The sequence below is a fragment of the Heterodontus francisci genome, chromosome 47 (genome assembly GCF_036365525.1).
Source record: "Heterodontus francisci isolate sHetFra1 chromosome 47, sHetFra1.hap1, whole genome shotgun sequence".
Taxonomy (NCBI): Eukaryota; Metazoa; Chordata; class Chondrichthyes; order Heterodontiformes; family Heterodontidae; genus Heterodontus; species Heterodontus francisci.
Genome location: NC_090417.1, coordinates 889,128 through 1,098,855, shown reverse-complemented (window position 1 = coordinate 1,098,855; position 209,728 = coordinate 889,128). Strand labels below are relative to the sequence as shown.

Sequence of the window (209,728 nt, the reverse complement as noted above, 5' to 3'; positions counted from 1 at the left end):
GGAAGTATTTGTGCACGCAAAGGGTGGTAGATGTTTGGATCTCTCTTCTGTAATTGATGCTGGATCAATTGTTAACTTTAAATTCAAGATTGATAGATTTTTGTTAACCAAAGGTATTGGGGGAGATGGAGTTCAGTTGTAGATCAGCCATGATCTCAAGGAATGTTGCAACAAGCTCGAGGGGCTTTGTTTTATTCATTCATGGGATGTGCGTGTTGCTGGCAAGGCCCAGCATTTGTTGCCCATCCCTACTTATCCCTACTTATCCCTGAGCAGGCTGAATGGCCTACTGTTGTTTCTACCTAGTTATAAATGGGAGGTCTGTCAGTTTCACTATTACATTTCTGGAGGTTGATGGGTGTGTAAAAGGAGAGGACTTTAACCGTTTGGTCTTGAAACCTAAAGAACAGCCCTCAAATCTAATCAGGGATGTTCAAATGTGCTCAGCTCAGCTCAGATGCTATCAGCTACCTTGAGTGTACGGAGTGTTCCAACCAATAAAGTTGCATCGTATAAAAGGTGTTTTAATGTGGGATCTTTATAGCTTTCCTTCATTTCCAAAATCCAGATGTGAAAACGTTTTATTTTAACAGTGCACTTACAGCGTCATTTTTTACACCAATGATTTTCGAATGCTCCCAATTCAACTTTGACATGTCCCTATGGACCTTTTCAGTTACGCCAGTGAATGTTAGAACGTTTTTTTTTTACTGTGAAACAAAGCCCAAGGCCGCTGGTGCAGGACACCTCCAGAATCACACCAGAGCAAAAATAAACAAAAGCAGACCAGGAATGGGATGAAACCAAACTTAAGTTTTAAAGGTCTGTAGATTATTGGACGGAGTACAGATTGTTGAAATGTTCCACAGTTTGGGATCCTGGGATACAAATGTTAGACTAGGAATAGAGGACACTATGTGGGAATGTAAGAGAATGAAGATTGACAAATTTGGAGCTTGAAACCAATGAGCAGATTGTCCAAAGGAATGATCAGTATTATTAGTAGTGACACATATAGACCCACACAGATGATTAGAACAGAAGAATTTTTTTTATTTGTTCATGGGATGTGGGCGTCACTGGCTAGGCCAGCATTTATTGCCCATCCCCAATTGCCGTTGAGAAGGTGGTGGTGAGTTGCCTTCTTGAACCGCTGCAGTCTGTCTGGTGTAGGTATGACATCAATGATGTTAGGGAGGGAGTTCCAGGATTTTGACCCAGCGACAGTGAAGGAACAGCGATCTAGTTCCAAGTCAGGATGGTGTGTGGCTTAGAGGGGAACTTCCAGGTGGTGGCATTCCAATGCTTCTGCTGCCCTTGTCCTTCTAGGTGACAGAGGTCGCGGTTTGAAAAGTGCTGTCGAAGGAGCCTTGGAAGCTGCTGCGGTGAATCTTGTAGATGGTACACACTGCTGCCACTGTGCATCAGTGGTGCAGAAAGTGAATGTTCAAGGTGGTGGATGGGGTACCGATCAGGTGGGTTGCTTTGTCCTGGAGGGTGTCGAGCTTCTTGAGTGTTGTTGGAGCTGCACCCATCCAGGCAAGTGGAGAGTATTCCATCACACTCCTGACTTGTGCCTTGTAGATGGTGGCTTTGGGAAGTTAGAGATGAGCGAGAAGAAATATTTTACAGATAATGAGCTTTTTCTTATTTCTCACTTGGAGTTAAAGCAATGCCAGAAGAGGCTGTCCTTATATGGGACCAGTTTTCATGGTCTGGGCATTTACAGCTGTTCAGGAAAATAAAACGACACAAAAGAAGAAAACGAGCCATTCAGGAGGAGATCTGGGAGCTGTGTCTCCCGAGGAGATGTGGGAGTCCCATTAGAGATCAGAGGAGATAGTGAGGCCAAGAGCATCAACAGGTAAAGAAGGCCATCAGAGCAAAGAGTTGGGAGTTGGGCTTAACACTAGCTTAGTCGACCGGCTCTACTTGGATTCTTTGAGTGGACATAACGGAGGAGGCGTAGAGTACTGGGAAATGCCTTTGGCAAATGAGCAGGAGATGCAGCAAGCTGAAAACTCTTTGCTAGAAGCTTGCACTCTGTAGCTGTAATCGTGGGTTAATGCATTCGACTGACTATCGAAAAAAAATTGCATTAACCAATTGCTGCCTAATCTATTTTAAAGATAATACACCACATCATACTGAAAGGAGCACTGACAGTCGCGCAAGACACTGATAAACACCCTGGCATCCCGTTTCAAAAAAGCAACTTTGCCATTCAGTCATCATAAAGCAGCGGGCCCTGACCATAGCTTCAAAAGGACCTGTTGTTAGACGACTCTGTGATGCACTGGGTAAGGTAAGGTAAGCCTTTAACTTTAGGCCAGAATGGTGAGCTGGCAATGGCATCAGAGTGTTTCATGGGACAGTGTAGAGAGAGCTTTACTCTGTATCTAACCCCGTTTTTTTTAAATTAAAAAAACAGATAAATAAAACAAACTCAAATTAAAATGCCATTCTCGCCGTCAATTATGCACTCCAGTCCCTGTGGTGCCCACCGGTCGTGGAAGGCCTCGAGCGTACAGGTGGACGCCGCATGCTTCTTCTCCAGGCACACCTGGGCGCGAACATAACCTCGGAAGAGGGACAGGCAATCAGGGAGGACAGACTCCCCCCCAACGACGGCCCGCAGCCTGGACCTGTGAATTGCCATCTTGGCCAGGCCCAGTAGACCGAGGAGGAGATCCTACTCCCAGCCCACGCCCCTCCGCACTGGGTGCCCAAAGCGTGGGACTGAAGTGCAGCCAAAACTTCAGCAGCAGCCCCTTCAAATACTCAAACAGGGGCTGCAACCTCACACACACCATATATACATGGAACATGGACTCGTCCAGGCCACAAAAATTACAGGAGGAGACTCGGTGGGAGGCACGAGGGCCTCCACCAACTCACTGGCGATGGAATCAAGATCGTCCTCTGTGCCCCACATTGAGTCCCCATCCTCCTCTGGGTCATCACCACCAGCGGCCGACACACCCACCACAGCGGCAGACGTCCCGGCCACGCCAGCTGGTCCCACCTCCATCACAATCCCACCTCCAGGATCGATGGCGGAGGAGTCCTCTCCAGGTTCTAGAATGGAACTGGAGCCTGTAGGAACCAGCAGTTGAGGACCCCCCTCCACCTTCGACCCCAGGCCAATGAGCGGTCCAGGGGAGATGGAGGTTCCTGACTCCGGAAATCCAGCTGGAGCCGAGACCGGAGGCGGAGAGAGGAGGCCATCTCCTGCTCCGCCAGTGCCCACAGACCCAGCAGATGGGGCAGCATTTTCAATTATAACCGGGTCGGGTGTCTCCTGGTTGGTGGTGGATTTTGGCTGGGAGGGCCGACCCTCTGGGGCCTAGCCCTCCCTCCACTCAGGGCACCCGACCCAGTGGCAGAATGTGAGGCATCCCCAGGCTCCCCCTCCACAAGCAGGACTCCACTTGCTCCCACGGAGGGGCCTCATGTACAGGGGTTCCCCCCCCCTCCCCTCCATCCCGAGTGGTAGGGTGGTCCTGCCCAGACTTTGCAGCCTTGATGTTGGTGGTGGCAGGGGGAACCTGGGAACCCGAACCAGGAGACAGCTCCCCTCCAACAGATGGGCCCTGCACCTCAGGGCCCTAAGTTACCTCTGTGGAGGGGTGCCTTCTCCTCTTTTTCCAAGTTGGGCGCAGAGGCTCAGGGACCTCCATGTCATCAGAGGCCTCCACCTCCGCACCCTCCTTTTTTTTAGCCACCCTGGGCCTGAGCCCAGCTCTGGAGCAAGTGGGTTCCCCAAGATCGGGCCTTGGGCTGAGCTCAGGATTGGGTTGTGCCACGGTGTCCGGAGGACGCGCCTCTCGACGTTTATTTTTCCTCCGCGCCTTCCTTCCACTAGGACGGGCACTCCCCTCCCCGCCAGAGGCCGTGAAAACCACAGCCTCCGGAACCGACTGAGTGGTGGCTGTAGGATGTGTGGGGGGTGTGGGAGGAGGTGCAGCGGTGCCATCGTATGCCGCCGAGGTGGAGTTGGTGGCTGAGAGGTTGGGGCAGTTCTTACGAACATGCCCTACCCCCTTGCAGACATGGCACTGTGCCCCGTCCGAGGTCCAGAAGACGCGGTAGGCCGTCCCCTGGAATTCCACACTGAAGCGGCCCTCCAAGACCTCCTCCCGCGCCAGCTGCATAAATAACTGGCGGTGAAAGTAATAGACATGTCGGAGGCTGAGCTCGCGAAGACCGAGCGGGACCCGGGTGATCCCCGACCTCACCTCCCCAGTTGGTGCAGGGGGAGGAGGAGCTCATCAGGAATGAAGGGCGGGACGTTCGACAACATTATCTGCTGTGCAGTGGCCCCCAGAGGGTCCACTGGCAGGAAAGTCCCACCCACTGTGAGCCCCTTTCTCAGTGCGAGGGACACTGCCCGCTCGATCTTCAGGAAGAATATAGCTTCCCGTACATCTTTGAGGCTGCCACAGTGGCCGAGGGACTGACAACCTCGGCCATTGCCTTAATGCAAGCCTCAATAGTCATGGTCGTGTAGGTGTAACTCTTCACCCCATGCTTTGATGTCAATATTTTAAATGGTGACGGAACCACAGGAGCAGCTGCTGCAGCAGAGGAAGGCCCTGCCACCAGAGAGGACTGTGAAGTCGTGGGGTAGAAGAGTCACACACATCGTTGGAAAAAAAAATAGAAATCGAGAGAAAGGAATAACAAATACCAGCAACAAATTATCACAAAAACACAGAATGGAGGGTATGGCTAGGGAGAGAGGCTGAACGAGAGGAAGGTCAGGAGGAATCAGTCTCTTTGCAGGTTTTAATTCAGGCAGTCTCTTCGCTGTTCATCCAGTTGGTGGTGGTGGTGGTGGTGGCGGGTACAAAAACTTCACCTGGGACAGCTGCAGCTGCCCAGGCACACTCTGCTTCCGTGTGGTTTAAAACAGTTAAGAGAAAGTCTCTTCACTTAGGCAGCTCCAGCTATCCCAGCCGAGGTCATTAGGGTGGGGAGGGAGCTCCTATTCGATGCTGTTGAACACAGGAGCTCCCTGTTCAAACAAACAGCCCCACCCAAGGTCTGTTCCTTCCCCCTCTCCACAACAATCAATGAAAGGGCTTCAAAACCCCAAACACACAAGAGCTGTCAGTTCTTCTAGCCTCCTGCTTTCTTCTTTCAGAATAAAAATAGATGGGAAACCTTCCTTTCAAACTCAGTCTCTCTCTCCTTGCAGCAGTCACACAGCAGCAGTCAACTGCACCTCGTTGATACACTCAGCACCTCCAATTAGTCAGCAGCCAACCCCAGTGCTGTACCTGCCCTGGGAGTGTTTAATGGGGACAGTGTAGAGGGAGCTTTACTCTGCATCTAACCCCATTTTTTTTCTCGTTTTTTTTTTGAGGGAGCTTTTCTCTGCATCTGCCCCGTGCTATAGCTACCCTGCGAGTGTTTGCTGTTGAAACTAGGGGCCGTATTTTAACTCTGTGTCAGTAAATTGATTTTTGTGTGTGATATATATAAAGCCTTCCACACTCAGCACTAATATCCCTTGCTGAGTGTAAATTAAAGGTCGGCTCGGGTCTGCAAATGAAACCTGACCCAAGCCCGACAGAACCACTTCTGACCCCGAGCTCAACCCGGACCGCGTCCTTTCATTTTTTTCCCGCACCCGACACAACCCGACCATCAGTTAACCTACCATCCGTTTTTCACTTTGCTGCTTATCTGCACAAGCTTTAAAAAACTGTAACAAAACCACCTTTCAAGTCATTAACAGTGGAGCCACTTACCGGAGGTGGTGATAGAGTGTGTCTGACCCGGCTGGACCTGGAAGTATGACCCGACCCGAACCCGAAACATGTCGACGGGTCTCGTCGGATTTGGGTCGGGTAGCCATGCTCTTGTGTAAATTCTCTGTGCTCACTCACACTGATTACAAATCACTAACATTGATATCTCTCACCTTATGGTCATTCATGCAGACTGCTGGTCCCTTTTTTCGTAAACATGTTTTCCCTAAAATACAAGATATCAATGATCAAAATACATTTTTATACTCCAGGAACATCACCCGCCCTCCATAATCCTGGCTTCTGGGACATTGCTTGCCAGCCTACATTAGCTCCTGGTTAAGCAATGTATTCATTTTAAAATTCTCATCCTCGTTTTCAAATCCCTCCATGGCCTCACCCCTCCCTATCTCTTTAATCTCTTCCAGTCCCACAATCCTCCAAGATATCTGCACTCCTCTAATTCCGACCTTTGGAGCATCCCCTGATTTTAATCGCTCTACCATTGGCGGCCCTGTCTTCAGCTGCCTGCACCCTAATATCTGGAATTCCCTCCCTCCACCTCTCTACCTCATTTTCCTCCTTTAAGACACTCATTACAACCTACCTCTTTGACCAAGCTTTTAGCCATCTGCCCTAATGTTGCCTTAAGTGGTTCAGAGTCAAATTTTGCTTGGTAACGTGACTGCGATGTGCCTATGGAACGGCTGAATTTGTTAAAGGTGCTAATTAATCCATGTTACGAACATATGAATTTGGAGCAGAAGTAGGCCATTCGTCCCGTTGAGCCTGCTCCGCCATTCAATAAGATCATGGCTGATCTGTTTGTGTCTACCCCCAATAACCTTCGATTCCCTGGCCTAACAAGAATCTATCTACCTCCGCCTTAAAAATATTCAATGACCCCGCCTCCACTACCTTCTGAGGCAGAGCTTTCCAAAGTCGCACAACCCTCTGAGAGAAAAAATTTCTCCTCATCTCTGTCCTAAAATGGCGACTTTAATTTAATTTTAATTAACTTTAATTTTAAAACAGTGCCCCACAAGAGGAAACATCCTTTCCACATCCACCTTGTCAAGACCATTCAGGATCTTATATACTTCAGTCAAATCTCTCCACATTCTTCAAAACTCCAGTGTTCAAACTTTCCTCATAAGACAACCCGCTCATTCCTGGTATCAATCTAGTCAACCTCCTCTGAACTGCCTCCAACATATTTACATCCTTCCTTAAATAAGGAGACCAAAACTACACACAGTATTTGAGATGTAGTCTCACCAATGCCCTGTATAAGTGAACCATAACGTCCTTACTTTTATTTTCAATTCCTCTCGTAATAAAGGATAGCATTCCATTAGCCTTCTTTATGACTTGCTGTACCTGCATACTAACCGATTGAGACTCATGCACTAAAACACCTGATCCCTCTGCATCTTGGAATTCTGCAGTCGTTCTCCGTTTATGTAATACTCTGCCTTTTTATTCTTCCTGCCAAAGTGAACAACTTCATATTTTTCCACATTATACTTCCAACTGCCAGATATTTGCCCACTCACTCAACCTATCTATATCGGTCTTCAACCTCCTTGTGTCCTCTTCACAACTCCCTTTCTTACCTATCTTTGTGTCGTCTGCAAATTTAGCTACCATGCCATCGCTCCCTTCGCCTAAGTCATTGATATAAACTGTAAAATGTTGTTCGCCTCCTATTGTAACACACTCCACTTGGCCGATTAACATTTTCCTGAACCAGATCCAACACTGCTTCCTTCCTGTTGCACTAGCAACATATTTATTTTTCCCTCAAAAATAAACTTTATTCATAAGAATCTGTAAAAAATGCATTACAAAACAGTTCAAAACAGCACCAAGTTGACATTCCAAAGAGTGCAAAGGAAATCAGTTTTCTTCAATACAGGAGTGAGTTGCCTCACAACCCTTCCATTCCATTTTACCTGCCAGGTACATTTTACAGCAAACCCATATTTGGTATATACAACCCATGGGTTTTCCCATGGGTCCAGCCCCTCAGTTGTCTTTGGTGGGGGGACCTTACACAGTGGTCTTTCCCCACTGAGCCTTTGCAGTGGCTGCCCCAAGCTTTAGTGCGTCCCTCAGCACGCAGTGCTGGACCTTGGAATGTGCCAGTCTGCAACACTCTTTGTGCTGGAAGACCCCCCATGCTGATCGAGAAATTCCTCCTGTACAAGCACCTGAAGCCCCTAACCTTCCCGACCCTTAACGTTATGTTCCTCCCAGTCTATGTTAAGGTCAGTAGGTCTCCAAATATTACTACTCTATCTTTGTTAAGTGCTTTTGAAATTTACCGATAAATTTGCTCATCCATGGTCACCTCCCGGTTTGGAGCTCGATAAAAATACTGTAATATATATCATTAAAACTCTTTCAGATGGCATCTGCTTCCTGCATGTATTAACCTTCCTTCCTGATCAGGGTTTTGTGGTCATATTGTGTGTGGACTGATGCTGTGTTGGAGTGCAGGTACTGCTGCTGCCTGCTGTAATGCCTGTGGCTTTAGGAACAGGGGTCTCAGGCATTGTGGAGCCCTGATTCCGAGGAGAAAAAGTATAGTGCTTTGACCAGGCGCTTAATGGCTCGTGACTCTGAATTACCTGCTCTCTTCACAGCGCTGGTCTTCATTTGCTCAGTGCCTATTTAAAATAAGTGTTGGTTGATCTGCAGGAATTTTGTTGAAAAGATCACCACCCCACACCCCTCACCCCCCAGACCAAAAATTTAAAATCCGATTGGACCTTTGTGAAAAGTTGCATTCTGACTGCTTCATTTTGGCTGCCCCTCCCTATCTCCAGCCCTAAAACTTTCTGAATATCTGCTCCTCCAATTCTGGCCTCTTTTGCATCCCTGATTTTAATCACACCACCATTGGCAGCCATGCCTTCAGGTGGCTGGGTCCCAAGCTCTGGAATTCCCTCCCTACACCTCTCCGCGTCACTTTCCTCCTTAACGCACTCCTTAAAACCGACCTCTTTGACCAAGCTTTTGGTCACTTGACCTAATATCTCCATTTGTGGCTTGGTGTCATTCTTGGTTTTTTAATGCTCCTGTGAAGCATATTGGGACATTTTATTGCGTTAAAGGCACTCTATAAATATAAGTTGTTGTTGTTTTTGAGCATCAGGGCTGGTGATTCCTGTTGTGTTCATCCTCTCTGCTCTGGTTTAGCGGGCCACACTTTTGCCTCTGAATCATATGATTTCAAGTCTAACTCCAGGCCTTGAGTGCAAAAAGCCAGGCCGACACTCTAGTACAGTGCTGAGGGAGTGCTGCACTGTCAGAGGTGCTGTCTTTCGGACATGACGTTCGATTGAAGCCCCCAGCTGCCTGCTCGGGTAGATGTAAAAGATCCCTATTTCGAAGAAGAGCAGGGGAGTGCTCCCTGGTGTCCTGGCGCATATTTATCCCTCAACCAACATCACAAAAACAGATTACCTAGTCATTATCACATTGCTGTTTGTGGGAGCTTGCTGTGCATAAATTGGCTGCCGCGCTTTCTATTTTACAACAGCAACTACACTTTCAAAACATTTAGTGGCCTTTGGGTTGTCCTGAGGCAAGGATAGGTGCTATATAAATGCAAGTCTTTCTCTAGAAGCTGAGCAACCTGCATTCATTTCAGACTGCCAGCATGTTGCAGGTCCAGAGATACTTTTTTTCTTGACAACGCGTCAGTGACAAGAAAAGAGAGAGCATGAGAAGGGCAGTTCTGAAGCCGGTGAGTCGGCAAAACACAGGAAGTGTGTGAGAGTTTTCAGCAGTTGTAAAAGGAGGGGTGGGCGGAGTCAGCCTGGAGCGAAAGAGCGGAAAGCAGAAGCAGTTGATTTACACCAGGGAACGAAAGCGAGAGTTACATTCCTGATACGCCTGAGAGAGAGAGGTGAAACTCTACATGAAAAGGGAGAGAGAAAAACTGCACAAGGCGAAGAGTTTAATCACTGACCCCTAGACTTAAAGTGCCCCAGCCTTCCCGATGGATATCCTGCTGCTTACGGCCAACGTTGGGTCCCTCTTCGATGATGTGAGTTTAACAGTCTTTAACGCAGTCTGCAACAACAACAGGATGGGGGGTTGCGTCTGTTTGTCGCTGCAGAATCACCTTTAGTTCATTCAGTCGGGCGTGCACTTTCTAGCTGGGAGGGTGGCAGGGCAGCTGCTTCTGTAATGCAAGCGACAGAAAAGTTGCTCTCCATTTGTGTCGACTGGAGATTTAACTCCAGAGCAGTAACTCTGCCCCAACCAGACAGAGATTGTGTCAGTTGCAATCAATGTGTAAGACATGTTTCCCTCTCAGTTTCCGCCTCTGTGTCAGCTAGCACAGGGTACAATCAAACAGCCCCCGCTTCCTCACCACTGCTTTGTGGCATAGGGGTAAGGAAATAGGGCGCTTTTATTTTTTTCCCTTTTACTTAAAAAAAAATGATTCCCCTTTTGCAGTGTTGGTCTGCTGAAAGGGGCTAAATTGAGAAGGAGCAGAAAGAGTCACAGGCACTGGTTCCCCTTGGCATGGGTGCGGGCTATTCGACTCTAGAGGCATCGCAACTGGCCTCATCTTCCCAGCAATGGGCTACTGGACAGTGCTGGGGCGTGACCCTCTCTGTAGTGTGAGGAAAGCAGTGCCTCTTGAGACATGGTTGTACTGTGTGTTCTGTGCTCTTCTCCCTGGGATCTGATTATACGTGAGGGCAAACTTTTTTTTCTTTAATGCAGTAAGTGGTTCGGATCTGGGATGCACTGCCTGAGAGGGTGGTGGAGGCAGTTTCAATCGTGGCTTCCAAGAGGGAATTGGATAACTATCAGAAGAGAAAAACATTGCAGGGCTACGGGGATAAGGTGGGAGAGTGGGACTAGCTAGGTTTTTCGTACAGAAAGCCAGCCTGGACACGATGGTCTGACTGGCCTCCTTCTGTGCTGTAACCATTCTATGTTCCTGGGAGGGGGTATCGTGGACATGGCTCTGCAGCTTGCAAAGTGGGAGCTCCTAGCAGCAGTGTGGGGGGGAAAAGTTTGATTTGAATGCCAATCATTCAAGCAACGTTTAAGTTTCGTATTCCCGGGTACTTGCAATGTGACTGATATCAGCAAAGAGGCCAGGAACTTGAGCGCAAATATTGAATATTCAAGCCACTCTTTGCTGTCAAAACCCTTCAGGAGTTTCTCAGCTGCGCTCCTGAAGTTGGGGATTTCACGGGGACACGTCTCTACAGACTCAAATAGGCCTCACGTGGTTACCTTCATGGTTGTTCCTCATGAGTGAATCTCAATAGTAGGTACTGACAGCTATTCAACTGTATAAGGCATCACAGGTTAGCCCAAGCCGGTCTTTAAGTCATTAAAGTCATAACTTCAATGGAAATAAAAATGTCAAAATAACCACTTGTGATGTTCAGGTTATCCAGCAGGTGCAGCTGAATATCAGTAAGTCTGGGTTTTTAGCAACTATATTCCCTAACCTTAGATTGCCAAAGCAAATTGTAGCCCGCCTCCCCCACCTTGACTGCAGGCTTGAATGAGGTCAGCTGACTCCGCACAGGTCAGGGAGCAAACTGTGTGCCTCAGTACCATACAGGGCAGCTGAGCCACACAGGAGTGTGATGGAATACTCTCCAAAAGCCTGGATGGGTGCAGCTCCAACATCACTGAAGAGGCTCGACAGCATCCAGGACAAAGCAGCCCGCTTGATTGGCACCCCATCTACAAACATTCACTCCCTGCACCACCGACGCACAGTGTCAGCAGTGTGTACCATCTACAAAATGCACTGCAGCAACTCACCAAGGCTCCTAAGACAGCAACTTCCAAACCTGTGACCTCTACCACCTAGAAGGACAAGGGCAGCAGATGCATGGGAACACCACCACCTGCAAGCTGCCCTCCAAGTCACACACCATCCTGACTTGGAACTATATCACCATTCCTTCACTGTCGCTGTGTCAAAATCCTGGAACTCCCTCCCTAACAGCACTACTGGTGTACCCACACCACATGGACTGCAGCAGTTCAAGAAGGCAGCTCACCACCACCTTCTCAAGGGTACTTAGGGATGGGCAACAAATGTTGGCCTAGCTAGCAACGCCCACATCCCATGAACAAATATATAAAAAAAGGGAGCTCCGGCCAAAACTATAAAGATTTAATGTAAATTGGGTTGCAGTTGACGTTAAAATATTGTCTGCTATGTGTAAGAGGGGCCCCGTACCGGACATTGAGGTTTACAGGGGATTTGAGGGGAAGTGTTTTTCACCCAGAGGGCAGTAGGGATCTGGAACTCACTGCCTGAAAGGGTGGTCGAGGCAGAAAGCCTCATCACATTTAAAAAGTACTTGGAGGTGCACTTGACGTGCCGTAACCTACAAGGCTACGGACCAAGAGCTGGAATGTGGGATTCAGCTGGATGGCTACTTGTTGGCCGGCACAGCCACAATGGGCTGAGTGGCCTCCTTCTGTGCTGTAAATTTCTATGATTCGCTCAAGCTGTCTGCTCGCGTCCAGTAGACAGTGTGGAAAGGGACTGGCCACTGGCTGGATGAATATCAAATGAACAGCATTATTGTAAAGATTAGAAGAGAAGTGCGGGCATTGAGATTAAATATTTTCTGAGACGTGGCGTCTCCCACACTGGGGCTCTGGAAAATAACTGGGAGAAATCAGGAATGGAAGCGCTAATTTGGAGCAGCGTTGAGCCTTACTCAATTAACCACAAGAAACTGGAGCGAAATTTCAAGTTTTTCACAAGCTTCATTTGTGGTAACACACATCCTTGAGGAAGTTACATAAACTGTGGCGAGTGTGTGACACGGCCAATTGTAGAATGCCCATTAAAAAAGGGAGGTCTTATTGGGCCCAACCCCTGATTTTGTTCTATGCTTTGATTTCGAAGGGTGAAAGTCCCATGTTCTGTTCCCCATTACCTTCAGCCTCCATGTGACTCGCGGGGACAAAGTAACCAGCGATTTCTTTCTGCCGCATTTTCTTGCCCCTTTCCCCCCTCTTTGGAGCAGTGATTCTCAAAGTGAGGGTTCTCCAGGTTTGCAGGCTGGTTCTCAAAATGCAACTCACTAGCGCCCAATGCCAGGGCTGAGGCCATACTCAAGAATAGGCCAGAACCCTTATCCCCACCGCTGGCGTGATGCCACACAACCATATTGGCGCCCCCTCCCCTTGCGGGGCACAGGCCTTCCTCAGCGATAGGAGCAACATCAGAGCCATTTACTAAACAAGGTTTATGATACTGTTGATTTTGTTTGATTAATATAGATATAAGTATTAATTTCTCAAGATTGTTGTGATGATTTTATAATACAAAATGTTTCAAATAAATGTGCTCTCTTGTATGAATGTTTGTAATTTTTTAAATTCTTTCTTGGGATGTGGGCATTGCTGGCAAGGCCAGCATTTGTTGCCCATCCCTAATTGCCCTTGACAACTCAGTTTCTTGCAAAGCCATTTCAGAGGGCAGTTAAGAATCAACCACATTGCTGTGGGTCTGGATTCACACTATTGAGTCAATGTTTTACAGTTCAAAAACCCCACCTTCATGGAGGGTTAAAAACAAAACTCAGTTACATGAAATAAGGTGCATAAGGATGGCAGATTTCCTTTCCTGAAGGACATTGGTGAACCAGATGGGTTTTTATGACAATCGATGACAGTTTCATTGCACCATTACTAGCTTTCAAATGCAGATTTCTATTAATTAGACAAAATTTTTATTAATTTAAATAAGTTAATTGAATTTAAATTTCACCAGCTGCCACCATCCCCCAGGGGGGTGCAGGAGATTTGAACGCCCAGGCTTCTAGTCCAGTGATATTACTACTACACCACCATCTCTCCCTTTTTGTTTGGAATATGAAAACTATACTTTTGTTTCTGGCATGCATTAATTTACTCATGATATTTGATAAAATTAATGCACATTAATTTATTCCAATTAATAGCAAAAAAGCAGCGAAATATTTATAATTTCCATAAGCGTGTACGTTATAGCTATTCTTACCATTAATTATGATGATTTTTTTTTTGCAGTTGCAAGCAAAAGCAGGTGAGGTAGGACCAGTTGGCTCTTTTGACTTGCATAAGTGATCCATGGGCAAAAAAAAAAAATGGGCAAAAAAGTTTGTGAACCGTTGCTTCAGAGGGCACTGGCTTAAAATGGCTTTAAGTCGACTTGAAGCGCTTTGGGCTTGAGGGCCTGAGAGGCGCGATGTAAATGCAAATCTTCCTTTGAGCTGCAGTAGGTTGATTCTGCAGCAACTGACAGCTATGGGGAATCCCAATCTGGCAAACTGCATTGCTGATTAGTAAGTTCAAAAATGAGTAATGGACCTCACTGTGGTTGCCCACGTGATCTCAGTGCTCATATTGACTTGGTGTGTGTGTGTGTGCATGCAAACTTTAACTTTCCTGTGACTCTGTTGGTAAGATGATAAGGCAGTGTGTGGGCGTGTTGATGGTTGCAAGTGCTTTGTTTCTTTGGTTACGGATTGGGGAATAAGCCTTGTTCATTAAACAAACACATGTGATGCATATTTACCTGGATTGTGTGCAAGGCGTTTTCAACTCAAATGAGAACACATGGCTAAAATGGGGGGCGGGGGGGAGGGGGGGGGGGGTGTCTCCACTATCAGCATTAATAACAGCTTGTATTTATATAGCACCTTTAATGTAATAAAACGGCACTTCACCGGGGCATTATAAAGCAAAACATAACAGCGAGCCACAAAAAGGGATATTACGGCAGATCGCTAACAGCTTATGAACATAAAAACATACGAATTAGGAGCAGGAGTAGGCCCCTCGAGCCTGCTCCACCATTCAATGAGATCATGGCTGATCCTCTACTTCCACACCATTTCCCTGCACTATCCCCGTATCCCTTGATGTTTTTAATATGTAGAAATCTATCAATCCCACTCTTGAACATACTCAACGACTGAGCCTCCACAGCCTTCTGGGGCAGAGAATTCCAAAGATTCACCACCCTCTGAGTGAAGAAATTCCTCCTCATCTCAGTCCTAAATGGCCTGCCCCTTATTCTGAGACTGTGTCCCCTGGTTCTAGACTCCCCCAACCAGGGGAAACATCCTTCCTGCATCTACCCTGTCAAGCCCTGTAAGAATTTTGTATGTATGAATGAGATCACCTCTCATTCTTCTAAACTCCAGAGAATAAAGGCCCAGTCTATTTAATCTTTCCTCATAGGACAATCCCTCCATCCCAGGAATGAGTTTGGTGAACCTTTGTTGCACTCCCTGTATGGCAAGTATATGTTTCCTTAGGTAAGGAGACCAAAACTGCACATAATTCTCCAGGTGTGGTCTCACCAAGGCTCTATATAAATGCAGTAAGACATCTTTACTCCTGTACTCAAATCCTCTTGTAATAAAAGCCTTCTTAATTGCTTGCTGCACCTGCATGTTAGCTTTCAGTGACTCATGAACAAGGACACCTTTGAAATTCAACACTTCACGGTGGGGGGAAGGGGGCGAGGCCATGGAGGGATATGAAAACAAGGATGAGTATTTTTAAAATTGAGGTGTTGCTTAACCAGGAGCCAGTAAGTGTCAGTGGAGGTCCTGTTTTAGTTGGGGAGGGGTTGGGAAGAGTGGGTGTGTTGCTCACTCTCAAGCTCTCTCAAACTAACCTGTGCAAATAAATGGGTTTGCCCTGCTCCAAGTATTTGGAAATGGATCAGACATGTGCAAAGCTTTCAGCATGCAGAATCAGCACATTCTGTCACTTTTTTTCATTCAAGTGGCATCCTATGGTTATAGGCCATGGGTTCACCACGTTGTGTTCTTTAACTTACCTTTAAGAAGCGGAGATGTATGGCTTTTTATTAACCAGCAAGGAAATAATATTTCGAGGCTCAGTGGGTAGCATTCATGCCTTTGAGGCAGAATATCATAGGTTCAAATCTCTCTCCAGGCCTTGGTGTCATTTATGGCATAGAAGAAGGCCATTTGGCCCATTGAGTCCAGCTGTAACGAGGGTAAAAATCCACACTAACATTCCCAATGTAGTACTGAGAGAGTGCAGCACTGTCATATACCCAATTTTTCAGATTAAGATGTTAAATTGAGGCCCGTGAGGTGGAGGTGAAAATTCCCAAAACCACTATTCCGAAGAAGAGCAAGGGAGTTCTCCCCGGTGTCCTGGCTGATATTTATACCTCAATCAACATGACAAGAAATGGGTTATTGGGTCATTATCGCGTTGCTGTTGTGGAATCTTGCTGTGCGTAAATTGGCTGCCACGTTTCCTACTTTCTGAAGTACTTCATTGGCTGGGAAGTGCTTTGGGACGTCCGGGGGTCATGAAAGGCGCTATATAAATGCAAATCATTTGATGGCAGCTTCTGGCTGAGTCCAAAGGCAGAAGGAATATCAGGTAGGATGGGGTAAAGGTAAGGTGAAGTGTATATGATCATTGTGCATAACTAGCATGTTTAGGTGCTGGGTGCCCCTCTCCTTCTTCTGCAGGTAATGTTGAGCTGATTTTGTTCTACCCCTGAAACCTGTTTGCGTTGGATTTGGATTCAGCTGGTCTGGTTTTGCATTATTTATATGTCTGGCTCAACTTTGAATTTGGATTTATTTCAAGTGATCAGAATCGTGTCTGTATGCAAAAACAATGCTCATTCCCACTTGCTAGCCAAAGGATATGGGGACGAAGGCTGCAGATCAGCCACTGAATGGCGGAACAGGCTCAAGGGGCTGAATGGTCTCCTCCTATGTTCCTGTCTTCAAGCTTTGCTCTCAGTTAAGCAGTTAAAATAATTCGTTTCCTGTCAACTTCCTACTTTCTTACTCTCCACGAGGTGCAGTCGCTGAAGGGATCAGCCCCTCCTCCCCTCATGTCCCTCAGCCTTTCTTCAAGATAAACCCTACATTGCGAGCGCAGTTCTGGAAAAGGCAGACGTTCTTTTCTATAGCACCTGTCACAACCTCAGGATATCTCAAGGCACCTTACAGCCAATGAAGCACTTTTTCAAAAGTGTAGAAAAAAGCAGCAGACAATTTGTGCACAGCAAGCTCCCGCTGATAATGTGATAATGACCAGATCATCTTTTTTTTTGTGTGGCATTGATTGAGGGATAAAAATTGGCCAGGCAACTGGGGAGAGCTCCCCTGCTCTTCTTCAAATGAGCAGCACAGAATCTGTTAGTCTCCAGAGTGGGATTTGAACCCATGATCTGCTAGGTTAGAAATATGAGTGCTACCCACTGAGCCACAGATGCACGCACATATCACATATGCTATGATAACATTCACTACATTAACTCATGCAGAACTTGAGCTCCCACCCCACACTTACGTGAAACCCTTAACAATAATGTCCATTTCTAGTGATATTGTCACAAGTACAGTAGCACAGTTCCCTGCTCAGCATAGTGGGGAAAGTCTTCGCTCGTGTCGCCTTAAACAGGCTCCACAAGCTGGCTGAGCGCGTCTACCCTGAGGCACAGCGTGGCTTTCGAGCAGAGAGAGCCACCATTGACATGCTGTTCTCCCTTCGCCAGCTACGAGAGAAATGACGTGAACAACAGATGCCCCTCTACGTTGCTTTCATTGATCTCACCAAAGCCTTTGACCTTGTCAGCAGACGTGGTCTCTTCAGGTTACTAGAAAAGATTGGATGCCCACCAAAGCTACTAAGCATCATCGCCTCATCCCATGACAATATGAAAGGCACAATTCAGCATAGCGGTGCCTCATCAGACCCCTTTCCTATCCTGAGTGGCGTGAAACAGGGCTGTGTTCTGGCACCTACACTGTTTGGGATCTTCTCCCTGCTGCTCTCACATGCGTTCACGTCTTCAGAAGAAGGAATTTTCCTCCACACAAGATCAGGTGGCAGGTTGTTCAACCTTGCCCGTCTAAGAGCGAAGACCAAAGTACGGAAAGTCCTCATCAGGGAACTCCTCTTTGCTGACGATGCTGCATTAACATCTCACACTGTAGAGTGTCTGCAGAAACTCATCGACAGGTTTGCGGCTGCCTGCAATGAATTTGGCCTAACCATCAGCCTCAAGAAATAGAACATCATAGGACAGGACCTCAGAAATGCTCCATCCATCAATATCGGCGACCACACTCTGGAAGTGGTTCAAGAGTTCACCTACCTAGGCTCAACTATCACCAGTAACCTATCTCTCGATGCAGAATTAAACAAGCGCATGGGAAAGGCTTCCTCTGCTATGTCCAGACTGGCCAAGAGAGTGTGGGAAAATGGCGCACTGACACAGAACACAAAAGTCCAAGTGTATCAAGCCTGTGTCCTCAATACCTTGCTCTACGGCAGTGAGGCCTGGACAACGTACGTCAGCCAAGAGCGACGTCTCAATTCATTCCATCTTCTCTGCCTCCGGAGAATCCTTGGCATCAGGTGGCAGGACCGTATCTCCAATACAGAAGTCCTCGAGGCGGCCAACATCCCCAGCATATACACCCTACTAAGCCAGCGGCGCCTGAGATGGCTTGGCCATGTGAGCCGCATGGAAGATGGCAGGATCCCCAAGGACACATTGTACAGCGAGCTCGTCACTGGTACCAGACCCACTGGCCGTCCATGTCTCCGCTTTAAAGATGTCTGCAAACGCGACATGAAGTCCTGTGACATTGATCACAAGTCGTGGGAGTCAGTTGCCAGCGATCGCCAGAGCTGGCGGGCAACCATAAAGGCGGGGCTAAAGCGTGGCGAGTCGAAGAGACTTAGCAGTTGGCAGGAAAAAAGACAGAAGCGCAAGGAGGGCCAACTTTGTAACAGCCCCGACAACCAATTTTATCTGCAGCACCTGTGGAAGAGTCTGTCGCTCTAGAATTGGCCTTTATAGCCACTCCAGGCGCTGCTTCATAAACCACTGACCACCTCCAGGCACTTACCCATTGTCTCTCGAGACAAGGAGGCCAAAGAAGAAGACAGTAGCACAGTTCCCTAAAAAGCCACCTGGGTAATACAGACCTATGGGTAGTGCCAAGAGTCAGTTATAAATGTAAATGCTTGCAGTGAAATTCTCAGAAATCTGCGCGCATTACAATGTCCCTGGGGGGGGCCCTCTGGGGCTTTGTGGGTCTCGTAGTGCCGAAAAATATCTAGCACACTCCTCCTGCATCTCAACTGACTTGTGTTTCCCTTCTCTGTTAAATTTGGTGCTTGCCCAACAATCTGCAATGATAGAGTGAAATTCCTTCCCCTCCACAGAGCACAGCTGTGAGACGCTCGGACTCAGTGCAGGAACTTCACCTTTTGGTGACCTTTCACCATTCACCTTAAGGAATTGGGTCATTGTGCAGACATGGGGCGATATGTAAATAATCATGACCTTTCTCTCTCAGCCCTTTGTCTTACTTTTGGGCGGCCCTTTCAGTACAAATAAAGAATGTATTTCACAACAATATTTCTATTGATATAAAATTTCTTCATAATTATGTCACATGACCGATTAACTTCTTGAATGTCAATGACTAACATAGCAACCATGGTAGAACTGAGGGTACAATTGTCACAACAGAATTTACAGTAAGAGTAATTAATACAGTGATAAATCATAGGAATAGAGGCGACGTACTTAAATATTTATCTTTATTCTTGCGTCACGTTTTTTATAATGGGAAGTTAGTATGTCAACATGTCACATTGGGAGAACCATCTGTTTTTCACAACCAACCGAAACACTCAAAGTGCTTTTTAGAAAAAAAAATTCTGCTTTTTTTTTGGTATCAATAATACGTATTGCAGAACATGATTTAATTTGTAATTGAATTGTCTTTGTTAACGTTTTCTTTCAAGGCCTCTGCCTGACTCTAAAGCCTGGACTGTGATTGGACAGATTCGCAAGAATACCGATGTAAGGGAAAGCAACAAATTTATACTGTGTGAGAAGAAAGTACTGATTGGTTGCCAAGAGTCCACATTGGTATTCTTGTGAATTGTCCTGATGAGTGCAAGATGAAAAGCTTCGACAAAATGTCTGTTTTCAGCAGCAATCCAATTAGTCCCACTCACTGCTCTTTCTCCACATCCCTGCAATTTTCTACTCCTTCAAGTATTTATCCAATTCCCTTTTGAAGGTGGCTATTGAATCTGTATCCATTGCCGCTCAGCAGTGCATTCCAAACCCTAAACACTTGTTGCGTTAAAAAAAAGTTTTTCCTCATGCTGCCTGTGGCTCTTTTGCCACCTTAAATCTGTGCCCTCTGGTTCTCGACCCTTCGGCCATTGGAAACAGTTTCTCCTTCTTTACTCTATCGAAATCCTTCCTGATTTTGAACACCCTCTATCAAATCTCCTCTTAGCCTTCTCTGCTCTAAGGAGAACAACTCCAGCTTCTCCAATCTATCCATGTAACAGTAATCCCTCATCCCTAGAATCAGTCTAGTAAAGCTATTCTGTACCCTCTCTAAAGCCTTCACATCCTTCCTGAAGTGTGGAGCCCGGACTTGGACACGATACTCTAGCTGCGGCCAAACTGGTGTAGGAGAGAGTTATTAAAAATTCATTCTCTGGATATGGCTGTTGCCGCAAGACTGGCATTCATTGCCTGTCTTTAATTGATGTTAACTGAGTGGCTTGCTAGGCCACTTCAGAGGGCAGTTAAGAGTCAACCAGGTTGGTGTGGGACTGGAGAAGCATGTAGGTTTCCGTCCCTGAGGGACACTGGCAAGCTAGTTAGGGTTTTTAAGACAACCCAACCGCGTTGTGAGCACTTTTAACCATCACGGCTTCTTGCTTCAGATGTTCTTTGTAAAGCAGAATTCAAATTCTCAAACTGTCGCTCTTGACAGATTGCTAGGCCAGCAGCCTGACTACTATGCTACTGTTCCCTCGGCCTGCAGGCAATGGAGAGAAGAAGATGGATAGAGGGGCGGCAAAGGCAGGAAACAAGCAGTTGGAGACCAAATGAAGCAAGGAGACTTTACAATGCGTGAGGGAGGAGGGTAGAGGGAAAGGCATTGTGGATGAAATAGCTGTGGGGGGATTCCAGAGATTGTCATGAGTGATGCCACTGTGGGGGTGGGGGGGTCTCCTTGTATATTTCTAAAGGTGAGCATCACCCGAGCACACAGTACACTTCACACATCACATGTCAAAGTGTGAACAGTAGTGAAAAAAGAAAAAAAAGTTACTCTCGTCTGTTTTTGTTTTCTGACTTGGCGCCTCCCTAACAACAGTGGGAGCCAGGATTTACAAGCCACCGCCAACCTACGGACAATCTCTCCACAGCAATTGGCCTCGAATAATCTCCAAACGCAATAGGCCGCATGTTCCCAGGGACAACCTGAGCACTGGCCTTAAAGTGGACAGGTCAGGGTAAATACAATTCCATATCTCAGACTCCAGACTACCTGGGAGCAGCAGGGTGACTGGATAAATAATTAATTTATTCCAAGCAAAAGTTGTTTGATTTTTTTTCAATTCCCATTCCTCTTTAACTCGACGTGCATTTGGACTCCTGCTCCTCCAGAGCTGAGGGGGAAAGTGCATGGCAGATTGCAGTTTGTTGTCCGGAGTCTCCTACTGTTAGACACTCTGCAGATTCACTGGGGCTAAAAGGGTTATAGAGTCATTTATGGCACAGAAGGAGGCTAATCAGCCCATGCCGACTTTCCACAGAACTATCCAGTCAGTTCCACTCCCCTCCCCCGCCCCCCCCCCCCACCCCCTCCCCCCCACTCGATCCCTGTAACCCTGCAAGTTTTACTGGCCGTCCAATTTCCTTTTGAAGTCATTGATCGCCTCCACTTCTGCCACCCTTGTGGGTAGCGACTTCCACTGCGTAAAAAAGTGCTTCCTCACATTTCCCCCTGCATCTCTTGCCCAAAACCTTCAATCTGTGTCCCCTAGTCCTTGCACCATTTGTCCATGGGAGCAGTATTTCCTTGTCTCACATATCCAACTCTGTCATAATTTAGTACACCTCTATCAAATCTCCTGTCAATCTCATTTGCTCCAGGGAGAACAACCCCAGCTTTTCCAACCTAACCTTGTAGCTAAAATTCCCCCATCCCTGGAACTATTCTGGCAAATCTCCTCTGCACCCTCTCAAGGACCCTCACATCATTCCTAAAGTATGGGGAGCAGAACTGGATGCAATATGCCAGTTGGGGCCTATCCAGAGCTTTATAAAGGTTCAGCATAACCTGCCTGCTTTTGTACTCAATGCCTCTAATTATGAAGCCCAAGATGCCATATGCTTTACTAACCATTCTCTCGGTTAAATTATAAGGACAAGTTGCATTGTCTCGGCTTGTGTTCCCTCACGTATAGAAGATTAAGTCGTGATCTGATTAAGGAGTTTAAGATGATTGAAGGATTTGATAGGGTAGATAGAGAGAAACTATTTCTTCTTGTTGGGGGAGTCCAGAACAAGGGGGCAGAACCTTAAAATAGAGCCAGGCCGTTCAGGGGTGATGTCAGGAAGCACTTCTTCACACAAAGGGTAGTAGCAATCTGGAACTCTCTCCCCTCCCAAAAAAAACTGTTGAGGCTGGGGGTCAATTGAAATATTCAGAACTGAGATTGAGAGATTTTTTGTAAGGTAAGGGTATTACGAGATATGGCACTGAGGTGGGAAAATGGACTTCCGACACAGATCAGCCATGATCTATTTGAATGGCGGAGCAGGCTTGAGGGGCTGAATGGCCTCTCCCTGTTACAATGGACTTCAGTCGGCCAGGTGGTGGTGGCATAGTGGTAATGTGACTGGACTAGTAATCCAGAGCCCAGGCTAATGCTCTGAAGAGATGGGTTCAAATCGCACCACAGCAGAGGGTGAAATTTGAATTTAGGGGCATAGATTTAAGGTAAGGGGTAGGGAGATTTGAGGAAAATTTTGTTCACCCAGAGGGTGGTTGGAATCTGGAACACACTGCCTGGAGGGGTGGTTAAGGCAGGAACCCTCACAACATTTAAGAAGTATTTAGATGAGCACTTGAAATGCCACAGCATACAAGGCTACGGGCCGAGTGCTGGCAAATGAGATTAGAATAGATAGGTTTGATGGCCGGCACAGACACGATGAGATGAGGTCAGGTGGGAGGAGACTCGTGTGGAGCATAAATACTGGCATGAACCAGCTGGGCCGAATGGCCTGTTTCTGCTTTGTAAATACTATGGAAACCAAACATCAAAGCTTAGGCGTTTTGGCTATGTATTTCAGGAAATAGTGCATTTACTAATGAGCTCAGGGTTGTGCCACTATTAACAAACACCCCTCTGTGTGTGTCGAGCAGCTAGAATAGTTAGGAAATCATAATTTTCATGTCGCTGCCACCCTGTTTGCATGATGTGCTGTGACCCATCTTTGGTCTCCTTTTTTTCCTACCAGAGAACAAGGTTTGCATTGTGTTTAGCACAACCAGATGAATGCTACTGCTCCAGGCAAATTAATACCCCGTTGTTGCTGCTCTAGGTAAATAGCTGCTAACCTCCGTTCTGGAGGAACAGGCTCGAGGGGTTGAATGGCCTATTTTCACAATTTTTGGCTTTTATTATTGAACTGTATCAAGGTTCCCTCATCCGCAGAAAGATTTCCCAGCCACAGTAAATGTGAAACTGAGTAAATATAGGCTCCACCATTATCCTTCCATAACCAGTTTTCTGGAGTTTAACATTAGAATAGTCAAGTCTTGAGGCAACAAAGGCATGAACGAGGGTTTCTGCAGCAGATGAGCTGAGGCAAATGTAGAGGCAGGTAATGCTGTGGAGGTGGAAATCAGAGTCTTTGTGATAGTGAGAATAAGGGCCCAGAAGCTCAATTCAAGGTCATATGGAAGTCGAAGGTTACAGTAACGTGACAGTACTGAATTCCTGTATATTCAGCAGGGTAAGGATTACTCACTGTGTAACTAGACAGTTGCTGATTTCCCACTGTGTAATAACTGGTCAAGATCTTCAGGAAAGGGGACAAAGGAAATTGCTGGGTGGGAAATAAGTTTGATTTTTGTGTCTTTTTTTTGACAGTTGGAAGGTTTGCAAATCATCTGGCTTCAGGAATTTTACCAGGTGAGTGAAACTTGTTCTTGTTCGGGTCTCTCTTGGTCCACATATTACCTGGAAGCTGCACGTTTTTCCTTCTGCCTCATTTTCTTTCATGTAGAGTGTCGGTTACAGTTTGATGAATCACTACAGGGCAACCAGCTAGGGGTTTTGCACGATGAGTGGTTATTTGTCCATTATTAAGTAGAATAACAAAGAAAAGGTTGGTGAAAATGAGCGATAGAGAAACCACAATCAGACTTGGTGCCTCTGAGGGGGGGAGGGGCAAGGGTCAGTCCTGGTATGCCCTCCTGATGACCCCTGTTGGGAGGTTTGTGTGTGTTTATGTTCGTTGGGGACAGAGTGAAGCTGGGCTGCTATACTTACTGTCTGGGCTTGTGCCAGCTCTCAGCTGGCACCCGGGTGCCCGTACCCTGGCAGGAGCAGAGGGCGATTGTCCCTTCTTAACTTCAGATTCTCACTGCCTGCTGGAGTTTCTGCTGGTGCCTGGCACTTCAGATTGTCGTCTGTTCAGTTCCATCTTGGCCTGCTTTTCCTGCCACGATATGTTTCCTTTGGGTATTTTCTTTCATTCCCGGCAAGGGTGATTGTAGTGTGATTCATCCTGCTCCCCATCATATTCTACATTCAGGTTGTGTGCTCAGTGAGCGCTGCTTATGTCAATATTTGGGGTGGGGGGGGGTGGAATGTCAGTGCTGGTGTAACCCTGGAGAGTTAAACATGAGCTTATGGGTTGTTGTGGCTCAATGGGTAGTGCATGTGTCTCCTAAGTCAGTAGGTAGTGAGTTCAAATTACACTCCAGAGACTTGAGCACAAAAATCTAGGCGAATAGATCTACCAGAGACTTGAGGGAGTGCTGCACTTTAAGAGGTGCCGTCTTTCAGATGAGATATTAAATTGTGGCTCTGTCTGTCCTTTCTGGTGGATGTAAAAGATCCTACAGCTGCAGTTTGGAAGAAAAGCAGTAGAATTCACCCTGATGTCCTGGATAATATTTATCCCAGAACTAACTCCTCATTGTTCTTTGTAAGATCTTGCTGTGCACACAGTGGCTGCTGCAATACTTCATTGGCTGTAAAGTACCTGAGAACATCATAAAGCAGAATCCTTTATTGGAGAGACTCTCACTCTGCTTAGTTTTCCTACAGCATGAATTATAACTTGTGTTAAGTGGGACTTTTTAAAAAAGTACTCACTGCATTATTGAACCATAAGTCTGATTTCTTACAATGGTTAAAAGAATATGGAGGTCCCTCTCTACCTTCTCAGTGCAGTCAAACTTTACCGGTTACGAGTTCAGCTCTGAGATTGAATCGCAGCCTCCACTGTAATAGGGGTCTTGGTGCCGGTGCAGTATAACTACAGTCTGAATGGCACACAAAATCAACAACAACAACCTGTATTTGTATTGTGCCTTTAACATAGAAAAACATTCCAAGGTGCTTCACAGGAGCGTTGGCACACAGAAGTTGTCACTGAGCTGTATAAGCAGATATTCAAGCATGACTGGGTCAGAGAAGTTAGTTTTAAGGAGTGGCTTGAAGGAGGCAAGGGAGGTCGTGAGACCGAGGGGTTTAGGGATGAAATTCCGGAGCTGAGGGCCGAGATGGCTGAAGGCACGGCTGCCAATGGTGGGGCGATGGAAATCGAGGGATGTGCAAGAGGCCAGAATTGGGGGAGTGAAAATATGTCAGGGTTTGGGGCTGGTGGTGGTTATGGAGGCCATGGAGGGATTTGAAAACAAGGATAAGAATTTTCAAATTGAGGTATTACCAGACCAGGAGGAAATACGGGTCAGAAAGCACAGGGGTGATGGATGAACAGGACTTGTTACGAGTTAGGACACAGGCTTAGGAGTTTCGGATGAGTTTAAGTTCACAGAGGGTGGAATATGGAAGGCTTATACCGACTCTTTGAAAGAGCAGTCGTGCTTAGTCCCGCACATCCACCCGCCCATCATTTTGTCCATAACACTGTAAATTCCTCATCCTCACGTACCTGTCCGACTCCCTTTTAAAATTATTAATGGAATCAGCTTCCACCACCTTTTCAGGTAGAACATTCCAGATCCCAACATCTCTCTGAGTGAAAATACTTCTCATCATCTCTCCTCGTAATCTTTTGCCAATGATTCTGAATCTCTGACCTCTGGTTATTGGCCCACTCACCAAAGGGAATAGTTTTTCTCCACTTACTCTAACAAAACCTCTCATCATCTTGAAAACATCTATTAGGTCACCTCTTAACCTTCTCTGTTCCAACTTTTCCAACCTTTCCTCAGAACTGAAGTCTCTCATCCCTGGACCATCCTGGTAAACCTCCTCTGCGCCCTTTCTAAGGCCTTTACATCTTTCCTGAAGTGTGGTGCCCAGAATTGTCCACAATACACCAGCCGAGGCCATACCAGTGATTTATAAAGTTGACTTAGATTAATAGAATTTTGTTGGGTGAAGGTATAAGGTGATATGGAATGAAGGCAGGTAAATGGATTTAAGATACAGTTCAGTCATGATTTGATTGAATGGTGGAACAAGCTCGAGGGGCTGAATGGCCTTCTCCTGTGATTCTAATATCAATAAGTGTGCTGTCATTGTTCCTTCACACTTTCACTGCACCCCCCCCCCCCCCCCATTCCAATTCATGCTTCCCCAGGATCTCAATACTGGGCATCTGTATCACCCTCAACCTCCCCCTCTCCCTACAAATAATTCAAGCCCAAACTGAGTTGCAAACTTCTTCAGAAGCTCATCTCCTGTCCTTGATTTGAACCTAGGCACTGTCAACGTGGACAACTATCCAGATATTTCACAATTGTATCCTTTTTTTAAATTAAAAAACACTGAAATCCTTGCCTCCAGTATAACTCCATTCTTTCAGCAACTGAGATTCAGCTTCAACCAAGTGCTGGTTTGTCTCTCTTGTCTCCTGCAGGTTGTGAGCAGATACAAGCCTCACTTCATTGCCATTCACTGCCAGGAGATTGGAGGGAAGGACTACGAAGTGGGCATGGCGCACGTGGACTCCTTTGTAACGTGAGTAAAAGTCCGTGCGCCTCAGCCCTGTGTAAGGTGCCACAGAAAACTCAAGTGGCGCCAGTTGGTGGGGATAGTTGAGTGTGGAACAAGAGATTACGGGGCATTCATCAAACAAAGCCACAGACCTTAAGGATGAAAATGCATAGCGATGGGATAAACTCAGCAGAACCCATGTTGCAGTTGTACCGTACTAGACTCCCCACCTCCATCCCAGACGGTGCCCCCACCGCCGTCCCGGACAGTGCCCCCAACTCTCACTGTACATTTTGTGTGTGTACACAAGAGTCAGAACAGAAACCAGATTGTTTGTGGTCTCCCTGCTGCCATTCTTGCTGCAATCTTGATCATTCTTCTGCAGCTAACGGCTGAATGTTGTTGCAGGAAGTTGCGTCAAGGATGCCACAACTTGAGAAAGAAGTCAGAACAGTAAGCAGTGCGTAGGAGTCTCCTGTGCCTCTCCCACATATACACATAGTTGTTTCATGCATGGCTTCAAAACAAAATGTGTTAAAACTCGCTGTCGATGGGACAGTACTGAGTGAGGGCTTCATTGTTAGGGGGCAGTACTGAGGGAGCACTGCACTGTCAGAGGAGCAGCACAGAGGGAACGCTGCACTGTTAGAGAGGTAATATGTAGGGAGTGCCGCCCTGTTAGAGGTTCCGGCTTTTAGACGACACATTAAATCGAGGCCCCGTCTGCCCTCTCGGGTGGGTGTAAAAGATCCCATGGCACTATTGCAAAGGGGAGTTCTCCCCAGTGTCCTGGCTGATATTTACCCCTCAACTAACATCACAAAAAACAGATTATCTGGTGATTATCACACATCCCACTTCAAACAGTAATTAATTGGCTGAAAGCACTTCGGGATGTTGAGATCGTGGACGCTGCTGTATTGCTGCATGTTTTATGTTATTAGCAGGGCCTCCCACTAAGGCAGCAGCGCTACCTGCAGGCCGCTTGGAGGTACATCATCACTATGTCGATTGAAATAAATTCAGGGCTAATCGCTTTTGGCTGTCAGTACAGCTCAATTTGTTCAATGGTGTGGGATTCACGCTGAGAAAGGGGCGAGCAACAGATTAACGCTAAGGAACCATCAGGGGACAGTGGCCACATTCCCGTATAGGCCATTGCTTTTGCTTGGCACGTGTCCTGGAGCTGGTTGGTGCTGAGCGGTGTGGAGTCTGCCCTCCTCCATGCTTTTATTTTCATCTGACCCTGCTTTCATTTCTCTACAGTGGCATCCTTTCCAGTGAAGAGATGAGAGAGTACAACCGAGCTCGAGTCTACATGGACAAGGATTTCAGCACTCATGACCATTTCACGGTACGTTTGCCCTGTGCGGTACTGTTCTGAAACTATTTCCTCTGGTGGGGGCAGTCCAGAACGAGGGGACGCAGATCAGCCACCATCCAACAGAATGGCAGAACATGCCCGAGGGGCTGAAAGGCCTCCTCCTGTTCCTACCTGCTTTGGATGAAGTTGGAGTGTTTTCCAGGACAGGGCAGTTGTTTGAAGAGAATCACTACATCGTCTCCCGGCCTGCACTGGGGGCCGAAACCTTCTGACTCGGAAGTGAGAGTGCTGCCAGCTGAGCCAAGCGGGCAATACCAGGGGGTAGGGGTACTCTGGGGTCCCCACCCAAATGGATAAGAGCATCACAGCCCAGTTTTGGAGAGTGACTACCAGCAATTTTGATCATTGAAAGCAAAATGTCAACAACAGTGCAGCTAAATTGGTTGAGTAAATTTCCATGATTCCCCACGATTCCTAAGCTCTGGAATTCCCTTCCTAAACCTCTCCGCCTCCCTCCCTCATTATCCCCCTCTAAGATACTGCTAAAAATCCACCTCTTTGACCAAGGAGCCCTCACTGGAGTCAGTAGGAATCAGGACGAAAACTCTCTGCTGGTTGGACTCATACCTAGCACAAAGGAAGATAGTTGTGGTTGTTGGAGGTCAATCATCTCAGCTCTAGGACATCACTGCAAGAGTTCCTCAGGGTAGTGTCCTAGGCCCAACCATCTTCAGCTGCTTCATCAATGACCTTTCCTTCCATCATAAGGTCAGAAATTGGGATGTTCACTGATGATTGCACAATGTTCAGCACCATTCGCGACTCCTCAGACACTGAAGTAGTCTGTGTGGAAATGCAGCAAGGCCTGGACAATATCCAGGCTTGGGCTGATAAGTGGCAAATAACATTCGCGCCACACAAGTACCAGGCAATGACCATCTCTAACCAGACAGAATCCAACCACCTCCCTTTGACATTCAATGGCATTACCATCGCTGAATACCACAACTATCAACATTCTGAGGGTTACCATTGATCAGAAACTGAACTGGAGTAGCCTTATAAATAGCGTGGCCACAAGAGCAGGTCAGAGGCTTGGAATCCTGCAGGGGTAACTCACCTCCTAACTCCCCAATGCCTGTCTACCATCTACAAGGCACAAGTCAGGAGTGTGATGGAATACTCTCCACTTGGCTGGATGGGTGCAGCTCCAACAACACTCAAGAAGCTCGACACCATCCAGGACAAAGCAGCCCACTTGACTGGCACCCCATCCACCACCCTAAACATTCAATCCCTCCACAACTGGTGCACAGTGGCAGCAGTGTGTACCATCCACAGGGTGCACTTCAGCAACTCGCCAAGGATCCTTCAACAGCACCTTCCAAACCCGTAACCTCTACCACCTAGAAGGACAAGGGCAGCAGATACATGAGAACACTACCACCTGCAAGTTCCCCTCCAAGTCACGTACCATCCTGACTTTGAACTATATCGCCATTCCTTCATGTCGCTGGGTCAAAATCCTGGAACTCCCTTCCTATCAGCACTGTGGGTGTACCTACCCCATATGGACTGCAGCGGTTCAAGAAGGCAGCTCACCACCACCTTCTCAAGGGCAATTAGGGATGGGCAATACATGCTGGCTTAGCCAGCATCCCATAAATGAATTTTTTAAAAGCCTTTGGTCATCTGCCCTGACATTGCCTTAAGTGGCTCAGTGCCAAATTTGGTTGTGATCGTTAAGATTTAATGAGATCTTAATGGCACTAAATAGAGGATTTAACTTCTGGATGTCAATCTGCCACATAAATGCAAGCTTTTCATTTGTGATTCTTTCTGGTCAAAATTGTCCTGCCACCTGATGTCTGGATGGTTTAGAACAATCTTTCAGTCCCATTCTCCTGCTCTATCCCCATAACCTTATAAGTTTGTTTCTTTCGAGTGCCCATCCAATTTCTTTTCGAAATCATTCATTGTCTCCGCTTCCACCACCCTCAGTGGTAGCAAGTTCCAGGTCAATTACATTCAATGTGGAAAAAAGTTCTTCCTCACATTCCCCCCTGCATCTCTTGCCCAAAACCTTCAATCTGTGTCCCCTAGTCCTTGTACCATTTGTTAATGGGAACAGTTTTTCCTTGTCTATTTTATCCAAACCTTTCAGAATCTTGTACACCTCTATCAGATCTCCTGACAATCTCCTTTGCTCCAAGGAGAACAAGCCTAGCTTGTCCAATCTAACATTGTAACTAAAATCCCTCACCCCTGGAACCATTCTGGTAAATCGCTGCACCCTCTCCAAGGACCCTCACATCCTTCCTAAAGTGTGGCGATCAGACTGGATGCAATACTCTAGTTGTGGCCTAACCAGAGCCTTATAAAGGTTCAACATAATTTCTCTGCTTAAGATCCCATATGCTTTACTAACCACTCTCTCAATATATCCTGCCACCTGCAAAGATTGATGCACATGCGCGCCCAGGTCCCTCTGTCCCCACACACTCTTCAGACCATCAGAATATGGTCATCCTTGAGATGTCCAGCATGATCTGCTACCACGGGTGAAACAATCCCAACCCTCTTGTTCCTGTCCCACTCAGCTCAACCAGCTGCCGCTGGAGGCAAGCTTAATAAATTGAAGTCTAGATTAAAATTATTGATCTCTTCATTTGGAACCGATAAATAAAATCATAGGACAGCTCGAGATGTGTCGGACAGCCTGTACCGATTAAAAATGGGACAGCATGCCAGAATATTTCTTTAATTTTGGGGCCAGTGTTGTGCTTTTGATTGATTCCCCATTAGTTTCAGGGTTAGTGCCAGTTAATCTTTGTTACTTACACTCACTGAACATCCTCTCCCCACCAACCCTCTCCTGCAGAAATGGGATTTTGAGCTATAATCACTCGTAAGTCAATCGATTTTTATTAAACAGTGCACGCTTTGAGTGTTTGATTAATGGCGGGAGCGATTTGTCAGGGAAAAAAATGGAAGGGAAGAGAGTTTTTGCATCACTCCACCTGAAGTGTGACTGAAAATTCTTACAAAACATTAATGATTGTCCAGGTAAGCAATTCGATAAACACGGGGAATCAGAGCGAATCAAACCTACCCCCACTAGCTGTGGGCTACACGTCACAAGATGGGACCTCGACAGCGCCAAGCCGACTACAGACAAAAGGCAGTATTTGTTATTCGACAAGTGCTGGCTGCTCTGCACCTTGGAGAATGTTCCACAGCTCATGGGACTCCGCGTCGAGGTCACAGGATGACACAAGTCATAAGCATCTTGCATTTCTATAGGGCCTTTTGTGACCTCATGACCTCCCACCAAAGCGCTTCAAAGCCAATGAAATACTTTTGAAGTGCAGTAACTGCTGCAATGCAGGAAACGTGGTGCAGCCAATTTGCGCACCGCAAGCTCCCACAAGCAGAAAACTGATGAGCTTTTCTTGTGAGGTTGATTGACGGATGGATATCCCCAGGACACTGGGGATAACTCTTCTTCGAAATAGTGCCATCAGCCAGAGAGGGTAGGCAGAGCCTGGGTTTAATGTCTCATCCAAAAGACAGCATCTCCAACAGCACAGCATTCCCTCAGTACTGCACTGGGGCATCAGCCTTTATTACATGCTCAAGTCTCTGGGACTTGAACCCACAACCTTCTGATTCAGAGGTCAATGTGTTACCCACTGACCCATGGCTGATATGCCATGTGGGGAGGGAGGGCATTCCTAGAAGCAGAAGGGAGACAAAAAGGGCCAGCTCCAGCAGTCAAGGCCCTTTCCAGCACCGCTTGTGGGCCAAGAGCAGCAGGCGTGCCCTTCACGGCCAGCTCTTGATTTCACATCGATGACAGGCACTTCCCCCAAGCCTTCCTGGAAACCTGCCATTCTTGAATGCCTGACCTTGCCAGGGAAGGCGCTCCAGGCAAGGAGCCACCCTGCATCCCAGGGAACTTCTGATCATTGCAACCTGGTTGCTGATGCTTCGGCAGTGGTGGCTTCTCCAGGGTTAGCGGGCTCCAGGACAACTCCCAGTCCAATTTCACGGGATGACAGGCAGTTTCCCCCTGCCTGGGAGAGGCCAGGAACCACATAATTGCCATGAATCCGGAAAAAAAGAACAAGCCGCATTTATGAAATGGGAAAAGTTATTATCCTTCAGAAATCCATTGGGTCAATATTTCACACTTTGCCTGAACTTTATTCATCTTTAAAGTGTTGTGCTTTACCGAGAGAAGTGTTTACTATGTATGTGTTGTTAACTTCGCAATGTCTAAATCTCCTCTTCCTCTCCTCAGGCTTTGGGCAGTATGTACTTCCTACACGAATCAATTCAGGCCATTTATCAGTTTGATTTTAAAGGTAATTTTTACATCTACAAATTCTTAGCCTCCGATCTATCTACCTCTCTTTTCTCTTGCTCTTTCTCCCTCTGGATTCTTGTTACCTCAGTCAGTTCTGCTCTGAACATTCTTCGCTTGGTCTTTCTAAGCTCTGAATCCCTCGTCTCACATAGTCATCCCTCCGCTGGTATCCTCGCTGTATCATTGCACCCCTCCTATTCGAGCATTCTGAATCCCAGAACTCTGAAACTCCTCACCTTGACCCAGCTTTCCTTAATCCTGACCTCGAGAGGCTTTGGAAACGGATGGTCTGATTATTTGTCCTGATTTATTTCATATTCTGTCCTCCCATTTCCACCCGGAGACACATTTAACAAGTTTTTTTTTGTTAAATTTTGTGCACTGTTGGGCCCGAGGCGTAAGCAAATCTGCCAGCGAGGGAAGATCGGCCCTCTTATTGGATGGCTGGTGCTCTGGGTGAAAGGTCAAAGGGGAAAAGGTCAAAGTAGTTTTGAATCACCGTTTAGAATATTAAGAAAGGAAAACACTGCATGGCTATTCAAAAGAGAACAGAAAACACCTCATCCGACTGTTCTGGCCAAAAGGGGCTGCTCACAATCCTATGCCAATGACATCTATATTACCAATAATAAAGGGTTGAAGCAACTCCCCTCTGCTCATTCTAACTCAGAAGAATTCATTTAAATTTAGATTTAAATATCAAGGATAGGATGAAGTTTGCAGATGATACGAAGGTTGATAATGAGAAAGAAAGCTGTAGACTGCAGGAAGATATAAGGTGGGTTGTAAAATGGCAAATGGAAATCAGTCCGGAGATGTGCGAGGTAATGCATTTGGGGAGTACATACAAAGCAAGGGAATACACAAGTAATAGTAGGATGCTGAGAAGTGTAGAGGATCAGAGGAACATTGGTAGGTAGATAAGGTGGTTAAAGAAGACAGATACTTTCCCTTATGGGCTGAGGCACAGAATATAAAAGCAGGGAGGTTATGCTAGAACTGTATAAAACACTAGTTAGGCCACAACTAGAGTGCTGCACGCACCGTATTACAGGAAGGATATGATTGCACTTGAAAGGGCACAGAGGAGATTTACAAGGATGTTTCCAGGCATGAGAATTTTAGCTAAGAGCAAAGATTGGACAGGCTGCGGTTGTTTTCTTTGGAACAGAGGAGGCTGAGGGGAGATTTAATTGAGGTGTATAAAATTATGAGGGGCCTAGATAGAGTGGATTTTTCACCCAGAGGGTGATGGTGGGTCTGGAACTCACTGCCTGAAAGGGTGGTAGAGGCAGAAACCTTCATCACATTTAAAAAAACTTGAGGTGCCATAACCTACAGAGCTACAGACCAAGAGCTGGAAAGTTGGATTAGACTGGATAATTCATTGTCGGCCAGCACAGACACATGGGCTGAATGGCCTCCTCTGTGCCATAAATTGTTCTATGCTTCATATCTGCTCTTCAGCAAGGGCACCACGCTGAATGTTGGAATCACCGAACTGAACACCCGTCATTCTCTTTCTGCTGCATTGGCGCATTGCCCATCCTTCCATACTCAAGGAACCTAATACTCTCCCCTCTGCTTCAATTTAGTTCAAAAGTACAAGGAGGTGCTCGGGAAGGAGATCCACACGACCCATCTGGAGAGCAACAGCATGATTGAGAAAGAAAGGTTTGCCCAGGATTTCTGGCCTGAGGTAAGTCTGCCAGCAGAAGAGGCGTTTACTTGTACAGTGTCCGAGTGTCACGGGGGAAGGCGGTAATGCACTTTGTTACACATCCTGCAGTGCAGCAGCCCCTGTAAATGGGATCAGGAATGAAAACCTTGGCTGACCTTTCCTACTCAAGGCCCAAAACCCAGGCCTGAAATCAGCTCATTGAAGACTGACTGAAATTGAAGCTGAGACCTCCTGGGTGGGCATGAGTCAGTCCCACACCACACCATCTGTTTCAATAAATTACCAACATTTGCGTGTCCATTCCTGAAAACGTGCACCCACTCTTCATCGCCCAAGAGTTCAACGGCTTCTCCTCAGGGCCAGAATTCTTGGCGGAAAGTGTGAGCTGTTTCACTGTTAACATCACTTGAATAAAACCTGCACCCTCATGTATGGAACCCGTTTCTCTCCTAGTTTAAATGGTCTCGGAAAGGCTACGTTCGGACCCGGTGGAGACTCCAGGATCGGTATGACACAATCCATATCTTTCATTTGTTCTTTTCTGTTTGCTTATTGCCTCACCCACAATCCCCATTAACAAGAGCAAGAGGAAATGATGAAGGTGAGGCCTTCGTCAGAATTAGGAATTCGTCAGAAATTTTCATCCTGCCGTACAGTTACATCACCTGTGTTTCTCCTGCTCTCTGGAAGGATGTCTCCACACTCTGTGTCTGGCTCCGCTGGCAATGTGAATTTCATGTTCATGGCAGCAGAACCACATCCTATTCTGCCCTGGTATAACCACAAGGGTAAACCACGCTTTCCCCATCTGGTTCCCGTTCCTTGTTCCAGTTGAGGTGAAAGTGATGCTTAAATAGTTGGCAACTGTCAGGGCGACTTCAAAGCAAACTTCAGCTGACAGTCGGACTGTCCTCTGTTTCAGGGTGATGTTCCTGGCTGCTCTACTGAAAGTGCTGACTGTTGCCACAGAGCAGTTCAATGGCTGACTGGTGCTTTGAGTCAAAAAGCCGTAGGTTCATGTCCCACTCCGGGACTTGAGTGCAAGATCCATGCTGGCACTCATAGAATGGTTCCAGCACAGAAGGAGGCCACTTGACCCATCCTGTCCATGCCGGCTCTCTGTAGTAGCTCAGCTAGTCCCACACCCCTCTGCCCTTTCCCTGTAGCTCTGACAATTATTTCTCTTCATGTGCTTATCCAATTCCCTTTTGAAAGCCACAATTGAACCTGCCTCCACCACACTCTCAGGCTGTGAATTCCAGATCCTCATCACTCGCTGCGTAAAAAAGTTTTTCCTCGTATCGCCTTTGCTTTCTTGCCAATCACCTTAAAGCAGTGTCCTCTGGTTCTCAACCCTTCTGCCAATGGGAACAGTTTCTCCCTATCTACTCTGTCCAGACCCCTCATGATTTTGAACACCTCTATCAAATCTCTGCTCAACTTTTTCTTCTCAAAGGAGAACCCCAGCTTCTCCAATTTATCCATGTAAGTAAAGTCCCTCATCCCTGGAACCATTCTGGTCAATCTTTTCTGCACCCGCTCCAAAGCCTTCTCATCTTTCCCTATAGCTAAGGCCTTCCTTAGTACTCCCAGTGCAGCACTGAGGGAGTGCAGCACTGTCGGATGTGCTGTCTTTCGGATGAGATATTAAACCGAGGCCCTTGCTGCCCTCTCCAGTGGATGTAATAGATTCCATGGCACAGTTTGAAGAGGGGGGGAAATTTATTCCCAATACTTATCCTTCAACCAACAGCACTAAAAGAAAATTATCACACTGCTGTTTGTGGGAGCTTGCTGTGCACAGATTGGCTGCAATGATTCCTGCATTAAAACAATAACTACACTTCAAACATACTTTCTCGACTGTACAGCGCTTTGCCACATCCTGAGATTGTCCCACTCACTGCAGTTGGTAAAAATAAAAAAAAACATGTTAGCAGGTGGTAGGGGGATGCAGACAGTTTCGCCCTATCTGTGTGGGAACATACATAGATGCGATGCAATGTGAAAAGGCACAGGGCTCAGTCACAGCAGGATTGGGAGCAAGGGCCGATTACTAATTGTCTGAGTTATTCCATTTGCGCACTGTCTTTTCCAAAACTCATTGATATATCTTTTTCTGGACAGCATCTTTGACCTGGTGAACATCCACCTTTTCCATGATGCCTCCAATCTCGTTGCCTGGAAAAGCCCCTCCATCTTCCCAAGAAACAGACAGAAAGCACTGGGCCACGTCCTCAGTAGGTAGGTGATACCACACGGAGAGAGAGCAATAGACAACCTCTGGCTCTGAGATTATTTCACCGGCACAGATAGCCCAGGGTGGGGCGCCCCAATTTTTAACTAAAAACTCAGTGTGGGGAATTGGAAAAGTCACATGGCACCAAGTCCCATTTATCAGTTCACCCCTGTGCTCGTTGACCTACATTGCCTTCGGGTCCAGCAACACTTCAATTCTAAAGTTCTCACCCTTGTTTTCAACTCCTTTCCTATCTCTGCAACCTCCTCCAGCCCTCCAATTCTTGCGCATCCCTATTTTAATCGCTCTACTGTGCCTACAGCTGCCTCGGCTTCAAGCTCTGGAATTCCCTCCCTAAAACTCTATGCCTCTCTCTCTTTTCCTTAAGACCCTCCTTAAAACCTACCTCCTTGACCAAGCTGTAAGATAGTGGGGGTTTATGCTCCCTTCTAAGAACAGACTTGGCAGCAAAGCTTTGTTGTGAATCAACTTTATTGAGATAAAGGTAAGGACAAATTTATTATGTTTTCAGATGAACTATTGTCACAAACTCAGGCAGATTAAAAGTCTAATGCAGATTATACTATCCGTATTAGAAACTGGATGGCTAGAGAGCACGACTAATTTCTCTTTCAGTACCTTTGATCTTCAAGCTTCTCTCTCTCATCTCTTGATTGTTCGCAAATTCTCTCAGCCATGCAGGGACAAAGACAAGACATCTTTATCCTGGCTGCTATCCAATTAGCCCCTCCCTTTCCCCAATCATCATTAGCCAACCCAGGATCATTTTTTGGCAGTTGCTAATTCGATTTACGTAAATAATACCCCCTTTGTGTTGATTACTTTATCTTCATGCTTTTACATTTCGTGATCCTTTATCTCATTAGAATGCATCACCCTCGCATCTCCAGTCATTGAGGAAAGGAGGGACAACTGCTCCCTCCGAGTGACTGTACAGAACCTAAAAATACTTTCCTAATTGTTAACGCTGCTTTCTGTGCAGTGACCCTGCATCTTGCAGGATTGACATTTACCATATCCGTCGTCTTCTCACAGGATTACTGACGCCCGCTATGAGAAGGTGTCCTTCTTAATTTTTGGAGACAAAGCTATATCTTGTTCTCACAGAAGCTGCTTTTCACTGTCTGCTTTCCTTTTTCTGCAAGTAAGCACTTTAAAGCACGTAATCTCTCAGAATCCCTCCACCATGACATCTAGTCTACACTGTACCCCCTTTTCCTAAGTTTTCCTACTTTATCATACTATAAAGAAGGGTTCTAATGAGGTTAAATATTAGGTTATGATAAGTCAGTTGTTAGCTCATAATAGCTAGATTTTAACAATTAGTATACCAGTTAGTAACCTAATATTCGTACAAAGCTGTTGGTAACTGTCCCTATATCGACTTACATGGCTCGCTGTCAGCTTTTGTTTGATAATGCTCCTGAGATGTGCCTTAGGATATTTCACTGGATAAAAGGCGCTATATAAATGCACATTGTTGTTTTCGTTCCCAGCAAATGGCCACACATCATCCTTGCGATTGTAACCCTGTGCATCTCCAGTCATTGAGGAAAGGAGGGACGACCGCCCCTCCAAGTGACTGTACAGAACCTGCTAAAAACGTTTTTCTAATTGTTAAAGCTGATTTCTGTGCAGTGACCCTGCATCTTGCAGGATTGACATGTACCATATCCATCTTCTTTTCACAGGATTGCTGACGCCCGCTATGAGAAGGTGCCCTTCTTAATTTTCGGAGACTTCAATGTGCGTCTGGACACACAGAGAGTGGTTGAGGTAGTTCTCCAGAATTACTGCCTGTTATCCTGCACAATGAAGCCATCCCTTTTATAATTCAGGGAATATCAGTGAACCAAACCAATTTCTGCTCACCCCCCCAAATGCACAGAATTCTGGTTAAACGAACGCTTCCTATTCACTTGTTGCTTAGAATTCCAATGATCCAAACCTCTTTCAATTCATTCTGTAGAACATCGCCCTTGTGCATTAAGATAAAATCAAGCACTGCTCACAGAATCATAGAATGGTTACAGCACAGAAGGAGGTCATTCGGCCCATCATGTTTGTGTTGGCTCTCTGCAAGAGTAACTCAGCTAGTCCCACTCCCCTGATCTTTCCCCACAGCCCTGCAAATCTTTTCTCTTCAGGTGCTTATCCAATTCCCTTTTGAAAGCCCTGATTGAATCTGCCTCCACTACACTCTCAGGCCATGCATTCCAGATCCAAACCACTCACTGCGTGAAAAAGTCTTCCCTCATGTCGCCTCTGGTTCTTTTGCCAATCACCTTCAATCAGTGTCCTCTGGTTCTCACCCCTTCCACCAATGGGAACAGTTACTCCCTATCTACTCTGTCCAGACCCCTCATGATTTTGAACACCTCTATCAAATCTCCTTTTATCCTCTCTTCTCTAAGGAGAACAGCCCCAACTTCTCCAATCCATCCACATAACTGAAGTCTCTCATCCCTGGAAACATTCTCTTTTCACACTATATTTAATGCCTTCACATTCTTCCTAAAATGTGGTGTCCGGAATTGGACACAATACTTCAGTTGAGGCCGAAACAATGTTTTATAAAGGTTCATCATCACTTTTTGCTTTTGTACTCTATGCCTCTATTTATAAAGCCCAGGATCCTACATGCCTTTTTAACCACTTTCTCAACCTGTCCTGCCACTTTCAATGATTTGTGCACATATACCCCCAGGTCCCTGTGCTACTGCACCCTCTTTAGAATTGTATCCTTTATTTTATATTGCCTCTTCTTGTTCTTCCTACCAAAATATATCACTTCACACTTTTCTTCTCTGCATTAAATATCATCTGCCATGTATCCGCCCATTCCACCAGCTTATATCCTCTTGAAATCTATCACTATCCTCCTCATAGTTCACAATACCTCCAAATTTTGTGTCATCCACAAATTTCGAAATTTTGCTTTACACCTCCAAGTATAGGTCATTAATATAGAACAATAAAAGCAGTGGTCCTAGTACCGACCTCTGGGGAGCACCACTGGATACCTTCTTCCAGTATAAAAAAAACTGTTCACGACTACTCTGTTTCCTGTCACTCAGCCAACTTCGTATCCATGCTGCCACTGTCCCTTTTATTCCATGGGCTTTAACTTTGCTGACAACTCTGTAATGTGGCACTTTATCCAATACCTTTCTTACAGTGCACAACACATTGTACATTCTCTCTGTTACCTCACCAAAAAACTCTTTCAAGTTAGTTAAACATGAGTTGCCTTTAACAAATCTGAGCGGGCTTTCCCGAATGAATCCACCCTTCTGCCACTGGAAACTGTTTTTCCTTATTTACTCGATTGAAACCCTTTGTGAGTTTGAACACCTCTATCAAATCTTCCCTTAACCTTCTAAGGAAACAACCAGTCTCTCCAAATAACAAGTCTTTAATCCTTGGTAAATCTCCTCTGCTCGCTCTCCTTAAAACGGGGCGGGACAGTGGTTAGCACTGCAGCCTCACAGCTCCAGCGACCCGGGTTCAATTCTGGGTACTGCCTGTGTGGAGTTTTCAAGTTCTCCCTGTGTCTGCATGGGTTTCCTCCGGGTGCTCCGGTTTCCTCCCACATGCCAAAGACTTGCAGGTTGATAGGTAAATTGGCCATTATAAATTGCCCCTATTATAGGTAGTTGGTAGGGAAATATAGAGACAGGTGGGGATGTAGTAGGAATGTGGAATTAGTGTCGGATTAGTATAAATGGGTGGTTGATGGTCGGCACAGACTCGGTGGGCCAAAGGGCCTGTTTCAGTGCTGTATCTCTAACTAACTAACTAACTAAAAAAAAACCACAGTGCCCAGATCGAGCAGAATACTCCATCTGAGGCCTAACAGGAGTTTTATAAAGGTTGAGCACAACTGATGCTTTTTTTAAATATATGAATGGTATAGCTCAGTCTAATAAATTTAGGTTCCTCTGTCGTTATCTCCCAGACTCTCTGCAGCTCAGCCTCTGTGCAGACCATTTTGAATAATGATGCTGAAGATGTGAAGAAGGTTGTCTTTCAAGAGAGGGGCAATGACCACAAGGTACACGTGTAAAGATTTATTGGGCACCAGTCTAGGTGGGAGGTGGGTGCTTGCATGTACCTGGAGCAGCCACTCTCTACTGTGGGAGACAGGGGTCCTCAGTTTCTGGTCTGTGTGGACTGCATGGGAACCCACAACCAAAAGGATACTTTTTCAGTTCCTTTCTGCCAATAATGACGAGTGTCCATGACGAGTTATTTCTTGTATTTAATTCTTCTTTGTTACCTAATACTGACAAGCTGCAGAGAATGTGCATCGAGGTCTGTAAATGAGTGGTCAAATTTATGGAACAGACTCTCTAGCAAGACAGTGGAGGTAACGGTCCATTTAAGTCCACGTTAGACAGAGATCTTTCAAGACAGAACATTTTGGGATATGGTATATGAGTACTTTGCGACATGACTTGTGGGGCACGCTTTATGCTCAGGAGGAAGTTTTTTTTTAAAGAAAGACTTGCTTTTCTATAGCGCCTTTCATGACCCCAAAGCCAATTAAATACTTTTTTGAAGTGTAAGTGGTAATGTAGGAAACACATTAGTCAATTTGCACACAGCAAGCTCCCACAAGCAGCAGTGTGATAATGACCAGATAATCTGTTTTGGTGATGTTGATTGAGGGATGAATATTGGCCCAGCACACTGGGGAGAACTCCTCTGCTTTTCTTTGAAATAGTTCCATGAGATCTTCTACATCCACCTGAAAGGGCCTCAGTTTAAATCTCCTCCAACAGTGCAGTGCTCCCTCAGTACTATACTGGAGTATCAGCCTAGATTTTTGTGCTCAAGTCCTGGAGTGGGATTTGAACCCATGACCTTATGACTCAGAGCACGAGTACTACCTGTAGTGTTAGATTGATCTAGGTTTGATTGTATTAGTCTGTCCATTTATCTGTGTTCACTGTGTTTGATTGCTTAAGCCTTTGGCTTAAGAGTTAAAAGTGAAATTAAAAGACACTGCTTGGATCTTCTCCAGTAAACACACTGGCAGCTCTGAGACATGTACTGAAATTGTGTAAGTACTAATGTATTTTAAACTGCTGTAAATAAACCAGTTGGTAATTTAATACAAGTGTGATATCTGCATTGCTCTGAGATAAATCAGATATACATACTATATCCAGCAACCTGGCATAAAGATAACACTATCCATTGCGCCACACCTGAAATCAATGACTGCAGACCTTTAGTTCCCAAACCTCTAAGCCCAAAGAACTATTCCTGATATCCCGCAGCATTGGTTTGTATCTGTAGGTTGATGCTGTGGGACAGAGGGTAATCGAATATGCTAACATCTGTTAAGTATGCATTTGTAGCAGTCTGAACCCCAGTGTCGCTGACAGCTGTCTCTTTACATTTTCATTTCCTGCAGTTACAGGTATGATCAAAGTCATCCAACAACTTGTATAGCACCCTTCTCAGAACCCAGTAGGAGCTGTGAGCAAGAGGTCCTAACCCACTGAGCCCTCATTTGTTCCCTTCGGATTTCATAAGGCAGTTGACTAGAGCGGGAATATAGCAGAACGGCTCTCTTCATGCGCTGAGTGATACTTGGTGTTCTTATCTCTCCTGTGCAGGTGCTGCTGAGGATCGAATCAAAAACATTCGACTATTTCGATCAGGGGATTTTCCGCCAGGACAATGGGAAAGCTGTGCGTAAATTCGAATCCGCTATCGCGATTGCTCTCGTGTTTATCTGATTGATTAACTTCACACGCGACAGGCCGCTGACTGTTCACCTCTCTTTAGCTTTTAGAATTTGACAAAGAGTTGGCCACGTTCATCGATGAGATCTGTGAACTGGACATTCAGTTCCCACCAAGGTAGGTGAAGATTAAAAAAAAAGATAAAAGGAGCAGATTCCCGAACTGTTCTCTGACAGAATGCGGAATAAAATTATTAATGTGCACTAAAATAATCATTGGAAAATACTGATTGATATCTGTTTGAACTACTGACATATAAGCAAGGAAGAAACATAAACAAATACTCACCTAACTGATCGAAGGCAATATTCCAAAGTTTGTGTCTGTTGCTCAATGTAATGGGGCAGAGGGTAATTAAATATGCTAATGTATGTTTCACGTTCATATCATTCTGAACAGCAGTGTCTTCTTCCTGGTCAAGCGTAAATTTCCTGCAGTCACGGATATGGTCAAAGTTATCCAGCAAGTTGCATTTATATACCGCCTGGAAATGTGGTAAAACATCCCAGGAGCGTTGACAAACCAAAACTGACGCCAAGCCACATAAGATCTCACAACAGGTGACCAAAACCTTGGCCAAAAGAGATAGGTTTTAAGCAGCATCTTAAAGGAGGAGACAGATTTGAGAGGGGTTTAAGGAGGAAATTCCAGTGCTTATGGCCTGGGCAGCTGAAGGTACGGCCGCCAATGCTGGGGTGAAGAGAGTAGGGAATGCACAAGAGGCCAGAGTTAGGGGAACGCAGAGTTCCAAATCTTTAAGCTGAGTACTGTCCAGTGAACTGCAAATCCCTTCCTCCTCCTTCCATTTTTGTAGGAATGGCCAACTTGATAAAGCCTTTCCTTTTTGTTTCCCCGTTGCCTGAAATTCCAACAGAGCAGAGCCTTGGAGTTCCAATGAACCAGTGGCTTCCTGAGGCAGAGAATTCCTGAAGGTCGGATCTATTCCCTGTGCGTGGGACTGGGCTTCTCTTCCAGTCTTTATTTCAGCCCAAGCCATGGTGCTAAGTGAGCAGTCAGGGGTCAGTGACTCTCGTATGAGCAAGGAACAGACTGAAGTCCAGGGGAGTGAAGGAGCTGTATCTTCCCTGTAGGGTTGTGCCGTGCAAAAGGTTGAGTAGGTCCTAATTGTAAGCATGTTGTATCTGCTTTCCAGTTACCCATACAGTGAAGTGAACACTGAGGGAACACAGTATGCAAATACCCGTTGCCCAGCTTGGTGTGACCGCATCCTCATGTCTCCATCTGCCAACAAAATTGTGATAAAGGTAACATCCTTTCCTCTGGATCTTGCCTTGATACTTCTATGGCACAAATGCGAAATCCTATATATATATATATATACACACACAACTTGCATTTATATAGCGCCGCCAAAAAAAGGACGTCACAAGGTGCTTCACGGGTGGAAGGGAGAAAAAGGAAGCACAAGGTGAAGAAGGCACTATTAGGAGGGGTGGCTATGGGCTGGCTGAAAGAGCTGGGTTTCTAAGTAAGGTCTAAATGGAGGGAAGTTCGCCGGAGAGGTTTAGGGAGGGAATTCCAGAGCGTGGGGAATAGGCAGCTGAGGTACGGGTACCAATGGTATGGAGAAGGGGTCTTACACTTGACTGGGCCATTCACCAGCTAATAAAGCATACAGTATCTTGGGCTTTATTAATAGGGACATAGAGTACAAGAGCAAGGAGGTTATATTTAACTTGTATGAGACACTAGTTTAGATTCAACTGGAATATTGCGTCCAATTATGGGTGCCACACTTTAGTAAAGACGTGAGGGCATTGGAGAGAGTACAGAAAAGGTTCACGAAAATGGTTCCAGGGATGAGGAATTTCAGTTATGAAGATAGATTGGGGAAGAGAAGGCTGAGAGGTGATTTGATAGAGGTATTCAAAATCATGAGGGATCTAGACAGAATAGATAGAGAGAAACTGTTCCCACGCATGAAAGGATCGAGAACGAGAGGGCACAGATTTAAAGTATTTGGTAAGAGAAACAAAACTGACATGAGGAAAAACCTTTTCACACAGCCAGTGGCTAAGGTCTGGAACGCGCTGCCTGAGAGTGATGGAGGCGGGTTCAATTGAAGCATTAAAAAAATTAGACAGTTATATGAAAAGGAAGAATGTGCAGGGTTATGGGGAGAAGGCAGGGGAATGGAACTGAGGGAGTTGCTCTTTCAGAGAGCCGGTGTGGACACGATGGGCTGACTGGCCTCCTTCTGCAGTGTAACTAACTATTCTGTGGGGGATGCCAGAGGAGCAGACAGTTTTGGGGGAATTTTAGAGCCAGAGGAGGTTACAGAGAAAGGGAAGGCCGGGAAGAGTTTTAAATATAAGCGTGAGAATTATGAAGTTGAGGAATTGGAGTCAATGCAGATTGACGAAGGATGGGGTGATTGTCAAGTAGGTCTTGGTGCAGGACAGGGTATGACGAGCGGGATTTTGGATGAACCCAAATAACACGAAATGGTGGAAATCCCATGCATTCTAAGACATTCCATGCATGTAGCCAAAGGGCAGATGAGGAAGAAGGGCAACTCAGGAGTAACTGAGTGGAGACGGGAAGCTAATGCTACGGATAGTGACAACAGTCAAACAGTTAAGAGTAGAAGTGATTGAGGGCCAATCCCACTGAGCTGGGCAATGGAGGAGGGTGGTGTCGGCAACTGTGTCAAAGGCTGATGAGAGAAGGACATGAAGAAGACTGCCATTAGGATTAAAGGCCTGCTTGGGTCTGCAAATGAGACCCGACCTGAGCCCAACAGAACCGCATCTGACCCTGAGCCTGACCGGGCCTGAGTCCTTCCATTTTTTTCCCACGCATGACCCGACATCAGTTAACCTACCTTGCATTTTTCACTTTGTTCCTTACCTGCACAAGCAAAACCACCTTTAAAGTCCAAAAAGTAAATGAACATTAAAGTCACTTACCTGAAGTGGTGATAGAGGGTGTCCGATCCGGCCCAACCTGACCCGAGCCAGAATGCTGGACCCGGAAGTGCCACCTGTCCCTGACACATGTTGTCGGGTTTGGTTCGGGTAGCAGGCCTTTAATTGGGATGTCAATTGTGACTTTGCCAAGAGCCATTTTGGTGCAGTGGCAGGGGCCGAAATCTGTTTGGAGAGCTTCAAACAGGGGAATGGTGGGAAAGATTTGGGTTCCGGAGGCGACAACACGTTCAAGGGCTTGGGAGAGGAAAGGGAGGTTGGAGATGGAGGGCAGTAGTTTAGAGAACTGATGGGGCATGTGTGGGCATTACCTCAGAAGGGGCAGCTTTGAAAGGGAAAAAGGACACCAGCTAATAAAGGGAGAGGGAACCATTTACAGTGTCAGCGAGCATGGGGGCCAGGAAGGGAAGCTGGGCGGTCAGCAGTTTAGCAGGAGTTGGGTTAAACAGCAGCAGGAGGATGTCGCAGGGATGAGATGAGAATGGAGAGTGTATGAGAGGTAAAAGTTGTAAGGGGACAGACTCTCTCTGAAGGTTGCAGGAGGTCACTGAGACCAAGAATACCCCAGGCTTTCAACCTGATTTTTTTCATCTCCAACTTTATTTGTTGTTTCACCAAATATTTGCTGTCTGAAAGTGCAATCTCCACATACAGAGAAATTTTAATTAAGAGATCCCTTGGATGGAAAATAACCCTTTAAAAGCCTGTCATTTTAATAGGGTCCTATCATTGGCACTGTGAATGCTGGGATAGCACTGCCTCCATTGCTTAACAGAAGAAAAATGTGTGCCATTATAAAGCAGGGCATCAGACTGTTTTCTCATGTCAACAAACCACTCAACATGCATATGGAGGTGTATTTCTTATGGCATATGTGTTTTTGATCGTCCAATGAATTTCGCTGTTGAGGTCAGCTAACCACTCAAGGCTCAGGGGACAGGATTATGGAGGGCGGGTGATGCCCCTGGAATATAAAACTGTATTTTGATCATTGATACCTTGTATTTTAGGGAAAACATGTTTATGATCTAATGGGACCGGCAGTCTGCATGGGTGACCATAAGGTGAGAGATATCAATGTTAGTGATTTGTAATCGGTGTGAGTGAGCACAGAGATTTTACATTCAGCAAGGGATATTAGCGCTGGATGTGGAACACTTTATATATAACCCCCACAAAACTCATTCACTGACCCAATGTTAAAATACAGCCCCTAGTTTCAACAGCAAACACTCCCAGAGCAGCTACAGCAAGGGTTAGATACAGAGCAAAGCTCCCACTGCAGTGACATCCTAAGCAGGTTAGAACTGCATCTATCACAGTATACCACACCTCCACTTTCAGGCCAGGGCCCATTGCTCCCAGCAGTCAGTGGAGTGGGAATCTCTAATTGCTATTCAAGACTGTGCTGAATGGCCTGTGCACACCGCCCCCAGCCATGAGGAAAGGGCTACGGCCAGAAGCACTGTTGTTTTTTTCTGTTAGCATGCATCCTATGGGGCATTGAAAATGGGAAGAGATTTCCTTTTGTTTTTCCATTTTCTGCCCTGTGTTCTCACCTATTCTTCATGTGTGAGCCTTGGCAGGCTGTTTGACAGAAGGAGGGCCTCAGAGAGGCTGATTCTGCCCTCACTTCTCAGACCAGGAGTGACAGAGTCAGGAGAGTAAGAATTGGGCCTCGTAAGGGTGTTGCAGTGGGATATAATGTTGCCCGTAATCCACTGGGCTTAACATATAGCCAGATTCACGGGACAAAGTTTCCTCCCTGATGTTGCAGGAGCCTCCAGTGTAAGTGGTTGCGAGTAGACTCACCCCAGGTCCTGGCAAGTTTTGTCTGGGTTAGGGTTGTGATCCCTCCCACAGTTTGAATACCCCAAGCTCACTCTCTTGGCACACGTGATGATTGGTCACTTGGTGTTTGCAGATGGGGCCTTTTTTAGGAAGATTCCATTTATGGGACTACACCCTAGCAAAGTGTGAGGCAGGTTAACCCTGTTCCTGCCTGTCATTTTTGCATGTTTGTCCGAGTCAGAACCTTCACCCCACCCCAAAAAAAAAAATTGGGAGCCCTGGACAAAATCCTGGAATTGGGAAGTCCCTTCCCCACTCTACAGGTACCTCCAACAGTGCAGCATTCCCTCAGTACTGCACTGGGAATGTAAGACTGCACGTGTTACCTGTTGATAACCTAATACCATATTTATTTAACTGTTTTTCCCTTTTCCCTTCCTCACCAAATCCAGCCCGTGTTCCTATACTTCCAGATTTCAGCTTGAAAAGAAGTGGTAGGTACATGTGCCAAGGTGACATAACTTCCTTCAAACTTGCATTCTACTGCTTGTATGTTTCTGCATGCAATATATTTTTAAATTGCTTCAATACCTTGTTCGAACAATAATTGTTGTGTCTGTCATCATTTGCTGTTTCCTTTTCAAAGTGTTCCTCCTGTTAGTTCAATCACATTCATGTCTGATGCACCTTTCTCCAATGGCAGTGCAATTGTGTACATGTTTCAATGCTGAATTTTGGGTGACATTTTGTTGTCCAATCAGAACATAAGAAATAGGAGCTGGAGTCGGCCATTCAGTCCTTCAAGCCTGCTCCGCCTTTCAGTAAGATCGTGGCTGATCTTCTATCTTAAGTCCACCTTCCCGCACTATCCTCATATCCCTTAGTATCCAAAAATCTCACGATCTCTGTCTTGAAAATACTCAATGACTGAGCATCTACAGCTCTCTGGGGTGGAGAATTCCACAGATTCACAACCTTGAGTGAAGAAATTTCTCCTCATTTCAGTCCTAAATGACAGACTCCTTATTCTGAAACCATGGCCCCGCGTTCTAGACGCCCCTGCCAGGGGAAACATCTTCCTAGTATCTACCCTGTCAAGCCCCTTCAGAATTTTAAATGTTTCAATGAGATCACCTCTCATTCTTCTAAACTCCAGGGAATATAGGCCGAGTCAACTCAATCTCTCCTCATAGGACAATCCCCTCATCCCAGGAATCAGTCCAGTGAAGCGACGTTGCACTCCCTCTATCCTTTCCTAGGTAAGGAGACCAAAACTGTGCACAATGCTCCAGACCCTATATAATTGTAGTGAAACTTCTGCACTCTAATACTCCAATCCCTTTGTAATAAAGGCTAATATACCATTCCTAATTGCTAATGATTTCCTAATTGCTTGCTAAACCTGCATGTTAACCTGCATTGTACTTGCTGTCTATGTCCTCATGTAAATCTGTCACTGTATGCTCTGTCCACTGCTCTCCGAACGTTAGCTTTGTCAGGCATTTGATCAATTTAAATATCCAGATTATTAATGCAAACTAGGAAACATGCGGGGATCCAAGCAATCCCTCTTCTCTCCCCTGGCCAGTCTGACATTACGCCTCACACAAATACTTCCCGTGTGCTAATTTTTAACTCCATGCTTTATTCTGAATTCCGGTATGATTTAGTTTACGTAAAAGTCATGTGGCATCTTGTCAAAAGTTTTTCTGAAAGCACAGAAACTGTATCTTGAAGTTCATTAACTTCTTCACCGTCAAAGTAAACAGATTTGTTGCACATAATCTTCCACTTTTAAGCTCAACTGGCTCTTTGCCATTGAATGATTTCTAAAAGGTTCTGCTAAAACATACCTCTATTTGACCTATTGTTGATGGTGGGAAAATGATTGCCTGACTGAGACACGAGTCAAGTATTTTAACACAGTTTGCCACAGGGAGATGGTAGTTTGTGGTAATGTCAGTGGGATAGTAATCAGAAGCCCAGGCTAATGCCCTGGGGACATGAGTTCAAATCCTACCATTGCAGCTGGTGGAATTTAAATTCAATTAATCAATTACAAAAGAATCTGGAATTGAAAGCTAGCCTCAGTAATGGTGCCATGAAACGATCATTGGTCGTCGTAAAAACCCATCTGGAAAGGAAATCTGCCATCTTTACCCAATCTGACCTACATGGGACTCCAGACACACAGCAATGTGGTTGACTCTTAACTGCCCTCTGAAATGGCCTATCGAGCCACTCAGTTATCAAGGGCAATTAGGGATGGGCAACAAATGCTGGCCTTACCAGCAATGCCCACATCCCACGAAAGATTTTTAAAAATTGTCAAATTGCCCCATTGTTCAGTATTTGTTGCTGTGTGTGTTCTCTTCACAGTATTCCCATTTTATATTGACCATTAGTCGAAGACCCTATTATTATCACTATTCATACCTAACTTCCTTAACTCAACGCATATCATCGTCTTTCTGTAGACAGTTGCTATTGGAGTGTTCTCATGCAGTGTAGAAGTTAAATATCAGTAGACGTACTGGGGAGGAAATTCAACTTGCTCCCAACCCACTCCCCCCACCACACCACACCACCGACCCACCCCTCTCCTTCCAATGTCCCTTTAAGGATTCCTGTTTTGGCCATTTAACACCCAGTATAATGGGAGGAGCATACTCAGCTGAATACATGCCCATTTGAACTTGAATTCCCCATTTGAGACTCAACAGCGAGCGGAGGGGCCCCGATTTGCATATTTCAGGAGCCCAACGCCTGTTTAGTGTCTGAGGCAATCTTACGCCAGAAAAACAGGGGGCACGAGGTAAAGCCGTCTCTTCGTAGAACAACATGGGTTCAAATCCCACTACAGTAGAAGGTGGAATTTGAATTCAATGAATGAATCTGGAATTAAAAGCTAGTATAATGATGGCCATGAAACCTTTGTCGATTGTTGTAAAAACCCATCTGGTTCACTACTGTCCTTTAGGGTAGGAAATCTGCTGTCCTTACCTAGTCTGGCCTACATGTGACTCCAGATCAACAGCAATATGGTTGACTCTTAACTGCCCTCTGAAATGGCCTAGCAAGCCACTCAGTTGTACCTAATCACTACGAAGTCAATAAAACAGAATGAAACTGGACAGACCACGCAGCATCGACTTAGGCAAACCCAGCCTGTCGACCCTGCAAAGTCCTCCTCTAAGGGCTTGTGCCAAAGTGGGAGAGCTGTCCCACAGACTATTCAAGCAACAGCCTAACATAATCATACTCATGGAATCATACCTTACAGACAAGGTCCCATACACTGCCATCACCAACCCCAGGTATGTCCTGTCCCATCGGCAGGACAGACCCAGCAGAGGTGGCGGCACAGTGGTATACAGTCGGGAGGGAGTTGCCCTGGGAATCCTCAACATCGACTCTGGACCCCATGAAGCCTCATGGCATCAGGTCAAACATGGGCAAGGTAACCTCCTGCTAATTACCACCTACCGCCCTCCCTCAGCTGATGAATTAGTACTCCTCCATATTGATCACCACTTGGAGGAAGCACTGAGGGTGGCAAGGTCACAGAATGTACTCTGGGTGGGGGACTTCAATGTCCATCACCAAGAGTGGTTCGGTAGCACCATTACTGACCGAGCTCGCTGAGTCCTGAAGGACATAGCTGCTAGACTGTGGTGAGGGAACCAAGAGGGAAAAACTTGTCCTCATCAATCTGCCTGCCGCAGATGCATCTGTCCATGACAGTACTGGTAGGAGTGACCACTGCACAGTCCTTGTGGAGATGAAGTCTTGTCCTCACATTGAGGATACCCTCCATCGTGTTGTGCAGCACTACCACCATGCTAAATGGGATAGATTTCGAACAGATCTAGCAATGCAAAACTGGGCATCCATGAGGCGCTGTGGGACATCAGCAGCAGCAGAACTGTACTCAACCACAATCTGTAACCTCACGAACCAGCATATTCCCCACTCTACTGTTACCATCAAGCCAGGAGTGCAGGAGAACATGCCAGGAACAACACCAGGCATACCTCAAAATGAGGTGTCAACCTGGTGAAGCTACAACACAGTTGCCTGCCAAATGGGTAAGCAGCATGAGATAGGCAGAGCTACGTAATCCCATAACAAATGGATCAGATCTAAGCTCTGCAGTCCTGCCACATCCAGCTGTGAATGGTGGTGGACAATTAAACTAACTGGAGGAGGTGGCTCCACAAATATCCCCATTCTCAATGATGGGGAGCCCAGCACGTCAGTGCGTAAGATAAGGCTGAAGCATTTGCAACAATCTTCAGCCAGAAGTGTCAAGTGGATGATCGATCTCGGCTTCCTCCTGAAGTCCCCAGCATCACAGATGCCAGACTTCAGCCAATTCGATTCACTCCACATGATATCAAGAAACGACTGAAGGCACTGGATACTGCAAAAGCTATGGGCCCTGACAATATTCCGGCAATAGTACTGAAGACCTGTGCTCCAGAACTTGTCGCGCCCCTAGCCAAGCTGTTCCATTTCAGCTACAACACTGGCAACAACCCGGAAATGTGGAAAATTTCCCAGGTATGTCCTGTACACAAAAAGCAAGACAAGTCCAACCCGGTCAATTACCGCCCCATCAGTCTACTGTCAATCATCAGTAAAGTGATGGAAGGCGTCATCGACAGTGCTATCAAGCGGCACTTCCTTAGCAATAACCTGCTCAGTGATGCTCAGTTTGGGTTCCACCAGCGCCACTCAGCTACTGACCTCATTACAGGCTTGGTTCAAACACGGACAAAAGAGCTGAACTCGAGGTGAGGTGAGGAGAGAGTGACTGCCCTTGACATCAAAGCAGCATTTGACAGAGTATGGCTTCAAGGAGCCCGAGCAAAACTGGAGTCAATGGGAGTCAGGGGGAAAACACTCTGATGGTTGGAGTCATAACTAATGCAAAGATGGTTGTTGTTGTTGGAGGTCAATCATCTCAGCTCCAGGACATCACTGCATGATTATTGCACAATGTTCAGCACCATTCATGACTCCTCAGATACTGAAGCAGTCCCTGTAGAAATGCAGCAAGTTTGGACAATATCCAAGCTTGGACTGATAAGTGGAAAGTAACATTCGCGCCACACAAGTGCCGGGCAATGACCATCTCCAACAAGAGAGAATCTAACCATCTCCCCTTGACATTCAATGGCGTTATCATCTCTGAATCCTCTGCTATCAACATCCTGAGGGTTACCACTAACCAGAAGCTGAACTGGAGTAGCCATATAAACACCGTGAATACAAGAGCAGGTCACAGGCTAGGAATCCTGTGACGAGTAACTCACCTCCTGACTCCCCAAAGCCTGTCCATCATCTACAAGGCACAAGTCAGGAGTGTGATGGAATACTCTTCACTTGCCTGGATGGGTGCAGCTCCAACAACACTCAAGAAGCTCGACACCATCCAGGACAAAGCAGTCCGCCTGATTGGCAACCCATTCAACTTAAATATTCACTCCCTCCACCACTGACACACAGTGGCAGCAGTATCATCTACAAGATGCACTGCAGAAACGCACCAAGGCTCCTTAGACAGCACCTTCCAAACCCACGACCTCTACCAACTAGGACAAGGGCAGCAAATGCATGGGAACACCATGCAAGTTCCCCTCCAAGTCACACACTATCCTGACTTGGAACTATAATCGCCATTCCTTCACGGTCACTGGGTCAAAATCCTGGAACTCCCTTCCTAACAGCACTGTGGGTGTATCTCCCTCACATGGACTGCAGCAGTTCAAGAAGGCAGCTTACCACCACCTTCTCGAGGGCAATTATGGATGGGCAATAAATGCTTGCCTTGCTGGCGACGCCCACATCCCATGAATGAATTTTTAAAAACCATAGAATGGTGCAGCACAGAAGGAGGCCATTAGGCTCACTGCACCCGTGTCGGCAATTTAATAGCGTTATTCTTCCCCCATTGCCCTGTTAATTTTACACTTCCAAGTATCAAACCAATTTCCTTTGAAAAGTTACTATTGAATTTGTTTCCATCTTAATCAGCAGTGCAATCCAGATTAGAACAGCTCTCCGTGTCTCTAGTGCTTTAACCAATCTGCGTCATCTGGTTCCCGATCCTTCTGTCACTGGAAGCGGTTTCTCCTTATTTGCTCTATCAAAACCATTCACGACTTTCACTGCGTCCATTTAATCTTCCCTACTCTCCCTTAATAGGGATGGCCTGTGACTTCTTATGACCTTCAAATCTTATCTCTTTTCAGGTGAGAACAGAGGCAAAGTGATGTAGGCCCATCGCCAACAGAAGCTGCAGTAATCCTCGGCCGGTAAAACTTCAGGGGTCGCCCTGGAGAACTCAATCTCAACAGTTTGAAAGCCAACTTATTGCAGAGTCTCCCCCAGTTCTTAACTAACCCCATCCCAAATTTCTGGGCCAGACTGTGGGGATTATTGGCCAGTCGGCAGCATTATTTAGGAGTCATGGAGAGTCCATGCTTGGCATCTCCCAAAGAACTGAGCGTCCAACCTGAATCCTTTCTTAACATTTCAGTCTTTGTACAGAGAGTTTTGTGCAGCTAAGCTCGGTGTAAGGAACGCACTGTGTACATAAGCTTTATTTATCAAGATTTTGGTTTCCAGTCTGTGATTTCTTACTGTTCAGAAGGCAGCCGTGCAATAAATCCGCCTGAATTTCCACTCCTGGTGACAGACTCACAATCCTTGTTGGTGATTTCTGTATCGACTGAGGGCAGGTTTGGGGTTGACTGTGGTCGTTAAATATCTGTTATCTAGGCTTACATTAAAGATGCCTGAGGGGACGAAGATTGATCCCGATGATATGGAGACATACCCCAGCAAGGGACATCACCCTCCAAAAAGGTAAAGGGAGACAAGGTGTGTTGCAATATTAATGGTCCCAATTCAGCAGTTAAGTTCTCGGACTTACAGAAGTCAAGCTTGACTAATCTAGCCAATGTCCTGAGGGGGAACCGGGGTGTGATTCTGGGAGTGGGTGACTCTTCTGCCATTGCTTGCGCACGTGTTGTCAGCACAGCTTTCCAGGAATTCCCCTTCTGCGCTTCCTCCATTTGCGTTGCTGTATTTGTTGCATTTTCCACATACCATAACTCAGCAACCCGCCCTGAAACGTTAACTCTGCTTCTTCCTCCTGCCTAACCTGCTGAGTGTTTCCAGCATTTGCAGATTTTTCTTTCAGAGGTCCAGCAGTGTTTTGCATGTGGACTTCCTTGATGTACATGGTCACTTCTGATCTTCCACGTTTGTACAAGTACCCCATTCCACACACGTCTCCTTGTACCCCCGATTGTGTTCAAAGCAAACTTCATTCAACCATCTTCAAAACTAAATCATTCTTTCCAAGGGCATCAAAACTATGAACCCCTTCCACCGAACATCAGCCCATAAGCTTTAAAAAACTGAGCATTGCCAAATCGGTATGTCTTGATTCACATAATCTCTAATATTCTTTTCAAAGATTGTGTTGCTGTAACCTATTGATCTTGTTCCTTCGCCTAGGCTTCTCTGGAAAAGAAAGGCTTCCGCACAGATTTTCAACATTCTGAGTAGCTTCTGTGCCAGGGTTAAAAAATCAGAACTCTGGAAATTGCCATATAAGCAAAGATTGAAGTCCATTGGTTCACCTTCTCTACCATCCTAACAGTCATGTGATACAAACATAATGGAGCTGTTGACTAATCTTAGCGATCAACATGCACTCAGACCCAGACATAGAGCCATTACGGCACAGGAGGCCATTATGGCACAGGAGACCATTCCGCCCATCGAGTCCCTGCGGCTCTCTCTAGAGCAATCCAGTCAGTCCCATTCCCCCCGCCCTATCCCTGAAAGTTTATTTCCCTCAATTGCTCATCCAATTTCCTTTTGAAATCATTCATCATCTCCGCTTCCACTGTCCATGTGAGTAGCAAGTAGTCATTCGCACTCGTGCATAAAACAAGTTCTTCCTCGCATTCCCCCCTGTAATTCTTGGTCAAAGCTTATATCTGTTTTCTTGTGCCATCAGCTAATGGGAACAGCTTCTCTTTGACTACTTTACTGCAACCTTTCATGAGGGAAAACCAACAGTGGTGGAGAGCTTGGAGAACCATTGGTTCTCAGGCAGTGCATTCCAGATCCTAACCACTCGCCACCCAAGAAAAGTTTTTCCACATGTCGCTTTTGCTTCTTTTGCCAATCACATTAAATCGGTGTCCTCTGGTTCTTGATCCTTCCGAACAGTTCCTCCCTATCTACTGTGTCCAGGCCCTGTGTGATTTTGAACGCCTTTAACAAATCTCTTATCAACCTTCTCTTCTCCCAGGAGAATAACCCCAACTTCTCCAATCTATCCATGTAAACTGAAGTCCCTCATCCCTGGAACCATTCTGGTAAATCTTTTCTGCACTCTCACTAAAGCCTTCACATCCCTCCTAAAGGGTGGTGCCTGGAATTGGACACAACACTCCAGTTGAGGCTGAACCAGTATTTTATACAGGTTCATCATAACTTCCTTGCTTTTGTACTCTCTGCCGCCATTTATAAAGCTCAGGATCCCGTATGCCTTTGTAACCACTTTCTCAACCAGTCTTGCCACCTTCAACAATTTTCGAACGTGTACACCCAGATCCCTCTGCTGCCGCACCCCCTTTTAGAATTCGGATACTATACACTGGTAATATTGAATGTTTTGTGTGTTTTTTTTTTAAATGAACAATGTTCCTTAATAGGAGAAACTCTTCACAAATATTTTGCTATTCCTACCTAACTCTGCAGAAGTTATGTTACAGTTGTTGAAGCTCTGGTTGGACTCCATTGGGATGTATTTGAGGGGGTTTGCTCTTGCTCGTCTCACACGTACACTGATAGACCTTCAAGAACCCCCCCCCCCCCCACAAAAAAAAAACGCTTAATAAGTAAGAGCATGGATGGTCGTCTACAAAATATCAGCAATGGATATGGTACCAAGTGGGGTCTTCACAGAGCAATGTCTCCCTTTTATACTGGAAAAATAGCGTCCAGTCTCACTTCTGGTGGCTTTGCGTGTGCCGCCAAAGCTCTGCCGCCTCAACCCCGCCAGCTCTGGAAACAATTCGTTAAACCACAGGTCATGTCGGATTCGCTCGCCAAGACTTACTCTGCATGTGAGCGTGTGTGAGAGGCTAACGGGTTGCCAAATTCCGCGTGGAAGGGTAACGCAGGTCGCTTCAGCGCTTTCGGGGAGATTGTGAGGGCGGCGGAGTGGGGGGGGGGGGAAGGGAAGGAGAGGGGGCGATCAGAGAGCCTCCTTCAGGTTGAGCGTCGGGCACGGACACGCCGGACCCATCCTGAGGCCTTGTGGCGCGAGCCGCCTCTTCAATTCTAACCGTCGCCAGAAATGGCGGGAAGCCCTGCCGCGCGCCGCAGAGGGAAGCTGAGCGGCACGAGCGGGACGTTCTCGTCTCCCCTCACAACCGACATGGTGGCGGGCCGAGCCGAGCCGAGCCGGGAGCTCTGCGAACAGACACTGAGGTCAAAGAACGACGTTTATTTACACCTTTCCGTATCTCTGCCCTCTTCTGGCATCTTGCGTTTGAATCACTCGTGTCCGGCAGCCTGGGCCCTAAGCTCTTGACATTTCCCCCCCCAGTCCTTTAAGCCGCTCCTTTTAACCTACCCCTTTGACCCAATCTGCCCTAATATCTCCTTAAATTGGCTCCTGACGTTCTTCATGTGGGAATTGCCAATGAATGTATGAGCGCCAGGTGACTCTTTGACTGCAGGGGGCATCACAGCCAATCCCATTCATCCTAGAGCACGCCTGCCCAGCAGGGGAATCAGCAGTGAGAACTCATTGGCCCTCCTTATGCCAAAGTCATGGAGGATAATTGTCAATCTTCCACCATCCGCATTTGGGAGGGGAGAATCCACACCTGGATGGCTCAGTGTATTCCCATTCCCAGAATTGGGGCAAAATGTTCCAACCTGTGATCTGTGGCCCACAGCCAGTAAGTTTGATTCGCTCCGATTCTCCCCCCCCCCGTGTTTATCGAATTGCTCACTCGGACAACCATTAATGTTTTCTAAAAAATTTCAGTCCCATTTCAGGTGGAGTGATGCAAAAACTCTCTTCCCTTCCATTTTCCTTCTGACAAATCACTCCCGCCATTCATCAAACACTCAAAGCGTGCACTGTTTAATAAAAATCTATTGACTTACAAGTGATTATAGCTCAAAATCCCATTTCTGCGGCGGATCAGTGAGTGAGAGAATCAAAGATTAACTGGCACCAGCCCCGAAACTAATGGGGAATCAATCAAAAGCACAACACAGGCCCCAAAATTAAAGAAATATTCCGGCACGCTGTCTCATTTTTAATCGGTACAGGCTGTCCGACACATCTCAAGCTGTCTTCCGCTTTTATTTATCGGTTACAAATGACGGGATCAATAATTTTAATCTAGACTTCAATTTATTAACATTGCTTCCAGCGGCAGCTGGTTGAGTTGTGAGGGGGGACTGGAACAAGAGGTTGGGGATTGTTTAACTCTTGTCGTACACAGGCTCGCCTTCTGTTCGGGCCGACGCGCAGTTCTTCCATTGCAGTCGGGACGTGATGCATCATCGGCCGCTCTGGCTGCTTCATCCCCAGGGCTTCAAAACTGGTAAAAGCAAAATACTGCAGATGCTGGAAATCTGAAATAAAAACAAGAAATGTTGGAAATACTCAGCAGTATGGCAGCATCTGTGGAGAGAGAAGCAGAGTTAACGTTTCAGGTCAATGACCCTTCTTCAGAGCACCCATGTACCCTTGGAAAATATTGATCCCTCACCGAACACCTGAAAGCAGATTATTTGTTTATTATCTTGTTGCTGTTTGTGGGAGCTTGCTGTGTGTAAATTGGGCTGCCTACAGTCAAACAGTGTTTACACTTCAGAAAAGCGTTCAGGGACGCCCTGAGGTCATGAAAGGCGCTATAGAAATGCAAGGCTCTCTTTTAACCTCTACTAAGGGTGTTCAGCCAGACGAACATCGCCAATCCTGTTTTAGCCGTTGCGCGTATTCCAGTGTATTTTTGCGTTTACAGGATCCTCAGGGCTGATGACATAATTGTACCCAGCATGCACTGCAGCACGAAGAAGCCAAGATGGGCTCCCATCAGTGCAAAGCTACAATAGTTCCCCTGTGGATTACAGCGCAACAGAGCAGCTGGTCACTGAGCAGACGGGTACTGTTTGTGAGTCGAATGTTGCAATATTCTTTTACAGTTTGGTTTGGATGATTTGTGACGATGCATTTTGCTTTAGCTTGTGATGTTGTCAGCAGCATTTGTCCCATCTTCAGTGATGGTCGAGGCATGTTCTGAAGCATTCCTTTGAATTTTTCTTCTCTCTAAATTCCAACTCACTCGCCCTCTCTCCCCTCGAGTGCTGACTCATGTTGGGGTGGTTGTACCCTCGACCACTGGTTACCCCGAGAGCCGCCATCCCAAGTTAGCCAATCATTGTACAGCGGATCAAGTTAGCCAATCATCAACTGCGGATAGCTGATTTCCTTCCCCCCACCCCGAGTTCCAGGTGATTGCAGCCTTGGCATGCCTGAGCTAACTGTGGCTTTATCACGTAACTCAATCTAGCAACAGTGCACATTCCTTCTTCTGCTCTCTTACTCTAGTTAATATTGCGGGTGTCAAGTTGTTCCTATATTACAACAGTGACTGCACTTCAAAAGCTCCTCAATGGCTGCTAAATGCTTTGGGACGTCTTGATGCCCTGACAGGCGCCATGGAAATGCAATTCTTTCTTTTATGGGCTTTGGCTTTGATCATTTTTTTCTCTATGAAATCGCTGCCTCTCAGGCTGACACTGCGACGCCTTCTGACATCATCACTAAGAGGCAGAGTGGGGCCAATATTAACCCCCTCCAATGGGCAGAAGAGAGGGTTAAAAAATTAAAAATCGGGGAATGTTCTCCAACCCACCGCCAACCGACTTTTTTATAGCGGGAGGAGTTGTGAGGCTTGTGCCCGGTTTGTGGACACGAGACGTCTCATTAAAATATTTAAATCAGTCTCCTGCAGTGCAGTTGGGAGCCTGACGTAAATTTAACATTTCCCAATGCTCGGGAAAGCTGGCAGTGTTATGGAAACAGGAGTGCTGGATCCTACAGGTGTGTGTTTTTTATTGAGCATTCCTCATCCTTGCCTGAGGGCCACTTCTAAGTTTTAGCTGAGGAGAGTATGTTCTGGGTTGTAGAATGAGGTGAAGAGAGAGAGACAAATTTTTGAAATCAAGAACTTGTACTAATTTTATTTGATTAAACTTTTATTGTAGAACATGTGATTTATTTATTGCACATTTCATAATGTTCGTCCTTACATCGCCTGTCACAAGATCTAGCTTTACATTGCTGTTGTGGGCATGACATCATTGCACTGTCCCCTGACATTATTGCACTGATCCCCTGACATCACCATGCTGACCCCAGACTGCCCTGACTTATGACTTCACTGCATTGACCTATGACATCAGTGCACTGGACAATGACATCATTACGCTGACCTATGACATCATTGCGCCGTGTTATAATGTCATCAGGTTGCCTTTTGCCCCTTGGCTGTTTCAGTCTGGAAGCTGCCACGTAAATTCATTAAGCGTTCGTGAGTTAATTTTCCTCAGCGATAGGGACGCAACAACGGGCCCCCTCACTTGGAAGGTGTTTCTAGCAGAAATTTAGGAACAGCCAGCGGGTCTATGGGTGAAGGCTAAAGATTGATTTCTATCATTCGGTGACACCGGTGAGGATTTCAGGCTACAGAAGCACCAATGGACAAACCACGATTTCTACCAAACCACTTGTTGGTGGTGTCCTGGACTGTGGGCCTTGACTCTTTGACAGGTTTCTCAATTAGCAGTAAAGATACTGGGGAAGAGTCTAGAGCAGACATCAGTCATTGATCCAACATGAGCCAGGTCACTTGTGGTAGGAGGCCCTCCAGAACTTCTACATCCCTCTGATCCCCATTCCATTGTCTCTGCTCTCACCGCTCTCACAAAAACCACTGTTTGCTTAGTGTTGAAGCATTCATCAACACACCTTTCTCCATATCTACCAATCTTCCATCCATACTTAGAAGAACTGGAGTGTGCACAGGGTGGGGGGGGGGTGGGGGTGGTGAAGGTAAGTGGTGAAGGAAAAGGCTTTATACAGAGAAGGAAGGCAAAAATAAGCCAATGGAATGAAACGGAAGAGAAAAAATTGAGGAAGGAGCAAACTAAAGGACAAAAGGTCATCCACCTAAAACATGTCTCCCGCCGAAGCTGCCTGACCTGCCGAGTGTTTCTGGAATTTTCTGTCTTTATTTTAAACTAAGCGAGGACATTGTCCAGGAAAGTTCTTGGAGCTGCTCCCGTTCCGTCAGCAGGAGCGGCTGCAAGGAATTACGCTTTGGGCATTTTCTCTCTCCCCCACGCGCTGTTTAATAAGGCAGTGTGTCTGCGCCCACTCTGAGCATGGAGAAAGCTGGTCTGTGCTTCCTTAGTAACAATCTTAGTTTCTCATCGTCTGAATCTGGATCCAGGGGCTTGTTGTATTCCTCATCATCATCATTTTCATAGCTGCCTTTATCTGGATTGGCCTCTGGTGACGGGCTGTCACTTGTTGCTTTTTTTCTCCATTTTGTTCTCCGGTTCTGGAACCAGACCTACAGCATAAATAAAAACAGCCGTGTGTGAGGTAACTGGAGAAGACTGAAGAGGCCAAGGTGATTTGTAGCCTCAGTGTAATTTCTGCCCCAATTTATCGTGACACCGGAGCAGTGTTTAACAATCTCATACTTTTTGGGCTAATTTTTCATGTCACATCAGGAAACTGGAGTTGGGTCTGTTTCCAGGTCCCAAACCCGCCTCCAGGGGGGAAACAGTCACTCTGTGGGATTTTCACAGGAGTGCCCTCTTCATTGTCATAGGGACGGGTTCCTTGTCCTATTAAGGGCAGCAGGGTGGGTGGGGGGGAGGGCTCTTGAAGCTGAAGGGCCAATCAGAGGCCTTCCAGCTTCAGGGAAGCAGCAGCTGCCGTAAAGGGTAAGTAGCTGAGAGGGTGCTTCCCCATGAGCATTTTCAGCAGAGACTATCCACTAGCTTCAACTTTATATAAGTCAACCCCACCATGGCCCTCAAGCCCATCTCTCTCCAAAGATACATTCCTTTGTCTCATGGACCCACTTTTACTTAAATGGCTCCACTCCATAATTGATTCAATTGCCCCTTGGGTGAAAAAGTTATTCATATCTTCCCTTTGTACAGCTAACTTCCTCATTGTTAATCTGCGTCTCTGGAAATTCACCCTTTCACTGTCATGAACCACCTGCTTGGTTCAGACTCGCTGTCTGACCTCAAAAGGAAAAGGAGGATGTACATTTCTATCGTGGCTTTCATGACCACCAGACATCTCAAAGCACTTTACAGTCAATAAAGTGCTTTTGAAGTGTGGTCACTGTTGTAATATAGAAAACGCAGCAGCCAATTTGCACACAGCAAGCTCCCACAAGCAGCAATGTGATAATGACTAGATAATCTGTTTTTTGTGATATTGATTGAGGGATAAATATTGGCCCAGGACACTAGGGAGCACTCCCCTGCTCTTCTTCAAAATAGTACCATGGGATCTTTTACATCCAACTGAGAGGGCAGGCAAGGCCTTGGTTTAAGCTCACGTCTGAAAGACAGCACCTCTGACAGTGTAGCACTCCCTCAGTACTGCACAAGAGTGTCAGCCTTGATTTTTGCACCCAAGTCTCTAGAGTGGCACTTAAAGCCCGATCCTTCTGACTTAGAGGCAATAGTGCTACCCACTGAACCACGGTGTACACTTAGCCTCATCGGTAAGGAGAGATACCAAAGACGGATCAGGACTCACGAGACTGTCAAGAATCAGCAGCTACATGCTTGGAAATAGTGGGAGAAAATGAACCCTCTGAATGCTGGCTTGCTGCCAGTTTGGCTAAATGCTGCTGATGTCTTTGGGTAGCACCCACATTCTATGTAACTTTCCATTAACTCTCTCACCTTGACTTGAGACTCAGTCATTCCCAGTGAGTAAGCCAGGCGAGCCCTCTCAGGTCCTGCCAAATACTTGGTCTGTTCGAAGGTTTTCTCCAAAGCAAAGATCTGGCGCCCGGAGAAGGTGGGCCTCGTGTGTTTCCTCTTACTACTGGCCTCCGTCAGGAAGCTTTTCTGCACTGCGGAAACAGGAGATACAAGGATGAGTTTTGTGGAGAGGCCTGTGTGCTGGTGCAAGATTGGGGAAAAGAGGTGAACTCACTTAGCCTTTCGAGTGCTTAACGGGTACAAGAATAGATACTTCTCTGGCACTGTATGACTTGCTCATGTCTGTGTCAGCTCCTGAATACATGCTGTACAAGAAGAGAGTGCTGATTGGTTGGCAAGTAGGCAACTCTGACTAGTAGAGTATAAATCATACAGTATAAATTTGTTGTTTTCCCTTACATTTGTATTCTTGCGGACTGGCCTGATGAGTGCAAGACAAAAAGCTTCGACATAATGTCTCTATTTTCAGCAACACTCAAGTTCTGTATGACCAAACAACCATTTCCCATGACTAGATCCAGCCTTGATTCCTCTCCAATTGGTCTTCTTACATGCTAGGTAAGACAGAAGTCCTGTACACGCTATTAAAAACTCCATTCCCCTTTCCCTACTTTACTTACCAGGTTATCTGAGGGTAGCTAAAATATCCCATCATTATTATTCTAAGTCTTTCACTCATTTCACAGATTAGTTTGCATATTTTGTTCCCCACTTCCTTTCCACAGTTTGGTGGTCTGTGAATTACCCCTATTAATGTGATAGGTTCCTTCTTATTCTTTATCTCAATCTTCATGAATTCTGCTTCTATCTTAATGTTAATTATGTCCCTTTATTCTACTGCCATTGTGATATTAATACAGTAGTGCCACCCCTTCCTTCCCTATCCTTTCTAAATAGATGTTGGCAGTCTCTCAGCTGTAGGGGGTATGGGGTTGGTGCCTTGAATTCATAATTACGCTCTTGAATGACTCTGGGAGGAGAGGCTACACCTTGCCCTTGCCAGATTATCCAGTCTTTCTATGTTGATGGAACTTTTGATAATGTAAGGAAAAAGAACCTAGTTGTCCTGTCAGGAATATTTTTCCGGACACAGCATTCCTTAAGACCAAAGGCTGTAAACAGCATCCCCCCACCCCCACCCCCGCCCCCCACTCCTGAATTTAGAGACAGTTTATGAAGAGTTAATATAATGAATTATTTTCGAAGATAACCTTACCAGACTCTTAATGACCACTATTCTTTGGTGATGCAGTGCCAGGTATAGCAGAAACACTTCACGTCCCAGCCCTCCCCAGATAGTCTGGCCCTTCCTAGGGCAACACAAAGTGCCAACATTAATAAATACCGATAGATAACACGGGGACCCTCCTAACTCAGAGTCCAACAGTAATAGCTATCGCAGGCTACTGTGCATCTATATTCTCAATTCTATCTTTGTTTCCTTGTAGATAAGGCTTGGGGACAGATTATCACACATTGCAGTTACACTGTAAAGAGGTAGTGGTGGCCTGGCTGGTGAACTTGGGGGGGGGCATCATCCACCCTTCAAATAACCCACCTGATTTTCATCCCAGTGGAGTCACTATAATGAAAGTCAGGCAGAGGATATGACAGGTCTATGACGCACTGCTTCAGATTAGTGCTCAGACAAGGTGCCTCGCCATCAGGACCCCCTAAAGAGGCAGCTGGACTAGACTTTTGAAAGTTTTGTGTTGTTTGAATTATCCCTCTGCAGTCCTGAAGGGACAAAGCACTTTCCAGCCACCCAAGCATTTGTTGACGTTCAGGACACTGTTCTAAATGTCGGAAACGCGGCAGCCAAATTGTGCACAGCAAAATCCCACAAACAGCCAGATAACCTGTTTTCGTGACATTGGTTTGAGAGATAGACATGGACCAGAACACCGGGGAGAACTCCCCTGTTCTTCACCGTGCATCATCATTAAGTAGCCAGAACCTGTTCTCAAGCCATCTTCATACACAAGCTGTTTCACAGAGGGATCACTGCATAGGAATCAGGAGCGGTCTTTTGGTTGACTTTAAGTTTTCCTTCCCTAGCCTTGAGCAGTGAAGACAAAAATGCAAGCAATAGGCAATCTGGCACATATGTGAAAAGGCCACGGATGACCATTCTGCTGCTGTTTGACTTACAGGAGTGTGCACAACCCTGGGAAAGCAGCCCTTTGAATGGGCTACTCACCCCTCCCCCAGACTGCCATTATCACAATGTCCCTCAGATGAGTGCAGCCTGCATCAGTTCAAATGTGTGTCATGTTAGTGTGCAAACTGAATCTTTATAAATTGAATGAATCTTTATAAAACTCTGGTTTGCCCTCAACTGGAGTATTGTCCAGTTCTGGGCACCGCATATTAGGAAGAAAGGGAAGCCTTTGGAGAGGGCGCAGAAAGGATGTACAAAGGGGTGGCACAGTGGTGCAGTGGTTAGCACTGCAGCCTCACAGCTACAGCGACCTGGGTTCGGTTCTGGGTACCGCCTGTGCGGAGTTTGCAAGTTCTTCCTGTGACCCTGTGTGGGTTTCTGCCGGGTGCTCCGGTTTCCTCCCACAGCCAAAGACTTGCAGGTTGATAGGTAAATTGGCCATTATAAATTGCCCCTAGTATAGGTAGGTGGTAGGAGAATTGAGGGAAGGTGGGGATGTGGTAGGGAATATGGGATTAATGTAGGATTAGTATAAATGGGTGGTTGATGGTCAGCACAGACTCGGTAGGCTGAAGGGCCTGTTTCAGTGCTGTATCACTCTGTGACTTCAGTTACTTGAATAGATTGAAGAAGCTTGGGGGCTGTTCTCCTTGGCGAAGAGAAGGTTAAGAGGGAATTTGATAGAGGTGTTCAAAGCCATGAGGGGTCTGGACAGTGTAGATAGGGAGGAACTGTTCCCATTGGTGGAAGGATCAAGAACCAGAGGACACCAATTTAAGGTGATTGGCAAAAGAACCAGAGGAAAAATATTTTTATGCAGTGAGTGGTTAGGATCTGGAATGCACTGCCTGAGAGTATTCAATTGTGCCTTTAGAAAGGGAATTGGATAAGTACCTGAAGAGAAAAAAATTTGCAGGGCTATAGGAAAAGGGCAGGGGAGTGAGACTAGCTAAATAGCTCTTGGAGAGAGCTGGCATGGACTCGTTGAGCTGAATAGTCTCCTGTGCTGCACCCATGCTACGATTCCATGGTTAGGAATGCGGCCAACCTTCTCTGGTGGTGGAGGGGTTAACATTGAGATCTGATCAAAGTCAGGGATTTATTGAGCTTTAAGTGTTAGTCGCTGAATAACTGGTGGATTGTCAGTTCCACACTTACTTGTGTCTGCTGGCTGATTGCTTGCTCTCCAGTGCTGTGCGGTGGATGGTCTGAACAGTCCCGAGCTCTGTGTCTTTAAACTGGCAAACTCCGTGCTGTAATATAGCCCAGCTCCTGCCTCGGCAGTGAACGTGTTCAGCTGGGGGAGCCCCGGCATGAAGCCAACTCCTCCTGAAACCCCCGCACTCGCAGGCCTGCTCAGAATATCTGCAATTCTGTGCGGGGTCCCAACCCCGAGGTGGTCCATAATCCCACAGGGTAGCAGCCTGGTGGCCAGATGCTCGGGTATGCCACGAGGGTTGGCAGGCACCATTCCAGACTCAATGCCATAAGCTTTGCACGGGTTGTGTGGGTAGGGGCACAGGGCAGCTTCTCGGCCGAGCGGGCTTGGCAGCGCGGCCATGGCAGAATTGCTCAGTTCAAGCTGACCCTGTCGACCGGTTTCCATTCAGACTTCCACCATTGCTGAGACGCAGGACTCATGAAACTGCTGTCGGAGAGCTGTCGGAATGTTTCGGATCAGTGCTGTTCCCTCTCGTCCCCAACGAGCAAACTTAACATGAGATCCTACCTCCTGGAGTGGAAACTCCTTGCAGCTAGATAAACTTTACACACACAGCTGCTGGCAGCTGAGGGAATTCTGTCATAAAACGATGAATGGGGAGTCGGGGGGAGGCCCTGTTGCACAATTACCTGCTGCTCTATTGGCCCTGTGTATTTGAGCATGCTGCCCATTGGACACCCATGTCTTATTTTCTATTGGGTGTTCCCTTTACACGACAGCCAATTTTCCCACAACTTATCTTCAGCCCTTTCTCTCCCGCATCCCTTCCCCCTCCCTTACGCAAGAACCTGTCATTTTCCAATCAATTCTGCACGTGTCAAAGTCACCCAAGCAGGCAGCCGCTTGGAATCACAATCTGTCATTTAATCGAATAGTACAATAGCAATGTACACAACTTTGATGAAGAAAAATGGGCAGGACACATGGACAATGACAGCAATTCAAGAGGGGAGGGAGTGAGTCTCTGGAATTTGCTGTTTATTCCTGGCAATGTCCACACAGTGAAATGACTTCACTTTTGATAATAGTCACTGAGCAGGCTACAGCTGCTCTTTACCTATGTGTTATACCCCGTCCTCAGCCCCTCTCTCCCATTCTCTCTCTCTCGTTCTCGCTATTTTCTCTCCCTTATTCTGTCACTCACGTTCTGTCCGTCTTCACCCTCTTATTTCCTTTCTCATTCTGTCTTCCTCGTTCACTCTTCCCTTTTCTTTCTTGCAATCTGTCCCTAAGTGTCTCTCATTCCATCTCTCATTTTCTGATTCTATCTCTCTCTCTCATTCGACCGGTCTCCTCTTCCATTCTGTCTCTCTCTTTCATCATGCTCTCTTGTCCTATTCTACCTGCCCCTCTCTCTCTGCGTGTCTCGTTCTCTTCTGTCTCTTTTTCCATTTGTTCTTTTCTCCTGTTCAGTCATACTTTGTATCAGTTTGCCTCACATTCTGTCTTTCTTATTTTTGTCACCTGTGCCTTTTTTCCATTTCTCATTTCTGAACTGTAATTTTCTCCTTCAATCCATCCACTTTTTATCCCTCTTTATCCTTCTGCTCTTAACCTGTCTCTCTCTGCCTCCTTCCTCCTATCTTCTTCTCTTACCTCTTATCTATCTTTTTCTATTTCTCCATTTTCTGTTCCTCTCTCCCTCTCTCTCAGTCTTTTCTCTTCTTCTGTCTCCTTTTCCCTTCTCCACTTTCCACTCCTCTTCTCTTTTGCTCTTCCTCTCCCTCTCTTCCGTCTCTCTTGCTCCGCATTTATCATGTGTCTCCCTGGTTTTCCAGGGTTTCGGCCGGCCTGCCACCAAAGTTACAGCAGCCAACTAAGAGAACACGTTTGCAAATTCCTGGCAAGGGCAATGATCAAGTCTGGGGAGATGTGGGGCTTCCATGACATTACTGTGGATAGCAGTGCAGTGAATAAAGGACAGAGGGTTAACAACAGCACGTACTGTTCATTACAGCAAAACTCCAATAGTGCACAGTCTCACTACCTTGTCCGTAAAGAAACATTTCTCCTGATAAAAGCATAGCTTTAAAATTAAAGCTAGGTCCTTCAGGGGTGATGTCAGGAAGCACTTCTTCAACACAAAGGGGAGTGGAAATCTGGAACTCTCTCCCGCAAAAAGCTCTTGAGCCTGGAGATCGATTGAAAATTTCGCAACTGCGATTGACGACTTTTTGTTGGGTAAGGGTATTAAGGGTCACGGAACGGAGGTGCGTAATGAAGTTAAGACACAGATCAATGGGCGGCACAGTGGCGCAGTGGTTAGCACCGCAGCCTCACAGCTCCAGCGACCCGGGTTCAATTCTGGGTACTGCCTGTGCGGAGTTTGCAAGTTCTCCCTGTGTCTGCGTGGGTTTCCTCCGGATGCTCCGGTTTCCTCCCACATGCCAAAGACTTGCAGGTTGATAGGTTAATTGGCCATTATAAATTGCCCCTAATATAGGTAGGTGGTAGGGAAATATAGGGACAGGTGGGGATGTGGTAGGAATGTGGGATTAGTGTAGGATTAGTATAAATGGGTGGTTGATGGTCGGCACAGACTCGGTGGGCCGAAGGGCCTGTTTCAGTGCTGTATCTCTAAACTAAACTAAACTAAATCAACCATGATCAAATTGAATTGCGGAATGGGCTTGAGGGGCTGAATGGCCTCCTTCTGTTCCAATGTGTTAAATCTCTTACATTTAATATTGTATATCTATATGTCCCCTCATTCTAGACCCTCTCAGTCATTGGATAGTCTGTTTTTATCTCCACGACCCTACCCTTCCGGATTTGAAACACTTATCAAATCACCCCTAATCTCCCCTATTCTAACAGTATATGCCTTATATTTGTATTTGCTCAGGCCAGTCAGCATCCTAGTGTATCTGCACTGCATCCTCTTTATTGCCTGAACAACAACTTGCATTTATATAGTGCCTTTAACTTTATACAACATCCCAAAGCGTTTCACAGAAGTGTTATAAATCAAACTTTGACCCTGAGCCACATAAGGAGATATTAGGACAGGAGCTTGGTCAAACAGGTAGGTTTTAAGGAGCATCTTAAAGGAGAAAAGCGAGGTGTAGAGGCAGAGAGGTTTAGGGAGGGAATTCCCGAGCTTAGGGCCTAGGCAACTGAAGGCCTGGCCACCAATGGTGGAGCGATTAAAATTGGGAGATGCTCAAGAGGCCAGAATTAGAGGAGCACAGAGATCTCAAGAACGTTGTGGGGCCGGAGGAGATTACAGAGATAAGGAGGGGCGAGGCCATGAAGGGGTTTGGAAACAAGGACGAGAATTTTAAAATTGAGGCTTTGCTTAACCAGGAGCCAATGTAGGTCAGCAAGCATGGGAGCGATGGCCGAACGGGACTTGGTGCGAGTTAGAACTTAGGAAGCAAAGTTTTGGATGACCTCAAGTTTACGGAGAGTAGAATGTGGGAGACTAGCCAGGAATACGTTGGAATGGTCAAGTCTAGAGGTAACAAAGGCATGGATGAGGGTTTCAGTAGCAGATGAGCTGAGGCAGGGGCGGAGTCGGGCGATGTTACAGAGGCGAAAATAGTGGTCTTTTTGGCATGGATATGTGGTTGGAAATTCATCAGGGTTCAAATATGACGCCAAGGTTGCGAACAGTCTGGTTTAGTCTCAGTTGCCAGGGAGAGGGATGGAGTTGGTAGCCAGGGAACAGAGTTTGGGGCGGGGACCAAAAACAATGGCTTCAGCCTTCCCAGCATTTAATTGGAGCAAATTTCTGTTCATCCAGCGCTGGATGTCGGCTAAGCAGGCTGATAATTTAGAGACCGTGGAGAGGTTGAGTGAGGTCAGCAGCGTACTGATGCCATGTTCCCAACTGTGCATAATGATGCAAATGTGGTCTCACTGAGCTTTCATATCGATTCCTAACTGTATCTCTTGCCTTAACACCCAGCAGACACTACCATGGCAGTGCTGATGCCCTGCTTTCTTCGATTTATTGGGGGATTTTACCATATTTATAGGGGAGGCAGTGACGTTGTGGTAATGTCACTTCATTAGTAATCCAGAGCCCAGGCTACTGCTCTAGGAACATGGGTTCGAATCCCACCATGGCAGATAGTGAAATTTGAATTCAATTAACAAATCTGGAATTTTAAAAAAAGCTAGTCTAATGACGACCATTGTCGATTGTTGTAAAAACCCATCACCTTTAGGGAAGGAAATCTGCCGTCCTTACCTGATCTGGCTTACACGTGACTCCAGACCCATAGCAATGTGGTTGACTCTTAAAAGAAAAATGCCCTCTGAAATGGCGTAGCAGGCCACTCAGTTCAAGGGCAATTCGGCAATAAATGCTGGCCCAGCCAGAGACCGCCCACATCCCACAAATGAATAAAAACAAAATGCAATGGCCAATGAAGAAACACATAGATGCATCATATGGGAAGAACTGGCTGAGGAGCTGCATAGCTGGGCCAAACAAGCTGTTCCTTTCCTGCAAAATGATTCGTATAGAATCATAGAATGGTTACAGCATAGAAGGAGGTCATTAGGCCCATCGTGTCTGTGCCAGCCCTCTGCAAGAGTTACTCAGCTCCCCTGCCTTTTCTCCATAGTCCTGCAAATTATTTTCTCTTCAGGTAATTATCCAATTCCTTTTTGAAACTCCTGATTGAACCTGCCTCTACCGCTCTTTCAGGCAGTCATTCCACCAGATCCTAACCACTCGCTGCATGAAAGAAATTTTCCTCATGTCGCCTCTGGTTCTTTTGCCCAACACCTTAAATTGGTGTCCTCTGGTCCTCGACCCTTCCGCCAATAGGAACAGTTTCTCCATATCTACTCTGTCCAGACCCCTCATGATTTTGAACACTTCTATCAAATCTCCACTCAACCTTCTCTTCTCCAAGGGGAACGGCCCCAGCTTCTCCAACTCATCCACATAACTCTCATCCCTGGAACAATTCTCATAAATCTTTTCTGCATGCTCTCCAATGTCTTCACACCCTTCCTAAAGTGTGGTGCCCAGAGTTGGGCACAATACCTCAGTTGAGGCCGAAACAGTGTTGTAGAGAGTGATCGTGAACTGCCTAATTCACTTCTCAAAATTGCACAGAAAGCCTGGCTGATATATCAGCTCAAATATCGCTGGGGTTGATGTATTTGTGTAGTTACATATCAATGCTGTCACTTATGTGTTTTCTGGTATGCTTTTACATGTCACACTAAACTCTGCGTTACCCATTTATTGAGTTGACACTCTAAGGGCCCAAGATCCAGTGGGTGGTAATATCTCTGTGTATCCTCTGCTTTCAGTGGTGTGCACAGTACAACAGAAAGCCACTAAGGGGCAGCAGGTACAAGTTCTGTCTCAATTGAAAAAAAACATCCCTTTGAACAGAAATCTGGACATTAAAAACACACGCGTAGGAACAGGAGGAGGCCATTCAGCCCCTCGAGCCTGTTGCACCACTCAATGAGATCATGGCTGATCTGTGACCTAACTCCATATACCCGCATTTGCCCTATATCCCTTAATACCTTTTGGTTAACAAAAAATCTATCAATCTCAGATTTGAAATTAACAATTGATCTCTCGTCAATTGCCATTTGGGGAGAGAGTTCCAAACTTCTACCACCCTTTGTGTGTGCAAGTGTTTCCCAATTTCACTCCGGACTGGTCTGACAACGTTGGGTCTCTTTGTTGATGTACCTTTCTGGTCTCCTGAGTCGTGCAACTCAGAATTCAGCGGGAAGATTCTGCCTTTAAAATAGTATTTTGCCAAGTGTCTCATTATTAGCAGAGGTAATCATTCAAATTGGTTACAGGAAGGTCACTGGGTTTGATCCCAATTCACTGATCTTTTCCGGGGAGGCAGTTTGATGTGCTGTAGTTGGACTACTGCATCACCGGATAGATGAGTTGAAGGTAAATGTGGAGGGTTCCCAATGATTGGTTGGATGGGTTCTGCCTCTCTTCCATTGGGAAGGAGCCTAAGGTCGATATGGCAACCACCGACAATGGGATGGTTGGAATCAGGAGCTCACTGTGTGGGGAACCGGACCATATCCCACCATCACATTGTACAGGATTTGATGGATGCAACACAGATGGAGGCCATGCGGCCCATTGGGTCTGTGCCAGCTCTTTGGTAGGGCTTTCCAATTAGACCCACTTCCTTGCTCTTTCTCCATAGCCCTGTACATTTTTTTCCCCTTCAAGTATCTACCCAATTCCCTTTTGAACATTACAGTTGATTCTGCTTCCACCGCCCTTTCAGGCTGCGCATTCCAGACTGCAACAACTCGCTGCGATTAAAAAAATGCTTCCTCAACCTGCCTCTGGCTCTTTTGCCAATCACCTCAAATCTTTCTCCTCTGGCTGCTGATTCTCCTGCCACTGGAAACAGTTTCTCCTTATCTGCCATGTGCTGACCCATTTCGCCAGTCTGTCTATGTCCTCCCAAAGTCTGTTACTATCCTCATTGGTGTTTACTACATTTCTGAGATTCGTGTCTCTCGCAAATTTTTAAGTTTTGCTGTTAAGTCTTTTCAAACCCAGCCACAGGCCCGTCAGCTTTAACCTGTATAACTCATTGGTTAGGCCACAGCTTGAGAACTGTGTGCAGTTCTGGTCACCTCATTACAGAAAGGATGTAATCGCACTCGAGAGGGTACAGAGGAGATGTATGAGGATGTTGCCAGGACTGGAAAAATGCAGCTATGAAGAAAGATTGGATAGGCTGGGGTTGTTCTGCTTGGAACAGAGAAGACTTAGGGGAGATCTGATTGAAATGTACAAAATTTTCAGGGGCCTGGATAGAGTGGAGGTGAAGAGTTTGTTCACCTTAGCAGAGAGGTCAGTGAGGAAGGGGCATAGATTTAAAGTGATTGGTAGAAAAATTAGGGAGGAGATCAGGAAAAGCTTTTTCACCCAGAGGGTGGTGGGGGTCTGGAACTCACTGCCTGAAAAGGTAGTTGAGGCAGAGACCCTCAACTCATTCAAAAGGAGTCTGGATATGCACCTCAAGTGCTGTAATCTGCAGGGCTATGGACCAAATGCTGGAAGGCGGGATTAGAATAGGTCTATTGTTTTTCGGCCGGCACAGACACAATGGCCCACGTAGCCTCTTTCTGTGCCTTAAACTTTCTATGATTCTAACCTCGGTGGTGGGAAAGCTTTGAGAAATGATAATCTGGGACAAAATTAACAGCCACTTGGACAAATGTGGATCAATTAGGGAAATGCAGCACGGATTTGTTAAGAGAAATTGTGTTTAATAAAATCGATTGAGTTTTTTGATAAGATAACAGAGAGGGTTGATAATGTGGTTGATATGGTGTATATGGACTTGCAAAAGGCATTTGATCCAGTGCCAAATAAGAGGTTTGCCAGCAAAATTGAAGGACTTGGAATAAAAGGGACAGTGGCAGCATGGATACAAAGTTGGCTGAGTGACAGGAAACAGAGTTGAGGTGAACGGTTGTTTTTCGGACTGGAGGAAGGTATATAGGGGGGTTCCCCAAGGGCTCCAGGGGATCTATATTAGTGATGCAGACTTGTGTGTGCAGGGCACAATTTCAAAACTTGCACAAAACCTGGAAGTATTATGAACTGTGAGGAGGACAGTGATAAACTTCAAGAGGACATGGACAGGCTGGTGGAATGGACACGTGGCAGTTGAAATTAAATGCAGAGAGGTGTGAAGTGATACATTTTGGTCAGAAGAATGAGGAGAGGCAATATAAAATAAATGATACAATTCTAAAGGGGGTACAGGAGTAGCATCCTATTCTCTCATTTAGTACCTCAGCCATGGCCTCAACAAGGAGGTATCCATTTTAGTCCTTAAGTGGCTCCACCCTTCCTTTGACTACCTTTTTAATATTTGTGATAATAAAAGACGTTTAGATTTCCTTTTATTTTCGCCGCTAATCTATTCTCATACTCTCTCTTTGCCCCTTTTATTCTCCTTTTTCAACCTCCTCTGTACTTTCTGTGTTCAGCTTGCTTCTTTACTGTAGCATGATCCTCACAATTGTCATAAGCTTCCTTTTCCTATCTCATTTTACCCTCCATTTAGCTGCATTCCTGGGAGTCATCTTTGATCCTGATATCGATTGGGCGATAAATTTATATCATTGTTAATGAGAGTTTTCCCAAGTTTTAACCATTTAGTCATCTGGTAGTACAGAACTTGAGTATTGCTGAAAATAGAGACAAGTGCTGTTGGGAGGGTTTAAACTAAATTATCAGGGGGGTTGGGAGCCTAAGAGGGAGCTCAGATTGGCAGGAAGCAAAACTCATAATCGGAAGTAGAGAAGTAGTAAGCGAAATTGGAAGGCAGATGAGACAAAGGCAAACATCAAATAGGATCGGAATAAGGAATAATGTTAAGACAAAGTTAAGGGCACTCTATCTGAATGCATGCAGCATTCGCAACAAGGTAAATGATTTGAAGGCACCAACAGAGGTAAATGGGTATGATTTAATTGCCATTACGGAGACGTGGTTAGATGGTGACCAAGACTAGGAACTGAATATTCAGGGATATTCGCCATTTAGGAGGGATAGGCAGAGGGGAAAAGGAGATGGGGTAGTCCTGTTAATAAAGGATGAGATCAGTACATCGGTGAGAGAGGATCTTAGATTGAAGGAGCAAGATGTAGAATCAGTTTGGGTGGAGCTAAGACACAGCAAGGGGCAGCAAACATCGGTGGGAGTTGTTTACAGGCCACCAAACTGTAGTGGTAATGTTGGGCACGGTATAAATCAGGAAATTAGAGCTTCATGTAGCGTTGGCAATACAGTAATGGGTGATATCAATTTACATATAGATTGGGCAAACCTAATTTTGCTAGTAAGTCTTTACAAACCCAACCACAGGCCAGTCAGCTTAATCTGTATAACTCATTGGTTAGGCCACAGCTTGAGTACTGTGTGCAGTTCTGGTCACGCAGGGAGAGACTGAACAGAGTCACGAAAGAGAGATGGACTGAACACAGCGTCACGCAGGGAGAGAGAGACTGAACACAGCGTCACGCAGGGAGAGAGAGACTGAACATAGAGTCACGCAGGGACAGAGAGACTGAATACAGAGCCACGCAGGGACAGAGACTGAATACAGAGCCACGCAGGGACAGAGACTGAACACAGAGCCACGCAGGGACAGAGACTGAACACAGAGCCACGTGGGGACAGAGAGACTGAACACAGAACCACGCAGGGACAGAGACTGAACACAGAGCCACGCAGGGACAGAGACTGAACACAGAGCCGCGCAGGGACAGAGACTGAACACAGAGCCACGCAGGGACAGAGACTGAATACAGAGCCACGCAGGGACAGAGACTGAACACAGAGCCACGCAGGGACAGAGATTGAACACAGAGCCACGCAGGGACAGAGACTGAACACAGAGCCACGCAGGGACAGAGACTGAATACAGAGCCACGCAGGGACAGAGACTGAACACAGAGCCACGCAGGGACAGAGACTGAACACAGAGCCACGCAGGGACAGAGATTGAACACAGAGCCACGCAGGGACAGAGACTGAATACAGAGCCGCGCAGGGACAGAGACTGAATACAGAGCCGCGCAGGGACAGAGACTGAACACAGAGCCGCGCAGGGACAGAGACTGAACACAGAGCCACGCAAGGACAGAGATTGAACACAGAGCCACGCAGGGACAGAGACTGAACACAGAGCCACGCAGGGACAGAGACTGATCACAGAGCCGCGCAGGGACAGAGACTGAACACAGAGCCGCGCAGGGACAGAGACTGAATACAGAGCCACGCAGGGACAGAGACTGAACACAGAGCCGCGCAGGGACAGAGACTGAACACAGAGCCACGCAGGGACAAAGACTGAATACAGAGCCGCGCAGGGACAGAGACTGAACACAGAGCCACGCAGAGACAGAGACTGAATACAGAGCCACGCAGGGATAGAGACTGAACACAGAGCCACGCAGAGACAGAGACTGAATACAGAGCCACGCAGGGACAGAGACTGAACACAGAGCCACGCAGGGACAGAGATTGAACACAGAGCCACGCAGGGACAGAGACTGAATACAGAGCCGCGCAGGGACAGAGACTGAATACAGAGCCGCGCAGGGACAGAGACTGAACACAGAGCCGCGCAGGGACAGAGACTGAACACAGAGCCGCGCAGGGACAGAGACTGATCACAGAGCCGCGCAGGGACAGAGACTGAACACAGAGCCGCGCAGGGACAGAGACTGAATACAGAGCCACGCAGGGACAGAGACTGAACACAGAGCCGCGCAGGGACAGAGACTGAACACAGAGCCGCGCAGGGACAGAGACTGAACACAGAGCCACGCAGGGACAAAGACTGAATACAGAGCCGCGCAGGGACAGAGACTGAACACAGAGCCACGCAGAGACAGAGACTGAATACAGAGCCACGCAGGGATAGAGACTGAACACAGCCACGCAGAGACAGAGACTGAATACAGAGCCACACGGGGACAGAGAGACTGAACACAGAGCCACGTGGGGACAGAGAGACTGAACACAGAGCCACGCAGGGACAGAGACTGAACACAGAGCCACACAGGGACAGAGACTGAACACAGAGCCACGCGGGGACAGAGAGACTGAACACAGAGCCACGCAGGGATAGAGACTGAACACAGCCACGCAGAGACAGAGACTGAATACAGAGCCACACGGGGACAGAGAGACTGAACACAGAGCCACGTGGGGACAGAGAGACTGAACACAGAGCCACGCAGGGACAGAGACTGAACACAGAGCCACACAGGGACAGAGACTGAACACAGAGCCACGCGGGGACAGAGAGACTGAACACAGAGCCACGCGGGGACAGAGACTGAACACAGAGCCACGCAGGGACAGAGACTGAAAACAGAGCCACACGGGGACAGAGAGACAGAACACAGAGCCACGCGGGGACAGAGACTGAACACAGAGCCACGCAGGGAGAGAGACTGAACACAGAGCCACACGGGGACAGAGTCTGAACACAGAGCAACGCAGGGACAGAGACTGAACACAGAGCCACGCGGGGACAGAGACTGAACACGGAGCCACGCGGGGACAGAGACTGAACACAGAGCCACGCAGAGACAGAGACTGAATACAGAGCCACGCAGGGACAGAGACTGAACACAGAGCCACGCGGGGACAGAGAGACTGAACACAGAACCACGCGGGGACAGAGACTGAACACAGAGCCACGCGGGGACAGAGACTGAACACAGAGCCACGCGGGGACAGAGAGACTGAACACAGAGCCACGCAGAGACAGACTGAACACAGAACCACGCAGGGATAGAGACTGAACACAGAGCTACGCAGGGACAGAGACTGAACACAGAACCACGCGGGGACAGAGACTGAACACAGAACCACGCGGGGACAGAGACTGAACACAGAGCCACGCAGGGACAGAGACTGAACACAGAGCCACGCAGAGACAGACTGAACACAGAACCACGCAGGGATAGAGACTGAACACAGAGCTACGCGGGGACAGAGACTGAACACAGAACCACGCGGGGACAGAGACTGAACACAGAGCCACGCAGGGACAGAGACTGAACACAGAGCCACGCAGGGATAGAGACTGAACACAGAACCACGCAGGGACAGAGACTGAACACAGAGCCACGCGGGGACAGAGACTGAACACAGAGCCACGCGGGGACAGAGACTCAACACAGAGCCACGCGGGGACAGAGACTGAACACAGAGCCATGCGGGGACAGAGACTGAACACAGAGCCACGCGGGGACAGAGACTCAACACAGAGCCACGCGGGGACAGAGACTTAACACAGAGCCACGCGGGGACAGAGACTTAACACAGAGCCACGCGGGGACAGATAGACTGAACACAGAGCCACGCGGGGACAGAGACTGAACACAGAGCCACGCGGGGACAGAGAGACTGAACACAGAGCCACGCAGGGACAGAGAGACTGAACACAGAGCATGCACCATGCTGTTGTGCAGTAACTCTTCCCCTTCTGGTTATTTTGTAGTTGCTGCTAATTTCAGTTTCCCTCCCTGAACTTTGCTCTTTGGGCCTGACACACTCTTGCTGCTCCTGAGATTCCCTTACTGATGAATTTTAGCCTCATCACTCTTACTGCACCTCTTCCCTTGGAACGTCCCAGCTGTGGAACTGCACACCTCCTTCAGTCTTACTGTCAGGCTTACAGATGCCTGTGCAGGCGTCCCTGGGTGACTGAATTCACGATTTGCCCTTTGAAAAATCAACTTCAAAGAATTTTTCTAACAAAGAGTAGGACAGCAACAGATACAATTTCCCAATTGTCATCGTCTTCTTCTCATTCTGCTGACCCTTGGGAGGGTCATATTTCTCCTTTCTAGAAGATAAACGTCTACTTTGAATCTCTAACAACAATATACAGGTGTCCTTTTGTTTCTTAAAGCTATTGTTGGGGATATTGAGAGAACACAACTCAAATTGCCTTCATTAATAAAAGGTTCCTGAAATTTAATTCTTGCTCTGTGGTAAATCATCAGGCACACCCAGTCTCCACTTGTCCAACAGCCGGACTCCGTAGCTGCCAGTTTACCAATGTGGTACAGTTGTTCCCATCAGTTATTCCCAGGAAGGGCAGAATCAGTTGGGGGTTCCTCCCCCCTCCTAACTTTCCAGTGTCCCTGCTGGAAAAGTACGGATTACAGGTGGGGTCAGGATCTTGTGATTCCCCCCTCATGGTCGAACGGTACCTTGGCACATGATCATCTGGGTGGATTTAGAGTCATAGAGTAATTTATGGCACAGAGGAGGCCATTCAGCCCATCAAGTGCATGCCGGCTCTCCACGGAGCAATGCTGTCATCCTACTCCCTTGCTCGATCCCTGTAGCCCTGCAAGTCTATTTCTCTCAAGTGACCATCCAATTTCCCCTTGAAGTCATTGATCATCTCTGCTTCCACCATCCTTGTGGGCAGCGAGTTCCAGGTCATTACCGCCCGCTGCATAAAAAAGTTCTTCCTCATATTTCCCCTGCAAGTTTTGCCCAAAACTTTCAATCTGCGTCCCCTAGTCCTCTACCACTAGTTAGTTGTCATACTCTTGTACACTTCTATTAAATCTCCCCTCAATCTCCTTTTCTAAGGAGAACAAACCCAGCTTTCCCAACGTAACTCGTAACTAAAATCCCTGGAACCACTCTGGTAAATCTCCTCTGCACCCTCTCAGGGACTGTCAAATCCTTCCTAATGTGTGGTGACAGAACTGGACACAATACTCCAGTTGGGGCCTAACCAGAGCTTTATGAAGGTTCAGCATAACGTCCCTGCTTTTGTACTCAGTGCCTCTATTTATGAAGCCCAAGATCCCAAATGTTTTACTAACCACTCTCTCAAAATGTCCTGCCACCTTCAAAGATCGATGCACATGCACCTCCAGGTCCCTCTGTTCCTGCACACTCTTTGGAACTGCCATTCAGTATATATTGCCTCTCGCTAGTCCTTCTACCAAAATGCATCACTTCACAGTTGTCAGTATTAAATTCCATCTGTCACTTGTCTGCCCATTCTGCTAGCCTATCTATGCCCTGTTCCAGGCGGTTCATACCATCCTCACTGTTTGCCGCACCTCCACATTTGGTGTCATCAGTAAATTTTGAAATTCTATTCTGTATTCCAAGATCCAAGTAATTTATATATAGCAAAAAAAGCAGTAGTCCCAGCACCGACCTTTGGGGAACACCACTCTCTACCATCCTGCAGTCTGAAAAGCTACCATTTACTATAACTTGCTGTTTTCTTAAGCCAATTTTTTTATCCAATTGTACACTGACCCTCCTATTCCATGAACCTCAGTTTTGTTAACCAGCCTTTTATGTGGTACCTTGTCTAATTAATAGGTTCGTAAAATCCATATAAGCAACATCCACCGCATTCCCTTCATCAACCTTCTCTGTTACTTCATCAAAAAATTCAATTAGATTAGTCGAGCATGATCTGCCTTTTTCAAATCGATGCTGGCTATCCTTAATTAACCAAACTTCTCTAAGTGCTTGTAGCTCACCAACCCTTCACCACACTTTGTGCGTTTACACACATGCATTGTAATCCTGGCTTTAAATTCCTCGTAGTCCTTCTCAGACCACTCCCATCCAATATGGAACTGCTCCCTTCTCTAGTATTATCTAACATTCTCACCCTGACTCTATTTCCTATTCTAATGCAATCTGTCTCTTCCAATTCTCTGTGCACCTTGGTTGTTCCTTTCTTGTATTATCTCCTGGTTCCCACACCCCTGCCAAGTTAGATTAAATCCTCCCCCAATAGCACGAACAAATCGCCCCACAGGGAAAGTTTGTCGCAGCTCCATTCAGGTGCAACCCTTGAGATGCTGGAAATCTGGAAGAACATCCACTCCCAGAAAATACTGGAAATACACAGCAGCCCTGAAAAAGTAACGATAGGTGAACAAGCTCCTGAGAAAGGGGACGTGGGAATTCTTGGTGACAGCTCTTTGTACAGCATTTGTTCTGACCACAAACTTCGTTTTTTTTCTCTCTTTCCAGAAGCTGAATAACCAATTTTGTATTGACTGTTTTCGGTCCCCGCTCCAAACTCCGTTCCCTAACTACCGACTCCATCCCTCTCCCTGGAAACTCTGAGATTAAGCCAGTCTGTTTGCAACCTTGGTGTCACATTTGACCCCAAGATGTGCTTCCGACCTCATATCCGTGCCATCACTAAGACTAATTTCCACCTCCGTAACATCGCCCGACTTCACCCCTTTTCTAGCTCATCTGCTGCAGAAACCCTCATTCATGCTTTTGTTACCTCTGGACTTGACTGTTCCAACCGGTTACCTATTTTATTGCTGTTGGTTGAGCAGTAGTTTTAGATCAGATCTCCATACTCTGTTTGTCAATAGGGCCAGGTGATCTTCTAGATCACCTGACAGACAAGCCCTTGGTTTAAGGTGGCATTCAAAACACTCGCTCAGTGGGTAGCCCTATTCCCTCTCAGGCAGAAGGTTGTGGGTTCAATTCCATTCCAAAGGAACGAGTGCAAAATCCAGGCTGACATTACCAGGGCAGTACTGAGGGACTGCTGCACTGTCGGAGGCTCAGTACCGAGGGAGCGCTACACTGTCTATGGGATCTTGCAGTGTGCAAATTGACTGCCGCGTTTTCGACATTACAACGGAGACTACACTTCAAAAAAGTGCTTCATTGGCTGTGAAGCGCCTTTGGATGTCCTGAGATCAGGAAAGGCGCTGTATAAATGCACGTCTTACTTTTTAAAGAATGCACTTATCTTCAAACTCTGAGAGGAGAGGCAGCTCCTGAGGCAAATCCGACATCCAGTGAGTGTATCCCGATCGTGTCAAAGCATTGCTAGGGATTTGTCAGTTCCTGGAATCAGGCTAGCAGAGGAAGTGTCCAGACATTCATATATCATGGTAACACACAGGAGTCCATTCGGCCCCTTGTTGCTGTGCTGGCTCTTTGAAAGGGCTATCCAATTAATGCCACTCCCCTGCTTGTTCCCCAATAGCCCTGCAAATTTAACCCTTCGAGTATTGATCCAATTCCCTTTTTGCAAGTTACTATTGAATCTGTATCTCCCGCCCTTTCAGGCAGCGACTGCATTGAAATATAATCCGCTCTGGCCCTGGCAATAATTTTCAAACCGTGTCCTCCGGTTACCGACCCGAATGCCACTTGGAAACCACTTTCTCTTATCAAAAAGCCCTTTACGGCGATGAATGCCTGGACTTCAACTTACGGCAGCCCTTTAAAACAAAATCGAATTTAACACACTAATTTTTGGCCGGGCGGGGTGAGCGTGATAGTGTTTTGCTGTCTGGAATAGTGATGGATAAACCTTCCTCTCTCAGCGGAGGTTTCAAGTTCGGAGTGCAGTCGTGTTGCTGTTTTGTGGATCAGTTAACAAGGGGAGTCGTCAGGGTGTTGAATGCAGACAATCAGATAGGGGGAGACCTGGCAGCTCGTTCCCAGCACTGATCCTGACCATGGGGCATTGTTTAATGGGAAGTTAGCATTACATCAGCCCGACCGGGGGAGGCAGAGAGAGAGAGAGAATGTGTGTGTGTCCCAGCTTGTAGGCTCCACTCGCTTAAAGGACAAGGGGAGGGAGCAGTTACAATGGAGATAACTCCTTTTCCAAGGCAGTGCAAGAAGGATCAGAGGAGCTGCTTCGATGCGGAAGGGAGTTCATTGTGAACGTTTCACACTATCCAGGAAGGGCACAAGATATGTCTCGCTGGCTTCCAACTAGAAGGGAAAAGTACGGGGTCGGTGAGTACAGTATTTTTTCACCACTTCCAAGCTGTCTAACTTTCTCAAGCTCTGCTGAAATGTTTTTCTTCTCCGGAGAACTGCTGAAAGTTACTTCCCCCCCCCCCCCGTTGTGTGATTCTTTTCCAGCGAGCTGATCATTTTGTGAAGCTGGCAGGGCATGAGCTGAGAGAGTGCAGACTCGACAGTGACTAAAAAGCTTTACAAAGGCAGGGCAGTCTCTCTCTCTCTCTCTCTCTACCCACTCACCCCAGCATCTCTGACAGAGAATCAAGAACAATTTTTTTTTAAAACACAGCAAGAGAGAGAGAATTCCCCACTCCCTGTACTTGCAATTTCACACTGGAGATTCAGCTGTAAATATTCATTCACTCCAGAGCTCTGAATTAATATTGATTCTTTTTCCCTGAGCACTCAGTAAATACTGGCTCACTCCCCGGAACTCTCAGTTGCAACAACTTGTATTTCTCTAGTGCCTTTAACTGAGTAAACGACTTGACAGGGGCATTAATAAACAAAATATGACACCCCAGCCACATAAAATGTGAGGGCAGACGACCCAAAGCTTGATCAGTGAGGTAGGTTTTAGGGAACGTCTTAAAAGAGAGGCGGAGAAGTTTAGGGAGGGAATTCCAGAGCTTAGGGCCTCGGCAGCTGAAAGCACGGCTGCCAGTGGTGGACCGGTTAAAATCGGGGATGCTGGAATTGGAGGAGCACAGAGATCTCGGAGGGTTGTGGGGCTGGAGGAGGTTACAGCGATAGGGAGGGGGGGGGGCATCAGTCAGGAGTGCGTTGGAACAGTCGCGTCTAGAGGTAACAAAGACATGGTGGAGGGCTTAGTCGAACCCTCGCACCCTCCCCCAAGCAAACTTCAACAAACCCACTAGGTTGCACGCTATTAGTTTGAATACTCTGTGTCGGCAACTTGTTCCCACGTTAAAACCCTTAACAGTACCATGTTACTGCTCAAACATATCCATAATCCCTGCGTAGCCCTGAGGGAGTGCTGCACTGTCCACTGGTAAGGTGCTAAGCTGGAGTCCAGCCTGCCTGTTCAGATGCACGTCCAATGTCCCAGTGACCTTCTCAAATAGCAACATCCCAGCCAACATACCCCTCTCAGCCAAAAGGCAGATTCATTCATCTGGCATGAAAAGACTATTCTCTTCATGCTGCAGAATAATCATCCCCAATTACTTCCTTTTTTTGTGTGTGTGAAGTAATTTGAAATGCTCTGGCGAGATGTGCAAAGACGCACAATAAATGCCTCGGCTTCTCTCTTTGAAGTTGAGTTCATTTCCATCAAGGCTTGACGTCAAGGTTTTACTCTTCAAATGTTCCCTGACCCTGAGGACACACTGAAGGTAGCAGGGAGATGGTGTGAGTTAGCACAGGAGCGGTACCTGACACTGGAGGCAAAAGGCCACTGATGGCCAGTCGAAGTGACTGCTACCAGGTGAGAAATTCTCCAGGGGCAGAAACACATTTGAGGTGGCGGATTAAAATAACTGTTGCTGTGGAATTAAACGGTATTAAACAGGAGCTCTTGGGCCAGATTGCAAAGTCGGAGGCTTAGACGTAACCACAGGAAGGGGAGCAGCAACTGAGGGTGCATTAGTGCAGTGGTTCTGTGACTGGATCAATAATCCAGAGAACCTGAGTTCAAATGCCAACAGATAACTCTTTTTACTGTGTGTGTTTGTATCAATGTTGTGCTGTCTGCCCAGAATAGCAGGTCGATTGGTGAGAAGGAGTGAATATTCTCGAGCCTCGCTTCATTACATTTGGTGTGTGGGGAGCATTACACAGAACTTGCATTACGGAGATTAAATGCGGGTGGGTAGAGTCTTTAATCCTCAGCATTTCGTGGTCTGCATCTCCCAGTCCCTTCAGTCTTTCCACCTTTTCAATGTCTCAGGTCCTTACATTGCACATAATCGCTATTTAGTACTGAATGCAGTTGGTTTAGTGATTGGGCGACAAGGTTTTTCAAACATAATACACATTTTTCTCCCTAAAACTTTTCTAGAAGTTAAAGTGCTTATTATACATGGTAGCATCTTTTCCCGATGTGTCGTGAATGATAATACATACTTACTGGAAATGTTTCATTCCTTTTTAAATTCTTCCTGTTTCCAAGGCATAAGTGAGAATTGGTCCGTGTCTTCATTAAGTTTTTGGCATTTATAAACTTAGTTTTTGAAAGAAATGATCAAGAAGCAACTTCTTTCACTTTAAGTTTGAAGGCCACCATGTAACTTGCTCTTTTCTCTGTCATGTTTAACGGTTAAAATTTTAAACTAAAAATATTAGTTAAAAAGAATCCTGCCTTGTTGCCCTGAGAAACTTGTCGGGGTGTCACATGCTCCGTTCAATTGATTATTTAAAAGCTATCGGCTCATTCAATCTACTTATCACACATTTTGCTCGCTACTTTTGTCAATGAACGGTCGTTCTGCCTGCAGTATTACAAAAGTCTAGGTCCGTGTTGCACATGTGATAAGGCAAATTTGGCTCTGTCCGTGAGAATCGGAGTGCACATTATATCTGGTGCATATTATATGCAGAAAATTGTGGTATAATGCGGGGAAGTGTGAGGTTATTCACTTTGGTAGTAAGAATAGAAAAGCAGAATCTTTTTTAAAAGGTGTGAAACTTCTAAAATGTTGTTCAGAGGGACTTGGGTGCACTCATACAAGGAACACAAAGTTAACATGCAGGTACAGCAAGCAATTGGGATGGCAGGGTTGCCTTTATTGCAATGGAACTGGAGTACAAGAATAAGGAAGGCTTGTTACAATTGTACGGGGCTTTGATGAGACCACACCTTGAGTACTGTGCGCAGTTGTGGTCTCCATATTTAAGGAAGGATATACTTGCCTTGGAGTGGGTGCAGCGAAGGTTCACTAGATTGGTTCCTGGGATGAGAGGTTGAGTAATTTGGGCCTATACTCTCTGGAGTTTGGAAGAGTGGTGATCTCATTGAAACATACAAAATTCTGAAGGGGATGGACAGGGTAGAAGCTGAGAGGTTGTTTCCCCTGGCTGGGGAGTCTAGAACACGGGGCACAATCTCAGGATAAGGAGACAATCATTTAGGACTGAGATGAAGAGACATTTCTTCACTCAGAGGGTTATGAATCTTTGGAATTTGACTCAGAGTGTTCTGGATGCTCCACTGTTGAGTATGTTCAGGGCTGGGATAGACAGATTTTTGGTCTGTCAGAGAATCGAGGGATATGGGGAGTGGGCAGGAAAGTGGAGTTGGCGCAGAAGATCAACCATGATTGTATTGAATGGCGGAGCAGGCTCGAGGGGCCAATCCTGCTCCTAATTCTTCTGTTTGAAGGCAAGACCAGACTGAAGGTACCATACATGCGTGCTGTCACTGACCTCAGGCACAAGCTGATTGACCTCTGATTGACTGTGTTGTCAGTGAGATTTTCAACTGGCATTGAGTCCCAGGAAGGAAGACAGAATTTCAACAGCCCTGGTGGGTATGATAGCACAACTGAGTTTCCCAACAACTGAAACAAGACAGCAAGTCCAGCTGCAAAGGATAAAAAGACAAATATCCCTCATTAGTTGGTTTAAGAGGTCGAAGGAGCTGCACCTTCATGAGCGCAAAAGACTCATTTTTAAAATACCAAGAGCACAATGTATATAAATTTAACACAATGGCAGAATCGTACAGCACAGAAGGAGGCCATTTGCCCCATCGTGCCTGTGCTGACTCTTTGAAAGTGGTCTCCAATGAGCCCCACTTTCCCTGCTCTTTCCCCATACCCCTGCAATTATTTTTCCCTTTTCAAGTTCCTATTGAATCTGTTTCCACCGTCCTTTCCAGCAGAGAATTCCAGCTTACAACTGGCTGCTTTAAAAAAAATTCTCCTCCTCTCCCACCTACCCACAACGCCCACCCCCCCCCCCTTCCCCCGCCATTGACGCACTCCCACAGCCGGTCAGGGTGCCCATAGACTGATGCGTTAGTGGTTAACTCTGAATTTGAGTGTAATGTGAAGGGACATGGTTCTAGAGGAGACATTGTATAGGAGGTACGCGGGAGTGGAATGTAGTGCACAGTCCTAGTCAGCCAGGGCTGTAACTCTGATCCCTTAGCAGATATTCCTGGGTTCAAGTCCCGCACCAGGACCTCAGCACAAAAAATCCAGGCTGACAATCCCAGTGCAGTACTGAGGGAGTGCTGCACTGCCGGCGGTGCTGTTTTTCCAATGGGACATTAAACCAAGGCCCCATCTCGGGCGGACGTAACAATCCCATGAAGAGGAGCAGGTGCCTTCACCAATATTTATCCCTCAATCACCGTCGCAGGAAAATAAGAACTGGGTTAAAGTGCTCAAGCCTACTTTTAAGTTTAAAGTTAGCGAGCAAAGGTGAACAAAGCTCTTTGTCACTGCCTCCAGCCCAGCAGGGGGATCATATCCCACCCCCCCCCCCCCCCCCCCCACTCCCCAGAAGGAGAGTTAGGAAAATGATTCCTGGTGCAGCAATCAAAATTCTGAGGCCAGTTAAGCTTTGTTTTATTTTAGGGAGCAAGGTGCTTGGCAGCTGGGCCCTGGGGTGAAAGGGTAGCACTCCGACCAATGGCACCACCCGGCCCCCTGAGCCCAGCTGATGCCGCGCCAATGAGCTCAGTTGACAGCAATTGCCATTCGATATCAGCTATCCCAGGCCAGCATCTGGCTCTTGAACAACACGTGCAGATTGTTCCGGAATGCGCTTCACATGCTGCCAGCTGCCGGGTTTTTGTTTCCTGCCAAGCAGGCCGTTTAGTATTGAAATAAAAGAGTTTCCGCACTGTACGTGGACAGTGAAGGCACAAGCTTCATCCCGAGCCTGCTTTGTCATCCGGCAGCAGTTGGTGCCTTAACAAAACCCTTTTGAGCTAAGGAGAGAGAGATTGTCAGTCAGAGTTTGTGTTGCTGATCCAGTCAGCCCCATTACAAAGTGTGTCGGGATGGAGATCTGGTGAGGTGAGGCCTGCAGCAAGCCCCTTGGCCTTGTGCTGGGCCTGTATGTCACCCTCAGCCTGAGTGGTGCTCTGGGCCTGTGGAGGCTCCGGGCCTGTAGCAGTCTTTTCGACTGGCTGCATTGAGGCTTCCAGAGGAGCCTTAGAAAACTCCTGAAGGAAGTGGCCCTCAGTCCTTCAGCCCAGGAAGGACAGAGTACAGGTGGAGTAGAGAGAATTCACCTTCACCTTCACCTTCACTAACAGGCTGCTGGAGAATCTCCAAGACAAATAGACACTGCAGGTGATAAGGAAAAGAAAGTGAAACAAGGCTTGCACACATCCGATTTACCTGACCGAGTTACTCAGTCTGTGCTTTGGGAGGTAGTTTATTTGCTTTTTTAATCTCCCATCACCGCCGTGCTGTCCAGCCCACGTACCTGTTCTCAAAAGAGGGAATGCAATGCCAGTCTTTCTGTTCAGACACTAAGCCGCATGCCCTGGCTGCAATCCAGCAGAAGTTTTCCGGATTAGGGAGGGAGAGAGACCTGTGAGAATTAGCCCATTGAAAGTTGTGTGTTGCGGCTCGGTTTTTGAGGAACTGCGGGGAATGTTGGTCGATTGAGCAAGGTGGGTGTGGTGTGTGAAGATGAGAAAAGTGATAAAGTTAGGCCCATTATGGGAGCAGTGGTCAGTGACGAGCACTGGTTTTTAAAAGTTGGTTTTACAAGTAGAAGGGCGGTGAGATTGCGGGAGGGAAGGAGTGCCATTTCCGGGATTGGCTGGCGGGGTTAATATTAGCCTTCTTTCGCAGGTGTTTGGCTGCTGGCCAGTGTATAAATGACACTAAATAGACGTCAATGTGCTGGGTGACATTAATCCCTTCTCCCCGTGTATTGTAAAATCTTGCACTGTTAAAAAATTACTCAGTTACCCAGAGACCAAATCCTCACAGATACAAAAGTCAAGTAGCTACAAAACAGGCAAAAGTCCACTTGGCATTTTCCAGCATTCCTTGCTCCCAAGAACCCTTTCTAAGATATACTTGTATCAGCCAGCCTGTCCTCTGATTGGCTTTACTGCGGTATCTTAGCGACAAAATGAAACACTCTTGTTATGACGGTGCTTCTATAATTTTTAAGTATTTTTTTGAGAATTCATATTTTAGAATTATGGACATTGTTTTATTTGGGAAAACTGAAAAGGATTCCATGGATGCTTTTTCACTGGGGTCATTGAAAGGACACTGAGAGCTCTCGTTTTGAAAAGAACATTGATTGGAAGTCACCAGTCTTCAGATAAATACCCAGCAGGGGCTTTTTGACTTGGGGGAGATGTTTACAGAGAAATGACAGGTCAAGATTTTATAGGGGGTCAGGAGGCTTGACTCTTGAGATATTGTTTTTGGATTCGCTTTGGACAGTGTGTTGGGGTCTGAACTGTTTTGAAGGCAGTTGGAGAAAATCAGCCAAGAGAGCAGTCACCATCAGCTCACCCTCTTCCATCTCTTTGAGAACTTCCTGAGAATCAAGTGTATGAAATAGAGAAACTGTTGCTGCATTTCTCCTGGAAAGCCTGCCAAACTGATCCTCAACATCGTCTGAAAAGAACTGTTCTAGAAAGATTCCAGTGACAGGCGTCTAGGCATATTTGAGACGCCAAACCAAAAAACTGACATCGTTCCTTATCGTCCCTTTTTTTTTTAAGAATTAGCAAGTGTTTAGACAAAGTATCCTGTTTTGTCACAGACCTTTAAAGAGAAAATCTCCAGTTTTTTGGTTAACCAGTATGTGTGTGTGTTTGTGTGAGGGGCTAAGGTAAAAGGGAACTTTCATATTTCAATCTGTGTTAATGCTTTGCATCGTTACTGGTTATGTCTTGTTTTATAATAAACTGATAATTTTGTTGTTTATTAAAGAAACCTGGTTGGTGTATTTTATTCTGGGATAAAGAACAGAGTCTATGAATGACCATATCGGTAACTGGGTAAACATTTAAATATATGTTGTGACCCGTGGAGAAGTGGAGCTAGAAAAGACAGTGAACTCCTCCCGCCTCAGTCATTACACTCTGCTCGGCTTCGAGGCAGGGCCGCGGGCCAGATTGTGGACCTAGTTGAGTTTCTCTTTGCAGAGAGCCAACACGGACATGATGGGCTGAATGGCCTCCTTCTGTGCTGTAGCCATTCTATGGTTAGGCAGCAGCAGTGTTAAACCCTGCCGGCTCCACTCTGGAGGGTGGCACACGAGGTTAAAAAGCTGTCTCGTCTTGGCAACCAATTCAGTAAGGACGTCTCCAGTCAGGATATCATCTTGCAGGCGAGCAGCTGGACAGGACACAGATGGTGAATGCTGGATCAGAGTTTAGTATTAAGCAGGCGACAATTGTTCACAAGCTCGGAGCCAAACGTTTCTGCTTTTCGCAGAAAGACAGATGGAATGGTGCAGCGTGATCCTCAACACACGTGTACAAACCCTGTTATGGCTGCAACACCCTCCGAGACGGCCTCCTACATTCTCCCCCTCCCATAAACTCCATCTAAAACTCTGTTGCCCATGTCTTAACTTGCACCGAGTCCTGTTCACCCATCACCCCCTGTGCTCGCTGACCTACACTGGCTCCCGGCCCGGCAACACCTCGATTTAAAAAAAAAATAAAAAATTCTCCTTCTTGTTTTCAAATCCCACCTCGCCCCCCCCTCCCCTGTCTCTGTAACCTCCTCCAGCCCGCCCACAACTCTCCCAGATTTCTGCATTCCTCCATTTCCAGCCTCTTGAGCATCCCCCGATTTTAATCGCTCCACCATTGGCGGTCGTGCCCTCAACTGCTTGGTGCCCTGAGCTCTGGAATTCCCTCCCTAACCCCCTCTGCCTCATTATCTCTCTCTCAAGACGCTGCTTAAAACCTTTATCCAATAACGGTCCCGTCAAAGGCCTTACTGCCTTAAAGTGCTATAGAAATGCAACTTGTAGACGAGCATTCGTAGAAACATAGAAAATAGGAGCAGGAGTAGGCCATTCAGCCCTTCGAGCTTGCTCCGCCATTCATCATGATCATGGCCGATCATCCAACTCAGTAACCTGTTCCTGCCTTCCCCATATCCTTTGATCCCTTTCGCCCCAAGAGCTATATCTAACACCTTCTTGAAAACATACAATGTTTTGGCCTCAACTGCTTTCTGTGGTAGCGAATTCCACAGGCTCACCACTCTCCGGGTGAAGAAATTTCTCCTCATCTCCGTCCTGAAAGGTTTACCCCGTATCCTTAGACTATGACCCCTGGTTCTGGACTCCCCCACCATCGGGAACATCCTTCCTGCATCTACCCTGTCAAATCCTGTTCGAATTTTATAGGTTTCTATGAGCTCCCCCCTCACTCTTCTGAACTCCAGCGAATATAATCCTAACCGAATTAATGTCTCCTCATATGTCAGTCCCGCCATCCCAGGAATCAGTCTGGTAAACCTTCGCTGCACTCCCTCTATAGCAAGAACATCCTTCCTCAGATAAAGAGACCAAAACTGCACACAATATTCCAGATGTGGCCTCACCAAGGCCCTGTATAATTGCAGCAAGACATCCCTGCTCCTGTACTCGAATCCTCTCGCTATGAAGGCCAACATACCGTTTGTCTTTTTTACTGTCTGTTGCACCTGTATGCTTACCTTCAGCGACTGGTGTACGAGAACACCCAGGTCTCATTGCATATTCCCTCTCTCAGTTTATAGCCGTTCAGATAATCTGCCTTCCTGTTTTTGCTACCAAAGTGGATAACCTCACATTTATCCACATTATACTGCATCTGCCATGCATTTGCCCGCTCACTCAACTTGTCCAAATCACCCTGAAGCCTCTCTGTATCCTCCTCACAATTCACCCTCCCACCCAGTTTTGTGTCATCTGCAAATTTGGAGATATGACATTTAGTTCCCTCATCTAAATCATTAATGTATATTGTGAATAGCTGGGGTCCTAGCACCGATCCCTGCAGTCACTGACAGTGTCTAGTCTTCTGTTGCGTGTTTCTCTCTCAGACACGGCAGGCGAGATTACTCCCTCACTTACAGAAAGTATGTGCCAGCCTCTCCAGGCCAGTCCAACCCTTCAGGGCAGATGCAGTGGGCAGTTACATTGACATGAAATAAGAGCTGGCACCGTGCCAGCACCTGGCCTCATGGTTGTGCAGGGTTACGATGAGGGCAATCGCGATGAGATTGTCACCACATTTAGGGGAGCTTACAAAACGTATTGTCCCCCGAGAGCAAGGCTGTACTGTGGAATGCTCTGCCGCACACTGTCTCTTGTTGAATCAGATTCCGCAATTTCTTGTTTAAAAAAAAAGAAAAATTTAAACCATTAAAAAAAACTTGGGGATTTGTCCCACCCCCATCCCCCAATAAGCTAAGAGCACCAGTTGCCACTTGTAATGCCCCTTGTGGGATGGTTAATTTGGCACAGAGGGTGCAATCTTTTGCCCGTTCCTGGTCTGGATGGGTCAGTACCCCGCTGGACCATGCGCTTGCCCTCTGGCAGGGATTGCCCACTGCTGGCCCTACCTGGGGCAACTGGGGCTCCCACTATGAGTGGGACTAAGGATCTAACCTTGGCCCCCTCCTATTTCTCAGTGACACGCTGGCCCTCGGCAACATCATCCGAAGACATGGTGTCACGTACGCTGACAACACCATGGCCTCGCCCCTACCCTATCTCTGTAATCTCCTCCAGCCCCCACAACCCTCCGAGATATCTGCGTTCCTCTGATTCCGGCTTGTGACATTCTCGTCCCGAATTTAAAAAAAACTCCTGATGTGGCTCAGTGTCCAATTTTGGTTTGATAATGCCCCTGTGAAGCACCATGGGACCGACCTAAATGCAAGCTGTTGAGTGGTTGGAACATGAAGGGCCAATTTTGGCTTTATAAATGGCAAACTGAGAGCTGTTGAGACTCAGAAATGGCGGAGATCAATGGGGGGGTTTTGTCTGTGCAGGTACTTGTCAAGGCCACAGTACTAAGATACAGATAAGCAAACCTACTTCGGCGACTCAGGCTGAAGGTATTTGCAAAGAAACGGAGCATGTTATTCTCTGAAAAGAGAGAGTGCTCTTGGAATTGAAGCTTACGAGTCACGAGCTGTTGTGCAATGAGATGGAGGCTCCTGGCGAGGCCGAGCGAGAGAGATAGAGAGAGACCCCTTTGATGTTGAATGGTGAATATCAGAGTACAAATTGCAGCAGAGGAAATAATACATGTATTTTCTGCTCATACCCTAACACACATCTAGTCCTGTTGCCCTCTGCTCGCTGGCCTACATTGGCTCCCGGGCCGACAACATCCTGAGCATCGCAACAAAGGGGAGGGGTGAAAGTTCACTCAGCCCGCAGTTAGCCAATTAGCAGCCTGCATTAACACATGCTCATTGCCCAGCCTTAAGTGCATCAACTAAAGGAAAATCAAATTCACCCAATTTCTTTTTAAGAAAAGGGAGATTAATCTTTCAGAACCATTACTCTGCTGAGATCTGGGTGTGTCTTTAGCATATGGTCAAACTTGTGGCTTCAGGCTGATAATCTGACTGGGAGGGGTGGGGGGAAACTGCTGCATTTCAAAGGGTGCGTCAACCCCCCCCCGCCCCCACTCGATGGGCTGAATGGCCTCCATCTGTGCCGTAAATGACTCTACGACTGCCTGTTCCATTGGCTCAGATTACAGAACAGCGAAGACCATTGAGCCCATCGGGCCTGTGCTAGACATTCGTTGAAAGAAGGGCAGAGAATTTCTCCCAGTGTCTTGGCCAACCCTCAACTCTTTTTTTAATTCTTTCATGGAATGTGGGCATCACTGGCAAGGCCAGAATTTGTTCCCCATCCCTAATTGCCCTTGACAACTGAATGGTTTGCTAGGCCATTTCAGAGGGCAGTTAAGAGTCAACCACACAGTTGTGGGTCTGGAGTCCCATGTAGAATGGCAGATTTCCTTCCCTAAAGGACATTAGTGAACCACATAGGTTTTTATGACTATGTTAGTTTTATGGCACCATTACTGAGACGAGCTTTCAATTCCAGATTTTTAATCATTAATCGAATTTAAATTTCACCAGCTGCCGTGGTGGGATTTGAACCCGTATCCCCAGGGCAGTAACCTGGGCCTCTGGATTATGAAGCCTAGTAACATTACCACCACACTGTCTCCCAAGCGAGGCTGGGAGGTGAGAATAAACAGATAGCATTGTGGCAGAATAAATACCTGGTTAAAAGGGAGGGAAGAGGCAACATCAGTCACTGGGAGACTGCAAATGTGCACCTGCAAAGTTACTAAAGTTGCACCCGGACTTTAGACTCCTATGAAGGTCAGAAGGAAAGCATTTCAGGAGCAGGCCGAGGTGGCCTATTTGACTGCAGCTGGCATCACACTTGATTCTGACCGTTCCCCACTGCCCCCGACGTTTACCCGCAAACACTTCCTGCTCACTGGAGGGTGAGTTAGAACGGGATCTGAGTTGTCAGAAGCAACCTATTCTCTTATCTCTCTCTTTCTCTCTCTCTCAAAGTGCTACCAGTGCTCCCACCAAGGTTTGAGCAGAAAGGATAACAAAAAGCCCACGAGGCTGACTGCGGGAATGATAAACACCAGGCGAGCGAGGAGGACAAGGGTGTCTGTGTTTACAGAACATGCGGGGAAAATGGGACATTCCGATCTACAACAGCAGCTGCCTCAGCTATCAGCATCTTGCAACCAAACACTCCTCCTCAGAGGAGTTGCGTCCCATATTTAGCATTGCAGGAACTGATAGCTAAATCTTTACCGCCAGAACCTTGTTTACTTTCTGGATTTCTGTTAAACGAACTCGTTTTGCAACTCCACATGAAAAGGCAGTACTTGCAGTTAAAAAGCGCCTTTTACAGTCCTAATGACATCTGACAGTGCGGCGGTCCCTCAGTACTGACCCCCTCCGACAGTGTGGCGCTCCCTCAGCACTGCCCCTCGGTGGGAAATCTGGCTGATTGTTGTCTCCTTTCTGACCAGGGGAGGATCCTGGGATCTTCCTGACTTGTAGCGCTCAGTGCCGCTGTGCATGATGGACGGAGGGGGTGGGGAACTGTAAACTATTTGGGGAGCCATTTTTATTTCCATTGACTTGAAAGGGGAACAGATGTCCGACAGGCAGCATACCCATCCCACTCGCGCACAAATTCATGACTGAGTTTGTCACGACTACTGATAGCCAGAGCACACTTGGTCACAGCATTACTCATTCTCCGGTCACCTACAGCATGGCCTAGATGCAAACAAAGCCCCCTCTCACATTCTTTCTACAATGGACTGCCACCCTGTTGCCCTGCCCTGCCAGAGGCCTGCTTTCTTTTCCCACGCTGGCCTTTTCAAAGGCCTCAATCGGGGACATTGGCAGTTTGCTGCCAACCTGTGCCAAAGGCTTGGCACCGTTCTGCCTGAGAATTTGCATGCACAAGAGCTTGCTTGAAACTAATTTCAATGGGGGACTTGCAACCAAGAAATGGAGGAGAGATCCCACTCTGGGTCTGGGTTCCAACTGAGGCCCAAGTCGACAGTGTCAGACACATCTTTGATTAGTTATTTTAATGTCTCTTGCATACACAGCTTAATATAGTTTTAAGTCAGTTGGCATTTTACGCCACCCTTTCTGATTATAAATCTCACTGCTAATTTAATTTTTAATGGTGTATAGATAGTTGTGGTGAAAGGAGATTGTGCAAACCCACAATCATGCGCATCATTATAAGTTGCTATAACAGGAAATGAATATGTGGGCAGCGGTTAATAGGCCGGTTTGTCGCTGTTTGAGCAGGCCTGTGAACTCCTGCTGTGCCAGAGGCCTTCGTTGTCATGGTGACCTGCTCGTCGTGTTGCCATTTGCTTCCTCGATCCTCCCATGATGTCAGCCTGTTGAAGTGCCAATGGTACACAGTCCCACGGTGCAAAGCTTGTCAGCCGTGGAGAAGGATGGGATTCGGACCCAGTCCCGGGCCCTGGGCAGTCCAGCTGTGTAGGATCAGCTGGCTTTGTCAGACTGCTGTGAATCCTTCATCAGCCGTGCTGTTTAACAAAGTGACCGTCCTGAGTAAACTGAATATCAGTGTGGTCAGGCCTGGCCAGGAGGAAACATAGAAAATAGGAGCAGGAGTAGGTCATTCGGCCCTTTGAGCCTGCTCCGCCACTCATTATGATCATGGGGGATCATCCAACTCAGTAACCTGTTCCCGCTTTCGCCCCATACCCTTTGATCCCTTTAGACCCAAGAGCTAGATCTAACTCCTTGAAAGCATACAATGTTTTGGCCTCAACTGCTTTCTGTGGTAGCAAATTCCACAGGCTGAACACTCTCTGGGTGAAGAAATTTCCCCTCATCTCAGTCCTGAAGGGTTTACCCCGTATCCTTAGACTATGACCCCTGGTTCTGGACTCCCCCACCATCGGGAACATCCTTCCTGCATCTACCCTGTCAAGTCCTGTTAGAATTTTATAGGTTTCTATGAGATCCCCCCTCACTCTTCTGAACTCTAGCAAATATAATCCGAACTGACTCAATCACTCCTCACACATCAGTCCCGCCATCCCAGGAATCAGTCCGGTAAACCTTCGCTGCACTCCCTCTATAGCAAGAACATCCTTCCTCAGATAAGGAGACCAAAACTACACACAATATTCCAGATGTGGCCTCACCAAGGCCCTGTATAATTGCAGCAAGACATCCCTGCTCCTGTACTCAAATCCTCTCGCCATGAAGACCAACATACCGTTTGCCTTTTTCACCGCCTGTTGCACCTGCATGCTTACCTTCAGCGACTGGTGTACGAGAACACCCAGGTCTCATTGCATATTCCCCTCTCTCAGTTTAGGAGTTAGTCAGCGGCTGAATTAACGAGCCACAACTTCCTGACTTACTTTGTCTTTGCTCTTACTCCTTGCACCTGTGACAGTGTCCAATATGACGGTGTGTAACTCTTCAGCAAGGTTTCTCAACAAAATATAACAATTTCTCAGCTGATTGGCAATTGAACTAAGAAAGGCCTCCTTAAATTCAATCCCAATTCGATTTGCATTAATCTGCCCCCCCCCCCCCCCCCACAGCGTGCTGTTCTGTCCTCATCTCCTGATGTTTCCTGGGCTGTAGTGGCACTGCAACTTGTTCTTGCGTACCTTCTCAAACCACACAGTCATCCACTAGGAAGGCCCAATTGTCCATAAGTTCCCCAACCCTCCCGCCAACCTGTTTCTGCACTATCCCAATGCCAACATTTTCCAAAGTCAGGGGTTCAGATTCCATAAATATGCTGACACCCAGCTCTACCTCACCACCATCACCCTTCTTTACATAATCCGCTCTGATATGGTCGTACTGCCTGACATCCCAACAACAACTTGTATTTATATAGCAAATTTAATGTTGTATAATATGCCGAGTCACATCACAATTATTATAGGAAGACAAAAATTTGACACCGAGACACATAAAGAGATCTCAAAACAGATGGCCAAAAGCCTGGTCAAAGAGGTAGGCTGTAGATTAGGTCTTAAAGGAGGAGAGCGAGAGGCAAAGAGGTTTAGGGAGGGAATTCCAGAGCTTGGGGCCCAGGCAGCTGAAGGCACGACCACCAATGGTGGAGCAATAGAGTGAGAGAGAAAAAAACGTGAGCGGGAGTGAGAGCACATGAGTGTGCAAGAGGGAGTGATCTAGCAAGAGCGCATGAGTGAGAAAGAGAGATACAGCAGGCGAGAGAGAGAGCATTGAGAGAATGCGTGAAAAAGAGTGCCAGCACACGATAAGAAGTGAGAGAGACGGCGCGCGAGAGAGCGTGTAATAGAACTCGTGAGAGAGAGGGAGAGTACGCAAGGGAGCAAATGAGTGCGTGAGAGAGTCCAAGAGGGTGTGAGCACGCAGTGAGAGCGCGAGAGAGAGTGAGAAGGAGTGAGTGTGCAAGGGAGCAATAGGAGGGAGAGCCACAGGAAGGAGTGAGCGAGACAAAGAGAGGGTGAGAGAGAGGGATGCTCAAGAGGCCAAAATTAAAGGGCCGCAGAGACCTCGGCGGGTTGTAGGGCTGGAGGAGGTTATAGAGATAGGGAGGGGAGAGTCCATGGAGGGATTTGAAAACAAGTAAGAGAATTTTAAAATCCAGGTGTTGTCAGACCAGGAGAAAAAGTATGAAAATATAGAAATAAATAAGTACGATCTGATTGCCATTACAGAGTCTCGGCTGCAGGATGACATAGATTGGGACCTGAATATCGAAGGGTACATGACATTTAGGAAAGGCAGGAAGCGAGGAAAATGTGGAGGGGTGGCTCTGTTAATTAATGGCAGTATTAGCACATTAGAGAGGGATGATCTAAGTTCCAGGAAACCAGGATGTAGAAGCAGTTTGGGTCGAGATGAGGAATGATAAAGGCAAGAAGTCACTCGTGTGAGTGGTATACAGGCCTCCTAACAGTAACCACGCAGTCGGACAGAGACAGTGCAGAAAGCATACTAACAGAGTTATGATGAGCAAAGCAACAAGCAGTTCCTTGTGTCGATGGACTGGAAGTAACTGTTGTTGACATGTTGTGCAGTGACTGGCATTAAAGGCTCCACTTGTGCTGATCTATATTGTTTGTGCCTGCAGTTCCTCTCAAATTTTATGTGTCGCTTACTTTTTTCTTTCAACTCAAGCTGGACACCCGCCAGGAATTCCCCGCCTCAGGCCCAGTATTGAAGAGTTTTATTTTGATAGTTAAGCATCGCTGACACTCCCTCCCAAAACACACGGCCGACGTTGCAAGATTCTGCAGGCCAGTGGCCGAGGGCCCTCCCTCGAAGACCCTTGATGCGCGACATGGACTGCAAAGGTCCTGGCATTTGTCCTGGCAGAGGATAGGAAAATAAACATTGATGTGGGACTATTGCACCATAGCGAATTTACACAGTCCCTGTACTCCAGTAGTTTCAGGAGATTATGGGGAGAACGATAAGGAAAACTAGGAGCGCAAATGGAGAGCCAGGAGGATTAGGGGAGATGGTGGGCTGCAGGATTTTAGGAGGGAAATGGGCATGAAATGAGCTGGAAAGAATGGACTATCATCATTGAGCGGAAGGAAAGGGGAGGAAGAAAGGGATGCAAGTCGGAGGAATATTGGAATATTGCGTACAATTCTGGTCGCCACACTACCAGAAGGATGTGGAGGCTTTGGAAAGGGTACAGAAGAGGTTTACCAGGATGTTGCCTGGTCCGGAGGGTATTAGCTATGAGCAGAGGTTGGATAAACTCGGGATTGTTTTCACTGCAACGACAGAGGTGGAGGGGCGACATGATCGAGGTTTATGAGCGGCATGGACAGGGTGGATAGTCAGAATCTTTTTCCCAGGGTGGAAGAGTCAGTTACTAGGGGACATAGGTTTAAGGTGTGAGGGGCAAAGTTTAGAGGGGATGTGCGAGGCAAGTTCTTTACACAGAGGGTGATGAGTGCCTGGAACTTGCTGCCGGGGGAGGTGGTGGTGGAAGCAGGTACGATGGCGACGTTTAAGAGGCATCTAGACAAATACATGAACAGGATGGGAATAGAGGGATATGGACCCCGGAAGTGCCAGAAGGGTTTAGTTTAGACAGGCATCAAGATCGGCACAGGCTTGGAGGGCCGAATGGCCTGTTCCTGTGCTGTACTGTTCTTTGTTCTTTGTTATTTGACTGAAAAGAAAAGCTTTATGCCATTCACAACCACTGGACGGCCCAAAGCACTTTACATTCAATGAAGCACTTTCAAAGTCACTGCGATAGAGCAGGTAATGGGGCAGCCAATTTCCACACAGCAAGCTCCCACAAACCCCGATGTGATCATGAACAGATAACCTGCTTGTGATGTTGGTTGAGGGATAAATATTGGCCCTGATGTTATGTTTTCGCCGGGTTACTGGGTTTAATTTGGATATCTGATTTATCTCAGTGCAATGCAGATTTCATACTTGTCTTAAAATCACCAACTGGTTTATTTACAGCACATTAACTCTAAAAGTTCTTGTACCATTTCAGTACATGTCTTCCAGAGCAGCCAGGTGTGTTCTGCAAAAGCTTCCAGCTGTGTGTGTTTTTTACTTTTGACTCTGCATCCTCGCCCATTGGCTTAAGCAATCAAACACAGTGAACACAGATAAGTGGACAGACTGATACAATCAAACACCACATGTGACACTGGGGAGAACTCTCCTGCTCTTCTTTGGAGTCGTGCCATGGGATCTTTTACATTTCCCCCCCCCACCACCCCCAAACCCCGAGTGGGCAGATGGGGCCTTGGTTTAACGTCTCATCCGAAAGGCAGGTTATTGGAATGTATGTGGCTGGAGGGTGGAGTGAGGGAGGGCTGGAGAACAAGAATGAGGATCTGAAGCTTGGCAAAACAGGAGGCTGCAAGAGAAGACAATGGCGAGGGGCCTATTGGTATCTTCCTGTCCAATTATGCATGCAAGGTCTTTGCGGAAGAGGTCATAGGTCATGGTGTTTTGGAAACATTATAGCTTATGGAGAAGGGGACGCTGTCAAGGACTCTTCATAAAGCTAAGCCTTACATGAGTGTTGGCTTGAAAGCAGAGCTGTAGTATGTGCAGAGCTGTGATATCTCAGGATGGGGGAGTGGTGGAAGGTGAATGAAAGGGGATAAAATGAATGTAGACTTTATAGCGAGGCCTTGTAAACACATTTCCATTTCAATAGCTGCTGTCTCAGTTCGCTTGCAAATTGTTTATCCCTTTTATTTCCAGCCTTGTTTTCGAATGACTCACTTTTTGAATCGCACCATGTGGTGACTGAGGTTGTTTGATAATTATTTAGTCATCGGGACCCAGGCAGCTTGGCATTGGGTTTCCAGGGGAAAAATCAAGGCCTAGTCATGTGGCTCATTTCCCCAGTTTTGGCTTTGGATCTGTCAGTACTACTAAACTGAGGTCTGGGCTTTGCCCAAATGCTCCTTGTTTGTGCATGAGCTCCAGCAATCTCCCTCCCCACTCCATGTTGTAGTTGAAGGAAAGACACGTGAGTTGAATGCGGCCTACACAGCTGGGGTGAGTTGTTGCTTTGCTGCAAGCATCGTGAAAGGAGTTTGGGAGTCTCAATCCAGTATCTTTTTGGCGTGGCTCCGTTGGCATTAACTTGGTAACGCCAGTCGGAGAGGCAACAACGGGTGGGAAATGGAAAATGAACACAGTAGCTGAGTAAGGGAGTTCTGCACTGAGGTTAGAGACATTGTTGGGACAGAGTACAGGGAGGGAGCCTTATGCTGCACCTAATATGTTCTTTTTGAGAGTGTTTGATGGGACAGTGTAGAGGGAGCTTTACTCAGTATCTAACCCATTTTTTTTTAAGGTGGTCTTTATACTCCAGGCCCCTTTAATGTATTTTATGTCGAGGGGGCCTTTATTCCTCAGGCCCCCTTATATACATTTTTAAAAATAACTTTCTTAAAATCGAGTAAATAAAACAAAACTCAAATGAAAATGCCATTCTCAGCATCAACGATGCACTCCAGTCCCTGCGGTGCCCACCGGTCGCGGAAGGCCTCAAGCGTGCCGGCAGACACCGCATGCTCCTTCTCCAGGGACACCCGGGCGTGAATGTAACCACGGAAGAGGGGCAGGCAATCGGGGTGGACGGCCCGCAGTCTGGACCTGTGAATTGCCACCTTAGCCAGGCCCAGGAGCAGACTGACGAAGAGATCCTCCTCCCGCCCCATGACCCTCCGCACCAGGTGCCCAAAGATCAGGAACGTGGGACTGAAGTGCAGCCAAAACTTAAGGAGCAGCCCCTTTAAATACTCAAACGGGGCTGCAACCTCGCACACTCGATATGTACGTGGACTATGGACTCGTCCAGGCCGCAGAAATTACAGACAGCCTGGGAGTCCGTGAATCTACTTAAAAGTCTATTGCACGGGACTGCCCTGTGCAGCACCCTCCACCCCAGGTGCCTGATGTAAAGAGGGAGGACTTCCGCGTAGAGAGACCTCCATCGGGGTTTCCCGTCGCCGCCAGATTGCAACGCGGACCGCCAGAGTGTGTCCGGCCGGCTGACAAGGGCGAGGAAATGAAGAGTGTGCAGGAGCAGGCCGTACAGGAAACCCCTCCGTGCCATTCCAATCGGCATTTCTGAGAGGCGGCTCGGGTTGTGCGGGACCGGCTCCCGAGGAGGGTTTCGGGGCCTGGGTCTAATGAGCAGTTCCGGCCAAGCGGGAGTCAGCTCGGCCGGGAGCGCTCCGCTCTCCCGAGCCCCCTCGCCACCCGCAGTGAGGGGCGTCCCGGGGGCTTCGGCTACTCCTCCACCCTCCGGTCCGTCCCCGGAGGCGGCCGCTCAGACAGCCGAGGCGCTCTCCTCCGCCGGTGGGGGAGCGCACTGTCTGGAGACGACCATGTTCCAGACTCGGAATAGATCCCGGTAAAAGACAAGCAACAAGAACAAAAAGGCGCGGCTTACGGACTCCACCAGGAGCTGCGTGTCGCCTTGAAGGCAGTGACACTGGCGGAAAAAATACGTCACCAGCGCACACCATCTGGGAGGAAGCTCGACGTACAGGTATCTCTGCAGGGTCCGGAGGCGGAGAGTCGCAGCCTGGGTGCGGACGCACACCAGCGACTGGCCGCCCTCCTCGATCGGGAGACTCAGGACCACGGCAGAGACCCAGTGTTTCCTCTTGCCCCAGAAGAAATCGACGAGTTTCTTCTGGATCTTGGTGGCAAATGCAGGGGGCGGGGCCAAAGTGACCAACCAGTCCCACAGCACGCTGTACCTGTCCTGGGAATGTTTGATGGGACACTGTAGAGGGAGCTTTACTCTGTATCTAACCTGTTTTTTTTTTCTTTACTCTGTATCTATTGCTGTGCTGTACCTGTCCCGGGAGTGTTTGATGGGACAGTGTAGAGGGAGCTTTACTTTGTATCTAACCCGTGTTTTACCTGCCCTGGGTGTGTTGATGGGGACAGTGTAGCGTGAAGTGTACTCTGCATCCAGGTGTTGGCAGCTTGAAAGAGAAACTGTCTGCTCTCTGACTTAACCGAGAACAAAAGTCCGCCCGTGTCAAAGCTGCACCCAGTAGAGCACTCGGCATTACAATAGAGGGATAATTTAACCTGCTGCCAGTATTCTCCTGATACATCTGACTCAGGGGTGGGGCAGAAGTTAAGCGCTCAAGACGAGTGAAAACCTGATTAGCCACAAACGTTGCATTTGCGTGGGCTTTAATGCACACTGTCATTTGCACAAGCTATGTTTAGAGGCCGTCGCATTTTTCCGAGAAGGGAATAGCCCCTTTAACTGGCCCTCAGCTGAAACCCAAGCACGAAAAACCAATTCTAAGCTTCAAAATAAGTAACCCCGAAAGACAGGGAAAACCCCAGGCGTGGAATTCCGGTCAGGCTCGTCCCTGAGTTATCACTTCACACTGAAAATTCAACATGCCAAGGCTTACGTATTATTGTAACTGTTGACTGAACCACAAGTCCTCTCATATACGCTTCCTGAACCTCAGTGCCTTAATTGTTTGCACCCCTCCTTCAAAATTTTTCCTAAATCTGCTTCTCTGTCCTCGTTTCGTGAAGATCCTGACTCTTGCAGAGTACCCTGCCCTTCACGTTTCCAAGATGGCCTTTCCCCAGGGCTGGGCCTAGTATCTCCTTACTGCGACTCTCACAACCCTTTCAAAGGGCTTTGAATACAATAAGTGCAATCTGAAGCACAGTAACCGTTGCTAAGTAGTCATGGCATCAGCCATTCTTCACCCGCACTGAGGTTAATGACTAGTTAGAGAATCGCTAACTCAAAACTCAAAACACACTGTGCAACATGAGATGTGATTCTGCGATTGGACATCATTTGCTAAATGATCCTCAGTGTACTAAGAATTATGCTGACAACCAATTAAGATTTTCAGTCAGGCTCGCAGTGTGGTGCATTTGCGTGCAGAGGAAGCTACATATATTAATACACAGGGCTTTGTTCTTTGCAGACAGAAAGAACATGTACACACATTGCGCCTGTTTCAGCTGAACAAAGTAAGTGACAGCCATTCACTGGTTCATTCCTCAGGGAAATGCCGTGACCAATCAGAGTCAAGCTGCCTGGTTTAAGTTTCAAACAAAGCTTGGCAGTTAACTGCCAGTCACTAATAAACTGGTGCATTCTCCATGGCAATGCCTCGAGCAATCAGAGTCCACTTGCCAACCAATCAGCTCTCTCTTCTCATACTGTATAAACTGTTGCTTTCCCTTACATTGGTATTCTTGTAGATTGTCCTGATGAGTACAAGACGAAAATCTTCGACAAAATGTCCCTGTTATCAGCGATACTCAAGTTCTGCACTACCAAACAGCTATCAGTTATAGAATCATTGAATTTTACAGCACAGTAGGAGGCCATTCGGCCCATCGTGCCTCTGCTGGCTCTTTGAGCTCTCCAATTCGTCTCAGCCTCCCTGCTTTTCCTCCATCGCCTTGCTTCTACCACCCTTTCCGGCAGTGTGTTCTTAAAATTCAGTGTATGTAAAAGATTCTCATCTCTTCCCTTTGGGGTCTTCTGACAGTTATCTTAAAATCTATGTGTGCTGGTTACCCACCCGCCTGCCAGTGGAAACAGTTTCTCCCTGACTGTCAAAACCCATTGTAATTTTCAACACCTCTATCGAATCGCCCCCGAACCTTCTCTGCTCTAAGGAGGAATGATTTTTTTCGGGGTCGGTTCAGGGTGACTCGGTCACTGGGAAAGTTCCACGGTCTTCCAGTAATGTTATGGGTTCTGCACCATCCAACTGAATCACTGGCAGGGAGCTCCTGTTTAATTCTCAGTCAGATTACGGCACCTCTGAAAGTGCAGGACTCTCTCTGTGCTGCCTCAAGGCTGGCTTAGCAAGTCCTGCAGAGGGCCTTCCAACTGGGCCTCGCAGAGATAGGCCTTGGAGGGCCACCACTGATCCAAGCCTCACTCGACATCCACACAAAGAGCCCTTCTCACAGGAGGTCAATTTGGCGAAATGGTGGTGTAGTGGTAATGTCACTGTGCTAGTAATCCAGAGGCCCCGGTTAATGCTCTGGGGACATGGGTTCAAATCCCACCACGGCAGCTGGTGGGATTTAAATTCAATGAATAAAAATCTGGAATTGAAAGCTAGTCTTGGGAATGGTGCCATGAAACTGTCATCGACTGTCATTAAAAACCCATCTGGTTCACTAATGTCCTTTAGAGAAGGAAATCCGCCATCCTTACCTGGTCTGGCCTAGAGGTGACTCCAGACCCACCACAATGTGGTGGACTATCAAAAGGCCTCCAAAATGGCCTGCTAAGTCATTCAGTTGGCAAGGGCAGTTAGAGATGGGCAACAAATTGGGAATGAGCTGATGGGGAAATCAGTTTGGAGCTTTGAAGTCTAGAAGGCAAGTACATTAATTACAATTGGATAAATCAAAGCACCTTTTCATACTGACTGCTTCATGCACAGACTGTGCAGAGGAGTCTTGTTCACTTTGAACATCAGATAATGGAATGTTTACTCAAAGATGTAATAGAGAAACATCTAGAAACTGGAAATATGATAAAGAGCAGTCAGCACAGATTCCAAGAGGGAAGGTCATTCTTGACCGACCTTATTCTCTGAAGAATTAGCAGAAAGAATAGATAATAATACAGCAGACAAAATACATTTGGATTTCCTAAAGGCCTTGGATAATGTACCGCATAGTAGACTCATGGCTAAGGTCAGACTTGTGCAGTCAGGGGACAGTTAGCAAAATGGATAGAAAATTGGCTACAATACAGAGTATGGGCTAAGGGTAGCTAATCAGCTTGGCAGAAGGTGGAAATTGGTATCCCATAAGGATCGATGCTGGGACCACTGTTCCCTATTTACATCCATGATTTAGACTCGAATCGGAATTATAATTCCAAACTTTGCAGATGACCCTAGCTTGGGGTGGGCAGTTAATACGGAGGACCGCAGCAAAATATATTAATAATCTTGTAGAATGAGTGTACAGTTGGCAAATGATCTTCGATATAGTTAAGTGTGAGGTAATACCCTAGATAGGAAGAATAAGGAGGCTACATATTCCTTGGAAAATAAGTATCTAAATGGGATAGAGGAACAGAGGGATCGGGACGTACATACAAATCACTAAATGTAGCAACATAAAGCCATCAAAATAAGCAACGTAAGCAATGGGTTTCATTCCTAGAAGGATAGAATTGAAAAACAGTGAAGTTATGTTCAACTTGTGCTTTTTCTATTCATTCATGAGACATGGGCGTCGCTGGCTAGGCCAGCATTTATTACCCATCCCTAATTGCCCTTGAGAAGGTGGTGGTGAGCCACTGCCTTGAACCACTGAAGTCCATGTGGGGTAGGTACACCCACAGTGCTGTTCGGAAGGGAGTTCCAGGATTTTGACCCAGCAACAGTGAAGGAACAGTGATATAGTTTCAAGTCAGGATGGTGTGTCGCTTGGAGGGGAACTTGCAGGTGGTGGTGTTCCCATGCATCTGCTGCCCTTATCCTTCCAGGTGGTAGAGGTCGTGGGTTTGGAAGGTGCTGTCTAAGGAACCTTGTAGATGGTACACCTTGCATCTTGTAGATGGTACACACTGCTGCCACTGTGCATCTCTGGCGAAGGGAGTGAATATTGAAGGAGGTGGATGGCGTGACGATCAAGCGAACTGTTTTGTCCTGGATGGTGTCGAGCTTCTTGAGTGTTGTTGGAGCCGCACCCATCCAGGCAAGCGGGGAGTATTCCATCACACTCTTGACTTGTGCCTTGTAGATGGTGGAAAGAACCTTGGTTAGATCATACTTGGAGTACTGTAAACAGTTCTAGTCTCCATATTATAGAAAGGATACAGAGGCACTGGAAAAGGCACAAAAAATATTTGCCAGATTGATACCAGAACTCAGAGGTTCTAACTATCAGGAAAGATTGAACAGGCTGGGGCTCGTTTCTGTAGAAAAAAGACTGAAGGTCTCCCGGTAAAGGTTGTCAAGATTATGAAATAATGGGGTAGACGTAGAGAAGATTTTTCCAGACATGGGGGCCACTAATAAATCCAATAGGGAATTCAGGGGGAACTTCTTTCCCCAGAGAGTGGGGAGAATATGGAACTTGCTACCAGATGGAGTGGTTGAGACAGATATGATCGATGCATTTAAAGGGAAGCAGATAAGCACATGAGGGAGAAAGAAATAGAAGGTTATGTTGATGGGATTAGATGAAGAGGTGGGAGGAGGCTCTTGTGGAGCATAAACACTAACATGGTCCTGTTGGGCCGAATGGCCTGCTTCTGTGCTTTGTAAGGTCACAGCTCAGTTCTCTATTGTAAACTTCCCATCACTCTTTATTTCTGCTGTTCCTCATTCGAAGCTCCCCTCTCTCTATTATGACTGTGTGGAAATGAAGAGGCATGGCACCAGTTCCAACACTTCCTTCATTCTTCCCAAGGCCATTGAAAACTCTCAAGCTGCTTACCGTCCCTGGGTTGGAATATGAGTCCTCGCTGGTACTGTGCTGTCCTGCATACTTAGCTGTGTTAAGTACAGATGTAGAGCTTGTGTTGTGGCCCAGACCAGCGCAGGTGAAGAACAGCATCTTGTAAAAGTGGTGAGATCTGGGGAACTGTGTTTTTGAACACTGAAGGATGATTCTAAACTTGGCTTCCAAATACCCACCACTTTCAACTCAATCCCTGGTGCCAGAATTCCCAAGGAATCTCCGGCAGTAATTAGGATCAAATGGAATGCTCAATTTAAGCTCCGAAGTGTTGGACTGTGAATTAGGATGACTTTGCAGTTTTCATTCTTGTCTGGCTCCGATGTTGTGAGACAGCTTTTGTTTGGTGCCAACCCCTTCTCAATATATTTTGTTTGGGCGATGAATGCTGATGCTTAATGCCTCTGTTCTCAAATAGAGCTCACACATCTCCTAAAGCTGCCATCAATGTTTCCTCCATCAGGCCAAGCACTCTTTCTTCCCTGCTGCCACTACCCCATGCCCTCCCTCCATCCCCTCAGCAATTCACAGCCTTTCTCAATAGCCCAAGACTGTCCAAGACCTGAATCCCACTCCCGGATCTGGGGAGAATCTTTTTGCAGTTCTCTCATACTGCATCCAATATGTAATCCTCTGACCTCAGTCATCCAAGCAGTCCGTGTCCATATGTAGCAAGCCCTGGACAACATCCAGGCTTGGGCTGATAAGTGACCAGTAACTATCGCGCCACACAAGTGCCAGGCCATGACCATCTCCAACCAGAGAGAATCCAATCATCCCCCCCCTTGACGTTCAATGGCATTACCATCGCTGAATCCCCCACTATCAACATCCGGGGGTCACCATTGACCAGAAACTGATCTGGACCAGCCATATAAATGCTGTGGTTACAAGAGCAGGTCAGAGGCTGGGAATTCTGCGGCAAGTAACTCGCCTCCTGTCCCCCAAAGCCTATCCACAAGGCACAAGTCAGGAGTGTGATGGATTACTCTCCACTTGCCTTGATGAGTGCAGCTCCAGCAACACTCAAGAAGATCGACACCATCCAGGACAAAGCAGCCCACTGGATTGGCACCCCATCCGCCTTCTTCAACATTCACTCCCTTCGCCAAAGATGCACAGTGGCAGCAGTGTGTACCATCTACAAGAGGCACTGCTGCAACTCACCAAGGCTCCTTCGACAGCACCCATGACCTTTACCACCTAGCAGGACAAGGGCAGCAGATGCATGGGAACACCACCACCTGCAAGTTCCCCTCCAAGCCACACACCATCCTGACTTGGAACTATATCACTGTTCCTTCACTGTCGCTGGGTCAAAATCCTGGAACTCCCTTCCTAACAGCACTGTGGGTGTACCTACACCACACGGACTGCTGGCATAGCCAGCGACGCCCACATTCCCTGAATGAATAAAAAACATTCTCTCTCTTATCAGTGCTACTGTATTCTGGACTCCTCTAAACCTTCCTCTCTCACAAAAGCCTCCCCCTGTTCCTCCACCCTCACTGGGAGGAAGGCTCTGACTCAAACTCATCCTCAAGCCCTCAAAATTGTGCAACTCCTTAAACCTCAATTGCTTTCCTCCTTGAATGGGACAACAAAAAGCTGTTTTCTGGGAGCACTCACTGAGGTTAAAAATGAGCATGACAGGGCAGGGTTAACTCAACTAACGATGCAGTCATAAGCCTACTGATGACTCAGCATTGCTGTGTTTCTCTGTTAAAGTGCCAGACAAATACTCAAAGGGGGAAATTTGCAGGACTGTGGGGGGGGGAAAAAGCAGAACTCGCTGGTTCCAGTCGCCTTGACAGTATCGTCAGCTAATGGGAACAGCTTTTCTTTACCTTATTTAAACCTGTCAGAATCTTGTAAACCTCTATCAAATCTCCCCTCAGTCTCCTTTGCTCTAAGGAGAACAACCCCAGCTTCTCCAACCTAACCTTGTAACTAAAATCCCTCATCCCTGGAACCATTCCAGTAAATCTCTTCTGCACCCTCTCAAGGACCCTCACGTCCTTCCTAAAGTGTGGTGACCAGAACTGGATGCAATACTGCAGTTGGGACCTAACCAGAGCTTTGTAAAAGTTCAGCATAACTGCCCTGCTTTTGTACTCAATACCCCTAAATACCTTTCTAATTACTTTCTCAATATGTCCTGCCACCTTCGAAGATCGATGCACATGCACCCCCAGGTCGCTCTGTTCCTGTACACTCTTTAGAACTATAGGCCATTAAGCCTATATTGCGCCTCCACATCCCTCCTGCCAAAATGAATCACCTCCTGCTTCTCTACCACTAATATATCTAAATTCATTGTGCCGAAGTCCAAGACTGAGACTTTCAGCGTTGCGGAGTCCATTCTGTTAGCAGGGTGCTCACTCCAGGTGCACAAGGACAGAATGTGTCTTGTGTCTCTGGCCCTTTTACATTACCCAGTGGCTGGGGTTGTTCTGTCCAGTCCAGTGAGTGTGAAACTGCTGGCCTTAATGACACAGTCTGACAATGGCTCAGACAAGGAGGACTACTGCTGGCTCAACACCCTGCAGTCAGCAGAATTGCCAATGTCCTACTGTTGGCCAGACAGTGCAGTGAGGAGATACTGAGTGCAGTAGTAACCCAAGCTCTTATTGTGCTTTTTTAATTTGCTTTGAAATTAACTGCGCTTTCTTTCCCTCTCCAGCCATCTACAACTATGATGCTACCCAGGAACTGGAGCTGTCCCTTCAGGTGGGAGACACAGTCCACATTCTGGAGATGCTCGAAGGTTTGTTCCAGGTCGTCCTTTTTCACTCGCGGTGCAAAGTTATTCTCAGACCTGTAGGGACCGAATTCTTGTCCGTGCATGCTGTGATCGAGCCACTATAGTCTGCCCCACCCCAGTTGAAGGCAACATCGCACCAGTCCTACAAAGGGACGAGTTAGAGAGATTGGAGAGGTTTAGGGAGGGAATTCCACCGCTTATGATCAAGGCGGCTGGAGGGGGCGCGATTAAAATCGGGGATGCTCAAGATGCCAGAATTTGGGGAGCGCATAGATCTCGGAGGGTTGTAGGGCTGGAGAAGGATGCAGAGATGGGGAGGGATTTGAGCACCATGATGAGAATCTTTAGTTTGAGTCAGTGATCACAGGAGAGATGGGTGAACAGGACTTGGTGTGAGTTTAGATAGAGGCAGCAGGATACAGAACCTGGACTTGTTTGTACATTTAGTTCTTAATTTTTTAGCTTTTAATTTTTATACATGGACAAATTTGCAGTCATGGTATGGAGGACGAGGTTATGGAATGTATACATGATAGTTTGCTAGATCAGTATATCAAGGAGCCAACTAAGGTATTGGTATTGTGCCGTGAGAAAGAGTTAATTAATAGCCTTGAAGTAAATGAGCCTCTAGGAAAGAGTGATAACAATATGATAGACTTTTTGAGTTTGAGAGTGATTTAGTTAAGTCTAAAACTAGGGTCTTAAATCTGAATAAAGCAAAATATGTAAAGCAAACTGCGTATGAGGAACAAGTCGGCAAATGTAGATTGGGAAACTAGATTAAAAGATATAATGATAGATAAGCATTGGCAAGCATTTAAAGAATTAATTCATAATTTGCTCCAAATATACATTCCCTTAAAGACTGAGAGTAATGTCTGCAAGTTTGCTGACAGTACAAAGTTATGTGGGAAAGTAAGTGCTGAAAGGAATGCAAGGAGACCACAGAGGGATACAAACAGGTTAAGTGAGTGGGCAGGTGGGAATATAATGTGGAGAAATGTGAAGTTATCCGCTTTGAAAGGAAAAGTAGAAAAGCAAAGTTTTTTTAAATGGTGAGAGACTGGGAAATGTTTGTATTCAGAAGGATCTGGGTGTCCTTGTACACGAATCACAGAAATTTAATACGCAGGTACAGCTAGAAATTAGGAAAGCAAATGGTATGTTAGCATTTATTACAAAGGGTTTAGAGTATAAAAGTAAAGAAGTCTTACTGCAATTGTATCGGGCCTTGGTAAGGCCACACTTAAGAGTACTGTGTACAGGTTTGGTCTCCTTACCTAAGGAAGGACAAACATGTCCTAGAGGGATTGCAACGAAGGTTCACTAGACTGGTTCTTGGGATGAGGGGATTGTCCTATGAGGAAAGATTGAGTAGACTAGGCCTATATTCCCTGGAATTTAGAAGAATGAGAGGTGATCTCATTGAAACATATAAAATTCTGAAGGGGCTTGACAGGGTAGATACTGGGAGGATGTTTCCCCTGACTGCGGAATCTAGAGCACAGGGTCACAGTCTCAGATAAGGATTAAAATGGGAAGAAATTTCTTCACTGAAAGGGTTGTGAATCTTTGGAATTCTCTAAGCCAGAAAACTGTGGATGTTAAGTCATTGAGTATATTCAAGACAGAGGTCAATAGATTTTTGGATACTAAGGAAATTGAGGGATATGGGGATAATGCGGGAAGGTGGACTTGAGATAGAAGATCAGCCATGATTGTAAACAATGGCAGAGCAGACTCAAAGGGCCAAATGGCCTACCCCAGCTCCTATTTCTTATGGCATGGAGACCAATTACAGCGTCCTTTTTTTGCCACTCTAACTACGATGAAATAACTTAGCACGGACATGGAATTGAGCTTGCTACCTTGCTGGTTTGTGGAGCTCAGTCCCGTACTGAGCGGTGCAATCAACAGATGATCCATCGACACGAGAATAGAACTTGGCCTCACAGAGTGAATGCCAGCACTCGGAGGGTTAAGCAATTCCTGCTTTCTCCTCCTCCTCCTCGAGTGCTGTCTCTGAAGGCTGACGCGCAGTGTGTAATCTGCTCAAGTTGTGAAACAACCCTTCGAAACAGCGCGTGGCTAAGCACTGCTCCCAAGGTGATCTGCTGTGGCCTACCCCACAGGCCAAACATTCCACAGAACAAGTTTTGCATCTGGCTTCCTTGCATGTAGGGCTGCTAAAGCAGCAGAGGAACGCCTGCGAATCATCTGCAACGCAGGCATGTTAAGGAGTGGGAGGCTAGAGACACACTCAGCCTTTTGAATGGAGAACTTTTTTTTGGAAATCATTGCTCGACAGATATTCTACAAAGTTGCTTTATCTTGACTTGGCTGAGACTAAAGAATTGCCGTTTTCGCCGAGTGCTAACATGATGGGTTGCCCTATTAATCATCAACTTCAGGGTGGCTCCTCCTGCTGTCACTCCCGGGGGAGGGGTGTTGGGGGGGGAATTTCAGAGTTATGTTCCCCTTCAGCTGGGGCACTCCCTCCATGTGGGAATAATCAGTGTTGTGGGGCCTTTGTAGCATGAGGTAATGGGGACAGCTGTGGTGCAGTCAATCCTTCTGCTTTTACAGGGTCACACGTGGCCAGTAATGAGAGCCGATGGTTAACCCTTTGGGTACTGAATGCCCTTGGCGCGTTTTTGTTCAAGTGCTCTCCTGAAAGTGTTCCCATGCTAGAGGACAGTTCCACTGTACTTCATTCCCAAAGGGGGTTCTTCATGTATGACATGAACAGCGAATGTAGGCATGCAGTGTAGCTCCGCTTGATCCTGCCAGCCACCGACCTTACACATGCAGGGAGTCACTTGGTTTCGGTAGGTCGTGGGTTCCAGCCCCACTTCGTAGCCTTAAGCATGTAGTCTTGGCTGACCCTTCAGTGCAGTATAGAGGGAGTGCTGCACTGTCGGAGGTGCCATCTTTCAGATGAGACGTTAAACCGAGGTCCTGTTCACCCCCTCAGGTGGATGTAAAAGATTCTGTGACACAACTTGGAAGAAGAGCAGGGGTGTTCTCCCTGGTGTCCTGGCCCCAATATTTATCCCTTCACCGTAATCGCTAAAACTGGTCATTATCACATTAGAGTTTGTGGGAGCTTGCTGTGTGCAAATTGGCTTTCCCTACATCCGCGACTAAACTTCAAAAGTATTTCATTGGCTGTAAAGCACTTTGGGATTACAATGAAGGTCCACTAGCCTGATTCCTGGGATGAGGGGATTGTCCTATGCAGAGAGATTGACTGGACTTGGCCTATGTTCCCTGGAATTTAGAAAAATGAGAGGTGATCTCATTGAAATATGAAAGGTGCTATTGAAATCTTAGATAGCCATCAGGAACTTTACCTTTGACCTGTCCAAGGGCACTGAGGGCGGTTGGTTGGATCTGGGGCCTAACTATGGCGCAATACCACCCAACAAGGCACATGGGGGTCACAGAGGAAGCATTGCTAGACGGTCTGAATTCACAATCAACCTGGAAAAAGGGAAAAAAAAGTGATAACTTGGACTTTGTATCAGCCGAGATATAAGAATAGGAGGCTATTCCGCCCCTCGGTTCTGTTCCGCCATTCCATTAGATCATGGCTGATCTGTGTCTTAACTCCATCTGCCCTCCAGAACCTTAATACTCTTGAATAAAAATAAATCACCTACCCAAGGGCTGAAATAATCGGCTTTGAGCCCACAGTGACATTTAGTTCCCCAGTTTAAGCCCCGACAAACAACAGAATCACCGTCTGGATGCGTTTGAACATCCCAGTCTGAACATTGTTTCTGGACTCCTGCCAGTCCGATCTTGAGCAATAGCCTGGAAATATTTCAACACTTGCCCCACGCACTGATTTCAAGTTAATTATTCAGTGCACTTAAAAAGTCTTAGTTGGTGTGTGTAGAGGAAGGCAGATTAAGTAACCTCATTGAAACAGAACGTTGGAGATGCCCACTCCTGTCAACTCAGCTGCGCATGCCGAACGTATAGCACAGCGGCAGGCCATTTGGCCCATCCTCTCTGTGCCAGGCTCTGATTTTGGGGCATCAAAGCCTTGATCAACAATTCTGATGAGGGATGGAAAACATTTCACAATATCTCGGCAAACCCAGTCGAATCATTGCAACAGCCTTACCAACAAATAAGTCTTTACAAAAGGGGTAGTTAAAGGAAGGGTGGGGCTGAGTGGGAACCAGGAAAGGCATGGCTGAGATATTAAATGAGTACTTTGCGTCTGTCTTCACTGGAGAAGAGAAAGCTGCGAATGTAGCAATAACAAAGGCGGCAGCTGTGGTATTAGATAGGTTAAAAATAGGTAAAGAGGATGCCTTTAGGGAAGGAAATCGACCATCCTTACCCGATCCGGCCCTCATGTGATTCCAGACTCCCAGCAATGTGGTTGTTTCTTAACTGCCCTCTGAAATGGCCGAGCAAGCCAGTCAGTTGTATCAAAAACCACAATGAAAAACAATGAGACTGTGAATGTACATGGACGACAGTGGTTCAAGAAGTGGTTCACCACCATCTTCTTCAGGGCAATTAGGAATGGGCAATAAATGCCTGCATACCTTGAACAAGTCTCAAAAAAAATCTTCTTTGGGTATGGGAGTGGTACCAGAAGACTGGAACATAGGAGCAGGCCATTCAGCCCATCGAGCCTGCCCCGCCATTCAATATGATCATGGCTGACCATCCACTTCAATGCCTTTTTCCTCATATCCCTTTATGTCATTGGTATTTAGAAATCTGTCAATCTCTGCTTTAAACAATCACAATGACTGAGCTTCCACAGCCCTCTTGGGATAGAGAATTCCAAAGATTCACAACCCTCTGAGTAAAGAAATTTCTCCTCAGCTCTGTCCTAAGTGGCTTATTTTGAAATTGTGTCCCCTGGTTCTAGACTCCCCAACCAGGGGAAATATCTTACCTGCATCTATCCTGTCTATCCCTTCCAGTATTTTGTAGGTTTCAATGAGATCACCTCTCATTCTTTGAAACTCTATAGAGAATACAGGCCCGGTTTCCCCACTCTCTCTTCATAGGACAGTCCCGCCATCCCGGGACCAAGTCTGGTGAACCTTAGTTACACTCCCTCTATGGTAATAATATCCTTCCTAAGGTAAAGTGACCAAAACTGCCCACAGTAATCCAAGTGCGGTCTAACCAAGGTTCTATACAATTGAAGCAAGACTTCACTACTCAAATCCTCTTGCGATAAAGGCCAACATACCATTAGCCTTCCTAATTTCTTGCTGCACCTGCATGTTAGCTTTCAGTGACTTATTGACAAGGACACCCAGGTTCCTTTGTATATCTACACTTTCTAATCTCTTATCATTTGACCCTCTTACCATTTGCACATCTGTCCCTCCTACCAAAGTGGGTAACCTCACATTTTTCCACATTATATTCCATCTGCCATGTTCTTACCCATTCACTTAGCCTGTCCAAATCCCTTTGAAGCCACTTTGCATCTTCCTCACAACACACATTCCCACCTAGTTTTGTGTCATCCGCGAACTTGGAAATACTACAGATGTTACACCCCTGTTCAAATAAGGGGAGAGTAATTAACCAGAGGCCTGTCAGCCTAACGCCAATGGCGGGGAAACTTTTAGAGACATTAAGCTGGTACAAAATGAATTGGCATTTGCGTGAGTATGGACTAATAAATTAATGGCATATCATGTTTGACTAACTTGCTTGAGTTCCTTGATGAAGTAGTGGAGAGGGTTGATGAAGGCAGTGCGGTTCATGTTGTGTTTATAGACTTTCAAAAGACATTTGTCAAAGTATCGCAGACTTGTTAGCAAAATGAATAAAGGGAGTACAAAGAAGGTTATGCCAAGCCATTATAAAACATTGGTTTGGCCTCAGCTGGAGTACTGTGTTCAATTCTGGGCACCACGCTATTGAAAGGATGTCAAGGCCTTAGAGAGGGTGCAGAAGGGATTGACTAGAATGGTGTGAGGGTGAGGTGGTGTTAGGCGTGAGTCCTGTGTGCCAGAGAGTGGTGCTGGGTGGGTGATGGTGGTGTGGTGCCTTGAGAGAGGCTGGTGGAGCAGTGAGTACGAGATGCCATGTGAACATGGCCACCCATGTTAGGTCATTCGATTGCTTGTGATACCACTTCAGGTCCTCGGGGTCAAATGCCGAGGATTGACCTATCTAAGGGTGGTCCTTTAAGGCCTCCTGGCACCCCGCGTAACCATGGCATCTCTCCTCCTGTCTGCCTCCACCATTAAAGCCTCCTGCGCCGCATCCGTCACCCTACTCATGGCCCTGATGTTCCGATTTCCTTAAAGTTGCCGCAATAGTATTTAGCCCTCTGTAATTCGGTGCAGTTTCCCTTTAAGAAGGTCAGACTGCCTTTAAGAGCAGAAGGCTGGCGGTGTGATGCACCATCAACAAACGCTGCTGGGCCCCATGCTGAGTGCAGAGGCAGCCAGCAGCACGGAAATGCTTAGCCCAACATTAGCACGATTCCCATGTCTAAAATAAATTTGACCAGACCAATTTCTTGCCTCACATGTTTAAAAATGTTGGCTGAGAAGCTGTGTGCATACTAATATTAATCTGTATTTCTGCACAGGTTGGTACAGAGGCTATAGTCTTCGGAATAAATCCAAAAAGGTACTGTGCCTTTTCTTCTTACTGCTGTTGCATTGTTACTACAGGACAACATATATTTAAAACTCCAAGTTACAAGAAAAGTCATGGATAAATTGAGACCTTGCAGCCACTCCCTCTGTTATTGTTGTTTGCCTTTATTGTTGTGCTGAAGGTATTTGTGTGCCCATTACATTGCCTGGCAGATTATTCACAGCCTTGCTGATTCTCATTAAAGACATTTTACCTTTTACCTATTCTCAATGCAACTTAAAATTGCAATAGATTAAATAGTCGTTTGTTAGTACAGAACTTCAGTGTTGCTGAAAACAGAGACATATTGTCGAAGCTTTTCATCTTGCATTCATCAGGGCAATTCGCAAGAATACCAATGTAAGGGAAAGTTTTTTGTGATACGTTTGGGAATGAAAACTGGCACAACCTTGGTATTCTTGTGAATTGCCCTGATGAATGCAAGATGAAAAGCTCTGCCAAATGTTGCTGTTGTCAGCAATAGATTATGTGTATGCTGCAGTGCAGTGCGGGAATGGTAGGAGACTAATCATTTTCAAAGAGCCAGCACAGACAAGGTGGGCTGAAGGGCCTCTTTCTGGGCTGCATCACTCTATGATCCCACTTCCCCTCCTTAAGTTAAAGCCCTGTGCTGGACTTGCCTTAACTAACCTACAGCAGTAATGTTTGTTATTCTTCAGCGAGTTTCTTTCAAGAATGTAGGGAGTCTTGTGTCTCTCCTCAGACCTTTTCTGACTCCCTGCCGACAAATACCTGGGTGAGGTTATCAGGTGGAGGACAGCAACTGCTTTGGCTTTGAGGTGCCTCCCACCATGGTCGAATAGTTTTGATGCTTGCAGCCTGCCTTTAAGAGCGGAAGGCTGGCTGCACGATGTGCCATCAGCAAATGCTGCTGGGCACAGAGGCAGCCAGCAGCACGGTAAATGTTTAGCTCAACATAGAGTCATAGAGTAATAGAGAGATACCGCACTGAAACAGGCCCAATGAGTCCGTGCCGACCATCAACCACCCATTTATACTAATCCTACATTAATCCCATTTTCCCTCTCACGTCCCCACCTTCCCTTAATTCTCCTACCACCTACCTACACTAGGAGCAATTTTTCCAATTTACCTATCGACCCACAAGTCTTTGGTATGTGGGAAGAAACCAGAGCACCCGGCGGAAACCCACGCGGTCACAGGGAGAACTTGCAAACTCCACACAGGCAGTACCGCAGAACCAAACCCAGGTCGCTGGAGCTGTGAGGCTGCAGTGCTAACCACTGCGCCACTGTGCCGCCCCTACACTACACGCGATTCCCACGCCTAGACATAAAATGACCCAGACCAATTTCTAGTCTTGCTTGACGATATGCTACTCGACTGAGGTTCTGCGGGGACTGGAGGGGGAGGGAGTGGGGGGGTGCGGGCAGCAGTGCTTCTGGTCTGAATTAGTGGTTTTGAGACAAGAGTGGAGAGCTTAGTGGGTAACACTCTTGTCTCTGAGTCATAAGTTTCTAGATTCAAGTCCCTCTCCAGGCCTTGAGCGCAAAAATCCAGGCCGACACTCCAGTACAGCACTGAGGGCTGTCTTTCAGCTGAGATGTTAAACCAAGGTCTCATATCCCTGTGCAGGTGGATGTAAGAGATCCCATTGCACTGATTTTGAAGACGAGCAGGGGTATTAACCCTGATGGCCTGGCCGATATTTATCCCTCAACCAACAGCACGTGAAACATTCTCTCTTTGCTGTTTGCGGGAGCTTGCTGTGCAAATTGGTGGCCGCGTTTCCTCCATTGTAACAGCGACTGCGGCGTGGAGGGCTGGCATAGAGTCGCTGGGCCGAATGGCCGCCTTCTGTGTCGTAAATGATTCTAAGTGCTTCATTGGCTGTGAAGTGCTTTGAGGCATTCTGGTGGTTGGGCAACGCGCTAGATAAACGCGAGTCTTTTTTTATTTACTCTGTGTGGATTCAATTAACTGCTGTTTCTCTCCTCACTTCACAGGGCATTTTTCCTATGACGTACATTCATTTAAAAGAGGCAAAAGTTGAAGGAGGAGGGTGAGTACAGTGTCTTCGGGGCTAGGATAGTGTAGCAGATATCCGCTGAGAGCACCGCAATCTAATGCTTGCTGCAAAGGGCAGCTCTGCGCATCCTTGTGTGGCATCGATCCCTCGCCCGCGCACGCTTAGAATTCACGCACGCTCAGCAGTGCCTCCACTCCCGACCTGTCTAATCACCCAAGGGTGGCTGCTCGAATTAGGAAGACTATTTCCTTCTTCAGTGCCACTGGGGCTTTGTCAGGGGAGCAGTATTAGCATGCGTACCTCAATCGAGTGTGACATGGGTGGGTGAAATTTTCATCCTGCGTCCAGCTAATCTGGAAGACTGCCCTGCAGGGCAGTTCTAGACCATGAGATCGACCACTCTGATCTCTCTGTCCTCGGCCTCCCACACTATTCCTTTGGTTTAACATCCATCCGAAACACGAGGAACGACACCTTATCTTTCGATAAGGCACTTTGCAGCCTTCTGGACTCGACATTGAGCTCAACAATTTTAGACCATAACCTCTGCCCCCCCATTTTGTTTCCTTTTTTTCTTCTCCGGTTTCGGTTTTCCCCTTATTTTTCCTTCTTTCAGACAGCGGTTCATTATCCTGCCATTCACGCCTCCTCTGGACACATCCTTTGTTTTTTTAACTTAGCCCATTCCACTCATTTAATCATTTAATCTCTCCCGTCTTCCAGCCTATCACAGACCTTCCTTTTTGTTCTTCTTCCCCTTTCCCCATTTCACTTGTTTAAAAGCAATTGTATTTCTAAGTTTTCCCGGGCCTGATGAAAAGTCATCGACCTGAAATATTCAGTGCTGAGTATTTCCAGTATGTTTTTATTTTATTCTATATGCCTTGGTGCGAAACTGTAAAACAGATGATAGAGATTTGCCATCCCACTTTACATCTCTCCCCATTTTTAACACCACTGTTGACTTCGATGGGAATAAATAGCATCCATTTTACACTCTGGCACAAAGTCGTGATCTATCCCTATGACTTCTGCACTTGAGTTACAAACATAGAAATATTTACGGCACAGAAGGAGGCCACTCGGCCCATGCTGTGTTAGCCGAAAAGAGCTATCCAGTCTAATCCCACTTGCCAGCTCTTGGTCTGTAGCCTGTAGGTTACGGCACTTCAAGTGCATATCTAAGTGTTTTTTAAATGCGATGAGGGTTTCTACCTTTACCACCCTTTCAGGCTGTGAGTTCCAGATCCCACCACCCTCTGGGTGAAAAAATCTTCTCTTCAACTCCCCACTAATCCATCTATGCCCCCTGGTTATTGACCTCTCTGCTAATGGAAATGGTTCCTTCCTATCCACTCTATCCAGGCCCCTCATAATTTTATACACCTCAATTAAATCTCCCCTCAGCCTCCTCTATTCCAATGAAAACAAATCCGGCCTGTCCAATCTTTCCTCATAGTGAAAATTCTCCATTCCTGACAACATCCTCATAAATCTCTGTATTCTCTCCAGTGCAACCACATCCTTGCTATAATATGGTGACCGTAACTGTATACAGTACCCTAGCTATGACCTAACTAGTGTTTTTATACAGTTCTAGAATAACCGTTGTGCTCTTATATTCTGTACTTTGGCTAATAAAGGAAAGTATCCCATATGTCCTCTTTAACCACCTTATCTATCTGTCCAGCTACCTTCAGTGATATGTGGACAGACACTCCAAGGTCCCTCTGCTTCTCTACACTTCTCAGTGTCCGACCATGACTAGTGTATTCCCTTGCTTTGCTTGGCCCCCCCAACTGCCTTACCTCGCACTTCTCTGGATGTAATTACCTTTCCGCCCTGCTGAACTACCCCCTCCCCCCCGCCCTTCCTGCAGTCTACAGCTTTCTTTCTCACTGTTCACCACATGGCCAATTTTTGAACCTTCTGCAAACTTTTTACTCATTCCCCTTACATGTCAGTCCAAACCATTGATATATGTACACAAAAAGAGAGGGACCCAAGACTGAACCCGACGGAATCCCCACTGGAAACAGCCTTCCAGTCACAAAAACACCCATCGGCCATTACCCTTTACTTGTTGTGTCTGGAGAGAGAGTATTCCAGCTTGTGAATGAATTGAGGTCACATAGGAAATAGGAGTAGGCCTTTCGGCCCCTCGAACCTGTTCTGCCACTCAGTTAGATCATGGCTGATCTACCTCAACGCCATTTTCCCGCACTATCCCCATATCTCTTGATATCTGTAATATGTAGAAATCTATCGATTTCAATGACTGAGCCTCCACAGCCCTCTGGGGTAGGGAATTCCAAAGATTCACCACCCTCTGAGTGAATAAATTCCTCCTCATCTCAATCCTAAATGGCCTGCCCCTTATTCTGAGATTGTGTCTTCCACCGCCCCCAGCCAGGGGAAATATCCTTCCTGTATCACCCCTGTAAGAATTTGTATGTTTCAATGAGATCATCTCTCGTTCTCCTAAACTCTAGAGAATACAGGCCCAGTCTCCTCAATCTCTCCTCACAGGACAATCCCACCATCCCAGGGATCAGTCTGGTGAACCTTTGTTGCACTCCCACTAGGGCAAGTATATCCTTCCTTAGGTCAGGAGACCAAAACTGTACACAATCCTCCAGGTGGGGTCCCACCAAGGCTGCATACAATTGCAGCAAGACATCTTTACTCAAGTTCCCTTGCAATAAAGGCCAACATATGACTTGCCTTCCTAATTGCTTGCTGCACTTGCATGTTAGCTTTGTGACTTATGACCAAGGACACCCAGGGTGATGGGTCAGTCAACAGTGGTGGGAGGCTTGAAGTGACATATGTTTTGAAGAGAATTGGCAGTGCAGTAACATTTTCACCTGTTATTGTCCTCCATGACAACAGCCAGAAGAGTCCTGAATTACTACTTTATTAAAATTAATTAACATGCTTTGATGTCCGAATGTGGACCAGGAATAAAAGAATTGGACACATTGGTTAAGGGAACAAGCTCCTAACAGCACAGGTTTGGTGGATAATGTAGGGTCGAGAAGGCTTTGAAGTCATCCAGTATTACTGGGCCACTCGAGCATGGTACCACAATTTCCTCTAGGAATGGAAAAAGACTATTTTGCCCAATGTGCGCTCATGCTTTTTTGGTTCATCCCAATAATACCTACTCCATATTCTTCCATCCCCTCTTTCTCAAGAGCCACACATTCCTTCATTCACTGTTTTCATACTCAAAACCTGAGGGGTGTTTCTAGTTGTATCTATTTCTCTTGCTTGTCCTGATGCCCTCTCCCCTTAGTGGTTCCAACATGTCTTGCTGCTTGGGCGAAATTCTTCGGCCTAACTTCTTTATTTACTCCTAATTTCCCAGCCTCTTTTTGAACTCCTCATCGATGTGAAGATTTTTTTTTTCCCGAATCGAGCTTTGCAATGTGTTTCGTAATTCTGGAAAAAAAAAAGTGTGGGTCGTCTTAGAATCGCCACTTATTCAGTGAAAACAAGCCCAACTTTCTTAATTTCTCCTCGTGACTTAGATTCCAGAAGGCAGTTATCATTTCGCTTGCCACCCTGCACTGCCTTGAGGGGAATGTCCTCTCTTCATTGTATGACCCATACTGTACAGAGACACAATAACAATATCAATGCTATGAATGCTGCGTGATTATTTCATTCAATCCGCACACTCAACTTTTCGTGCTTTGTTCCATTATCAATTGGTTTGGATTCAGGCGCATTGTCACCTGCTAATTTGATGTTTCCGTTCTATAGACAGGATGAGATGGTCATTCCCAGCGAGGTGCCACTGGTCCAAGAGCTCACCATGACCCTGAGAGAGTGGGTCACGATTTGGCACAAGCTCTACCTGGTGAGGACTGAAGGTCACGTCATCATTTAGCAAAGGGGGTTTTGTGTGGCAGCCAGGGGAAGCATTACATATTTCCAGCCCGCATTTCAATATCCTTCCCTTCCTGACAAATAACAGATCTTACTGTGTTGGGGGAACGGATTTCAGATCTCAAAGGCCCTTGTCTTCATGGGGCCAGGAATCCTAACAGTGGACCCCTGTCTATATCCTATTTTTAATACTGTTCTTTGTTGGGCCATTTACTTTCAGTGGGTAGCATCTCAGTGGGTAGCACCTCACCTCCAACTCAGAAGCTTGTGAGTTCGAGTCCCACGTCGGGAGACATAAGTCTGGCAATCCAGGCTGACACTCCCGTGGCAGATGATCTGGTAGCCTACACTGCATGTGTGAGAGTGATGCATTCTTCCCAAGGAAAGCTGCTTACATTATTTTTACCTCTGGGGTTTAGATTGCAGTCACGTGGCCTTTAAGAAATGCAGCGCTTTGAAAATGTGGACAGCCCAGCCCTTAGACCTAAGTGACCTGATATCATAATTACAAGTTAGGGCACACTGGACAAAGGGATTAGTTTCTTGGGCCTTCAGAAGCTTAAACGCACAGGCCTCTCGGTGTTCAGACAGCTGTTGCCATGTGACTCTCCCAACATGTTAAAACAGGCCCAGAGCTTTCAGGCGTGTTACTACTGGATTCTCTCCACCTGATACTGCATAGGGAAACTAGAGCAGTAAGTTTCTTTTTTAACTATCAAATCACAAAATACGTTTGGGACACCTTTTTATCGCTGGGCGACCGCAAAGTCATGGACCATATTGAGATGAATCAGAGAGATTCAAGATCTGCTCCTTGCTGAGTTAAATGATTCCCCACCAGGATAGCAGTGGGAACCTTATAACTGGCCATATACCAGTCAAGGGAGGAGAAAGTATTCATGAGGACATAAGAAATAGGAGCTGGAGTAGGCCATTCGGCATCCCCCCCCGCCAAAGCCTGGTCCGCCATTCTGTACAATCATGACTGATCATCTACCTCATCTCCACCTTCCCGCACTATCCCCATATCCCTTAATATTCTTAGTATCTAAAAATCTATCGATCTCTGTCTTGAATATACTCAACGACTGAGCATCCACAGCTCTCTGGGGTAGAGAATTCCAAAGATGCACAACCCTCTGAGAGAAGAAATTTCTCCTCATCTCTGTCCTAAATGGCCGACTCCTTATTCTGCGACTGTGGCCTCATATTCGAGATTCCCCGGCCAGGGGGAACATCTTCCCAACATCTACCCTGGCAAGCCTCTTAAGAATTTTATATTTCAATGAGATCAACTCTCCTTCTAAATTCCAGGGAATATAGGCCTAGTCCACACAATCTCCTTTCATAAGACAATCCCCTCCTTCCAGAATCAGTCTAGTGAACCTTTGTTGCACTCCCTCTCAGGCAAGTCTATCCTTCCTTAGTTAAGGAGTACAAAACTGCAAAATCAGTTGAGATTCCTGGCCCCTACTCTGAAGAAAGCCAGTGGACAGGCTTGTCATGCCTTACGCATTCAAATAGCCAAAACTAGCCCATGAACAATCATCTCTTGAGTGTGAGTGACAGACCTACTTTGTTGAAACCATTCTGTCCGATGGAATGCATGGTCAACTCAGTCGACTTCGAGAATTCGCAATCCCGTCGCTAGCCAGATATTTAACTAACTGCCCATTTGATCCACCTAGCTTGCTCCTATCATTCAGGTTTTTAACTTAAAAATAAAATTGGCATGGAGATTGTAAGCTTGATCCCTCAAATCTCAAGCCTTTTTAAAAAAGAAACTTGGGGAAAGCGTTTTGAAAAAAAAACCGTAGGAAAGTAACGGGTGTGCCGTCTTTGTCCCTCTTTTGGTGCAGGAAAGCTAGCTCTGCATCTTTCTAAGTTTGTCTTGCTTGCCCCCCACCCCCCCCCCCCCCCCCTCCTCTACAGAACAGCAACAAGGTCATGTTCCACCACGTGCAGCAAATGACGTACAATCTGATCGAGTGCCGCTCACAGATCCTTTCTGGGACGCTCCCGAAGGACGAGCTGTTGGAGCTGAAGGGGAAGGTGATTGCCAAGATCGACTATGGAAATAGGTGAGAACATCGACTCCCACAATAATGTGGAAACCTTCCCAAAATGTACTGGATGATTCAGCGAAGGAAGGGATGGCATTATTTGGGTGTCAAACTCCTGTAGGGACCATAAAAAAAGAAACGAATGCATCGACAAAACCTGGCACGCAATTTGGTTGCTCATCTGATTTTGTTGTTTGCTGTGAAGCCAAATCCTCCCATCTCAAATAACAGAAAGCCAAGCCATCTTGGCAGACCAGCGTGGCTGCAAAAGCACGTGCAATGGATGGTTCAAATTCAAAAGTCTCGCAACCATCTCCAGGTTAGGTGGTTGCCATGTGTACAATGTACAGGATGCAAGGCAATAACTCATCAAGCTTACTTCAACATCGCCTCCCTCTCCCCTGTGACCTCCATTACAGAGAGGGACAAGAGCAGAAATGTCAGGGGAACATCATCACCTCCCAAGTTCTCCTCCAAGTTATACACACCATCCTGCCTTGTGAACATACATCACCATTACTTCATCATTGCGCCAATAACCTGGAATCTTGGCTTAACAGCAAGTCGTGGTAGATGATTGTTTTTCAGGCTGGAGGATGATAGACAGTGGTCTATCAGAGAGTGCCAGGACCACTGCTTTTCTTGATATATGACTTGGATATTGGAATACAGAGTAGAATTTCAAAATTTGACGATGATACCAAACTTGGAGGTGTAACAAACTGTGAGGATGATACCAATCGACTGCAACAGGATATAGATAGGCTAGCAGAATGGGCAGACAAGTGGCAGATGAAATTTAACATCGAGAAGAGTAAGCTGATGCACTTTGGCAGAGAGAATAGGGAGAGGCTATATAGACTTAATGGCACAGTTCTAAAGAGTGTGCAGGGAGAGAGGGACCTGGGGGTGCATGTGCATAAATCTTTGAAGGTGGCAGGACATATTGAGAGTGTAGTGTTTGATTGATCTGGGTTCGATTGTATCTGTCTGTCCACTTATCTATGTTTACCTGTGTTTGATTGCTTAAGCTTATGGGTGGAGCTTAAGAGTTAAAAGAGAAACTAAAAGACACAGCTAGGATTTATACTGTATGTTGTTGCTTTCCCTTCCATTTATATTCTTGCAGATTGTCCTGATGAGTGCAAGATGAAAAGCTTCGACAACATGTCTCTATTTTCAGCAATACTCAAGTTCTGTACTTTTAACGACTATTTACCTTTTAAGTGTTGTAATGCAGGAAGTGCGGCAACAATTTGCACACAGCAAGCTCCCTCAAACACAAATGAAACAGATCATCTGTTTTAGGTGTTGGTCAAGGGATAAATGTCGACCAAGAGAATGCGCCTACTCTTCTTCAAAATAGTGCCACACAACGTTTTGCGTCCACCTGAGACAGCAGGCTTGGCTTCATGTCTCATCTCAAAGACGGCAGTTACGACAGTGCAGCCTTCTCTGGATGTCAGCTTAGATTTTTGCACTGAAGTCGGTTTTGAACCCACAAGGAGCCCTAGCAAAACTGGAGTCATTGGGAATCAGGGGGAAACCTCTCTGCTGGTTGGAGTCATATCTAGCACAAAGGCAGATGGTTGTGGTTGTTGGAGGTCAATCATCTCAGCTCCAGGACATCACTGTGCAGGAGTGCCTCAGGGTAGTGTCCTAGGCCCAACCATCTTCAGCTGGTTCATCAATGACCTTTCCTGCATAATAAGGTCAGAAGTGGGATGTTTGATGATGATTACACAATGTTCAGCACCATTCGTGACTCCTCAGATACTGAAGCAGCCCATGTCTAGATGCAGCAAGACCTGGACCACATCCAGGCTTGAGCTGATAAGTGGCCAGTAACATTCGTGCCACTCAAGTGCCAGGTAATGACTATCTCCAACAAGAGAACCATCTCCCCTTAATGTTCAATGGCATTACCATCGCTGAATCCCCCTCTATCAACATTCTGGGGGTCACTATTGACCAGAAACTGAACTGGACTAGCCACATAACTACCATGAGTTCAAGAGCAAGTCAGAGGCTGGGAATTCAGCAGTGAGTAACTCGCCTCCTGTTTCCCCAAAGCCTGTCCAACATCTACAAGGCACAAGTCAGGAGTGTGGTGGAATACTCTCCACTTGCCTGGATGAGGGCAGCTCCAACAACACTCAGGAAGCTTGACACCATCCAGGACCGAGCAGCCCGCTTGATTGACACCCCTTTAAACATTCAGTCCCTCCACCACTGACGCACAGTGGCAGCAGTGTGTACCATTTACAAGATGCACTGCAGCAACTCACCAAGGTTCTTTCGACAACACTTTCCAAACCCGCGAACTCCACCACCTAGAAGGACAAGGGCAGCAGACGCATGGGAACACCACCACCTGGAAGTTCCCCTCCAAGGCACACACCATCCTGACTTGGAACTATATTGCCGTTCCTTCACTGTCGCTGGGTCAAAATCCTGGAACTCCATTCCTAACAGCACTGTGGGTGTACCTACATCACGTGGACTGCAGCGGTTCAAGAAGGCTGCTCACCACCACCTTTTCCAGGTCAGTTAGGGATGGGCAATAAAGGCTGGCCCAGCCAGCGACGCCCACATCCCATGAGTAAAACAAAAAAAATGGTCAGACTGAGAGCTACCCGTTCTAGCCATTTGAGCCACAGATGATACTGCGCTGCCTGCCTTCCTCCTTCACCTCCATTTAGAAATATTCTGTTGCAGTTCCTAATGCCGGTTCTGTCCCCTTTCAGAATTCTTGGCCTCGACTTGGTGGTTCGAGATGAAAATGGCAACATTCTGGACCCTGATCTGACCAGCACCATCACTCTCTTCAAAGCTCATGAGTCCATCTCCCGAGGGATTGACGAGAGGATTCAGGAGGAGAAGGTAGTTTTTTCCTTCCCGCCCATGTCAGCTAAACCCCACTTTCCAACACATTACAACTCTAGGACCAAGCACATCTGCGTCTGTTACACTCTCCAGCTTCCCTTCCTGCTCACTTGTCATTGCCAAAGAAGAGGACAAGGTGCATGGTGCCCACATCATGTTATCGTGGGAACTTCAGCACTTCAACGTCCTTCTTTATTCCCACTTCCAGTTTCCTCCCTTGTTTCGTAATTTGGTTTAAGAGTGGAGTTATTGACAGTTGAGGGAGGTGATTAAGAAGGAAATTGCAACTTCAGAACATCCCAAACTGCTTTCTAGCCAATGAAGTGCAGCCATTGTTTTAATGTGCAGCATCCCTCAGTACTTCTTTTTATCCTTTCATGGGATGTGGGAGTTGCTGGCAAGGCCCAGTATTTGTTGTCCATCCCTAATTACCCTTGACAACTGAGTGGCTTGCTCGGCCCTTTCAGAGGGCAGTTAAGAGTCAACCACATGGCTGTGGGTCTGGAGTCCCATGTAGGCCAGACCAGGTAAGGAGGGCAGATTTCCTTCCCTAAAGGACATTAGTGAACCAGATGTTTTTTTTTAAATATAACAATTGATAGTTTCATGGCATTATAACTGAGACTCCAGATTTAAATTCCACCAGCTGGCATGATGTAATTTGAACCCATGTTCCCTAGGCTTCTGAATTATTAGTTTAGTGACATTACCACTACGCCATCAACAATGCAACACATGCCCACTACCGCCCCACCCCAACAGCACATTGTTCCATCATTACTGACCCTCTAACAGTGCGGTACTCCCTCGGTGCTGACCCTCTGACAGTGCAGCACTCCCTCAATGCTAATCCTCCGACAGCGCAGTACTCCCTCTGTACTGCCCCTCTGCCAGTGCTGTGCTCCCTCACTACAGTGCTAGCTTACATTTTGTACTCAAGTCTCCAGAGTGGGATTGAACCCACAACCTTTTGTGTCACAGACAAGAGTGCTACCTACTGAGCCACAGCTGGCCCTCAGCAATAAGTAATATCAGTAGAGATACAGTCAATAACATTAGGTGTAGTCATCAACAGTGTCTTCATCATGCGTTTACTTGTGTTTTTCTTTCCCTTTCTCTCTCTCTCTTGTTCAGTCTAGGAGTCACAATATGGAGGTGAGGCGACCATCTATATTCAGCACCACGCACACATACAGTCTGTACGTCAACTTGAAGAATTTTGTCTGCAACATCGGGGAGGATGCTGAACTGCTGATGTCCCTTTATGACCCCGTTCAGTCTGAGTTCATCAGGTACGTTACCCTTCGAGGAGGTGAGCCCCTGGACAAATACCGAGAATCAAAGAGAAGAGAAATGGGCCATTCAGCCCCGCAGCTGTGTGCTGGCGTTTATGCTCCACAGGCCAAACCCCAGCCCCACTCCCCCATCCCCTATTTAAATCACCCCTTAACCATCTCTGCTCTGAGGAGAACAATCCCAGCTTCTCGAGTCTGTCCACACAATTGAAGTTCCTCACCACTGGCATCTCTGTGGTAAATCTCCTCTGCACCCTCTCGAAGGGCCGTAGGCTCATATCAAAGCAAAAAGACCAGGAGGAGCTCAGATGTCATCCCTTGTCCGTACCCAATTTGCTTACACAGAAGAAGATACGAAATAGTTGCATGGAGTAGCCCATTTGGCCTCTTGAGCCTGTTCGACAAGATCATGCTGATCTTCTATCTTAACTCCGCCTTCCTGCACTTATCCCGATATCATTTGTAGGCAAAAGGGAACATTTCCAGGTGTCGCACCTTTTTTGTATTAAACGTAAGCAGTAGTTCCCTGGTGCATCCTCCATGGCAACACCCTGACCAATCAGAGTTGACTTGCCAACCAATCATCAGTATAATTTGTTACTCACTTTGAAATTTGGCATTCTTGTGTCCGTCCTGATGAATGCAAGATGAAAAGCTTCAACAGTATGTCTCTTTTTTATAGTATCTCCATAACCCTTAATTCCCTTAGTACCCAAAAATCTATCAATCTCTGGATTATACTCAACGACTGAGCATCCACAGCTCTCTGGGGTAGAGAATTCCACAGATTCCCAACCCTCTGAGTGAAGAAATTTCTCCTCATCTCAGTCCTAAATGGATAACCCCTTATTCTGAGACTGTGACCCCGTGTTTTAGATACCCCAGCTAGGGGAAACATCCTCCCAGAATCTACCCTTTCAAGCCTCTTAAGAATTTTATACATTTCAATAACATCACCTGTCATTCTTCTAAACTCCAGGGTATGTAGGCCTAGTCTACTTAATCTCTCCTCCTAGGGAAATCCCCTCATCCCAGGAACCTGTGTAGTGAGCTTTCGTTGCACTCTGTCTAGGGCAAGTTTTTTTTTATTCGTTCATGGGATGCGGGTGTCGCTGGCAAGGCCAGCATTTATTGCCCATCCCTAATTGCCGTTAAGAAGGTAAGCTGCCTTCTTGAATTGTTGCAGTCTTTGGGGTGTAGGTACACCCATAGTGCTGTTAGGAAGGGAATTCCAGGATTTTGTCCCAGCGACGGTATGTCCTTCCTTAGGTAAGGAGACCGAAACCCAGCTGGAATGACAGTAAAACACAACTAGCCTCATTACTTATCTTGTTTTGCACTTGTAGACTGAGGTACTGGAGGCGGGTTGGTGGGCAACACGAATCAGTACCTTCAGAGGAAAGCGGGATGGAATTGGAGGGATAAAAAAGGGACAGTTGAGGGATCCTTGTGAAGCGTGCTGGCACTCGCTTGTTGTGAACCTATACTTTAATTGTCAGCCACAGCGATATAACCTCAAGGTAGCGTAGTCACTGATAGTCCAGGGGCTCCTCTACATGCCGCCAACATCTGTAGAATCATTTACGGCACAGAAGGAGGCCATTCAACCCATCGAGTCCGTGCCGGCTCACTCGCGCAGAGGGCAGAACTGCCCGGGAATGAAAACCTTACCATTTCAGATACATACAGATCAAAGGCGCGTAGAGTCAAGGCAACATGGTGTCTGCAAAATCTGAGCTTTGTTTTTACAGTGAAAATTATCTGGTTCGTTGGAGTAGGATGGGGATGCCAAAGGATATCGATCGACTGAATAAGTTGGAAGTGCTCTTCACAGTGAGTGTTCATTGCCTTAAATCCCTTTCGATCCGTGTAGTTTTTGCTCTGGATTCAACCCAGAAAACAGCATTCCGTCCGTGTCCTCTATCTCCAGTCTCTCGTTCACTGTACATGTCCGCTCTGAAGGGGTAGCCTTTCTGTCCTAAAGTCTCTTTTCTTCCCTCCTTTAAGGACCTCAGCAGCAGCGATCTGATCCGATTGAAAATCAGCCTGGTCTGTCAAATTGTCCGAGTGGGGCACATGGAACTGAAGGAAGGAAAGAAACACACGTGTGGCCTCCGCCGACCTTTTGGCGTAGCAGGTAGGACTTTCAGTGCGTGTGTGTGTGTGTGGGGGCCGAGAGGCAGCCACACTATCTCGACTACCATTGGGCTGACACAGTGTGCTACAGCATGAGGCTGGCCCAGCCCAGAGGAGACCTGTTACTGTCTAGTCGATAGCTCATCTCTCTCTTTGTGACCCTTGCTATCTCACTCGCTATTTTCTTCTCTGCCTCTCTTTGTTTCTCCCTATGCTATTATGTTTCTCCCTGTCTCTCTTTCTCCCTCCTTCTCTCCCTCTGTTTCTGTTTCTCCCTCTGTCACTTTTTTCCTCTCTTTCTTCCGTTCTCCCTCTCACTGTTGCTCCCTCACACTCTGTTCCTCCTTCTCTCTGTTTCCCTCTGCTTCTCCTTCATTCTCTCTCCATCTCTGTGTTTCTCCCTCATTCTTTATCTTTCTGTTTCTCCCTCATTCTCTCTCTCTCTGTTTCTCCCTCATTCTCTCTCTGTCTGTTTCTCCCTCATTCTCTCTCTCTCTCTGTTTCTCCCTCATTCTCTCCCTCTCCCTCTTTCTCTCTCTCTCTGCCTCATTCTCTCTCTCTGTTCCTCTGCTTCTCACTCACTCTCTCTCCCTCATTCTTTCTCCTCTCTCTTTCTCCCTCCCTCTTTCTTCTTTCTCCCACTTTCTCTCTCTCTTTCTCCCTCTGTTTCTTTCTGTTTTTCTCCTTCTCCCTCTTTCTCTAGCTCCCCCTCTCTGTTTCTCCCTCTCTTTCTTTCTGTTTGTTCTTCCACTTTCTCTGTTTTTCTCTCTCCCTCTGTTTCTCCCTCACTCTTTGTTTTTCTCTTTCTCCTTTCTTTCTGCCCTCTCTTTTTCTCTTTTCAGTTTCTCTTTTTATCATTCGTTCAGGATGTGGGTATTGCTGGTAAGGCATTGATTGCCCATCCCTATTTGCCCTTGAGATGCTGGTGGTGAGCTACCTTCTTGAACTGCTGCAGTCCATGTGGGGTAGGTACACCCACAGTGCTGTTAGGAAGGAAGTTCCAGGATTTTGACCCAGTGACAGTGAAGGAACGGCGATATAGTTCCAAGTCAGGATGGTGTGTGGCTTGGAGGGGAACTTGCAGGAGGTGGTGTTCCCATGCATCTGCTGCCCTTGCCCTTCTAGATGGTAGAGATCATGGGTTTGGAAGGTGCTGTCAAAGGAGCCTTGGTGAGTTGCTCGGCGCCATCTGTGGCCTCCTGGGTAAGGTAAGGAGGGCAGCTGAGGATGGTGGAACTGTTCCTTGAATGAGTCAACGGTCCCAGGAAAAGAAAGGAATTTGGAAATATGTTTGTGTGTCAAAATCCAACTGTTGTAATTTCAGCAGGAAACTTTTCAGTGAGGTTTGAGCTGTGCATTGATTATTTTTTAAAAGACAAAGGAAAACTTTAATTTATTTAACACCTCTTGGGACTAAGGGTTGTCATGTGGGAAACCTGGTAGGCAGTCAAGTTGTGCACAGCAAGATCCCGCAGACCAAATGACCTGTTTCAGTGATGATTGTGTCCAGTGGCAATAAGGATGTTTGATGGGTCTGATTCCTTCAAGCTTGAATATGATTTACCAAGGAAGTCTTGAGTGAGAGGCCTGCAACAGGGCGGATCTGAGCTGCAGCACTCAAGGTGTTCATCGCAATGAGCATTATCTTTCTTGTGTCTCTCCAGCGCTTGGCTTTTCTGAGGGCTCTGTTGCGAAGGCCACTGCTCAGTGTAGTGTTTGATTGGTCTGGGTTTGACTGTATCAGTCTGTCCGTTGATCTGTGTTTAATTGCTCAAGCCTATGGGTGGAGCTTAAGAGTTAAAAGCGAAACTAAAAGACACAGCTTTGATCTTCTACACTGATTGCTCTGCGAAGACATTGTACTGAAATCGTGTAAGAACTTTTATAGTTTAAAGTGCTGTAAATAAACCAGTTGGTGATTTAATATGAGTGATATTTACATAGCTCTGAGATAAATCAGATATGCATACTATATCCAACAACCAGTGTGGAACGGAGCTATACTGACCAGGAGGTTCATGCACATGTGCATTTCCAGTGGCCGTGCTAAATAATGTTCAGGAGCAGGAGTCATATTGCACCTCCCTCCTTCCCCATGCTCTCCCCCCCAGTTATCTCCAACCTTGCTACTGATAACTGGGTTCCTTCTCTTTTAATAGTGATGGACATTACGGACATGATCGGTGGGAGGAACGATGATGAGGAGAAACAGCACTTTATTCCATTCCAACAGTGAGTAGTGCAACAAGTATTGAAGGAAGAGCTCAGTATCTCTTCAATCATTGGTTCGTTTCTCAACCAGCTCAGTATCTCTTCAATCATTGGTTCATTTCTCAACCAGCTCAGTATCTGTTCAATCATTGGCTCATTTCTCAAGCCAGGTTTGGATTCCTGGCAACTTGATCTCTAGTAATGTGGTGTTACAAGGAGCTAGAGCTGGAGATGATATTGCTTGGCGAGGGAGGGGAAATGAACTGTTCCTGATCCACTTTGTGGGGACTCTCTTGTGTTCCCTTTCTCACAGGATTGCCATGGAAACCTACATCCGCCAGAGGCAGCTCATCATGTCGCCCCTGCTGACATCCAGAGTGATCGGTGAGAATGAACCCTTGACCTCCGTCTTCAATAAAGTCATTGCCGCCAAGGAGGTGAATCATAAAGGGCAAGGTACCTACCCAATGTCTTCATGGGGGTGGGGGAGGGGGGGAGGGCAGTGCCGTGCCAGCCTGAATGGTACATCCTGTCCACATTATTCAGCTTTGGCAGGCGATGGGTTCAGACTGGGAGAGAAGAACCTGAGGCTAAATTCGCACGGGGTGAAACTCGTATCGAACAAATTTAAAAACGAGGACAGGTGGTATTTGAGCATAAAATATTAGCGATGATGCTGATTAAAGGAACTGATGGGGCACAATGGGCTAAATGGTCTCCTTCTGTGCGGTAAGAGACAGAGAGAAACTATTTCCTCTGGTGGGGGGAGTCCAGAACAAGGGGACATACCTTAAAATTAGAGCCAGGCTGTTCAGGACTGATGTCAGGAAGCACTTCTTCACACAAAGGGTGATGGAAATCTGGAACTCTCTTCCTCAAAAAACTATCAGGGCTCGTGGGGAGGAGGGAGGGGGAGGTCAATTAAAAATTTCAAAACTGAAATTGAAGGATTTCTGTTGGTTCAAGGGCATTTAAGAGTATTAGGAGTTACGGAACCAATGTGGGTAGTTGGAGTTGAGATGCACGTCCGCCAGGATCAAACTGAATGGTGGGACAGGCTCGAGGGGCCAAATGGCCTTCTCTCGTTCCCAACACAGCTAAATAACAGTCTGCCGTCTTCCATTTTGATACGACCAACCACAGGGAGTAGTTGCAGGTGAATAGTTGAGATACATTTAAGGGGAAGGTGGATAAATATGAGGGAGAAGGGAATGGAGGGTTATGCTGATGGAGTTAGAGGAGGAAGGATGGGTGGAAGCTCGAGTGGCACATTAAGGCTAGCAGGGACTGATTGGACCGAATGGCCTCTTTCTGTGCTGGATGGTCAATCTAAGAGCGTAATTCCGTCAAATATAAACCATCAAGACTAGTCGGTCTGAGTTAAGTGATTGGACGAAGAGCTAGTTTGTTTAAATTGATGCGTTTTCCAGAGTTCGTGCTGTTAGGTTGCATTATTTATGTTACTTAAATGGTGAGAGATTGCAGAACTCTGAGATGCAGAAGGATCTCAGTGTCCTAGTGCATGAAACACAAAAAGTTAGTTTGCAGGTACAGCAAGTGATTGAGAAGGTAAATGCAATGTTGTCGTCTGTTGCAAGAGGAATGGAGTATGAAAGTAGAGATGGATTGCTGCAGTTGTACAGGGCATTGAGACCACATCTAGAGTATTGTGTCGAGTTTTGGTCTCCTTACTTAAGAAAAGATATAATCGCAATGGAAGCAGTTCAGAGAAGGTTTACACGACTGATTCCTGGGATGAGAGGGTTATCTTATTGAAACATTAAAGATCCTGAGGGGACTCGACAGGATGGATGTTGAAAGTATGTTTCCCATTGTGGGAGAGACAAAAACTAGGGGGCACAGTTTAAAAATAAAGGGTCTCCCATTTAAGACAGAGATGGGGAAACATTTTTTCTCTCAGAGGGTCGTGAGTCTGTGGAACTCTCTTCCCTGGAGAGCGGTGGAGGCAGGGTCATTGAATGTTTTTAAGGCAGAGGTAGACAGATTCTTGACAAAAAAGGGAGTCAAAGGGTATCAGAGGGTAGGCAGGAAAGTGGAGTTGAGTCCACCAAGAGATCAGCCATGATCGTATAGAATGGCGGAGCAGGCACGAGGGGCCGAATGGCCTATTCCTGCTCCTATCTCATATATATTTGTGAGGAACGGAGTCAAGGCAGCAGGAGGTGGGTGTCGTAGACAAGATGAGCAGAGAGAGCAAGACGGGAGGAAACTAAAACAGTCACTGTAATGTCTGGAGAGCGAGGCTCAAAAAAGTCGTACTCTGCATAAAACAGAAAATAAAACACAGGCAAATCTGGCCCTGAAATTCTGTGTACTTTCATCATTGTGCTCACCCAACTGCAGGGTTATGGGTATCCATGAAGCTCCTTCCCGGAGATATCCAGCAAGTTCACAAGGATTTTCCACACTTGGTTGACAGATCCACTGCTGTGGCTCGGAAGATGGGATTTCCGGAGATTGTTCTTCCTGGTAAGGAGCTGCTTTGGCTGGAAGAGAAACGGACTTTTTCTAAAAAAAAACAAATACGGTGGATGAGCTGTCAGCGTACACTGGGGTACGAGCTATCAGTGTACACTGGGGTACGAGCTATCAGTGTACACTGGGGTACGAGCTATCAGTGTACACTGGGGTATGGGCTGTCAGCGTACACTGGGGTATGGGCTGTCAGCGTACACTGGGGTACGAGCTATCAGTGTACACTGGGGTACGAGCTATCAGTGTACACTGGGGTATGAGTGTACACTGGGGTACGGGCTGTCAGCGTACACTGGGGTACGGGCTATCAGTGTACACTGGGGTACGAGTGTACACTGGGGTATGAGTGTACACTGGGGTACGGGCTATCAGTGTACACTGGGGTATGAGTGTACACTGGGGTACGGGCTATCAGTGTACACTGGGGTATGAGCGTACACTGGGGTACGGGCTGTCAGTGTACACTGGGGTACGGGCTGTCAGTGTACACTGGGGTACGGGCTATCAGTGTACACTGGGGTACAGGCTATCAGTGTACACTGGGGTACGAGTGTACACTGAGGTATGAGTGTACACTGGGGTACGGGCTATCAGTGTACACTGGGGTATGGGCTATCAGTGTACACTGGGGTACGAGTGTACACTGGGGTATCAGTGTACACTGGGGTACGGGCTATCAGTGTACACTGGGGTACGAGTGTACACGGGTATGAGTGTACACTGGGGTATGGGCTGTCAGTGTACACTGGGGTACGAGCGCTGTCAGTGTACACTGGGTTATTCACTGAATACTCTGGGTTCTGGAAATCTGAAATAGAGACAGAAAATGGTGGAAACACTCAGCAGGTCAGGCAGTGTCTGTGGCGGGGGGTGGGGTGGAGCGATAATGTTTCAAGTAGTGCTGTTCATTCGGGCCCTGTCTAAACTCTTCACAGATACTGGATGATGCCAGCACATTATTACCAAGGAGCTGGCACATTGGCAGGAGCTGTACCTGAGGGAAATGCTGTACCTGAGGGAAATGAGTGTTAAAGCCCCTGTCTGTTCTTGCAGGTGATGTCAGGAATGACATCTATGTCACGCTGGTCCAGGGAGAGTTCGACAAGGGCAAGAAGAAAACACCAAAGAATGTGGAGGTGACCATGGGAGTGTACGACGAGGCGGGCAATCGGATCGAGGTACAGAAACTCCATGTTGTGTTGCTACCCCCATTCCTACCCATTTCCCTCACCCTTGCACAATTATTCCGGACAGTCCCCCCGACGACCCGCAAGGGGGTCAAAGTGCAGAGTACATACGAACATACAAATTAGGAGCAGGAGTAGGCCACTCGGCCCCTCGTGCCTGCTGCACCATTCAACCAGATCACGGCTGATCTGATTGTAACCTCAACTCTACATTCCCGCCTACCCCCGGTAACCTTTCACCCCCTTGCTTGTCAAGAATCTATTCCTTAAAAATATTCAAAGACTCTGCTTCCACCACCATTTGAGGAAGAGAGTTCTAAAGACTCCCCACCCTCGGAGAGAAAAAAATTTCTCCTCATCTCTGTCTTAAATGGGTGACCCCTTATTTTTAAACAGTGACCCCTAGTTCTAGATTCTCCTCAACAGGAAACATCCTTTCCACATCCACCCTGTCACTATCTTGTATGTTTCAATAAAGTCGCCTCTTACTCTTCTAAATTCCAGCGGATACAAGCCTAGCCTGTCCAATCATTCTTCATAGGACAACCCGCCCATTCTAGTTATTAGTCCAGTAAACCTTCTCTGAACTGCTTCCAACGCATTTACATCCTTCCTTAAATAAAGAGACCAATACTGTACACAGTACTCCAGATGTGGTCTCACCAATGCCCTGTATAACTGAAGCATAACCTCCCTACTTTTGTATTCAATTCCCCTCGCTATAAACAATAACATTCTAGTAGCTTTCCTCATTACTTGCTGTACCTGCATTCTAACCTTTTGCGATTCATGCACGAGAACACCCAGATCCCTCTGCAACTCAGAGCTCTGTAATCTCTCACCATTTAGATAATATGCTTCTTATTTATTCTTCCTACCAAAATGGACAATTTCACATTTTCCCACATTGTACTCCATTTGCCAGATCTTTGCCCACTCACTTAACCTTTGTAGCCTCCTTATGTCCTCTTCACAACTTACTTTCCTACCTATCTTTGTGTCATCTGAAAATTTAGCAACCATGTCTTCGGTCCCTTCATCGAAATCATTGATATAAATTGTAAAAAGTTGAGGCTTCAGCAATGATCCCTGTGGCACACCACTGATTTGTTGAATGGATGATGAAGTACTTGGACTGCAGGAGACTCTACGCAGTACGAACAACCCTCCCTGTCACTATTTAACTGTCTCACTCCCATTCCTCCAACAGAAAGCAATATTCCCTGGAGCAGGTTATGAGGGAATATCGGAATACAAGTCGGTCGTTTATTACCAAGTCAAACAGCCTTTCTGGTACGAAACAGTTAAGGTGGGTTGGCTTGTTATTTTTTTGTCCGAACTGCTATAAAATGATAGACAACATTGCAGAATTCCCACTATGGTTTAGAGGGTAGATGCCAGCGATGTTCCAGCACTCTTGAGTCACAGTGTTGCAGGTTTAAGTACTCACTACAGAGGCTTGAGCACTGAATCCAGGCTGACCGCTCCCAGTGCACAACTAAGGGAGTGCTGCACCATCAGAGGGTAAGTACCGAGGGAGTGCTGCACTGTCGGAGGGGTCGTCTTTGGGATGAGACATTAAACCGAGGCCACATCTGCACTTTCAGGTAGAAGATCCCACAGCACTGTTCAAAGAAGTGTCCTGACTAATATTTATCCCTCAACCAACATCACTGAAACAGATGATCTGATCACTGTTGCATTGCTGTCTGTGGGGACTTGCTGTGCACAAATGGGCTACCCTGTTTCCTATATTACAACAGTGATTATGGAAGTGCTTCATTGGCTGCAAAGCGGTCTGGGACATCCGAAGGCCATGCACGGCACTATTTAAATGCAAGCCTTTCATTCTTTCCCTCGGGAGTCCCTGCTGAGTTGGTTGAAGCATGTAGTTGGGGTGTCACAGTTGCTCCGAGGTAGGAAGAGGAAGAATCGGGGGTGGGTGGCTGCTGCCGGTGCATCATGTGTGCCTGTGATGCCCACGCAGCCGATCAGCCTGGCCGCAATCACTGTCTGGGCTTGCGTACGGAGAATTGGGGGGCGCGGTTTCGGTGAGGAACATAAGTGGGGTGCCAACCCTCCCCCGCCCAGTGTCTTCAGGATTTTGAGGAGGGAAGTGGAGAATGGAGGCAAAGGGTCGGGGGTGGGCAAGGGGGAAGGGTAGGGGTGACCTGAACTCAGCATCTTCAATTGTTTCTGTCTTTACCTGAAGGTGGCGATAGCCATTGAGGAAGTCCACCGCTGTCACCTCCGCTTTACATTTCGGCACAGGTCCTCGCAGGAGTGTAAGTTTGTCCAACTTTCTAATTTCCCGGGAATTATTTGCCATTCAACAACAAGCTGAATTTTCATCACAATTCTCCAGATGCTCGCCTCGCTTTCTCCCACAGGGTTGGGGGGGGTGCGGGGTGGTCAAGCAACTGACAACCAGTTCAAGACTGGACGCACTAGGCATTGGGGCTGCAGCCGCTGTGATTGTCAGAGCAATGATAATGTAATTTATGGAACTTATCATATAGATCAGATTGTAAATGTTGCACTTCATATGGTTTCACCCAGGACAGGCGTGGCCTCCATCCCTGCTTGCTGCCACGTTGTGTGGCCTTCATCCCTGCTTGCTGCCACGTTGTGTGGCCTCCATCCCTGCTTGCTGCCACGTTGTGTGGCCTCCATCCCTGCTTGCTGCCACGTTGTGTGGCCTCCATCCCTGCTTGCTGCCACGTTGTGTTGCACGCAGTCAGAGTATAGCTGTCGGAAGGGCAGTGGCGTTTGAGGGGGTATGAAGAGGAGACAATCGGAGTGCATCCTCAAGACTGGAGGGCAGGGCGATGTAGAAACAGGAGGAGGCTATCCAGCCCCCCGATACTTTTCTGCCATTCAATCCGCCTTGGTTCTGGAACCCTACCATCGGCGAACAAAAATCTTATCAATCTCCGTTTTGAAATTTGCGATTGATACGGCCCCTGGCCTCAACAGCTTTTTGAGCATGAGTGTTATGGGGACGGGACGGGAAAATAACTTTAAAGAAAAAAAGCTGAAATTGTAAATGTTTATTTAAAAACACACACACAGACACATGCTCAAATATTTTGAGGTTGAGTTTGTTCTGTCATCCTGGGTGGAGTCTGCCTCTTTTTTTTATAAGTTACCCGTTGCCTTCCCTGCAGCCAAAGACAAGTCTGAGAAGCTCTTCGGAATGGCATTTGTGAAGTTGATGAAGGCTGATGGCACCACGCTACGTGACGGGAAGCATGACTTGATCGTCTTTAAGGTAGGCAGCTTTGGCAAGGACTGGCAGCTTTAGAAAAAGCAAGGTCTATCAGCAGCATCTGTCTGTGCAAACTTGCTGCACCGTGAGACTGGGGGCTGGGAGTCCGGAGAGAATGTCCCAATGCCGAAAGCTATCAGCTGTAAATCTGATTCACCGACAGGGAGACACGAAGAAAACCGAAGATGCCAAGTGTTACCTGACGCAGCCCGGGACGAAGGAGGTGCAGGAGGCCAGAGATGGTCAGTGCGGGAAAGGAGTCCATCACTCCAACAGTTTAACCGTTGTCAAGGACAGTTTTCAGATCGCAACTCTTGTCTGTTCAACCAAACTCACCCAAAACGGTAAGTTTCCAACAAAACGGAGGGCGCGGCAGCTAACTGAGTCGAATCTTATTGTGCGGTTGAGTGCGTGCGGGACTGAAGCTTCTTCACTGCAGTCCCTCGACGTGCTTGAATTTCCACTCTGAAGAGCTCCCTCTACTTGCAGGAGGGTGATATTTTTATCCCAGCTTGGAACGAGCAGATATTTCCTCCAATGAAATATTGGGAAGCCTTGAAGTTTCGGTCTCCGCCGCAAACTCCGTTCCACTTAGTCCGACCCTCTCGCTGGCTACTGTCTCAGGCTGACCACATCCCCTCCCCGTCGCCTACTCCTGCCTCCAAAATATTGCCCGATTCCACCCCTGCCTCTACTCTTCTGCTGCACAATTGCTTATCCAAGCTTTCATACATCCCCCACTTCCTTTGCCTCACCATTGACGGCCGTACCTTCAACCTCCCAGTCCCTAAGCTCTGGAATTCCCTCCCGAAACCCCTCCATGAAGTGGATGGAAAAGATCCCATGGTGCGATGGAAGAATAGTTCTTGCCAACATCTATCCCTCAACAAACATTCATAACAAGCCAGATTATCTGCTCAATAGATTTCATTGCTGCCAACGGGATCTTGCTGTGTGAAAATTTCCTGCATTATGAGCATGACTAAACTTCAAAAGCTGATTGGCTGTAAAGCACCTTGAGATGACCCTAAGGTGGTGAAATGTGCTATGGAAATGCGCATTCCCTCACTGGCAAGTTGTGATTCATGTTTAGGACACTGTATCAATTGTGTTCGCAGTTGACCTGCTGGGTCTGTTAAACTGGCGATCGAGTCAGCAAAGCATTGAACAAAATCTCAGACGGTTAATGGAAGTGGACGGGAGCGAGATTGTAAAGGTAAGCAGCACTGGATGAGGCCTCTTGGGGGGAGGGGGGCACACATTCTCTCTTTGCTGGTATTGTCCGCTCACTGATTTGCTCGGATTCAGTACCATCCAGCCCGATGGTGGGATTGGGGCTTAACTGCTGCTAATATAGATCTCCCGGCTCGACTGCTGCACATAACCCCAGTGAATCTCAGCATCACCGCCTCACTACTCAGCGAGCCGATCCTGGCTGGGGATGACACTACATTTGACCTTAACTCTGCTCCAGAGAGAACGATCTCAGGCTACATTGCCGAGGTTGTTAAGCGACTTCAGGTGTGCAGTACAGCTCTGATGCCCTTGCGCCCCAACCACCGCCACTCCCACCCCATGCTCAAACAGCCTCCTGACTCACACCGGAGGCTCTTATGGGAACCTGTCCTGGGTATGGGTGCACCTCAGTGCCCAGAGAGGCTTACTGAACACTGTCAAAAGAGGGGGAAACTCGTGAAGAAAACTCTCGCGCGAGTGGAAACCAGTCATATTGTTTCACATTCTCTTTGTGCCTTTCCCTCAGTTTCTACAGGACACCCTCGACGCCCTCTTCAATATCATGATGGAGACATCAGAAAGCGAAACCTATGACTTTCTGGTCTTTGATGCTCTGGTAAGCTGACATTGTGGACAGACCTGTTGGTTGAGGCCTCTCTCTGGCCTGGGAGATTTGCGTTTAAAATAAAGGTCACTTGCATTCAAACCAGAGAGTTTCATAAATCGGACATGTACTTGGGGAGTCTTAGCAAGAGGGCTTGGATGGACAGGGTCACAGTAAGGCAGCATAGTGGTTATGTTACTGGGCTAGTAATCCAGAGGCCTGGACTAATAACAGAGTCATGAGTTTAAAACGCACCAGAGCCGTGAAAGCGGGAACAGAAAGCTAGCGTCAATGATGGTGACCGTGAAACTATCATCGATTGTTGTAAAAATCCATCGAGTTCACTAACGTCCTTTAGGGACTGAAATCTGCCATCCTTACCCGGTCTGGCCTACATGGGACTCGAGACCCACGGCAATGTGGTTGACTCTGAACTGCCCTCTGAAATGGCCGAGCAAGCCACTCAGTTTCTCAAGGGCAATTAGGGATGGGCAACAAATGCTGGCCTTATCAGTGATGCACAGCTTGTCATCCTAAGGTATGAAATAGCCGAGCAGAAGTTCCAGTACAGTTCTAGGAGTTCAGAGACGGAGGAGATTTTCATTTGCTCCCGATTTAGGAGATGAAAAGCTATTATCTCAAGCCCTGCCCATGCAAGTCCCATATACCTCTGCAGCTCAAAGTGAATGGGCCAATGCAATTCCTCATAGGTGCTTTTTCCTCGGGTTATGTTCCTGTGTTGCTTTTCCCAGTAAGTTCCAAGCCTAACTTCTTCTCTCCCTGTTGTCCAGGTCTTTATCATTTCCCTGATCGGAGATATAAAATTCCAGCATTTCAACCCTGTTTTGGAAACCTACATCACCAATCATTTCAGTGCAACGCTCGCTTATGTGTGAGTAAATCGGGGACTTGGGGAAACACAGAGGATGATTAATATGTCCGCGAGATCTCTCTTGATGGTGCAAGAGGGGTATGCAATGCCAAATGTTGAACTGTTGACCAGAAACTGAACTGGACCAGCCACGTAAATGCTGCGGCTACGAGAGCAGGTCAGAGACTGGGAATCCTGCGGTGAGTAACTCACCTCCTGACTCCCCAAAGCCTCTCCACCATCTACAAGGCACAAGTCTGGAGTGTGATGGAATACTCTCCACTTGCCTGGATGGGTGCAGCTCCAACAACACTCAAGAAGCTCAGCACCATTCAGGACAAAGCCAGCCCACTTGATCGGCACCCCATCCACCACCTTCAATATTCACTCCCTCCACCACCGGCGCATAGTGGCAGCAGTGTGTACCATCTACAAGATGCACTGCAGCAACTCACCAAGGCTCCTTCGACAGCACCTTCCAAACCCGCGACCTCTACCACCGAGAAGGCCAAGGGCATGGACGCATGGGAACAGCACCACCTGCAAGTTCCCCATCCAAGCCACACACCATCCTGACTTGGCACTGTATCACCGTTTCTTCACTGTCGCTGGGTCAAAATCCTGGAACTCCCTTCCTAACAGCACTGTGGGTACACCTACACCACACGGGCTGCAGCGGTTCAAGAAGGCGGATCACTACCACCTTCTCAAGGGCAATTCAGGATGGGCAATAAATGCTGGGCCAGCCAGCGATGCCCACATCCCAGGAACGAATGGGAAAAAAATTGTAGTACTGTCCCCAGGTTCTATCCCAGATGCGTGCTGAAGTTACTGGAACTCAATTGAAACATTGGAGTTAGCCCCTTTGAGCTACAGAGGGGAAATCAGCCAGAGATCCCGCTGCTGATTGCTGTTGGAAATGATTTGTGTGAACATCAAGATGGGCCTTTGCAATGCACCGCCCCATTGACGCTCACAGTGCTCCGGCACTCACTGAGGTGCAGGATGGCCTTCCGAGTGAACTGCTGGGCCCCGTTTCCCCAGCACCGGAAAACCTCCGTGAAAGGAGGGGGGAGCTATCTATCGTGCGTGAACCAGACCTGACAGCGGCGAGCTTTAGGCAGACGCAACTGACCTCGTCGATCATTAACACTGAACACCGCTGATGAGACACTCGAGTGATGTTTCCTTTTCCACATCCTTGCAGGAAACTGGCTAAAGTACTGAACTCCTATGTGGCAAATGCTGTGAATTCGGAGAAAACCGACCTTTTTGCCACATTAAAAGCACTGAAATACATATTCCGATTCATAATCCAATCAAGAAAATTATACCTGAGGTAAGATACGTTCATGGCCACTTAACGTTTGGATTTACAGCCCATTCTGGCTCTCGTTTCCAAGTTTTTAGATAGTCAAATATTGGATTTGGGCAGTTGTAAGTTGGTTCATTGGTTTTGTCTTGTACATGCAGTGATTAAACAGCAGGCCTTTATTTCCTTCTTGTAACCTCAGTGTGTTGAAATCGAGTGTCTTTACTCTATTTTCTGTGCTAACCTGCTCCTCACACATGTTGCTTTTCATGGCTTAGCCATCCGCTGCTGAAACTCTCATCCGTGCTTTTGTTGCCTCCGGACGTGACCATTCCGAAGACCTCCTGACCGGCCTCCCAAATTCCCCTTTCCGGAAAGTAACGCGCATCCAAAATTCTGCCGCCCCGATCCCAGCTCACACCAAGTCCGTGTTTACCCAAGGCCACCCCTCCTGTGCTCATTGACCTACACTGGATCCAGGCCCAGCAATGCCTCAATTTTAAAATTCTCATCCGCGCCCCCCCCCATTTCCCTATCTCTGTAACCTCTTTCCAGCCCCACAACCCTCCGAGATATCTGTGTTCCTCCAATTCTGACCTCTTGAGCATCCCCCGATTTTAAGCCCTCCGCCATTGGCAGCCGTGTCTTCAGCTGCCTTGGCCCCAAGCTCTGGAATTCCCTCCCTAAACCTCTCCACCTCTCTCTCTCTCCTCCTCCTTTAAGGCACTCCTTAAAACCTACCTCGGACCAAGCTTTTGGTCACTTGTCTTAATATCTTCCTGCTTAGTGTCAGTTATGCTTCTGTGAAGCACCTTGGGATGTGGTACAATCTTAAAAAGGCACTATATCAATACAAGCTGCTGGTGTTGCGGTCAGCAAATGGGAGCAAGTAGTTGAACTGCAGAAACGGGCTTAATCTGTTCCTCCGTACTTATGCGCCTTGAGCAGGGGTGACTAGATAGTGAGGGTGACTGGGTCTTCAAGACAATGGCAACACTTCTGCTGTTGAAATCAGTTGGCTTCAGTTCAATTTGCCATTGACCCTGAGATCTTTCTCTATCACTCAGTTCCAATCCAGTTAACCAATTCAGCCGCCATTTAATGTTAATACACGAGGTTCCAGTGGCAGGATGAACACATACTCGTTCCACGCACCACAGCAAGCGTTGCAACCACCCATGTTCATGGGAACTATTCCGTGTTTTTCGATTGCAGGATTTATGGGACTCAGGATGACAACAATGAGTTTTCTGAATCTATCCGAAAGTTGTTTCTGTCGTTTAACTCTTTAATGGACAGGCCTCTGGAGGAATCTGTAAAAATTAAGGTTTGTCCTTGGCTGCACGTCTGATGACAGAACTGTTACCTGAGGGATACATCACTCGTACATCTCACTCTCCCTGTGACCTCTCGACCATTGTTCTGCCAACCTTCTGAACTTTTTGGTGAATTTTATTTCACGATTTAGTGCTGAAAAAGGAAGATATTCCATTTCAAACACTCCCAGAACAGGTACAGCATGGGTTAGATGCAGAGTAAAGCTCCCTCTACACTGTCCCATCAAACACCCCCAGGACAGGTACAGCACGGGGGTTAGATACAGAGTAAAGCTCCCTCTACACTGTCCCCATCAAACACTCCCCAGGACAGGTACAGCACGGGGGTTAGATACAGAGTAAAGCTCCCTCTACACTGTCCCCATCAAACACTCCCCAGGACAGGTACAGCACGGGGGTTAGATACAGAGTAAAGCTCCCTCTACACTGTCCCCATCAAACACTCCCCAGGACAGAAAAAGAAAAAAAAAAACCAAAAAAAAACGGGTTAGATACAGAGTAAAGCTCCCTCTAAACTGTCCCCATCAAACACTCCCCAGGACAGGTACAGCACGGGGGTTAGATACAGAGTAAAGCTCCCTCTACACTGTCCCATCAAACACTCCCCAGGACAGAAAAACCCCCCCAAAAAAAACGGGTTAGATACAGAGTAAAGCTCCCTCTACACTGTCCCCATCAAACACTCCCAGGACAGGTACAGCACGGGTTAGATACAGAGTAAAGCCCCCTCTACACTGTCCCATCAAACACCCCCAGGGCAGGTACAGCACGGGGTTAGATACAGAGTAAAGCTCCCTCTACACTGTCCCATCAAACACTCCCAGGACAGGTACAGTACAGGTTAGATCTTCTCACTGAGTACAGATCCAAGTGTGTGCTCTATTTTATGCTCAGAGTCTTAAAGCAAAGCCCTTTGGCAATCTGGCCCTAGTTTGTTTGACAAATCTACAATGACATTGTCATGGCGATCAGGAAGTATTTTGAGTGAAGCTGCACAGTGCTGCATATTTTATTAACGTTATCTTCTTGTTCTCAGGGCGCTGCTTTGAAATATCTACCCACTATTGTGAACCATGTGATGCTGGTGTTTGACCCTATCGAACTCAGGTAACGGAGAGCAAACACATGACATTCCCCTTACACGCACACACACATGCCCATCTCGCACAAACATTCCTCCAAGGTTTGTGCCACCCTTTCCCATCAGGCCCTGACTCGTGCTGGCACACAGCGAGCTGCCGCCTTGCCCATTCTTCCTGTCGGACCACCCTCCTCGCCACCCCACCCAGGCAGCGAACAACAGGCCGTTCAGCCACGGCGGGCCTCACGGCCGAGTCCAATCCTTCCTGAGCCGTGGGAAGATTTTCACTGGGCATTTAAGAGGAGAAACGGGATTTTGGTTCGGTTACACTGGGAGTTCCGACAGATTTATTTTGGCGCCTCTTGAGCCCAGCAGGAATGCGCCAACTTTGCCCCTCTCTGTCACAAGCCCCTCCCGCCCAAACTGATCGCAACAAACCGGGGATCAAATCCTGGGACCTCTGTGCAGGTCACAGTGAGCTCCGGCATTTCGGAGCACCTTCTTACTTTCCCCACAGACTAAATAAGGCTCTCTTTCATTGCCTCCCCCTCACTAACACTTGGCTGTTTGTTTCCCCGTGCAGTGTCCTACTTACCAAGTTCATCCAGAGTATCCCCGACAACCAGTTAGTGCGGCAAAAGCTCAACTGTATGTGTAAGATAGTGCAGAGCGACCTCTTCAAGCAGCCAGGTGAGTGACACAGTGCTTCTGGGGTGACCCCTCAGCACTCCCCAAGGGGCCCCGACGCTCCCTGAGGGACCCTGGCATTCCTGACACATAGCAGAAGTCCCCGAGGGAACCTAGCGCCTTGCAAGGGACCCCAGACTTCTTAGAGGGACACCAACGCTCACTGAGATACTCTAGTGCTCCCCAAAGGACCCTGGAATGCCTCAAGAAGCAGTGAGTTACAGGACAGCGAGGAGAGGCAACGGGTTGGAGGGGGGGGCGAGGAGAGGCCGCGGGTTGGCGGAAGGCGAGGAGAGGCAGAGGGTTGGGGAGGGCAAGGAGAGGCCTCGGGTTGTGGGGTTGGGGGCGAGGAGAAGCCGCGGGTTGTGGGGGGGGGGCGAGGAGAGGCCGCGGGTTGGGGTGGGTGGGTGGCGAGGAGAGGCCGCGGGTTGGAGGGGGGGCCAAGGAAAGGCCACGGATTGGAGGGGGGGGCGGGGAGAGGCCGTGGGTTGGAGGGGTGGGCCGAGGAAAGGCCACGGGTTGGAGGGGGGGGCGGGGAGAGGCCGCGGATTGGAGGGGGGGGCGGGGAGAGGCCGCAGGTTGGAGGGGGAGGCGAGCAGAGGCCGCGGGTTGGAGGGGGAGGAGGGCGAGGAGAGGCCGCGGGTTGGAGGGGGAGGGGGGCGAAGAGAGGCCGCGGGTTGGAGGGGGGGACGAGGAGAGGCCGCGGGTTGGGGGAGGGCGAGGAGAGGCCGCGGGTTGGGGGAGGGCGAGGAGAGGCCGCGGGTTGGGGGAGGGCGAGGAGAGGCCGCGGGTTGGAGGAGGGCGAGGAGAGGCCGCTGGTTGGAGGGGGAGGCGAGGAGAGGCCGCGGGTTACAGGAGTGTGAGGAGATCAGGCGAGGAGAGGCAGCGAGTTACGGGACAGCAAGGAGAGGTGGTGCGTTACAGGACGGCAAGGCACGGTGGCATGTTATATGGGACCATCTCTCCTTACCAAGGTCCTTATTTGGATTTTCCTTGTAATGAAAGAGAATTTGTGATGACTTGGAGAGTTCAGTGTTGACTCAGAGCTGCTTTCAGTCGTGTGTTTTTTTTGGCTACAGTTGACTTCTCGATGTCGCCCCACAGATTGCCGAGACATTCTTCTCCCTCTGGTGATCGACCAGCTGAGCGGGCAACTCGACGACAACTCGAGCAAGCCTGATCACGAGGCCTGTGCGCATTTGCTTAGCAGCGTGCTGGAGGTTCTAGACCGCAATGACATTGTGAGTAGGCCTTTATCCACACCCTCTGACTCTCCGCTGGGGTCAGAGGGTCATTACGGCACAGATGGTGGCCATTCGGCCCATCGAGTCCATGCTATGTCCCTAATGGAAAAGGGAAGGGTGGGGACGGTGAATTTATACAATGAACGGGGGCTGGGAATCTCATTGGGGTGTATCAAATGTTCACTGGCACAGAGAAAGAACCCTGAATATCACTACAAAGTACATCTGCCATTGGCATGACTGGCAAAGGGGATCACTCAAACTGCATTAAGCACGGTGCTTCCGCCAGGTCACGCAGTTGGCATTTAAACCGTCCAAATGCACCGACCAAGCGTGCTTTTCAATATTAATCGCGAGGTGAAAATTTCAAGTACTATTGACTGCTTAAGGAGCAAGACTTGTTTCTTAAATTATTGTTAAAAGCTGTTATCTTTCAGTAACTTTCTCCTGAATTCCTTATCGGATTTATCAGTGACTATCTTATAATTATAACTCCTACTTTTGGCTCCTGTCATAAGTGGAAATGTCTTTTCAAAGTCTACCCTATCAAACCCCTTCATAATCTGAAGAATCTTCTCAGGTCACCCCGCCTTTCCCCAGAGAGTCGAGAGAATGTAGAACTCACGACCACAGGGAGTGGTTGAGGTCAATAGATGCCTTGAAGGGGAAGCTAGATAAGCAGATTATGTGGAAGGCGTTTTGCTAGGATCCATACGTAAGTCCTTGTGTGATGACCTGGGGCAACCCTGGTTATATGACCAGCTCACACCAGCGCTGCCACTATACATGACGGGACTGCCAATGAATGTGTTTACCCGGTTGGACAGCCCCCATCAGGGGTGGGCGATCTGACAGTTGGCAGAAGGGGATATTTGATCCGCAGCTTTCTGTCTGACATCTCGTGTTGTTCCAGGGACCACGCCAAGCCCACATTCAGCTGACAATGGAGAGGCTGCTGCGGAGGATAAACCGGACAGTGATCGGAATGAACCGCCAGTCCAGCCTGATTGTGAGTGCCTCTTACTCTCTCGTTCTGTGGCTCACAGTGTAGGCACGCCCATTGTGCTGACATGTCTGTGTGTATCTAACTCTCCGTACCACAAGGGATAGGCACCATACTGTTGCACCACGGACATTTGACAAAATTATTGACTCAACCACGGACATAGGGGCGTTTAATCTGTATATAAAGTACATTGCCAATCTAATGCCATCAAACCACAGTCCAATTTAAAACACATTTCTCCCTATCACAGAATCACAAAATTGTTACAGCACAGAAGAAGGCCATTCGGCCCATTGTGTCCGCACTGCCTCTCTGAAAGAGCTGTTCCCTCAGTCCCATTCCCCTGCCTTCTCCCCATAACCCTGCACATTCTTCCTTTTCACATAATTGTCTAATTCCCTTTTCAATGTTTCAATTGAACCTGCCTCCACCACTTTCTCAGGCAACGCATTCCAGACCTTAACCACTTGCTGCGTGAAAAAGTTTTTCCTCATGTCACTTTTGCTTCTCTCACCAAATACTTTATGTCTGTGCCCTTTCATTCTCAATCCTCTTGCAAGTGGGAACAGTTTCTCTCCATTTACTCTGTCCAAACCCGTCATGATAGAATACCTCTATCAAATCACCTCTCAGCCTTCTCGTCTCCAAGGAAGACAATACTAACTTCTCCAATCTATCTTCATAGCTGAAATTCCTCATCCCTGGAACCATTCTCGTGAATCTTTTCTATACTCTCTCCAATGCCCTCACGTCTTTTCTCAAGTGCGACGCCCAGAATTGGATGCAATACTCCAGCTGAGGCCAAACCGGTGTCTTATACAAGTTCAGCATAACTTCCTTGCTCTTGTACTCTATACCTCTATTAATACAGCCCAGGATACTGTATGCTTTATTAACTGCTCTCTCAACCTGTCCTGCCACCTTCAATGACTTATGCACATATACACCTAGGTCCCTCTGCTCCTGCACCCCCTTTAGAATTGTGCCCTTTATTCTATATTGTCTCTTCATGTTCTTCCTAGCAAAATGAATCACTTCACATTTCTCCTCATTGAACTTTATCTGCCACCTGTCTGCCTATTCCACCGACCTGTCTATGTCCTTTTGAAGTTCTATGCTATCCTCCTCACAGTTCACAATGCTTCCAAGTTTCATATCATCTGCAAACTTTGAAATTGTGCCCTGTACACAAGGTCTGGGTCATTAATATATATCAGGAAAAGCAAGAGTCCCAACACTGATCCTTGGGGAACTCCACTACAAAATTTCCTCCAGCCTCAAAAACATCCATTAACCACTACTCTTTGTTTCCTGTCACTCAGCCAATTTCGTATCCATGTTGCTATCGTCTCTTTTATTCCATGAGCTATAATCTTGCTCACAAGCCTGTTGTGTGGCACTATATCAAATGCCTTTTGAAAGTCCATGTACACTACATCAGCAGCATTGCCCTCATCAACCCTCTCTACTACCTCCTCAAAAACTCCAAGTTAGTTAAACATGGTTTTCCCTTAAGAAATCCATGCTGGCTTTCCTTAATTAACTCTCATTTGTCCATGTGACTATTGATTTTGTCCCAAATTATTTTTTTTAGGAGTTTTCCCACCACCGAAGTTAAACTGACTGGCCTGTAGTTGCTGGGCTTATCTTTAAACCCTTTTTTGAACAAGGGTGTAATATTTGCAATTCTCCAGTCATCTGGCACCACCCCTGAGTCGAAGGAAGACTGAAAAATTATGCCCAGTGCCTCTGCGATTTCCACCCTCACTTCCCTCAGTATCCTTGGAGGCATCTCATCTGGCCCTGGCGCTTTATCCACTTTAAGTTCAGACAGCCTATCTAATACTTACTCTTTATCAATTTTAAACCCCTCTAGTGTCTGACTTACTTCCTCTTTCAACATTGCTTGGGTTGTATCTTCTTCCTTAGTAACGACAGGTGCAAAGTATTCATTTAATACCTCAGCTATGCCCTCTGCCTCGGTGTGTAAATCCCCTCTCTGGTCTCTAATCAGTCACACTCTTCCTTTTATCACCTTTTTACTATTTATCTTCCTATAGAAAACTTTGGGATTTCCTTTAATGCTAGCTGCCAATCTCTTCTCATGCTCTCTCTTTGCTTCTCTTATTTGCTTTTTCACTTCCCCTCTGGACCTTCTATATTCAGCCTGGTTCTCCATAGTATTTTCTACCTGGCATCTGTCATAAGCACACTTTTTCTTCTTAATCTCTACCTCTTTTGTCATCCAGAGAGCTCTGGATTTATTTGCTCTACTTTTCCCCTTCGAGGGAACATACCTTTACTGTGCCCGAACTACCTCTTCTTTGAAGGTAGCCCGTTGTTCATCGTCCAGTTTTCCTGCCAGCTTTTGACTCCAATTTATTTGCCCCAGCTTCATTCTTACCCCATTGAAGTTGGCCTTCCCCCAGTTAATTGTTCTTACCCTGGACTGCTCTTTGTCCTTTTCCATAGTCAGCCTAAACCTTATGATACAATGATCACTATCCCCGAAATGCTCTCCTACTGATACTTGATCCATTGGCCCACCTCATTCCCAAGAACCAGGTCTTCTTCTGCCTTCTTTCTTGTTGGACTAGCAACATAGTGTTGTAGAAAATTTTCCTGAACACACTCTAGGAACTCTTGCCCCTCACTGCCCTTTACACTACTGTTATCCCAGTCTATGTTTGGGTAATTAAAGTCCCCCATTAAAACTACCCTATAATTTTTGCACCTCTCCCTAATTTCCTTGCAAATTTGTTCCTCCACATCCTTCCCACTAGCTGGTGGCCTATAGACAACACCAAGCAATGTAACTGCACCTTTTTTGTTCCTTAGCTCTAGCCAAATTGATTCTGTCCTCGACCCCTCTGGGACATCCTTTTTCTCCAGCACTGCAATGCTCTCCTTAATCAACACTGCCACCCCTCCCGCTTTTTCCCCTGTCCTATCTTCCCTGAACACTTTTTATCCAGAAATATTTAACACCCAGTCCTGCCCTTCTTTGAGCCAGGTCTCTGTTTTAGCCACATCATATTTCCACATGACAATCTGCACCTGTACCTCACCAGTCTTATTAACCACACTCCGTGCATCCACATACATGCACATTAACCCTGATTCAGACTTCATTACTTTCTCCCTTACTCTGACCCCACCTAATAACGTACTATTCCCGACTCTCGTGCTATCTATCTCCCCCAGTATTCTGTGCACCTTGGTATTCCTCTCTAATACTTGCTCCTGGTTCTCACGCCCCTGACTAGTTACCAGTTTTGCTTCCCTCCAATCTGAGCTCTTTCTCAGGTTCCCATTCCCCTGACAATTTAGTTTAAACCCTCCCCAACAGCACTAGTAAATCTCCCTGCGAGGATATTCGTCCTCATCCTGCTAAGTTGTAACCCGTCCATCTTGTACAGGTCCCACCTGCCCCAGAACCAGTCCCAATGTCTCAAATCTGATGCCCTCCCTCCTACACCAGTTCTCCAGCCACTTGTTCAATTCTCCTATTCCTGTGCTCGCTTGCAGGTGGGACTGGGAGTAATCCTGAGATTACTGCTTTTGAGATTCTGCTTTTTAATCTCCTTCCTAGCTCCATAAAATCTGCTTTCAGGACCTCATCCCCCTTCTTACCTATGTCATTGGTACCAATGTGGACCATGACCTCTGGCTGTGGACCCTCCCCCAGAAGAATGTCTTGCAGCCTCTCCATGACATCCTTGACCCTGGCACCAGGGAGGCAACACACCATACCGGAGTCACGTTTAATGCCGCAGAAACACCTGTCTGTTCCTCTTATCTAACGAATCCCCTATCACTACTGCTCTTCCACTCCGCTTCCTCCCTTCCTGTGCAGCTGAGCCACCTGTGGTGCCACAGACTCGGCTCTGACTGCACTCCTCTGAGGAACCATCACCCTCACCAGCATGTAAAATGGAAAACTGATTAGTAAGTGAGATCATATCGGGGGACTCCTGCACTACCTGCCTGGTTCTCCTAGACCACCTGGTGGTCACCCATTCCCTATCTGCTTGCCTGCTCCTAATCTGTGCTGTGACCACCTCCCTAAATTTGCGATCCACATAGTCCTCCGCCTCGCAGATGCACAACAGTGACTCCATCCCCAACTCTAGTTCCGAAACCCGGAACTCAAGCTTGTGCAGCCGGTGACACTTCCTGCAGATGTGTTTGTCCAAGACACATGGTGTGTCTATGACTTCCCATATGCCACAGGCTGTACATTCCACTCGGCAGAGCTGCCCTGCCATACCTTAACTTTACAGACTATTTATTATAATTAGAATAGCTTAGCTTACCAGGTACTCACCAAACAACTCCTCCACTGCACTGAAGCAAGAACCAAATACTGGAGGGTTTAAAAAAAGTAGGAAAAAAAAGAAAAATGGAGCACCTCTGCCCCTTTCACCAAACTCGCCACTCACCAAACTCGAATCTCCACACAAAGCTTGTAATCTGCACACCATGAGTCTAATTGACCTTACCAATGATAAAGCTTTGCCAGTACAAATAAATCTTACTACTATAAGTAAACCTTACAAATGCTGATGAACTCTCATAATACTTAATACAGTTTATGTATTAAGTTGTCCCAATTTGAACTAATACACTCACTACTGGTCTCTCTCACTCTATTATAAATTATAAAATTCACTTTAGTTTTTAGTTTATATACTAAAGTCTTATTCTATATTTGATTTAAATTAAATTAAAATTAAAAGCTTACCCGTATCCCTATAAATAAAGTAGCTTAGCATACAGGCATCAATGGAGAGCAGCACAACTGTATTAGCCAGCGAGCAAGCAAAATAGTATACAATGCCAAGGCAAATTACTTTTGTAATTTTGCTGCGAGGTTATTTCAAAACACAAGGTTAAAGGGTTGTCCAACATTTTCACATGGGGGGGTGCCACATTACATTTCTTTCTTAATATCTGAGAGATAAAGGCATTAAAAATTTATCATGCTACTAATCAAAACAACAACAAAGGTACATTTTTGTGAAAACGCTTTAAATGAGAAGACTAATTTCTTGAGTTACTTTCTGGCCACTATGTTGGACAGGTGTGCTTGGGAGGTTAAAACGTGAAAAGTCTGAATCTTGACTCCAACCCACACACTTCCGGTTTCAATGTAGATGTGATGGGGTTTACTTTAACGCACTGGTTATTTTGTTCTCTCCTATTTTGGCCCACTTTGGATTACTGCTGACAGTATCATTGAGCGTGCTGGCCTGACGGAGGCTAACTGGGAGATAGTGGAAGTCACAGTAATAAACCTGCAGGCCTGAACACCGGGATAATCCCTGGGAGCTTCCGCAGGGAAATGGCTCTGTACTCCGAAAACCGTGGCTTAAAATCAACCTCTTTGTCACGGGGACTCAGTCCTAGCACTCCCTAAGGAGTTGAGCGGGCTTCCAATGGGGAGACTCCCCTTTGTGCAGCAGACTCTTTGCCAGTTTGGCATGCTTCGACACTGCAAATTGGTACTCTGGCTGTCCGCTTACACAGATTGGCGAAGCTATTTTGTGGTGCCAGCCAGACTCTTGCTTTCCAGTGCCATCAGCTGACTGAAAGGGCCAGTAGTGAAGAAAGGGGCCTGCTCCCAGTTTTGCCCCAATTCCATCTTTCCCGCTCCCATGCTGTGGGGAAGCACCCAGTCCCGTCGGCACTCAGTGCCCCGGCTCACTTCCTGGTCACTTGGAGGGCAGTGTGTGGAATCCGTCCACTAGAAGCAGTGCGAAAGGAAAGAGAGGGTTTTTTTTCCATTGGCGTTTCCATGATGCTTACTCCCTCTGTGCCTTCTCCATAGGGTCCTTTTATCGCCTGTATGATCGCAATCCTGAAACAGATGGAGGATCTCCATTATGCCCACTATATCCACACATTCAAGACTCGCCACGACATCATTGTAAGTAAATTCTTACCCCAACTCATTCTTTATAGAGTTGTCAGGGTGCAGGAGGAGGCCATCCGACCCATCGAGCCCATGCCAGCTCTCCCCAAAACCTCTCCCTCGAGCTTTTCACAGTTGTGAAATGGATTTGACAAAGTCGATCCCAGCGAGTTGATTTGCTGTGGTGACACCTGAAGAACACGAGTTTCAAAAGGGAACAGATTCAGAGTGAGACGGGAATCCAGGAAGAACATCTTCAGCCGAAGGTCGATGAGAGTTGTGGGGATAAGAACTGGACAGTAATGAGGCCATAGAAAAGAAGGGGGTAATGTTTACATTTACAAAGTGCCTCATTGAACCATCAAGATTTTATCAGACCGTTGATAAGAGAACCAGAGAGAATTTTTTTTTTAACACAGTGAGTTGTGATCTGGAATGCACTTTCTTAAGGGTGACGGAAGCAGGTTCATTTCCATCGCTGAAATCCCCACGTTCAACATCCTTAACCAGAAACTGAACTGGACCAGCCATATAAATACTATAACTACAAGAGCAGGTCAGAGTAACTCACCTCCTGACTCCCCGAAGCCTGTCCAGCATCTACAAAGCACAAGTCAGGAGTGTGATGGAATGCTCTCCACTTGCTCCGACAAGACTCAAGAAGCTGAACGCCATCCAGGACAAAGCAGCCCACTTGATTGGCACCCCATTCACAAACATTCACTCCCTCCACCACCGACGCACAGTGGCAGCAGTGTGTACCATCTACAAGATGCACTGCAGCAACTCGCCAAGGCTGCTTAGACAGCACCTTCCAAATGCACGACTTCTACTAACTTGAAGGACAAGGGCAGCAAATGCATGGGAACACCATCACCTGCAAGTTCCCCTCCAAGCCACACACCATCCTGACTTGGAACTATATTGCCGTTCCTTCACTGTCGCTGGGTCAAAATCCTGGAACTCCCTTCCTAACAGCACTGTGGGTGTACCTACACCACATGGACTGCAGCGGTTCAAGGAGGCAGCTCACCACCACCTTCTCAAGGGCAATTCGGGATGGACAATAAATGCTGGCATAGCCAAGTCCCACGAACGAATAAAAACTTTCAAAAGGAAATTGGGTAAAACTTGAAGGGAAATCTTTTGCAGGGTGATGGGGAACGAGCAGGGAAGCAGGACTAATTGGATAGATCTTTCAAAGAGCTGGCACAGGCACGATGGGCCAAATAGCCGCCTCCTACGCTCTGTGATTCTGAGATATCTTGAAGCACTGGATGCTGTTAATTACCCTTCAAGTACAGTGACTGGTGCCATTGAGACAAACACTGCAGTCTATCAGTGACTCACACAGTCACGAGGCAAATTTTATCATGGCTTTAAGAGGGAATTGGAAACTGCCCTCCACCCCCAGTTTTATACTCTCACTGACCTTGCTGCGGATATTACCAAATGAGGATGATTCCCCCTCGATATGTGTCTTGAGACAGAAGGGATTTAGGAATGTGGGGTAATTGAGGTTGAGGTCATGCAGTAATGAACAGGTTTGTTCTGCAGAATTGACTACTCTTGTACTTAAGACAGTTGGAAGTTGCATTTGGTGCTGTCTGTGGCTCAATGGGTAACACTCTTGCCTCTGAGCTACAAGATTGTGGGAACAAGTCACATCCAGAGACTTCTGCACAAGATCAATAGCGACGCGCTCAGTGCATTACTGAGGGAGTGCTGCACATCCAAGGTGCTGTCTTTTGATTGCGACTTTAAACTGCTGTTTCAGGTGGATGTATTTGGCGCAATTTTGAAGCAGAGCAGGGGAGTTCTCCCCAGTGTCCTGGCCAATATTTATCCCTCAGCCAATATCCTTGGAATGGATTATCTGGTCATGATCTCCTTGCTGTTTGTGGGAGCTTGCCGTGCACAAATTGGCTGCCACGTTCCCTCCATTACAACAGTGACCATTCCATTGGCTGTAAAGTGCGTTGGGATGTCCGGTTGTGAAAGGCTCAGTAGAAATGCACTTTTTTCCCCTGAAGTACATGTGCGGGAGCCAGTCCATACTGGATGAGCCACCTTCTTGGAGAGAACTAACTGGCTTGCTAGGCTGTTTCAGAGGGCAGTTAAGAGTCAGCAACATTGCTGTGGGTCTAAAGTCACATGTCGGCCAGACCGGGTAAGGACAGCAGATTTCCTTCCCTAAAGAGTGGGAGTGAACCCGATGGGTTTTTACAACAATCGGGGAGTTTCACGGTCACCATCACTGAGACTAGCTTTTTAATTCAAGATTTATTTAATTAACCGAATTTAAAATCCCCAACTACCATAGTGGGATTTCAACTCACATTTTTAAATGACTAGTCCAGTAACATAACCACCATGCTAGGATACCCATCTATTAGACCCAGTGAATAATAACGTACTGATTATCTTGCCTCGCCTCTGGAGACGAGCACTTGGACATGAATGAGGCAGAGTTGGTGCTGCACGTTTGGTTCCTGTTGGGTTTGTGAGGAGTCGCAATTGGCTAAGTACAGCCTTTTTGCTGTTCACGGCTTCTGATCACCAAATCTTCTGGTGCCATCGCAAGAATGAATCCCCTTTTTCTGGGCGGTTGGAAATTGATTGGCGCTCCATTTTTGCTTCTTTCCCGCAGGACTTCCTGATGGAGACGTTCATTATGTTCAAGGATCTCATTGGGAAGAACGTTTATCCATCGGATTGGATGGTGATGAATATGGTGCAGAACAGGTAGGGGAAGCAGTGGATGCTGAGTGTGATCCGGGACATTGGTACAAAGCCTTTGAGCTTCCCAAAATGGCATCACCCTGACGAAAGAGCTGGAGGCCGGTCCCAAGGCACAGTGGGGAACATGACCACGGGCTTCTATGGTCCTCATTTAAAACATGATTCTGTTTAAGACAGAATTATCCTTGTGTTTAGCATCAGAATCTGTCAGACATCTGAATTCTCCACAGCTCCAAACTCCATTCCCTATCTTCCGATTCCATCCCTCGCCCTGGCAGCAGTCTGAAATTAAGCCAGTCTGTTCACAACCTTGGTGTCTTATTTGACCCCGAGATGAACTTCCAACCTCATATCCGCGCCATCGCTAAGTCCCGTCTCTTTCCACTTCTGTAACATCACCTGCCTTCGCCCCTGTCTCCGCACATCTTTTGCTGAAACCCTCATCCATGCCTTTGTTCCCTCTAGACTTGGCTATTCCAATGCACTCCTGGCTGCTCTCCCACATTCTATTCTCTCTAAACTTGAGGTCGTTCAAAACTCTGCTGCCTGTGTCTTAATTCACACCAAGTCCCGTTTCCCGATCACTCCTGTGCTCAGTGACCTACATTGGCTTCCGGTCAAGCAACATCTTGATTTTCAAACTCTCGTCCTTGTTTTCAAATCCCTCCATATCCTCGCCCCTCCCTATCTCTGTAATCTCCTCCAGCCCCACAACCCTCCGAGATATCTGCGCACCTCTAATTCTGGCCTCTTCAGCATCCCTGATTTTAATCGCTCCACCATTGGCGGCAGTGCCTTCAGTTGCCCAGGCTCTGGAATACCCTCCCTAAACCTCTCCAGCTCTCCACCTCGCTTTCCTCCTTTAAGACACTCTTTAAAACCTACCTCTTTATCCAAGCTTTTGGTCATCTGACCGAATATCTCCTTTTGTGGCTCGATGTCGTACTTTGTTTCATCATGCTTGTGTGAAGCACCTTGGGGCGTTTTATTACGTTAAAGGTGCTCACTGCATGGAGTCCCACATGAAGAGCAGGCACTTGGCACAGCTGCCGGGGCATTGCTGGCATGCCTGGAACTGCTTCATGGATGGGGTCACTGCATTCAGTAAGGGGGACAAATAGGTGTTGGCAAAGGAACAAAGTGGAATATTGGCCCTTTCCCCAGTTAAATTCCCCCCTTTACAGCCTGGTATTTAGTAACATATTTAAGAACACAAGAAATAGGAGAAGGGGGAGGCCATTCAGCCCCTCGCCATTCAACAAGATCATGGCTGATCTGATCCGTGGCCTCAACTCCATTTTCCTGCCAGTTCCCCAGAACCCTTGACTTCTTTCAGAACCAAGGCCGCTAGATGGAGAGGGTACAGAAGAGGTTTACCAGGATGTTGCCTGGTCTGGAGGGTATTAGCTATGAGGAGAGGTTGGATAAACTCGGATTGTTTTCACTGGAACGACGGAGGTGGAGGGGCGACATGATAGAGGTTTACAAAGTTATGAGCGGCATGGACAAAGTAGATAGTCAGAAGCTTTTTCCCAGAGTGGAGGAGTCAGTTACTAGGGGACATAGGTTTAAGGTGCGAGGGGCAAAGTTTAGAGGGGATGTGCGAGGCAAGTTTTTTTACACAGAGGGTGGTGAGTGCCTGGAACTTGCTGCCGGGGGAGGTGGTGGAAGCAGGTACGATAGCGACGTTTAAGAGGCATCTTGTCAAATATATGAATAGGATGGGAATAGAGGGATATGGACCCCGGAAGTGCAGAAGGTTTTAGTTTCGACAGGCGTCAAGATCGGCTCAGGCTTGGAGGGCTGAATGGCCTGTTCCCGTGCTGTACTGTTCTTTGTTCTTTGTACAGATGACCCATGATCTAATAGAATGGTGGAATAGGCTTGAGGTCTGAATGGCCTCCTCCTGTTCCCATGTACATCTCATATCCTCTGTGAATTATCACACGACTTTCAGAGACAGTCCAAGATGTAATTGTTCAATCTGATAAATGTTGAACCAGTCTCTGTCTCCAATGAGTCTGCTGGTGCCCCCTCCTCCTTTTCCCCCCACCCCGCTAGGCCTGCTTGTTAGGCTCGGGCACGGTCAATCTCACCACCCCATCAGTTCCACAGCCTAAACGTCCCGCTGGTTCACTCCCACTGATATGACCAATTTGACTTGTGCTCGTCCCGCTACTGCCTCTCTCACAGCCTCCCTTCAGGAAAGAGGTCAAGGCCTTGGAGGTGGTGTAGAGGGGATTGACTGGAATGGCACCAGGGATGAGGGGCTTCCATTATGTGGAGAGACTGGAGACTGGAGAAGCTGGGGTGTCACTGCTGACATTTCAGAGACGTCCACTCAGCTGACACTGCCAGATGAAAATCTCTGCAGAATTCGTGAGGACGCTCCCAGGCTCGCCTGATTCCTGATCCAAAACCGTTGAAGAGTTGTTTCTTTCAGGCCTCCACTGGGTGCTTACCAGCACCCAGAGGGTCTTCAGCTGATGGCTCATGGAGGCGACTTTTCAGGAGAGGTGAGGGCCCTGCAGACAGGTACAACTACAGCAATCGAGACAGACCAGAGTGGGACGTGTGGGCGAGATGGGAAAGGGCTTCTGTGGCAATGCCACTGTGGTTGAAAAGCCTGCCGATACTCCTTGGTCAGACTCACAGGTGGAGAAGCAGTACTTGGGGAGTTGTGGGACTGGGGGTGGGAGGAGGAATGGCCTAGTGCGAGCAGTGATGGAACTCCTGTCCCAGCCAGACGGCAGAAGTCCCTTACCTGTGGCAAGTTGAAGAGGTCGCGTGGCTTTGTGCTCAGTGTATATTTTTGCTGCCTCCCCTGCAGGGTCTTCTTACGAGCCATCAATCAGTTTGCAGCCGTCCTCAACAAGCTCTTCCTCGACCAGGCCAACTTTGAGTTACAGGTGAGCCAGGATTAATTCTGGATGACAGATTTCAACAGCTTCGCTAAAGGAGGGGAAGGAATCGATAGGGTGAGCTGAAGAGTGATGGGTGGAGGCTCATGTGGAGCACAATAGTTGGCACAGACTGGTTAGGCCGAATGGCCTCTTCCTGCGCTGTAGGAACAGTCAAGGTTGACTTGGTGACTGGAAGGTTCTGAAATGTAAACTGAGAGCCTGTGCTCAAGTGTCAGTTGTGGCTTAGTGGGTCGTGCTCTTGACTCTTAATCAGAAGGTTGTGGGTTCAAGGTTTACTCCAGGTCTTGCATGCAATAGTCTAGGTTGGTGGTTGTGAAAGCCCCTATATAAATGCAAGGCTTTTTTTTTGTTAATTCATCCTGTGTCTAATGATGTGGAGATATTAGTTGATCAGTTAAATATTCAAATTTCAACACTCTACCTCAGTAACAAAACAGATATCAGAAGTCAGCCTATGAGTGTCCGCCCTTATTTATTAACGGTAGTTTTTTTTTATCCTCTCATGGGATGCGAGTGTCGCTGGCAAGGCCATCCCTAATTGCCCTTGATAAGGTGGTGGTGAGCTGCCTTCTTTACCTGCTGTCGTCCGTGTGGGGTAGGTACACCCAAAGTGCTGTTGGGAAGGGAGTTCCAGAATTTTAGTCATACAGAAAGCAAGAGAGGAAAACAAGTAAAAAAACTTGGATAATGGCCAGAATAGATGGTCCTGAAACGAACCCCAAAAATCTGATTGATCCATTAAATTGAATCTCTTTTTTACAAAAGAGATGTGTCCTGAGTCTTAAGAAAAAGATAGGAATGATTTAGGAAGAGGAATTCATTTAGAAGAATGAGAGGTGATCTCATTGAAACACATGAAATTCTGAAGAGACTTGCCAGGGTAGATGTTGGGAGGATGTTGGCCATTATCCAAGTCGTTTACTTGTTTTCCTCTCTTGCTTTCTGTGTGATTGTTTTTTCTAACAGTCTGTCTCTCATTCTTTGTCTCTCTCGCCCTGACTTCATAGCAGACGGATAATCTAACTCATTCCTGTGTATCAATGTGACACGACTGGTCTGTCAAATTTCCAGGAATGAGACTGGATCAAAATTCCTAACAGCACTGTGGGTGTACCTACCCCACATGGACTGCAGCGGGTAAAGAAGGCAGCCTTCCTGGTCTTCGCAACATCAAGTCGTTCACCTCAAATCCTGATCTTTTGTGTTACAGAAAAATACAGTTTGATATCTCATAACCTTTCCTCAGAAGTTACATTTCTTTGTACTCTGTAAGGGTAGTGATTTCCAATAACTAATATATCGATCTCCATTCTCGCATTTGATTTGTAAAGTAGACAAACACTCAACGCCCTTCCACTTGTACAAAACTATTGTACTTGACTTCCCTCCTTGGGCTTGACTTCCTTATTTCTAGCTTGCATAATTTTATTTATCCTCTTCTGTAGCATTGCTGGTGTAAGCGATAGCCGTGGCTCAATGAATAGCACTCTTTCTTCAAAGCCAGAAGGTTGTACGTTCAAATCCCACACTGGAGTCTTGAGGACATAATGTAGGCTGACACTCCCAGTGCTGGTACTGAGGGAGTGCTGCACTCAGAGGTGTTGTCTTCCATTAATAGATCTCTCTGGTGGATATGCTATAGTGAAGAATATATATGAAGAAGAGCAACAGAGTTCTCCACGTATCCACCTTAAGTTCCGAAGAATGCCATAAAATGTAGGGCCCCACTTTGATGTGGGGAGCTTGGTGTGGTATTTAGGGATGGTTCTATGAATACCAACCAATAGGTCTGAAGGCTCAAATGTATTCAGCTGGCTGCTGATAGGAGCTGGTCGCGAAGTGGTAATGCCACTCAGCTAGTAATTCAGACCAGGTGAGCGACATGGGTTTAAGTCCCACTGTGGTAACTGGTGGAATTTACATTCAAATAATTAAGAGCAAAAGGAACTTTTGGGACTTTCAAACGGCTTTTAGATAGGTATATGGATAAAGGAGAATGATGGGGTATAGATTAAATTGTCCTTGACAGAGGACAAAGGATCGGCACAACATCGTGGGCCGAAGGGCCTGTTCTGTGCTGTATTTTTCTATGTTCTATGTTCTATGTTCTATGAATCTGGAATTGAAAGCTAGTCTCAGTAATGGTGCCATGAAACTATCATCGATTGTTGTACAAAATCCATCTGGTTCACCAATGTCCTTTAGGGAAGGAAATCTGCCATCCTGACCTAATCTGGCTTACATGTGACTCCAGATCCACAACAATGTGCTTGATTCTTAACTGCCCTCTGAAATGGCCAAGAAAGCCACTCAGTTGTCAAGGGCAATTAGGGATGGACAACAAATACTGGCCTTGCCTGTGATGTCCAGTGAAAAAGTAATAATTTTAAAAATGTAAATAATTCTTTCCTTTCCTTTTCAGCTCTGGAACAATTATTTCCACCTGGGCATTGCGTTTCTCATCCAGGACTCGCTGCAGCTGGAGAGTTTTTCAAGAGAGAAACGTAACAAAATTATCAGCAAGTAATGTTAATTTCCCAACCCAACTATATTTAAAAAAAATATTTAGAATATGTTGTCCTATATTCCCTGAATGCACAAACATCTAAAGCGGAGCTCTTGGAAAAAAACTCATTCATGTTAAAACATGATAATTGATTTCAGAGTCTGTTGACATCGTCAAGTACTCGGCCTCAGGCAGTGAGAAAGCCAGATAGGCCGTGAAGTAAAGGCCTGCCACCCGACCTGAACCCAACAACATGTGTTGGGTTTGAGTTGAGTCGGGTCGCTCTTCCGGGTCCGGCTTTTGGGTTCGGGTCGGGGCCGGACACACACACACTACTCCACAGACTGAGTCTGTGCAATGAGCGAGTGAGCGTCTCTATGACGTCATCGCACTCATACCGAAGCGTCCTTCCATTCTATCCATCCAAAAGTGGTAAGTACAGTGAGCGCACTATGGTCGGGTCGGGCGCAGCTTGGGTCAGGTGTGGGGAAAAAATGGAAGGACTCGGGCCGGGTCGGGCTCGGGTCCGATGTGCTTCTGTCAGGTTCGGGTCAGGTTTTTATTTTCCAGACCCGAGCAGGCCTTTACCGTGAAGGTTAAAGGTTACCTTAGCAGTTTGTGCTGAGTTGCTGACTGCCTGTAGGGGGGAGTTCCAGTTGGCCCTTGCGTTAAGGAGGGAGGGGGAAACCAGACCAGGTGCTTAATCCTACTCACTCTCCAGTAACCCCATGTGCCAGGTTGGTGATTGGTTGGGGGTGGGATCTGTCTTGGCCATGATGGCTCCATCGGAATGGTCACACAACGCTCTGATGCACATTGGCCAGCTTTACCGCTGGAGAATGGACACTCAAGGTGAGACAACTGGCTCTCAGGGAATTGTCACAACGGTAAGAGTCACATGTCGTAAAGGGAGCCTAGGGTTAAAGGATGTTGAAGAATTCATTAAGGCACACTCGTTATCTAACCGGTGCTGTACGTGCCCTGGAGTGTTTGATGGGGACAGTGTAGGGGGAGCTATATTCTGCATCTAACCGATGCTACACTAAGTTGGGGGAAATTTCTGTAGCAATATTGGGTGCTAAAAGTTACAATGTGCTCTATTCCCCAACATTCCCACGGAGAGCCAACTGAATGCAGACGTTTGCTTTGAATGTAACCATTCCTTGCACTGAGAGATAACATTTGTTTTTGTAGATATGGAGACATGAGGAAAGAAATTGGTTTCAAAATACGCGACATGTGGTACAACCTTGGTGAGTATGAGACCGGAATAACAAATAATGGCTCAGCTGTAGATTTTGAATGTCTATTCAGCATCTCAAGGCCGAGTGGACACACGGAATGAACTGGCCCTCAGCTGCACTTCAGACAGATTACAGATCATTTGGTCCATCCTGTCTCTGCTAACTCTTTGCGAAATCACTCTGCAGTTAATTCTCTCAAATATTTAGCAACTTGCTCTGTCAAAGCTGCATTCGTTTCCGCTCAACTACTACCTTGGCAAAGCCTTTCAAGCTCTAGCAGATCTCCACTCCTGCTTCAAGAAATTTCTCCTACCGTCTCTTGTGCATCTCCCCACCAGTAGAAACAGTTTCTCCCTGTCAAAACCCCTTATCATTTTGAAGACTTCTTTTCAACCAACTCCAGCTTCTCCAGTCTCTCCAGATAACTGAAGTCCCTCTTCCCTGGTAGTATTCTGGTCAATCTCCCCTCGCCCTCTACAAGGCCTTGACATCCTTCCTGAAATGTGGTGCCCAGTATTCCAGCTGGGGCCTAACCAGTAAATTATAAAGTTTTAGCAACCTTCTTGATTTTGTACTCTATCCCTCTATTTATAAAGCCAGGGATCCCAAATGCTTTTTTTTACAGTCTTATCAAGTAGCCCTGCCACCTACAAAGACTTGTGTACACAGTCTCTGTTCCTTTTTTTAAAAATTCATTCATGGGATGTAGGCGTCGCTGGCTAGGCCAGCATTTATTGCCCATCCCTAATTGCCCTTGAGAAGGTGGTGGTGAGCTGCCTTCTTGAACCGCTGCAGTCCATGTGGGGTAGGTACACCCACAGCGCTGTTAGGAAGGGAGTTCCAGGATTTTGACCCAGCGACGGTAAAGGAATGGCGATATAGTTCCAAGTCAGGATGGTGTGTCGCTTGGAGGGGAACTTGCAGGTGGTGGTGTTCCCATGCATCTGCTGCCCTCGTCCTTCTAGGTGGTAGAGGTTGCGGGTTTGGAAGGTGCTGTGGAAGGAGCCTTGGTGAGTTGTTGCAGTGCATCTTGTAAATGGTACACACTGGTGCGACCGTGCGCGGCCGTGGAGGGAGTGAATGTTGAAGGTGGTGGACCTTGCATTTACTGTGCTTTGGATCAGAATTCAATCCATTTCATTTGACATGTCATTGCACAATTAGGGCGGCACAGTGGCGCAGTGGTTAGCACCGCAGCCTCACAGCTCCAGGGACCCGGGTTCGATTCCGGGTACTGCCTGTGTGGAGTTTGCAAGTTCTCCCTGTGTCTGCGTGGGTTTTCTCCGGGTGCTCCGGTTTCCTCCCACAAGCCAAAAGACTTGCAGGTTGATAGGTAAATTGGCCATTATAAATTGCCCCTAGTATAGGTAGGTGGTAGGGGAATATAGGGACAGGTGGGGATGTTTGGTAGGAATATGGGATTAGTGTAGGATTAGTATAAATGGGTGGTTGATGTTCGGCACAGACTCGGTGGGCCGAAGGGCCTGTTTCAGTGCTGTATCTCTAATCAAAATAATCAACTCGCCTTCCTGTAAACTTTAACAATTTCTTGGAAACTGTAGAATGTATCTGCAACGATCCCTGAGCATAATTGCACTGTACAAAAAGGAAATAAACTTACTGGCCTCCAACTCTCCAAAATAGGATTCCAATATAAGAACCTTTTCCCCTTTCCTGTGTTTGACAGAATTCCGACCGGGTTCTTGCCATCACTTCACATTGGGAATTCTGCAGCCGCATTAGTCAATGGTTGCACGTTCTTTTTGGAGTATCCTGATGACTGTTGAACGGGTTTGTGTTGTGTTCCAGGGCCTCACAAGATCAAGTTCATCCCTGGGATGGTGGGTCCCATCTTGGAGATGACGCTGGTTCCTGAACCGGAGCTCAGAAGGGCCACGATCCCCATCTTTTTTGACATGATGCAGTGTGAATACAGTGTCAATCGGTCTTTTCACATGGTAAGCAAGCGTGTATAGTCCGCAAGAGAACGATGGCTTCCTAAGCTCGACAAATGCTGCCAACTCCTGGCACTGAGCCCAACTGGCTCAGACGACGCCCGGTTCAAACCCTGAGCTGTGCTGGGTGGACTGATCTGTCACAGTCAGCTGCAGAATCCTCAAACCGAGGAAGCGATGATTGAGCCCCCAGTTCTTGCTCCTGGTGATTCTTTTTCTGTGTAACTGTGGAGAACAGCGCCAGGTTCACTTGTGATGCCCACTATAGACAGATAGCCAGCTGGCATTCACTGCCCATGAACCACTGGGTGAGGGCGTCATAATGCCCAGCTCAATTCTGTGGCTCAAAGGCCCAAAAAAAAGAGAGAGCGCTGATGAGAATTCCGTAAAAGGGCGCTGCTAAATACTGTGCAAAATGGGCGCTCTGTATAAAACAGCAAACACTTCTTTTTTTCAGTTCGAGAATGAGCTCATCACGAAACTGGACCAGGAGGTAGAGGGTGGCGGAGGGGACGAGCAATACAAAGTCCTTCTGGAGAGAACGTAAGGGTTGAATGTCGCGCTTTCGACCTCCCGCGCTTGCGCACCTCATGCAGCTGTCTTGTACAAGTTGAAAAACGGTTCATCGTTAAATAAGCTGCTTCTTTTGAGGGAAGGTTAACGTCTGTGTGTCAGGGATGAATGTCGGGCAGCATTGATCCCAGGTTTTCCGTGTTTATGCTGGAAAGTCTTTCTAAGGCTCAGCTTGACTCCAGCATTAATTTAGAAGATAGGGCTTCAAGACTGACTCGACGACTTTGGGCTACAAATCCAGGCTGATAAACAAGTACTGTACTGAGGGAGTGCCACACTGTCGGAGGGGCAGTACTGAGGCAGTGCTGCACTGTCGGAGGGGCAGTACTGAGGGAGCGCTGCACTGTCAGCGGGGTCAGTACTGCGGGAGTGCTGCACTGTTAGAGGGGGCAGTACTGAGGGAGTGCTGCACTGTTAGAGGGGGCAGTACTGAGGGAGTGCTGCACTGTTAGAGGGGGCAGTACTGAGGGAGTGCTGCACTGTTAGAGGGGGCAGTACTGAGGGAGTGCTGCACTGTCAGGGCCCCAGAAAACCTTCCTGTTCTTCTTCAGTGCGTGTCATTCGATGGCCTGAACAGGCCTCATTTGAACACGTCACCTGACAAGGCCAACTCCTCTGACAATGCAGTACTGCTTGTGAGTGGCAGCCGAGAGGGAACAACTGGAATGGGGGCAAATCGCAATGGCTAATGGCTGACCTTTGACCTCACGGCAACCGTTCGGCTTTTCTGCAGGCTGCTGGAGCACTGCAGGAAACACAAGTACCTCGCCACCTCTGGGGAAGCCTTTGTCCTCCTGGTCACAAGCCTGCTGGAAAACCTGCTGGATTACAGGACCATCATGCATGATGAGAGCAAGGAAAATCAAATGAGCTGCACCGTCAACGTACTGGTAAGTGTTGGGAAGCTCAGAGATTCAAGAAATGGAACCATTTGATCGCGATTTAAAGAGCAGTCCCATTCTCCCTCTTTGCAGGAAGGCCCTGCTAAGTCCAAAAGCAAGAAAGTTATGTTAAACCTCTAAAGCTGGTTAGGCCCCAGCTGGATTATTTCTGATTCTGGGCGTTTTAGGAAGGATGTCGAGACCTTGGTGATGGTGCAGAGGAGATTTACTAGAATGGTTACCAGGGATTAGGGATTCCAGTTAGGTGGAGAGACTGGAGAAGTTGGGGTTGTTCTCCTTGCAGCAGAGAAGGTTAAGGGAAGATTTGATAGATGTGTTCAAAAGCATGCAGGGTTTTAATGGAGTAAATAAGGAGAATCTGTCTCCACTGGCAGAAGAGTTGATCATTTTTCCAATTTTAGAAACATTGGGAGCAGAAATAATAACAATGAAAGAACTTTCAGACAATGGTGTTCCCATACGTCTGCTGCACTTGTCCTTCTAGATGGTAGAGGTCACACATTTGGAAGGTGCTGTCGAAGGAGCCTTGGCACATTGCTGCATCTTGTAGATGGTACACACTGCTGCCGCCTTACACTGGTGGTGGAGGGAGTGTATGTTGAAGGTGGTGCATGGGGTGCCAATCAAGCGGGCTGCTTTGTCCTGGATGGTGTCGAGCTTCTTGAGTGTTGTTGGAGCTGCACCCATCCAGGCAAATGGAGAATGTTCCATCACACTCCTGACTTGTGCCTTGTAGATGGTGGACAGGCTTTGGGGAGACGGAAGGCAGGAAGTGAGTTACTCGCCTCAGAATTCCCAGCCTCTGACCTGCTCTTGTAACCGCAGTGTTTATATGGCTGATCCAGTTCAGCTTCTGGTCAAGGGTAACCCCCCAGGATGTTGATAGTGGAGGATTCAACGATCGTAATGCTATTGAATGTTAAAGGGAGATACTTACAACTGCCAGAGCAGCAGGAATCTGGGTTAAATAGCGCGGTGGTCTTGTCCCAAAAAAATAAATAAAACAGCCATGAGATTTTCAATTAAAAGCTGATTTATAATCTTTCAATTGCTCTAAAGTGCAAGACTGTTCTAACCAGAAGGTTAATGTGTACAATAAGCACACCATTTAATTTAAATGTTCCATTCCCCTGACTTTGTGGGAACATCGGAATATTTGATAGGATTGTAAAAAGATTTACCAGTTGCTGCTATCAAATCTGTGTGGACAGTGAGAGAGGGGCAATGATTGACTGTGTTGTGAGGCTCCCATGTATCTGCTGAGCATTAAAGTCGTGGTACCACTACTGGAATAGTAATCCCGAGGCCTTGACTAATAATCCAGAGGGCAGGAGTTCAAATCTTACCGTGGGAGTTTAAGAATTAAAAGGAAATCAGCTGGGGCCAAGGGACAATGACGCTGTCAGGTTGTTATAAATGCCCACCTGGCTCGCCAGTGTCCTTTAGGGAGGGAAATTCGCCATCCTTACCCGGTCTGGCCTGTACTTGACTCCAGTCCCGCACCCATGTTAAGTGGCCTCGCAAGCCAGCTGGCCAGCATTACCCGTGCCCCAGAAATTGAATTCAGCTGAGAGGTTGACAGAGGGAGGGGAGGGGAGGGAGGGAGGGGGCCACCGGGTTGGTTGGTACCTGTGGAGCTGTCTGTGGCTCGGCATCAACAGCTTGGGGCGGTGAGGGCAAAAGGGAGAAAAAGTTTAACTGAACGAAGAGGAGGAAAAAAAAATGAAGGACCTTTCCCTTTTGGGAGAGTCCAATGGAACTAAACTATATCCTTTCAATTTCTACCCCAGACCTTTTATAAAGAAAAGAAGCGCGAGGACATTTATATCAGGTAGGACAGTGTTTAGTGTAACACTACATTTCCATAAAGGGTATTTGTCTGTGCAAATTGTACAATGAGGCATGTCATTTGCACCAGCTAACACATTGTGGTAACATTGCTCTGTGCATTACCACAGTCATAAGAAAAACTTAACTTAAACGGTGAACACAGTGCTGGAGAGCAGGAGGGTGGAATACACAACCTCAAGTAAGGTTTTCCTTCACAGGAGAAGGATGTGTGGAACAGGTAAACAGAAAGGGAAAAGGAGTAAGCGTGAAGAGGGGTTGGTGGTTTGTAGAGATAATAACAGCACTGCTCGATTTTGCTTTTGTTTCTTTCATAGATAATTTTGTGTTTGTCAAGCTAAGTGTTGAGAACCCAGTCTCGGTATCAAGTGCTTCTGGGTCAGATAGAAACTTGGTATTCTGTTAAAAACAGCAATTATGCATGTATGGGAATGTGAGTAGGGTCATGTGGTGGTTATGTTGCTGGATTAGTAATTAGGGAACATGCATTCCAAATCCCATCGTGGTAGTTTGAGGACTTGAATTTCATTTTTTTTTAAATCTGGAAATAATTGTACAGGATATTGGTGAGACCACACCTAACGTACTGTGTACAGTTTTGGTCTCCTTACTTAAGAAGGGATATACTTGGATTGGAAGTGGTTCAGAGAAGATTCACTGGGCTGATTCCTGGGATGAAGGGGTTGTTTTATGAGGAAAGGTTGAGCAGGTTGGGCCGATACTCATTGGAGTTTAGAAAATTGGGAGGTGATTTTATTGAAATGTATAAAATTCTGAGGGGGCTTAACAGGGTAGATGCTGATAAGGGGTCACCCTTTTAAGACAGAGATGAGAAGGAATTTCTTCTCTCAGAGGATCATTAATCTTTGGAATTCTGTTCTCCAGAGAGCAGTGGAGGCTGAATATATTCAAGGCTGAGTGAGACAGATTTTTGATCGACAAGGGAGTGAAGGGTTATGGAGGGGCAGACAGGAAAGTGGAGTTAAGGCTGCATTCAGATCAGCCATGATCTTATTGAATGGCATGGCAGGGCCGAATGGCCTACTCCTGCTCCTATTTCTTACGTTCTAAAAAAGTAAAAGTGACCGTGAAGCGCTCAGATTGTCATAAAAACACAATTGATCCACATATGTCCTTGAGAGAAGTAAACCTGCCGTGTTTAGGCGGCCTATATGTAACTCCATTCCCACACCAATGTGGTTGACTCTTGACTCCTCCTGCAAGGCACCCTGCCCAGTTGTGTCAAACGTCCATAAGTGGTTCAAGATCACCACCTCAGGAGCAACTAGAGATGAGCAAGTACAGGGGACTGTAGACCAGTTAACCTGACATCAGTTGTAGGGATAATGCTAGAATATATTATTAAGGAGATGGTTACAGGGCACTTAGTTTTTGAGATTGTAACTAGCAGGGTAGATAAGGGGGCACCAGTAGATATAGTATTTTTGGATTTTCAAAAAGCATTCGTTAAGGCGCCGCACAAGAAAAATTAGGGCTCATGGGACTGTGGGTAATATATTAGCATGGATTGAGGATTGCTTAAAGGACAGGAAACAGAGTAGGAATAAACCGGTCATTTTTGGGTTGGCAGGCTGTAACTAGTAGAGTACCGCAAGGATCAGTGCTGGGGCCTCAGCTATTTACAGTCGATGTTAATGACCTAGCTGAGGGGACTGAGTATAATGTCTCCACGTTTGCTGATGATACAAAGTTAAATGGGAAAGTACGCACTGAAGGGAATGCAAAGTGGCTGCAAAAGAATAAAGGCAGGTTAAGTGAGTGGGCAAGAACTTGGCAGATGGAATATAATGTGGAGAAATGTACTTTGGTAGGAAAAATAGAGAAGCAGAATAATTTTTAAATGGTGAGAGAATGGGAAATGTTGGTATTCAGAGGGACTTGGGTGTCCTTGTACACAAATCACAGTAAGTTAATTTGCAGGTATAGCAAGCAATTAAGAAAGCAACTGGTATGTTAGCCTTTATTCCAAAGGGATTGGAGTATAAGATTAAAGAAATCTTGCTACAGTTATACAGGGCCTTGGTGAGACCACACCTGGAGTACTGTGTACAGTTTTGAAGGAAGGACATAACTGCTCTAAAGAGAGTGCAACGAAGATTCACTACTGCTTCCTGGGATGAGGGGATCGTCCTATGAGGAGAGATTGAGTTGACTCGGCCTATATTTCCTGGAGTTTAGAAGAATGAGAGGTGATCTCATTGAAACCTATAAAATTCTGAAGGGGTTTGACAGGGTAGATACTGGGAGGATGTTTCCCCTGGCTGGAGAATCTAGGGCACAGGGTCACAGTTTCAGAATAAGGGGTCGCCAATTTAGGACTGAGATGAGGAGAAATTTCTTCACTCAAAGGGTGTGGAATTCTCTACTCCAGAGAGCTGTGGATACTCAATCAATTATATTCAAGACAGAGATGGGTTACATTTTTGGATACTAAGGGCATTAAAGGATATGGGGATAGTGCGGGAGGGTGGAGTTTGAGGTAGAAGATCAGCCATGATCGTATAGAATGGGGGTGCCGACTCAAAGGGCTGAATGGCCTTCTCCTGCTCCTACATTTCATGTTCTTAAATGCTGGCCTTGCCACCCACGGCGAGAATTTTCTTTCTTGAAATGTGCTTTACGGTGAAGGAGGTCAGTGGATCCTAAGTGTGAAGGGAAAGAGAGAGGTTCAGGGCAGGGATGAAAGTCTTTGAGGTGATAATATTTGGAGTGGGATTGTTGAGTGATGGATAAAACTCAACAAGGCAGAAGGAATTCGGGAGGAATGTTTGAAAGTCAGGAGGAGAATCGTAAACGTCAGACCATGTGAAGGCAGCAGAGTTGGGTGAGACACTGAGTGTGGGAGACCGAGGGAGGGCAGGGATTGTAACATTTTGAGTGAGGTACAATCTGGAGGGTTGAGGCGCAGAATTAAGCGAAGAGGCAAGTAGAGAAAGCAAGCCGCACTCTAATTCCACAGCAATTAGGTGTCAGCAGCTCTGCGGAGGAATCCGTGATAGAATCGGCAAATGCGATGGTTTAATTTTCTCGTGCTGCCCCCGTCAGGTACCTCTATAAGCTGCGGGACCTGCATCGGGACTGTGAAAATTATACCGAGGCTGCCTATACTCTGCTACTTCATGCAGAACTGCTCCAGGTAAGCAGTATATTTAATGTGCCTTCTGGATCTAGGGTGGGTGTGTCTCACAGCCTTCATGCTACACACAGGAGGGGTTTCAGCTCAAGGAAAGAATTGTCCTTCTTGCTACTGCTCTAGAGAATAACATACACTGTCAGCATGACATCCTCAGAATAAAGCTCCACTGATTCAACCAAGACCGTTCCATTCCTTTTCTCTTCCACAGCTCTAAGGAACTTTTAGAGACTCGGAAAGTTACGGAATTATTTTTTAAGGTCCCTATGTTCTCTCTCCTTTCTCCCATAGTGGTCGGACCAGTCGTGCGCCGCTCACCTCATCCACAGAGAGGATTACCAAGCGCTGACCAACCGGGAGCTCAAGGAGAAGCTGTACCAAGAAATTATCCATTACTGCGACAAGGGCAAGGTCTGTGTGCGCAATATTTCCAAGTTCGCGGATGACCCAAAACTAGGCGGGGATGTATGTTGTGAGGAAGACACAAAGCAGCTTCAAGGGGATTTGGACAGACTTAGTGAGTGGGCAAGAACGTGGCAGATGGAATATAATGGAGAAAAAATTTGAGGTTATCCACTTTGGTCAGAGGAACAGATATGCAGAGTATTTCTTAAACGGTAAGAGATTAGAAAGTGTAGATGTACAAAGGATGTCCTTGTCAATAAGTCACTGAGAACTAACTTGCAGGTGCAGCAAGCAATTAGGAAGGCTAATGGTATGTTTTTTTTTTGTTAGTTTTTAGAGATACAGCACTGAAACAGGCCCTTCGGCCCACCGAGTCTGTGCCGACCATCAACCACCCATCTATATTAATCCTACACTAATCCCATATTCCTACCACATCCCCACCTGTCCCTATATTTCCCTACCACCTACCTATACTAGGGGCAATTTATAATGGCCAATTAACCTAGCAAGTTGCAAGTCTTTGGCATGTGGGAGGAAACCGGAGCACCCGGAGGAAACCCACGCAGACACAGGGAGAACTTGCAAACTCCACACAGGCAGTACCCAGAATTGAACCCGGGTCACTGGAGCTGTGAGGCTGCGGTGCTAACCACTGCGCCACTGTGCCTTTATCGCAAAAGGATTTGAGTACAGGAGTAGCAAAGTCTTGTATCGAACCTTGGTTAGACTGCACCTGGAGTACTGTGTGCAGTTTTGGTCCCCTTACCTTAGGAAGCATATTATTGCCATAGAGGGAGTGCAACGAAGGTTTACCAGACTTGTTCCCAGGTTGGCGGGACTGTCCTATGAAGAGAGATTGGGGAAACTGGACCTGTATTCTTTAGAGTTTCGAAGAATGAGAGGTGATTTCATTGAAACCTACAAAATACTTGCTATAGAGGGAGTGCAGCAAAGGTTTACCAGACTGATTCCTGGGATGGTGGGACTGACGTATGAGGAGCGATTGAGTCGGTTAGGATTATATTCGCTGGAGTTCAGAAGAGTGAGGGGGGATGTCATAGAAACCGATAAAATTCTAACAGGACTTGACAGGGTAGATGCAGGAAGGATGTTCCCGATGGTGGGGGAATCCAGAACCAGGGGTCATCGTTTAAGGATACGGGGTAAACCCTTCAGGACTGAGATGAGGAGAAATTTCTTCACCCAGAGAGTGGTGAGCCTGTGGAATTCACTACCACAGAAAGCAGTTGAGGCCAAAACATTGTATATTTTCAAGAAGGAGTTAGATATAGCTCTTGGGTCTAAAGGGATCAAAGGGTATGGGGTGAAAGTGGGAACAGGTTACTGAGTTGGATGATCAGCCATGATCATAATGAATGGCGGAGCAGGCTCGAAGGGCCAAATGGCCTACTCCTGCTCCTATTTTCGCTGTTTCTGTGTTTCTATACTTAGAGGGATGTTTCCCCTGGTTGGGGAGTCTTGAACCAGGGGACGCAATTGCAAAATCGGCAGGAAGCCACTTATGACAGAGATGAGGAGAAATTTCTTTACTCAGAGGGTTGTGAATCTTTGGAATTCTCTACCCCAGAGGGCTGTGGAAGCTCGGTCATTGAGTATGTTTAAAGCAGAGATTGACAGATTTCTAAATACCAATGATATAAAGGGATATGGGGATAGTGTGGGAACAAGGCATGATCGTAGTGAATGGTGGAGCAGGCCTGATGGGCTGAATGGCCTACTCTGTTCCTATGTTCCAGCACTTCCTGACGCAGTTCTGCCCAAGGTTTTCTATCTCACTCGAACCCCACCTCATCCAATTCATTAAAATAAAAGCAAAATACTGCAGATGCTGGAAATCTGAAATGAAAACAAGAAATGCTGGAACCACTCAGCAGGTCTGGCAGCATCTGTGGAGAGAGAAGCAGAGTTAACGTTGCTGGTCAGTGACCCTTCTTCATATGATGAGGCACTTGAGGACTGAAGTCCAGGAAGACACAGCTTTCTTCTCAAAACTAATCTTGACCAGATGGCTAGTTTCTGAGGACGGAAGGGGAAAATAAGCTCCCATTGCCTCTCCTGACTGTTATCCAGTGATCATTGCAGTAAAGTCTATGTGCATTTGATGGGGGTTTAGAATAGGAAGATCACAGAATGACAGAAGGAGGCCAATCAGCCTTCGTATCCGTGCCAGCTCTCTGCAAGAGCATCTCAACTAGTCCCACGCCCCGCCCTTTCCCCGTAACCCTGCAAATGTTTTCTCTTCAGATAATTATCCAATTCCCTTTTGGAAGCCTCGATTGAACCTGCCTCCAGCGGACTCTCAGGCGGTGCATTTCAGATCCTAACCACTTGCTGCGTTAAAAAAAAAAGTTTTTCCTCAAGTTGCCATTGCCAAATCACCTTAAATCGGTGTCCTCTGGTTCTCGATCCTTCCACCAATGGAAACAGTTTCCCCCTATCTACTCTGCCCAGACCCCTCATGATTTTGACCACCTCAATCAAATCTCCTCTCAATCTCTTCTGTAAAAGGAACAGCCCCAGCATCTCCAATTGATCCACATAACTGAAGTCTCTCATCCCTGGAACCATTCTCGTAAACCTTTTCTGCTCTAAAACCTTCACATCTTTCTGAAGGCGCGGTGCCCAGATTTGGACACAGTACTCCAGTTGAGGCCGAACCGGAGTTTTATAAAGGTTCACCATAACTCCCTTGCTTTTGTACTCTATGCCTCCATTTATAAAGCCCAGGTTCCCATATACCTTTAGAACCAGTGATGGGGCCGTAATTGTGCAATCCTCCAGTAATAGTTAAACAGCCCAGTGATTCTCACTGTGGTCATGAAGAATGGTCAACTTGAATGGAATAGTAAACCAGCCAGAGCAAAGGGGAGGGGAGCCTGTTTGACTCATTTGACCCATTCTCGTTCACAGATGTGGGAAAACGCCATTAAGCTGTGCAAGGAGCTGGCGGCGATGTACGAGAAGGAGATATTCGAGTATGAGGAGCTGAGCCACCTCCTGGTAAGTGGCCTACCAGTGCGCACAGAACATCCATGGCCCACTCTCGTTGCTCAACGCTGACACTTGTGAATTCCTATCACAGAAACAACAGGCCAAGTTTTACGAGAACATCATGAAGGCAATGAGGCCTTTGCCGGAGTATTTCGCTGTCGGTTATTATGGACAGGGCTTCCCCTCCTTCCTGCGGGTAAGTACTTATTGTACCAAAAGAATCTCCCTCTACATCTTCCCTATCAAACACTCCCCGGGCAGGTACAGCACGGGGTTAGATACCGAGTAAGCTCCCTTACACTGTCCCATCAAACATTGCCAGGGCAGGTACAGCACGTTCGGTACAGAGTAAAGATCCCTCTACACTGTTCCCATCAAACACTCCCAGGACAGGTAATGAAAGGGCTTAGATACAGAATAAAGCTCCCCCCACACTCATCCATTTGCAAGTATTAAAACAAGAGATGGGATATCTCCCCCTGGGTTCTCTTCTGAGGCTGGATTAAGCACACAGTGAGAAAGGCTGAGTGTGTAGTTGTGAAGTGTGCCTGAAGAGATAGATTCATGTGTGTGAAACTCCTGTCTACCCTGAGGAGGGTTCGGAGCTGGTGTCTCAGAGATAAGGGACAGTTCACCAACTATTGGGTCTCTCTTCTCCTTCTCCAGAATAAAATGTTTATTTACCGTGGCAAGGAATACGAACGCTATGAGGACTTTCGGTTGAAGCTGGTGACACATTTCCCAAATGCGGAGAAGGTGACCAGCACCTCCCCACCGAGCGATGAGGTGAAGAACTCCCCGAAGCAGTGTATCCTTTGTCCAGAAGAACCACTTAGCTCCTGCTGCGAGATCTGAGGGGCTGCAGTTACAATCTTCCCTCACACTGAGGTCACCGCGAAAGGGAGTTGTAGGAGGGATTGTAGAACAGATTCAAGTCTCAGAGTGGCAAACTTTGTGAGTCCAGTACGGGTTCCATTCCCTTAACCTGTGTGCTCAGATATTCAGTGTTTCACTGTGAAGCCAGTTCTTAACCTTCCGTTACGCTACAAGGACAAACCTGTCCCAGAGCAAATCTTAAAGTAAGTGGCCTTCCGTTTTTATGGCCCACTCTCAGTTTGAGCCAACGATATTCTCCCCCCCACAATCCCTCCATAATATTCTCAGACCCTGAAGGTGGATGCCTGATCTACTACCAGGTATTTGCCAGTACAGCACTGTGGGAGACCAATTCCCTTGGCATGGAGGCTTCCAGTTGGCATCTGTGGTACAAAAGGAGGCCTGGGTACCCAGTGCCTCCACTCCCAGATTGCTCTTCACTGCAGTGAGCTGGCTTTACTTACAGAAAGCTTGCTTCGTTTCCTACATGGAGTTCTCAAGTTATTTATGGCATAGAAGGAGGCCATTCGTCCCATCGAGTCCATGCCAGCTCTCCCACAGAGCAATCCAGTCAGTCCCACTTCCCCCGCTCCATCTCCGTAGCCCTGCAGATTTGTTTCCTTCAAGTGCCCATCCAATTTCCTTTTGAAGTCATTATCGTTTCAGTTTCCACCACTCTTGTGGGCAGCAAGTTCCAGGTCATTTTCACCCGCTGCGTAAAAATGTTCTTCCTCATAACCCCCCCTGCATCCCTCGCCCAAAACCTTCAATCTATGGACCCCTAGTTTTTGTACTATTAGTTAATGGGAACAATTTTTCCTTGTCTAACTTATCTAAGCCTGTCATAATACTGTACATCTCTATCAGATCTCCCCTCAATTCCCTTTGCACTAAGGAGAACAACCCCAGCTTTTCCAACCTAACCTTGTAGCTAAAATCTTCCATCCCTGGATCCATTCTGGTAAATCTCCTCTGCACCCTCTCAGGGACCCTCACATCCTTCCTCGAGTGTGGTGATCAGAACTATGAAGTTTTAAAAACTTGCATGCCTCCTTAATTACTTGGCAAGATTGGAGCACAGAACCAGGGACGAGGCCATTCAGCCCCTCGAGCCTGTTCCTCCATTCAATGAGATCATGCCCGATCTGTGATCTCACTCCATATACCTGCCTTTGTCCCATATCCCTTAACATCTTTGGCTAACAAAAATCGATCAATCTTGGATTTAAAATAAACAAGTGTTAATTATCATTTACAGTAGAGTGTTCCAAACTTCTCCTACCCTTTGTGTGTAGAAGTGTTTACTAATTTCACTCCTGAAAGGTCTGGCTCTAATTTTTTGATCATGCTATCGAATCACCCCAACCATCGACCCTATCTGTTCCCCTTGATGTCGTGAAAACTTTGATCAAATCACCCCTGAAACTTTGTACGTTCCAGAAAATACACCCGAGTTTAGCACTGCCCAAGAGCCAAGAAGAGGCTCAATACTTGAAGGGGAAAAATTTGTCGAGCTCTGGGGAAAGGGCAGAAGAGTAAAACGAATTAGATCGGGTTTTTCAAAGGGCTGGCACAAGGCATGATGGGCCAAATGGCCTCTCTCTGTGCCATCATGGTTTCATGTTACTCACAGCCTCTCTACCCAAGAGGCATTTAACTCATTGGGAAAGTCCGAATCGATTTTGGGGAGGGGCCTGAAGTGAAGGGTGTCATCACCTGTTCTTACTCTGTTTTTCAAACAGCTTCTACCGAGCCAATGAGGTTCAACAGTTCCAGTATTCACGGCCCTTCCGGAAAGGAGAGAAAGATCCCGAGAATGAATTTGCGGTAAGGCAAGCTTGCTGCCCATTGAGCTACAGCTGACATCAAAGTCACCAACTTCCAATTGAGCTAAATAGAAATGTGTTGACAACATACTGGCATGACTGGGCATCATCTGTATAGAAGCTGGAGTCGGAGTTTGAAAACTTTGAAATGTCTGAGGTCTCAGAGACTGGGCAAGATTGGAGCATCGAACCAGGGAGGAGGCCATTCAGCCCCTCAAGCCTGTTCCTCTATTCAATGAGATCATGGCCGATCTGTGATCTAACTCCATATAATTCATATGCCCCCTATCCGTTAACATCTTCGGCGAACAAAAATCTATCAATCTTGGATTTAATACAAACAATTGATCGAGCATTAATTATCATTTGCGGTAGAGTGTTCCAAACTTCTCCCACCCTTTGTGTGTAGAAGTGTTTCTTAATTTCACTCCTGAAAGGTCTGACACTACTTTTTCGATCATGCCATCGAATCACCCGAACCACCGGAATGTTTCTCCCGATCGACCCTATTTGTTCCCCTTAATGTCATGAAAACTTCGATCAAATCACCCCTTAAAATCTTTTTGTCCTTGTTTTTGGGCAGTCAAGAATCCACTGCGAATGAGAATTGGGTGAGACCCGCGGTCAGGGAAAGCTGACAAGTAACCCTTGTGGGCTTAACTTGTGTTTTATATTGCAGACAATGTGGATTGAAAGAGTGACTTACACAACAGCGTACAAGTTTCCCGGCATTCTGCAATGGTTCGAGGTCAAAGCTACAGCGTCTGTAAGCATTTTTTTCAAATGGAGAAAGGATTTTTTAAATTCGTTTGTGGGATGTGGGTGTTGCTGGCTGGGCCAGCATTTATTGCCCTTGAGCTGAGCAGCTTGCTAGGCCATTTCAGAGGGCAATTGAGAGTAAACCACATTGCTGTGGGTCTGGAGTCACATGTAGGCCAGATCAGGTAAGGATGGCAGATTTCCTTCCCGAAAGGAATCAGATGGGCTTTTACAACAATTGCCATTGGTTTCATGGTCACCATGAGAGGAGCTTTTGAATTCTCGGATTTAACAATTGAATTCAAATTTCACCACCTGCCATGGTGGGATTCGAACCCGTGTCCCCAGAGCGTTAGCCTGGGCCTCTGGATTACTAGTCATGCCAAGACTTTCTTAACAAGATCGCGGGCTCGGTAGAGATAAGGAGGCCAGCCTACCAGACCTAGCTCATGTGCACAAAAGGCCCTAAAGTCACCCTTTGTTGAACAGTTTTAGCATTCGGCACTGCCTCTCTGTGTTGATCACTCTTCTGTGTGAACTTCCTGTTTTCAGCCCAAAGTGTTGTCAAATTTACCGGAGATTTTCCACAGAAATTCCGAACGAATTAGTATTGCTAAGGGGAGAAAAAATCTGGTATAATTCCCAATCCCGTTCGCTGTCAAGTGACCAGAATTGGGCGGTGCCTCCCTCTGCCATGGTCAAGCTGCCAGCTGACTGGCACAGGATGAATGGTCACTGAAGCGAGTCACTGGAGGTGGTGTGGAATCGTAGCCCGAGGTGAGGCCATCCAGGGGGAGGCAAAGGAGTAGAAGGAAGAAAAATGGTGGGAAGCCTCCCGCTAAGGCATTTCCTGCTCTTCGTCTAGGAGGAGATCAGCCCGCTGGAAAATGCCATCGAAGCCATGGAGCAGACCAACGAAAAGATTAGTAACATGGTGCAGCAGTACACTTGGGACCGCTCGCTGCCTGCTCATCCCCTGTCCATGCTGCTGAAAGGGATAGTCGATGCTGCCGTGATGGGTGGATTTGTCAAATATGAAAAGGTAAGGCTTGAACCGGGGGCAATCCGGACAAGGCTGAGGGCTGCGGAAATACCTTGCAAAGTGCACAGGCCAAGTTGCCAACTTTATATATAAAGCGTGGAGACTGCATTCCCTGTCCGACCGCGCAAGAGTGGAATTATTTGCCACCCATCCCTGAGCTTCCAGCCCCCTTCCCGGTGCGCGCTGGAATCAAAGGGAACAGTTCCCGCTGGTTCCATGCTCTGCAGTGGCTGAGCTTGCCAAACTGTGTCAGTTTGTGGAGAGCACCCACCCACTCCCAAACCCCTGTAAACATTCTTTTTTTCGCTCTTTAATTTTCAGGCATTCTTCAATTCACGGTACATGCAAGAGCATGCAGAGGACCAGGAGAAGATCGACACCTTAAAACAGCTCATAGCCTTACAGGTACGCCGCTATCTCTGGGCGTTCTTGCGATGAAGAGCAGGACATGGTTTAGGAAATAGGAGCAGGAGTAGGTCAACTAGATCATGGCTGACCTCTCCCTGAACGCCATTTTCCCAGGCTACTCCTTGATATGTTGAAAATCTAAGAAATCTATCAATCTCTGTCTTGAACATACTCAGTGACTGAGCCTCCACAGCCCCCAGCTAGGAGAAACATCCTTCCTGCCTCTACCCTGTCACACCCTTTAAGAATTTTGTAGGCTTCAATGAGATCACCTTACATTCTTCTAAACTCTAGAGAATACAGACCCAATCTCCTCATTCTCTCCTCATAAAACAATCCCGCCATCCCAGGGATTAGTCTGTGAACCTTCGTTGCACTCCCTCTATGGCAAGAATATCCTTCCTTAGGTAAGGGGACCAAAACTGTACACAATACCCCAGGTGCGGTCTCACCAAGGCTCTATATAATTGCAGCAAGATTTCTTTACTCCTGTACTCAAATCCTCTTGCAATAAAGGCCAACATACCATTTGCCTTCTTAATTGCTTGCTGCACCTGCTTATTAGCTTTCAGTGACTTACGAACAAGGACATCCAGGTCCCTTTCGACATCAACACTTCCCGATCTCTCACCATTTAAGAAATACTCAAAGGCTGTTGTTGCACCATCCGACAGGCCGCCTATATTCATGCCTTGAATATGGGTCTTGATGGCTCCTTGGAATTTCTCCTCCAAAAACATTATTGCCCTCTCTCTCTTAAATCTCCATGTCTTACTTTGCTGAGTTCTACTCCAAAGGCCCCTCTCAATATAAATCTTACTCCAGATGTCACAGGGGTTTATCTATGAGGGCAAATTGTGCTGGTGACCATTCCCAATGTCTCTCTCTCTCTGCCTCTGGGCATATGCCTGATCTCAACTTGGGATATTGTCGAGAAACATGGAGATTGGAACCTCCCTGTCCACTACCCTCCCCAGATTACTGAGAATAATTCTAGTTGTAAAACTAGAGGGAGAAGACAAGATGCTTCTGAGTGTCAGGAATTTAAAAGTAAAGAAGTATTTTTGTTTTCCCGGACAAGGTGTGATTTTGAAGCGACCCGATTGAACTTTTAATAAGATAAAGCAAATTGGCAAATGTGATCGGGGCAAATTGTTCACTTAATAAAGGAGTTTCAATCACAGGGATTTAAAAATGAGGAAGTTGGGAGGAAAATTTGAAGATTTCACCCGGAGGGTAATAAAGTTGTAGCATAAATTATTGGGGAAGAGCGTTACAGCTTCCACTAAATCCTAATGTGAGCTGATCCTCTCAACCCCGATGCTTTGTGTCCCTCTTTCCCAGATCCCGTTGTTGACTGAAGGCATACGGATTCACGGAGAAAAGACCTCAGAGGAGTTGAAGCCGCTGCACGACCGGATAGTTTCCTGCTTCAAGGAGCTGAAGGAAAAAGTTGAAAAGCTGTACGGCGTGATAACCTTGGTGAGTTCCTTATTCTTGCTTTGGTGGGAGCGGGCTGTGGTTTTCAGGCTTTCCAGGTGCTTTGATCATGTAAAAGGGAAAAAGGTGGATAATGGAAGTCCTGGGAATGACGGACATACCTGTTCATCAATGTTCAGTCGGGATAAAGGTTCCAGCTAACCCAGAGCCTTCCACAGGGGAATGCAGCAACAATACCAAGATGGGCCCAATTCACAGCCTATGGAGGCTGCTGTCCCAGAACAGGCCCACCTGGGACCTCACTACCTTGCTGCTTAGACACTGCCTTTCAGAGGAGTATTTTCTGGCAGTCGCAGACAATGTTGCTAACCCAATGGATCTGCTGAACAAACTCAATTTTTGGGCCGCACCCGGTTTCTAAGCCTAATTGTTCGTTATGCTGAGAGGATTTGTTTGCGCCAGGCCAGAATAATGCAAATTAATTACTGACAATCTGTAACCAGCCCAGGTTAACCATGGGAAGATCCTCGGGGTGCCAGTCTGCTTCCAGTGGTTTATAGTCAAAAGTCTTTTCTGGGAACCAGTCGGGAATTGATCTGTGTTTGACTGTCTCCCCAGGCACCATCTCTCACTGACAGGAAGCGAAGCCGATCGGGCTCCATGATCCTGCCGTATATCATGTCTTCCACTCTCCGGCGACTGTCCACCATATCCATGGCCTCGTCAGTGGCATCCAGCTCCTCCACGTCATCCGACAGTGCCTCCTCTAGACCAGGATCCAATGGGTGAGTCGATTCACACTAACCCCTAACTCGGCCCTGCTTCCTCGTGCTCGCCGAAACCAAAAACGCTTCCGCGCTGTCTGACACAGATAGCCAGATTTTGTGCTGGAGGCGGGGCTCCCAGCAAAGTTTTAGGAGGGGGGAATCCCCGTCCGTTTAAAGGCTTTAAAGGGTCGAGGGGGGGGTCCCGCCTCAAAGAGCTTTCGGCCAATCCGAGGGTCGGCGGCTCTCGGTATCGGCAGCGCCACCAAGGAGCGGTGGCCACTGCAGAAGCCTCGGACCCAGGCTCAGCGGTGGAACCCCCACACCAGAGGTAGGTGAGGCAGGGTCATTGGGGGCCAGTCCAGAAGGGGGGTTGGGGAGTGGTCGTTCAGTCCAGGGAGAGGAGCGTCCCCGGGGGTAAAGTTGTTGCGGGTGGGGGTCCTCCATGGGCCACGAGTTTCCCACGAAGGAGGGACCCCCTCCCAAGCCCACAGAGAGGGGACCTCGTTTTACAAGGTTCCCACGTTGCGGAGACCCCACCCACCGCCCACTGGTAAGATCTCAGTGGCAGCGAGAATTACGGGATAATGCGGGAAGGTGGAGTTGAGTAGAAGATCAGCCTTGGTCTTGTTGAATGGTGGAGCAGGCTCCAGGGGCCGAATGGCCGACTCCAGCTCACGTTGCTTCTGGATTTACCTTGTCGCCTAGAATTTCTGCTTAAGAAAAGTTAGTATTTGTATTTCGCTGGATGGCAAAATGTAATCCACGCTTAAGATGGATCACCCTGTCATCATTTCATCTTGGTTGAAGGCAGATCGGTATTCACAGAGAACAAGACTGGAACGGGAGATCCTATTGTGTAATTTCACACTTCTCAACATTTGCCTAAATGGTTTCATTTATTGCGCTATGAATCGCCGACGCTTTCCCCCAGTTAAGAAGGCGAATTGAAACACATTGAGTGAAGTCTAATGATCTGCTCTTCACAGTTCTGTTTTGGACCCGCTGATCGAGCGAAGGCCATTGACGCTGTCCAGGCTGGATGACACCCTAGATAGAGACGAGTTTGACGGCCGAGTGAACAAGTCGAAAAGGAAGGAAAAGAACATCAGCAAATCTCAGGTCATCTTTGAGAGGGAGCCAAAGGGAGACCTGTCCTCTGAAAAGGTCTACTTTTCAGAAATTGTAAGTCTTCCTCTGCCCTTGTTTCCAATTTTCTGTTAATACCATGGGTATGGCTTGCGAGGCCATTTTTCAGAAGGCGGTTAAGAGTCAACCACATTGCTGTGGGTCTGGAGTCACATGTTGGCCAGAGTGGGTAAGGACGAATGATTTCCTTCCCAAAAGGGCATTAAGTGAAGCAGATGGGTTTTTGCAGCAACCCAACCGTTTTCACGGCTGTTATTAACGAGAGTCCCATTTTAACTCCAGATTCTCCGTCGCAGCAATCGGCATCACGTATTTTACCAGAAACTTCTCTTTTGCTTTCCCGATTTTACAGATCACGCCGCAAAGGCCGCAGCGGCCGAAGAGTCTTCAGCTTGGCGAGAAACGCCTCTCTTCGCTGCAAATCTGCTCCTCGCAGCTGGCACACTCCTCACTGCAGAGCACAGCCCCAAGGACTGGACGGACCCTGAGTACGTAACAACGAGGTTGACACGAGTACCCAGCCACTGGGTGTTGCAGGGACTTTCTCTGAACGTTTATCCCCAACAAGCTCATCCCTTTTGTGGTTGCTCTCAATGCATCCTCAATTGACTCCTCCCCTCCCCACCCCACTCCCGTCTCTCTCCAAAAGGGTGTCTAATTGTCACTCGACCCTATTTAGAAAGATCTGGCTGAGTGTTCCTCCAGAACTTAGCATTAATGTCTGGGTGGAAAAGGTCTGCCTGAATTCACATTCTTAACAAACTTGTGCCTCCTGGTATTTGAATTCCCCATCAGGGTGAATTTTGTCGATTCTCCTCTTCAAGTTAAAGTTCACTTAATCACCTCTTTTCCCACAAAAGTTCAATTTCCTTCAACCATTGCTCAGGAATTCTGAATCCTTGTCTTGCTTGCCTCTGTCCTGTCCCAATATCACCCAGATCTTATGATTAGGCGGCCAGGATTGTGCAGTCATCCAGATAAGGGTCTGGGTCCATCTCTTACCCATTTCAGAAGACATTTAAGAGTCAACCACATTGCTGTGGGTCTGGAGTCATATGTAGGCCAGACCAGGTAAGGATGGCAGATTTTCCTCCCTCAAGGACATTAGTGAACCAGATGGGTTTTCACAACAATAAGATTTCTCTCTCAGGTTCCCAGGATGAGGAGAGATTGAGTAGACTGGGCCTATCCCTTGAGTTCAGAAGAATGAGAGGTGATCTCATTGAAACATATAAAATTCTTAAGGGGTAGACGCTGGGAGGATGTTTCCCCTAGAACACGGGGTCACAGTCTCAGAATAAAGGGTCGGCCATGTCGAAGTGAGATGAGGAGAAATTTCTTCACTCTGAGTTGTGAATCTTTGGAATTCTCTACCCCAAAGAGTTGTGGATGCTCAGTCATTGAGTATATTCACTACTAGTGGTCGATAGATTTTTGGATATTAATAGATATGGAGATAGTGCGGGAAGGTGAGGTTGAGGTAGAGATTAGCCATGATCTTGTTGAATTGCGGAGCAGGCTCGAGGGGCTCCTATATTTTATGTTATATCTTATATAACATGTTATATCCTATATCTTATATTCCAACCAAGCTGTCACAACTGATCTTGCAGTTTCTTACTGAAGAACTCTAATGATCGATATTGAAGCAAAGATGCGCAGTTCAAATTGTAGGACTGTGAGCTAGTTAAGTTGGTTGCAGTCTCGATGGACTTCAAGGAATCGTCCTTTCTTTCACAGGTTCCCCCATGCTACAGACTGACACGAAAATTACATCTGACTCATGTGACACTGCAGCACCACCAACACCTCCGAAGACTAAGCCTTATGAGAATGGGAGCCAAAGGGATTTACCAGAGGTAGCTCAAGATATTTTCCTATTAACCGGCTGGTTGATTGAGTAGTGCATGGGATCAGGCAGCTGTGTTCGGTGTTCGTGAGATCGAAATTGAAAGACAGAGAGGAAGAGAGAGGGAGATGGAGAGACAAAACAGAAGGGAGACGAGAGGGAGGGAAAGTGGAGTAAAGAGAAAGGAGAGAAAAGTCAGACGAGAGCTAGAGAAAACATTAGTGGCGCAGGGGAAGCAGAGAAAAAGGATGAAGAGGCAGGAAGGGAAATGAGAGGGAGAACAAAGAGCAGGGTGAGAGGTGAGAGAGCAACAAGAAGCCAGTTGGTGAGAGCAAAAGAGGAGTGAGGAGGGAAAAGAGAGGGCCAAGAGGGAGAGAAGAGTGACAAGGCAAGCGATTGAAGGAAAAGAGAGGGGAGGGAGAGAGGTGGAAAACAGAAGAGAGAGAGGGGAGAAGAAAAGTGGACAATGAAAAGAGAAGAGAAAAGGGAGAGAGGAGATGCAGACATTGAGGAAAACAAGAGGAGAGCAGGAGGAAGGGAGAAGAGAGAAGTTAGGGGGAGAGAGAGAAGAAAAGTATCTGCAATTAAAGTACAGAGATTACATTTAGCGATGTGAATAGATGAGAACCTGAGGAAGGCTGAGCGATTTGTTGGTTGTGTTTTCCAGACTGCTCCGCCTCTGCCGGATAAGAGTTCTCCACGGCCTCCGATCCCACCTCCAAAAGCAAGAAGGTCTCAGTCGGCTTTTCCCCACGGAAATTCTCCCGGAGCCGAATAGCGGCAGCAGCCCCCACAACAGATGGGAGCTCCTGGTGAGGTAGCAGAGTGTGGAGAGAACTTCTGCCGGCCTGGGATGGGTGGGTATTGGACACACGTCTCTGTCCCAAAGTGGGCAGCGTTACCTCGCTGAAAATCCTGGGGCAAACCCAGCAAAGGTCTGCTGAGGCCTGTCTGGACGCTAAGACAGGGTGTGACGTAGGCCCAAATCCCCCATTTCCACCGCTGTCCTTTGCCCGTAACTAAAGGCACTGCTGGCATAAGAGGAGACGGTGGGGGGTACCCCAGCATGCGGACCACTGTGATAGGGCGGGGAGAGAGGGGGGGGGTCAGTCGGAAGGTTAAAAACCCACTCGGCTACCATGATGGAATCTCAAACTGCAACATGTGCCCTAAACCACTATGTGTGCTCTTTTATTAATATGGAGTATTAATAATGCACTATTCATATTGTATATTAAATGCAACAAAAGAGAGAATTAACTTGTTAATTTAAGATTCTAAACATTTGAATATAAGAATATTTGCAGCTGTCAATTGATTATAAATAATTCTATTGAGTACATTTCTAATATACGGCATAGATTCTGGATGGATTGAGTCTGGGAGCCTTGGTACTGGGATTGAGGGAACGGTGACTGAATACAATGTTCATAACACTGGAACTGTAAAGAGACCCAGCAGTGCAATTTAATATTAACCTGCCGACCTTTGGCCACGTCCAGGGCAACTGTCTCGAACTCTCTTGGCTGGTGAGTAAAGGCCGTGGCCTGAATTTTCACAGGTGGAATTAAGATAACGAGTTAGATTCATCTCAAGATCCCATTACAACATCTGGCTGGTTCTTGGCAGTGCCCTGGCCTCGACCACACTCATTCGGGAATCTACTCCAACTGTGAATCGCCTTCCATATCAAGAGATACCTCTTGACGTCCAAACTCTTTCTCTGAATCGGTGCATCTGAAAGGTTTGCTTGCCCCGAGCCAGGTACCTTTTTTTATCCCACTCTAACATCTTCTCCGAGACTGGAAACCTAATTGCATTAAAACATGTTGGTTTAACTGATGGCTCTTGATATTAAATAACTGTCGCGTCAATGAGGACTCTGCTGGGATCCAGGGCGGCTGTTAAAGAGATGGCATGAAGTTTCTAATCCATGTACTGATGATATGCAGAGGTACTAATTGCCCATTTTGTTTTTTTTTGCTGTTCATTGAGGAAGTATGGATGCTGTAGTCGATGCAAAATAAAGTTGACCATCTTGAGCCAGATGCAGTTTGCACCGAAGCAAGGGTTGGAATATTAGTGAGTTGCCTTGGAGGAGGACATTGTGTTTTACCCTGAGGCTCTCCCAATGCTGATCTTGATTCCTGGTTATTGACATTGATTGGCACTCCCAATTAACTTGAAAAACGTTTCCGACCCCCAAACAAAGCCTCTAGTTTTGTTCAGGAACTAGATGGTGCCGTAGCCTAGGTCACCTCTGGGCCATCACTCTCAGGCCCCATCTCAGGACTGCCTCTTAACTCTTTGTCTCTCTTTCTCTCACGTCTCCAAGATTTAGAGAGCACGTGCTTGGGCGCTGGATACTGTCCGCATCGGACAAACATTCACACATAAAAGCCAGTCGAAATTCAGCACAAATTGTCACTCATAACAGTGGATAACGGCAGACTGCTTCAGGAAGGGGATGCTGGGTGTCGCATGGGTTTAGAGCATGCTTGTTGGGCCACACACACGTACATTCCAGCGATGGTCACTGACTGGAAAACAGGAGCAGAAATCCTGGCTGATTCCTGCCTCTTCTCAGCTGACAGGCGGTAGGGGTAATTGTCGTGTCCCAGTGTCACCCTGGCCGTGATCGGCTGCGGTTGAGATTGGAACCGAACACATTAACAATTTCAAGTCTATATTTTTGCTGCTACAAAGTCCTAAACTGGATGGGGGGGGGGGGGGGTCATTTTGCTGGGCTGCGGACCTGACACGGGGGCCTTACTGGCGCCTCCGCCCGTCATGTTGGAGCGAGCTCTCCAGTCAAACAAGGCACCGGGGCAGTCGCGGAACCTTGCAACATTGTCCTTTTTAACTGCTTTGTTGAGTTCAGTTCGATCGGGCAGCGAACTCTGATTGCCAGGTTTCACTGTGATAGGCAGGCTGCGTGTCCTGTGTCAAAGGTCTTGGGCCAGATTATAAATGGACGGTTCAGTGTCCATTAGATACGGGGCTGACTTTTAACTCACAAAATATGGGCAGGTTCGCGGTCGGGTCAGATGCAAAAATATCTGGAGCAGGATCTGAACCCGCCTCAGGCCCACTCACTTCCAGTCTTAATGGAGGCAGGACGAGGGGCGGGCAACGAGTTTGCTCAAGGGAAGCGGGTTGGTCACTTAAATATTACAATGAGGTGGCGTGCCTTCATTTAACACCTCCCCCCCCCACCCCACCCTCCCCCAACCACCTTCAGGGGACCCTCTGTCGCTCCTCCAGTACCTGTTCTCATAGGCTTCGTCCTGCTGGAGCAGGCTTCTCGCCCGAAAGGCCTCCAGCCTGTCAACCAGGCCGCCCGTGGGAAGGAACCCCCACAGAGAAAAAAAAATTAAAGCAACCCGGCAGTTAATTCCTGCAGGACATTTGTGAAACTTGTACTTTCAGTTACTGCGACCCTTGCACAGAACCCACCTCCAGGTTAAAATACAGGCCCGGGCATCTTAAAAAAGAAAACTTGATGTTTAGCCTTTAACATGCACTCCTGGTGTAAAGTTTGTAAATATACTGATTAAAAGAAATGTCATTATAGAAGCAAGTGCACTTGCACTGAGCTCAAACATGTTGAAGTGAATATTTTGATAAAATTCTAAAGCAGATGCATTTGTATTCATTATTAAATAAGATGTGTACAGTGGTTACTGTGCTGGTTTCCTGGTCTTTTTTCATGCATCGACCAATGGATATGCAGGATCTAATCGTCAGTAACAACAGGGACATATATATTGGCACATAGGGAATGGCAGGATACAAAATAGATTCTCAAGCTCCCTTTCCTCCTCTAATCTTAGTTAAACACAACAGTTAACAGAACGATTGTGCTCTATTTTCAGATTAGCTTTAATTTCTATGGAATTCTCCAGGTACAAATGTTGCTATTGATCTGATTCAGGCTGCAGAACAGATCGACATCTAAAGGGACCGAAAAAGATGCTTGCCAACTTCAATCAAAACATAAATTCTTACCTCCCACGACCAAGTTTTCAGTCTCGTTCCTGCCAGTAGGACAACAGTATTCACGTAGTAGCTTCACGGGAGCGTCATCAAACAAAATGTGACACTCGGCTGCATAAGGACATGTGACCCAAAAGCTTGGTGAAAGAGGTAGGTTTTAAAGGAGGAGGGAGAGGCGGAGAGGTTTAAGGAGAGAATTCTGGAGCGTTGGGCCCAGGCAGCTGAAGGCCCGGCCGCTAATGGTGGAGCAACGGGAATCGGGATACTCCAGAATTGGAGGAGCGCAGAGATCTCAGAGGGTTGTAGGGCTGGAGGAGGTTGCAGAGATAGGGAGAGGGTGAGGCCAGGGAGGGATTTAAAAACAAGGATGAGAATTTTAAAATTGGGGCGCTACTTGGCTGGGAGCCAACGTAGGTCAGTGAACACAGGGGTGATGGGAAATGGTCTGGGAACACTGAACATTAAAGGGGTAACGGCCCAGGTCTGGGAATGCACATTAAGGATCATAGAATGGTTACAGCATGGAAGGGGAGGCCATTCGGCCTATCGAGCCCATGCCAGCTCTCTGCAAGAGCAATTTAGCTAGTCCCACTCCCCCACCCTTTCCCCAGAGCCCTGCAAATTTATTCTCTTCAGGTACTTATCCAATTCCCTTTTGAAAGCTACGATTGAATTTGCCTCCACCACACTGGGCAGTGTATTCCAGAACCGAACCACTCGCTGCTTAAAAAAGTTTTTCCTCCTTTGGTTCTTTTGCGAACACTTTAAATCGGTGTCCTCTGGTTCTTGACTTTATGAATGGAAATAGTATCTACTCCTTCATGATTTTGACCACCTCTATCAAATTTCCTGTTCATCTCTAAGGAGAACGGCCCAAGCTTCTCCAATCTATCCACGTAACGCAAGTCCCTCATCCCTGGAACCATTCTCATAAACCTTTTCTGCACCTTCTCTAAAGCCTTCCTAGAGTGTTGTGCCCAGAATTGGACACAATACTTCAGTTGAGACCGAACCAGTGTTTTATAAAGGTTCATATTAACTTCCTTGCTCTAACAGGTTTGTCAAGTAGAATTTCCCTTTCATAAGTCCATGCTGACTCTGCCTATTCCTACCATTATTTTCTAACTGTCCAGTTACCCCATCTTTATTTAACCCTGCTACTAATGTCTGGCTAACGGGTCTGCAGTTCCCTATTTTCTCTCTCCCTCCTTTCTTAAACAGTGGGATTACATTTGCTACCTTCCAATCTTCAGGAACCGTTCCACAATCTATAAAATTTTGGAAGATGATCACCAGTGCATCCACTATCTCTACAGCCACCTCTTTCAACACTGAGATGTAGATCATCAGGTCCAGGGGATTTATCAACTTTCAGTCCCATTAATTTCTCCAGTACTACTTTTTTTTTAATTAATACTAATTTCTTTCAGTTCCTCAATCTCAATGGTTCCTTGATTCTTTAGTATTTCTGGGAGGATTTTTGTATCTTTCTCCATGAAGACAGGCACAAAGTATTTGGTAAGTTTCTCTGCCTTTTTTTAAATTCCCCATTATAAATTTTCCTGTTTCTGCCTGTAGTGGGCCCACATTTGTCTTTGCTAATCTTTTCCTTTTTACGGACCGTTTTTATATTTCTTGCTAGTTTACTTTCTTGATCATCCTTTGCTGAATTCTAAAATTCTCCCAATCCTCAGGCTTACTACTTTTTTTGGCAACTTTATAAGCCTCTTCCTTTGATCTAATACAATCTTTAACTTCGCTTGTTAGCCATAGTTGGATCACTTTTCCTGCTGGGTGTTTGTGCCTCAAAGGAATGTAAATTTGTTGTAAACCATGTATTAATTCTTCAAATGTTAGCCATTTCCTGTTTACCGTCATACCTTTTAATGTAGTTTCCCAATCCATCACCGCCAACTTGTCCCTCATTTCTTTGTTTAGATTTGAGGCCCTAGTTTTGGATTGAACTACATCACTTTCGAACTTCAAGTAAAATTCGATCATATTTTGGTCACTCATCCCTACAGGTTCCTTTACAACAAGATTATTAATTAGCCCTTTCACATTGGGTTATTTTAGATCTGGTATTATGCATTCTAGAAAACCATCTCATATACATTCCAGAAATTCATCCTCCACAGCATTAGTGCTACTTAGGTTTACCCAGTCTATATGTAGATTGATGTCCCCCATGATTACAGTATTACCTTATTTATATGCACCTCTAATTTCCTGATTTATACTGTGCGCTACATTACCACTACTATTTGGTGGCCTATAAACAACTCCGACCAATATTTACCGCACTTTGAGTGAATAAATAAGAAAAAGACTCGCAAAGTTCAAACACTTCATTTATTTCCAGTTGAGAAATCAGTAACACTTAAGAAATATTTGTTTACTGGACTCAACTAAATAGAACTGATTGTCTAATAAGCACTGGTGACTGAGAAAGTGAAGTCACTACACTTGCTCTGATTCCTCATAGTCAAAACGTTAATAGTGTTTTCATGTCACACCAATTAAAGTTTCTTCCTCCTTGGTGTGAAATTTGCCTGAAAGACACAAAAATAGGACAGCTTTGTCACCCAGACATTTAAATTGTCTTCACTCACTTCCAACTGCACGGTTTTACTGAAGTTATACTGGCTGCATGCTGCTCACGACAAGCCAGTTGCAACAGGAGTTTTGTCCACTGTGTACTTACATGCACAGAGCTCCAAACATTGGCCACTAACTGCTCGTGGAATGTTAATGTCAGAAAAGAATTGACATTTAAAAGCTTGGAGGAAAATAATGTTTTTATAAGAACTGACAATACTCGCAGGCAGAGGAGCGAAGAACAGATGGGGAGGGGTCAACTTCGGGAAAGATTCAGGACAGGGTGGGTTAGGGTCAGTGTAAGCAAAAGGGATTGAGTGAAGACAGGATTGTCTGCAGCTGTGATGCCTCCAAAGTCAAGCAGCCCATTAATCATTGTCTTCTCTGACATAGCCACATGGATGAGGTACTGGAAACCAGACAGCACCCTGTGGAACTGTAGGAAGAGTATCAGACAACCCAACAGTGGAATAAGAGAAGCAGCAAAGAATTAACAGCTTGAGAAGGGATGGAGATAGGCAGGAGGAGAAGGAAAGGTGATCACGGTAGTTTAATTGTTTTTAAAACATTACTTATGGCAAGTCTCCCTCTGTGTGCTATTTAATGTGCAAAATAAGAACATGGCCATATTAACAACAACAATTTATATTTACATAGCACCTTTAATAAAAAGTCCCGAGGCAGCATGTAGTTGAGAAATAGGAGAGGGCCAAAGGATAGATCCCTGCGGGACACCAAAAGATGAAAGTGGAAACAGAATTAGTTAACAATCTGATGGCAGGAAACATCTTGGCAATGATATGATTGGATCTGAGATGGAGAAGTCTACGAGGACAAACTTCAAAGTCATGAGAATTGATCGCTGGGCTGAACCGTTAATGGGTTAATCAGACACACAGTGGGAAATAATCAAAAGACAGTAGCGTGCTCAAGAAAAGGTTTACAGAAATGTAGAAATCCAACAGACTGGGAAATCTATAAAAAGCGATAAAGGGGTAGAAAGAAAACCTCACGAGCACTATCAAAGCTAACAGCGGAAGTTTTTATAAATATATTCAGAAGAAACATGAGGCGCGAGCACCCTCGATCTAACTGCCTATTCAATACCACACTTACCAGTGTGCTTCCAGGGCAATCTGGAAAGAAAAATTCAGTTCTTTTGTTCTGCATCAGCTTATCCACATCGACTGCAGCCTGGAGTCAAAAGCATTGAAATTAGGGTTAAAATTATCATTGACGAAAAGAACATATTAATATTAAAAGTCTTGTACAGAATCCTCTGCAAGAGGACGTTGTCAGGACTGGAGAGTTTTAGCTATGAGGAAAGACTGGATCGGCTGGGGTTGTTTTCTTTGGAACAGAGCAGGCTGAGGGGAGATTTAATTGAGGTGTATAAAATTATGAGGGACCTCGAGAGAGTGGATAGGAAGGACCTATTCGCAGAGATGTCAATAACTAGGGGGCATAGCTTTAAAGTCATTGGGAGAAGGATTAGAGGAGAATTGAGGAGGTCACCTGATAGGACTTTGGTTTAATGCCTCATCTAAAAGACAGCGCTTCGGACAGTGTAGAGCTCCCTCAGTACTGCACTAGATTGCACGCTTAGGTCCCTGCAGCAGGATCTGACGCCTCTGATTCGGAGGCGAGCATGGGGCAATCAGCAAGGGGCCTTGCTTCCTGCTACCCAGTGGCGTCTGGTGCAAAGGGCTCGGGGGTGGAGTCCGGGAGGAGGGAAAGGCAAGACCACGAGAGGATACCTACATCCTGGAAAGATTCCATGAGATTGTCGTCAGCTACTCGCTTCCCGCCGGGACGCAAATTGAAGGACCAATGCTGTGCGGACATTAAGTTCACAAGGACGGCACAACCCAGCGCAAGGTAGACAAGTGACTTCATTGCCGCTGGCATCCTGGGAAAGTGAGGCTCCGTTTTTCGCTGCAAATTTAAAAACACATTTTTTTCAGGAATTAAAAAAAGACAAAAATAAGTGGGGCAAAGATCTCAAGTCAATTTGGAGAATGATCAGAAAAAAAAAATATATTCTGAATATTTTGAAAACTCAGGAAAACAATGGATTTTAAAAGTATGCTTTATATCAAACGGAACAACGACGCATAATTATTTACACAGCTAATGGGCACATGCATATCAAACGCTTCACCAAAATAGTTTTATCAAAAAAGTAAAACTGAAGAACCCTCTCACCGAGCATTCCCAGGTCCCTGGTACAGTGAGGCTATATTGTTCTATAAAGCTGCCTCATCAAGCACTTACAGACACACTGACAGCAAAGTTAGACATAGTATAAGTTCCCTCAACATCAGTGGTGTCCCATATAGCCATGATGGCCATAGTGCAGCCCATGTTTCCTGACAGTCTGATTGACGTCCCAGTTCTAGTTTCGCTCTTGGGATGTGGGCATCGCTGGCTAGGCCAGCATTTATTGCCCATCCCTAATTGTCCTTGAGAAGGTGGTTGTGAGCCATACTTGACCCGCTGCAGTCCATGTAAGTTTGGTACACCCACAGTGCTGTTAGGGAGGGAGTTCCAGGATTTTGACCCAGCAACAGTGAAGGAACGGCGATATCGTTCCAAATCAGGATGGTGTGTGGCTTGGAGGGGAACTGGCAGGTGGTGGTGTTCCCATGCGTCTACTACCCTTATCCTTACAGGTGCTAGAGGTCGTGAGTTTGGAAGGTGCTTTCATTCCTTATTTGCAGGTTTGTCCTATTTTTAACAACCTGAGGTATTGGCAATTTGGCGACAATGTAGACATAGACTGATTTTGCACTCAGTGTCAGAAGTTATCCCAGGTCAGGTACAGCACGGATGAGGAGCAGCACAGAACTCCATGTACACTGACTCACTACTGTGCCTTAGATTTTCTGAAAATCTGGTGGTGAAGGATGGAACTGGAGCCCATCTTTTCACACTTTTATCAGCTTTTATTTACAGAGATGTACATTACAAACATGCCCTTCCTAATCCAACAACCAGTTTCAGTCTGTTCCAATTTACAGGAGGGCAAGTGAATCCCCAGTTAATACCCACCACGTGCATACAATTAAACACAATTAATGTACAATTAACACTAGACACAACCTCAAAAGAAAATCCCCAACTCTCCCTCCCTTCCTCAGAGTGTTACCTGGTTACTTCAACCACTGATCTGTACAATCATGTCTTTTGATGAAGATCATTAAGATGAATCCCACTTCCCAATTACAGCTTCTTAAGGACTGGATTCTGCCAGTGAATGACAGGATTTTGGACAGGTACCAATCACCCTTCCACCTTAATTAATGGACATCCCTTCACTGTGTAAACATTGTTGTTTCTAATCATAATGCGAATAACACTTTTATCTACACCAAAATCCAATGGATAGCCCTGATCCCATTCACCCTGATTGTCTTTACATTCAATGCTCACTGTGCATCTGGAAAATCTCTGCTGGGTTGAGTTGGGGAATCTCAGCCAGGGCTACGGAAAAAAGTTGCTGCAATCAACTTTCTGGACTGAGAAGACAACATGAGAATTAGGAGCAGGAGGAGGCCATTTAGCCCTTCCAGCCTACTCTACCATTCAATAAGATTATGGCTGATCCTCAAACTCAACTCCACTTTCCCACCCGATCCCCCACATCCCTCGCTTCCTTTAGTGTTCAAAAATCTATCGATCTCATCTCACCACTGAGCATCCACAGCTCTCTGGGTTAGAGAATTCCAAAGCTTCACAACCTCTGATCGAAGAAGTTTCTCATCTCAGTCCTAAATGCCCATATCCTAAGACTACAATTCCTAGTTCTAGGCTCTGCAGTCAGGGGAACCATCCTGCCAGCATCTACCCTGTGAAGCCCTTTCGAAGGGATGGACATCAGCTAAGAGCAGGATTTAACTGAAGTGCTATCCATGCTGATCACACATAGAGAATGGGAACCGACTGCACACAGAGTCTAACACAGAGGACAATGGAGAAATCCCTTACCTTGCAGAAGCTTGCTTCAGACAAACGTCCACTTCTCAGTTTTGGTTTTAGCTGCTGCTTATATACAAAGCAAACATTAAGACCCCAACAGGGATCCTTCATATTAAACAAGGATTACACCAAATCCATAATCCCCTCTGCAGCAGACCTACAATTATTGAGCAATAGAAGTCAAAACTAACAAATTGCTGGGCACTTAATCGATCCCAGGAGAACAATCTACTTTCCCAAAGTGCTCTATCTATAAATAACTGCCTTGAAGTTAAACAGTGGGGCACGAGTGCTAATTAGTTAGTCTGAATTTCCTTTCTCCTTTAGTGGAGCTGTTAATCTATGTATTTTAGAAGCCATAATGCCTCCAGTTTAATGATGGAGATAAGGATTTCGGACAAACACATTAAACTTGTACCCCACCACAAAACTTCAATGCAAGGTTTCATTTCCTATTGTGTTCCTTCATCCAAATATTTGGGCTTAAGTCTGGCACAGAAGAATGGCATCACATTACAAACTATTCTGTTTTTAAGATTTGCTATTTTCCCCCCATTCAGTTCTCACTCAGAGCTTTTGCCCGCACTGCCCTTACTTCATGACCATCCCAGGCTTTCATCACACTTTCATCACGCTCAATAACATCAATCCTGACCTTTTACCAGAAGGTCACCCATTATATTATAATTTAATATAAAGCTTCAGGTTAACATTTTTCTCTACCACGTCTTACAAAGCTCTATAAGCTCTTCTCTCAAAGTTAGAGCTCGAGTTTTGCTAATATTTCCTCCCAACTTGGCCCTCTAATACCCACAGTGCTGTTAGGAAGGGAGTTCCAGGATTTTGACCCAGCCAGTGAAGGAATGGCGATATAGTTCTAAGGCAGGATGGTGTGTGGCTCGGAGGGCGGTGTTCCCATGTGTCCGCTGCCCTTGTCCTCCTAGGTGGTAGAGGTCGCGGGTTTGGAAGGTGCAGTCAAAAGAGCCTTGGTGAGTTGCTGCAGGGCATCTTATATCTGATGCACACTGGGCCATTGTGCGCCAGAGGTGAGGGAGCAAATGCTGTACAATTGAGCAATAGACATGAAGGCTGGCTCAATCCCCAGTCTATGCTGTTGGCTGATCTTAACTGGGGCACTGATAGGGGGTGCTACAGTTCATCTCAGAGCTCATGGAACAGGTATGGGATCATTCTTCTGATCACCATCCAGTAATGCAGGTAACCTGACCACTTGGGTTTCGTACCAGAGGGAAATCTGCAGCCATGGATCTAAACACCAGATTTTATTTAGCGAATGCAAATCCCTGGAGCCAAGAGATAGTCTCCTCAGGATCAGTCCACCACTTAGTCAGTACAGGGGACACTCCTCAGTAATGTGCAGCATTGTTTGTGTTCCTCCACAAATGCATGAGGGGTTTGTACTGAGGCCCCAGTGGTGCAGGTTGGCTGCACAGGGCCCCTGGCTTGTCTGAGAGTCAGAGAGAGATACAGCACTGAAACAGGCCCTTCGGCCCAACGACTCCGCGCCGACCATCAGCCACCCATTTATTCTAATCCCACATTCATTACCACATCCCCACCTTCCCTCAATTCTCCTACCACTTACCTACACCAGTGGCAAATTTTACAGTGGCCAATTTACCTATCAACCCACAAGTCTTTGGCATATGGGAGGAGGTTGGAGCACTCTGAACCAGTTTAGCAAGGACCACGGTCACCGTGGTAGTTCAAAGTCTGCCATTTGACAGATGGAGTTTGTCACAAGGAGCTTGCTGTGTTTCCCATTCCTTGCTCCAAAGGCTGGTAGATTTTGCTGAGGAAGGTTGCTCCATATGGGGCTCCAAGATGGAAGACAGGCAGTAGGTGGATTGAACATGTCATTATGGAGTGGTCAGTGAGGTGAGGCACGGATGGTTTCAACCAGCTTGTGGGTTTTCGTCAGTTAGCAGACGCGTGGGGGAGTGATGTTTGTGAGGCCAAGAAGCCCAGGGGAAGGGTGTTGAGTTTGGTTCATAGGTTATTTCTGGTTTTAACCTTTGCTGCTGTTTTCTTCAGCTGCTCCCAGAAGGACAAAGTCCTATCCAGAGTCACTCCCAACTATGTTGGGTTGGGATCATAATTTCGTCTCGGACCACGCATGTAGGTATATAAGCAATTCTTTTTTGTGACACTGGCATTGTGCAGGTGGAACCTGGAACCTACACTGGAAATGGTTTTAGAGGGATTCACCATGAGACGCCATGTCCGGCAGAGAGTCCATTGCTTTGGGACAGGGTAATATAAAGAAAAATACATACACCAAAATCTTCCAAATTTCTACTGGCTAATATGACAAATTGAAAACTTAAGACTTTTGAGATTAAGTGGAGAATTGATGTTTTACCATTACATAAAGGCAAGTGACTTAACGAAAGGACTAATGTGATAATTGGCCTTTTTTTCCCTTTCAGTGTTTAATCACTGGCTTATGACTGTGACATCCCACAGAGGTACTTCCCTTGTGCTGATGATTGGGTTTAATTCTATCCTGCAAATCTCAGATGCTTCAAAGGGCTTTGGAAAATGTGATGCATGATGAATTTTGCTCTGCGCAGTCGTCTAGTCACTTCACTTATTCTGCTCATTTGAACTTTTAGCACACTCCCCTCCTGCACCTCGCACAAGCAGCCAGTTCCACTGACAGCTACTGGAAGGTCCATATCGGTGAACATGAGGCAAGGACAGGTCATAGGGTACAGCAGCATTGTGGTTATGTTACTGGACTAGTAGTCCAGAGGTCTGGATTAATGAGGCACGAGTTCAAATTCCCCAGCTGCCCTGGTGGGATTTAAGTTCAGTGAATTAAATAAATCTGGAATAAAATGATCTGTCTCAGTTATGGTGACTATGAAACCACCGGACTGTTGTAAAAATCCATCTGGTTCACTAACGCCTTGAAGGAAGGAAATCTGCCATCCTTACCCGGTCTGGCCTACATGTGCAACATAGTTGATTCTTAACTGCACTGCTCTTGGAGATGACTGAGCAATCCACTTAGTTACATCATGAGGGATGGGCAATAAATGCTGAACTTACCAGCAAAGCTTGCATCCCTTGAATAAATCACCCCTGCTGCCTAGATGGCACTGATAGCCTCCCCCTCTATCCTAGGGCCTCTGTAGACCTGAGGTACCTCAGCAGAATGGCTGCCGTCCATGCAAGCCAATCACTGGGAGGGTTTGAGGCAGTTCCCACTCCCATCCTCAGCAAAACTCCTTAACACTTTCCAAAGTGATCAGATTCAGTACTGCCTCCAGTTCTATAGGGCGTCAGATCAACTGTATCTCCGAGTACTGTCCCAACGTTGGATGAGGCTGCACATCTGGACTGCACATACCAACTGATATCCCTGGGGAACCTTGTATTTTTTGTACAAAAAAAATGAAGCCTGCCCTACGTTTAATAAATGGACACATCTCACAAGCGTTAACTAGAGAAGTTACAAATAATTATACAACCACCCTTCAGTTTGCATGTTTCATTGCAAGGACTTCAGATGGACAATTTAGCCAGAGGTAATGGAGATTTAGATGGAATTTGTAACACTACTTTAGCATCAAGTGTCTTTGAAATAATGGCCTAATTCCTAAATTATAATTGAAAACAAAGACGAGCTATATTTGTGATGAAGAATAAAGAGCTAAATACACAATACCAAAAGGCTCCAGATGTCCTGCAAAGATTCTTTAATTTAACAGAAGGCAAGTAACAATCATTACAGATTGAAACCAAATGTGCCAGGGAGGAATCCCTGCACTATGCAGAATGCACCAGGATTTAATTAAACAGCAAAGTTGTGCTCATTCTCTTAGTGTTGTATGTGATGGACAAAAGCCTTTCGCGTCACTCATTCCCGTACTCCATTCACCCCCCCCCCCCCCGCCCCCCGCCCAACAACCAAGTTTTAGATTGGGTTGATGCATTGTCGAGTGTCTTCACAGACCATCTTGGCCATTCCCCTTATTTTTGGGTTTGGTAAAACTGGCAAGTAAAGGCCGACTTTGCTTTAATGTGCAGAGTGCTGCCAAACTACACCCAGCATAACCAACCTGAACATGGTATGCTAGGGGTGGGAGGGGTGAGTGACTCGAAGACCTGAACATCAAGTTTGCAGTTACAGGCAGTGGAAAAATACTGGATTCCACCGATTCTCTGGCAAGCCTAATAGACTGGGCAGCATTTTCTAAGTCATGTGCATGTGTGGACTGAATGCACATCATGGTATACACTCTGGGAGAACTAGTCAATGATTAAATTGCACAATATTCCATCAATACAGCCCATCGCACCTTACTGTAGCTTCTGCCTCTGTCACAGGCCGACCTTTAGGGATTTTCCATAGAAACTAAGGACTTAGTCGCCTGCACAAGTCACCCCAATTCAATCCAGTCCACTGCCTGTAAAACACTCTGAGAAGTTGGAGGAATGTTTTAAGGTGCTCTATAAATACAATTCTTTCTTTACCTGCTTCTACACTGGAATTAGGAAGGCGATAGTTCCCAACACCAGAACCACAGTCAAGAGGGGACCAGCTATTCTAGGCCGTCAGAAGAAACTGCCTTTATAAATGGAAGCCCTTGCAGCCGCCAAACTCAGCTGCTGCCGGCAGGGTAGGGCCCATCAAAGCACCTCGACTTTCAGTCTCAATGGGAAGGGCAAAGTCAAGCTGCAGTCTGCACTGCCCATTCGGTATAACCCTGCAGACAAACAGCCTATAAACTTAAACGACCACCAGTCGGGAACTCCCTGCTGAAGCGGAGGATGATGCTAAGCTACTTGCCCCTCTCCCAGAAGTTAAAAGAGCCACCTTTGAGGCCTCAGTTCATGCACGCACGCAGTCAGGCACAGCCAACACTGCCACCGCATGCTTCGTCCACTCTTCCTCTCAGTACTGTTGCCCCTCTCCTCCTGAATTATTGAGGTATCACCACAGGCACCCTACTCTTTTTTTTTTGCTGAACTTGTACTAAGCAGTGCAAAGGGAAGTTCTTGTATTTTATATGATATGCATACTAAATAGTTAACTGCATTTGCCAAAAATGCACTCCTGCAAGAGGCATATGGTGCAAAATACCTTGCTGCCTTTCCACACTGTGAATGCTCGTTGAGTTCAGGGTTACCCCTGCACCTCACTGTCACACTGACTGTCTTCAGCAGTGGAAAGCCTGCAAGTACCTTTGATCCACAATGAGGTATAAGCAAGCTCAAACATACTTCACCCTAAGGTTTCCATGAATCTCAAACTCAGGGCAGCCTATATTCCAACTCACCCTGTCTATCCTTTATCCCCAGTGTGTTTGTATATGTAATATATATTATTTTCTTTCCCAAAAAGTTGCAATGTGCTCTCCAAATCAGCCTGACATCAAACTTGGACCAAAACAAACAATGTAATTCAGTTCCTGACGTGTGACCGTGGAAACACTGTTAAATCGGAAGAGTCCAGACAGGGTTTCACCTCTGAAGCACAGAGGCAGCAGAGAGAAGCGATTCTCGAAGCTTTAAACAAGTTCTGCACTGGCCCGCTCAACAGGACTGCTGTGTATTTCAGGTGATTTGAGTCAGGCGTACAGCTGGGAGAGACTTCGCACCCCACTTCTTCCCTTTCCACTTATCTCACGCTCTGAGACATGTGCAAAGGTGTCAGCATCTCTTCGAAGATGGCTCCTTTCACGTTGGATCCTCTGAGATTTGCTTCCTGCAGATCGCAGCCAGAGAGATCACAGTTCTGGAATGAAACACTTTAACCGATTAGGACGGCAAGGTGCGGTTCTGTAAGTGAAAGCACATGTATATAGCTCATGGTCTCTGTACCTCTGTGACAAGGACTTCACCATAGCGTAGGCAGGTGGAATGATATTTTCTCCCCTGGGAAACCTTTCATAACTCAAGATACTTTTCTTAAGTCATAAAATCGGATCCATCGAGTCCATGTAGGCTCTCCCTTCAGCATTCAGTCAGTCCTATTCCCCCGCTCGATCCCTGCAAGTTAACTTCCCTCAAGTGCCCATCCAATTTCTTTTTAGAAGTCATCGATTGCCTCTGCTTTCACCACCCTCCTGAGGTTGTGAAAGGCGCTATATAAATGCAACTTCCGACCCCCCCCCCCCACCACCCCCTTTTGAAAAGAGAGGCCATAAATTAAAGATAGTCACTAATAACTCCAATTGTAAATTGGGGAGAAACTTCTTTACCCAGCGAGCAGTGAGAATGTGGAACCTGCTACCACAGGAGAGGTGAATAGTATAGATGTCTAGATATGGACGAACTTGGAAAATTATTCCCAAAGCAGACTTTTGAACTGGAAGCTCAGATGAAACTTGCACCCACTTTCAAACACGTTGCGACAGTTCCAACATTTTCTATCTTTATTTTGCTCTTCGCCATCTTGCTCTTGTTTTTTCTAAACTCAAAGTCTAATTCCTCCCTTTATTTTCATTCTCCCGCGCTGTGTAATGAGGTTAGCATTGGGCTAAAATCCGCGGTGTTATTAACCGAAAGCTAAGCATTTGAATTTTATGGCCCGCTCACCTCCAAGTCTGTTCCAGCTAACGTTGCCCCTCGGAGATTGCAGTTTTTCAGCTTGGCATTCTTCAGAGTTGCCACCCGCAGGTTAATGCCAGTCATCTGACTACCCTCCAGGTCCACTCCTTTCAGGTTAGCACCTGAGAAAACCAACAATACATACTGCTTCCAGTCAACTTTTCCATAGATGTTCCCAGGCTGACCCTCGAGGGGAGTGCTGCACTGTCGGAGGTACCACCTCCCCAGCGTCCTGAGGGCGGCACAGTGGCGCAGTGGTTAGCACCGCAGCCTCACAGCTCCAGCGACCCGGGTTCAATTCCGGGTACTGCCCGTGTGGAGTTTGCAAGTTCTCCCTTTGTCTGCGTGGGTTTCCTCCGGGTGCTCCGGTTTTCTCCCACATGCCAAAGACTTGCAGGTTGATAGGTAAATTGGCCGTTATAAATTGCCCCTAGTATAGGTAGGTGGTAGGGGAATATAGGGACAGATGAGGATGTGGTAGGGAATGTGGGATTAGTGTAGGATTAGTATAAATGGGTGGTTAATGTTCGGCACAGACTCGGTGGGCCGAAGGGCCTGTTTCAGTGCTGTATCTCTAAATCTAAATCAAAAATCAATATTTATCCCTCAACCAACATCAGTAAAAAAAAAAAGACTCACCTTCCAAATTAGCCTTGAGGCCTGAAGGATCTTCAAAGTTGCAGCCTTTCAGGGATGCCCCCTCTGCATTCGAGCACAGCATCTTCACCCCCTGGAGATTGGCGCCCTGGCAGAGCAAACATTCCTCAGTGAAAAACCGGGAAACCAACACCACTGTCGTGCAGCAGAGAACAAGTACATCTACTGAGGACCTTCGCGACGGGAAGAGCCTGTCAAACAATCGTAGTTAAAGCTGGAAAGTTAAAGCTCCATATCCAAACGCGTACAATTTCAAGTTTCGGCGTCACAAGTGTGGCATCAGCCAGCGTTGGATTCAAATTAGCCAAACCTCTGCAGATTCCATCCTGTTACTCAACGCTGGGAAATGCACTCAGTGAGTTCGGACAGTCTCAACGTCCCTAATCCAGCACAAATTGAAATCAATACAAAGGCAACTCCTACTTACATCCAGTATAGCACCAGACAGGTCTGCCGCTCCAGGTTCGAACTGCACAGGTTGGCGTGACTGAGGTTGCAATTGCTCAGGTTGGCCATCTTAAAGTTGATGTACCGCAGATCCAGTCGGGATAAATCGGTCCCTCGAAAATTCAGACCCTGAGCGGAGGGAAGCATTTTCAAGTTACATCACAGAATGTTAGCAGGGGGCCATTCGGCCCATCGTGCCGGTGCCAGCTCTTTGTAAAGAGCTCTCCGATTAGTCCCACTCCTCTCCTCTTTCCCCCCCCCCCCCCAAGCTACACTGCTCGTGCAGCTCTACTGCGTTGAAAACAAAACCCGTCGCACTGTTTTTTTTTTAATTCATGGGATGTGGGCGACACTGGCCAGGCCAGCATTTATTGCCCATCCCTAATTGCCCTCGAGAAGGTGGTGGTGAGCTGCCTTCTTGAACCGCTGCGGCCTTTCCAAAGCCCTGAGCTTGGCCCAATTTATTTCATCTGCTCTGGCAGCTTTCCAAACTTGGGCGCCATAGGCCTCGACAAGTCCCTTGACCGGGGGGGGGGTTTCTGAATAAAATGTGTCACATCATCATTGCTCTTGGCAATGTAGCAAAGAATTGGGTCAGCTGGAATCCTCTCTCTGAAGGAGGCTGTTTCCAGGTGCCGAACACATTTGAATGGAAATTCTGCTCAAGAACCTGCCAAAGAACAATCTCCAATCCACAGTAAATTTTTTTTTTAAATGAGAATGTTCATCCAGACTGAACATACAGCCTCACAAACATTTACTATTTGAACTGCAGGTTACTGCGCCCCTTCTGCGTTGGAGATTAAAAACGGCACGCTTTGAAGCGCCAAGTGATCCTGCGCGGTGCACAGATCAGACAGGGCTCAGAGTTTGCTCATCGAGTGGACCTCAGCTAATATGTGAGGACGGCTGTGCGCATAGCAACTGGGAATCCGGATAACAGCATGTGCGATTCAGTAAATGTCCTTGCACCCACCGACAGGGCGGGAGGTCCCGTTTCTGCTAGTCAGCCAGCCGTTTGCCCAGAAGCGCGTGGATTTCTGATGGCGGGTGATATTTAGTCACGCGGGAAGGCGCCGGTCCGGATGCAAGCTTCCACCGCATTAGAGCGTCTACGCTCGGCAAATCCTATAGCCAGCCACAGTGCGCAATCACCTGACACCGGAGTTCAGACTTGGTGGGCGTTGCCAAGAGGAAGCGGACAAATTCCTTCCGGGAAATGGGAGAGTGGTCTTCGGCCGGTAACGAATTCTACAGGGAAGAGTCAAGCGGGTTAATTAGCCGCACATTCTGTCCCCCAGCCCGTGCCGAACAAGCTGCTTTTAACGCTTCGGCCCAAAGATCTCTCGGCCTTAAAAGTTCACGCACACACATACACACGAACCTTACCACCTATAAAGTAAAGCAATGAATTTTGTTTGCTTTTTTAAAAATTAATGCCATTATTGCAAACATACCATATTTGCAATTGTTTTTGAACTTTGATTTGCACTCTTCATATGATTCTTTTTCCCTCCACTCATGCAGCACAAATACACACTTTTCAAACACATACGGAAACCCTGCCACATTCAACTCAACCATAGACCAACACAACATGCTTGACAGTACAGCCACAGCCTCTTCGACCAGGCAAGAAATAACTGCCTCATCTTTACCGTAATCAATAGCTCCAATTGTTCGATGAGAGAGTCGATACCGAAGAACTTGGCCTCCTCGAGGACACCTGCAGGAGTTGAGCAGAGGTCGCATTAAACTCAGTATCGATGCCCCCAACAGGGAACGGCTAGAGCTGTCGACACGGCCCAGGATGGAGTGGAAATCCAACGTTAGATTTACATAAAGACTGGAGTGAGATACCGAGGGATATGGTGGTCTCTAAGCAAGAGGGCGGGGCGGGGGAAGATGACATTCTTAAGCAAACAAATCTCCAAAAGTGCACAATGCTGCCAAGAATCAGCCAGTTCTGAAGACAGAAGGTTAAACACAGTTAGGCTCCATCTTGTGGACACGCAAATCCCCCGTTCCCCAATTCCCTTAGTGTCCAAAAATCTAGCGATCTCTGTCCTGGATATATTCATCGGCTGAGTGTCTGCGGCAGGGAATTCTGCCATCTTGACGGTGGCTCAACTCCTCCCATGCTCAGGAACTTTTTGTACCAACTCGCAATGGGCCAGGTCACAAAGTTGGCATCGTCCCGACTGCGTTATTCTACAGGAAACTACTAGGCGATTGGGGAGCTCACAGCCGTATCTGTGAAATCACCGTGTGCAGTGGGAGATAAACAATGAACAAAATACCAGCAAACAAGGCGTTGTGAAGCACACCACGCGGCCACAGCACAGGCACCTTCCCGGTGCCGAGTTAATGTCATGCAAGACCTACCCAGTAAGTTGAGGCCCTTGTTCACAATGAGCTGGCCATGCCGCAGGTAGTTCAGGATGGGCATGAAGTACTCTGGGCTCCGATCGATCAGGAAGCCTCCTTGATGATCCCTCTTGTTGCCCCAGGCATCTGTTACAGAAGCGGCCACGTGGTACGGCAGCAAGAGGAAAAACAAAGGGGAGAAAGGGTGAGCTCAGCAGTAAATGGAACAGCTCAACTGGCCTCTTCATATGCCAAATCATATTCCCATCGCTGCGCAACACAATTGGGAGGCTTCCGGCAACAAAGCCAACCGCAGTTTACATAAAAAGCCGCAGATCTGAAACCAAAGCTGGAAACACACGAAAGAGCGAGAGGGGCAGACCGAGAGAGAGAGAGAAAGAGACAGACTGAAGAACACACAGCTGGTCAGAGAAAGCGAGACCGAGAGAGGGAGATGGACAGAGAAAGCGGGGGCTGGGAGGGGGAGAGAGAGAGGGGGGCTGGGGGGGGGGGGGGGGGGGGAAAGAGAGAGAGAGGGGGGGCGGGGGGGGGAGAGAGAGAGGGGGGCGGGGGGGGAGAGAGAGAGAGGGGGCGGGGGGGGAGAGAGAGAGAGGGGGGCGGGGGGGAGAGAGAGAGAGGGGGGCGGGGGGGGAGAGAGAGAGAGGGGGGCGGGGGGGGAGAGAGAGAGAGGGGGGCGGGGGGGGAGAGAGAGAGAGGGGGGGCGGGGGGGGAGAGAGAGAGAGGGGGGCGGGGGGGAGAGAGAGAGAGGGGGGCGGGGGGGAGAGAGAGAGAGGGGGGCGGGGGGGGGAGAGAGAGAGAGGGGGGCGGGGGGGGGAGAGAGAGAGGGGGGCGGGGGGGGGAGAGAGAGAGGGGGGCGGGGGGGGGGAGAGAGAGAGGGGGGCGGGGGGGGAGAGAGAGAGGGGGGCGGGGGGGAGAGAGAGAGGGGGGCGGGGGGGAGAGAGAGAGGGGGGCGGGGGGGGAGAGAGAGAGGGGGGCGGGGGGGGAGAGAGAGAGGGGGGCGGGGGGGGGAGAGAGAGAGGGGGGCGGGGGGGGAGAGAGAGAGGGGGGCGGGGGGGAGAGAGAGAGGGGGCGGGGGGGGGAGAGAGAGAGGGGGGCGGGGGGGAGAGAGAGAGGGGGGCGGGGGGGAGAGAGAGAGGGGGGCGGGGGGGGAGAGAGAGAGGGGGGCGGGGGGGGAGAGAGAGAGGGGGGCGGGGGGGGAGAGAGAGAGGGGGGCGGGGGGGGAGAGAGAGAGGGGGCGGGGGGGGAGAGAGAGAGGGGGGCGGGGGGGAGAGAGAGAGGGGGGCGGGGGGGAGAGAGAGAGGGGGGCGGGGGGGGAGAGAGAGAGGGGGGCGGGGGGGGAGAGAGAGAGGGGGGCGGGGGGGGAGAGAGAGAGGGGGGCGGGGGGGGGAGAGAGAGAGGGGGGCGGGAGGGGAGAGAGAGAGGGGGGCGGGGGGGGAGAGAGAGAGGGGGCGGGGGGAGAGAGAGAGGGGGGCGGGGGGGGAGAGAGAGAGGGGGGCGGGGGGGGAGAGAGAGAGGGGGGCGGGGGGGAGAGAGAGAGGGGGCGGGGGGGGAGAGAGAGAGGGGGGCGGGGGGGAGAGAGAGAGGGGGGCGGGGGGGAGAGAGAGAGGGGGGGCGGGGGGGGAGAGAGAGAGGGGGCGGGGGGGAGAGAGAGAGGGGGGCGGGGGGGAGAGAGAGAGGGGGGCGGGGGGGGGAGAGAGAGAGGGGGGCGGGGGGGGAGAGAGAGAGGGGGGCGGGGGGGGAGAGAGAGAGGGGGGCGAGGGGGGAGAGAGAGAGGGGGCGGGGGGGGGGAGAGAGAGAGGGGGGGGCAGGGGGGCAGAGAGAGAGGGAGACAGACAGACAGACCGATAGAGAGAGAGAAAGAGACAGACTGAAGAACACACAGCTGGTCAGAGAAAGCGAGACCGAGAGAGAGAGAGTGGGGGGGGGGGGGGGAGAAAGAGAGACCGAGCCGTTGGTGTGCGAGTGACGGGGCGAGAGAGCGAGTGACGGGGCGATGAGAGCGAGTGACGGGGCGAGAGAGCGAGTGACGGGGCGAGAGAGCGAGTGACGGGCGAGAGAGCGAGTGACGGGGCGAGAGAGCGAGTGACGGGGCGAGAGAGCGAGAGAGACGGGGCGAGAGAGACGGGGCGAGAGAGACGGGGCGAGAGAGACGGGGCGAGAGAGACGGGGCGAGAGAGACGGGGCGAGAGAGACGGGGCGAGAGTGACGGGGCGAGAGTGACGGGGCGAGAGAGACGGGGCGAGAGAGACGGGGCGAGAGTGACGGGGCGAGAGTGACGGGGCGAGAGTGACGGGGCGAGAGTGACGGGGCGAGAGTGACGGGGCGAGAGTGACGGGCGAGAGTGACGCGGGTGACGGGCGAGAGTGACGGGGCGAGAGTGACGGGGCGAGAGTGACGGGGCGAGAGTGACGGGGCGAGAGTGACGGGGCGAGAGTGACGGGGCGAGAGTGACGGGGCGAGAGTGACGGGGCGAGAGTGACGGGGCGAGAGTGACGGGGCGAGAGTGACGGGGCGAGAGTGACGGGGCGAGAGTGACGGGGCGAGAGTGACGGGGCGAGAGTGACGGGGCGAGAGTGACGGGGCGAGAGTGACGGGGCGAGAGTGACGGGGCGAGAGTGACGGGCGAGAGTGACGGGGCGAGAGTGACGGGGCGAGGACGGCGAGAGTGACGGGGCGAGAGTGACGGGGCGAGAGTGACGGGGCGAGAGTGACGGGGCGAGAGTGACGGGCGAGAGTGACGGGGCGAGAGTGACGGGCGAGAGTGACGGGGCGAGAGTGACGGGGCGAGAGTGACGGGGCGAGAGTGACGGGGCGAGAGTGACGGGGCGAGAGTGACGGGGCGAGAGTGACGGGGCGAGAGTGACGGGGCGAGAGTGACGGGGCGAGAGTGACGGGGCGAGAGTGACGGGGCGAGAGTGACGGGGCGAGAGTGACGGGGCGAGAGTGACGGGGCGAGAGTGACGGGGCGAGAGTGACGGGGCGAGAGTGACGGGGCGAGAGTGACGGGGCGAGAGTGACGGGGCGAGAGTGACGGGGCGAGAGTGACGGGGCGAGAGTGACGGGGCGAGAGTGACGGGGCGAGAGTGACGGGGCGAGAGTGACGGGGCGAGAGTGACGGGGCGAGAGTGACGGGGCGAGAGTGACGGGGCGAGAGTGACGGGGCGAGAGTGACGGGGCGAGAGTGACGGGGCGAGAGTGACGGGGCGAGAGTGACGGGGCGAGAGTGACGGGGCGAGAGTGACGGGGCGAGAGTGACGGGGCGAGAGTGACGGGCGAGAGTGACGGGGCGAGAGTGACGGGGCGAGAGTGACGGGGCGAGAGTGACGGGGCGAGAGTGACGGGGCGAGAGTGACGGGGCGAGAGTGACGGGGCGAGAGTGA

The 209,728-nt window shown here is 47.2% G+C and overlaps 4 protein-coding genes across 9 annotated transcripts in view; 2 read left to right on the top strand and 2 right to left on the bottom strand.

Moving 5' to 3' along the window:
• The first annotated feature begins 9,571 nt into the window (after nt 1-9,571).
• Nucleotides 9,572-53,623, top strand: LOC137357116 (inositol polyphosphate-5-phosphatase A-like). Of its 4 annotated transcripts, XM_068023156.1 has the most exons (16): nt 9,574-9,813; nt 23,760-23,801; nt 26,728-26,828; nt 28,071-28,158; nt 32,432-32,495; nt 34,093-34,196; nt 34,632-34,684; nt 36,306-36,422; nt 38,130-38,214; nt 40,397-40,492; nt 42,066-42,140; nt 42,238-42,311; nt 43,348-43,459; nt 46,153-46,206; nt 47,386-47,427; nt 53,191-53,623. In XM_068023156.1, the coding sequence occupies exons 1-15, from the start codon at nt 9,766-9,768 to the stop codon at nt 47,416-47,418; spliced, it is 1,146 nt and encodes a 381-aa protein (XP_067879257.1). In that variant the 5' UTR covers nt 9,574-9,765; the 3' UTR covers nt 47,419-47,427; nt 53,191-53,623. The 4 variants fall into 4 exon arrangements, with proteins under 4 accessions (XP_067879260.1, XP_067879259.1, XP_067879258.1 ...); XM_068023159.1 differs by lacking the exon at nt 36,306-36,422 and having other exon boundaries at nt 9,572-9,813; XM_068023158.1 differs by lacking the exon at nt 40,397-40,492 and having other exon boundaries at nt 9,573-9,813.
• A 5,659-nt stretch (nt 53,624-59,282) lies between these two features.
• Nucleotides 59,283-65,799, bottom strand: LOC137357066 (homeobox protein Nkx-6.3-like). The gene is made up of 3 exons (XM_068023051.1): nt 65,352-65,799; nt 61,991-62,163; nt 59,283-60,627 (listed from the first exon to the last, which is right to left on the bottom strand). The coding sequence occupies exons 1-3, from the start codon at nt 65,797-65,799 to the stop codon at nt 60,403-60,405; spliced, it is 846 nt and encodes a 281-aa protein (XP_067879152.1). The 3' UTR covers nt 59,283-60,402.
• Nucleotides 65,800-81,239: 15,440 nt separating this feature from the next.
• Nucleotides 81,240-189,374, top strand: dock5 (dedicator of cytokinesis 5). 3 transcript variants are annotated; one of them, XM_068023004.1, is made up of 52 exons: nt 81,240-81,691; nt 108,863-108,946; nt 115,533-115,573; nt 117,571-117,626; nt 121,362-121,458; nt 123,420-123,568; nt 126,298-126,433; nt 127,571-127,728; nt 129,483-129,564; nt 129,739-129,868; nt 132,027-132,099; nt 132,392-132,534; nt 134,443-134,568; nt 135,628-135,752; nt 136,972-137,070; nt 137,974-138,046; nt 138,929-139,032; nt 139,193-139,373; nt 140,148-140,245; nt 140,792-140,881; nt 141,661-141,761; nt 142,948-143,079; nt 144,268-144,379; nt 145,426-145,496; nt 146,054-146,160; nt 147,262-147,398; nt 148,315-148,410; nt 154,238-154,336; nt 156,972-157,066; nt 159,894-159,972; nt 162,410-162,510; nt 163,688-163,746; nt 165,547-165,695; nt 166,150-166,235; nt 166,999-167,155; nt 168,958-168,998; nt 172,082-172,172; nt 172,461-172,580; nt 175,509-175,598; nt 175,681-175,785; nt 176,256-176,397; nt 176,587-176,668; nt 178,208-178,292; nt 178,971-179,057; nt 179,916-180,092; nt 180,414-180,497; nt 181,845-181,982; nt 182,559-182,725; nt 183,694-183,889; nt 184,206-184,341; nt 185,594-185,712; nt 186,370-189,374. In XM_068023004.1, exons 1-52 carry the CDS (start codon nt 81,649-81,651, stop codon nt 186,478-186,480), a joined length of 5,640 nt encoding a protein of 1,879 aa, XP_067879105.1. In that variant the 5' UTR covers nt 81,240-81,648; the 3' UTR covers nt 186,481-189,374. The 3 variants fall into 3 exon arrangements, with proteins under 3 accessions (XP_067879105.1, XP_067879106.1, XP_067879107.1); XM_068023005.1 differs by lacking the exon at nt 81,240-81,691 and adding an exon at nt 83,034-83,147; XM_068023006.1 differs by lacking the exons at nt 81,240-81,691; nt 108,863-108,946; nt 115,533-115,573; ... (1 more) ...; nt 121,362-121,458; nt 123,420-123,568 and having other exon boundaries at nt 126,305-126,433; nt 127,576-127,728.
• A 10,608-nt stretch (nt 189,375-199,982) lies between these two features.
• LOC137357186 (BTB/POZ domain-containing protein KCTD9-like) overlaps nt 199,983-209,728 on the bottom strand; it is a 22,735-nt gene continuing 12,989 nt past the window's right edge. The window contains 8 exon segments of the mRNA XM_068023322.1: nt 199,983-202,041; nt 202,845-202,978; nt 203,496-203,601; nt 203,941-203,966; nt 203,969-204,089; nt 205,116-205,211; nt 205,619-205,686; nt 206,346-206,474. Coding sequence (XP_067879423.1) covers nt 201,925-202,041; nt 202,845-202,978; nt 203,496-203,601; nt 203,941-203,966; nt 203,969-204,089; nt 205,116-205,211; nt 205,619-205,686; nt 206,346-206,474 — 797 coding nt within the window. The 3' untranslated portion in view covers nt 199,983-201,924.

Bases quoted from the DNA above. Each gene is read 5' to 3' on its own strand.
- LOC137357116 (XM_068023156.1), top strand. From the start codon at position 9,766: ATGGATATCCTGCTGCTTACGGCCAACGTTGGGTCCCTCTTCGATGAT. The intron at 40,493-42,065 runs GTACACGTGTAA...TCTCCTGTGCAG, and splicing joins AGAGGGGCAATGACCACAAG to GTGCTGCTGAGGATCGAATC. The intron at 42,141-42,237 runs GTGCGTAAATTC...ACCTCTCTTTAG, and splicing joins GCCAGGACAATGGGAAAGCT to CTTTTAGAATTTGACAAAGA.
- LOC137357066 (XM_068023051.1), bottom strand. From the start codon at position 65,799: ATGGAAACCGGTCGACAGGGTCAGCTTGAACTGAGCAATTCTGCCATG. The intron at 62,164-65,351 runs GTAAGTGTGGAA...CTGTTTCCGCAG, and splicing joins CAATCAGCCAGCAGACACAA to TGCAGAAAAGCTTCCTGACG. The intron at 60,628-61,990 runs GTGAGAGAGTTA...TTTATGCTGTAG, and splicing joins TGACTGAGTCTCAAGTCAAG to GTCTGGTTCCAGAACCGGAG.
- dock5 (XM_068023004.1), top strand. From the start codon at position 81,649: ATGTCTCGCTGGCTTCCAACTAGAAGGGAAAAGTACGGGGTCG. The intron at 167,156-168,957 runs GTAAGTGTTGGG...TTTCTACCCCAG, and splicing joins GCTGCACCGTCAACGTACTG to ACCTTTTATAAAGAAAAGAA. The intron at 172,173-172,460 runs GTAAGCAGTATA...TTTCTCCCATAG, and splicing joins TTCATGCAGAACTGCTCCAG to TGGTCGGACCAGTCGTGCGC.